The 243793-nt window shown below is 51.4% G+C and overlaps 5 protein-coding genes across 20 annotated transcripts in view; 2 read left to right on the top strand and 3 right to left on the bottom strand.

Moving 5' to 3' along the window:
* Positions 1-65254, top strand: part of CASZ1 (castor zinc finger 1) — a 149222-nt gene extending 83968 nt beyond the window's left edge. For 5 of the 11 annotated variants that reach the window (XM_059691280.1, XM_059691283.1, XM_059691281.1 and 2 more), the window contains 18 exons: positions 9774-9812; positions 37372-37851; positions 41006-41840; positions 43082-43150; positions 44576-44666; positions 45681-45845; positions 46821-46993; positions 47220-48076; positions 50361-50496; positions 50727-50790; positions 52019-52173; positions 52311-52433; positions 53297-53635; positions 55151-55349; positions 56300-56471; positions 58525-58676; positions 58810-58951; positions 61761-65254. In XM_059691280.1, coding sequence (XP_059547263.1) covers positions 9797-9812; positions 37372-37851; positions 41006-41840; positions 43082-43150; positions 44576-44666; positions 45681-45845; positions 46821-46993; positions 47220-48076; positions 50361-50496; positions 50727-50790; positions 52019-52173; positions 52311-52433; positions 53297-53635; positions 55151-55349; positions 56300-56471; positions 58525-58676; positions 58810-58951; positions 61761-62863 — 5271 coding nt within the window. In that variant the 5' untranslated portion in view covers positions 9774-9796 and the 3' untranslated portion in view covers positions 62864-65254. Of the gene's footprint in view, positions 1-9011; positions 9310-9773; positions 9813-37371; positions 37852-41005; positions 41841-43081; positions 43151-44575; positions 44667-45680; positions 45846-46820; positions 46994-47219; positions 48077-50360; positions 50497-50726; positions 50791-52018; positions 52174-52310; positions 52434-53296; positions 54214-55150; positions 55350-56299; positions 56472-58524; positions 58677-58809; positions 58952-59781; positions 59904-61760 lie in introns of those variants that run through there. The other 6 variants (XM_059691282.1, XM_059691278.1, XM_059691279.1 and 3 more) reach the window with 6 other exon arrangements.
* A 5727-nt stretch (positions 65255-70981) lies between these two features.
* PEX14 (peroxisomal biogenesis factor 14) lies at positions 70982-210690 on the bottom strand. 4 transcript variants are annotated; one of them, XM_059691285.1, is made up of 9 exons: positions 210592-210690; positions 187512-187559; positions 148600-148684; positions 95757-95885; positions 81175-81260; positions 78417-78519; positions 77235-77332; positions 74141-74232; positions 70982-72104 (listed from the first exon to the last, which is right to left on the bottom strand). In XM_059691285.1, the coding sequence occupies exons 1-9, from the start codon at positions 210625-210627 to the stop codon at positions 71663-71665; spliced, it is 1119 nt and encodes a 372-aa protein (XP_059547268.1). In that variant the 5' UTR covers positions 210628-210690; the 3' UTR covers positions 70982-71662. The 4 variants fall into 4 exon arrangements, with proteins under 4 accessions (XP_059547268.1, XP_059547270.1, XP_059547271.1 ...); XM_059691287.1 differs by lacking the exon at positions 210592-210690 and adding an exon at positions 187654-187889; XM_059691288.1 differs by lacking the exon at positions 95757-95885.
* Positions 210691-210706: 16 nt separating this feature from the next.
* Positions 210707-221733, top strand: DFFA (DNA fragmentation factor subunit alpha). Of its 2 annotated transcripts, none has more exons than XM_059691290.1 (6): positions 210707-210821; positions 213349-213510; positions 215238-215380; positions 218850-219039; positions 219254-219405; positions 220172-221733. In XM_059691290.1, the coding sequence occupies exons 2-6, from the start codon at positions 213366-213368 to the stop codon at positions 220382-220384; spliced, it is 843 nt and encodes a 280-aa protein (XP_059547273.1). In that variant the 5' UTR covers positions 210707-210821; positions 213349-213365; the 3' UTR covers positions 220385-221733. The 2 variants fall into 2 exon arrangements, with proteins under 2 accessions (XP_059547273.1, XP_059547272.1); XM_059691289.1 differs by lacking the exon at positions 210707-210821 and adding an exon at positions 211591-211807.
* A 4775-nt stretch (positions 221734-226508) lies between these two features.
* On the bottom strand, positions 226509-229390 carry CORT (cortistatin). The gene is made up of 2 exons (XM_059691324.1): positions 227815-229390; positions 226509-226803 (listed from the first exon to the last, which is right to left on the bottom strand). The coding sequence occupies exons 1-2, from the start codon at positions 227911-227913 to the stop codon at positions 226588-226590; spliced, it is 315 nt and encodes a 104-aa protein (XP_059547307.1). The 5' UTR covers positions 227914-229390; the 3' UTR covers positions 226509-226587.
* A 1387-nt stretch (positions 229391-230777) lies between these two features.
* CENPS (centromere protein S) lies at positions 230778-243586 on the bottom strand. Of its 2 annotated transcripts, XM_059691321.1 has the most exons (6): positions 243349-243586; positions 237794-237917; positions 237076-237109; positions 233193-233267; positions 232661-232727; positions 230778-231017 (listed from the first exon to the last, which is right to left on the bottom strand). In XM_059691321.1, exons 1-6 carry the CDS (start codon positions 243400-243402, stop codon positions 230877-230879), a joined length of 495 nt encoding a protein of 164 aa, XP_059547304.1. In that variant the 5' UTR covers positions 243403-243586; the 3' UTR covers positions 230778-230876. The 2 variants fall into 2 exon arrangements, with proteins under 2 accessions (XP_059547304.1, XP_059547306.1); XM_059691323.1 differs by lacking the exon at positions 233193-233267 and having other exon boundaries at positions 243349-243515.
* Between the last annotated feature and the right edge of the window lie 207 nt (positions 243587-243793).

A 243793-nucleotide genomic window follows, 5' to 3' on the forward strand; every position in this document is an offset into this window, starting at 1 on the left:
GGCTGTTTTCACTCTACAGTGGCAGCGCTGGGTAGCTAAACAGAGGACGTTTGCCTGCAAAGCCTAAAATATTTACCATCTGGCCCTTCACAGAACATGTTTGCTAACTCCTGCTCTGGAGGCTCCGGCTCCTGCCTTCTGCTCTCTCTCTCTGTGTTTTTAGTGGTAATACACAAAACATGAAATTTAACGTTGTAACCACGTTTAAGTGTATAGTTTCCTGGCATTCAGAATGTTCACAGTGTTGTGCAACCATCACTCCGCCCTGTGCGCCTGTCCCTCTTGTCTTTCGAGGGGCCTGGGCGGTGGTCTGAGAGCCCTGTCCTGAGGTTGTTGGCTGCTTGCAGCCCTGACCTGCTCTCTCCCCTCCGCTCCTCAGTCCCACCTAGTAGTCCCCGCTTGCCCTCCCCCCGATAGCCACCGTTCCCTCGGGCTCTTGCTCCCGGCATCCTGATCCTCAGATCCACCCTGTCCTGGTCCACGAGGTGAGCAGAGCATCTACTTTGCAGGGTTATTGGGACAAGTGAGCGAGTTCATGTCGTCCAAGGTGTCTAGCCTGGGGCCTAGCAAGTGGAGGGGCCCAGGTTCCCCCCTCTCCCTGGGCAGGTGCACCGAGCCCCCCACCCCTGCCCAGGACCTCTGAGTCTGACTTCTTGGAGCAGGAGAGGCTCCGGGGGTGACCTTTCTGAGCACAGTTTCTCCATCTGCAAAGGGTCCTGACCACCACGCTCTCCCGTCGCAGGCCTGTTGCAAGTAGGGGCCAGGATGCTGGGGTGCTGCTGCTGCTGCTGCGAGGGAAGCAGGAGGCCATGTGGTGGGCACCTGCTCTGTGCAGGGGCAGGGACCAGGCTGCTCTGACACGTTACTGGTGCCGTGAGCTAATGTGGGAGCCAGGTTCCCAGCCCCGGAGGAAAGGCAGGCAGGGGGAGAGGACAGGGCGGGGGAGGAAGGAGGAAAGGAAGCCGTGCAGCAGGCGGAGGTCTGAGACGGAGCTGCCTGCGTCCTGGCACCGCTCACTGGCCGCCTCTCCTGCTGCCGCTGCCGCTGCCTCCCTGTCTGTCTTCCTGGGCTCCAGGCCTTTCCGATGCCTCCAGCCTTCTCTCTGCCTCCCACTAGCTTCCCTTCCTCCTCGCCTTCCCACCACCCGTACTGCTGCACCCCAACTCCACGGTGCTCTCTCCTCCTCTCTCTTTCTCTCTGTCTCTCTCTCTCTCCTTTTCATCTACTCCGAAGGCTTTACTTTACTTCCTTGTCACCCTAATTGATTGCATTAACCTTTCAGCGTATTGGATTTCCTCGGCATCGTGCAGAGAGCCCTGCACAATATGCTTATAATCTGAGCCATAATGGACAGTTTGCAGTCAACAAGCCCCTTCTCCCATCGCTGCCATCGGTCCCGTGGACGTCTCTCTTGCCCAGGCCACCGTGGCCACTTCCCCCGCCGGCAGGGGTGGGGCAGGGGAACAGGGCTAGAAGGAAGCAGGCACCGCTTAATGCCCCCGTGCATTTCCCTGCCTCTGCCCCCCACCTGCCTCTGTGCCGCCCCCCCCGCCCCCCCGCTTTTATAAGCTCCCCTGCCAGTCCTTGCCAGGCCTCTGGTCTCCGCGGTCCTCTCAGCTCAGTACTCTGCTCTGGGGCTCTGCATAATGAGTGGTTGGCGGCCCAGCTTGGATTTGGGGAGTAAGAACCCCCTGGCTCCACCAAATGGTTGTCAGAGCAAAGCTTGAGGGGGAAGCGGATGGTGATCAGGAGGTGGAGGGTGGCTGAGAGGCGGAGTCTGACTCTCTGGGTTCACCTAGACCCTGAGCCAACTGGAGGCCTCTGTGGACCTTCTGGAAGCTGGACCCACTCCTGGACAAGTGTGGGAGCACAGGGGAGACCGAAGGAAGGGGATCTGCTGGAGCCAAGGGGAAAGAGAGGCAAAGACCCTGCTGGGTGGCCATGGGTGTGGGCAGCCGCCGCCTCTCCCAATGGGCGAGGGAGCAGGCCCCCATCTCCCACACTCGGCCAGGGCTTGTGATTTGGGTGCTCGGGGAGCAATGTCTCAGGGTCTCTATTTCCCATCTGACTTGGGAGTAGCTTAGAACAGACCCCCTGCCTCCGTCAAGGGAAGAGAGACGGGATGTAAGCAGCGGAGCAGCAGGCTGGAGAGAGGCCGTGCAGGGTAGATGGCTCTGCCTGACCGGAGACCGGCGGGGGAGGGGGGGGGGGCAGGAAAGCAGGGGAGCTGGCTTCCCAGCTTGGTCAGAATGAGCTCCCTCCCGTCGGTTCCCTGATGGGCACCGGCTTGTCTAGCAGAAGGCGAAGGAGCCAGCCCATGCCAGCTGCCTGGTCCTGGGAGCTCAGTGAGTCCTGGCCCGTAGGTCCTGGCTAGGGCTGCCGGCCCTCAGACACGCGGCCCGGCCGGCCGGCCGAGTCTTCATTCAGGACAGGATGGCTGTCGGGTTGAATACATTAATGTCAGGCCGGAAGGTCCCCTGGCCCTGGTACTTCCTCTCCCGCACTGGTCTCTCCCCCCCACACTCGGCCGTCGTCTTCTCCTACGGACCAACCCCCACGTCCCCCCGCCCCCCCATCACTCCATCACTCCGAAGGGCAAGCTTTGGCAAGAGGAGGCCAGGCTAGGTCCTTCCCATCCTCTCCCAGGGATTTTGGGGGTGGGCAGAGGGCGCAGCAGGGAGAAGACAAGTAGCGAATTAAAGTTTGGTGATTGTCAGTGTCAGGAGGAGCTAAATAACCCTGTAACTAGTATGAAGGTGAATTCACGGTCTGCTGCACATGGAAAATATGAGTGCTGTGAGACGGGAGAGCGGGCGGCGTCTGCCCGCCACGGTGGGCAGCCTCCTCTCCAGGGACCCGGGCAGGGAGGCGGGAGGGGGGCCTGCCCTCTCCCATCCCTGCCAGGGAGCAGCCCCCCAGGAGCCCCGAACAAGTACGGGGCAGCTCAGCTGCTTGACAACCTACGGGCTGGGCGCCAGGGACCCAGGCAGACGTTAGTACGCACCAGCAGTATACGTCCACGGACACCAGCCCAGGCCCTAGCCAGCCATCCTCCCAGACCCACATTAGTCACGAATCACTATTCTCCGTGCCCTCACGACAACTCTGTGTGGTAAATGCTCTTATTATTCCCCGTTTTGTCCCCACTGTCTTAATAACCACTTTATTGAGATATAATTTACGTGCAAGTGTATCATTGACAAGGTTGTGCAACCGTCATCCCTATCTAATTGTAGAATATTGCCCTCCCCCAGGAAGAAACCCTGGGCTCAGTAGCAGTCCCTCTCCATTCCCCTCGACCCCCAGCCTTAGGCGATCACTCATCCTTATTCCCTCTGATACTGAGAATGTGGAGGCTCAGAGAGGAGCAGTGACTTGATCACGGTTGCACAGCCAGTGAGCGACGGAGCTGGGATTTGAGCCGAGGTAGTGGGTCTCTAGAGCCACAGTTCCGTGAGGGCCTGCCCGCCCAACGTCCTGGCTACCCTCCCCCCCAACCCACATGCCATGACGCATGTTTCCAACAGCATGGGCTCAGGCGTGTATGAGCACCATCCGAACACGTAGGCCCAGGTGGCAACAGGCATCTCCCTCCCCAGGTACACGTACGATTCCATACAGAGAAACCTCACCCCCCCCCCCAACCCCCGGAAGGACAGCCAGCCTCCCCTTCGCGTCCCCAGCCAAGCCCCGGGCACGGAGGGCTGGCACAGGAGCCCGCAGCCAGAGGAGCTGAAGTGGCCAGTGAGACCTGGGTGGTTTCGGAATCTTAAAATGAGAAATCCCCGTATCTCCTGTAGCCGATAATTGTGACTGAAATAAAATGCCAGCACCACATTCCAGAGCAGGTCCCTGCCCAGGCTGGGGCCACAGGCTGGGCCGTGCCCACAGGGGCAAGGCGACGACTCAGTTCCCTGAATCACACTCTGTCTCTCCTTCCATCTTCCAGTCTCTCCTTCGCTTCTGTCTTTTTCCTTCTCACCCTTCTCTTCCCATCTACCTCCTTCTTCTTCACACTCTCACGTTCCCACCCCAAAGCTAAAACAAACAAACAAAAAAGGCTTTAGACCACACTCTTACACTTAAAAATTTGGGAATTAATGTGAAACAGACGGCCTCCGATAAAAGATAAATCCAAGCGCGAGAGACAAAGGAAAGGGAGCCGCGAGAGAATGAGTGTCGGTTGGATTTGGTTTGGGTTTTTTTCCTCCTTCTTCTCTCTCCCTCCAAAGTGGAGGATCCGGCCGGGCCAGTTTGGATATTTATTAAGAAAAAGCCAAAGATAATTAACTTTTTTGTTTTTGTTTTGTTTGCGGGTACCTCCCCTGCTGGCACTCCTGGCTGCCTGGCAAATTAAACCTGCTCCCTGGGTGTTGGGCTGCGGCAACTCTCCTGCCGGCTGCCCCGAAACTGCCGGGCCCATCAGCTGCCCACCCAGCCACCCACCTGGGGTCACTTTATGCCACCATTGATGCCACCTCCCCAGGCTCTTCTGACTTCTAGACAAGCCTTTAGAGCAGGGTAAGTGGTCTGGGGGGGAAGGGGGTCGTGGCCATCACCTCCCTAAAGGAAGGTGGGGTAAAAGCGTGCACTCCCCGTGGGGCAGGGGGACGTCTCCCGGCCAGTTCTGGGATGTCTGGCGGCTTCCCAGAGAGAATGAGCTAGAAGTGCGGGGGAGAGGCCAGATTTGGACCATGCCAATTTCAGCTCTTCTCCCAGGAGAGTGGTACACTGCCAGGGCCCAGGGCCCTTGGGAACACTGAGGAGAAGACTTGGGGCCATGGAACCATCCATGATATCTGTCCACCCTTAACACCAGGCTCCGTCCCCGCCCCAGCCCCAGCCCCAGCCATCCAGGGGGCCGACAGGGTGGTTAGAGAGCTGCCACTTGGGTAAGAAGCTAGTTGCCTCTGGTCTCCTGCCCTGGAACCATGAGAGCCCTGAGGCCAAGCTGTGGCCTGAGCCTGAGCCCAGTCCAAGGGTCAAGGAGGTGGCAATTACAGACTTCCTGGCTAGGGGCAGGGTTGAGGGCTTCTCAGGGGTCAGGGCCGCCAGTAAGGAAGGCAGGTCCTCTCCAGGGATCAGCCCAGCCCCGAGCTGCACCGGTTTGGAGGTGTGGTTTGCCCCTCTGCTCGATTAATGTGCCTCGGCCCCTCCCCTGACAGGGCCCAATCCCTTGCCCACTGGCTTCCTCCCCAGGTGGGCAAGTAGGTAGGCATCGTGAGAGGTCCCTCCAGGTGGGGAACCTGCTTTGGAGCTGAGCACGGCAAGGAGGGCATTTTTCAAGGATTTTGCTGGCCCTTTTTTTTTTTTTTTTTCCTGTGAAATATAAGGATGTGCAATTTTTTTGGTTTCAATTTAGCATTGGAGAATTTTATAATTTAGTAATTAAAATCTCTGATAGGCTTTAGAAATTGCGGCTAATTGAATTTAATGGGAAGATGATTTTCAATTTTATTTGATTACCGGGACCCCTGGCATCGGTATTTATGGGAAAAAAATGGGAAATGTGCTGTGTGGGCTAAGATGGCATAATTGAATTAGGGATAATCGGATTTCTCCGTCATGAATTTCACTATAATTTTCCTATAATTTTCCATTAGATATCTAGTTTACAAATATTCACAAAGAAATGAAGCTCTTTCGGAATGGAGATTGCTGGCTAACAGGATTACGGGGCCAAGCGTGCGGCTGTGCCAGCCCCTATCCCACCATCATGCAATTCCTGGCTCTGCCTCACGCTCAGCTCCAGGCTGGCCCCAGCCCCTCGGTCCGCCACCCGCCCCGCTGCTCCTCCTGCCCTTTGCTTCCTTCGGCCCTGTCTCCCCGCCGCCCTGACACCCACCCTTCCGTGGCCCACCGCCTCTGGTGCCCCGGCAGGCTGTCCTGTCCCCGTGCCACGGCGTCCTGTCCACACTTCGCTCGCTCACGGCTCTCCCTGCCACCCTCCCTCCGTCAGCCTGGGAAGCACGCTCACACGCAAGCACGCGGACTCCCTCGCAGGTGCGAACATGCTTGCTCACATGCACACACAGTCTTTGGCCAAGGCTCCTGTGCCCTGGCCCAGTCGCCTCGGAGGGAACCAGTTTATTGGGATCCTGGGGTGGGGTGCAGGAACAAAAGGAGCTTTGTTCGAGTTTATGTGAAAGTTACAAATTCAAAATGAGAGCAGATAAAGCATGAGATACCCGGTGTGTAAACAGGCTGGTGAGTGAGAAGGCCGCAGGCTCGGGAGGGAGGGAGGATGAGTGGGCAAACCGGGGCTGCGAGGGGACGGGAGCCAGCGGCTGAAGCGCGCCGGGGAGCCGACTGTTTCCGGGGCTCCCGTGAGGGGCCTGGGGTGGGATCGTTGCCCATGTCTCCACTCTTTCTCTCGGAGGTGAGGCGTGTCAGGAGGAGCTGGTGGCTCTGGGCCCAGGGCCTCGAGACCTGGAGGGATTGTGTCATTGGGCTGTTCGTCCCCCAAGTCCCAGGCACAAATGTCCTGACCGTGGCCTGGCCTCAGGGTCTAAGGAGGTGTCAGCACATCAGGATCCTCAAGTTAGAAATGGGCCACAGATGCCAGAGTTCTGGCCTCTCCCGTTCCTACGAGCACACACCCAAAGGGAGAGAGACAGAGATAGAAACCCGGGACCCCTCCATTATGCGGCCTCTGACTCACACCCAAGCCCTCAGTGGCTCAGCCTTCTTCTCAGACCTTCTCAAATCAGAACACAAGGTGACCTGGTTTCCTGGGCCTCTCTGGTCTGTCCGTGGAGGCCCCTCACCCTGGGGCAGGGCCTCTTAACCCCACAGTCGCTGACTGTGGCCATCGCCTTGGCAGGGCAGAGGCTGTCCGGGCAGCCCCCGCCTCCTTCCACCACTGGCTGCACTTGGCGGTCCCTCTGGCTGGCCCTGCCTGCTTGCCTGCCTTCCAGCTCTCTGAGTTCTGTCCCTTCGGCCATTCCTCTCCAGTCTTGGTCCACCAGAGACCTCAGAAGTTCTCGTGCAGCCAATCCAGTTGGCCTTGCCTCCTGATCGCCATCAGCAGAGGCCCCGCAGGTCTTCAAAAGGAGGCAGCCGGCCATGGGTCATATCTGCAGGGAGCTCCCCTTGCATGAGATGCCTTCAAATGCACCCAGAAATCAGCCATGTGCCCCGTCTTCAGGCTTCCCTCTGCAGCCATTGCCCACATGGGGAATCGGACACGCGGGATTGGGGCATGGGATCGACTCTCTGTTGTTACAGCCCGAAGCTGTAGACCTTGCTTTGGGACGTCATGGGTGGGAGCATCCCGAGACGTGTGTGGACCCCAGAGCAGTTCTGGACCCAGAGATGCCCTGTCTGAGGTCCTGCATGGGGAGCAGAAGCTCATGGTCCTCTCTGCCCGGCTGCCCTGTGCCAGCAGTTGTCCCAGCCGCTGGGTCGCGCGCGCCCCGGTTTGTTTAGAGCTCCGCTCCCTTACGCAGAGTTTGAGGGACAGAGGACACCCGGTGAAGCTTCTGAGCCTCCACCTACTGTTCCTGCATGGGTCTGGGGCAGGCCTGAAGGGTGGAGGGTTGTGTGACAACCGGGAATGCCAAGAAGGCTGTGAAGTAGGTGAGGGATGCTCACCTCCCTGTGAGGCCATTTGAAGCTAAAGAGCAATCCAAGAAAAAAGAAAAATAAGGGAACGTGGGAGAAGGAGTAGATTGTCAACTGACGTCTTTGCCCCGAGGCCTCCGTGGGCCCTTGGCTTTGCAAAACAGAAATATTGCAAACACAGGCCAGCACCCATTTGCTGGGTGCCGCCCAGAGACCAGAGAAAGCCAGGGGTCCTGGCCTATGGAAGGCAGTGTGGCCTCCCCTGAAACAGGAGGGTGGATGCAGCCGGGACAGAGGGAGGGCTGGGGGCAGTGCCATCCAGGTGTTTCACCAGCTCAGCTGCCTGCTGGGCTGGCTGCCTCCTCCCCTGTGCCCCCCAGGTCCAGTGCGTAACTTGGCCACTAAAGTTTAACTTACCCGGCATAGCAGGGGCGTTTGGGGGCCATGGCGGAGAGACCCACCAGCGTGCCTTCTCAGAGAAAACGAGGAGGGGCAAGGAGTGGACAGAGGCACAAGTGTTAGGACGCTGGCTCCTTGGTTGAGGGGTGCCTGCGCCCCCCCCCCCGCCCCCCATCTGCTACGGGGAGGCGGGGCCCAGGTGATAACACTCAGATAAATGATAGAAGCTTCTGCCCTGGCAGTAGGAGGGAGGAGGTCGCAGCTTTGGGACTGCACTTCTGGGCCGGAGGAGGGAGGAGAGAGGCCTGAGACCAGGGCTGTGCAGTTGGCCGGGGTGGGCAGGGCACTAGGCCATTTTAAAGGCAAAGCCAAACCTTAGCGGCGGAAGCCCGGGGGCGGGGTGGTAGTGATGGGGGGGGGGGGGTCCCCCGCACTCCTGGAGCCTGCCGCGAGGTTTTCCCTGACACACCTAGCCCCACCGCCCAGAGATTTTTCTTCTTCGAGCTAAAAAAGCAAACCACCACCAAAAACAGCTGGGAGGAAAAAAACCCCGGGACCCCGGCACCCGGAGTCCGCGGGGCGCGCGAGGGGAAGCACGAGCGTGCGGCTCGGCTGCGCGACCCCGTGGCGCTCCCACCCGCGCGGAAAAGTTTGCGCGGCCGCGCGCGCCGCGAACCCCGGGCTGCCCGGCGCCGGGGAGAGTCCGCGCGCCGCCGCCGTCGAGTCGCGCCTGCGAGGCCCGAGCGCAGAGGGGAGCGTGGGAGCGCGAGCCTCGGCCGCCGGGTCCCCCCTGACCCCCCCTTCCCCGAAGTCTGAGGTTCGGGGAATCACTGAACCCAAAGGCCGGCCGCCCCAGCCGGTGCGCTGCAGCCCCGTGCGCACGCGAGGGAGCCGGCGGGGGCGTGCGCGGGGAGCGGGGGCGCGCGGGGAGCGGGGGCGTGCGCGGGGAGCGGGGGCGCGCGGGGAGCGAGCGCAGGGCGCGAGCGCGCGGGGCGCGGGCCGGGCGCGCGGCGGGCGGGCGGGCGAGCGCGAGCCCATTCACTCCGCGTCCGCGGGCGCGCGGGCCGGGCTGCTCTTTCACCTGCCGGGGCGGCGCGGGCGGGCCCGCAGGAGGCGGCGCCGCGGCCGCCCTGCCAATCACCTCGGCGCCTGGCAGCGCCCCCGGCCGCTCCCGCCCGCCGCTCCCTCCTGCCAAACTGTTACCCTGAGTGTTACCGTCAGGAGCAATGACATCAGGGCTTTAAAACAACTTGTTATTCGGGGAGTAATCAGTTGCAATTAGGCATTAATTAAGTATTATGAAAGTTGATTATTTAAGTGAATTCGGCTTTCGACTCTCCGACTATGGTGAGTACCCGAGTGGGGCGGGGGAGGGCCGGGGGGCGCGCCGCGGGGCTCCGACCCGGGACCGGCGCGGGGCGGGGGGCGCGGGCGGGGCGGGGGCGGCGGGAGCCGGGCCGCCGATCCGGCGGGCGGGGGCGCCCCTCTGCTTCTCGGGCCGGCCGGGCCCCCCGACCCGGCCGCGTCTATAAATAGTTTCTCTTTTAGTTTAATAAACTCGGGAGCGGAGCGGAGCTGCTCCGATGCGTGTGCGATGCCCGAGCGTGAGAGCCACCGGGGAGGGAGGGGAAGTTTCGCTCTCCCGCCCCGGGCCCCCTGCGCATTTCGTCCCGGGTCCCGGGGACCCGGCCGCCCCTCTATGGGGGGCGCGGCGCGCGGAGGGGGCGCAGGGGTGTGGAGCGGGGGGCGCGGCGAGAGACTAAACAGAGTCTTCTTTTCCTTCCCTCTGCTGTTTTCGGCGATCCTGGAAGAGTTTGGGACCAAAGAGAGGAGCATGGATCTCGGTACAGGTACTGGCCGGTGGGAACCTGGGGAGCTGTTTCACTTTTCTTTCGGTTCTTTTACGGAAGTTATTATTTTTAGCCCAATGAGGTCGCGGCGGGGCGGGGGGCGGGGGATGGGGGGCGGGGGCTGGCCCTGGCCCGGAGAGGGTCCGTGCGGCCCGGGCTCTCGCCCCGGTTTCTGGATTGCGAAGCTTCCTTCGGATGATATTATTGTTATTATTTGCTACTTGCTTAGTGACTATGACTAATCTCATGCTTGTCATTATGAAAGAAGGGAGGGGAGAGGGAGCTGGGGGGCACCCAGAGAGAGGATTTAGGGGTTTTTTGTGGGGGTTTTGCTTCTCCCTGTCTTTTGAATGGCTCCGTGTGTTTTCTGTGTCTGTGTGTATGTGTGTGTTTTTTCCCCCCCGCAGAGATCTCTGTGTCTGGCTGTGGGGCGTGTGTTTTTATTTTTTTAGTGGGGGGTGGTTTAGTTTTTGAAAGCAGCGTCCTGTTGGGAAAGGTGGTTAGTCTGGTTTCGGGGCGACTGTCTCAAGGTAAAGGAATTTAATTTATTTGGGACAAGGCTGTGTCGGGTGATCAAGCTGCTTATTATGGCTAATGAGTATTTTTCACCTGAGAATCCGTGGGATGAGGTGGCTGTTATCAGTTCAAAGTGTTGGGCCCAGGACTGGCTTCCATCCCCCTTCCCGGTCCCCACCCTGGGAGGGGGTAGACCAAAACCAACGACTAAATGTGGACTCTTGGTTTTGGGGGGCACCTAGGCTAGGGTTCCAGGGGCATGGTGCAGGCCTGGCGGAGTGTATCCAGAGATCTGGGTGTTTTCTTGGTTTTAGTCTAATTTCACTCCATATTTCTCTTCATTCCCCATCCGGGGTTCTAACCGAAGGCCCGAGTGAGATTTACCGTCAGGCTTCCCATCAGCCCTCTCTCCTGAAACCAAATTCTGACCAGGACGCTCAGATCCCAGGCCGGCAAAAGCTGCTAGCTTCGTCCTAAATGTTTTTAAAAAGAAGTCAGTGATAAACAGGTTGATAGTTCATTGAGACTGACCTCTGAACCCTCCTGCTTCGTTTATAGGAGGATACGTGGTGTTGGTGGCTGTTAGAGTTGCTGTTCATAATGGGCCCAAGTTCGTGGCGATGTCCCTTGGGACCCATGAGCTGACATTTGACCTTCTGAGGTCCAAGGGGATTGGGCAGAGAGGACAGGAGGGCAGCGCTGGGCGGCCCAGGGGGGTGGGGGGTGACATGGTGGTTGGCTTTGGGTAGGGGATGTGTGAGGGGGAAGGGGTCGCGCCCAGAGGGTTAAGACTGTGTCCAGCCAGGTGTGACCTAGGTGTATCTGATGTGGAGGTCCCGGGGACCTTTGTGCCCCGGAAGGGTGTGACACCCCCTGCTGGGCAAAGTGGTGAAGGTAGCGAAGGCTTCTGCTGCCACCCTGCCCCTCCCTGCCCCTCCCTGCCCTCCACTCCCACACAGAAGCAGCCCGCCCCCACCTCTAATCAGGTGTCTCATCACCGCCCTCTCAGGCCCCAGCCCCTTTCTTCGGAAACAGGGCCCGCACCCATCCCTATGAGGAGCAGGCCTTACGGATGGGCTGGGTGAGGCGCCACTCCCTACCTGGGGCCCGGCCTCTGCTTGTGGGCGGGCACAGGGGACCCGGGCATTACTCAGCCGGAAGGCGGGCCCTCCGTATTCCTCCTTCCAAGCTGGGTACCAACTGGAGCGGGCATCCACCCTCCTGCCCTAACCCACCAGCCCTCCCCAGTCTACGGTGGGGGCACGGCGGCAGAGCCCTTCTGTAGGGTGTCCCCGACTCGGGGGAGGGCTCCCTGGGCTTGTGGGTGGCAGAACCTCTTGCAACATCTCTCCTGGGCCTGAGGGAGACTGCTTCTCCCAGCACCCCGGGGACAGGCCCTGGAAACCTTTCCTAGAAGCTCTTAGGGCCCCTGAGGTCAGCCAGGCCCTCTTGGAGCTGGAGGGAGGCACTCCCAGCAGGCCCCAGAGCTGGACTCTGGCCGCTCGGTGAGGGGAGGTCCAGGGTGTCAAAGTTCTGACTCTTTCTTGGAGGAGTCATCTGGTGATACCATCTCAGCCTTTTCTTTGAACTTGGAAGTTTCACGTAATCTCAGAACTTCAGAAGAAAAACACTTTTCCCCCTGTTCACACAAAAAGGGAAGCAGGTGGGAACTCTGAGATCCCCTCTGAGCCACCTCTGGCTACTCCATGGTCATCTTCCCTCCATCTCTGGGATGTACTCCTGGACCCGGCCAGGGCCAGGGGCCTCCTGTGTGGCCAGGGCTCGTGCTGGGGCAGTTAGGGGCCCTCTTCTTTTGTGGGACTATGGGCAGCTGCCACCCAGGGCATCTCTGGAACAGCACAAGCTGGAAGCACCGGCCCCAGATGACTGCTGGCTGGTACCAGGGACCCAGTGAGCACTGGATCGTGGGTTAGCATCACCTCCCGCCTCGGCCAGGTCGAGGCCCTGAAGCACTCCAGCTCTAAGTCAGTCAGTCGTGGGAGAACCCAGCTTCTCAGGAGGGGACAGCAGGATCTCCAGACCCTCAGGGGCCATGTGGGCCCCTTTCCCCCCACCATAGTTCAGCCAAGGGCTGGATCAATCTGGACGTCTTTAGCAATAAAAAATGCCGATGTCGTCCTAATTCACCAGGCCCCGAGATGACAGCAAATTTACATTTTTTAATTAAACTAGCAGCCAGTTTTTATGAGAGGGGGTTGGGTTATGCAAATCAAATGGTTGTGTACGGAAGATTAGGAGAGTTTGGGAATAAATTCCACAAATGCTAATAAAAAAAAAAAAAGGAAAGAGAAAGAGAGGGAGGGAGGAGAGAGGAAGAGAGGAGGACATAGTTCCATTAGGCCCTTTTAGAGTGATTTCCCTGGGGTCGGGAGACGGGAAGGGGAGAGGAGGCCGGAGGAAGCTTTCAGACGCAGGTAAATCCATCCACCGTTGGGAAGCTCCCCAGGATCAGGCCCCACTAGGCTGAGTCCTAGGCCCTGGACCAGCGGGGCCGGGTGAGAGTGGCCGCGGAACAGGGTAGAGCTTTGGAAAGGAAGCTGCCCTTTCCTTGTTTTTCTGGGATCTGGTTATAAATTGTCCCACTCGCCCCAGGGGGAACGCGAGAAGAAGGGGAGGGGCTGTTCAGGGTTAGAGCTGTCCATCAGAGGATCCAAGGTCAGCTCTGACAGGTCAAGGGCCAAGTAGGCAAGTTCAAGGGGGTGGCCAGGGACCGCAGGGGGAGCCAACAAGGTGCTGCACTGCCCTCCTGGCACCAGGGCCGCAGCCAGGTTACAGAGGTGGGTCAGTGGGAGGAGTCGAGGCCACTGGCTGAGCCAGGCCTGCTGCTCCTTCCTGGATTAAGCGCTGCTGGGACTCCAGGCTGAGGGCCCCTGCATTGCGTCCAGGTCCCCATTGCCGCCTGGCCCCGGCCTCGGCCGTGGAGGAAGCCAGGAAGGATGGGGTCAAGGGAGCTGAGCCAGGTTGGCTTGGCAGCCTGGTTCTGGGAGTGGAATCTCCTAGTCGCCACGTGCTTGGAGGGCACACAGTCTCAAGGTAGGAGAAGGCTTTTTTCAGGCGGCATCTGGCCCCAGTGGGCACAAACGTGGTTTTCCCAGCCCAGCCTCTGTGTGGACTGCTCAGGCCCCTGCTGCCCAGAGTGCCAGCCCCCTCCAGACTCTCGGGACTTCGGCGAGCCTCCCGGGCAAGGCCAGCTCCTTGCCAGGAACGGAGGCTTCTAGGAACCTGGCGGGCCGGCCGGCTCTGGTTACACCTTAGGCCCCATGTGTATGGGGGATTGGGAAGGTTCCTGTGCTGTTTCTGGAGAAGAGACTCCACGCCGGGCTGCGGGCAGAGCGGGTTGCCTGCCCTCGATTTTCCTCCCTCAAGCCTTTACTTGGCCAGATCCACCCACTCGACCAGTCTGCGCTGGGGCCAATCCCTGCAGTCAGGTTGGGCACCGGTTCTGCCAGTCTGCTGCAGGGGGTAGGTGCTCAGTGCCATCTTGGCAAGAAGGAGCAGGCAGAGCCCAGGACAGAACGGGCTCTCTGGGAAGTAGCGAGTTTCCGGGTACCATTCACACAGAGGCTGGCTGTGTGTGTGGAGGGACGGGAGCATCGGACCTTTAAGGTCCCCGACTCCCAGCCCGATTTGACCAGAGGCTTCAGTGCCGCGTTCTCGTGGGCGGGGGCGCGTGGTCGAGGTGAGCAGCACATCCACTGGACCCGTTCTTCGGCAGAAAGCATTCGAGGCAGGCGGCCCGGGACTGTGAAGCGGCCCCTGGAACCAGCCCTGGCTCGGTTGTAAGACGTCAGAGCAGACCTCAGGATGAAAGGCCTCGCCAGAGGCCGCGAGGGCAGGGCTGGAAGGACCCCGCGGGGCCTCGCCCCAGGCCCCTTTTCCCTGTAGGGACCAGCCAGGGACACCCATGAGCTGTCCTCTCCAGGGAGGGCCCAGGGCCCGGGAGTCGATCTCTCAGGCCTCACTGTCACTCCCCTGCTCCCCCCTCCCCCCTCCCCCCTCCCTCGTGGCCAGGGAATCTGGCCGAGTTGCAGCTTGGGTTTTTTATGATGGAAAAATAAAGTAAATGGAGGCACCTTTGGAGGGCTGAGTCACGGCAGCAGCATCTCCTCATTAAAGCTGCTGCCCTGGCTCAAGTCCCTGGGCAGGGACTGGGCGGAGCCTGGGCAGGGACTGGGCGGAGCCCGGCCAGGCTCCGGGCCTGACTCCTCCTCTCCCTAGATCCTGCCAGGTGAGCAGGCGCTGGCCCCTCAGTCAGCCTCCTCTGGCTGGCCCACCATTCTCAGAAGGGTCAGGCTCATCCCCCGCCCCCCACCCTCCCCGCCCCTCCACCCCCAGCCCCAAGGCTTCCCCTTTAACACTGCCCTCCCCGCGCTGGTTTTTAAACCTTGACCCACTGGCTGCAGCTCCTCCCCCTCCTCCTCATTCTCCTTCTCTTCCTCCTCCTCCTCATCTTCAGGGGGAAGGAAGTTGCTCTGCAGTAATTACAGCTTGTGGGTCCCCTAGGCAAGCAGCAGCTGTGCTGGGATAGCTGGGCCAGGGAACAGCAGGAGGAGGAAGGAGCTGGGGAGGAGGAGGAGGAGGAGGAGGAAGGGGAGGAAGGGGAGGAAGGCTGGCGGGCTGTGTGCAGAGGAGAGACGGCTTCCCTCGGATTGACTGTGAAAGGTGGCACCTTGGTGGTCCAGCACTCACCCGTGCCGCTGCCTGACTCCAGCATAGCATCTCCACACCCCACGTTCATCGAGCCACGCGTCCCCTGTGGGGGAAGAGACCCCATTCAGGTGGTGAGGTCTGCAGTTCAGTGAGCATCCGGGAACCCCTGGGTGGGAGCGGCAGGAAGGAAGACCACTGGTCCTTCCCAGGTCTTCGGGGCCTGCCCGGTGGGGGGGGGGGGGGGGCGGTTGTGTTCCTCGGTCACATCAGGTAGAGGGGCCAGGGACAGAGGGCCCAGGGAGCTTTGTGCAGGAGTGGCCTTTGAACTTGATAAAGGATGGGAGGTCCTGGGACTGGTGGAGCTAGGCAGACCATGCTCTCCCTGAACCGCCTGCAACTTCTAGGGTCCCACCTGGGCTCGTCCCTCTCTTGTCCTGTACGCCCCACCCACCCTGAGAGTGTAACTCTTGCTTCACCTTCTGTGACCACAGCTTTCTGTCCTTACTGCCCAGGCTGCCCAGCTCCCCAAAGCCAGGCCCTGCTGCCTACCTTTCTCGCCCCCTCCCCCTTGGCAGCCTCATACCCAGTGGCCCCTGGAAAGAGATGAGGCTGGCTGGGGACCTGCTCCTCTGAGGGTCTGGTCATGCCCATGACATTGGGGTGTCAGGGCGGCAGCACTCAGACTTCCAGACTCTGGCCACCAGAGGCCAAGGCCAGGAGCCCTCTCTTCTGTGACTGCTGCTCGTAACGGCGACGTTAGCGTTAGCTCTGCACGGACATCTCCCAGGGCTGGGTACGGGGCTGGTCTTGCGCCCGCCCACTCTGAGTGCCGGTGGAATTGATTGATGGATGTGCCTCTTCTCCAAGTGCCTCCTCGGCTCTTAGTGGGGGCAGAAGGAGGCAGGCAGGAAACATTGGCCGATTCCCTTGGGACCTGGGTTTTAGCTCCCCGAGAGCTTTCTGCAGCCTGATTTACAGGAATGAGTGGGGCTGGGATTAGGGATGGCCTGAAGGGGACGAGGGGGGCATAAAGATAGAGATAGACATTGAATGGCTGGATGGGGCCCCGAATTACCCAGTAACCATGACCGTGGCTTGGGGCTGGGAGGGGCTGGGGAGCGAGGTCAGACTTGGCATATGACGTCTGTTGCCTGTAGGGGACAGGAGGGCAGGGTCCAGTGGGTGGTCTGGGCCTCTTCTCTGCTTCCTCCTTGGTCCGTCTCCATCTCCCCCCAAACAGCATGTCCATCCTCTCTAGGTCCTACTTCCAGTCCCAGAACTCCTCCAGGTGGGTGGACCCAGGGCCAGAAAGAGGACCGACCCCACGCCGCCAGGACAGAGGCCCCTGGCCTGGCGTTTCGGCTACTCCTGAGCCGGCTGTGGGGCCTGGTCTCAAAACCCCACAGGCTGCCTGCCTCCCGAGGGCTCTCCTGGCCCCATAGTCTCCGTGAGAGCCCATAGGTGCGTGGCGACTGGGACCCCTTCCCGAAGCCAAGAGGGCCCTCTCCTGACAGAGGGCACTGCCTGGCCTTGGGGGGGAGGGATGGAAGAAGGGAACGGACACGTTCCGTGGCTCCAAAGACCAGGGGCTTCCAGAGGAAACCGTCCTGGATTGAGCGCTGGCCTGTGTCGGCCTTTTCTTACAGGGCTTTCTCCATGGACTGAGGGGCCCGGAGGGAATGTGCAGTGTGAGAACAGGAGGCGCATTAGGGCCCGGGACGCCGGCACAGGGAGAAATCGGGGCACCCAGGAGGCCAGGGGAGAGCATCGGGAAACTTTGTGCACTTCTCCTTGCCTGTGATTTTCAGCTCCCTCTAGATCAGGGCCTCCCTTCCTCAGCCCAGGAGCCCCAGCCAACCTGGGGGGCTGCCTGGAGGTTCAGGGGAGCCTTGGGGAAGGATTGGCCAGGTGCCCCGCTGCCCAGCAGGGGGCGCCCCCGGGTACCTGCCCCAGTTTCTAGGGATAGGGATGCTGGTCCTGGGTCTGGTCCAAGCTTTCTGGCCGTGGGTGGGGGGCAGGGGAGCCTACCTTCCCCACCCCCAGAGGTTCCTTGGCTGAGTTTGTTTTGCCAGGGTGACCTGTTTAATCATCTCATTTTCTGGTGGCCGTTTATTCCTTGTTTCCACGGTTACGGCCCCATTAAGGGGAGAAGCAATAAGGCAGCGAGTCAAACAGGTAATAAAAACATTAAAGCCCATGTGCACAGAGGGAGGGCGGCGGTGGGAAGGGGCTCAGCGAGGTGAGACGGCCTGGGGAGGCCGCCAGGCCTGTCCTCCAGGGGCCCCCGGAGCTCCTGGCCGCCGGTCCGGGTCTCGGTCTCGGGGGACCTCTCCCCACGCCCCTGCTGCTGGCCGTGCCTTCTGGGCGCCCAGACTTAGTGCCAGCCTAGAACCATCCCCAGCCCTGGGTCCCCTGGCAACAGGCTGTATGTTGGGAAGTAGAACAGGAGTGAGGGAGTGAGAGTGACAAAAGCCTCCCAGGGCGGGTGCCCGCCGCCGGGGTGACCTGTTGGCCGGCCCCACCCCGCTCGCCCGCGGTGGGGGTGGGCGGTGGTTTCTGACATTGTTTTGAGCTCTAGAACTTTTTTTCTGCCAACTTTATCAGAAAGCATATTTGTGGTGAGTGTTGCTAACAGGGCCAGTCCGGTGAGTAAATATTCCTGGTGTGGACAGCCCTGTGACCTTGAGAGGGAAGAGCATGGCAGGGGGGCCAAGGACGTGTAGGGAGAGGAGGCCAGGAGGCCAAGTGGCCCCTGTGCTGGGTGGGAGGCCTTCCTAGGATGGGGTGAGGGAGCCAAGGGGGTGGGTTTGTCCCCGGCAGCCCCTTCCCAGCGGCCGTGGTTAGTCTCAAGCTTGAGTGACAGTTCCCTGGGCCTGGGCTGTGTGACTTTCTCGCTGGGGGGCGGGGCCGGAGGGGTTGCTGGCAGGCGCTCCTGTGGGCTCCGTAGAGACGCTGCCCTCCTGTCTTTCCTCTTGGAAATGGAAACTAAGAGGACAGCCAGCCTCTTGCCAGCTCCCCTGAGCCCAGGGGCATGTGTCTCCCTCCCAGGGCCCCCTCTCTGAGGGTCCCCCGAGTGTCCAGGTGTCTCTGATGGCCCTCCACGTTGACAAGCGAGCAGACTGCGTCCATGGGGCTCCCCGGAGGGGAGAGGAGGAAGCTGAGTCTTCCGCTAGCCAGGAAGAGGGGGGTCCGGTCGGAGTGGCAGTGTCTCGGGTCCTGGAGCCAGCCTGTCCCTGGTGGCTCGGGGAAAGAGGGGAGGTCCACGTGGGGCCCGCTGGTGAGGAGCCTACGGTTTTTTTTCTCTCTCCGCTGCGCTGATCCTCTGCAAACTCACGGAGGTCTGTGTTCCAAATGATTCGCTTCAGAGTCGGTTCCTGACTAGGGAGGGAGAGCGAGAGGAAGGTCTGGGAGTGGGGGAAACCCTTTGGCTGGGAAGTGTGCCTTGGGAATGGGCCTAGATGAGTTAATATTCTGATCAAACAATTAAAAATAGAAAATGCTCCCGCGGCACCAGCTGCTGAGGCTTTTCAACAACTGTCACCAGTAAGTTCACGAGGCAGGTGGCGTCGAAAGGAGTTTTTCCACAAACAGCAAATATCAGAGATTGCCGGGGACCCCCGCTTCCCTCCCAGCGCCCCGGACAGGTGTTCAGGGGCCCCGTCCTCCTGGCACTCGCCTCGGGGACCTGGAGCCAGGGATCTGTGCAGCCTCAGGGCTGCCCTCTCTCCTCTAGCCCGGCAGCCCCGGTGAGGTCATCGCCAGATGCCTCGGTAATTGCTTTAAGAATCTAACTTAAACTAAGATGAAAACTTAAATTCCTGGGTGAGGAGTAATTTTCCATCCAATAGTAAATTAATGAAAGGATTAGAGCAAGGGCCTGGCTGGGAGGCTGTGCTCATCTGATAAGTCCAAGTGACTCAGGCAGAGCCGCGCTAGACCGGGGGACTCCCCCAAATCTCGGGCCAGGCCCCGCCCCTGGCTCTTTGGGGCTCCACCGTGGCCTGCTAAGTTGGCAGGACGTGTCCTATGTGTGCTCGGGGTCTCTCTCAATGGCGGGGGCCAGCTTTTCAGAACCCCCAGCTGAGAGAGGCTCCTGTGAGCCCCGTCTTGGGTGAGAGAAGGCCCCGTTTCGTCAGTTCGCCCTGGGGGTGGATCACTTGTCTTGGAACCTAAGAAGGAAGGGCTGCGGGAGCAGTTTCGAACTGTCATGCCATGTAGTCGGCAGTGTGGTTTGCCCAGGCCTGGAAAGACCCACGTCCTAGGAACCCCCAGTCTTTGAGGCAGGAGGATGGGCTGATTGACAGTCCCCTCCCTCGGGGTCCTGGGGATCCTGTGCATCTACGGGAGCCTCTGTCCGGGAAGGGTTCCTTACAACCGGCTCCACCTAAAACCATCCAACACCAACCGAGGCGCGCTCTGTGGGCTGTGCGTTCCCCTGGGAACATATGAACTCGGGGGGGGGAGGGGGCGGGTGCATACATGCCTCCCCAGGCACGACAGAGCTGCCTGAAAACCTCCTCCTCACCCCCTAACACTGCCCTCCCACCCCCACCCCACCCCGAGAGGACATGAAATACCATGCACGTTTGTGGCAACAGGACCCCGTGAGTTTCCCCGGGCCTGCCTTCTGAGAGCAGGGCGGGCCACATCCAATATCCTGTGCGCATCCCTCCCGCAGAGAAAGGTAGCGAGCTGTCCTGGTACCCAGACACCGACGGGCTTGTTCCCGAATGCAGGGAGACGGCAAAGCAGGGCTTCCTTCCCCTGGGGAGAGGGGCATCCCCGGGACCCCTCCAACAGCAGCGCCGAGTCAGGGACACTTCGCATGCTCCGTGTTTCCTGTGCTGCCAGGTCCGAGTCTCTGGGCCCCATGCGGATCCTGCCTTTACATGTGGACACGGCCCTGGGCCTTCCCTGCGTAAAATGCAATCGTTGACGCAGTGCATTGTGAGCTTTGGGGGGAAGACTCCTCGAAAGGCACTCATTAGTGCCATCTCCCCAGCAAGGGGCACCCCCTGTCTGTTTGCAGGGAGCGGGGAGGGAGTTGGAAACTTGTCTCCAGTGAAATGGAAGTGAATGGACTAGACGAGGCATGGGGTCTTCAGGAAGAAAGTCTAAGTGAGCGGATGCTCCAGGTGAAGGGTTTGCCGGGTATGTTTCTGGGCGAGCATGGAATTTGCTGGAAGGGAAGATGAGGACACGGCCCCTGGCTCACGGGGAGACCCTGCAGCTCAGCGCACCACCGGCCTCATGGCTGCTGAAAGGCACGGGCTGCCTGGGGCACCGTACAGGTTAACCCGGCTGCTGTGCAGACAGCTGCCCCTGCGCCCCGGCCGCCTGAGTTTGCGAAGGTGTCATCTGCGTGAGGACCCAGCTCTTCCTGGTGTCGACCACCCTGTGCGTTCAGGGGAGGGGACCAGCCAGGTGTTCTGGGAAAGACCTGCTCTGCTGGGGTGGCCTGGTCCAGCCTCTCACCCCACACCTACTCCCGCCCCCGAGGAAGGAATTATGGGGCAGTAGGACTGAGAATTCCTAGTCTAAACAACCCAGCAAAGCGTGCTCAGAGAGAGAGCCACGCCAGAACCACAGATGGTGTGGTCCGGGATTGTCACCGAAGGTGGTGGCTTTGAATGGTAGACGTTATGTGGCAGTTGCTGTTCCAACAGGCAGATTGGTGAATCCCAGGCGGCGGGGACCTTATCTTCTCCCACCCGCAGGGCGCAGGACTCGAGGGGGGCCTGGACAGAATGGACAGACAGCCCTGGAAAGACCGACAGAAGGGGCAGGGGAAAGGCAGTGAGCCCGGCAGCACCCAGCCCCTGCAGCTGGAGGTCACGGCCCCTCGCTGGGGTCACGTGGGCCCCTTGCCCTTTGGGGCTCCTGGGAGGCGTTCAGGTGGACGGCAAAGGGAGCTCCTCCCGGAGACCCTGAAGCAGGGCCGAGAGCCCAGGGAAGGAGACGGCGATGTTTTCTGCTTCCGGGTCCCTGGGGGGCCCAGGGGCAGATTGAGACAGGCTCCTTGCAGGGAAGGTGTTAACAAACAGCAGGTGATTAAACATGACAAGCGGTGACATTTCTGTGCAGGGTTCCCAGTCCCGGCAATGCCAAGAATGAAGCTATAAACCCTGACATTTTGTGTTATGCACTGGGAGGATTTTAATAGACCTCGCTCCCTCTTCCCCAGTCAACTCTCTTTCCCTTCTTCACCTCCCCCCGCCCCCGTTGTACCCCCTGCCCCCTGGAAGCCTCCTGTCCCCCCATGCAGCCTGGCCTCCAGGAGCCTTGCTGGGCCCTGCAGGCCTCCGGCCTCTCCCTCCCCTTGGCCTCCCCGCCTCTTTCCCGCAGGGCCAGGTGCTCCACTGCCCTCCCAAGTCTCTCCCTTCTCTTTGATCTTCCCCGTGGCCCCTCCTCTCGTGTCCCAACACCCCCCCCCCCATCCTTCACTCCCTCACCTCCTTTTTTTGGGTCCTGATCTCACAGCCTCGCCCTCCGCTGCGGCTGTCCCAGTTGTCCCAGTGGCAGGTGGCTGTCCCTGTGTCCTCTTTGTGTTAATAACGTTTCAGACAGACTCGATCGCGGGTGTAGGGAGATGGCGGCCCGGGGTGGGATTTTCCCCGTCCCTTCTTTCAATTTCCTTTTCTCCTTTTTGGGAGGGGACAGGAGGTGGGGCGCGAGTTGCGCCGCGCTGCAAACAGTTGCTGGATTTATTCAGAAAGGGCCTGGCTGGAACAGTTGTTCCTCTCCCACAGAAACGTCGGGACAACTGGGGCCTCTTTTGTTCTGGCAGAGCCCGTGAAGGGCATGTGGAGGTGAGCGGGAAGCGCAGAGAGGGCCGGAGACCCAAGCGAAGGGGCTTCGGCCTCAGTCCCACCCAGGGGTCCCCACCCTTGCAGACAGGAGAGCTTGCTAGAGCTCCACAGGGCTTGGTGCCCAGGTCAGGCCACACACCCCCAATCCCAGCTCTTCCCCTAATGAACTTGAGAAGCACTTGGTTTTCTGTATGCGTTCAGTGAATATTTATTGGGTCGGGCTCTGGGCTGCAGCCGTGGCCCTGTCCCGCAGATCCTATAGTCAAGAGTGAGGCAGAGGGGTGATTAAACCAGTCATTACAGAAGTGCCACCGCACTGGGCAGATTGCGGTGAGAGGGCAGCAGGCAGAGTGTGATCGTCTCGGAGAGCTTCCCGGAGGAAGCGGCATTTCAGCTGGGACCTCTGAGGGATGCACAGGAAGGAGGGGTAGCCAGGCCCTGGGTTGAAGGAGGCAGGTGCTCCCTGTTCCACAGGTGCTGGTGGACAGGGGGGTGGATGGTGAGCGATGCTACCCTCCCTGTGGCTGTGCCCCTTTGAACTCTGGGTAACTGGCCCAGAATGTGCTCTTCCAGCTGCCTTGCTACCAACTTAACCCGTCGGGTGCCTGGCACGGTGGGCAGAAGCAGAGCAGGAATGTGGCTCAGCCATGCCCCAGGGGCACGGAGAGCGACCAGGAAGTCAGTAAGTGCCACCAAGGACAGGGGCTGCTCCTGACTTTCCTGGCACCTAACCCCTGTGTGGGTGACGTACTGAAGAGGGGGCAGGGAGAGGAGGGAGACCTGCCTGCGGGCAGAGCTGTGGGAGGAGCCTGCCCAGGAAGCCTGGCACGATGGGCGGTGTGTCTGGTCTGCTTGCCTCCCTCCTCACCTGGACGCCAGGCAGCCTTCCTGGAACACAGCCGGCCCCCCTCTGCGCCCTCAGTGGTGTGTGCAGTCCTCTGTGTCTTCCCCGTTAGACTCTGGGCGACCTGACACCCGAAACCAGTCTCCTTGGGTCTCTGGGCCAGCGGGGACAGGGTAGCAGGTGCTTGGGACACATCTGAGACACTCAGCCGGCCCAGGAAGAGGAGAGTCACCTTAACCTTTAGAGCAGGACCAGCAAGGAGTCCACAGAATGACCTGTGGGTCCCCGGTGTCCAGGGAGATCGGTTCAGCTTCCGCTTCCTCGCCCCTGCCCCCTCCCACCCCAGCCCCGACCCCAGAGCTGGCCTCACACCCCACGGTCATTCAGCCTCAGGGCTGGGGCAGCCAGAAGGGCTTCCCGGAGCCTTCAGGGTGCTCTGTCAGACCGGGGCGCCCTGCTCCAGACCAGTTCCCGGAGGAGCTTGGCTCCCTGTCCCCACCAAGGACCTGGGGCAGGTTTTAGCCTTACGTCCCCTTCCCCACCCCATCTTGGTCCTTCCTTTCTGCCAGACTTGGCCCAGGTCCCCCCTTGGTCATCCACTTCCCAGAGTCCAGTGAAGACCCCATGAAGGGCGCCGGGGCTCAGCCCTCCTAGGCACTTGGCAGCTGGGAGGGGAGGGGAGTCCCAGAGACAGGACTTGGCCCTCTGCCCCTGTCGATCCGGAGCCAGGTTTTACTGTAATCCCTACATCCTGTTGCAGATCCTTAATCAGCTGGTGCCCAGGTTGGGCTGGACCCTGTGGTGACACTCGGGGCTGCAGCATGGAAAACCTGAAGTGGAGCTTCCGGAGCTGGGGTTGGGGGCTGTGAGGGTGAGGCAGGTGGAGGGGAGGCGATAGGAGCCAGTGCAAGCACAGGATGTGGACCGAGCCCAGACCCACCACCCACCGGACCCAGGCTGGGGGTGGAGGAGCAGCTGTTGCAGGCTGGGAACCAGGGCTATGGGAGGGCGAGGAGAGCACCAGAGTCTGGCGGGGCTGGGGGGGGGGGGGAGTAGCTACCGGGCCTATTAGTGCCATCTAAACAGCTGGCCCCGGGAGTTCGGTCAGGGACAGCAGAGAGGGGACCCTGGGTGACATTGGTTCCAGGGGTCTCGATGCCCAGGGCTGAAGTCCAAGGCTGGACGGCTCCTGCCCTGCTAGGAGCTCTGCTCCTGAGGGAGACGGGGCAGAGGCCCCAGGAGGTCGGGGTGCCCAGGTTGGGGCAGCCAGGGGATGAGCTCTAGCAGGAGAGCCGCAGGGCCCGCAGCAGGGAAGCCGGGTCCCAGGACTGGCCATGCCTTTTGCTGGAAGCCGCCGGCCCAGGTAGCCCAGCCCTGCTCTGCAGTCCCCGCATGAATCATGGGGAGACTTGGGGGCACAGTGCACCCCTCCTGGACCTCAACTCCTTCCGCCCAAGGGGCAGCAGTGGAGGAGAATGAGGGGAAATGTGCGGGCCAGAGATGCCATGGAGCGGAAGCCAGGAGCGGGCTGGCTGGCAGCGGGCGGGCAGACGGGCGTCTGTCCTGCCAGGGGCCCAGGCTGGCTGTGCAGACAGCCTCTTTTCTATATGGAAATGAAGAATTTAGGCTAATGGAGCTCAACCATCTCTAATTTTGCGATGGCAGGAGGATTTTGATTGAAAGTAATTAAGCAAGCTAGCTGTAAAATTAATTAAAGCAAAAGGGGGGGATTTTTTATTGGATTGGATAGCGATATAGCGTCTGTCAGGCGGGGGACGGATGGGGGTGACCTGAATCCTCTGCCCTCCCCCCTCCCACTCGGGACGTTTATGTCACTTTAATCTCCTTACAGCGGCTGCTGTGCATTTGTTTGAAATAATCAAGGAAATATGGTCAGAAATTGTCAGCTTTCAGATCTAATTTACCTGACGGCCCCTGCGCGAGCCGGCGCGGCCGAGGGAGTGAGTGTGCGTGAGCGGGTGGGGGAGCCGATGGGCACAGAGGACACGGGGTTCGCCAGGCCCCTCCCCGGGCCCCGGGCCCCCTCCGAGGGCAAGGGAGGTGCTTCCCAAGCTGGTGAGTGTCTCCCTGAAACAAGCCCCCCAACCACCCCCCCCCCAACCTGCTGCCTCCCCCACACGCGGTAACCAGCTTTGGGTTTAGGGCCTCCAGGATCAGGGAGGTGACAGTAATTCCTTACTCCAGATGGCTGACCACCGCTAAGCCCCGCCACCAGGGCCACCGTTTTAGAAATCCTCCCAAATTAGTCCCCTCCTGCCCTCCTCGTTGACCTCAGCGGGGATTGTGGAGATGGGCTGTAGGGAGGTGGGTGGCGGTGGCATCCATAGCACCCCTCTGCCACCTGCTGCCATCCCCACCTTCTCCCCTGGGGCTGCCTTTGGGGGCCTCTGTCTCCCAGGCCCCCCTTCCCCTCACAGCACGAGGAGGCCCCCCCACTCTGACACTGGAGCGCCCTCCGTGCGCCCAAATGCGCGCACCCTCTCTCACATGGTCACCCATGTGTCCTCCCCGTTTCTAGTGCGTGAACCGGCCGCAGAGAGCCGGACCTCATGGGTTCCCTCGGAGCGTTGAGGAGCCTGCAGTCCAGGCCCTGCCCGCCCCCCCCCCCCCCCGCCCCAGTGCTGGTCCAGAGCCCTGGGGTCCGTGCCGGGTGGGCCCGTGGAAGGCTGGAAGCCTGCCCGGCAGGGAGCGCGTGTGGTGTTTGGGCTGGTGGCCGCGGAGCAGTCTGCAGGGCTCAGAACCTTCCCTTTAGAGCACAGTCGAGTGGCAGTTGGATCTGCTGGTCATCAGAGGGCCCGGGGCTGGGCATGGAGTCCCTGGATTTGTCAGGTCCTGACTGAGTGACCTAGGCTTTCCACAAGCCTCTCACCCTCTCAGCCCTCAGCCCCTCCCAGGTCTAAAGTTCTGTGCAAATCGAGGGCAGCCTTTGCCATGAGAGCTGCCGCCTGGGAGCTCCTTGCCATGCCCCCGGGACGGGAGACGGTGAGGGTTCCAGACACGGAGCAGCTCAGGATGCGCAGCTGCTCCCCGTCGGCCCAGCTGAGGGTGGACCTGTTGGAAGGCCTCTGCCCCTGCCAGTCCTCGGAGCCTGGCCTTCCGCCCGCCCTTCTCCTGGCCCCGGGTGTGCCCTCCATGCCCCGGCCACCGTCTTCGGCGCTGGGTGACAGTCGGCTTCCCCCAGCAGCGAGGGGGTTTGAGCGCTGGCGCTGGCGGTTCCTCCCAGCCTGGCTCCCAAGCAGAGCAGCTGGGGCTTGGGTGGCATCGCCTACCCCCGTGTTGACCTCTCTGCCTCGACCCTCCAGTCTTTCCTCACAGGAGTCACCCATCTTGGGGCCGGGGGTGGAGCCCCAAAGAGCTCAGCCCAGGAGAGGGGGGAAGAAAGCTCTGGCTCCTGTTCACACCTTCAGGGCAAAGTGCTTCGTGCCCAGAGCCCAGTGGCACTGAGGTCCTTGGGACCCTGCACCCCCCTTGCCGGCTATGCCTGTAGGGGCCTTGCCGGCTGTGTCTGCAGGGGCCTTGGTGAGAGGCAGTTGGCATGGCCTCTGCCCTGTGTGCCCGCCAGCTGCCCAGGAGCCAGCTCTCAGGAGACACGAGGTTAGAGAGCGTCTCTGGCCTCAGCCCAGCATCTCACCTCCACGTGTGGCTCGCCGCTGCTCACGTCAGCTCCTGAGGCCGCGATGTGGAGGAACCAGCACTAGAGCCGGTGCCAGGGACGCGGCGGGGCTGCTTGCCCCGGGCCAGGGTGGCTTCTGGGCTTGATGCTGGTCCAGGCCGTCAGAGGCAGGCGCCAGGGGGACCGAGGCTGCGGCAGGCCCAGGCAGGTTGGTGTGCTCGGCGCACAGGGAGACGGCGAAGGCCACCAGGACGGTGGAGCGTGTGCGGAGGGGCCTCGCAGTGTCCCCAGGTCGGCCCTGCACTCTGCCTTGTGGGTAGAACCGCGTTGGGGACGCCATACTGAAAAGCCACTTTTGGGAATGAGTACTTTGTGCTGAGGAGAGAGACAGCTGATTCGATAGCGGCTCTCGTTGGAGAAGGGCAGGCATGGGCGCTGGGCAGGCGAGGGCAGCGAAAGTGGCCGTGGGCTCTGGGGATAGTAAGGTCAGAGGACACCACGGGAGAGCACCCCTCCCCAGCACAGCCTGTGACAGCGCCCAGGGGACAGGGCAGCTGGAGGGGCGAGTCCAGGGCCAGCCCAGCAGGACCTTGGGGTCCATGGCCCACTGGCATGAGATCACACACAGGTATTGTGGTCACCAAGGGTCCCTGCTGTCCCCTCTTCCCCAGGCCCCAGGCGGGCTGGGCTCCTCCGATGGAGCCCTCCTCTCTCAAGGCCCCTCCCTGCTCTCTGTCACCCCGACAGCCAGGTGTCCGAGCCTCAGGGTGGAACTTGGGCAGAGAGAACAGCAAGAGGCTGAAGGGTGACCAGTCCCCCAGGCCCGTCTCCCTGAGAACCTTTGCAAATGAGGACCCCATTGTGCGCCCCCCGCCCCCCCGCCCCGACCCAGCCAGCCAGGTGCTTCCTGCCCCACACAGGGCCCAGCTGGCTAGCTGCTCTCACCCTCCCAGAGGGAGAGAGGGAGCAAGGCCTTTCCCCCGAGTCCTTCCTCACGCTGAGTGGAGGCCAGGAGCTGCAGGAGAGCTCCCAGGTGCGCGCTGTCCCGCCCCAGCCACAGAGCAGGGCAGGTACCTGCCGACTGGGAGGGAAGCCCAGAGTGGCTGGGGTCCAGCCCCGGGAATCATTCATTCCCTGCAGGGGCTGAGGATGCCACATGGCTGCCCGGCCGCAGGACCTGACCCCGCCCCCAGCCAGGTCCACCTGGAGTCGGCTGGATGGGACTGAGGCCCTGGGCTCCCGGAAGTGTCTGGGGACGGGCTGGGCTGGGCTCTGGCTTCGCCAAGCTTCTGCCACCCAGCTCCCCGCACTTCCTGCCCATGTCTCCTCTCCTGCTCCCGGCCAGCCCACCCTGCCACTCCAGAGCCCAGTGGGGCAGGCGGCCTGGCACGGACCCCTGCAGCCTCCTGGACTCCTCAGCCCTTCCCTCCAGCCTGGCCCGCGCTTCTCACCCGTTAGGCCCAAGGTCTCGCTGGCCCAGCCCCGGCCCTGTCCTCCGTCCCCTTGGCTGCACAGTCGCATTTTGCTGCCAGCGCAGGGCACTGAAAAACTGCTGGCACTGCCAAAAACCCCGTGTGCGCTATGACTCCCCAAACATCCCTTTATTTTTATTGTTCTGTTAATTACTGTTTAAACTTTAATAAGTCACTTCGTCAGGAGGGGGGACCTGCCGTGAGCTTTTCTGTGCAAACATGGGCCCGGGAGTGACTCGGGTGTAATATAACCCTTTATGCGATGTGGGAATGTTTAGATTGTAACAGAAACTTGTTATTTTAATGACGGTTGGGGGGGGTCTGAGTACAGAAGAGGAGGAGGTGGGCGCAGCCCCGCTCCCCCGAGTCCCCACGGGCGGCCGGGAGTGGCCTGGGCCCAGGGGTGCTCCCTCGCTGCTGCCGCCCAGCACCCCGGGGGCTGTGGGGCCTCCCCGGGCCGCCCGCAGTCAGGCTCGCCCCAAAGGAGGGATGCCTCCCGGGAGATGCTCGGGGGACCCAGGGCGAGAGGGTCCTCGGGCTGGCTGTGCTGGGCAGGCGAGGGTCCGAGGAGAAAGTTGGGATTGGAGAGCTGGGGAAGCAGGAGGCCACCCAGAGCTGCCAGACCCCTGGGCAAAGGCAGGGCCCTGCGAGGCTGGACTCAGCCCTGCTCACGTTCCCACCCAGGAGAGTGGCAGGCACCCTGCACCACCGGCTCCGTGCCAGACACGTCACCCCACGTCATCCCTCCTGCAGCCCCGTTTCACGTGAGAACACTGAGGCCCAGGGCAGAGGCGGAACTCGCTTAAAGGGACAGGCTTTCCAGGGGGCCAGGTTTCGGATGTCGTTGTGTGTTATTTGGAAGCTGCCAAGTCCAGGTGCGGAGTGTGGTCTCAGAGGGCTGGACTCTGCCCCAGAGACGGGGTGGGGAAGGGCTCTGGGCCGGCTGCTGGGAGCCAGGGTCGTCCCTCTCAGCCCTCGGGCAGGGCTCACCGCTCAGCACCGACTCTCCCCCCCCCCGCCCCCCCCCGTGTCCCATCAGGAGGAGGGGTGCAGGATGGAAGGGTCATGGAAGTAAGGGCTGTCCCCAAGACTGGGCATGGACCACTTGTTCTCTTTCTCGCTAGGCCTGGCTCGTCTCAGGGAGTTAGGGACTCAGACCAGGCAGGGGTGATGGTGGCCAGGCCACCGGCTCTCGTTCTGGTTACCCCAATCCTCTCCCCCCACAGGCATCCCTTCCTAGACCTGCTTCCAGAGGGTGACACCGGAGAGGGGGCCCCTCCCCTGCTTGGTGGATCTAAGGAAGGGACTTGGGACTGCTGGGCCCACTTTCCTCCTTAGTCTGCACTCGGTCCCTCCGTCCCTCCGTCCGCCCGTCCGCCCACAGAGCTGACTTCCGCTCTGTGCCAGCAGGGGTGGCAGAAATGAAGAGCTCTCGCCCTCAAGGGCTCGTGCCTGGGGGGTTAGTGAAGGGGTGTGAGGGGGCCCAGCCCCTGCCCGCCGGGTGCTCCCTTCTAGCCAAGGCGATGACCCTCCTCCCTGCCCCTGCCTGGCGGGGCCCCAGGGTCAGGGCCCGGGCTCCCGGGTGCTGGAGACCAGAGCCCCCCAGATGGCAGCAGCGTGGGCCGCGAATCGCTGAGGTTTTCCTTTTCCGAGCAGCGCGTTTCCCTAAATTGTCTTTGACTGCGTGCATGGGTAATGAAAGTTTATGCCCTTGTTAAAGGACAGGCGGCCAGTTCCAGTTAGAACTGGGGCTGTCTCCCTGCCAGCCCTGCGGCCCCCACCCCAGCCGGAGGGAGAGGGTGAGCACCAGCGTGCGCGTGCCAGAGAGAGAGAGAGAGAGAGAGAGAGAGAGCCCACTCCCCCCCCTCCCTGGTGGGTAAGAAGGCTGTTAGGGGAAGGGAGAGGGGATGGGGGAAAAAAAGAAAAAAAAATTTCCATATTTGTGTAAGTTGCTTTAAAAGCATTTTATCATGTCATAAAAAAGGGAAAGTACTCTCAGAAATTGATCCTCTCCGCCAGCCCATTGGACAGAAGGACGTTGGGATGTTAATGGCCATCCTGCTCCAGGGTGGCTTATTAAAAAATTTATACATAAATGCTTAAAATTGCATAAATTATTTAAAAAAAACCAACAAAGTAAGCAATTTGAATTCCCTCTTTTCCTCCCCTTCGCCCGGTCCCGCGTCTGCGTCCCCCCCTTTTCCAGCCCCTCGTCGGGGTGCCCTCCATCCCGAGTGTCCGTCCGTCCCTCCACTCCCCACCGGCCGCCCTCCCCTCCACGGGGGTTTCCCTGCCTCGCCCACAAATTAACGCCACGGCCAGCCCGCTACCCAACACTCACAGGCACCCGCACTAATAAAAACACCACTAATAATGCCCCAAATCGCGGAATTAAATATTAAGGCCAGAGGAGGCGGACGCGGAGCGGAGCTGCCGCCACCGTCGCCGAACTTGGAGCTGATGAGTGTGTCTCTCGCAGGCGTGGAATGTCACCCACACATCCTGGAGACCGGAGTGGGGAGTTTTATGATGGTTTTTCATTGATTTGTTTCCCCAGCGCAGCTGCCGACCTCTATTGAGGGACAAACATAATCAGCACTGACGCAAATTAGATGGTTATTCGTTTTGAAAATTGACAGAAAAACAATAAAAAAGATGAAATGCTCCCAAATCAATAGATATAATGAAATTCAAATAATCCGAGAGATGAGGTCTCCATGGCAACTGATAATGTGGAAAAGAAAACAATTTAATAAAGGACAGACACACTTTGAAAACAGATTGGGCCCAGGGAGGGGGGCGGGCTGGCGGGTGGAGGGCTGGAGCGCGGCTGGCGAGTGAAGGATCACTGTCCGTCCCAAGGACACCCGCCATAATTAAGCGAGGCTTTCGGCCCCAGAAAGTGCAGATTCAGGTTTTAATACACAAAATTATTTCAGGAGCAGTGAATCGGAAAGTCGTTTGTAATGACCTTCCTGAGAGGCCCGGGCGCGGGGCATGTTGGAGGCTGGGCGGCCTGGCCGGCTGAGTTATGGCATATTTGTGTTTTTATAGTGCGGAGGGGAGGGGGTGGGGGGGAGGGGGAGAGAAGGTTAAACAGTATTTACAGCTCAGTTGTTTTCAGAGAGGAAAGAGAAATAGAGTTCACGGGGAGATGCAGCGGGCAGGCGGCGGGTGGGCCAGGGCGGCCTGGGGCGAGGTGGGAAAGGAGGGGGCCCAGGGGCTTCCACCCTCCGGCTGCCTGGCCTGGCCGTGGGGACCCAGCAGGGAAACTGGGAGAGGCTGAGGGGCACCCGGAGTGGCCTCCCCACTCCAGTCCCTAATGGGGTCTTCTGGGCCTGGGCCCCTCTGGGGCTGAGGGGGAGCCAGTCACACCTGAAAGGAACAGGCGGGGTGTCCTGAGGCCACTGCGGGGGTGGCTCCGGCACTCGCCCTCCTTGGTGCTCGCCTCTCCTGTTCTCTGCACGGCTGCTGGTCACTCCTTTGGGCAGTGCTGCCCTTGTGGAGTCCCGTGCCCGGCCTTGGGAGTGCCCGCCTTGGGCGGGTGGGCAAGGACTTGGGACAAAGTCGGCCCGTTGTGGTGGCTGCAGCCGACAGCTCCCTGCCCCTTTCCTTCGCTTCACCTCCCAGCGGGTGCTTCCCTCGGGCACGCAGAAGGGGAAAGCTTGGTCCCTTTGGGCTGGGCAGAGGCAGGGGCCATGGAGAGGGATGGGACCAAGCAGAGCCCCTCAGAGCCACCTGTCCAGGCAGGGCAGCTGGGCACTGAGAGCCGCCCCCCCTCCCCCCGTGCACCCCGCAGGCTCTGTCTCCCCTTCGGGCTGCAGGAGCCGTGCCTGGGCTGCTTTGGTGCCGGTCTCCAGGCCGCTCCGCGTGTGCACGTGTGACTGTAATCTGGTTGCACAAACACAGACGCCTGAGTGTGTGCACGCACGGGGCCGGGGTGTGCGCCGCGGGTGTGTTTTAAATCTCCCCTGGGTGGTAACTCTTTTTTTCTCCCCTTCCTGTTTGGCTGTGACCTGGGGGAGATTGATAGCCAGCCTGTGCGGTGGATGCTAACAGTTCCCCTGATTTATAGAGTTACTTACGCTAAGTGAGGCCACTTAGACGCGTCTGGATAGTAAACCTTTTAACTGGACTAAAAAATCATAATAAATAAATAAACAAAAAGGGGCCAGCAGGCGCCCCCAGCTTGGAGCTGTTGGGGACCAGGGGACCTGGCCGAGAGCCCTGGGGGAACCGGGAGCCCTCCTCCACCCGCGGAAGCTGGGCGGCCCTTCCGCTCCCAGCTGGGGGTGGGAGAGGGCCCAAGAGGGAAGGCGGCCCGCCCCTGGGCGACGAGGAAGGGGCCACAACTGGCGGAGGGGGGGGACTGTTGGGATGGGAGATGGGCTATGTGCTGGGGGAGGGGAAAGGGGGGTGGAGCCACCCAGGGAGCCCGTGGGGGAGCAGGGAACAGAGCCAGTGTCTCTAGGACCCTTCCTCACCTCCCACACTCCTAGCTCCTGGGCACCTCAACTTCTCACCACAGTGATTTTGCTTGCAATGATTTGAATGTCACCTCTCATCTCAAACAGTCCGCCCTATGGGGGTTTGCTCAGTGGATAGTCCCAGGTTCGATTCCGGTCAAGGGCATGTACCTCAGTGGCAGGCTCGATCCCCGGTCCTGGTCGGGGCGCATGCAGGAGGCAACCAACCGATGTGTCTCTCTCCCATCGATGTTTCTCTCTCTGCGTCTCTCCCCCTCCCTTCCACTCTCTCTAAAAATCAATGGGACCATGTCCTGGAGTGAGGATGCACAAAAGTCAATAAACAAGTAGATGGATTAACCAAACAGCCCAGGATGCAGGCACAGGACAGTCGGCCTTGCTGGCATCGTGCCCCCAGGACTGGCCTGTGGAAGGTGGCCTGCGAGGGAGTGCGTGAATACACACAGGCACAGACCCACAGGCACAGGCTGTGGCCGCCAAGTTCCGGTTCATGGGGGTCCCAGGGCAGAGGCCCCTGCATTGCTCCACCTGGATGGGAGGCTGTGGGAGGTGGGGCGGGGGGGGGGATCTCAGACCGTGACCTTGGACGTCGGAGTTCAGTAGTCGGAATCTGGCTCCAGCAGGAACGCGGGGTGGCCATGGACAGTTCCCAGCCTCGCTGGCTCTGCCCCTTCACCTGGAATGGACAGGACAGTGGCCATGTGGGGGCCTTGGGGGAAGCGCTCAGCACCGTTCACTGCGCCAGGGAGGTGCTCAGCGGGTGCCAGCCATGCATCGCTCCAGGCGGGGTGGGCCAGGGCCGCCACCGGGTGACCCCACGGTGCCCAGGGCCCCCGTGCTGCCCGGACGCAGGCAGGCGGGCACTGGACCACCCCCACCTGGGGGACGGTGCCTGGCCCCTGCCTCACCACCTCCTGATATACAGCGGGCATTAGGCCGCCCAAAGGGGACACTGCATCCTTAGGAAGAAATATGTCCTCATTTTTCTTAAACACCGTTTCCACTGAGTGAAATGTTTAGAAGGGACGCGCAGGGAGAACTTTATTTCCTACCAGGGAGTGCAGAGCCACCAGGCAGAGCCCATAAAGCACCCAGAGCCTGGTCGCTGACAGGCCGCCCAGGCTCAAAACGCATTACTCACGGGCGGGAGGCCTGCCCGGCCCCTGGGGACGGCCCCCCACTGTCAGGACCAGCAGATCTGAGCCCTGAGCCCTGGTCCCCTGGAGCCCAGGGTCGGGGAAGGCCTGGCCCTGACCAGGCGAGGCGGTGGAGGCGTTTCAGCCACCCAACACCCTGGTCCCCAGAGAGAAGGATGAGGGGCCCAGGTGCCGGAGCCCCTCACCCCGGAACTGGCAGGAGCCTGGCCTCCCAGCCTGTGCAGGGAGCGATGCGATGCCTGCCAGCACGGGCCCTTCTCCCGGGGCCCTCCCTTCACTGGATTTCTGAAGCTGGCTGATTTGAATATTTATAAATATCAGTAAATTATTTATTGTGGCAATCTGCTGCACCGTTTTACCCATCGCAGTTAACACTTTAGGGGGCTCCGTGCTCTGGGAACCGGGCGTGGGGTGAGGAGGGGAGGACACGGAGGCCTAGGACGACTGGGAGCCCACCCAGTGGCTTCTTGGGGACCTCCTGGCGGCCCCGGCGCCTGGCTGAGCCCGGCCTTCGTGAACTCGGTATCCTCGCGGCTCCGGGATCAGTTTCCTCCCTTTCAGAGGGGACCGCGCCAGCCCCTGCCACTCGGGCTCACCACGAGGCATCGGGAGCTAGCGGGGCAGGGCACGGCCAGTGCCGTCTGGCCCCGCTTTCCCACCTGAGCAGGAGCCACTCGGGTCAGACACCAGAGCTGCCTGCCGGGGGCTGGTGGAGCTGGGAGCCCGGGAGGGAAGGTTCAGACCCCGGGAGCCGGGGAGCGGCCATGGGTCACTGAGCGGGCGCCTGCCCCAGCCCTGCTCTCTAGCGGCTCTTTCCTCCCCCACCTCTCCGGCCAGGTGAGGTGTCCTGGCCTCGGGATCTCCTGCCCAGGTGTGGCACCACCCTGGCCTGTCATTCCCCTCCTAGGACTCGCCTGCCTTTCCCCAGGCCCTTGCTTGCCAGGCAGGCCCTGTGCTTGGCACCAACAGGCACCCTCTCTCCTTACAGTCCTGCAGTCCTTTCACGGGCAGACAGCGTGCCCAGGGCCCAGAGCTAGCAAGGGGCCGAGCCAGGCTGTGAGCTCACGGCTGTCTGGCCCCAGAGGCCAGGCCGTAACCACGGTGCTGTGCCCCCTCCCGGGGCTCGCCCGGCCGCCGTCTCAGAGCCACGGGCCAGCGGCTGAGGCGGGAGGGCCCCCTGCTTTTCCCAGGCCTGGCCAGGCCCACACAGCTGCCCGCCCCTTACCTCGTCGGGGGGCGCCCGTCCCTGGGTGAGCAGCACGGGAGTCCCCCGCCTTCCACCCTCTGGCCCGAGCCTGCCTCCTGGGCAGTATTGTTCCCAGAGGAAGTGTCCAGTGTAAATAGAGCAGCGGGCAGGCTGGTGGTGGGAAGGAGATGAAAGGGGCAGTGACAGGGCCGGGGACGGATGGCTTCCTCCCATTGAGGCCTGGCCATGGCGTTTATATTTTAGGGAAGAAAGTCAGGGAATGTTTACATGGACGGGAGCCTGGGGTCAGACCACGAGGGGGGTCGTCTACAGGGTCCCAGGGCCCTGATGGGCGAGGGAGGGTGGGCGTGCAGGCAACTTGGACCCCAGCTCTGACACCCCCATCTGCCGCCCCAGCCTCGCACGCGTTGCCACTCACCGCGGAAGGCCAGCCTCCGCCTCCTGCCTGCACCCCCGGCCCACGTGCCTTCTTCACCTCCGCCCCTGGGACCCACAGTAGAGTCAGAGGGAGGGCAACATCTGGAAGGCAGGTGGGCTGGGGCCGAGCAGCAGCTGGAGGGCAGGTGGAGGGGGTGGAGGTGGAGCAAAGGGGCCTGCAGGCGGGGGGTGGGCCCTGGGCGCACAGCTGCATCGCAGCTGGTGGGGGCCCAGGAGGAACCCAGCCAGGCGCACAGTGGAGATCGGGAGAGGGGTGGGCAGGGCTGGGTGGGCCCAAGTGCCGGGAGGCTCCAGGATGGGTGGGGGCCCAAGGAGGGGGTGTCACCAACAACAAGGGCAGCCCTGGGAGCCTCTGCTTCCCTCTTCCTCGGGATAAATATTTATAGATTCATTTGCCGTCTGCCATACACACTTGGCTGCTTACCTCCCAGTAAAAATAGAGCAGGCTTCCCCACGCCCACCCTCCCCGTCCCCACCAGGGCAGGGGACAGCGGGGACCAGGTGAGGCCGTTCTGTTCGCCATAGGCGGCTGGAGGAAACTTGGTGTCACGGAGCCTGGCGGCCGGCCCGGAGGTTGGGTGAGATGTGCGAGTAGGGGCCCCATCACTGAGCTTGGAGAAGGAGCCCGTGTCGGTGCTTGGAGACTTGGGTGTGGGCAGCACAGACCTGGAGACGTGGGCAAACATGGGGAGAGTGGGCATCCGGCTTGGGCCAGGGTGGGGCCCAGCAGAGCCAGGGCCACAGGACTGGAAGGACTGGAGTGAGCCAAGCCGACCTGTCCCTGACGCTGGGCTGGGCTGGGATCCCCGGGCCCCTCTGGGCCAAGTGAGGCCATACACGGGCAGCTGGCTTCAGGGCAAGGATCTGGGGTCACGGGGCATCGCCTGAATCGTGGGGGACAGTCATCCATGTGTACAAGCCAGGTCTACCTGTGGGCAGGCACAGGTGTGGGCATCCCTGTCTCACTGCCTCGGGGGGGGGGGGGCCCAGGTGGGGGTGTTTAGAGTGTGGCTGGTGAAGCCTCTTCTAAGCACAAACCCCTCCCCTCGCTTAGCCTCTGACCGTGTGGAGACGTGAATGTGCCCCCTCCCGTTGGGGGCCGTGTGAGGGAGTCCTGACATCGAGACGCTTCGCTGGGGCTGCCTGTGCACCATGTGTCTGTCGTGGCCACCGCCCTGCCCCTGCTCTGCCACAGGGACACACAGTAGGAGCAGCTCTGCTGATGGGTGGATGGACAGACGGACGGACAGGCAGACAGATGCTCCCTTGTTGGTCTTTGAGGCCGCTCCCAGGTGGCATGGGGATCTGGGTTGCCATGTGCCACCAGGACCCTGGGCAGCCTGCTCAGCAGCCGTGGGAGGTGGCTAGCAGGCAGGCAGCTCCGTTAGACTTTGGGGTGTTGGCGTCGGGCAGTCGGGTTTGGGGATTAGGCACTGCTGCTGCTCCTTCTCAGCTGGGAAGTGGGCTTCTTGGGACCAGCCAGGCCTCCCAGGGCTGCAGGAGCGGGTCCAGGCAGAGGGCAGAGCCGGGGCCTCAGCAGGGACAAGTGGCCTCGGAGGGGCTGTGAGGAGCTCTGCCCTGGGCTGAGGGCTGAGGGCTGGGGGAGGAGGTGGGAGGAAAGGGCCGGAGGAGACAAGGGAGGGGCCGAGAGGACCCTGGCGGGAGAGGCTAGAGAAGAGGAGGTCCTCGGGCTCCCCCGTGGGCAGAGGCTGGGCTCAGGCGGGGCCCAGGGACCAGGCGGGCCAGGCAGAGGAGAGCCTGGGATGAGATGCCCCCGTGGGGACAGGTGCCAGCCAGGGCTGCTGGGACAGTCAGGCACGGGGTTGCCCGGCTGCCCCTGGCTCTTAGCGGCCTCCTCACGGTGGGCCGTGGGGTAGACGCTCACAGGTGGAGTCAGGCTGCTCGTCTTGCTGGCTCTGCCCCACGCCCAGCCCTCAGCCTGTGTCCTTTATACCAATGGGGGCCGGGCCGGCCGGCCTCTCAGAGGAGGTGTCTCGGGCCAGACAAGGGTAGGAAGTGCTTCCAGGAACCAGTGCTGGGAGAAGACTGCCCTTGTGTGGGGGGAGTCGTTCCTTCCTTCGTCCATTTCCAAAACCCTCGGACTGGCTAGCACGTGCCCGGCTTAGAGCCAGGCCCCGGGACAGAGCGATGGGCGAGCCGAGCCCTCCACAGCTCAGCCTAGGAGGCGTTCAGACGCGCGCCGGGCAGTCTCAGGACAGAGTGGGGGACCTTTGGCTTGCGGGGTTTGGGGGCAGAGCCCCAGCCCCGGCTGTTGAGGTGGGTGGCTATGCCTGACCTCTGACCTCTCTCTCCACCCTCTGCAGCTGAAGGCACCCGGTGCACCGACCCGCCCACAGGCAAGCCCGCAATGGCGGCCAAGCGCAAAGGCGGCCTGAAACTCAACGCCATCTGCGCCAAGCTGAGCCGCCAGGTGGTGGTGGAGAAGGGGGCAGAGGCCGGCGCCCACACGGAGGGCAGCCCACTGAGGCCCCAGGACAAAGAGCGCAGTGGCCCTGAGCCAGGGGGGGCCCGGGCCCCCCGCAGCGAAGAAGACAAGAGGCGGGCAGTGATCGAAAAGTGGGTCAACGGGGAGTACAGTGAGGAGCCGGCGCCCGCGCCCTTGCTGGTGCGGACCGCCCGCGAGGGCCTGGAGCTGCCGCCCGAGGGCGTGTACATGGTGCAGCCCCGGGGCTGCAGCGACGAGGAGGACCACGGCGAGGAGCCCAAGGATGGCGCGGCCCAGAAGGACGCGGACAGGGCAGCCTCCAAGGACAGCGGTGGCCCCAGTGCCAAGCAGCCCTCAGGTGGGTGTCCGGAGCCCTGGACGGGCATCACCTGGTGAGGAGGCCCAGCGGGAAGGAGGGGTGTGTCCATGGAACATGCCCGCTTCTCTCACCTTTGTTCCAGATATTGGCGCCTTGTTCCCCAGGGAGGACTCCTGCAGAGAGGGGCTGGGGCAGAGCTACGGTCTGGAACGGGGAGGCCAGTTGGGCAGGGATCCGAGGGAAACCAGGGATGAGAGGGGACGGGCCTGAGAAGGCAGCTTTCCTAGTGTGTGAGCGGGTCTGGGGGTGGGGGCTGCCGAACACACAGTGGGTCTTCAGGAAGCCATGGGTGGAGGGATAGATGGGTGGACAGGCAGGCGGAGGGACGGACAGTGTGTGGGTAGACAACTACATGCGTGTGCAGAGAGGAGCCGGGTGGAGGACACGGCCATGGGAGCACACGCGCCCGCGGGCTGTCCACGGAGGCTCTTTCCCAGGGAGGTTTCTCCGCACGGCTGTCGGACAGGCCTGTTCGCCCGCTCTCCCTTCCCTGCTCCCTGATGGCTTTCCCACTGTCTCCCCCGCCCCCACCTTCTCCCTCCCGGGGACCCCGGCCATCCTCAGCAGGACCCCTCAGACAGGGCACAGGGCCTCAGGGTGGCCCAGCCCGGATGTCCCATGACACCTGCCTGCCCCGGACGCGTCCTCTGGCCGACCTCTTCCACGAGGTGGCAGAGGCCTGGCTTTGGCTGATGCCTCCTTGTCCTTAGAGCAGCCCTGAACTCCTTCTGCTCTGGGGAGGGAGGGGGTCACCCCTAGGACTGGAACCCCAGGATGTGGGGTCTCGCTCAGCTCCCCAGCCTCCTTCCCAGGCCTGTGCCTGGTGCCGAGCCTCCCCTGCCCGCGCCCCTGCCCCCTTCCCCCTGCAGTGAGGGGCACATCCCCGCCCAGCGCGGGGAGCCCTGCGCAGCCACATAATTATGCATATAAGATATAAACAGAGCTGTTTAATTATCCTTCGCCACATCAGTGACAGAGTAATTAACAAACATTGCAAGATCAATGAGGAAAAGTGTGACCTTCAGTTTCCTCTGATAGGAAAAGCCCTTGCCTTTCCCAGACGCAAGGTGATTGCGCGGGGCCGCGGGGAGGGAGGAGAGGGGAGGCGAGGGAGGGGAGGGGGGGAGGGACAGGCCTCTGTCCCTGCAGCGCCCCAGCCCCTCCCTCGCCCAGCTCTGTCCTGCCCAGCTCGCCTGGACCTCTGCCTCCTGCCTCCTGTGCTCCCGGGAGTGGAGAGCCGGTGACAGGAGGCGGGGCGGGAAACACCAGTAGTCTCATGGCCCAGGCCTCACCCCTCTGGTTCGAGGCCCAGTGGGACTCCGGTGTGGCCACGAGAGAGCCCAGGGCTGAGCGACCCACGACGGGCTGGGCCCCCGGCCGCCCTCTCTGGGCCCAGGCCTGTGGGACCCCGGCCTGGCCCCCTCCCTGCTCTCAGCCGCCTGCCCTTCACAGCCTTCTGTCTCTCTGCCATATATAGTGAGGGCTCAGCTGCCTCCAGCTATTTTTAGGCCCTTTCCCTGGTCCCTGAGCCACTGAATCTGACAGCAAGAGCCCACTCCTCCCAGGCTGGGCCCCGGCCCCGCGGAGCTTAAGGTCAGGACAGCAGCAGCCCACAGGCCACTGCCCCACCCCCACCCCCAGGGGGACAGCTGTCTGTCCGCTCTTGAGCCACTCTGCCCGCCTCGGGTGCTGCCCACGACTGTCTCCTCCTCACCTGGGGGGGTCCCAGTCCTCCCAGGACTGCTCCCCCCACCCCCGCCCCCGGAGCTCAGAGCCTCTCCCTGCACATCTGGCTGGGTTTTCTCTTGCTCCCAAGCCCAGTCTTGCCCCACGAGACCACCTCCAGGTGTGGTCTGAGAACTCCAGCCCCGCAGGTTGGCGTGGGGATCGGGAGGAGACCCCCATCTGCTACGCGGCCAGCGTCCTGCGCCTCCCACCCTGTCTTTGGCCACATCTTCCCCTGACGGTGCTTCTCGGCCCCGCAGCCTGGGCCCTACACGCTGAGTGTGCCTGGGTGTGCGGGCTCTGACACGAGGGGGGACACGAACGTCCCCTGGCGCCTGCGGGGGTCTCACCCTCCCGTGCGCACCCACCCCTGGTTCCGGGCAGAGCACATGGTAGGCTCAGCCAGCGTTCAGCGCAGGAAGGAGTGTCTTGTGCGAGCCGAGGGGTCACCTGTCTGATGGGGGTGGAAGGCCGTGTGTGGAAGGGCGGGGTCTCCAGGGACGAGCCCCGGGGAGGGTCGGATCATCTGACCTCCGCATCCTGAGACGAGTCTCAGGGAGCCGGGCGTGCATTTGCGTGGTTTGTGTACGTGTGTCTGTACGTCGGGAAGGGGGCCGGGGCGTGAGCTCGATGGCGAGCGTGTGTGCACGTGGCTCCCTGTGGGGGGTTGCCCGGGGTCTCCGTGTCCCTGGCGTGGACTCGGGTGGGGCAGAGATGGGCCACACCTGGGCCTGCTGCCTCTCTGGCCCCGACTCCACGGGTGGCCTCCTTGTGCACGAGCTTGTGCACAAGTCAAGCGCGCGCCCCAAGGCTCTCTGCCCTCAGCGCTGTGTCGGGATCATTAGGAATCGGGGGCTCTGGGCGGGGCCCCCAGGCCAGGCCCTCCCAGGGTGAGGTCCCGTGTGTCCACTTGTGGGGCTCGGGGAGGGTCCTCGGGCAGGCTCAGCCAGGCGCACCCCCACCCCAGCCACGGAGGCTCCCTCAGCCGCCGGCCCATGTCCCACCTGGCCGGCCCTGTCCCCCCACCCCTGAGGCAGGCTGGGCTCTGCCTTACTTCCAGTAAAATGGCTTCGTCTTCATGTTAGGCCAAGGCGAGAGCGGAGACATTTATGAAACTTTGTTTAATGTACTGAAAAGCCATCGGCCAGAACATTTAGGAAATTGATTTTCCTGGCATTGATGAACTCGTTTTATTTTACCCCAGTATTAATTACTTTTTTTTTTAAACAAATTAATTTAAGAGTCGTAAAACCTAACAAGTGAGCCAAATGTCCATAGATCATGTCCCGCTCCGCCCCTCCCCACACCGGCCCCCTCCCTCTGCGGGTGGGGGCGCCCACCCTTGGGGGGGCTCCCGCCCCCTGCTCCCCGGCTCCCTCCCAGAAGTGACCCGTGCTCTCTGCCGTAGGGGAGGCCTCGTCGCTGCGGGACTACGCGGCCTCCACCATGACCGAGTTCCTGGGCATGTTCGGCTACGACGACCAGAACACGAGGGACGAGCTGGCCAGGAAGATCAGCTTCGAGAAGCCGCACGCAGGCGCCGCCCCCGAGGTGGCCACCTCCTCCGCGCTGCCCGCCGGGGAGGACGCCCTCAGCAAGCGGGCGCGCTTCTCCAAGTACGAGGAGTACATCCGGAAGCTCAAGGCGGGCGAGCAGCTCTCCTGGCCGGCCCACGGCACCAAGGCCGAGGAGCGCGCCGGCAAGGACGCCCTGGGCCCCCTGCCCGGCCTGCGGCTGCCCGGCCACACGGCGCACCTGGAGACCAAGGCCACCATCCTGCCGCTGCCCTCCCACAGCACCGTCCCCATGCAGGGCCTGGTGACCCGGGCCTCCAAGTACGACTTCTTCATCCAGAAACTGAAGACGGGCGAGCACCTGCGGCCCCAGAACGGGAGCACCTACAAGAAGCCGTCCAAGTACGACCTGGAGAACGTCAAGTACCTGCACCTCTTCAAGCCCGGGGAGGGCAGCCCCGACATGGGCGGCGCCATCGCCTTCAAGACGGGCAAGGTGGGGCGCCCCTCCAAGTACGACGTCCGGGCCATCCAGAAGCCGGGCCCCGCCAAGGTGCCCCCCGCTCCCAGCCTGGCCCCTGCCCCCCTCGCCAGCGCGCCCAGTGCTCCCAGCGCCGCGGGGCCGGGCCCCGAGCCATCTGCCACCCTGCCCTTCAACACGCCCGAGTACCTGAAGTCGACCTTCTCCAAAACAGACTCCATCACCACGGGGACCGTCTCCACCGTCAAGTAAGGCACGCCCCTCCCCCGCTGCCTGCCCCCGGGCCGCGGCCCTGACTTTGAAGCGCATGCCTGTGGACACACACATCTGCTATGCACTCATGCACTCTAGGATTCTCACGCATGTGCTGCTGCTCACACGTGTGTGCTCGCACACACATTCACGCGTGTCCCTCTGCCCGCGTGAGCCCTCATGCCCAGTTCAGAGGCCCACGCACTACACGTCTTGCTGTACACACAGACCTCACACTGGGCACTTCTGTGCATGTGCTTCCTGCTGACACACATACCACAGGCTCCTGCCACCCTGTTTGCCTGTAACTGGCTTTCCCTCCTGCCACCCCCAGGCCCAAATACAGCCTGAGGGAAGTCCGGGGGGCGGGGCGGGGGGGGTGGCGGTTCTGGAGTCCAAGCTGGTGGCCGTGGCTCCTGGGTCCAGAGCCTGGGCCACAGGGAAGGCAGCAAGAGAAGGCAGGAGGCTGGGGAGGGAGGGGGCACACTCAGCCCTAACCCCCGGGCCAGTGGTTTTCAGCTGCTGCGCCCCAAGAATTTTTAAAAACATGCAATAGCACTGACCTCTTTTCCCTGAGTTTGTCAAATAAAAAAATGACAACGGCCAACACAATAGTTGTGGTGTGAAATGAATCAAAGCGATACCTAGTTTATTGTGTCAGATCGGCAACAAGTGTATTTTGGGGTGTGCTGCAGAGTTTTAGTAAGTAGTTTGCGTGTGCCCTGAGATGAAAAAGGTTGAAACCGTTGCCCCAGCCAATGGTAAGATGACCGGTCACGGATGGTGGGGCTGAATGAGACCCTCTCCCCCGAGATGGGGCCATACCTGGGAGCGGATCTGGGGAGCCGCCTGCCCTCTGGGGCCCGTCTTGCCCCTTCCCCTGGGGACGTCCCTGGGGTACCTGGCACCCCTCCTCAGCCAGCAGCTTCCTGACTCCCGGGGTGTGAGGGGATTCAGGCCCAACTTCCGAGGCTCCTGCCGGCTAGACGAGGCCAGGCCCGTGCCCGAGGCGGAGCCCCCCAGCCCTGCCGCTCCGGACGCCTGGCTGGGTCTGAGCTCATTGAATCTAAGCCAGATGTTTGCCATGGGACTCGCTCAGTCCCACCCTGAGGGCCTCGACCACCGAGCGAGGGAGCGAAGGGCCAGGCCCCAGGGCAGGGAGCTGCCTCCCGGATGCTCCTGGGGCATGAGGCCACCCCCTGTCCGCTAATCGGCTGTGCCCTGTGTCTCTCACCAGGAACGGATTGCCCACAGATAAGCCAGCTGTCACCGAAGATGTAAACATTTACCAGAAATATATTGCCAGGTAGGACCCTGGGGAGGAGACTGCCCCGAGAGCAGGTGGGGGGCACCAGGAATGCCTGGGGGCTGGGACCCTATGTCCGTACGACCCTGAGTGCCAAGGTGCCTCCCCATCCCCATACACTCCTGCCCCATCTCAGAGGCCCTGCCCCCGGGGTGGGACCCGGGCCACAGCTTGTACCCCAGGCTGGACGGGGTACCTGAAGGGGCGCAAGGGCAGGGCCTGGCCACAGGTGAGTGTAGAGCCCCTCCACAGCTCACACGGGGTCCTGGGTGGGTGTGGGCCCCTGGGACTGGCCAGAATGCACTCCCCGGGCCAGGCCTTGGCCCTCACCCCCTGACTCCAGACCTGCCCCTTTACATCCTTGAGGCAGCAGGACTGGCTGGTAACCTTCCCCTCAACAGACTCCCCAAATCGGGGCCCTGGCTGCCAGCGCCTGACGGGGCAGCACATGGCAGGGTCGTGCCCGGCAGCTGCCTTTCTGCTGATCTTCCAGGTTCTTCCCGTCCCTCTCTGTCTTTCCAGCTTTGCTCTGCTCTCTTTATTATTATTATTATTATCATTATTATTAGCGCCTCAGCAGATGGCCCTTTTGGCAGCTTCAGCTGAAATATTTATTTGCAAGTGGTTCTCCCCCTGACAAGGGGGCCTCCTCTCACTCTCCCGCCGTCTCTCGCCGCCCCGGCCGGGCAGGCGGGCTGAGCCTGCCACCTCCTCCCCAGTTGTCATGGCACGTTCTCCCCAGGGCGGCCGTCCCCGGGGCTGGGAGAGCCACGCCCGGCAGCATCGCGGCCTGGAGACGGCCTGGGGTTCCAGGGAGGAGGGCAGTGGCCAGGCAGCTGGGGCTCCTGGCTTCAGAGTCGGCTGGAGAGAGAGCTCCCCGCCTCGGGAAACCAAACAGATGCTGTGCGTTAAAAATTCATAGCTCTGCCGTTTCAAGTGTCAGGAAAGCCCAGGAAAGAACCGTCTAGCATCTCTCGGCAATCGAGCCCTGGCCCGGCTCAGCGGGGTCCCAGCACCTGGCCCAGTGCTGGGCGGTCGGTGGCACCTGCACAAGAGGCAGTTGGGGGCTCCTGCCTTCCCCATCCCATCCCATCCGGGTCTCTGCTCCGTCTCTGCTCTGACTTCTGGCTGCCCCAGCTCCTTCCTCTCCACTTTGGTGCCGGGCCTGGTGCCTTCCCTGGCACTCACTCCCAGGGCAGAGGGACTCCCAGGGCAGATGGCTCTAGGCTTCCTGATGGGCTCAATCGCTTGTCCTGGCCTCCTCAGGCTTCCACCCCTCCACCCCTGCGGACCACCTCTGCCCTCCACATGCCCACACAGGGCCCAGCACTTCTCTGCGGCACAGGCATAGACTCCTCCTGGCTGCTTAGGCCCAGTCCCCCGGGCCTGGCCCCGGAGAGGTCTGAGCCGACCCCTCCCCTGCAGGTTCTCGGGCAGCCAGCACTGCGGCCACATCCACTGCGCCTACCAGTACCGCGAGCACTACCACTGCCTGGACCCCGAGTGCAACTACCAGGTAAGGCCCCTCGGGCACCGCCTGCTCCTGTGCCGACCGCCACGGGAGCTCTCCGAAGTGGGATGGGAGCTCAGTTCTGCCCAGGCTGCCCGGACTTAACTCAGGGAGGCAGAGAGGCCAGAAAACCACTGGCCTGTCCATGCACCCAGACCCCTGCCCACAGGCATCTGGTAGGATCTGGAGCCATCTGCAACCTGGTGCTAATCATTCAAATGCCCATTCACGGCGTCTGCCTTGCACCAAGGACTGTGCTAAAGAGCCCAAGCACCTTACCTAATCGATCTTCCCAGGGAATTATCAGGTTGGCATTACTGCCCCATTTTACAGATGATAACACTGAGGCTCAGGTCCATTGTCACTTCTATTCAAAGTCACCCGCTGGTGAGTGCAGAGCTGGTGAAAGTGATGGGAGTAAGGGCAGTCTGCCTAGGGCAGTGATGGTGTCACCTCTGACACGCGAACTCATTGTTTTGGTTGATTTTTCTTTGTTAAATGGCATTTAAATATATAACATAAATATCAAAAGTATAAGTCTTCGTTCTACTATGGTTGCAAATATAAAAAAAATTTCTCTATGTGACACGGCCCCAGAGTGAAGTTAGGGTTTTTCAAAATGCTGACACGCCGAGCTCAAAAGGTTCGCCATCACTGGCCTAGATGCTGCCCCCTTTGCCTCGCCAGGGAGCCCAGCCCGGCATAGCCCCTCGGTGGCTCTGGGCAAAATGTGTCCCTCCGAGCCCCTGCCTTAGAGGCTTGGTCCAGTTCATCCTCTCTGCTCCTGGGCATGGCTGTCGGGAGCCTGAGGGGAGGTCAGGGCAGAGTCTGTGGTTTTGGAACCTTGGAATTGTTCCCTCCAGGGCCCCGTGTGCCGGCCTTGGGGCAGTCTGGGCTGCCCGGACCCCACGCAGGGTTATTCACAGGGAGGCCTGAGGGGCCTGGGGCCAGCCGCTGGCCTGGCGCCCTTGGCCTCTGGCGGGCAGGCCAGGCTCCCGCCAACCCGCCCTCTCCCGGCAGAGGTTCACGAGCAAGCAGGACGTGATCCGGCACTACAACATGCACAAGAAGCGCGACAACTCCCTGCAGCACGGCTTCATGCGCTTCAGCCCGCTGGACGACTGCAGCGTCTACTACCACGGCTGCCACCTCAACGGGAAGAGCACCCACTACCACTGCATGCAGGTGCCCCCCGCCCCCACCCCCGACAGGGAGCCTCCCTTCCTCCCATCCCAGGTCCCAGGTCCCAGGACAGGGAGACGGGGGGCAAGTGGCGAGTCGTGGGGGCTCAGGCTCAGGCAGCGGCTGGTGGGCCAGGGCGGGGCCTTCCCCATGGCCATACTTGGTGTGGGTGAAATTCAGCGAGCTGTTTATACAGACCGACATTTTTCAGGCTTTAACACCAAGAGCGGCATTGCAAATGATTCCTGAGGAGGTTTTTGTTTAATTCTTTGTTTTAATGCCACGCAGAGTCTGGGCTTTTTCAAGGTGTCAGGTCCAGGGGAGCGACTTTGGGTTGCAAATAGCAGCCGCCGTGCCTCCCCCGGTATTTGTCGGGGGTTGTTATGGCCTCCGTGAGACAACCTGGGCCCGGGGGAGGGGGGCTCGCTCTCTGGGCTCTGAGATGGTGCAGACACTGGCACGGCCCAGCCTTCGCTGGTGTTCAGATTCCACTGGTTTTTACTCGATATGGCAACGTTGCCTGCCTTGGCCCAGCTGGGGTGGGAGGGGAGGGCCCTGTGCCAGGAACCTGCCGCTGAGCGCGTCCCTGGGCTAAAGGTGACCGCCAGGCCCCCGGGTCCGGCCTGCCCACCCCTGGGGGCTTTAGAGGTGGAGCCACAGATTGGAACTCCAAACCCATCCCCCGCGGGAAGGGGCTCCCAGGCCTCTGCCCGGGATGTCCTGGGTCCCAGAGGGCAACCCGGCCCTCAGCACAGGCAGGGCCAGGCCCTAGGCCTGCCGGGTCGTGAGGGGTTCTCTGTGTGCTCCCTGAGTTACCCTCGGGCCCCCAGCTGGGCGTGTACAGGCGCAGAAGTGCCCTGAGCAGGGAGGCCAGCGGCCCAGGCCCCCAGGCTCCGGCTGCACCCATCAGAACAGCCGCTCTGGCCTTGCCCCGGGCGCCTGGCCCGGGTTCCCCTGACAGCCACCCGACCCCTGCAGGTTGGCTGTAACAAGGTGTACACGAGCACGTCGGACGTGATGACGCACGAGAACTTCCACAAGAAGAACACGCAGCTCATCAACGACGGCTTCCAGCGCTTCCGGGCCACCGAGGACTGCGGCACGGCCGACTGCCAGTTCTACGGGCAGAAGACCACACACTTCCACTGCAGGTACCCACCCGGGAGGCTGGCCAGGGGGGCTCGCCGGCCTCGGGGAGGGACGGAGGGCTGGAAACCAGGCCCCAGGGGCGGCTCGGGGCCCTGCGTCCTCACAGGAGCAGGAACAGCAGAGAGGGCGGCTCAGAGGCCCGGCCTGGATGTCCCGCTGGTGGGAGCAGGGCGGGGCCTCCTCCCGGCCCCACGTGGCCCCGTGACAGGCTCCCGATGTCCCATCCAGGCGCCCCGGCTGCACATTCACCTTCAAGAACAAGTGTGACATCGAGAAGCACAAGAGCTACCACATCAAGGACGACGCCTACGCCAAGGATGGCTTCAAGAAGTTCTACAAGTACGAGGAGTGCAAGTACGAGGGCTGCGTGTACAGCAAGGCCACCAACCACTTCCACTGCATCCGCGCCGGCTGCGGCTTCACCTTCACCTCCACCAGCCAGATGACCTCGCACAAGCGCAAGCACGAGCGCCGGCACATCCGCTCCTCGGGCGTGCTGGGGCTGCCGCCCTCGCTGCTGGGCGCCAAGGACACCGAGCAGGAGGAGTCCAGCAATGACGACCTGGTGGACTTCTCTGCCCTGAGCAGCAAGAACTCCAGCCTGAGCGCCTCCCCCACCAGCCAGCAGTCCTCCGCCTCCCTGGCCACCGCCGCCGCCGCCACCGCCACCGCCGAGGCCGTGCCCGGGGCCACCAAGCCTCCCAACAGCAAGATCTCCGGGCTGCTGTCCCAGGGCCTGCCCGGCTCCATCCCCCTGGCCCTGGCCCTCTCCAACTCGGGCCTGCCCACCGCTGCCTCCTACTTCCCCATCCTCCCTGGCAGGGGCAGCGCCTCCCTGCCTGTGGGCACCCCCGGCCTCATGGGTGCCATGTCGTCCGGGGCAGCAGCCGCGGCAACACCTGACACAGCCACTCTGGGCGCCTCAGGAGCTGGTGACTCAGCCCCCGCCACCGCCACCGCCGCCTCTGTCTCGGTGCCCCCCGCCTCCATCATGGAGAGGATCTCTGCGAGCAAGGGCCTCATCTCGCCCATGATGGCCAGGCTGGCCGCGGCCGCCCTCAAGCCCTCTGCCACCTTTGATCCAGGTGAGCAGGCTGGGCCCTGCCCAGGAAGCAAGCACCTTGCAGGCCCCAGGAGCTCCCTGGCCTCGGGTGGCAGAGCAGAGTGGGGGGGTGTCTGGCAGAGGCATCTTCCTGCTCCCTACACCCAAGTCCCCTGCCCCTCGAGCCCCCCTCTTTGCCTCGTCTCTGCCTCCATCCTGTTTCTTTCCTACTTGGGGCCCCTCATTCTGAACGGCCCACCCTAGGCAGCTCTTGCTTCTGACTCCTCATCTGTGAAGTGGGGGTGCCTGGCTGCCCCCCGCCCTGGTCTTCTCCCGCCAGCCAGGAGCAGGCCCCGAGTCCCAGTTCCCTCCAGGTGGCGTGGCGGGGACAGGAGTCCAGCCCCGTGGGGTGGCTGCACTTCAGGAACACGTGGGGAGACTCATGCCCGGACGGCCCCCGAGGCTGCGGAGGCCCTTCCCAGCTCTGCTCAGTCCGGCCCGCCCAGTAGAACTTTCTCCACCAGGGAACGCCCTGGCCCGCGCTGTCCGCACGCAGCCCCGCACAGGCGGCTGCTGAGGGCTGGGCTTGGAGTGGCCGGTGCAGCCCAGGGACTGGGCATTCCTTTCATTTCAGCCTCACCATTGGCTCCCTCGTGGGGGCCGGGGAGCCGGTCACATCTGTCCTCCCCCCCAAACCCCCCCGCTGGCCCACCAGGAGGGGGGCCTCCCCTTGCTCACGTTTCCTGCTCTTTTATAATTGTTTCTGCTTCTCTCCTCTGGAATTTTTTGGTTTTTCTGTGTCCCTCACGCCTCTCCTTTTCCCACTTCCGGGCGATTAGCATTAGTCAAATCCCTGAGAAGAGTTGGCTCAGGTCTGGGGCGTGGCTCACTTCATTCACTCATTCATTCACTCATTCATTCATTCATTCATTCATTCGACAACCCCTGGTGCTGGCTGAGGCCTGGGCGCCGAGCGGTGCCAGGCACGTGGCAGGGAAGAAGAGAGGCAGAAGCCCCGCTTGTGGGGCTGACGGAGGTGTGGGCTGGTCTGTGCCCGGGCACAGCTAGGAGGCGGCGAAGCTGAGCCTCGGACCCCAGCAGTCCGGCTCCTGAGCCCGCGCACCCACTTCCCCGCGAGACTGTCTTGCGATCGGCCATGACTGAGGGTCCCTGTGGCCCAGAACCGCCCCCCCCCCAGGCCCCCCGAGGCCGCCAGTGCTTGACAGGGGGCGGGCCCTCTTTCCCTGGGGACCTTGGGCAAGTGACTGGAGAGCTGCCGGAATGTGGACACCCTGAGTTCTGAAAACTATCTCGTCCCCGACGGGCGCTCCTGTCAGCCGGCTGCTTGGAGTGACTCACCTGACATTCCCGGGAGGGACATGGCGGGACTGCCTGGGGCCACGCCCCTCTGGCCCCCCTCCTGCAAGGCCACACTGGCTCAGCGGCCAGACTGTCAAGTGCTTCCGTTTCAATAGAAAAATCTCCTTTCCCCAAAAGAAAGGTCAGGCCAAGAGGAGAGGCTCGCTTTCCTTACTTTTTAATAAAATGCCACTTGCTGTCTGAAGCAGCTCTCTGTCAGCTGCAGTGCCCGGGGGCAGATTAATATTTCAGTCACTGGGGGATGATGGAGAACGGCTCCGCGGACATGTGCCTGTCAGCGGCTTCTTGTGCCCCTTCTCGGCGTGGCCTCCCGAATCCTCTGCCCGCCCGGCCACGTCCACACCCCGCGGCTCCCACCGACCGGGGCCGCCCAGCCTCATCTCCGTCCTGGACAGCTTGACGGGCGAGGTCACATAGTTTGAACCGCCCTGATTGGCTGTCAGCTCCCATCGCCCTGACCCGGCAGATGCCCCTCCTAGGCATGCTCAGTGCAAGGCAGGGCCGTCGCCCCGGCAACAGTGGGAAGGGGACCCGCGGAGGGGGCGCCGCTCCCAGTCTAGACCTGCCACTTCCCCTCAGCGTTAACGGAGTCTTTAATAAAAGCCTAAGCGGCAGCCCCACAAATTGGCTGTGACAGTCGGTGGAGAAAATGAAGGGCCCCCACGCCCGGCCCGGCCCCCTCCCCAGCCCCCCGCCCTGCTCATCCGGGAGGCCCTGAGCCTGGACAACTTTGACATAATTTTGCAATAATTATCACTTGAAGAATTGCCACACGGGGGTACGCGTCGCCGGCGATCACGTCAGCGGGGAGAACCGCTGACCGGCAGCCAGGGCTCCCGGGGGCCCCAGCCCACCCGGCACGCTGCCCGCCCTCCGGGGGGTTGCAGCGGGCGCCCACAGGCAGCCCTCAGCCCCTCTAACACCGTCTTCCCTCCCCTCCCCTGTAGGAAATGGGCAGCAGGCCTCCCCCGCCAGGTTCCCCCCGGCCCCGGTGACGCAGGAGCCTGGTGAGAACGCTGGTGCCCCAGGTTCCCACGAGGCCTCCCAGGACCGCAGTGTAGACCTGACTGTGAAGGACCCCAGGTGAGGCGAGGCCGGGGCCTCCCTGCTCTGCTCCCCTGCAGGAGGCTCGGGGAGCCAGACCCCACTGGGCACAGGGGCCCAGCCCTCCTGGTGGGGGGTCCGCTCCCGCCTGGCAGGTGCAGCCGCTGGCCGGAGCCCCAGGGCCGGGCCGGGCTGGGCTGGGAGGGGCGAGGCTCCGGGCTCAGTCCCACGTCCGTCTGAGCTAAAGCCCCTTGGTTTGTGTGTTCCAGTAATGAATCAAATGGCCACGCAGTCCCGGCAAATTCATCTCTTTTATCCTCGCTTATGAATAAGGTAAGAACCATCCATCACACGCCTCCCGTCCCCCCGCCCGGAGAAATTAAAGCCGCGCTGGGGGGTGGGGGGGATGTGTTTGTTTTTTAATGTTTTGCCTCTAATAAGATGAGTTTGTACCATTTAAATTTTGAGGCCATTTTTCATCGGATATAATTTCAGAGCCACTGCTTACAAATTAATTTAATGAACTGGCTGAAGAAATATATCCCAGCCTCCAACACCCCTTTCTCCCCTTCAGATGGAGGGCTCCTAAAGCTCTTCCGGAGCCCTCCAACTTCCCCCGCTGTTCGTTATTCATTTCATTTATTTATTTTATATATTTGTTTTGTTTGTTTAAGAAAGGGTGGGGGCGGGGGGCCCCACTTTTCGGGCTGAGTGATGGTCTCGGACGCCTTCGCAGAGGTCGCTCGGAATATTTATTTTAAATAATGCAGGGTCTTTGTAAATTATACATCATCTCAAATACATTCTCCCCCTTCACGTGATAAATTTGACTACAGCAAGATTAATTTGGTTACTGTTCACAAGTGACTGCTGAGGAGGGAGCCGGGCCTGGGCCAGACCTCACGGGCGGGAGCCCTGGCTGGGCCCTTGGCCGGGAAGGAGCCTCCCGCTTTCCTCTGCCCTCTGCCCTCTGCCCCCTGCCCAGCACCTGGTGCCTCTTCCTTCCCTCCCTCTCCTGGTGGCTCTGGGCTCTTCTCTTTCCTCCTTGGGTCACTGCCCCCTGCACCCCCTCGTCCCTTCCTGTCGGAGCCTCCGGCAAGCGGCAAGCCTTTGCGTGTGCACACGCGCGCCCTCCCCCTCCTCGCCCAGCAGCATCCAGCTGTCTCCATCTGACCCCGGGAGCCCCCTCCCTCCTCACTGCTCCTCCTTTGTGTGCCTTCTCTTGTTCTCAAGAAATTCGTAGGGGTCCCCCACCCCTCCTCCTCTTGCACTTCTTTTGAAAACCTGGCAGGAAAATAGCGAGGGAGCCGCGGAGTCTGGGGAAAGCTGGGCTGGAGCGTGTGCCCGCCCGGGGCCCAGCAGCACGGGGTGTGTGCGGGAGCCCTGGCCTCTCCGAGGGCCGGGCCGGGCAGCGTCCATTCAGAGAGAGCTCTTCACAGCACTGCCGGCTCTGGTCGGTGTGAGAGTCCCAAGGGGTCCAGAGCTACTGCCACTCCCAGGGCAGTGGGTCTGTGTCCCGAGGCCCCCCCAGCCCCAAGCATGGCCCCTGTCCTCCCCACAGATGTCTCAGGGCAACCCCAACCTCGGCAGCCTGTTGAACATCAAGACGGAAGCAGAGGGGAGTCCTAATGTGGAGGCCTTGCCCTTCCTGGGCAAGGCCGCGAAGGCGCTGGTTCAGGAGAAGCTGCCAGAGCCCTGGAAGTTGTACCTTCGCAGGTGAGGGGCCAGCGGGGAGAGCCAGGGGGAGGGAGAGGCCAGGCCACCTGTCCTGGTGGCCGGCGCCCAGCCACACGGCACACCCGGCCTCACGGGAGCGCCAGGGTCTCCTCTAACCAGCCGGCTCCCCTGGCCAGGTTCGGTACCAAGGACTTCTGCGACGCCCAGTGTGACTTCCTTCACAAGGCCCACTTCCACTGCGTGGTGGAGGAGTGCGGCGCGCTTTTCAGCACCCTGGACGGGGCCATCAAGCATGCCAAGTGAGTTGGGGTCCCAGCAAGGGGCCCGTTTAAACCCAGCCCCACGTATTTATCCACGCTCGGCTCGGGGCCCCGTGGGGCTGGAGGACCCATGTCCATTTCCCACCAGACCCCAGACGCTGGGCTGGCTTCTTCTCAGATGCAGGCTTCCCCATGCTTCCCAGGCTCAGCCCAGCCTGTCCTCCCAGCTCACCAGGCCCAGGGCAGCCCCAGCCCCACCCCAGGCGCTGCCTGCAGAGCCAGCTGCAGAGATCCAGCTCTGACCGGGCAGGGACCCCCGGAGAAGGCCTTTCCAAGCCCAAACATTGCATTTGTCGATTCTCTTTGACCTAAAAATAAAGAAGTTAATTTGTGAAACCCATTGAGCTGAAAAGCGGCAAGCCCGGCGCCTATTGTAATTGAACCCAGAACTTACAGTCATTTCAAACAGCTCGTCCCTGCTCCCTGTGCCGGATCAGGCTCACTGCTACGCAGCCCCAGCTGCTAGTCTGCAGAAGAGGCGACTAAATACCAAGACCCACCTTTAAATTTCGGAGCAGGTTCTGGAAGGATGGGCTTCATGAGGCCAGGGCTTGCTGTCCACCAGCCCCCTCCGTGTGGGGAGGAGTAGGGACAGAGGTCACAGCAGGAAGGTGTGCTAGGACTGAGCCAGAAGCCAGAGTTCAGGACTGGAGGGCACAGCTCCCACTCAGCCCCTCCCTGCTGGCGGCGGCTGGCACTGGGAGTGACATGGGGACACTGTGACTCTGGGCTTCTGAGACAGGCAGGCCTGCCACTCCCAGGTCCGCCCAGCAGGGGAGGGCGGACCTGCCCAGGGGGGGCCCCCCACTGCACACCTGAGACCCCCATTCTGCCTCTTGCAGTTTCCACTTCCGGACGGAGGGAGGAGCCGCGAAAGGCAACGCGGAGGCCTCCTTCCCGACCTCGGCTGCTGAGACCAAACCTTCCTTGGCCCCCTCATCCCCGCCGGCGCCGCCCGTCACCACGGCCACGGTGTCCTCTCTGGAGGGACCCACTCCCAGCCTGGCCGCGGTGCCCTCCGCCCCCACCCTGCTCGCCTGGAAGCAGCTGGCTTCCACCATACCCCAGATGCCTCAGATTCCAACGTCAGTGCCTCACCTGCCCACTTCGCCCTTGGCAACGACTTCTCTAGAAAACGCCCAGCCCCAGGTCAAACCCGGATTCCTCCAGTTCCAGGAGAAGTGAGTCCCTCGATGACCCGGGAGTCCTGTGTCCCCCGCGTGTCTCGGGAGTAGGTGCTGGCGAGGACCGCCGAGGGCGCTGCCGCCCGGCCTGCAGCTAGCCCTGGCCGTCCCCGGCCTCTCTGGGACCCGGTCATCAGGCAATGTCCTTCTAGCCAAAGATGTGCTGCTCTGACCCACTTCCTGTGCCCAGAGCAGGTGGCCAGGGTGGGGGAGATGGTGGTGGTGGTGGCCGCTGTTCCAGAGGCCAGTGGTGACCCTGCAAGGACCGACGCAGGGGGCCGGAGTGGCGGGCCTGCCCGCGGGGAAGGCTGCCCTCCCTCCGGGCCACCTGTGGGCTCCTCGGCGGCTCGCGGCTGGCTGAGCCTTGGCAGGGCAAGCGAAGGCCTCGGTCCCGGGGGGTGAGGGGTGGGCCCCGCCCCAGGCCCACGGCCACCGGCACAGGGTCTGAGCTCCAGGGGGGGACGGGACCTCCTCACTGGACGGTGGTGGCTACTCGCGGCGAGAACGGTGACTCTGTATCATGATGTGTGCGGCTTCCTGTTCTCAATAAAAGTAATAAATTGGATGTGAACATACACCGCCTGAGTGGCAGCTGTCCTCCCTCTCTGAGCACCGGGGCTGGGCCCACAGCCTGGAGGGGACCTGCACTCGTCTCCGTCCCTCCCCGGCTTCCCTTCCCCCACTCACCTCCCCACAGTGGCAGCCCCCCAAGTTTTCCAGACTTGGTCAGAGTTCCCACCGGGTCGATGTGGGGGCAGCCGAGTTGCAGCCAGGGCAGAAGGCCGGAGTGCAGCACCCTCCACGCCTGTCTGCAGCCCGGGACCCCCAGCTCTGGGGCGGGGGCTGCCACTCCCAGGGCAGGCCAGCTACGGGGGTTCCACCCGGCATTCCTCCCGCCCCTGCCATCCCCGTCACTCGGCTGGCCTAGGTTCTGTGAGCAGATGGGTGCCCCAAGCCCTCAGCTGACCTGGGAGTCCTAGCAAGTATGACCCTCAGCAGGACCTGACCTCAGGTGCCCACTCCCACTGGCCAAGGCCCCGTGGTAGCCACACTTCCTGGTAGGGCTACCCGCCCATCTGCACCCTGCCAGTCAGCCACATCCAGGGCCTTGCCTGTGCCATGACAGCCAGGCCTCACTGGCATCCCGCCAGGGCTGGCAGCACCATCCCTCATTTTCATATCCAAGAAGTCATTGCAGACATCCTTATCTGTAATCCTGAGGTGTGGCCGTGGAAACTACAAGTCCCAGCATGCAATGCTCTGGGCAGCCTGCACACTGTGATCCCTTATGCACCTTCAGAGCTCCAAAAAGAAGGCAAGAATGCATGCTGGGATCTGTAGTCTCCACAGACTGAGTCATCCTGTTGAGCAGGAGGGCAGCCCAGGGGCCATTCCTCTTGATTGCACCACCAGGGACTGGGGAGCAGAACCCCAACATGGGCAAATGGCAGGACACCAGCGGGGCGGGCACCGGGAATGCCAATGACCTTCTGGGCTGTGGTTTCGTTCCAGCGATCCTTGCCTGGCGACGGACTGCAAGTATGCCAACAAGTTCCACTTCCACTGTCTCTTTGGGAACTGCAAGTACGTCTGCAAGACCTCCGGCAAGGCCGAGTCCCACTGCCTGGACCACATCAACCCCAACAACAACCTGGTGAACGTGCGAGACCAGTTCGCTTACTACTCCCTGCAGTGTCTCTGTCCCAACCAGGTCAGCAGTGGAGGGGGAGGCGGGCGGGGCAGGGAGGTTGTGGGGAGGGTCTGGCCCCAGGACAACCCCTCCTGGCAGAGGCTGATCCTCACGCCAGTTCTGGAAAGGACACTGTCTGCCCCTGGGCCCTGGCGGCCCTGGGCAGGGGTTCGGATTGGTGCTGGTTGGTGAAGTCTGTCATTTCATCCTAAGCCTCAGGGGTGACTATATCCTGGGCAGCCACGGGGACGTGGCATCATTCCGCCTCCCGGAACTAGCGAGGCTCCCTTTCCCCAAAGGCCTAGATTTAAAAGAGGCGCCTTGGACACATAAAGAGAGTGGCTGTCCGTGCCCAGACGGGAAGGGCAGGTCAGATTCATGGTGAACTGCTGGAGGAATCCGGACCTAGATCTGGGTACGGGGAAGTGCGAGGATAAATTAGTGATGTCTGCCTCGGTCTGGGCATACAGAGAAGAGTGCCAGGATAGATGAGTGATGTCTGCTCTGGGTGTGGGTCTAGAGAAGGATGCCCTCAATACCAGGTAGGATGTTTTAGTCCAGTGATGGCGAACCTATGACACCTCTGACACGCGAACTCATTTTTTTGGTTGATTTTTCTTTGTTAAATGGCATTTAAATATATAAAATAAATATCAAAAATATAAATCTTTGTTTTACTAGGGTTGCAAATATCCAAAAACTTCTATATGTGACACAGCACCAGAGTTAAGTTAGGGTTTTTCAAAATGCTGGCACGCCGAGCTCAAAAGGTTCGCCGTCACTGTTTTAGTCAAATGGCAAAAAGGGGCGGACTGTCTTTTAGCGAGTGAAAGGTCCTTACCCGATTGTGTTTTCGGATTCTGAGCACGGAAGGACACGAAGGCCAGGGGCCTGCCGCCGCCCACCGGCCTGGGCAGGTGGGACTCACCGAGTTTGCCCACCCGGCCCGACCCCCCTCTCCCTCCCTGCAGCACTGCGAGTTCCGGATGCGCGGCCACTACCACTGCCTCCGGACCGGCTGCTACTTCGTGACCAACATCACCACCAAGCTGCCGTGGCACATAAAGAAGCACGAGAAAGCTGAGCGGCGGGCAGCCAACGGGTTCAAGTACTTCACCAAGCGCGAGGAGTGCGGCCGGCTAGGTACCGACGGCCGGGCCGGGGCGGGGTCGTGCAGCAGGCGGCGGGGCTGGGGCCCTGGCCCCCGGGGCCCTTCTCTTGGCACCTACCTCCTGCCCCCGCACATCAGGCTCCATATTTTGTTTAAAAATGTCACAGACATCACAAGCCAGGCATCATCAAACTGGGAAAACCGTCAAACCCAGGAGCCCATGGGAAGGGGGTGCGGTGACTTGGAGCACAGGCCCACCTGGGGAAGCGCCTGGCCCTCATCAGGTGTCCAGGCCTGGACTTGGTTCTCTTTCTCTTTCTTTTCTCTCTTTTTTAAAAATTTTTTTATTGATTCCACAGAGGAAGGGAGAGGGTGAGAGAGATAGAAACATCAATGATGAGAATCATTGATCGGCTGCCTCCTGCACGCTCCCTACTGGGGATCAAGCCCATAACCTGGGCATGTGCCCTGACCGGGAATCGAACCGTGACCTCCTGGTTCATAAGTCGACGCTTAACCACTGAGCCACACCGGCCGGGCTCTTTGCCTTTCAAGAGGGCTTCCCAGTGAGTGTGGGGAGCTCCCGAGGTTCCTGTCCTGGCATCTTTGTCCATGGCTTCAGCTGCGAGGGTTTTGTCTAACGTGCCGTGGTTTGTTCAGTGGTTCGTTCATTCATTCGGCAGAGGTTCATTGGGAACAGCCACATTCCAGGCTCTACGCTGTTGCAGGAGGCCCTGGGGCGAGGGGGGGCTGGGAGGGCTGGGGGGGTGTGAAGGCAGCAGCAGCCACAGTGCTTTTGTCATCTGCTGTGGCCGGCACTGTGCTCAGGGCCAGGAACCTTGTGGACAGCATGTGCACGGCGGGCTAAGCCCAGAGCTTCTCTGACTTGGGGTGACCCAGAGGGAAGTGGCCGTGCGGCTGGGAAGAGGAGGCCACAAACGGCCCCAAGCTCTGCAGGAGGTGCCTGCGTGTTAACTCTGCTGCCGAGAATTGGACCCCCAGCAGGGAAGCTGCCCCCTGGCCCCGGAACCAGGAACCGGGCTTCCCAGAGTTTGCCCTGGGGGTGCCTTGGGGAGGGGCCTCCAGGGCCAGCAGGCAGGAGGGCAGCGCCTGGTGTTCACAGGCTGCAGCCGTGGGGCAAGAATCTGCCCAAGAAGGGACTGGAGCCTGGAGGCAGGTGGTAGCCAGCAGGCTGGGCAGACACCTGCTCTGTGGGCGAGCCCTGTTGTGACTCAGGTGGTCATGGCAGCAGGGACTTGGGGGACCATAGGTGGGGCCGCTGCCTGCTGCTGACTGGCCCTTCCATAGGGGAAGGCTGAGAACAAACCTTTCCTTCACGTATTAATTCAAAAAGAACCCATGGCTGGGGAGAGGGTTGGTAACCATGGCAACAGATGTCAACACGGGGTGGCCTCGGCCGGTCCTGGGCTCAGTTTGCAGGTGTCAGGGGATTCTGTAGTTGCTGTTATTTACCCAACTTGGGGTGTTTTGGGTGGTAGCTGGGGCCAAACAAAGCTGGGGGATGATATAAGACACCTGGCCAGCTCAGGTGCCATGGCAACGGACAGGCCTTCACCTGCCCTTTGCTGATACTGTTTCAATCCCGCCTGTTCTGTTTGTTCTCAGCCCAAAGCAAAGCAGAGGTAGGAGGGGGCAGGGCGGGGGCCAGCCAGCTGCAGCCATTAAACAAGGTCTGGGGGCTGGCAGCACGCGGGCTCCCCGTCGGGGGCGAGGGCACAGGTGGCTCACTGGGAGGAGGCTGATCTAGTGGACAGGTCATTAGGGCCCCTTGCCCTGGAGCCCACGAACCTCTCAGTATTTGGGGTAGGGGACGGGGGTCACGTGCCTCTACGCTAGGCTGGAGGGGAGGCCCCGGCTTTGGACAGCCCAGTGGCCTAATTTCCTGGAGGTGGGGTGGGGTACAGGCCCTCCTGATAGGAATGCCACCCCGGGGATGGTGCCCTTTCCCCAGATGCTATCTGCCTTGTTGGCCACACTTCCCCGTGCCCAGAACAGGGCCTGACACGCAGTAGGTGCCCTGAGCGCTGGCCGGGGAGGCTCACGCCGAGGGGGCTGTGCCCACAGGCTGCAAGTACAACCAGGTGAACAGCCACTTCCACTGCATCCGCGAGGGCTGCCAGTTCTCCTTCCTCCTCAAGCACCAGATGACCTCCCACGCCCGCAAGCACATGCGGAGGATGCTGGGGAAGAATTTCGACCGCGTGCCCGCCTCCCAGGTGAGGGTCCAGCCCGCAGGCCGCCCCTCGTCCACCCAGGGTCCCGCTCCCGCTGCCCGGCGGTGGGCCGCGCCGCCCGAACGGACAGCCTGCCCACAGCCCAGCTTTCTCAGGGCCCCCCGCTTCCTTTCAGGGCCCCCCGAGCCTGATGGACACGGAGACAGATGAGTACATGGACTACACCGGCTGCAGCCCGGGCGCCGTGTCCTCCGAGTCGTCCACCATGGACCGGAGCTGCTCCAGCACCCCCGTGGGCAACGAGAGCACAGCTGCAGGTGAGCGGCCACCGGGGACAAGCGGACAGCGGGCGAGGGGCAGGCCCGAAGGGCAGAGGGGACCTGGGAGCTCCCGGCCTCGGCCAGACCCCTCCTCCCAAGGCCAGCACCGCTGAGCCCATGTTAGGACAGGAGGTTCATGGTCAAGTGGCCTCAAAGGAGGGCAGGCCAGCGTGCAGGGGTCTGGGACGTGGGTCATTGAGGCCACCGGCTGCCATCCTGCCCGCTCCCCAGCATCTGCCCTCGGTCTCAGCTCCCAGGAGCGGCCCAGGCTTGGAGCCACGGAATAGAGCAGCTTAGCGCCCAGCCAGTGAGCGGGCCGGAGTGCCCAGGGCCGAGGCAGGCGCCCGCCCCACCCAGCCCTGGCACCTCTTCTGGCCCTTCTGCCACTGGCCCCAGCACGGTCCTCGGGCCCCAGGCCCTCGCCAAGCCCGTGCACTGCCTTGCTCCCAGTCTGTCTCCGCCACCTCCTCCCTCTCTTCTCCGTGGCACCTCTCTGCTCCTCACCTGTCCACACATTTTCATATCATACTTGCTTCTACCATTGGGTTTCTCATTTTGGTTCTTTTTTGTTTGTTTCTTCTTTGTTTTTGTTTGTGTGTGTGTGTGTGTTTTTGTTTTGTTTTCTGCTTTTCTCCACCCTCTCCAGGCTGCCCGGCTCCTCCTCCTCCTCCTCTTCCTCCTCCTGCTGCCTCCGCCGGTGACCAGGCTGCCCGCGTGGCTCCGCAGCCCCCACTGGCCCCGTCCTTCCCCCCGGCCGTGCTCCGGGCGCCCCTCCCCGCCCTCCCCTGCCTCTTCTCTCCACCCTGTCTCTCATACTCTCTGCTCAGTGCCACTCTCGGAGCCACCCGGGGCCTGGCCCACCCCATCAGCAGCCAGCCCAGCTTCCCGCCTGTCACTGCCACTCCAACTCCAGTAAAAAGTGACGTCCCCCTAGTTCAGGATGCTGCAGGTAACGCACACGTGCCCTCTCACTAGTGTCTGTCGCCCCAGCCAACCCTCGAGGCCGGGGCTCAGGACCGAGCCTTTCTCTGTGGCCTCTGGGCCCAGGACAGGGACACCCCCTGCCCCTCACAGCCCAGCGCCCTCGAGACCAGAGAGCCGAGTCTCTCACCCGAGGCCCGCTCCTCTCAGCTGCTGCTCAGACTGGGCAGGGCACAAGGTCGCCACCAGGGTCCCCTGGGATTCACCCCATCTCCGCAACTGGCCGGAGCCCCAAGAGGCTGTGCCTGCCCCGCCCCCAGCTTCCTAGGCCGGAGCCTGGCCCTTCTGGGCCTGGGAGCTCGCCTGGCGCCTGGCACAGGGAGGCAGAAGGTGTTCTTGGGAAGGTTGCGGGAGCCTGGGACCTGCTCGGGGTTCTGAGCGTCCCGCCACCAGCCTGAACCCTCAACCGTGGAGCCAAGCAGGAAGAGGGGGCATCTGTGCCCAAGCCCCGCGCCGTGCGCAATGGCAGAGCTGCCTCCTGGCCCGCCCCCCCCGCCCCCCCCCCCCCCCCGTGCCTGCTGCTCCTCACGGAGGGACCTGCCCTCCTCTGTCCCTTGATGGAGTTGTCGCCGGCTCTCCATTCATTCTCGCCTCACATTCTACCTGAGTGCCAGCCCCAGTGTACGGCTGAGAGCGGGGCAGGGGGTTCCCCATGTGGAATGCAGCCCGTGAAAAGCTCTGTTGCCGGCATAACCAGATGGAGCCCGTGACCTCACCCCCAAAGTAGCCCCTCCTCACCCACCTGGCTCTCCAGGCCCCAGGCCCTCCCTTGTCCTTCCAGGGCCCCCACCTCACTGCAATCCTTGGTGTCTCTTCACCTGCTAAGGGTGGTCACTGGGTCCCGAATGGACAGTGCCGCAGGGTGGTGCCATGGAGGCTGGCATTCCAGGCAGGTTCAGGGGGGTCTGGCAGGCAAGCCATGTGGGAAGAGCCTGGATGATGTCCACACCTCCCCCCACCCCCCGTGGGCTAGGCCTGGGGGCTTCTCTGTTGTTTCTGGGGTGTGGGGCAGGGAGCACAGGTCTCCTGCCCCTTCCCCTGACTGTGCAGCCAAGGGGCTGGTCTCCCCTCCCACTGCAGCTCTGAGGGTTGCTGTGCCCCCCCAGAAACGGGGCACAACCACAGTCGATTGGACAGCCCTGGCAATGGGAGGCAGTTGGGGCCGGGGGGTGGGCACAGATAGGCACCATCCACCACCGCCTGAGGCTGGCTCCAGTTCAGTCATCAGCAGAACTGCCTCTCCCAGCTCACTGGGCAGAGAACCCCAGCAAGACCTAAAGAACCTTCTGGTACCAAGGAGGTTCTGTCTGGTGCTCTCCGGGGCAAGGACTTACAGCCCGAGGGCGCTTGGCATCCCTTTGGCGAGTAGGCGGTCCCACACGCAGACCGGTGGGCCGCAGGGAAACTGGCTAGCAGCAGAGAAGGGGCGCCTGACCCTCGTTAGAGGCCACGCGTGATGGCGTCCTGGCCCCCGTCCAACCTGAGTAATTACGCTCCGACCTAGATTCCCCCTTCAGCTTCAATTAACGCCAGGACGGCCCTCACTTCCCACCCAAACCGGCCAGGAAGCAGCCACCACATCCCCAGAGCCGCTCGCTCTGCGCCGGGGCAGACGCCTGCGGTCCCCCTGCAGACATGATGACGCAAGGGGAAACCCGGCTCCGGGCTTTGGGGGGGTCGGAGGTAGTGGGAGGCCCCCCTACACAGCCACGGGAGACAAGGAATGTCCCTAATGCTGCCCTCTGGCCACCCTGCCAGACCCCTACGTGGGTGGGATCCTGGGAATGGTGCCCGCAGCGCACTGACCTCCCCCGCCCCTCCCCAGGGAACACCATCTCCATGCCGACCGCCTCCGGGGCCAAGAAGCGCTTCTGGATCATCGAGGACATGTCCCCGTTCGGGAAGCGGCGCAAGACGGCCTCCTCTCGCAAGATGCTGGACGAGGGCATGATGCTGGAGGGCTTCCGGCGCTTTGACCTCTACGAGGACTGCAAGGACGCGGCCTGCCAGTTCTCGCTCAAGGTCACGCACTACCACTGCACGCGCGAGAACTGCGGCTACAAGTTCTGCGGGCGCACGCACATGTACAAGCACGCGCAGCACCACGACCGCGTGGACAACCTCGTGCTGGACGACTTCAAGCGCTTCAAGGCCTCGCTCAGCTGCCACTTCGCAGACTGCCCCTTCTCGGGCACCAGCACGCACTTCCACTGCCTGCGCTGCCGCTTCCGCTGCACCGACAGCACCAAGGTCACGGCGCACCGCAAGCACCACGGCAAGCAGGACGTGATCAGCGCGGCCGGCTTCTGCCAGTTCAGCTCGAGCGCGGACTGCGCCGTGCCCGACTGCAAGTACAAGCTCAAGTGCTCGCACTTCCACTGCACCTACCCCGGCTGCCGCCACACGGTCGTGGGCATGTCGCAGATGGACTCGCACAAGCGCAAGCACGAGAAGCAGGAGCGCGGCGAGCCGGGCCCCGAGGGTCCCGCGCCCGGCCCGGCCGGAGGCCTGGACAGCTCGCTGTCGCTGGGCCCCGAGCCCGCGGGCTCCCTGCTCTTCCTGCAAAGGGCCGCCGGCCTGGGCCTGGAGCTGGGCGACGCGGGCGACCCCGGCCCGCCCGACGGCCCCGCGGCCCGCGACGGCCCCGCCCCCGCGCCCGCGCCCGGCCCCGCGGCTGGGGAGTCGTCCCCGGAGGACGAGGAGGACGAGGAGGAGCTGAACGAGGAGGCGGAGGACGAGGACGAGGACGAAGAGGACGAGGACGATGATGACGATGACGACGACGACGAGGACGACGAGGACCTGCGCACCGACTCGGAGGAGTCGCTGCCCGAGGCGGGGCCGGGCGCACGGAGCCCGGAGCGGGCGGGCCTGGGCGGTCCAGCGCCCCCCGCGCCCGCAGCGCCCGCCGCCGCTGCCTCGCCCTAGCCGCCGGGCCCCGCGGGGGACGGCCGCCCGCCTGCCTCGGGGGCTCACCCCTTTGTTTATTATTATTATTGTTATTAATTTTGTAAGAAATGGTATTTATACGTCAAGCTTCCCTCTGTACAGAGCTAGATGTTTGTCGTGGTTCCGGCGTCGGGGCGCTCCGGGCTCGCCCCCCTCGCCGCCCCGCCGGTGCTTCCGGACCCCGAGTCCGTCTCAGGGCAGAGGCGGGGCCTGTCTGGTGCTCCGGGGCGCCCCGCGCCCGCCGCCCGCCCGCGCAGCCCCGCGTTGGGAAGGACTGGCTGCGAGGGCCCCTTTCTGGCTGCAGGTCGGGGGTCTTCTTCAGGGAATTAGGTGCTCTTGTCCGGGGTAGGAGAGGGGAGCAGGGGTCCCCGAGGGCGAGGCGGGCGCAGACCCCGGGCAGCTGCCCCCAGCGATCCTCCCCGGGCCCCAAGCCCACGCCAGTGGGATTCCTTATTGCTCAGGACGGGGTCGGGTGCTGGGGGTCACTGGGACCCCCACCCGTAACCACCAGAGGCAGCCGCACCTGTAGCAGCTGGCAGGCCCTCCCTGTGCCCTGGGGGAGGGCGGGGCGGAAGGCGTCAGCAGGGCGACCGTACAGGGCCTGGGAGGACACCTCATGGAATTAGGAGCTCCCTGGTCACGCTGTCCCCACGGCAGGGCTGGCCCGGCACCTGCTCCCGAGGGCTGGGGGCGGCAGGGGCGCCCTGGGCCTCCCTGGGGACTGCCCCGCACCAGCCCCGGGAAAGGCTGTGTTCCCTCCTAAAGGAAGAGGTGCTGAGCCCGCCAGGTCTCAGCCGGGAGAGATGCGACTGGGGCTTTCATATTCAAAATGGAAAAAAAAGCAAGAAAGTTGTACAGTATTTTTCCTGTCAAGGTTATTATTCTACATAGAACAAAAAGAGAAAAAAGCAGGCGGGAGGTGAGGGCGCAGCCCCACCTCCGCCCGCCCTGAGGTTGGAGACAGTGCAATGGCTCCTGGGGCTGTCGGGCGTGTACCCGAGGCCGAAGGCCGCGGCCGTCTCCACACTAGCACTGACGGGGGAGCTACGCGATTCCAACTTTTCACTTGAATTTTTTAGAGGCCAGAGAAAAGGACTATTACCATTGATACAAGTTTGTAGTTAACATTTGAGTTTTTCTCTATCGGTTATGTGTGTGGCTTTATAGGGCTTTTTTTTTTTTCTTTCCCAGTTTATTATTTTGTTTGGGATGCTTCTTTGTTGGTGTTACCCACCCAGATTTGGTTCCCTTTTCAAAACATCCCTCCTTCCTGGAGATGATCTCACCAGGCCCCGAGCAGCCGGCCTGACGGGCACCGGCCTGGCCAGTGGCTATGAGGGCGACAGGGACCCACGACCGGGCACTCCTGTCCACCTCCTCTCCACTCTAGGCTCCCAGCTGGTCTCCGGTGGCCCCCGAGACTCCGGCCACAGGAAGAGAGCAAGGCCCATTCTGGGGGAAGGCCTGTCACCCAGAGCCACCTCCCTTCAGGTCTCCAAGGGGAGCCCCACCCAACGGGGAGCCGTGGCGTCCTCTTTCTCTCTTTTTTTCTGTTTTGTCCTCTGGCCTGCCCACAGCCAGAAGCCAGGATCATCGGATCTGGAGAGGGAGCGGGGAGGGAGGACGGTCAGACGGAGTGTGCCTGATTCACCGGGAAACATCGCGTTTCTAGAACAGCCCCACCAGAGCCTCCTGAATTCTGTGGGCACCCCGTGCTGCTGAGCGCTCGCCCAGACTGTGCCCGGCCACAGACCCGGGAGTCTGTGGAGGAAGTTTTGTAAAGAAAAAAAAACAAAAACAAAACATTTTTCAATGTAGCAAAATCAAAGAAAAACAAACAAAACAAAAAAAAGAAAAGAAAAAAGAAGACGCCGACAGTGCGAAGTCTAGCCTTTTGTAACCTTCATATTGCACACTAGGACTATAAGCCATTGCTAGCTCATTTTGAATTTTAATGTGTAATTTTTGTTTTATTTTCTTTCTGTGGGGAAAACGATGCTTGATCCACCAATGCTCTTTTTAATGTTTTATAACTATGTATGTGTATATATATAAATATAAATAATATGTATGCACATATGTGTGTATATATCTATATGTATATACATATATAGATATATAGAGATATATAGAGAGGTTTTGAGACAAAAAATGCAGAACGTGAGAACCGAACTGAACAGCGTGTGCTCTGATTACTTGAATCTGGTCTCCTCGGCACCTGGTTATTAAGAACTGAATATTTTTCCACTTGAATTTAGTGCTATTAGAAATTTAATATATGTGTTTTATTTATTTGATTTTTTTTTTTGCATGACTGATGCAAGGTTTGACATTTTCACTCAATAAAAACTGGAAAAAAAAATCTATCAAGTTATCTTTTATTTTTAAAATCAGCCCCAAGCAGCTGGTGGTGACCCATCCGTGCAGGGTGGCACAGCCCGCTGAGCTGCGTGTGCCGGGCAGGGAGGAGGGGGTGTCGGTGACCCTTCAACCCTGGGAGAGAAGGGGGAGGACCTTTCGCCCCTGGGATCAGGCCAAGTTCCCCAGGGGGCTGGGGCAGATGGTGGGGGCTTGGGCTTGGCCGGTCTGAAGGATGGCCTCCTCCCTCAGCCCTGCCTGAAGGCCCCACAGGAGACTCAAGAGCCACCTTCCGGCCAAGACCCCACGGGCTCCACGAGCTCCCCAGGCCCCCAACCCAGGCAGCCCTCTCCTCTGTCAGCCACGGATACTGGGCAGGCGCTTGGCAGGGTCACCCATCTGCCTCCTCCCTCAGCTCCTTCCTCCTTCCTGCAGGGACCTGCCTGGGCCGGGAACGGCGTGTACCCGGATCCGATCCGGATGCTGGCTCGGCTCCTGCCTGCAGCACGTGGGGGCAGAGCCAGAGGGGGCCAACTCCCGGGTCTGTGGCCACCCGCCCCAGGCCCTGGTGGCACCATGGCTGGGGCTCCCCCAGGAGCCCGGGTAGTGGGAGCACTCCCCTGGGGCCTGGCCCAGAGTGCAGGCCTCCCGCCTCGCTGACCCTGACACTCCTGAACGGTGACCCGTCATGAAGCCTCATCCTCTGCACGGCCTCGCCAGCTTTGCCCTGAGCCGACCTCCTTCCAGGGGGCCAGACCTCCCAGGGCCCCCATCGCCTTCTTCCACTCTGAGGACAGCTCACTGGGTGCCACTCCTGCAGGGACCACACCGCTGTCCTGAGGAGGGGACAGGGCTGGGAAGTCCGCCGCGGTCCTCCCCTGGCGGGGCGCCTCGGACCAGGCTGCCTCTCCCGTGCCCCCGGGCCCCTGCGTGCCCAGCACCCAGCACCCAGCTCAGCGCCATCCCCACCGCAGAAGCTCCTTCCCGCCGCCCAGCTCCCAGGCCCTTCCCTTTCTCCCTCTGGAGCGCAGCCCACGGGCTATTTACATAAATATGTTTGTAACAGACGTGAAAATATATACTTTTTTCTGTCTTATTAAAATGTTCAAGTTGGAACTCGCCTATTGTTTGTGGATATCTCGATTCTGTTAAATAAAACAGTGACTAATTTATGGGATAAAACACAAGTTCAACAAATTAAAACCATTATTGGAGCTTCATGGGCCCTGGTGGGCCAAGCAGCCTTCCCGTGGGGCCCGAGGCAAGGCAAGGAGCCAAGCCTGGCCCTCCGCTGCTGGGTGGGTGGGGCGGCCACAGGGCTCCCTCTGGGCGCTGCTATGGGGGGCAGTGGGGTGGGGCCCACAAAGCCTTTGGGGGAGCAGCTCCCAGGGGCTCCAACTTCAGCTGCGCTCAGGGTAGATGCCCCCAAATTGCCCCCTCCTCAGTTGCCCCAGGCCTTCTGGGCCCCGGGTGGACCTCAGGAAACCCCGACACAGTGGACAGGCAGGGCCAGCTTCCAAACGAGACTCAGGACAAGGCAGGGCCCTGTGCCAAGCCCAGGGAAGGGGCACTGGGTCCCAGGCACCCCTCAGAGAAGTCTCAGGGGACAAGGGCCTGCCCACTGTGCTCCCAGGCACTGCCCCAGACCAGAAGTGCCCACCACACCCACCAGGAGCTGGTGCCCAGAGCCTGTGCCCTCCACCCCCAGGAGGGAGGGGCCTGCAGCTGGGACGGTGCCTCACCCCAGGCGTGCGGAGTGGGTGCAGGCCCCACAACACTCCCTGTGGCTTGTTGGACTCGGTGGGAAATGCAGTAAAACATGTTTTCACTCTGGGATTTAATTAGCGGTGGTGGTGTGATGCTCTACACCCAAACTGGGCAAATGCAAGACTTCCGCAGCCTCTTGGAAAGAGTCAGACCCAGCTGCACAGGCTCAGGCTGCGCTCGATGCCTGCCCACCTCCCACAGGCCTGGCAGGGCTTGGGTGCTGCTAACCGCTGAGTCGCCCACGGAGCCTTGCCCAGCCCAACCGGACCAGCAGAGACAGGGCAGCCCCCTCCCTGGCTGTGGGGCCGGCCGGCATGCCCAGCCAGCCCAGGTGAGGTCAGCTAGTACAGCCATCTTCACGCGAGGTGGCCCCGGCCCCACAGGTAGCCTTGGCCCAAGGCCAGGGGGTGGGGGACGAAGTGCTGCTGCTCAGGGTCAGGGTCAGGCCTCCAGGGAGCAAGGCGGCAGCAGTCCTGGGATCTTGCTGGGAACGAACAGGGGCCAGGCCTGCGCCACCCTGGGAGGCAGGAGCCCGGAGCCAGTGCAGGGCAGATGGCTGTGCACCGCGCACCCCAGGCCCCTGGGGGGGACCCCGCCCTCGAGAGCCTTTTCCCACCAAAGAACCCAGGCCCTGCCCTGATTTCAGCCCCTGGGCCCTGCTGGGAGCCTCCGACGGCCTGCGGCCGGTCTGGCTCTGCTGACCCCTGGGAACAACTCCCCAGGCTTTGGGTCGGGGGGGGGGGGCGGGGGGGAGCAGGCACCACCGTTTCCAAGACGCAGTAAAGAGCCTTTCAGCCAGGGAGCAGGGAGAGGCTCGGCGTCTCCCTACGAAATCAAATCTCTCCCATAGAAAGGCATCGACTAAGTGCTCGATGAGAGGAAACTAGTCCTGACCCAGGAATGGCACCCAGCAGTCCAGAGCCCGGGCTGGGGCCGCAGTGCGGGGGGAGGGGCAGCTGATGCAGGAAGGTGGCGCCCATCCTGGCACTGTCTGCCCTGGCAGGGGATGAGGGTCCTGGGGTGGGAAACGCCTGTGCAGGAAAAGCAGGGGCCGGAGAGGCGGCCGGGGCAGGGAGGGGTCAGCCAGGACTCGGGTCCACCCCAGGTGAGCACTCCACCTGAGGCTGAGGTCACCACCTGCAGCTTTCACGGGCACCTCTGCTCTGTCCAGAGCCTCCGAACATCTCTGGGAGCCTTGGCAGAAACAACTTTAAACAAACAGGCCGAGAAACGCTGAGGATTAAGTAAACTCCCAAGGACCCGCTGGTCAGGCCCGGCAGAAAACGTCTCCCGCCTGCCCTTCCTCCTTGGGGTCTGGGGCGGGAACTGGGTTCTGGGCTGGGGCAGGGCTGGGCTGGGGCTGAGGCTGAGGCAGGGACTGGGTTGTGGGCTGGGGCAGGGCTGGGCTGGGGCTGAGGCTGAGGCAGGGACCGGGTTGTGGGCTGGGGCAGGGCTGGGGCTGAGGCAGGGACTGGGTTCTGGGCTGGGGCAGGTGCAGGGAAGGGGTTGGAGAAGGGACAGGCTGGGGCAGGGATGAGGCAGGGACTGGGTACTGGGCTGGGGCAGGGCTGGGGGAGGGATGAGGCAGGGACTGGGTACTGGGCTGGGGCAGGGCTGGGGGAGGGATGAGGCAGGGACTGGGTACTGGGCTGGGGCTGGGCAATCAGCAGAGAAGAGGAGGTGCTGGGCCCAGGCCCGAAGCCCTGCACCTGCGTCCTGGCTGGGCACCGAGGGCCAGGAGCCTCTAGAGACCCTCTGCTCCCCCCGGTGTGTCCCCACGGACACAGGGCTCACTCTCAGTGAGACAAGCAAGCCACACACACTGAAGAGGAGTTTCGCGTTTTTATTTAGAGAAGAGACAGTGGGTGAGCCCGTGAGCACACCTGTACCTGGGAAACTGCACGGGGTGGAAGAGGTTTTACTCTGTTCCCTTTAAACATCCGACATGGCCGTCCACAGCAGAACAAACAAAATCTACAAATTCAGCACCCCTTCCCCAGTCAGAGTGCTCCCCTTCCCAGCAGCCGACTGCACACGGCGGCCCGGGACGCACCCGCCTGCCGGGGCATCGCAAACCCAGGGGCACGGCTGGCGGCGGGGCCTGGGCCGGGAGGTGCCCGCAGCCTCCCTGCTCGCTCCCGCGCTGGACGGGCGCTTTCCTGAAAGACACTTTAGGAAAATACATGGTGATTGAGTGTAATAATCTCTCCCTTCCAGAAAGGGCCTGACAGGCCTGCCTGCTGCTCACTTCTGCCCCATTCCAAATATTTTTACCTTATTTGGATGAAATGCATTATTTTTCTAATGAAAGGCTTTTTTTCAAAGGGCTGTTTCCCTCTGTCCAGCGGCTGCCTTTATTAGGCAGCACTCACGCCGTTTTGGGGAGGGGTTTTTTTCTCCCTGAATTCAGGCCAGGCTCTCTATCCTCAAACTCCAACCTCCGCTGAGGACCCGGGGCCGAAGGCCTTGGCCCAGGTTTCTCCACGGGAGCCCAGGGCCTGCGAGCCCGCTGGCCGGGCAGGAGGAAGCGTGCTGGGGCCCCTGCCTCCAGGACGTGAGGCCCAGGGCAGCCTGGCCACTGCTGTGCTCCCGGTGGCACCCCCACGGCTCTGGCTGTGTCTCCGCCCCAGGCCACCTGCCTCTGGTCACCCAGTCTGGTCCCACTGCAGGACGAACCTCTGGAAAATTAGAGGATAAATGGTGACCAAGCTAAGGGGAGAGACCCCCATGACCGCCCACTCAGGACTGGGTGGGAGGCCGGTTCTGTGGACGCGAGGGGCTTCAGGCCAGCCTCCAGCCCTCGTGTCAGGTCGGCTCCCCTGGCTCGTCAACCACGGGCTGGTGGCCCAGGCGACCAAGAACCCTGGCTTCTCTGGGGATGGCAGGGCGGCGGAGGTGACGCTCAGTGTCGGCTCTGCTGGTCCCTAGGAAGCGCGTGGCGGGAAAACAGACCGCAGGGATGTCACGTGAGGTGGCAAGCATCAGAGATAAAGCCTGAGGAGCCTGGCCAGTGTGGCTCAGTGGCTGAGCATCAACCTGTGAACCAGGAGGTCATGGTTTGATTCCTGGTCAGGGCACATGCCCAGGTTGCGGGCTCGATCCCAACTAGAGGGGCTGCAGGAGGCAGCCAATCAATGATTTGCTCTCATCATTGATGTTTCCACGCCTCTCTCTTCCTCTCTGAAGTGTGTGTGTGTGTGTGTATTTATTTATTTGTTTATTTATTTATTTATTTTGTGACGATAATTCCTGAGGAAGCAGGCCAGCGGATGGACACTCAGGTCAGGGAGAGCCCATGTCACCATGACCCGACACCTCCGTGGGGGCCCCTGGGCCTGAGTGAGGAAGGGGTTTGCTGCCAGGGGAGGGGTTGGGCCTGGAGCCCTAGAAAGGGGCCTAGGCAGGAGGTGCAATGTTTCTGAGACAAAACAGCCCTAACACCGAGTCACTCAGCCCTCGGCCCTCAGCTTCCTCCCTCGCCAGGGCTGCGGGGCCGGTGGTGCAGCCAGCGAGTCAGGAGGCCACCGAGGGGCTCACCTGGAGGTCCGGGCCGTCTCCAAAGCCTGTGTCTGCACAGGCTTCCGGGCGGCTGCAGGGCGCAGAGCACTCCCTGGAAGGAGCTGGTGCAGGTTTCCCTGGGTTCAGTGAAAGCTGCGCGAAGGTTACAGGGAAGGGGAGGGCGAGAGGGAGAGGAGCCGGGGGAGGAAGAGCGAGACACGCTCCTGGGAGCACATGCATCCATTTAAGGAAGGAAGCTCCTCGCCCGCACAGCAGGTCTATATACAGCAGCGGCGCTCTCCTCCCGAGGAGTGTCGCCCTCGACAGACGGCCGAGGATGAACCCCTCCAGGCTCCGGGCTCGGCCACCCACGTCCCCCCTCCCCTACGGGTCCTCCCTGGGCTCACCTGGCCCAGTCTCAGCCAAGACCCTCAGGAACTGGGCGGGGAGCAGACAGGGAGCCACAGGCAGGAATTAAATAGTGGCAACTCATTTATTACAATTATGTACAGTCGCATCTCATGTTCTGAACCTATACCTGATCGCACAAATGAACGTGTTTCTGGATCGAAGGACAGACAGGAAGGCCCTGACGCCTGGCTCCTACGAGAGTGGCAGCCACACCTCGCCACGAAGCAGGGACAGCCACACGTGCGGTGCGATTTCACTGGTTTGGGAGGACGACCGGGCACAGTGGGGCTGGGACAGGGGGCCCGGAAGGCCCCGGCCAGAGCCCCTGCCCCCACAGCATGAAACGAAGGGAGGAGCCAGGGCGGGGAGGGGGCGGACAGCAGACAGGGTCACGCTGCTGCCCCCTGAGGGCCAGCAGTCAGGTAGCAGCTACCTCTTGTCATGCACGGTGTTAGGTCAGCTAAGACGCTCAGCAGACACAGCCTGGACAAGCCATGGGTCCGGGAGCCCGGGCGGGGCCCTCGGCCTGACAGGAGAACAGGTCGTGGCCGTCTGTGGGGCGGAGCTGAGGAAGCACAGGTGAGGCTGGGTGGATAGAGTGCAGCCCGCGCAGGGTCAGGTGTGCACGGGAGCCAGGTGTGCCGGCCTCACACTGCCCAGGCCCCGTGCCCCCACCTGGCTCAAAGCGCCTCCCTGAGCCACCGGAGGGGCCAGGCCCGGCCACCTCGTGAGGGACACCACGGCCTAGTCCCGCTCGCTCTCATTGCTGGCGCCCTCCGGCCGCCGTTCCACCTGCTCATTGATCTGCCCATCCCCGCCCCGGCGGTCCTCCCTCTGGACCTCCAGGCAGTCCTCCTCGTCCACGTGGCTCACGTCCTCATCCTCCTCGTCCTCCTCGTCCTCCCTCTTCTCCTCCTCGCCCTGCACCTCCATCCTCACCTGGCCCTTGACGTCCACCACCCCCTCGCCCTCCTCCTGGGCGCCCAGCAGGTGGTAGGTGGCCGTGGAGCCCTCGGGGCTGTGGCCCTCCTTCACGGGCGAGGACGCCGTGGACTCGTTGCTGACGGGCGAGATGTCGCTGCTGCTGTGGTGGTTCACGGCGGCCGGGCTGGAGGGTGACGTGGACTTGACTGGGATCTGCCAGGAGGGGATCTTCGGGGCTGACGGGGAGGGTGGGAACTGCCTCCTGGCGGTAGAGGGAGGAGAGGGCGGGGTCATGACCACATCCTGGGGCTCCCCCCACCCCAATCCCAAGGCGCGGCCACAGTGCCACTGTGCAGGGGACAGAAACGAGCCCGGCAGCCACCCTCCCTCCCTCCCTCCGCTTGAATCCACGGCCTCTGGAGGCTGGAGCAGCTGAGATGGAAGCCAGAGATGCCTGGGCTGCCCACAGAGCGCCCTGCCCACTCGGGGGCCTCCTGGGCCCTCCTCAAGGCTGGACACCCGCCCCCCCAGGGGCCTGCCAAGCCCTGGAGCCTGTTCCCTCCTGGTCCTGACATCATCCCCGTCTCCAGCCCCAAGAGAGGGAGAAGGTGAGGGGGGGCGGATTCCCCAAACACCTGGGCCTCGGACTTAACGTGCCTACAGCTCTGCACGGGGCGGGGGAGGAGGGGGGCGCACGGCTCCGGGTCCAACATCAGAACCAGAAGGGAGGCCCTGAGGCACTTTCTTAGAAAACCTCTGGGCTCAACAGTGGGCAGGGAAATCACTCCCTACCCAGTTCCCTGCTCTGGGCACCACGCCAGCAGCCAGCCCAGACCAAAGCCAAGCCTGGGAGGGACCTGGGAGGTCAGGTCCTCTTGGCAACAGCTTGGGAATCCAGCTCTAGGACAGCAGCCGCCTGTGTTCCTGAGCCTCCTGGCTGCCCAGCGCCCAGCACCGGGCAGGGCAGCTCTTCCTCCTCGGACCCCCCGGGGAGAGCACACGCCAAGGCTAGGGCGGTCATCAGCATCATGGACGCCAAGGAGACATTCAATTGGCAGTTTTCTTGTCTCCAACATCAGCCAACACCTGCTCTCTGTCCCCAGGCCTGGAGGGCTCCTGTCTCCCAGGTTCGGAAACACAGAGGTTTCCCTAACGACAACTCCTAAGCTCAGCCAGTCACCCCTCTCTCAAGGCCAGTTCTTTTCTTCAGAGAAGGCCTGGAAGGAGACAGCTTGGAGAGCTGGGTCCTCCGTTTGGGGCCCCATTCTTGGCCCTGAGTTAAGGGCCAGCTTGTGCTTCGTACTGCCTCACACAGCCCCACCAAACCCCGAGCCTGCAGAGGAACGTGAGCCCGCAGATCAGGTGGCCAACCAACCTGTGTCCCAGGACACAGGCCTTTTACTTTTAACACCAGATGGTCCCTGCCCCGGCTGGTGTGGCTCAGTGGTTGAGCATCAACCCATGCACCAGGAGGTCACTGGTTCCAGTCAGGGCACATGCCCCAATTGCGACTCAATCCCCAGCAGGGGACATGCAGGAGAAAGCTGATCCATGGCATTTCTCTCTCATTGATGTTTCTCTCTCTCCCTGACCCCTTCTTTCTCTAAAATCAATAAAAACATGGAAAAAAATAAAAAGCAGATAGTCCCTGACCAGCCAGAGTGGCTCAGTTGGTTGAGTGCTGCCCTGTGCACCAACAGTTGCCGGTTTGAGTCTCAGGACACACACCTGGTTTGCAGGTTCAATCCCGTCGGGCCACGTACGGAAGGCACCCGATGGATGTTTCTCTCTCACATCCATGTTCTCTCCCTTCCTCTTTCTAGCATGTCCCCTGGGCGGGCTCAGAGGTGCCATTCCTGCAGAGGGAGACCACCGCTGGGGGTGGGGAGGCAGGCGTGCGTCTGCCCTGCCTTGAACCATAGGACCCTTCAAACTAAGGATCCGACCTGCTGTGGGGACCTTCTCAGGACCTGCTGTACTCGGGGTAGAGGAGTTGGCCTGTCCAAGGGATGGACGCTCTCCTCTGCCCAAGGCCCTGCTTTCCCGGACCAGATCTGAAAGGGCTGAGGAACGTGTATTTCAAAACTCTTGTGGGCACGCGGATTGTCAAGAGAGGGCGGAAGGGGCCTACTGGGGACGGAAAGTGAGGCTCGAAAGATCCCAACTCACTGCCTGAACCACACCGCACAGTCAGGGCCCCTGGGGCGATGTATCCCCCTCCCAGCAGCTAGTCCAGCGGAGTCCCCTCCCCAGCCCCAGGCTGAGCGCAGAGCACAAGCCCTGCCTTCTCATTCCTACCGATTCAGAAGAAGCCCTTTCAAGGAGTTAATTTCCGACTTGAGTTCATTGATGTTCTGGGACTCCAGGATCCAGTTGGTGGAGGTGGTGGCCTGAAGGTCAAAACACAGGGGAACAAGGATCAGAGTGCACCCCCCTCCTGCCCGTGGAGCTGGGTGGTTGGGGTGGTGGGCAGGGCGGGGTCTGGGGGACCCCGGGCATACCCAGGGCACCGGCCTCGGAAGGTGCAGCCGCTGCTCGTTCAGGGCTCTGCCTGCCTGGGTGTCTCTGTTTAATGACAACACTAAGGAATCATGACATGTATTCAGGTGTAGAAATGGTTATATAAAATAGAATGACACAATGACAAGAGAGCCTGTATCATTTAGGGATACAAACCAAAGTGTTTGCACTGTGACTGGAGAAGCTGTCTGGGGTGGGGGTGCGGGCAGAGCTGAGGCAGGACCGGCCCTGTGGGTAGCTGTGCGGTGCCTCCATTGTGTGTGTTTGAAATGTTCCATTAAAACAAAACTAATAAAATAAATATCCACCTCTACACCAACGACGCCCTCCACCTAAGTCCCCCTCCCTGCAGACAGCCACACCACACACAGAAGAGAACTGGGGGCTGAGACAGGCAGCCACCTGCCCCCGCAGGTACCAGAGATGGGTACCCAGAGCCGTCTCAGAGGGTCAGCCCAGCAGACAGGCTGCACCCAGGGTGCACTTCCCCGCGCGGCTCGGAGCCCTGCGGCCGGGGCTCAGGAAGGCCAGACCCTGCACTGCACCTCGCAGTCAGTGCAACCAGGCCACCCATCCCCAGCCCTGTTCGGAGGTGACTGAAGGCTCAGCAAAGAGAAAGCAGCCGTCCTAGGACTGCACGTCGCTTCCCTCCCCAGGAGGGCCCGGGAGGGAACAGCCACGGTGACCTCTGACAAACAGCATCCTTCCCCGAACACTTTCCCTCGGAGGCCGTTGCCATATAAACCTCAGAGGCCCGCCTTCTCCCGCAAATCTGGCTGGGATGGATGGAGGAGGAAATCACGGTCCGCCCAGAGGCGCTGCCAGCGGCCACGCTGCCTGTGAAGTGTTTATGGGCCCGTTCCAGGTGGTGGCCTCAGGTGTGTGGGCCTGCCTCACCCGGGCTAGAGGCCACCCGAGGTGGCTGCAAGGACACAGATGACTCGTGCGAGGCCCCTGCTTCCCTGACAATGCCTCCCTGGCCTGACACAGAAAACCCCAGCGTAAGGTCAGGAGGACGCGGGGCCCCAGGCTGGCAGAGGGAGGGGGCCTGGGCCTCTGACGTGGGGTGGGGCTCGCCGCCCAGCACACCTTTGCGGGGAGAAGGCTCAGAGGGCCACAGGGCTGGGGAGGAAAAGCCGGCAGTCTGAGAGCAAGCGCGTGCAAACGCCCACCTCCCCACACACGCTCCCTGGGGGCCCCGCTCCAGACCACCAGACAGCACAGACCCGGAGCCACTGTTCTGGCTTCTCTGAAGCCTTGAAACTATAGCAGCCCATTAACAAGGGAGCAATTTCCACTCACCGGCCTGCAAAGGACTCAGATTTCCAAACGCATGTGGTGCCAGATGCCAGGATTTAGAAATAAAACCTGACATCTGGGGCTTTTTAGCCAGTCTCTTTAAAAACAGTTGTAGAAAAGTCCCAGCCTCCAGTTTTATGTAGGTTTTTTAATTACTTAATGCTCTTCTTTTTAATTTTTTACAGTGCTGCAGTAGGAGCTTAGAAGCCAGATATAAAAACTTATATTACAGCTGAGAAAACACAGCTCCGAGTCCTTGGTTTATGGGGTAACCAGTCTTCACACATATGGTTTAGGCACCAAACCAAGGAGCCCCGCTTCCGTCCAGGAGAGAATGGATGGGAGGGGCCGGGGGCACGTGGGGGGCCATCAGAAAAACAAGCACAAAAAACTCAGGCGGCTCTCAACCACTAAGCGCCATCCTGGCCTCCCCCCTCTTAAAATGCAACATGTGGTCTTAATCTTAATGGTTAAGGTCTGAAACAGTTTTCCAATTTCCGGAATGGCTTCTGGCCACGGGCAGGCCACTGCTCCGAAAGATGATAGAGGATCGCGGGGCGGGGTCGTAACTGGCCTTCTGGGTGCTTTATGGGCCACCTGCCCCTGGGGCACACACGGTGGCTGGAGGTGGCCACCCGGCAACGGCGCTCGCCACCTGAGGAGGAAGTACAGGCAGCCCCTCTATGTGGGGGTATCTGAGGAGGGGATTCTCAGGAGGCACCCAGATTCCATGGGAAATGGGAAGATGCCCATTTTGCTGGGTTTTTACAAATGCGGGAGATTTGCACTGGGGTGGGCACCCTGGGAGAGCCCTCAGAGTGGGATCCTTACAGCCCCAGGGGTGGAAGCAGCCAGAAAGCAGCCACTGGGCCACTGTCTCTGGGGCCCCGCCGGTCCAGGACAATACCTCGGGGATGAGCTTGTCACTTGCCCACAGACCCCAGGCCAGAAGCCTGACACCCTGGAGCTGGCTCTAGCCAGCCCTGTTCTAAGCATGCCAATGAAGGAGGTGCCACTACAGCTCCATTTTACAGATGAGGAAACTAAGACCCTTGCCTGTGGTGGCACAGCTGGCAGGCGGCAGGGAGGGTTTTAACCCAGGCAGTCTGATCTGAGTTCTGATATTACTAAGACAGCTTCAGATTTTGGAGTGAGATGTGGAAACTGCCCCAGTCAATTCCAGTTGGTGCTACATCCCTTTGGGGTTGCCTTGCCCTGAGCGCTGGGCTTCGAGAACTTGGGCATCACCACAGAGTTTAGCCCAGTGCCTCTTGGCAACTGTGATCTGTGACCTCACATGCAAGTGGAGACTGTTCTGTGTCTACATGTGCGACCACGGGAGGCCCCGGGCAGAGAGCGGCTCCTCCTGGCTCCCGGGGAGGTGCCAGGGAGACAGAAAGGACAGCCTCCGAGCTGAATGCCTCTTTCCTCTACAAGGGCCGTGTGGGCCCCTCGTGCAGTCAGTGCGAGAAAAGACCAAGTCAGACCCCACAGAAGCGGCGAGCTGGCAGAAAGGACCAGAGTGAAGAGCGGGACAGGGCACACCTGGGGGACCAGGGTCAGGGACCAGTACCTTGGCTGTGGCCAGTTCGTGGGCGAGCTCCTGCACCTTCTGCTGCTGTTGAATGAGCAGCTCCTGGACGGAGGCTAAGGTCACCTGTAGCTGAGTCACTGGGAGAGAAGAGCAGAGGCGTCTCTGTGAAATGACATAAACGGATTCTCCCTCTTCTAGTGACATGTTCACACACCTAAAGCTGCAGCCTCTAAATGAACTGCAGACACCCAGCCACATCGTTTACCTGAGCTCTGGGCAATCCACCTGCACTGCATCTACCTGCAGTCTCTCTACTTCCTCTGCCCACTGTGTCGCTGTCCATGGTCAACATATATCCATCCAACCTCTCCCCTCTAATCACACCGGCTGCTGATCTGCCCGGCTCTCGGCTTCGGTAATGCCCACACCCCGGCCTCGGCGTGTCCTTGCGGCACCGCAGCAATGTCCAGTCCCGGAGACGGACCTCAGGTTCCACACCCTCCAGGATGGTTGCAAACTGCCGACCCCCATGCCCTGCTGCTCCTCCCCTCCCCACCCAATCCTGCGGTGCAGAGCTCCCAGTCCTGCGGCCTCGCCAGGGCCTGGGGCCACCGCGCGGCAGGATTCTGAGGCCTGCCTGGGACAGCGGCTCCCGCCCTTGCCTGAGTTTTTAGATTCAGGGCCTGCACCTAGTAAACAAGTTTATCAAGGAAAAAAGCCACCTCTGGCGCGACAGGTCCCAGCTAATCTGGACCATCATCGGGGCACCAGGTGACAAACGCGAGCCCCGTGGAGTCGATGACAGAGGAGGTGGCTGGGGTCCCAGGAGCCGCAGTAATTACAGCCTCTCTTGACCCTGCGTCGGATTCTTAGAGGGAAGGGGGAAAATCGCTGAAAACCCCCCTGAAAACCTCATAGAAGCAGAAATTAAAAATGAACTTTACAGCCCTTAGAAAGGCTGTCATTTTATTCCCCTTATTAATATTCTGAGGTTGGGAGCCTTTCCGTAAAAACATAATTAATTGAGGCCGTGCCGACAGTAAACAAGCAATTTCAAATTAAACCGAAATGACGGCGGCTTCATTTGCAAATGTGAACAGATTCTCAGAGCAGATAAATGAAGTCACCACATAAAGTGGAGACGGAGAGGAGAGGGAGGGGCAGAGAAGGGGCTGCTCGGGGAGCTTTGAGGGGTGACTTGATGGAGTCATTAATCTTTACCTGTCTGTGCCACGCTGCCACTCAGCTCCGAGAGGCTCGCCTCCATCCTCTCCAGTTGCTTCCTGTCCTCTCGTCCGCCCATGATGAGGGGGAGCAGGTATTTCTACAAGAGGCAGGAGGGGTGCATATTTGGGTTATTGCCCACCAATCTCTCATTCTGCAGACCAGCCTGCTTCCCGTCACGCCCAGGTTGTGGAAACTCTCTAAGCAAACACCATCAATGAAGGAGGCATCCGAAAGCTACGAGACTGTGGTTCATTCCAACCAGGTAAAAATCCTGTCTGAATAAGGCCAAGGACCAGGGAACAGGGACGAGTAAATCCATTTGATTTATTCTCATGAAACACTTTGGTTCTTTTATGTAGGTTTCTTAATGGTGTTATATAAACTCTCTCTGTAACAAAAATATGTAAACTGTACTGTAAAAGCTGTCAGATAACATTATAACGTGACCTCCAGGAGTGGGGAGAAACTTCTCACACTTTTCTGAACCTCTACAAGTCCGAACCATGTGAGTGAACTGTCCATTCAGAAACTAACAAGTAAAAGTAAGTAAAAAATTACTTGAGGAACTAGATGAGAACCCACAGCAGGTTCTGGGGCCTTGGTGCTTTTACCAGGGATGAGACACGGATGTTCCACGACCGTCGGGAGAGCTCACTTTGGTCTTTCTCTAAACTGAGCCTTGAGTCCTCAGAACACACTTCCTTCAGCTCCGAGTCAGATGCATCGGATTCCCCCAGAACTGAGACCCAGGGGCAGAAGGGAGAGGAAGGGGCAAAAACTGAAGAAAGTGGCCCTGGGCAAAAGGGCAACCAAGCAGGGGCCCCGAATGGGGAAACAGACTGGGGAGGATGAGGTCGTGGGACGTTCAGGAAGAAGGCAGGTGGGCAGTGGTGCCGCTTGGGAGAGCTGATGAAAGGACATGCGCTCTGCAGTCCAAAAGCTCAGGGCCTGGCACCTCCCAGTGCAGAGCTGAGGCTGCCACCACCACTCAGAGCAGCCTGGTTAGCCGCTGGTGGGTGCGGGCTGGCGGGTGTGGGAACTGCTGGCGGGACTAAGGAGAATGTTGGTTCTCACTCCACTTGGGCCCCCAATTGGACAACAAACAGCAACTTGTCCATTAAGGGTCTGGCTGGGAGGCAGGGGCCTCTCACAGGCCGCGGGGACGCGCTCCGAGGGCGGCTCCCGAGTGGAGGGGTTATTTAGTGGCGCGCAGCACTCTATTCTGCAAAGTGCTTTGAACCACGGGAGTTATTGCCTGCAACCGAGCGAAACTCGCTGTGTAGCCGCAGCTCCAGGGTGAAGATTTCCTAATACAAAAGTCAAGAAGTTCTCATATGTGTAACAAACTACAAGTTCCATTTCTGAGATCAGAAATGCCAGGGGAAGGCACACATACTAGTATACTTACTACCCCAGCCTAAACCTGTAGGTATTTATAAACCTCTCCTTGTTTAATTTAAAGAAACCATTAGCAGGTGTTGTAGAAACTCTCCTGTCACCACTGTGACTGATTTTCCCACGTCTCTTTCCTTTTTTACGCAGAGAACTGACCCTGCTGCCCGGGCCCAGATCCCAGCCTCCCAGGGCCAGGCGGTCGGTGCTGAGCGCAGCCTGGACGTCCAGGGAGGCCCTGCCTGCCGGTGACTGCGCACAGTGATGGGAAAGCAGCTTCCCGCGCAGGGGAAGGGGAGGCATCGGGTCCGCGGGGGTGGGGGTGGGGGGTGTCACACGACTATCCCAGGACACAAAACAGTTTGCTTCCGCATTTCTGACATGGAAATTTCCAACTCCAAGAACAGATGCTACACCGAAAAAAAATGTATTCTGCTACAACTCTGTCATTAGCTACTAAGTCAAAAATTAAGAATCCCAGAGTGCAATGTTGAAGCATGGCTCACATGCTAAAAGTTACGTGGTGGGAGGAGCAGGTGGCCTGGAAAGGAAGGAACTTCTCTCCGGGACCAGGAGGGAGCAAGTCCTCCGCCATGGTTTACCTCTGTCTCTGGGGGCCCACCCTGGCTCTGTATCTTCTAGAAGAGACTCTGTGCTTCCCATCAGTTAGTGCCTGGTACCTGCTATCAAGGCAGGGAATGCTCACTCACGCCTGCAGCCCTGCTGTTAGCAATGACCTCTGGACCTGGAAGGCTGACTATGGAGTCTGGAGAAATCCTAGATTTACATGGATACCAACATAATATATAGGAGACGAAGGGTAGATCCCATAATATGATATGCTGAGATGCTCAAAGCTGGTTTTAAATACCAAGGTAGAAAAAATGGCACACACTTCCTATGTGCCAGGCCACCGCACTCCCCAAAGCAGCACCTTTGAGCTTCACAACTGTGAGGTAGGTTCTATGTCCCCATTTCACAGACGAGACCCCTGAGCCTGTGGTCACACAGCTATCACATGGCAGAGCCGGGATGCAGCACAGGCAGCGGGGCTCCACTGTCCAGCTCTCCACCACCTGTCACTGCCTCTCAGATGGAGGGCTGCTCCGCACAGGCCGGGCACTGTTGTAAGCACAGTCCCCTGGGAGAGATGCCAAGGCTAGTGGATGAGGGGGGTCTGAACCTGCCAAGCATACCCGTCCGGGTGGAGCAGGACCTGCACTTGAACCTCCTGAGAGTGTGTTCGCTGGGACATGCTGCCTCTGTACACAGCCCTGCTCCTGCCTCGGCACTGCAGGAGCAGCTCGGGAGACGGGAGAACGGGGCTGAACGCCAAGGGGCCATGGAAGGGAGGACCTACCTTGTAGAGCTGGTGAAAGCCGAATGCGATGCCCGCCATGATGACAGCCAAGGCACTGTAATCTCTCCATCGGGAACCCACAGGGCCTACGGTTAGGAGAGAAGGCGTGTCAGGAGAAGGGGTACACGCGTCCTTCCCCGGGGCCGGGGAGAGCTAAGTGCTCAGTGTCCTCATCTCAAAGGACCGGCAACTCCGCTGCGGGAGACAGTGTGATGTCAGGGACATGGGCCGGCTGCGGCTCCCTCCTCTTCCCAGGCCCTCAGAACCACCTGCCTCAGGGTGCACCTGCTGCGTGGTGCCTACAGTGAGCTACGTCCCGGCCGGAGAGCCAGGTGCAGAGGCGAACTGAAGACCGAGGGCACGGCGTCCACTCGCAAGGCAGGAAGGACCCCGCGAGGCTGCCATAAACACACTGAGATGTGCCTAAGTGCACATCCACATGCCCTGCCTCAGACAGGGCTAAGCTAAGAGCACTTCAGAAGTGAGGGGGGTGGACGGGGTAGACTGTGTGCCTGACAGTGTGGGGGCACGGGCCGGGTGGTGGTGATGAGTCTCTGCCCAGTCTCTCCCTGCTCTCCCACTGATCCGGCAAAGAGGAAGCACCTACAGATGATGGAACGAGCTCACTCCAGACAGGGAGATGGGAGAGGGGATGGCAGGGAGGCGTCGGGGTCCTCGCAGATTCTGGAGGCCTGCGCTGAGACCTTCAGGTTCCAGGGGAAAACGGGGTCCAAGCAGGGCATGAGCAACTGCAAAGGTAGCTGACCTATGCTCAAAGGACAAAAGGTGGCCAGTACGGATGGGGAGCGTCTGGGCCTGACCAAGGGGGGAGGGCTATCCTGGCGGAGAGAGCCCAAGAACAGAGGGACCAGGAAGCCTGGGGAGCAGCAGAAGGTGGGCTGGTGGGAGGAGTGGGAAAGGATGTGGGCACACGGGGAGAAGGGGCTGCTGACATGCAGCCGTCTGGGGGGCATGGCGTCCACCCGCAAGGCAGGAAGGACCTCGTGAGGCTGCCATAAACACACTGAGATGTGCCTAAGTGCACATCCAAAGATGCCCCCCCGGGGGGGGGGGGGGGTGAGGGAGATGCTCCCTCCTCCCTGAGTCTCTCTTTGACCGCCACACCCTCCTCGGTGTTTCCCACTCCGCCCGCCCGCCCGCCCGCCCTATGGATTCCAGCGTGGCCCAGGCCCGGAGTCTCCTGCACAAAATGTAATCAACAGGTGGCCTCCCCGCAGCTGGACTCCCTCTTTGGTTTTAGTTTTCGAACAGGTAGCACACACGTATGGTCTAAGCATGAGGCAGCAGTCAGTCTACTCAACAGGCTCCCCCACCAGCCGCTGCTGATCGCGTCCTGTTCATCTGGCCGGAGAATTTTTATGCACATGTAAGGCAACACAGACATGTATTCTTTCCCTTCTCCTCATCCTCTTTCTTTTCTACGGCTGCTCAATACTCTATCTAATCAGTTCTCTTCCGATGGACGCTTAGGCGATTCCAGTCCTTCACGACTTCCCATCATGCTGCCTGCCACTGGCAACCGTGTTCACACCTCACCACGCATGCGTGTACAAGCACATCTGCAGCCGTGGACATCCGGGAGGCTGCGGCAGAGGTACAGGCACCTGCAACTCTGCGGGACACCCAGCCCCATCCACGCGCCTGCTCCCTCACGGCTACTTGACTTGGAGATTTCGGCCAGTAGAGGAGCGGGAAAGCCACACTTCCGTTTTCACCTGCATGACCCTGTTAGGACCGAGGACAGAGTGTCCTTTCATCGGCATTTCCCTGTCATTGTACTCTTCCCGTTCCATGCTTTTCTACTCCATTTCTTTTCATTTATTTATTTCTTTATATTTTTTTTATTGATTTCCGAGAGGGAGAGAGAGAGAAACATCAATAATGAGAGAATCATTGACAAGCTGCCTCCTGCACGCCCCCCACCAGGGATCGAGCGCCCGCAACCCAAGCATATGCCCTGACCAGAATTGAACCGTGACTTCCTGGCTGGTTCACAGGTCAGCACTTAACCACTGAGCCACACCGGCCAGGCTCTACTCCATTTCTCTATCAATTCACAGAAACGTTTTATAGAGCTGGGAATGAGCCCTGCCTATGACAGGAGTTGCAACCACCTTTTTGTTTTTTTTCTTTTGACTGTGCTTCTGGTGTTTGTGGCAGCAGGTGTTTTTCATATGTATATGAATCCACCAGTCTAGCCTTCTATGGTGCTGGGGTCTGGATCACAGAGCCAGGACTTCCACTCCCTTCCCAGCCTGTGCGGCGACACTCGGTGCTCACGGCCCTCAGCCGTCTCGGCTCTCACCTGTAGTGACATCCCGTCCAACAAGAAGCTACGGACAGAAGTAACGCCTGCCGGTGAAATCGAGCCCGGAGGCTTTCTGTCCCAGGCCTGCTGCCCTTTGGTCTCATTCCTGACCGCCTCTGCTCGGACTGCCTCGCTGCAAAATCCCACATCTAGGGCAAGTCCATTTTTAGAAGGAAAAAGTGAAGATATTGAGCAACCTTTCCACTCCTCAGGAGAGTCCCAGACATCTGTCTGTGCAGCCAAAGTCCCCAGAGAAAGCATCTTCAAAACGGCCTCCGGCCTTGGCCATGGGCTCGTGGGTTGGAGCGTCGTTCTGTGCGCCACAAGGTGGCAGGTTCAACTCCAGGTCAGAGCACACGCCACATTATGAGTTTGATCCATGCTCAGGGCACCTGCGGGAGACAACCGATGGATGTTTCTCTCTCACGTCGATGGTTCTCTCTCTCTCTCTCTCTCTCTCTCTCTCTCTCTCTCTCTCTCTCTCCCTTTCTCTCCCTCCCACCCGGGTACCGGAGGTAACAAGGCGGAAAAGAGGCTGCAGCTCAGGGTCCGAGAACCGGGACCTCTCCTTCCTACAGCCGCTCCCACCCTTCCAGAGCTCTGACCTCCTCGCGCACCACGCACACCTGTGGCTCCCTGCCAGCCGCACCCTCACGCCGCACGGCGCCTCGTTCCTGCCATGTTCACGTTAAGAACATTTTATTGCCCCCTGGTTTTCATTATTAATGAAAAGGGACCAGAATGATCTTTCCTAAAGTTCAGAGAGTCTATAAAGACAAGAAGCTGAAATGCCACTTTACTCGTTCTGGAGATGGGTGATACAATTCTGTCTTGTGGCAAAATGAAAGCAGAGGAAAGCGAAGTGGGAGATCACCCTCATCCCCTGCGTGCCTTTCCAAAGGGCTGCAGAGAAGGCAGCGGTGTGACCCACCCGGCCAACCTGCTACGACCACCTGGAGCCCTCCCCACACCCACCGGGGCCAACGCTGTCCGGCTGGTGCAGGCTCCATGAAGGAGTGAGAGCAGGGCGCCTGGGAGGGTTTGGGGGCTACAAGAGCCTCTCTGTCACCATGCTCCCTGAATGTCCAGCATCACAGTCAAGGTGGAAACAGGGCCACGCTTCAGCTCTAGCATGAAAATGAGGGACATGAACTGAGCTGTTTGGAAGCTCCGAGCCCCCAGTCTGGGAGCAGATGCCTCCGAACAATGGGGCAAGGAGCACGAGGTCAGGCCCTGGCTCCACCACCAACCAGATGACCCCCAAAGACACGCTTCTCCTCCCATGAAGCACAGACAGCTGACGGAGGCAGGCTCAGCTGGATTTAAAGAGCCCGGAGCAATGCCACTTTTACTGTCACCAATTCAAACGCTCCAGAGCACTTCTCCACAAGCAGGACTAGCGGACTAGCCGAGTGGCACGGCGCTTCGCCAACACACCACATCACCCGTGTCCCGGGAAGGACGGTGAGACAGGCCACGGTGGCAGCAACCTCATCCCACACAACTGGCATCTGGGGGGCTGCCCTGTGCCTTAGGCTGCCAGGAGGTCAGGGGACAAGCTGTCGCAGGGGATGGGGCTCTTCGAAACTCAGCACCTTCCCTAGCATTCCACGGATTCCACCCATTAGCCTGAGACCCGCAGTCCCGGAGGTTTCGGGGGAATCCACGGTGTACGGCAGCCGAGTCAGGGGAACGAAAGCTGCCCATGGCTCCGTAACCTCACTGAACACCTGCAAAACCAGCACCACTCAACTCCTCGGCTACGTCCCCCAGGAAACTCGCCTGGCAGGTGAGAGCAAGCACCGCCACGTGCGAACACGTGCGTGGGGCTCAGAAGCTTGAAACCACGGTCAGGGACTCACTGACACCGCAAACCAGTCAAGATTCATCGATACGGGGCTGAAACTGCCACAGGTTCATCCTGCTGAGGCCTCGGCATCAGCGTGACAGCTGACAACGGGGAGGGCAAGGCAGCGGCAGAAGCCGGCCAGCCCAGCTGGGCCCGCCACACTCATCGAGGCTGGAGCCACAACTCCTGGTGGCGGTGCAGCCAGTTCTCAGATCACCCCCCAGCTCGGCTCGCAAGCCGCCCTGCACATTCACTGATAAAGCCTCGTCCACAGTGAGGCCCCAGGCTAAGGCCCGTCCACCAGGCCAGCGCTCCTCGCAGCGGCTGCTGGCTGAATGCACGGAGCGGCGGGGACCAGCTGCATGGTCCTGCGGGCTGAGCTGGGGACGCTGGTGGCGGTCAGAGACACCCCGACCCAGCGCAGCAACTAGCACCTGCAGCTCTGTCCTGAGCAGAAGCACCTGGGCAGCTGGTGGGGCAGAGGCACCGCATCGGCCCACGGCAGTGGCGTCTGCACACCCAAGGCCTCTTCACACGAACATCCTGCGAAAGGCAATCTTCCCCTTCCCAGGAGCTGCAGTGCTATCAGCAGAGTCATCTGCAGGCAGGAAGGACACTGAGGCATATCTATATCCTCACTCATAGATTAAAAATATGAGCCCTAATTAAACTGTATGAACTCAGAGGAGTCCAGAAATAGACCCGTGCTTATATGGTCAACTGTTTTTTTACAAAGAGATCAAGGTTTGTGCTGAGACATTTGGAAATCAATAGAGGGGAAATGGACCTCAACCCTCACCTTACACCGTTCACAAAAATTACTCCAAGTGGATCACACACCTAGACAAAAAAGCAAGAACTATAAAGCTTCTGTAAGGAAACAGAAAAAGATATTTGCAACCTCAGGGCAGGCAAAGAATCTTAGGATACAAAAAGTATAAATCATAAAAGGAAAAAAACTGATATACTGAACTTAATCAAAATTTTAAACTTTTGCTTTTCAAAAGGAACTATCCAGAAAATGAAAAGACAACATATAGACTGGGAGAAAATATCTGCAAAATATATCTATAATAATAAAAGCATAATATGCTAATTAGACAGGACAGCCGAACGACCTTCCGGATGAAGCCGGGGCTGCGAGGCCCAGCCCCTTGCACGAATTTTGTGCATCAGGCCTCTAGTATTTGATAAAAGACTTATAACCATCTATCTATCTATATATAAAAACCAAGCAACCCGAATGACCGGAATGACAGTTATGACTGGTAGCTATGACTTGATGGGGGTAGGGACACATGGCCAACCTCCCGTGGCCCCTCCCCCAGGCTGGCCCAGCCCCTGATCAGCCTCCCCACCCCGATCATGGGCAGGGCCGCCGGCCCACCTTCTGCGGCCCTTTGACCAGGCCCCGGTTGGACCCCACACGTGCATGAACTCGTGCATCAGGCCTTTAGTAATATATAAAGAATTGTTACAATTCATTAATTAAGACACACACACACACACACACACACACACACACACGGTGCCCTAACCAGTCTGGCTCAGTGGATGGAGTGTTGGACCTCTGACTGAAGAGTCACGGGTTCAATTCTGGTTAAGGGTGCATACCTCGGTTGTAGTTAATCCCTAGCCCCGGTAGGGGTACATGCAGGAGGCAACCAATCTATGTGTCTCTCTCACATCGATGTTTCTATCTCTGTCTCTCCCTCCTTCCACTCTCTCTAAAAATCAATGGGAAAAATCTTCAGGTGAGGATTAACCAAAATTAAAATTAAAAAAAAAAAAAAGGTGATTTTAAAAATGGGCAAAAGATTGGAAGAGACACTTTACAAAAGCTATATGAATGGCCAAAAAGCACATGAAAATATGCTTGACATCATCAGTCATTAGAGAAATACAAATTAAAAGCACAATGAAATTCTATAACATACACATTGGAATGGCTAAACTAAAAAACTGAGAATACCAAGTGTTGTCAAGGATGTGGAGCAACAGAAACTCTCATACATTAATGCTGAAAAGGTTAAATGGTGCAACCATTTTGGAAAATAGTTTGACAATTTCTTATACAGTTAAACATACAGCTAAGGTATGACCAAAGCATTCCACTCCTAGGTATTTATCTAAGAGAAAGGAAAGCATATCTGCATACAAAGATTTGTATGTTCATGGCAGCATTACTCATAATAGCCCCAAAATGGAATCTGGTCACTGGATAAATAAATTGTGGTATATCCATACAAGGGACTGTGGGTAGGGGGGAGGGAGGTTGTGATAGAAATATGTGTAGCTCACAAAGCCTAAAATATTTACTACCTGGGCCGGTATGTATATATGTTATGTATGATAATAAAGAAACCACACAAAAAAGACTGCATAGTATATTATTCTATTTACATGAAATTATCTAAAAGCCAGAACTTTAGTGATAGGGAGCAGATTGCTGGTTGACAAGAACTAGGAGGTGGGGAGAGGACTGATGTAATGGGCACAGAGAAAGTTTCTGGGGTGATGGAAATTTTTCTATATTGTAATTGTAGTGTTGGTTATATAAGAACTCACCTGTACAATTCATCAAATTGTATACTTAAAAATAATTACTCTTACTGTATGTAAATTCTACTTCAAAAAAGCTGATTAGACTGGAAAAAAAATTCAGAGGAACCCAGAAATATAAAACTGCCATATGACCCAGCAACTCAAGAGAAATGAAAACTTACACCCACACAAGCCTGGCACACAAACGTCCTTAGCAGCAGTTGGCCCAAACTGGAGACAACCTAAATGTCCATCGACTGGTGAACTGAGAGACGGGACGTGGTGCATCCGTACAGTGGAATACTCGTCAGCAACAAGAAGGAATGAAGTACTGCTACATGCCACCACATGGATGAAACTCAAAAATATTATGCTCCTTTGAAAAGCAGCGGGCCACAAGGAATTGCACAGTGTACGATTCCACTTACTTGAAATGTCCAGAACAGGTAATGTCATAGCGACAGACAGATTAGTGGCTGCCTAGGGCTGGAGGTGAGGTTAATAATAAGAGGGCACGATGGATCCCATTTGGGGGATAAAAGTGCTCTAAAAATCATTGAATTATACACTTGAAATGGGTGAGTTTTAGGATATGTAAAATATACTTCAAAAGCTTTGTTTAAAAAATATCTAACCCAGACCCATCTATATTATAAAAGGCCTGTGGCCATAACACCATAACGACCAAACGACTGGTCACCCGGAGGTGCACTGATGGGTCTCACGGCGTGGCGGGTCTGGGGTTCCGCTCCTGTGGCTGCACAGCGGAGTCTGGGGTCCCATGGCGTGGTGGGTCTGGGTCTCGCGCGATTTTGCGCGCTGGGCCTCTAGTGTATATATAAACAACTAATTTTTACTAAAGTGTCAAATAATTCAATGCTGGCACAACTGGATATCCGCAAAGGGAAAAACAAACCTTAAGTTTCACCTTACACCACACACAGAAATAACAGAATGAAACAGATCTCAACATAAAAGTGAACACTATAAAACTTCTATGAGAAAAACTTGCCAACCTTGGGGTAAGCAAAGGCTTCTTAGGACACAAAAACCCATACATTGAAAAAGAAAAAGAAAAGATCAATGGTTGTCATGATATTTAAATTCTTTTGCTTTTCAAAAAGCACTGTTAAGGGGGGGGTGGGGGGAAGCAAGCCACAGACTGAGAGGAAATACTAACAATACACATATATATATGACAAGAACCTGAATCCAGAAAACTTAAAGAACTCTTCCAGCTCAATAATTAGAAGAAAATTAAGAATGGGCAAAAGACTGAAACAGACACTTCACAAAAGAAGATATGCACATAACAACAAGCACAAAAAGATGCTCAACGTTATCAGTCATCACAGAGATGTAAACTCAGACCACTCTGAGACACCCCGACACATTAAACTCCTCAAATGAAAGAGACTGACAACACCAACTGCTGGTGAGGCTATGAAACAAACGAGATCTCTCATACACTGCTGAAGGGAGTGCAAAATGGTACAACCACTTAGAACACAGTTTGGCACTTTCTTATAAAGTTAAACTTACACTTAACATATGACCCTGCAATTCCACTCCTAGCCATTTACTGAAGAGGGGAAAAAACATACAAAGATTTGTACACGAATATTCACAAGAGCTTTATTCGTAATAGTGCGAAGCTGGAAACAGCCCAAAGGCCATCAACTGGTGAATGGATAAACAAACTGGTGCGTCCACACCATGCAATACCACTTGTAATAAAAAGGAACTTCTGATCCACACAACTTGGATGACTCTCAAAAACATCATGCTGAGCGACAGAAACCAGACACGAAGGAGTACATACTGTATGATTCCATTTATATCAAACTCTAGGAAAGATAAGTCTAATCAGAAGCCACAGAAAGCAGACCAGTGGCTGCCCGAGTCCGGGTGGGCTGAAATCAGCTGGGAACGGGCACCAGGGAACCTTGTAGGGTACTGGAAATGTTTACAATGTGGTGATGGCTACACGGGAGTCCACACTTGTCAAAACTCAAATCGCAGAATTAAAATCGGTGCATTCTCTTTTCTGCACATTATACCTCAATAAAGCTGATTTTTTAAAAAGTATGTCCACATTTTTTTTTAAAGGGAGCTACAGGAAGTTAGCAGTGATTGAGAACATACCTAGCAGAGTAGATTCTAAGTTATCTCTCTGCTCAGTTAGCAGCTGAGACCAAGGAAAAAAGCAAGGCCTATGAATTCCAATTCAACTTTTAAAAATGCATCCTGTAATATTTGACACATACAAAAGGAGATAACATTTACATAAGTGCTGAAGCGTGATAATGAAATGAGCAATCCTAGACCCACCTACTTTACCAGGTAGAACTTTCCAAACACCACAGAAGCTCCAGGTGTTCCTCTCCACCCAGAGGCAGCCATTATGCTAAATTCAGTGTTTATTCTAACTCCAACTCTCCATGAGCTAGGAAAGCTGGGAACATGCCCACCAGCACAAGGACTGGATTCTCAGCCTCCCTTTCAGCCGGTGTGACCACGTGACTGAGTTCTAGCCAATGGCGAGAAAGTGGCAGTGATGTGGGCAGTTTCCAGGAAGTGTCCTCAGAAGGGAGCTTGCCCTTCCTGACCCCCCACCCCCCGGCCCCTTGCTGGCTGGACGGCAGAGGGACAGTGGGGCTGAGCAGTCACCCACAGCACAAGCTGGATGCCGCCAGCCAGGTGTCAGGGACGCAGAGCCTGGGAGGAGCTGGGGCCCTGACATCAGAGCCTGCACTGCCGAGGTTTCCATAACAGAGAGATACCCTTCTATTTTGTTTAAGCCACTTTTATTTTGGGTTTTCTGTTATTTGCAGAAGAACCTTATAAAATGAACACCGCTGCATTGTCAGCACATAATCCTGGCTGCCACCAACCAAAGACCCTTTCCCGGCCTAAGAGCCCCCTGGAAGGGCTCTGCCACTCCGCTCTTTCCCGTAACACTCGCCCGGGGCTGTCCGCACACGGCATTACCGGCACCCACACGGCACCTGCCTGGGTGGAACATGCGGCCAACACAGCGGACAGGGTGGTGGCCCCTGAAAAGCTGTGTTTTAAGCTATTTCCTTAAAAATCAGAGAAGTTTTTTTTTTCATAGACAAATCGGCAGCTTTTATGTAGCAAAAAGCGAGATTTGTGTGCTAAAGTGGCAGAGAGGGAAATGGGAGGGAAAATGGGAGTCTCCCCACTTCATTTCCTGGTGGGAATGTCACTTGCAGAGTGGCTCGCACACACCACCCGCCCCCGCCCTCGCTGCACCCCCAGGGATGCTCTCCTTCCAGCCCTCGCTGACTGGCCTTCAGAGCCCAGCTCCAGCCCTGCTTCCTCCGGACGGCCTCACCTAGCTGGCACTCACCTAGCTGGCACTCGAGGGTTCCGTTGTTGGTCAACTCTCACCAATCACATATGCCACATGGCGTGGGTTGGTCTTCGTGCATTTCCCCAAACACTGTGCTTCCCTCGCGTTAGTCAGTGTCAAGGCCTGTCCTCTCCTTCCACAGCCTGCACGACCAAGCACCCCGGAGGCCTCGCTGGCTCCCGGGGCTGCCCCGAGCTGCTGGTTTGACTGGACAGCCTTTCAATTCTGAAGTGCATTTCCACCCCCATTTATCCGCTCAACAAGCATTTCTGGAACACCTGCTAAGACAGAGCCTCGGGTCATAGGTCAAAACATAACAAGCCCTTGAGCTCCAGCTCAGAGTGAATGAACATTTCAGAGCATCGTGGTGGGGGTAGGGGCTGGCGGAGCCGAGGGGGACGGCCACCCTAGTGCACCCTAGCCGGAGTAGAGGCAGCTGAGACACGCCCTGCAGGGGCGGAGCTGCCCTGCCCCGCTGAACAGCAACCGGGCGGGCGCAGCATCTGACTGCCTTGTCTATACACTCCCAGGGGCCTTCCCTGGCCCCCCTGCAGCATCTGCTCAGGTGAGACAATAATTTTAACACTGGCCTAAGAATAATATAGTCACATAGGTAATACTGCCTCAAAAATAATTAATGATGCATTTCAAAGTAAGAAACCCAATGTGCTTTGACTGTCTTCCAGCAGGGGGGTGGCCTGGCTCTTGCCTCCCTCTCGGGTCCTCTCATCTGACACTCCCATCCCAGGCTGTTTGCCCAGAGGCTCCTGTCCATCCTGTCTGCTCACTGCACCAGTCGTCCCCCAGGTCCTGCTGTCCTTCACCTCATCTGTGCCACTGGCCTCACCTGGGCCGAGCTCAGGCACTGCTGCGTTCGCTCACCTGCCTTTACCATCAGACAACAGCAACTGGAGAGAGCGACTAGCGAGGCCTTGTTAACCCTCCCTCCCCGGGGCCTAGCACAGTGCCGGGCACATAGCAGGCCTTCCATAATACGTGCCGGCTCAGTGAATTAAGAGGGAAAGTGTATAAGGCTATATGGGCTATAAGAGAAACAACTGAGAAAGAACACACTTTCTCTCTCACGATTTCTAATGAAATGTCAAAACCTTTCCCCAACCCCATTTACATCCTATTTTAAGAGGCAACTGAAGCTGGAGGTCTGTCTTGGAAAGGCCTAAGGAAAAAAATTATTATTCCACAAAATTCACACCGGTCCTGCCTCTATCTCAAAGCTACCTTGCTTCTTGTCTCTCTGGAGGAAAGAGGAGAAATCAGCTTGGAACGAATCAATCAAGCAAACATTTATCAGGACTTTCCATTCAGGGCCGTGCTAGGCACTGCACACACACACACAGATTCCTGCTTCCAAGTCGAGAAGAAGAAACCAGACCGAGGAGCACAGAATGTCACATTTCTTCTGCTTTCGGCCTGGCTTTTCCTGGGCTCTCCCGACTTCCTTCTCAGTTTATTCTCACCCCCTGTGACACCAAGCTTCCCCGTGGTGCTACCTCCTCCCACTTTCACAAAGCCTTCTGACTTCTTCATTCTTCTCTTTTCTGTATTCTTGTGGAATTTTCTTGTCTGTATAATTAATTTTGGCATTTAATCATGTCTTATATTATTATCCTTTTCTTGCGAGTTTATCTTCTCTCTCCCAGAGAGCCTGTAAGATCCTTAAAGATCATGTTTCAAATCCCACCATACTGTCCTGAGCACACAGTAGGTGCTTCACAAACACTGAGGAACTGACCATTCTGGTAGGTCTCCATGTTCTCTTTGCTGACACTGGCATTTACTACCACCTCAAGTTCCACCACAATCACCAAAGAGCAGAGATACCAAAAGAAGCACCGAGTAGGACATCTGTCACCAAGCAGGAGGACGGGCTAGCCCAGAGGTGACAATCCAGGACACTGGGCTCCTTGCAGCGATCTCGGAAAAGCTACCGTTCCCCAAGACGTGAGCATTTGGGGCTGAGCCCAGAGAATCCCATTTTCTAGACTTGGGCTCAGGGAGAGAATGTCCTTAAAAAGTCAAGAAACGTGAAGGGAAGGGCTGCCTGAGCTCCAGATGTAAACCGGCAGGAACACACATGAATGGAGGCCATAAATCCCTCCCAGGACGCAGACAATGCCTCGGCGATAAGCATGCAGATTGCACACCTAGTTCAGAAACTCCCCTGAGTTTGCTTGTAATTAAGGGGGTTAGAAAGGTAAAAAAAATATATAAACCCAATTAATCATTTAAATATTTAAAGTCAGATTTCCCCTCACTCCAGGATTAGTGTATTTCATAACGCCGGCGCAGACAGCCCTGGTTTTTACTGGGGTTCATTTTAGAGCGTGTTTAAACTCGTCAGGTTGAGTGATGCTTCCAGCAACTAATCGCATGTCAAATAAAAGATATTTTATGTAATAAATTACTGCTACAAGTAATTCAAATGTCATTTATCAGTTTTATTATCAGTCAGGCAAAGTCTTCTTTCTCTATATTAATCAAAATCAAGCTTTTTTTTTTTTTTTTGGAGCAGTTTTGACACCTCTTGGCAAAAGTACAGAAGTGAAGAGGCAGCGCCAGCCCGGAGCTGGAGGGAGCGGGCAGCGGCACAAGAAGAATGACCCTCCCCGGTGACACTAAAGCGGCAGGTATTTAGAATTGCCATTCCCATTGTTTTTACACCAGCGTCAGTGCAGGAAGGAGTCTGTCTCTAAGAAGATGTATTTTATTTTTAGGGCTGGGAGACTCTTAAAAATACTCCTACCTAAATACCTAACCGGGTAATGCTTTTTCTCAGAGCGATCCGGACAGAGGATGATTTAAACGACTAAGCCGCCCCTCCCCATCCCAGGCTTTGCCTCTTTCAGAAAGACGAACAGTTTAACCCTTTGTGTCTACTCACAGGAGGCAAGCGCAGGATGTGTTAGGCCAACTCTGTGATCAGCCAGAACACTGTCCTGAGCAAGAAGTTTTCAAGTAGCCGAGAGACCTGTTTGGTATTAAGCACTAGAGGAAACAGCTGGAATAGAACAGATGTGCATCTTAGAAACTTCTGCACCCCAGCTGCCACTGCCCGTCCTCAACAAATCCCACTCAACGGCTGGGCCAGGGACACAGTAAGCAAAGTGTGGAGACTTGATCTCTGGTTAAAAGGAAACACAGAGTATGGTTAGGGACCCAAAGCAAACACAATGGGTGGGGAAGAATGCTGGCCAGGAAGGAGGAAAGAGTTCCAGGCCGACAGGCAGCTGCTACTGACTCCGGAGCCGCAGGACAAGGCTCACCACGAGGCATGTTCCTCTCGTCTCAGGCCACATGACACCAGTGGTTTGTCAGACAAGGCGACCACAGATGAGAGCATGTGAGTGTGTGTGACCTGGTCTCACCCCTTCGGCCTCATGCACAAGAAAAGCAAGCAACAGTCTAAATGAGAGCGGGGTACACACAGCGAGCGGCTCTAACCACTGCCCAGCCCTGCCTCTGCACAACGATGTCGCCCCCGCTGGGGCTGAGCCAGGGAGGATGGCAGAGTGAGCCAGACAGGAGCTCCAGACCATGCGGCAGGGGTTTAAATCACACCTTTTAAAATCTGATAGCTAACATCGTTTTAAATCATGTTTTGAAAAAATAAAACTTCCAAGACAGACAATTATACAAAAGGCATTTTGAAAGATGGCAAATTCAAAGCTGAGTTACATTAAAGACACAAAACTGAGCTATTTTTCATCACTTTGGAGTCAATTTTAACCTTTTTAGACTTTGTACAGGTGACTGAAAGAAGGGGTTCTGGCTGTATTTGAGGTGTACATTTATTACTAGTTTAAAGAACCTCAATTCCTAAAACAGCTCTTATTTAAAAACAACAAAACCTCCTGTGGGTCATGGTCTCATGTTATAAGTAAACACTACATACAAAAAGGACATTTACATCTAATCTGAAATTTTCTAACAGACTGCCACTGCATAAATATACATGGTATAGCCAGGATAAGAGAAGGAGGGAGGGAAGGAGGGAGGGAGGGAGGGAGAGAGGGAGGAGGGGGCAATCTAAATCTACTAATATGAACTTTAAAAAATAAAATAGGGAGGCAAGTTATTTTAGCGAGCAAACGAGAATGCACTCATGAATCCAAAGTTCATGTTCGTTCCTCTTAGAGCAACAATGACATGCAAAAGCACTGCTCTAAGAAAATGGAAACTGAGCCAATGCGTACTTTGATAGATTCTTACTTGTAACCATAATACTTGACACAACACATTAATAAACTCATTTATTCTGGTCCCTCGTCTCTTAAACCTTTGTCACAGACTTCAAAGTTTGTCTAGAAGGTTTGGGTGTGTCACATTCTTTGGGAAAAACACAGGAGCCGCCGGCTACGCCTCCCAGCTCCCCGGCTTGCTGAGTCTGGGAGAGGGGAGCACTGCTCTTGCCCAAGCCCTGCATCCAATCAAGGTGAAAGCAGGAGCTGGAGTGGGCGACTTACTGTATGGCTGAGACATGAGGTGAGGGGGCTGGACAGGAACCACCTGTGTGGCTGGGCCCAAGGCCGCAGGCTCGTCGGCCGCCGTGCCCGACTGCTGGAACGCCACATCGATCTCTTCGTCCGTCAGCCCTGGGGGAGAAGAGCACACGATTGCAGGTGAGTACCTTGCCCACTGCCCACGGCTGCTACGAAATCTGCATTGAGAAAAGACCCCGATAGCCACGGAACGCCTAGCATCCTGGGAAGTTGCCTCTCCGATTTCGGATTCTCTGGAACCTCTCTCAGTTGCAATTTAACCTTAAGCGACAGAATATTAGCCTCAACACTGCTTCCAAATGTGGCTCATTCAATTTCCTTAATTTATCCTTGAGTTTATTGCTGCTTTTGAAGTCGCTCTGTACTGCAATTCTCCATTCTTCCCCTGAAAACAGATACCATCAACTGCAAATGTGGCTCATTTTAATCTGTAATGGTGTTAAAAAAAAGAGGGGAAAAAACTAACAATAATGCATGAAAACAGACAGGGAAACAAAAAACTAATTATTGGGTGAGACGACTAATTAGTCTAGATCGTTTCCGAAGACGGGAATAATTTGCTTTATTTTATGACAAATGCAGAAATAAAAAGAAAAATCAGGACTGACTGTGATTAGTATGAATGGGATATAGAATGTAAAGAAGAAAATAAAACAAGAAAACAGATCAAAACAAGGCCAGGCCCAAACTTTGAGATGATTATTACTCTAGCCTATCACAGGCTGCCTATATCGCCTTTGGCTAGTTTTTCATTTCCCCCCCTTTTTTTTTTAGTCTTCCCGACACTCTACACCACGCTGCGCACGGGATCTGAGGAAATAGCAGGGCGCCATCTGCAGTGGCTACAACACGTGGAGAGGATTTGCCCACGGAGGAACCCAGGGAGGAATAAAAGGCAAGTGGAAGACCCAGGCGGACCCCATTTCCAGGGGGCACACGGCCGGAAGCTTTTCCGAGGCAGCCTGGGGCGCTGGCTCTGCGGGAGGAGGGAGGGCACCAACCAGCCCAAAGCGAGGAACAAATGCGCACATGGGTGGGAGAAACCTCTCCCGAGGGGCAGCTCGGAAGTAACGTGCGCGTGCGATCGCTCTCACCACGGAGAGAGGAAAAGGCAGGTGGGAGGTCGCGGCTAGGCCACGCCATGAAAGACCGCTCCGGCCGGCCGTGCTGTTCCGGGAATCCCAATATCCAGGCCGGCCGCAACACGGAGCTTTTAAACGAGAGCCTGGAGCTTTTCCACATCTGGTCAGCAGCCTCCATTAGAGGCCACAGCGCGGTCTATCTGCCCCTGGGGGTGGATGACGTAAGTACAGGAGGTTCTGAGGATCAGCATCTTCCGAAGCCTGTGCCGCACGCTCCGTGCCAAGGGGCTACTAGATGGAGCACATTAATGCTCTACAGCGCGGCGTGAGTGGGCTGCAGCCGCCCCACAAACTTTTCTGGGGAGGATGCCTGGACTGCTCCAGCCCGCCCCGGCCCCTTCCTTCGCCTCCCTGTGCTGGGCAGCTGAGATGTGGCCCCATTGAACACTGCGGCTCTCCCCCTTCTCCGCACACACAGGCCAGGCCACAGCTCTGTGAGGTCTCTCGGCAGATTGAAGGGCAGATGGAAAGGCTGCCAGGGGGCAAGGAGGGTCGTCTACGGGCACTGAGGTCCTTCACAATGCAGAGGCTAGATCCGCGCATATGGGCGAGATGGGGCACGTCCCTCCTCCCCAGCCCCCAGCTGACTGCAAAGGGGCTGCTTGATCGTCATCTCACCTCCCCAGCACAGGGCAGGAGAGACAGACAAGCCGAGGAAAAACTGAGAACACGTCCCCTCCCAGACAGGAAGGGAACCCCCGTCAGGGTGCTAGCAGAGAAGATGCTGCTTTAACCAGTCCGCACAGCCACCGGGAAAGAAAGCGGCCAAGCGCCGTCAGCACAGGCTGCCGGTCACTGGTGCGCCACGGACTCTACAAACCTGGTGGTGCGTGTGCCTTGTCAGCCGCTGGCTGCAAATAAGGATAATTTTCCCAAAAGGAGCATTCAGTTGCATTCTCATTTTCCCTTTTGGCTCTTTCAAATATAAACAAGTACGATAATGTCTAACGCTGGGGAAATATACAGTGAGTTGCAGGCTGGGCTGAGGCCCTGAGAGCCGGAGCTGGTTAAAGGGACAGGACTCCCTGCCCGTTGTTCTGCCCTCTGGCTCTGAGCTGTGCCGAAGCCTATTTTCCTAATAAAACATGTTCCTTGCATTATTGCAGCCGAGCCCAGGAGTGAGGCCGCGGTTAAAAGGGCATCAGCACATCCTCCAAGCTCTTGTTTTTCAGAGGCCTTATCATTTGATGCCCTAAATTTACATTGGCTGGAAGTGATATCCCTAGTCCTCCGAGAGTCAGGATTTTGATTTAGTTACATAAAGTGAATCATTTTTCTTTTTTTAAAAAAATAAGCATTTTAATGATCTCACTGAACAATATAATTTCAGAGCTGAACCATTATCCCAGTCATTGCCTTCATTTAACAGATTAAAAAAACGGAGGCCCACGGAAGGTGAAAAATATGCCTCAAAGCATACGAGTTAAGGGCATGGCACTGCCGGGTGACAAGTGGGGCTTTCCACCTCCAGCCCAGGGGCTCCCCACTACAGCACAGTCACATCACAATTGCACAATGAAGTCTCAAGTCTTCAATCTTAGGGAGGAGGTTTAGACAAGGACTAAACCTCTTTCCCCCCCAATCCCATGTGACACCCCACCCACAGGGAGGAGCCCATGGATGCTGTTTCACGGCTTATCACCTGGGTCCTCCCTGCAATGACACCTGGGCAACTTTTTGAACACCCCCGGAGTGAAAAGGGTAGGTGACCTAATCTCATCCTAGCATTCTAACCCCGAATAGACCCGAAGCCTCCCGCAGGCTGCGGCCCACCCTTCACAGTGCCTCTTCCTCTGGCGTGTCCCAGTTTAGGGAGGGTGACCAGGGTCAGGGCTCGACAGGTGGACCTCTCGGTTGAATGGGCTGGGACTTTTGGAGCCTGAGTGGAGGGGCGGAGGGGTCACCTCTCTGAACACACGGTTCTCTCCCCAGTCCTGGGCTCCTGGTGCTGAATGGCCTTACGCTTAGGGATGAGGTGCTGCCACAGAACCCACACGACACATCCAGGCGCCACCCACTCCCACTGAGAAACACCGGAGAGCTCAGAGTGAGACCTTGCAGAATCCAAAAGGTTAAAAGGAATAATAAAGGAAACTGCCAATTGTAAGTGAATTATATTTGGCTCTGAAAGCTGAGGCCCTGGCTACATTATAAAAGGCATCTCTTTGCGTTGTTTACCATCACCCTGACTAATGCAGACCTTTTTTTTTTGTTTTAAATAATCTCATGCAAATTAGACACACACACTTCCTTCCAGTTGATTGCTATCTGCAAGAAATAATCTAACAACCCAGGGACCGAGCAAGGGCTGAGCTGAGCAGAGATGGAGCTAAGGGTGTCAGTCTATGGCAGGCAAACCTCTTCCCCTCCCGTCTGCCCCAAGTCTTCCTTTAGCTGCTACCTTTGGGAGAATTAGCCAATTTTACTAAAACCTAAAATTTTTCAGTTGGGGTGTCAACTGCGTTACCTGATATCACTAGCCCTGTGCGTGTAGCAGCTCCTTCAGTAACCTCACCTCTGCCGCCTCCAAGAGCCAGCAGCCCTCCCCCATCTGTGACACTGACAATGAAAATCTATCTGACAGGGAGCCAGCTAAGGAAGTCCTGCCCAGGGACCCCATCCACTCACTGGTTTCAGGCAGAGGAGGAAGGGACGGGGGGGACGTGTCCCAGGTGGGCAGGAGGAGCAGGGTGTCTGGCTCGGAGAGGCTGTCGTTTTGCCTGTAAGGTCACAGCTGTCCAACCTGCAAAGCCGCCCTCTCGGTTCAGACCCCACTGCGCATGTGAAGTCCCAGCCCTGACCCCCCGGTTCTCTGGGAATTACTTCCAGAACCAGCTCCCTTTATGGGGAGCCTCCCTTTATGCAGAAGCCGGCCACGGACTTCTTTTCCAGCACTTTCTTCACGGTGGGATCCCTTTAAAAGAACAGGCAAGTGAGCTACCTTCTATGGACCACTGAAGTGAGTGGCCTCGGGGCTGCCACACCTGCTTATTTTTATCCCTTAGAAGATAAACAAATGTGCTTTCTTTTTCTAAACATTTTGTTAAAATGCAAACAAACCCAAACCAATCGGTGGACTCTGAGCTGCAGGAGGCAGGTCCTTTCCCAGGACTCAGACAAACGGGCCTGGAGGAGGGCTGGCTTTTTTCTGTGGGACGGGCTGTGCGTGGGCTTTTCCGCGACCGCGGCACTGCCAGGGGCCTGGCCCTGAGCAGGTGAAGCAGAAAGACAGCAGACAGCAGTGTCCTCTGCATCTCTCAGGTCAGACAACAAGCAGGACAGCAAGGTCAGGGAGAGCCGGGACACAAGCAAGATAATGAACGCCTGACAGCACCTTCCAGGCCAGCCCCAGGTTTATTAGGGAACGGGGCCAGAGGGCCAGTGGCAAAGGGCGGCAGTTCCGGGCTGGCCACTCTGGCCAGCGTCCTCCCCATCACAGTCCCTCTGTTCACAGGACTCAGGTGATTCAGGGAGACCGAGCAGGGGTGACCTCTCTCAGAACAACTAGTTATCTACCCGTGCACACTCTGGACGGAGATGAGGCAGCGAAGACAGCTGGCTAAAAAGACTCCCCACATTAAAAGAAAAATCAACTCTCTCAGAAAAGGTTAGGGGAGGGGAAAGGGAAAAAGTATTTTTATTTTATTTTATTAACATTTTGTTGGAACAGAGGAGCACAATAAGGACTCTCAGAGCCTCTAAAAGTCGTTGGATGACCTGTAGACCCCTATTTCCCAGTGCCTTGTATAAAATTGAATTTTTTAAACATAAATTACACGTAATGACGACACTGTAAAAACTAACAGTAATGGAAAGCTGTGCTGTATTTCATTAGCCTGTATTATTCCGTGCCACCTGATCCAGCCGGGCCTTGTTTATGAGTTAGTGTGTTAGCAGATGCCGATGGAAGCATTTGCTTCGACCTTGCTCTTCTCATTGGGGCATGAAATTACGACGGCAGCACCTTGATATTACAGCCATAAATACAGTAAACTGCAAATTTAAGCCAACGGCTCCTATTGTCTCTGAACATAAAGCTGATCGGTATTTATTTAAAAGGAGAACAAAAAAAATATTATATATCACCTTGTTTATGGGGCCTCCCCCACCCACTTCCTAATCCCCTCCCCCAGCCCCCCAACCTGTCTAATTCACTTGGTTAAAATATTAAGCAAATGAACCAAACACTTTTCCTGCTGATTAACTATCCCCAAGTAGCAAAACAGTTTTTGAGCAAACTAGTTCCAAACATCATTAGCCTGAATGAGAGAGTTTTTCTAAAAACTGCTCTGAGGAGGAGGCCGGTTCCCACATCCTGACGTTGGCATGTACATTCAGGAACAAGAGGCGAGACTGTCCCCTCTCCCCAACGAGGAGTTCCAACAGCAGGAAAAGTTGCCGAGGATGCCGAAAGCGAGTGTCCTCTCAGTACCCTTCTGAAGATCGTTCTGAAAAAATGCTATTTCAAAAAGAAGCAAAACACTGCCTCCTGCCACCTAAGGGAAGAAAGAAAAATATCTAACCCGGGATATAATTCTCATCGCAGCACGGGGAGCAGGGCCTCTCATTAAAACTTGCACCAATCCCCTCCTTATCCCAGTGAACCATAAAGACAATATATCCTTTAAATACATTGAACGTGCAAGAAAAATAAACACAAAGACAAAAGGACACTGGCTATCACCCAGCCACGTCTCCGAGTATAAATCACTGAGTAAAAAGCCAGTGCAAAGCGCACCGCACCGCCAGCCTGAGGACCGGGAGCCGCGGCCCTGCTCCGCTCTGAGCCTAAAGGGAAGGCGGGTCTGCTCTCCTGACTCAGTGGGATGAGCTCTGACTCTCAGAGAGGCAGAAGCAAGATGCGAAACTCAGCCTCGTCCAAGTCAGGAGGTTTCGTGGGGTTAGTGTGCAGACAGCAGACACCAGCAGGCAGCTCCGCAGCAACGGCCAGTGCAGCAGACAGAGGGACCGGATTAGCAGTGAACTAAGTGCAAGTTTTGGGGAGCAGTTTGATTCCAAACCCGACTGCCAGGGTCGGAGGATCCAGGGCCCAGTGGTATCAATGAGGTGGCCAACTCAACCAAGATCAAAACTTGTTGGACATTTACTTCTGATGTGTTACGCCACGCAGTGGTCGTACTCCCTGGGAGCCCTAAATTATTTCAGCCACACCATCACTGAGCTTAGCTCCTTCCGCATAAGGAGGAAATTTCCCTGTAAAATTTATGGAGCTCCCCTGGGGAGTAGTATAACTGGTGAACAAGACAGAAGTGAGCTGCCCTCTGTGTAGCACAAATTGAGATCTCTCACAGGAAAGCCTGGGAGGGCTTCCAATCAGCATCGTGATGTCTATTTTTAGGTCTATAGTCTAGGGTGTTTTTCTTTTAATCCCTCTCTGCTAAATTAAAGACAAAAATAAAGAGGAGTGACTGTGGTATTTGATCATCAATTCCAAAGGATTAATAGCATGACAAATACTGCTGCCACTGTCACAGCCGGCAGTGCAGGTCCTGCAGGTGCCTGGCAACAGGCTGGGACGTTGCCTGCCGACCCTGCACTGGCCAGGCCCCTTTAAAGACCACGGGGTACGATAACCAGGGATCACTGCTACCTGAAGGCCAAAGGCCAGGTGACCTAAGGTGTGCTGTGCGTATGCAGAAAGCCAAATTAGCCAACACCGTTCACTGTACTTGAATCTTCCTCCCGTGTTAGAAGAGGCAGTGAAGTTTTTTTTTAAAAAAACCACCTTTGACAACCAAAGAAATTCAGACCCGGAAGAAATGTCGGAGCTCATCTGATCCATCTCCTGTTCCCTTTCTTTTCTTTTCCTTCTGTTTCACAGATCAAAGAGCCGGGCAGCAACTTACCCACAGTCCACGGGGGCCCCAGAGGCAGGACCCGATTCCAGCACAGTGCGCTTTTGACTGTGTGTGTGGGGGGGGGGGGGGCGCAGCAGCCTGCCATGCCTGCTCCCCTTTGCTCTCTTACAGCCAACACATGTTAAATAAGCAAAGTCTTAGAATCAGCCACTTCCAAAAACAGAAAAACAAAAAGAATATACAGAGCATGGGGAAACCAGGTGAAGGGTACGTGGGACCGCTATATAAGCATACACACATACAAACACATCTATTTTCGTTGTGTGTTTTACGCATAAAATGTAGATAAGAAACGGGTAGCACTGGGCTGGGTGAAGAGGGGACTGGTAGCTGGGGACAGACTGAGGCAGACTTTTCCTGCATATTCTTATGCACCGTGTTCCGTGGGAATATACTTCTGATGCAAAAGGATACATTAAATTTACTTTTAAGAAAAAATATTTGGAGGGGGGAAAATCTTAATCCTAAACAAAATCACTTAGAATGGTTCTCCCTTTCTGGAAGAGAAAAGCCAAGACAGAAGAGGAGGTGTGCCCAGTGTGGGACTACAAGGGCATACAGTTTCTAGCCTCCTGCTTAACCCATTGTGGCTGTAACCACAGCAGCCAAGTACAAGGTGGCTTTTTGAAAATGTGTTTGACAAGGCAGGCATCTGCTCTATTTTGGCACATCCTGGAAGAAGTGTTTCTTCCAGCTCTAAATATTTGCTTCACCAGTGGCAATGTTTCCATCACCGCAGCAAAACAAACATTTGCTTTGGGATGGGAGGGACAGCCATACGCTGTTTCAGATGTCACTCGAAACGGCGTGATTCAGGAGACAATCTACTGTGGGGCACAAACCGAGGGGGGATTTCTGTTCATCGAGGAAATTCCTGTTACCAGAGTCCAGGGCACGAGACACGGTCTCTGGTCACTCAGCGGAGTGCCGTGGACGTCCCAGGCTCGACTCAGGTTCTGTTTTCCATCCTGAATCTTAAGTATGCGATTGGAAGGTTTATATTTGGTATCCGACTTACTCCCTAGAGTCTTTAACTGCCATGGTTAAAGTCCTCATATTGACCTGATATTAACACTTTAAACATACTATGTGCTGTTAGGTCAATACCTAAATTATTTTGTCACCACCTGTTTGTGTAGCTCACGTGAGTCTGGTACTGGTTGCTATGGTCAGCCTTGTTAATGGAGAGACACACAGTTAGCACTTATTCAAATCCATAGATATCTGAGCGCTTACTTTCCAGGCAGTGGGAGAGTCAAGACCCAGCCTCCCTACCATTAAGCAGCAGCTTTCCTAAAACCCCTTACCCCAATTCCTTAAGCTGGGTCTATTTTCTACTATCATACATACAGTCTTATGTAATACATAGATATATGACCTGTAATATAAATAGGACATTACTGATAAGAAAACACACATACAAAAAACAGGGAAAATAAAGAAAAGCAGAGAGAAAATAAAGAACTCATATTTTCACTCTCTACCCAGAAATAACAGCCAAAATTGATTAAATCCAGTGTCAAAGAATGTTTTAGGAGCTTTTTACATTTTTAATTCTTTGAATCCCAACACTAACCCTGTACAGGCTGCTGCGGTGCACAACTCCAGGCTCCGTGCCACTGCGTCTATGGCACCTTGTGGGGCTGTGCAGTGCCTAGCCCACATGGCCAAAGGTGGCAGTGGCGTTCTACCCACTTCACAGATGAGGAAGTTGAGGCACACAAATAGTCAGCAGCCTACCTGAGGTGCCCGTGTCGTGGTGGAGAGCAGGGCACAAACCCAGTGAGGGGGCTCGGAGCCCGGCCCTTCCCACAATGCCACGCAGCATGAGGGGAAGCATTCCAGGCCTTTGTTCAGCTTGGCAGAGGCCTAGGCATTTAGACGTGTTGGTAAGGTTACTAAGACTGAACTTTTTCAAATTAAATGTGACTTTAAAAAAAATCCTCACCTAAGAATATGTTTCCATTGAATTTTAGAGAGAGTGGAAAGGAGGGAGGAGGGGGAGAAAGAGAGAAACACTGATATGAGACACACCGATTGGTTGCATCCCACATGCACCCTGACCCAGCCCGGGGAACAAGCCTGCAACCAACGTGCCTGCCATTGACCGGAAATTGAACCTGCACCCCTTTGTTCTGTGGCCCAATACTCTAACCACTTAGCAACCACGAGGGCTAAAACCACTTTTTGCGTGAGAACACTCAAAGCTGGCAAGGGCACTGTGGGAGGGCAAACTAAGCAACGTCGGGAAGACAATTCAGCCCTCAATCTCAGGAACATTTAAAAATGTCCATGTCCTGTGACTCAACAATTTTACTTCTAAGAAATAATAGTGTGGGATAACGTACAAAGATGGATCATCTCTATATTTTTAACAATAGTAAAAAATTTAAGTAACGTAAATGTCTAAAGAGGAATGATTAGGTAAGTTATCACATATTACAATAATGTAATAATAGTCAAATGCTCACATTCATATGAACAATTTCTGACGACATGGGAAAATGCTTTTGACACATTAAGACATAAAATGCAGATGTTATATATCCATAGTGTGATCTCAATTACATTTTTAAAAAGAACAAAAGGAAGCAATAAGATTGCATCATTTTAAAATTAATCTGAATTCAACTTAGAACGTCCAGAAGAAAGAGGAGGACACAGTGGGGAGGGCCCACCACTTCATTCAAGGAGTGTGACGTCTTCGAATGAGCCGCGGGGGGAAGGCTGAACTTACTGCCTGCTTATCAACTCATTCATTCCCACATACCCTTGTAGTCTGAGCACCTGTCCCGGGACATTTTCCCATACATCTTCACATGCATATGCAAAGCCAACCACGTTAAACCAAAGACTGTTTCAATGTGAAGAAAAATGTGGCTGTACTAGACTTATTGCAAGGCAAAACACTGGTCTCCCACATAATACCTTTCTAAGAGATATTTTTAAATTATTATTATTATTGATTTTTATTGATTTTGAGAGATAGACAGGAGAGGGAGAGAAAAAGAGAATCATCGATGTGAGAGCGGAACATCCATCGGCTGCCTCCTGCACGTCCCCTACTGGGGATCGAGCCCGCAGCTGGGCATGTGCTCTGACCGGGAATCCAACCAGCAACTTTTTGATGCATGTGATGATGCCCAACCAACTGAGACACACCAGTCAGGGCTCAGAAATTATTTTAAAAATTAGTATTTAGTAGATATATTCCCATAGTACATGCTATCTTATAAAGATATAAAAGGGTCTATAGTGAAACATTCAACTCCTTCCCACTCTTGCCACCTGGCCACCAGTTATACCTTCCATAGGCAGCCAAGGCCACTAGTTTCTTATATACCTTCTAGAGAAAGTCTGTGAGTATGAAAGTGCTGTTATATACTCATATAATATGTATTTTCTATAATATATACGTGGGTATGTGTATGTGTTTTTTTATACAAATAAAAGCATAGTATGAACAATATTCTACACCTTGCTTTTTTAAATTAATACATATTAGCATTCCAAAATATTACTATCTATAGAGTTCTCCCGTTCTGTTTAATAGCTGTATGGGTCCCATTAAATGGAGGTACTATAACTTACTTAACTGCCCCCTACTGAACATTTACTGCGACAAATATTCAAGTACAACTCCTGTCTGCCATCTGCACAGCTGCCAGGCTGGCCTGCAGGAAGGCTCCGGTCCAGGCAGCTTTCAGCTCCATAAGTACTGACACTGCCCTCCTCAGAGGTTGTTTCCACTTCCATTCCCACCAGTGTGCTCTTTCCCACAACCTTGACTGCACGATGCTATTGAGCTTTTCCTCTTTATTGTTCTAAAAGGTAAAAAAAAAAAGGCCTGGTTGTAGTTTTAAGTAAACTTTTGTTGGTGTTCAATATGCAGAGAAGCACACACATCTTAAACATGCTCCTCAGTGAATTCTCGCACAGTGAAAACATGGCGTAAGTACCGCCCGGATGAAAATGCGGAGTGACAGCCTCCGGAGCCTCCCTCACGTCCACCCTAGTGCCCACGTATCGCGAACAGCCCAGAGCAGCCTGCTTACTTCCCATCTTATATGAATGGGGTAACAGAACGCATTCTTGTAGGAAGGGCCCTGCGGCTCAGCATTATGCTCGTGAGGCTCGTCCACGCTGGTGCTGCAGCCATGGCTCATTCACTCTCCTGCTCTACGCTGTTCTTACAGTTTATCTGTTTCCAGTTTGGGACCATCTATGAATAGTGCTGTTGCTATCAACATTCTTACAGAGCTATTTGAGGGAGCTGCTGGGTCATCTGAAGTATGTGTGTTATCAGCTTTAACAGGTACTGTTGACAGTTTCCTGAGTGTTACACCAACTTACGCTCACACCAGTGAGAACGAGAGTCCCAGCTGTTTCACATGCAACACCAAAGCCCTCGGTTTTTCAGATTCAGCCGTGCTGATGGGTATCAAGTGACAGCTCATTCTGATTTTAATGGGCATTTCTCTGATGACTAATGGGGCTGGGCACTTACTGCCTTTACTGGGTACAGCGTCATAGGTATGTATGTGCATATATAATAATCTTTAAAATGTAAGACATCTTTTCAATTACAGTTGACACACAGTATTATATTAGTTTTAGGTGTACAAGATACCATCTTATGAAGTGATCACTCTATATGGTATCATATTCATATAAAAATGGGCTAAGTTTGCTAACTCTGTTGTTAGAATGTTTTGTCTGTACCACCAATTATCAAGAAAGGTATTTTAAAACTTTCCATTATGATGGCTTCATCCAGTTCTCGTTTCAGTTCTGTCCAAATCCGGTTTGAGTATATTAAAGGTCTGCTTACTGAGAAATGGTAAGCCTTCCTCCTCATGACCGCTCTGACGTTCATTTCTCAGTCTATCTCGTGTGATGCTAGGACCAGGTTTCCTTTGGTTAATGCTTCTGGTATCTTTTTCCATCACTTTGCTTTTAATCCTGTGTCTTTTCAATAAAGGTGTGTTTGATGTAAGCAGCAGTGAATTGGGTTTAGTTTTGTTTTTTATCTCGTCTTGACAAACTTTGCTTTTAATGGAATAGTCTATTTACATTTATTTTAAATACTGAAATTCAGGGGTTGATAGCTTTCATCTTACAATTTGTGTTCCTTTTGATCTCTTTAATGACCTCTTTTCTCTTTTCTTGCCAACTTTTTTACTCAGGTTTTTCCTTGTAGTCAAGGTGGTTTCTGATGGACTTCTCACGGTAAAGTTACTAACTTCCCTTGTGTAGTTATGAGAGGGCGTGGAGGAGACTCCCACCTCTCGTTCTGGCACCGTCGGTGGGCCCTGTCTGCAGGGATCACTACTGTGGTGGTTGCCTAGTGGAGGCTCTTCAGTTTTCAAGCGTGAAGTCCTGAGACTAATATCTTTGAGAACCATTATCCTGGATGTCACAATCCATCCTTGACTCTGCCCACAATTCTAGCACCGAGAACACTTTCACTCCATCCCTCCGCCTGTGTTCTTGTCGCACATTTCAATGTGCACGCATTTTAAACCCACCGCCAAGACGTTATCACATGGACACGCATTCATCCTACTTGCCCTCCCGGGGCTCTTCCCCCCTGCTGCATTTCTGTGTTCACGCAGGGCCGCTCTCCTGCCTGAGAACTCCGTGTTTCTTCCGGTGAGGTGTCCGGGCAAGGGATTCTCAGTGTTGTTTATCTGGAAATGCTGGTATTTTCCTTTGCTTTTAACAAGTGCTGTATTGTGAAATAATTTCAGACTTAGTAGCACAAAGAATTCTCATATATCTCACCCAGATTTCTCAGAGGTTAAATTCATTACCCTTTATTATTCTCTATCAATCGATATAATTACTTTCCCTGAACTGTTTGAGACTAAGTTACAGACATGATACCCATTTCTTCCAAAATATCTCTGTGTTCATCTACTGATGTGGGGAGGGGGGAATTCATGCTCGCACATTACCACAGTACAACTATCAAAATCAAGAAGTTAACATTGTCAAATATATGTCTGTGGCTCGGACCTCTCCTCTGACCTCAGTTCGAATGAACCCATCTGCCCACCTTCTACCTGCACCTGGACATCTAAGAGAAATCTCAAATTTAGCATGTCCAACACTGAGCTCACCTCCCCCACGGAACCGCGCCACTCCTGGTTAACAAGTCCATCCTTCTAGGCACAAGGCCAACACCTTAGAGCAGCCGTGGGCAAACTACGGCCCGCGGGCCAGATCCGGCCCGTTCGGCTGTTCTATCCGGCCCGCGGAGCCGAAAGAGCGGAGGGTTCTCTTGCTCTCCCCTCCACTCCTTCACCAGCAGTAGTGTTAACATGTATTAGTTCACACAAACATGCCATCCATGCTTTTGTTCCGGCCCTCCGGTCCAGTTTAAGAACCCATTGTGGCCCTCGAGTCAAAAAGTTTGCCCACCCCTGCCTTAGAGACATCTTAATTTCGGCTGCTCTTTCAGACTCCAGATCCAACAAATCGGGATATGCTGTGGGATATACTTTCAGACAATATTCAGGGATCTGACTGAGGGCTTCCACCACTTGACCCATCTCCCGGCACCCACCCTTGCTCTCTGACTGACTGTTCTTAATGCAGCAGCCATGGTGATCCTACTAAAGCTTAAGTCCGATTATATCACTCCTCTGCTCAAAACCCTCGGACGGTTCCCATTTTACTAGCAGTGAATCCGAAGTCCTCACACGGATCAATACTGCTCTGCATGCCGCTCCCTGTCAGCGCCGTGACATGCCCCCCCCACCCCCCCCAATCACTGCCATCCACCTTGCCTGCACACTGGCCTCCTCTCTGTTCCTAGAATTTGCCAGACAGGATCCCTCTTCAGGCTTTTGCAGGGCAGTTCCCTTTTCCTGGAACTCAGTCCCCAGAAATCTGCATGGTCTGCTTCCTCATTTTCTTCAAGTTTTTGCTCAAATGTCACCTTTGTGGGGTCTTTCCAGATCATTCCATTTAAAATTATAACCTTCCTCGAACTCTTCATTGTTTGCACTCTGCTTACATTATGCTTACACTAGAGGCACAGTGCATGAAATTCATGCAGGAAGGGCCCCTAGGCCTGGCCAGTGATCAGGGCCGATCAGGGCCTTCTGGCTGCTGGCCGGGGCCTCCCTTCGTTCTGCACGCTCCCTGGTGGTCAGCGCACGTCATAGCGAGCAATCGAACTCCCAAGGGGACAATTTGCATATTAGGCTTTTATATATTTAGAAGATTGTGCTCCACTTACTCTGTCTCCCTTCCTACCACCATCAGAACGCAAGCTCCATGAAGGCAGGGATGTGGGGCTCTTTTAGTCATGGCTCTCTTCCCAGTATCTGGGGCAGTGCTTAGTTCTACTGGCAGCTGGCAGGTGGTCAACAAAACTGTGCAGAAAAAATAAATGGAATCCCAACATGCAAAACATAAGAGTAATGTTGCTGGGGTTTGGGGTGCCAGCTGGAGCATGGAGGAAACCCACAGTCCCACCTTCTTGTCCCCTCTCTGAAATATCTCGTTAGAACCTCCAAGGAGCCCTGTTACCATGTGCTCTCCCTGCACTAAGACAAACCAGTCTGCCCCTCAGCCCTGATGCACCTGCATTCTCCAGTCTCTGCCTGATGCTCCATCCACCACAGCAGGCTTCTCCCAGGCCCACCCAAGCCCTGTCAGTGCTTCTGGGTCATCTCTGCCACCACCAGAACCTTCTCTGTTCACCCAGCCAGAAGCACATTCCTATAGCAATGACTAGCTATACAACGCTCCGCCGGTTGTCAAACACGGATTGCTTTGTAGCCTTCCTTTTGTCTTCTATGGTTTTCTAAGGATTCTAATATTGTTGAACATTACTGTCTGATTTATTTGCTGCTGTATCCCCAAAGCCTAAAACACTGACCAACTTGTAGTGGGCATTCACTGAATATTTGTTCAGACGTTTAACGCTATTTTTGAAGTTCCATCCACCCCATGAAATAAAGCAGGAAATAAAATTAAAATGTCTAAGAGTTGGAAAGAAGGTCACAAAATGATCTCTTGCAAACAATATAATTATATAGGGGTGGACAAAAGTAGGTTTACAATTGTTCGTATGGAAAATAATACAATAATTAATAAATAACACAAGAATAAACTCAGTGTTTTGTGTACTCACAACTATAAACCTACTTTTGCCTAACTCTGTATTTTAAAAAAATCAACATAATAATAAGAAAGTTTAATGAGGTAGCTAGGTATATAATATCTATTTTTTAAAATTTAGTAGCACTTTTATGCACCAGCAATAAGTAATTAAAAAATTAAATGAAAAGAAATTCCTTTCAGAGTAGCCATAAGAAATATAAAATCATTATGTCTGACCTCAGACAGAAAGACAAATACCATATGATTTCACTTCTGTGTGGAATCTAAAGAAAATAAACAAACAAAACAGAAACAGACTCAGAGATACAAAGAACAGACTGACAGTTGTCAGAGGGGAGGGGACCAGGGAGGCTGGGTGAAAAGGGATTGAGAAGTTCAAATTCATAGTTACAAAACAGTCAAGAGAATGTTAAGTACAACCCAGAGAATATAGTCAAGATATTACAATAACTATGCATGAGGCCAGTTGGGTACCTGAGATATCGGTGAGTCCACTCTGTAAAGTACATGATTTTCTAACCACTATTGCACATCTGAAACTAATACAGAACATTACTGAATGTAAACTGTAATTGAAAAATTTTAAAAACAAAATTACTATGCATAGCCTTAAGGAATGTTAGATCTATATAAAGAAAACTTTCAGTGAAGCGGGGGGGGGGGGGGGGCCTTACAAAGAGAAATAAGAGAGTACTGAAATAAGAGGAAAAGGCTTTTCAAAATAATTTGAAAGGTTTGACACAATTCCAATAAAGATCCCAATTATTTTCTCAAAAGTGCTGAAAGTTTATTTTGCATAAGCACATAAGAATGCATAAGTAAGATGCCCTGGCTGGTGTGGCTCAGTTGGCTGGGCATCATCACATACACCAAAAGGGTGCCGGTTCAATTCCTGATCAGGGCACATGCCCGGGTTTGGGGTTCCATCCCTGGGAGGAGGCATGCAGGAGGCAGCAGATTGATGATTCACTCTCACAATGATGTTTCTCTCTCTCTCCCTCTCTAATCAATTCTTTATTTAATTAAAAAAAAAGAAAGAATGCACAAGAATAATAAGGAATGTTTGGCTGTTCATTGCTTCTTCTACTAGACATTTATATATACTTAAAAAAAAAAAAACTGGTTCCTCTAGGAATTACAATATGCATCCTCAACTTACTAAATTATAGTCTAAATTAATATTATACCACTTTACATATTGAGAATCTTAAAATGGCCCTAACCGGTTTGGCTCAGTGGATAGAGCGTCGGCCTGTGGACTCGAGGGTCCCAGGTTTGATTCCGGTAAAGGGCATGTACCTTGGTTGCGGGCACATCCCCAGTGGGGAGTGTGCAGGGGGCAACTGATTGCTGTTTCTCTTTCATCGATGTTTCTAACTCTCTCTATCCCTCTCCCTTCCTCTCTGTAAAAAATCAATAAAATATATTTAATTAAAAAAAAGAATCTTAAAATGATGCATATTATTGTATGTGCCATATTGTATGTATTAATATAGTTCATTAAGAAGCAGTAATTTCATTTACACCCCCTTCTGATTTTTGTCCTATGTTCTAATGTTTATCACATATACATATATACATATGGGTGGTATAAATCCAACAATACCTTATTATTGCTATAGACAATTAACTTTTACAGGATTTAAGACTAAAAATTAAAATAGTATTTTATATTTACCCACATATTTAACATTCCCTGTGCTCTTTGTTTCTTCTTGGGATTCAAACTTCTATCTGATATTATTTTCTCTTCAGTATGAAGATCTCCCATTGATATTTATTACAATGCATGTCTGCTGGCAACCCTGTTGCTGAACTTTTATCTAAAAATATCTTTAATTCTTGTTGATGACTAATGAATATTTTCACTGTGTACAGAATTCTACGTTGACAGTTTTTCTTTTTTAGCTTTTTGAAAACATCATTCCATTGTCTGGTGGGCTACATGGCTTCAGACTGCAAGTCAGCCGTCATTCTGATCATGTTCCCTCTTGGTCTTCAGTATCCAGCAGTTTCACTACACGTATACCTAGATGTTATTTTCTTTGTATTTATCCTGCTTAGAGCTGGCCATGTTTCCTGGGTTGCTAGGGACAGAGAAGTTTTAATCAAAACTGGGCATTTTTCAGCTAGCCTTTCTTTGAGTATTTTTTTTTCTTGCCTCATTCTTCTCAACTTCTGATACTGCGATTACCCATGTGTTAGGCAACTTGATTCTGTGTCACACATTGTTGGGACTCTGGTCCTATTTTTCAATCTTTTTTCCCCTCTATATACTGTAGTTTGGATTTCTATCAACTTGTATTCAAGATCACGGGTCCTTTCTTCTCTTGTGCCCAATCTGCTACTATTCCCATCCAGTAAAATTTCAGTGGCAGATTTTAAGACTTCCACATGATTCTTTTTTATAACTTCCACTAGGGGCCCAGTGCACAAGTTCGTGCATCTTAAAAGGAACTGTGGGCCGTGAGGCTGCAGTAGGCATAGGGGCGGGTCTCAGCCCATCTTCCATGCCCCCACCCGGCCCTCCCACCACAACCTAGTCCTCTGTCTGCAGGCAGCCCCGCTCCTGCTGCTGCCGCTCCCAGGCGCTGACGGCACTGGCTCCGCTGACACCCGCTGACGGCGCGGAGCAATTGGGGCCAGCACTGCAGTGAGGGCGAGCGGTGGCTGCTGCCCTGATTGCCCCTCAGGAGCAGGGGGAAGTGAAGAAGCCCTCAGGGGTGATCAGGACTGGAAGCCACCGCTCGCACCCGCTAATGGTGCCAAGCAATTGGGACCAGTGCCAGGCACCAGCAGCGGGTGCAAGTAGCAGCTCCGACGCTGGCTGCAGGTGTGAGTGGGGCCAGTGCTGGCAGTGGGAGCGAGCAGTGGCTTCTGCGCCAGAAGCAGGTGTGAGTGCCAGGCAGGACCGCAGCGCACAGGAGCAAAGAATTTTCAGTAGCCACCAGAGGCTCGCCCCGATGACAGTGACTGGCACCCACCTTGGTCTGGCACCCCTGCTCACCTGCTCCACCATCCCACTGTGGCCAACGCCTGCCATGTTCCGCGCATGCCCCCTGGTGGCCAGTGCAGGTCATAGAGACCGGTTGTTCTGCAGTTTGGTCTATTTGCATATTAGCCTTTTATTATATAGGATATCTCTACTGCAACTCCCCATGCATCCTTTCAGCCATTTTTGTTTGTTAATCCTCACCTGAGGATGTTTTTTCCATTGATTTTTTTTTTTTCGAGTAGGAGGGAGAAAGGAAGGGAAGGAGAGAGAAAAACATGGATGTGAGAGAGACACAGTGAATGGTTGCCTCCCACACATGCCCCAACTGGGGCAGGGGATGGGGATCAAACCTGCAACCCAGGTACATGCCCTTGATTGGGAATCAAACTCACAGCCCTTTGGTGCACAGGCTGATGCTCTAACCTCCGGTCAGGGCTCAGCCATTTTTTAATATACATTCTTTCCAATAATTTTTCCTATGACTTTAAAGTTCATTTTTTGTTCATGATTCTACTTATATTGGCTGACTTTTCACTTTGGTGTGGGTCACAAGTTCCTGTTTCTTCATCTTCACCTGTCTAGTGAGTGTGTTTTTATACTGGACATTGTGGGTGATAGGCTGGAGAAGCTCTGGATTATGGTTCGTCTTCTGAAGAGCCGAGTTTCATTAAATTACTAGCATATCACCTTGATCTACGGCAGGCTCTGTTTTTACAATTTTCTTTTTTGTGCTTAGTCCCAAGGAAAATGCCATACAGTCCTAGGATGTAGTGTGCTTCTAAGGGTGGTTGGATCTTCTGGGGTTTCAAAGGAAAGTCCCAAGTGTTTACCAAGACCCCTCTAACTGGATAAGACGCAAACTCTAACTTCTGCCTTTCTTACAGAAGGTCGCTGCTGAATCTCTGCTGGACTCTGTGCCACCTGCTGTGTGCATGGGCAGTTCAGGAGTTAGCCTAGAATTTGAGGTGTGTTTATATGCAGAGTTTGGGGTTACCCCTTCCAAGAGTCTCTTCCTGGAGTATCCATCCTCAAGCTCCAGTCACTCTGGCATTCTTAAAACCCATCCCCCAATTCCTCAAACCAATATCCCAGCAGCTTTCCGCTGAGTTCTATTTGCTAGAAATTGGTGAACTGGGGAATGTCCCTAAGGAAAAAGGAATATACAGTTACATGGCTCTCACTCAGAGTGGTTCCTTCTCTCAAGAATCACATTCACTCAATGTCTGCTTGCTTCTGGCTGCTCTCCTGTGCCTTCAAACAATGTTTCTAAAATATTTTGTCCAGAATTTATATTGTTATTGGTGGGAATGTTATGCTGATACAACATACTCGGTCATTACTGAAAGCCAGACTCTAACTCAGAATGTTTTTAAAGAGAATGAAGTGAGCCTTTTTCTTGTACATATTAAATTTGATGCTAAAGATACAGCAATTAAAACACTAAGGCACTTGTGTAAGAGTGTGGAGGTCAATAGATATTCTTGAAAGAGACCTTCTTACATATTGAAATTTAATATCTAATAAATGAAGTATAACAAACAAATGGGGAAAAATTACTTGTCTATTTTTTAAAGGGCAGTTTTGGAAAAAGTGATGTCTGAAAGTAGTTTCATTTCATCACTTTATTAATTTCATATTAAAGGATTAAATATCAAAACATAAACTGTAAAAACAAAAATAAAATATGAGTGAGCATTTTAGGAATTACAATAAGAAAAATTTGGCTACTTTTTACTGGTTTGGTGTTTGTGAACAAACTATTGAACCTCTCTCCCTCATTTTTTTCCTCAAAGGCAAGAAGATAACAAAAAAAATACCTACCTTATAGGGTTTTTTGTGATTAAATAAAATAAGGGCACTCTACTCATTGCCTGACACATAATCAGCCCTCAATAAATGTTAGCTGTTGCTATTGTTGTTACTGTAATTATTATTATTTAATAATTATGGGGGAAAAACTCTCATAAAAATAATAGCGAAAATATGAGAAGATTGATAGATTTGATTATGTGAAAATAATCACTTTTATATATTAAAAACATAAAAGGCAAGGAACAAAGGAGAAAATATTTGCAAACATGACAAAGAATTAATATTCTTAATACATACAGAGCATTTAAAGATCAATAAGTTACACACTAATATCCCAGTAGAAAATAAAGAATTGAATAAACATTTCTGAGAAGAAATAAACATACTTTAAAAGTTCGACTGTGTTATTAATCAAACAAATGCAAACTAGAACAACCTGAGAAAGCGGCCCTGCTGCTGTTGGGTTGGTTTTTAGTCACTGGACACACTGAGCGTCCTGAGACAGGCACTCACAGCCTGTGGTAATGAAACTGGTGTGACTATTTGGAAAACTGCGGCTTTAAATAAAAAGATCATACCCTATGATTCAATACTTCCTCATTTCAGGAATCTATTTTTGAGAGTTTTCTCTAATTTTTATATGTAAAAAATAAGAAAGAAAATAAATTAAGTACTCATTTCAAGAAGCTCAAAGAACAATGGAAACATTCAAACAAAACAGATAAAAGAAGTTCTTTAGAAGAGTGTTTTAAATTTTCAAAGTAGCCAAATTTTTCTTATTGTAAATTTTATCTTATTGCTTTAGGGCAGTGGTTCTCAACCTGTGGGTCGCGACCCCTTTGGCGGTCGAACGACCCTTTCACAGGGGTTGCCTAAGACCATCCTGCATATCAGATATTTACATGACAATTCATAACAGTAGCAACATTGCAGTTATGAAGTAGCAACGCAAATAATTTTATGGTTGGGTCACAACATGAGGAACTGTATTGAAAGGGCCAGAAGGTTGAGAACCACTGCTTTAGGGAGAGAGAAGGGGGGGGGGGGAGGAGGGCACTACATGATTTCTGCTTTTTAGACTTTGAGATTTTTTTGTGGCTAATTTATATAACTTTTTATAAATGTACCATGGGTCCTGAAAAAAATTGAATATGCCCTGTTTTATGTGTACAAAATTCTATATATTTATATATCAAACAAGTTTACTAATTATGCTTTCCAATTATTTCATTTATTTTTTGCTTTTTGGTTTATTAAATTCTAAAGTATGTTAGTACCTTCAACTAAGTGGTTTTTAATTTTCCTTGTAGGTTTTTATTGATTCCAGAGAGAAAGGAAGGGAGCGGGAGGGAGAGAGAAACATCAATCTGAGAGAGAAACATTGATCGGCTGCCTCCTGCACACCCCCTACCAGGGATTGAGCCTGCAACCAGGCATGTGTCATAACTGGGGATCAAACCAGGGACATTTTGGTGCATGGGTTGATGCTCAACCAACTCAGCCACACCGACCAGGGCTTCTTATATTTTCAATAGCTTTTTTTAAAAAATTAAATCTTTATTGTTCAGATTATTACATTTGTTCCTCTTTTTCCCCCCCATAACTCCCCTCCTCCCAGTTCCCGCCCCACCCTCCGACCTCACTCCCCACCCACTGTCCTCATCCATAGGTGCACGATTTTTGTCCAGTCTCTTCCCGCATCTCCCACACCCCTTTCCCCCCCAAGAATAGTCAGTCCATTCCCTTTCTATGTCCCTAATTCTATTATAATCACCAGTTCATTCTGCTCATCAGATTATTTATTCACTTGATTCTTAGATTCACTTGTTGATAGATGCATATTTGTTGTTCATAATTTGTATCTTTACCTTTTTCTTCTTCCTCCTCTTCTTAAAGGATACCTTTCAGCATTTCATATAATACTGGTTTGGTGGTGATGAACTCCTTTAGCTTTTCCTTATCTGTGAAGCTCTTTATCTGACCTTCAATTCTGAATGATAGCTTTGCTGGATAAAGTAATCTTGGTTGTAGGTTCTTGGTATTCATCACTTTGAATATTTCTTGCCACTCCCTTCTGGCCTGCAAAGTTTCTGTTGAGAAATCAGCTGACAGTCGTATGGGTATTCCCTTGTAGGTAACTGGGTTTCTTTCTCTTGCTGCTTTTAAGATTCTCTCTTTGTCTTTTGCTCTTGGCATTTTAATTATGATGTGTCTTGGTGTGGTCCTCTTTGGATTCCTTTTGTTTGGCATTCTCTGCGCTTCTTGGACCTGTAAGTCTATTTCTTTCACCAGGTGGGGGAAGTTTTCTGTCATTATTTCTTCAAATAGGTTTTCAATATCTTGCTCTCTCTCTTCTTCTGGCACCCCTATAATTCTGATGTTGGTGCGCTTGAAGCTGTCCCAGAGGCTCCTTACACTATCTTCGTATTTTCGGATTCTTTTTTCATTTTGCTTTTCCGGTTGGGTGTTTTTTGCTTCTTCGCATTTCAAATCTTTGACTTGATTCTTGCGCTCCTCTGGTCTGCTGTTGGGAGTCTGTATAGTATTCTTTATTTCAGTGAGTGTATGCTTAATTTCTAGTTGGTTCTTTATCACAACATCGAGGGTTTCATTAGATTTCTCGAGGATCTCATTAAGTTTATCGGCGGCTTCTAGACAGTTCTTGAGAGACCTTAAAAGTGTGGTTCTGAACTCTATATCTTCCATTGACAATTTTGTCCTGTTTCTTTGTCTCCGCATTTTGTTATGCTTTCTTGGTGCACCCCCTAGTGGTCTTTGTGCGCAGTCTTGTAGTTAAGCCTTGATTGTTGTAGCTAATACTAGGGGGGATTTGACCTCCAGGCCAAGTGGCTGTGAGAATCAGCCGTGTCTCTCAATAGCTTTTGTTTTGTATATTTTGACAAAATATTTTTAAGTGTATAAAGCTTCATGGTTATTGCCTTCTAGGTGGAGTGAACTTTGTAATGGCATAAATTGACCATTCTTTTTAATATTTCCAAATCTGTTTCATTTGAATGCTTCCAATTCTGTTTCTTTTGGTTTGCATTTGCTCTCAACATGTTGCCCATCCCATGTCTTCAACTTTCCTATGTTGTGTTATTTTAGATATGTCTCTTAAATAGCATAGAATTGGCCTTTGCTTTGTTCTCAGATTGTATTGCGTCTGGGATCTTTTAATAAAGGACTTTTAAAAATTGCACGAATATTTATTGTGCTCATTAGTTTTACAGATTTGTTTGCTTTTCTATTTCCCTTTTCCTTACCTTTGCTGACCTGATCATGTTTTCTTCCCTCTGACTATGGCTTAGAAGTTCTAAATCTTATTTTCTTCTAGTCTAATAGAGATGTCATAATATTTTTAAATGGAGACATACTATACGTAATTAATTTTAAGTACTGGGCTTAATGAATTTGTATGTATGCATATACTATAACCACCACCCAGGCTGAGATCTAGAACATTACCCAGTACTCCAAAAGGCAGTACTCCCTTCCCATCTACACTCTACTCCAGGTAACCACTATGACTCTGGTCAACACTAGTCTTACCTGTTCTTAAACTTTATATAATTATACTAGGAGCCCAACGCGTGAAATTGTGCGGCCCTGCCTTGACACCCGAACCTCTCCACGCAGAGCTCCAGCGTGCCTGGCCCAGCCCCCACTGACCTCTCTGGCCACTTCAAGTCCCCCCTCTCAGTCCCTTGAGTTGCCTCAGCTGGTCCCGCCTTCTCCAGATGCCTCCCCGCTTCCACCCTGTCTCCAGAGCAACATGGTGGCTCCGCCCCGTCATGGCACCAGAGGAGAGCATGGAAACCTCCCGCCTGCTGCGCTGTGCTCCTTCCCCAGGCAGGTGAGCGGTGGGTGGCAAAAGACTGGTGAGGGGGGCACGACGGGCTCTCACCCTGCCCTCCCAGGCACGGGCCTCCTCCAGGCGCCTCCTGCTTCCATCCTGTCTCCAGGAGCAACGCCCCGCCGCACACGCGCAGGCAGCCTCCTCCTTAGCGGTCGTGACTGTGACACTGTTAGGACCAATTAGCATATTACCTCTTTATAAATATAGATGTGTTCTTTTATATCTGGATTCTTTGAGAGAATGCTTCAAGATTCAGCCATGAAGTTGCATAGACCAACAGTTTATCCTTTTTTCTTTCTATGTAATATTCCATTGTGTGTCTATACCACGAATTACCCATTCTTCTGTTGATGGATATTTCCTCCCAGGTTTTGGTCTCTTTACTTTTTTTTTTAAGAGAGGGGGCAGGAGAGGGAGAGAGAGAGAGACATCAGTGCAAGAGGAAGACACTGATTGGCTGCCTCCTACATGACCCTACTGGGGATTAAACCCAAAACCTTGGTGTGTGTCTGACTGGGAATCAAACCAGTAATCCTTCAGTGCATGAAACAACACCTAACCAACTGAGCCACACCATCCAAAACTGCTACAAATATTCTCATACATGTCTTTACATGGATATATGTACTCATTCTTTTAGGTCTATACCTAGTAATGGAATTGGTAGGCCATAAAATAAGCATATATTTAACTTTAGTGGAAAATGCCAAATAGTTTTTTCAAAGTAGCTATACACTCCTACCAGCAATGAATGGGGGCTATAGCTGTTCCACATTTGTGTCAACACTTGGTATTCTCAGCCTTTAAATTTAGCCATTCTAGTAGGTATGTAATGGTGACTTATCCTGGTTTCAAATTATATTACTCTGTGAGTAATGATGCCAGGCATCTTTTTATATGCTCATTAACCATTTGGAAATGCCCTCTAATAAAATACCTGTTCAAGCCTTTTATAGCTTTTTAAAAATTAGGTTATTTGGCTTTTTTTTCACTGATTTGTAGGAGTTCTTTATGTATTCCAGGTACAAGACCTCTGTCAGATACATATATATGAACATTTTCTTCTAGCGTATGGTTTGTTCTTTCATTTTCTTGTCTTTTTCACTTTCTGTATGAACGTAAGTTTTTCTTTTTGATATAGTTTTTTTTCCTTTTTTGATAGTGCATTTTATAGCCAAATTAATAAATATTTTTCTACATCAAGGTCAAGAAAATATTTTGTGTTTTTCTATAAGCTTTATAGATTTGCCATTCTCGTTTATATATGTGAGCTAAGGGTCAAAGTTGATTTTTTCACATGAGTATCTGATTATCCCTGTACCATTTTTTTGGAGCAATGTCACATTCTGTTAAATTTATTTACTCATCAACATATAATTATAGAAAGCCTACTAAGTCAGACATTGTGGAGTTGTAGATAAATCCGTGAACAAATAAGATGTTCTTGCCTTCATGGAATTTAGTGAGCAGTAGTAGCATGCTGGTTCTGTCAGCCTTAACTTCAGAAAATTCTCGATATGAGTAAAATCTCTTTAACTTGTGTCCAGTATCTAGCCACCTAATTTCACTAACTTAACAGAAAACTCCAGGTTCTGCTTCAATTTTTCCCACAGATTGATGGTTATTGAAGAAAGGAGCATGAAGAACTCACTCCTTTTGATATTTTTCTGATTATGAAAGCAATATTCAAAAATTGAAAACAACTGTTTTAATAGAGAAAAGCTGAAAGAAGCCAGATGAGAAAAATCACTTACATGCCCACCATCCAGAAGCAATTACTGTTAATATCTTGAACACAAAATGGAATTACATCTTAGCCTAAGATTCTAAAGGTATGTATACAGTGAGTAAAGTCAAAATTGCTCTTGAAAAGGAGACTTCTGGCTGGACATGGCAGCTTCAACACATAGTTCTGATTTTTATTTTAATTCATCCTACATTAATTAACATGTTAAAAAGGCTTCATCCCAGGGACCTTCCAATCAGCTTTTTAGGGCCTCTCTCTTAAATAACAGACAACCAGGGATCACCAGATTTTGAGAGAAACCTTGAAAATGAAAATCAGAGGTCCCAAAACATCATAAAAAACTTAAGAGAAAACAAACTATTTAGGGAAGAACAGAAATAATATTCTCAGGAGGGGGAAAAAAAAAGATATGTTGCACCCAAGAAACAAGACAGTGGGGGGGGGGGGGCTCAGTATTTATTGTAAACTAAAGAGCTGGGCAGAAAAACATTTTCAAGAGAAATATGCATGGAACCGTCCTCTCCTTCCTCTGGGTGCCTCCTGAAGGACCTGCTGAGGCTCTTCTTGAGGAGGTACCAATTTTCTCAGAAATATGAGTTGGTGTGCTTGGTTTCTATCTTTTTTCACCGTGGATTTGCTTGTAAGCAGACAGTACACCATGGACATTCCTCTCTATTAATGAAAACCTTTCAGTGTGGGGGGCCATGTGCTCAAACTTTTAAGGAGCTTATGGAAGTCTGCAAAGCTCCTTCTAAACCCTTCACTGTGGATTTTCTTGGGGGTTCTCCTTCTTTTCCTGAAGTTTCCTTTTCTCTTCCTCCTCTTTAGCTATGCATTCCTATTCCAGTTCCAACAACTCAGTCAATTCCTCAGGAACCACCTCTAGCAGCTCCTCAATGTCATCCTCACCCACACCCAAGTTCAACGATAGCCCTATGGGTTTCTGCAACCTCCTTGGCAAACCATCTGAAGTCATGGCCTACGACATCACTAGGTGACATATCACTAGGTTGATAGGGGTTTTTTAGCTCCATTATAGTCTGATGGGACCACCGTCATATAAGTGACCCACTGTTGACTGAAACGTTGGTGTGTGGCTCATGACTATATGTAAAAAATAAGAGAATTAGAAAATCACCATTCAGAAATCCTCATAATAAATTAGATGAAGCAACTGGTATGTGGACTCAGCAATCCTCGTAACTACTGATTAAGAGTCATTAATGAATGCTAAAAATAGTGGGTAAAAGTTGATGAAAATAAGATATTTACACAGTCTCAAAGTATCTCCTCAAAAGATATTTATTAATTACTGAGGGGAATCTGTAACTTCATAGTGCAGAAACATGGGAGATACCGCCTCAACCAAGAGAGTAAGTGAAATCTCTAACAGTGGGACAAATCAACCCATATGCCCCCTGATGTGACACAGAATCACTTCTGTGGTGTTTCCACCAAAAAATGCAGGAACCAAATCTAGTCATGAGACAAAAACAGACAAATTCAAATTCAGGTACAGGATACAAAACTGGCCTATCCATCCTACAAAAACGTCAAGGACATAAACGACAAAGAAAGCCTGAGGGACACTGTTCCAAATTCAAGATTAAAGAGATAAAACAATCATAAGCAACTCGTGGTCATGGACTGAACTGCGGACTAGAAAAATATATACATAAATTTTTTGCTATAAAGGACATTATTAGGATAACTGACTAAATCTAAGGTCTATATATTAAGTAGGATTTTATCAAATTATTTTCTTGATTTTTATACACATATGTGTGATTTTTATACTTATACGTACAGCAAAATCAAAAGTGAGAAATTTTAAAGTATTAATGCATTTAACAATAAAAAGTATTTTAAAAAATAACTAGTTTCCAAAACAAACAAAACAATTAGTGGGAAGAGTAGCACAATTTAACTTTTCTGCAAAATTTTCTGCAAATCTCTTTTCTGTCAGGCTTAGTAGAAGACAACTGGATTCTCATATCTGCTCTGCATCCGATCTGTTGTGCTGAGTTGGCTTGGTTAAAGCAAATGAAGAAAACACAGCCTTGCATAAATATACAGTGGAGGAAGGAAGGAGTCTTCTAACAGCTCTCTCAGATAATTGTGGCTATTCTTCTGTGATACTACACCAAACTGGACAAGTGGTAGTTTCTCAAGGATTAGTTGCAATGTGGAATCTGCAACCATATCAATAAACTTCCATATCTTATCCCACTGGTCTAGCCTGCACTTTGAATGGATATTTTAATCATATGTAATTTTGTAAAATCATGCATTGATAATTTAGGAAGTAACAGCTCAATAAGATACACAGAGCTTCCAAATGTTGACATACTTATACAATACCAAAAAGCACACTCAGTATCACCATAATCTCATCAGGATACTTTAAGTATCAGGAAACTGCCTAGCTCACAATGGTGGATACACATTTTCCAAAATTCTAATTTCATATGAAAGTTTAAATTTTATTAATGACCAACAAATAGTATGTTTTCCTTGCAACAACAGGCTCACTTGGTTCGTTTTTGAGAAAATGTCTTCCATATACTTAAGTCTGACTTATCACAGTTTCCTGTCATTCATTCAAGTAAAAATGATACCCTAGAAGAAAGTGCTAGGTCAGCTCATAACTCAGGCAATGGCACACGCACGGCTCCTCAGGACAACCACTGTACTTGAGCACACAGCAGAAGCACTTAATGCGCATTTCCCACTGTGTCCCACAGACATTACCAAGATGCATACTCAAGTGGCTTCATTTTTACTCTTTCCTCAAGGACACTCTTAAGTGAAATGGGCTTTTTTAAAACTGCAAGTGCATGCAGTAAAAATACAGTGAGAGACCTACCAAGGCTTTTGCTTTATTGCTGCAAATGTCAACACAGTGAAAAAGGCAAATAATGTCCTTCTACTGGCTATGGAAATTGTCTTGATCTACAGACTCCCCAAAAGTGTTTTGAGAACTACCGGTGAGCTAATTTAAGGATAAAAAGAATGCAAGGAAATTTTAAACTTTACAAAGAAATGCTGATAATAGTATTAGTTTGTAATTTAAAAAACACTGTACTTATATTACAGGACACAGTAAATGATAATCTATCAAACTTGAAGAACCCAGTTTCTCACTGTAAGAAAAATGTAATAACATAAGAGATGTAAAGAAAATCCTGTAATGTTGTTTGCTTTATGTGCATATGTATACACATGTTTCATGCAAATAAATACAAACAACACCGGGTGCGTGCATATGTGTGCATGTGTGGATCTGTGCACTAAAGAAGACAGGAAGCGGAGACAGCCCAGGAGCCATGCACGTAACTAGTGTCCAGATCCTGACTTCTAAGTATCATTCTCACTAAAAGAAACCTTGGGAAAATGTCTGATTCCAGGCTTGGTTCACAGACAATACCAGGTACACCTGAGACATTTGTGCCAAAAAGCAAGGGTCCCAGGAGCCAGCCTAAATAGGCATCCACTGACCAAACTTGGAACAATGCGAGCATTAAAAAGAAATATGACGCCCTAGCTAATTTGGCTCAGTAGATAGAGCATCAGCCTGTGGACCAAAGGGTCCAGGGTTCGATTGCGGTCAAGGGCACATGCCTGGGTTGCAGGCTTGATCCCCAGCAGTGGGCGTGCAGGAGGCAAGCCGATCAAAGATTACCTCTCATCACTGATGTTTCTAACTCGCCCTCTCCCTTCCTCTCTGAAGTCAATAAAAATTAAAAAAAGAAGTGTGACAATAATGGATAATAACACTGAATATATAGTGGTACTCAAAAGCAAATGAGAGCAAGAGAGACACAGACAGAGAGACAGAGAGAGGGAGGAGGGTAGGTGAGAAAGCTCTTTTTTACAGAATACTAGATAATCATTTAAAAATCATAAAGTTAGAAAGTTACAATTTTTAAAATCACAAAGTAATAGTTGGTTCAAACAAGGATCTTCAACAAATGCTAAAAACACCAAATGAAAGGTTGTTGAGTAACGAGATAATGTGATCTCACAGAAGCATGTCTCAGATTACTTATTAATTACAAAGGGGAACAGGTACCTTTACAATGGGGAGATCCGGCAGGCACCTCGTTACCCAAATGATCATCTCGGCCTCACCAGTAGGAAGAACCTGACCCTGCTTGCCTTCTGGCGTGGCACAGTAATAGGCACACAATATTATTATCAAGTGCTCTTGCCAAGAATTTTTTTAAAATATATTTTATTGATTTTTTACAGAGAGGAAGAGAGAAGGATAGAGAGCTAGAAACATCGATGAGAGAGAAACATGGATCAGCTGCCTCCTGCACACCTCCCAGTGGGGATGTGCCTGCAACCAAGGTACATGCCCTTGACCAGAACCAAACCTGGGACCTTTCAGTCCTTAGGCCGACGCTCTATCCACTGAGCCAAACGGGTTAGGGCGCCAAGAATGTTTTATCTTACTCTTATGAAGAGGAGGCAATGGGACAAACCCACAACCTGTGATATTCTATAAAACTGACCTGGCCACTTCAGGAAAGTCAATGACAAGTAAAACAAGAGCCGGCAGGAAGACAGTTCTGGATGAGGAGAGAGCAGGGAAATGCCCTGATCAGAGGCTACAAAAGAAATGTAGGAGCAACTGGGAAATTAGATATGGAATGTAAAATAGATGATTTTATGAAATTAGTTAATTTTCTTAGGTGTGATAATGTGGTGTTATATGGGAGACTGTCCTATTTTAGGAGATATATGCTGAGGTAATTAGGGTTGAAGTGTCATGATACTGGCAACTTTTAAACAGTAAGAGAGAGAGAGAAAAAGAGAGAGAGAGGGAGAGAGGGGGAGAAGGGGGGGAGAAGGGGGGGAGAGAGGGAGAGAGAGAGAGAGAGAGAGAGAGAGAGAGAGAGAGAGAATGTGTGTGTAGAAAGAATGAGAGACAGATAAAGCAAATTTGACAAAATGTTAACTAAGAACTTGGATAAAAGGTATTTGGGTGTTTACTGCATCATTCGATTTTTTATATATTTGAAATTGTTCAACATAAGAAGATAAAAAAAATCAAGCTGGAAAGAGTATGAGCAGACAGGATTTGGTCCTGTAAGAAATGAAGAACAGCCGGCCAGATAGCCAATCAAAGAACAGTGGCTCAGTGGTTGAGTGTCGACCTACGGACCAGGAAGTCACGGTTCAATACCCAGTGAGGGCACATGCCCAGGTTGTGAGCTCGATCCCCTGTGTGGGGCGTGCAGGAGGCAGCCGATCAATGATTCTCTCTCATCAATGATGTTTCTATCTCTCTCTCCCTCTTCCTCCCTCTGTGAAATCAATAAATATATATATTAAAAAAAAAAGAAATGAAGGACTGCCCAAAGTTTCTGAGCAGGGAAGAGCAGCTACCAGCAGAGTTGGAGTCTTATCATCTGGGGGCTGTGCACAGAGGGCGCCAGAAGTGGTGAGACGGGAAACACAGTGCCTGGCCTGCCCCGAGTTAATAAAATGACCCCACTGTTCCATCCATTACCATAATCTGTCTCAGGGTGGGAGTAACAGCAGCCTGATGACACAGAAGCTGCCATCAGTATCCTTGTCCTTGAGACAGGGAAGGTCTCTCTACTTCCGTAGAATAAATAGTCACTTTCGATGTCCCACAGTGTTCATGTTTCATGTACTCTTTCAGCTCCAAACCTCCCTTATACTCAGAGTTCCCCGTTTGCCAGAGGGGCTGCAGTGGTGCTGGCCAGGGGGCAGCTCTGACTTGAACCCCCAGCCCAGCCCCTCCACACCCCTCTCCACACCATTTCCCACGGGCTGCAACCATCATGGCCTAGCCATCTAGCTACTGGTCAAGTGACTCTGGAAGTCATGTCCACTGTCTTTCAGCTTTTCTGTCTGGAAAAACAAAACAAAAACAAAAACAGAAATAACGCAGACTTTCTCCTCTAATGCAAGGCTGTTATAAGCATGTCAAACAATTTTGGCCAAATAATAAATATTGGCTAAAAGAGGTGAAAAGTAGAGTGCCCTGGACAGCAAGAGTCTAGGGATCATTATGATTATTTCTTTCCTATTCCTATGCCCTTGGTTTCTAAATTAATGCTTTGAAGAAAAGGAGGTAGCGAGCTCATAACCATTTTACCTCCTTGAGCACCTGGGTTTAATTAACTCCTGTTCTGGAAGGCCCAGCCAAAATAATAATAAAGTCACAGAACACTGGAAAAGGAAATATTATTTTCACATGATGTGCTACTGAGAAAAACCTGAGAGAACCAATAAGAACAATTAGTACCATTAAAAAGAATACAATAAGCCCTAGACAGTTTTGCTCAGTGGATAGAGCGTCGGCCTGTGGACTAGAGGGTCCCAGATTGGATTCCGGCCGAGGGCACATGCCCAGGTTGCAAGCTTGACCCCCCTCCCCCAGTAGGGGGCGTGCAGGGGGCAGCCAATCAATGATTCTCTCTCATCATTGATGTTTCTATCTCTCTCTCTCCCTTCCTCTCTGGAATCAATTAAAAAATATTTTAAAAAAATAAGGATAATTTTAAGCACACTTTCCCAAATATTAGCAAAGATAAATTAGAAAAATATAATGAAAATAAAAGCCCTATAGCAACAATAAATAACTTAGAATTAAAGGAAATGTGTAGGAACTATGCAAGAACTATGTAAATATGTTTTGCTTAAAAGACACACCACATCCATGGATGGAAAAACTGCATATTGCAAATATGCCAATTCTTTCCAAAGTAGTTTCTACACTGAATGTAATGATAATCAAAATTCCAAGAGGATTTTATTTTTGACTGGCTATGGTAGGGGTGGGTGCGATCAAGGAGGAGACGTGATAAAGCGATTCTAAGCCAAGTTGAGAAGTACACCAGGGCCAGAAAAGCCAGAAATATTCTAAAAGAAAAACAGAAGATTACAACTTACAATAACAGATAACGTGTAACTAATCTGCAACAATAAAAACATTGCAGGATTTGCCTAACAACCAAAAGGTGTATCAAGAATGAGAACAGACGTCCTCATCACAGAGCAGTGTACTGAAGAACATCATATACACTAAAGGTGACAGGTGAAATGAGTGGGGGAAGAAATAAATTGTTCAATAAATGGTGCTAAAACAATCAGGTTGGTCACAAGGAAAAAATAAAGTTATATCCCCCGATGCTCTACTAACAACAAAATAAACTCCATAAAAGAAAACTAAAACCATAAAAGAAAGCAGCAGGTAAGTAATTGTGTACTCTGGAGGTTGTGGCTGAGCGCACTGATCCCTGCCGCCGAGGCTGGCAGCTGGCAGAGCCTGCTAAAGGGCAGGTCAGCAATGCAGATTAAAAGAAAACAACCCAGGGTTCCAACTCCAGGGTTTTTACCCTAAAAAAGGTAGTCACAAAAGAAAATTCCTCTATCAAGGATATTAAGGAAGAGTTGTTAAAAGGTGAAAAATGAAAATAATGTAGATGCCCATCAAGGGGACTGGTTAAAACAGACTATGGTATATACGCTCAGCAGAATACCCGGCCGTAATTAAAACTGATGACAGAGATCTGTATTTCTAGACATGTATTATGCCCAAGACGAAGCATCAAGTGGAAAGAGGAGGAGAAGAAGAAAAAAAAAAAAGAATGGGAGGAGATTTTCTAAATGACTTGAAGATAGGACCCAACAGTTCCAACAGAAGCTAAAAGGCAGAGAGAGCTCTACCCTCAGCTTCCAGATTTGTGTCTCCTTTCCCCGCAGCCCCCCTTCCCCAGCCAAGTCACAGATTCTTCCAGGTGCCTCAGTCTCTCAGCCTATAAAGTGGGAATAAAAAACACAAGCGCCACTATCACCCCCTCCGCTGGCCCCCGGGTGCTCTGAGGACTAATTAGCGGTATTTGTGAAGTGTGTTGCTGTACTGAATTATTACAGAAATTTTCCATCAGGCTCCTCGGCTCTTTAAAGTTCTTAAGCAAAACTAAGGAAGTTTTGATGAAATGCCCCAAAGGCAAGCAATCCTGGTAATAATGAAGCAGAAGAAACACGGGGTGAGGCGGCCGGGTTTCATCAGCGCTCCCCCAGGACGAAGCCAGGCTCACCAATGCCCCTGCCTCCACGGGACGATTATCACCCTGCAACCTGCGTCCCCAGGGCTCCTCATTAGTATAATAGAAATGCTTCCCGCTCACAGCTCACAGACTGAGCCCAACAGGAAGGCGCGTGTCTCAGCACCCCCCAGTCACTCCAGGGCCCCTCCCCTAAGGAGGGTGCAGGGACAGATGTGCACGCTCCCCTTTGCCACGTGTCGGCCTATCTTGTGGAATTCTGATGGCAGCTGCCAAGCTCTGGGAATATCCCGGGAGAAATGGACAGAGCACTGACAACATCACACACTGCAGCCAGGGGGACAGAGAGACAGACGGGCTGTGCCACCACAGGGGCAGACGGACACACTGCAAATTCCCGCCATTCCCCCAAATCCCAACACCGCCCCACGGCCCAGAGGATCCTGCCAAGAGCAGTGAACGCTGGCAGGGGACGCCGTGTGGGGAAGGCACCTGTAAGCGCCCCTTGGCCAGTGCTCTGTGGAATGCCCACCCTGGGTCATGAGTGCCAGCCCAGGAAGCTTTGTCCTGGAGTCTGTGCCATGCACATTCTTCAAAATTATTCTGCTTTCTTCCTTCCCCGAACTCCCGCGTGTCCCTTTCTCCGTCTGTGTCATTCTGTCTCTCAAATCTATTCCTATGTATCCCAGGGGCCGCAATGAAGCAAGTTGTGCTGTTATGATGCAACACCTGGCCACAGGTGAGGCCTGACTCCTCTGGAAACCTAATGAACAGGCCACAGCAGCTTGAGTTCTTCTTGACAGCACACAGGTGCTGACACATGTCCACCCCAGGGTATTCTCGGTAAGCACGGCCCCTGGGCCCCGCACCCTCACGGGTGTGCATACACGCATGCACACACACTCGCACACCTAGCCGGCTCTGCTCTTGCACCTCAAAAACAGATTGTTTAACTGTTCTAGTCCCTGAGGATCAGAGCTCTAATTTCAGACACACGGCTCCCTGGCTTGTCTCTCCCATGTAGAACATTCTGATAGGTTAAATGCAGCCATTTAAGTGCTGTAATGAGAGTGCTTTTTTGGGGTTTCCTTAAACACTGATTTTTCCCCCCTCTCATTTTATACTGAAAGTCATTTTTAACATGTTTTTCTCTACAATTTCTCTCTCCTCCCCCCTACTACACATGTAGGGGAGGAAGAAGGAGAAAGGCGCTTTAAGTCAATGTCTTGAAAGGTTAGTTCAGAAGTGAATGGATAACAATACGAAACATTTAAACCATTTATTTAAAAATCTTTTTAATTTAATATTTTTAACTAAAAAACAAAACAAAGGCAGAGGCAAAGGTAAAAGCCACCAAATGGACCGCGCCAATGGTGGTCTGGGGCAGAAATGGTCTATGAGAGACTATGCAGGTACACAAGGCACACCAGGTGGGCCTGGGCTAGGTTACTGGGGGCTCCGTGGTTTTACTGAGGGACGGGAGGGGTGAGTTCCAAGATGCCCAGCACATGCTTTAAAGCCACCCCAAGTCAAACAAGGAAGCTGTTTTCCATGGAAAGGCTGGACAAATGCCAACTAGGCAAGACACTTACAGAGAAGCAGCTTGCTTGCAGATACACTTTTAAAAACAACTATATAACCCCTGTGCTTTTCAAAACCGCAGATCCCTAGTCACTGCCAAAGCACGTCCACTGGTGCCTAGGCACAGGCGGGACGAGCTGTCAGGCTCTGAGGCTGCCGTCCTGTGAGACCCGCAGCTGCGGCCTGAGCCCTGGGGGGCTGGACCAGCACCAGAGGGGCTGGAAGAAGAAATGCTCCCCTCCATCCTTCCTACAGGTGACCGGAACCAATCCAGGACTGGCACCCTCTGCTGACTGCTCTGGGATCTCCCAGGAAGTCGTGTGATTACTAACCAGGCCTTTCCCACCCTCCCGCGGCTGGAGCTTCTGGCCTAGGCTCTGCCTCCGCTCCAGGACAGTTGCTACCCCCGGACTCACTGACTTGTCAGAGAAGGCCCTCTGCCACCAGAAAGCCAAGGCACACGCAGGGTCAGGTCACTGTCACCACCGTGTCACTCAGGGTACAGGGAGGCCTGACACCCGTGGAGGCCACCTCGGCAAAGCCGGCTGTCATGAGAAGACAGTGGAAACACGCAGACATGACCTACCGTCTCTAACTCCGGGAAGAGCAAATCAGAGGCGGATGACGGAGGGGAGGGGGCATCAGGAGCCGAGTGCTCAGCGGCAGGTAGGGTAGCAGCCCACCCTGAGCATGTCCCATTCAGGAGAGGAGCCCTCCTCAGGAGCAGATGCAAGAGTGCCTGCCCCACAGACGCCATCTTCTCTTTCTCCTGAGCCTCAGGGTTCCGTGAAACCCCTTAATGGTGTCTGTGCAGAGAGCAAGCCTAGCAGTCACCCTGTGGGGGCACCTTTGAAAGCCAGGAGACCTGCGCTGTGCGTCTTGACGCCTGAGGGGGACACGGCCTGGCCGTGGAGTGGCAGCTGCATGATCACCAGCCACGTGACAGGTCTCCAGGGATTCCTTCTCAGCCTTCTCTTTCCCTCACGCTGTCTCCAGCTCCTGGTCCCACAGTCTCTCCACTCCAGTTTGCCTCCATGCCAGCTCCCCAGGCCAAGCAGCTGGACAGTCAGCCAGGCTCCTCCCTCTTCTCACGCCTCGTCACCTCATTCTCCCTAGCCCACCCTCTCCATCCCCACAACTGCCCTTGTTCATCCATCATTCTCACCTAAATTACTGCGGTGAACTCACCTGCCCACTCTACCTTCAGAGAGAGCTTTCTGAGTACAAACATGATACACTACTCTTCCACATAAAACTCTTCAATGGCTTCCCCACTGCCCACATAACAAAACCCAAGCCTTTGAGCAAAACACACATAAAACCTGACCCCAGTCCACCTCTCCATCTTATCGGCCTGTTTCTTGAAATTCTCTGGACCATTCCTTGCCTTGGACACGGTGTTCCCACCCCATCTCTGCATGGAATAAAGTCACCACTTCTTCCCAAACCCTAAATACAACTAACCCTCCTGGAGGGCTCCTATACAGGCAACCTCGTCTATGACTCCTTACTACAGTAACCCTTCCCCACTAGTCCTCACCCACACAACACTGACCACCCCTCTCTGCGCCTCTCTCCACATACCTATCATAGAACCCGTAATGTCATCACCTGCTTGCATATCGTGAAACCTCACCAGACTACAAACATTAAATCTCATTTTTGTATTTTCAGTGCTCAGCACAAATATCAGGACATGAAAGAATTGTATGATTAATAAGTGATTAGCGAATGGATGGATGGATGGATGGATGGATGATTTTTCCACTGTATCATTCTGCCTCTATGTGTGAAATTGTCTCGAAACTAGCAATTTATACAAACACATATGTAGATACATAGAGAATAGACACATGAAAAGGAGCAACAAACCCAGAGCAAATTACTCCAAAAAGCAGGTAATTTTAAAACGTTTGTTTTACTTACATATGCATTATAACTTCCTGATTAAGTTTTTGTTAGACTAACACTGAAATTATTTTGCATCCCTGATCCCACATGGAAAAGGAGCAGAGCTACAGAGAATCAAAGAAAAGCAGGTTTAAGATGCAATTTTTGTGGTGAACATTCACAAGTGAATAGCTGAGAACTGGACCCGTGTACTCTTGGTTTACTATGAAATCCTTTTAAACAAATAACTACCATTTCCTCAAAACAAACAGAGTAATTACAGCAAGGCCGCGTTAGCATTCAGCAGTGGCCGTGATATACATTAACTGCCTGGAACCGCCTCGGGATAATCTGAGCGCCGATCTGTGCTGCCGGGGCAGGGCCGCCTAATGCACCGACTCCACTGTTCGGTGGAATGACATCCGCGCTGATGGAGGTGCGCTCTGCTCCGTGAAGGTTCGACTCCTGAGAGTGGATCTTAAAGGTGAGGCACAGTGGCTCAGGAGAAAGTCGATTTAATTTGTTTAATATCATAAAAAGGGACATTTCCACATGGACAGCAAGGACATGAATATCATGTGTGTATGGCAGAATTATAAACGCATTTTTGGCGAAATTCAATAAAGCTGATTCTACTGCATAAGGTCAGCAATTTACTATAAAAAATGATATGATTGCAATTTTTAATATAACCCATGTATTTGCTGCAAGATGCTCTGGAAGATTGTGTAATGTAACCATTCGACCTCTCCACTGGAGCACAGATCACCTTGTTTACCCTTTCTTGTCCTGATAAAACCCTCGCCCAGAACAACAAAGTCATTTACTAACAGGGAAGTTCAAGCCTTCCTCTTCTCCAGCCCGAGAACAGACTCTCTGGGTGAGAGCCCGCATGGAAGGCAGCAAGAAAATCTCCAGAGCTGAACAAAACTCAAATTATATTCATCTTCTATTCCCGATCATAGAAATGTATATGGAAATGCATGGATGACACAACCTCCATGGTCATTCTAGGCTTCATTTCTAATCACGTGATTCTTCCAGGAGAGAGCCCTAGTCCACAGCAGCAGATCCACTGAAATTCAGCTCAGTGATGACGGAGACCTGGTCCTCAGATTCAGTGGACTTCCGTCATTCTCCATGCTCACGTGAACATTTTTTGAGAAATAACTTGGGTTAACATGAAGATTAAGTGAGCAAACGTATGTGAGAACGATTTTAAACTATAAAGCAAAATACATGTGCCAATGGTTACTACTCCGTCTGCATCGAATCATCTCAGCCTTGCTGATAAATTACAGTAGCTGTATTACTGTGGTTTCCACTGTCTCATCACCAAGTCCTTGGAGGGCACAGACATCTGTGTCCTCATGCCACTCAGCACAGTGCTCAGCAAACAGCAGACCAGGAGTGCTTGGTGAACAGAGCTGAACTTGGCCACTGGTGATATGAAAAAGTCTAGCTCAGGGGATATAAAACTCAGTAGAACTATTATTTTCAATGGCATCTCCAGATGGAAGCTGGTATGACGTCCCTCTTACTTTCACTGACAACTACAGCCCACCATGGGCTCCTGCATCCAGTCAAGCCCCTCTCCTGCCTCAGAGCCTGGGAGCTGGCTGTCCCGCTGCCGACGCTCCTCTTCAGGTTCCGGTCCCAGGGACCTCCCAATGCAAACCTTCCGCACCCTGTGGCCCCACCTCGGCCCCCTTGCCCTCCCAATATTCCCTATCGTAGCACTTTAACTGTAACAATTTTAGACATCTCACATTTCTGGGGGAGTCTGCACCCACTCCAAAACATTGTCTGTTTTATTTACCATATATCCTCAGTCCCAGAGCCAGTGCAGTGCCTTGTAAAAAATATGCACTCAGTAAATACTTGACGACCTGATGAATGATTAGTAAAAATCTTTCAAAACCAAGTATTACGGTCTTCCAAACAACAGTGCTATTTTGTATTATTTCTAATTTAGTACTTCGTATCCTCTTTTCCGAACTGCTTAAAGGAAAGTCTTTGATTGAAAAAAAAAAAAAAAAAGTAAGTAAATATCAGAAATGGGCTCAAAAGAGGTCATCACGAAACTCCGTATTTGTTCTCTTTCAATTACATTCTGTACAAATTAGCTCCGTTTGTAAGTTAAACCGCTTTTTCCAACTGCCTCTTCTTCAAACTCAACCTGTGTTCTTTGGGTCAAGACTCCCAATTTTGCAATTAGAATAATTTAATTGACAATTCTGCTTGTGCCTCACCAAGCAGCAGAGGGCCTGGCTTTGCTCTGCAGCTCCCAGGTTTACCACTGTCCGTGGTAAAGTGTCTTCTTGTTAAAGCCAAAAACGAAGTGGGAGAGTGCCCGTTCCTACGCACTTGAGGTTTCACTGAAAAGATGACATTTATGTGGCTGTGATGTTTAATTTATCACAGACGGTCATGATTTCCCCCCCATGAAATGCCATAACAGGGTCAACTTTAACTTTACAAATGGAAGCCTTTGTAATCATTTAACAAACTGAAAATCTACACAGAATTTAAAGACCACCATATTACTTACTAAAGACCATCTCCCCAACAATCTAATTACAGAAAGATTACTTTAAAGGGCTTTAAAACTAAAAAGAATAATTAACAGTAAGAGACTAGAGCATTCCCAAGTCCTCTGTCTGATGAAAGGGGTGAGATCTGAGAGGACTAGCTTCTACCAGAATGTCTTAGAAACCAAATACAGGTCTGTCTAAAGTTGGAAGGGAAAAATTAGCAGTGTTGTTCAAGTGTCAGCACAATTTACCCATCATTCTATTTACTGAGGACAGTTACTAAATTACCTCTACTTACCTCAAAAAATGCAAAGGTGGTAAAGCTGCTGACTGACCAACCTAGCCAGACTACAATTAAATATAAATTTTAAATAAAAGCACACTAACTTACACTTTACAAATACAGCCACTCCAACCAACATACACATACACACACACACACACACACACACACACACACACGGCAATGGTAGTAGATAAATTCATCTTTATAAGGCATAGGCTCAAAAAATGTTAATAAAGCAATGGATTGGCAAATGAATACTATGCAATATTTTAAAGTCTTTCTAATTATAGTCCAATCAACATAAAATATTTTCCAGTAGAGACTGCCTTATGTTGTACCGTATGTTAAGTTTCAGAAGTCCCTGCTTCCACATTTTCCAACAGCTCCTATAAACCCACATATCATGTAGTCCCTGTGGTGACACTCCCTTGCCTGCCCTGACCAAATCAATCTCATTAGAAGAACTCCCAGGCCTAAGTGAGGCAGAAAGGAGTGACAAGTATTCTTAAAACCATCTCAGAAAGCCAGTGGTGATACAGAACACATCAATATTTATCTCTTGGACAAACTGGAGATACATCACTACAGCTTTTGTTAACAATTTAGGGCCCAGCTCTTCTCAAAAACAACAAAAATAGTTGACTAAGAAAGTCTCCTTCCCTCATATACACACACCATTTGCTGTGTTGAATGGAATACTTCAGATTTACAATAAACCACTGCCACCTGCTCAGACTGAAAACATGAACCCTCTTTGGCTGACTTTTTTTATTAGCATGCTCTGGAGCAAAATGAAAGCTCCCCTCATCTTATGGGCTGTTTATCTAAATGGCTTGAAAAATCCTAAGTTAAGACCTTGGTAAAGGCTTGTTGTATAAATGGGCCCGTACTGTTTGGGGGCAAATTTGTGAATCTTGTTCCTCCTACGATTCTTCTGCCAGCACTCAGCATCCACCCCCACCTCTTTCTAGTGTGCCTTCTGGTATCAGAGAGGCTGGAATGCCAAAAGCTACACTTCCCAGACTCCCTGGCAGTGAGAGTTCAGGGGAGGAATTGGGTGCACTCACCAGTGAGCTGGAGAGTGGAAGGAGGCAGAAGACCTGGAGCCGCTGATTGCTGCAAACATCAGTTGACTGGTGAGCTGGAGGGAAACACCAAGGTTTCCCACTGCAGTGTCCAATCTCTAGCCTCCAGCTGCTTACAGAGGTAGAAGCCAAGTTCATATTCCTATGTGCTGTCACTGTTTTTACGGATGTCAGAACACAACACAGTGGTCCTGACCCCTGGGTCATAGCTACCTACCAGGGTGTGCTCCTGAACTCAAAAGTTCTAGTGGTGGCCGGCCAGTGTGGCTGTGGTTGAGCGTTGACCTATGAACCAGGAGGTCACGGTTCGATTCCCAGTCAGAGCACATGCCCAGGTTGCGGGCTTGATCCCCAGTGTGGGGCATACAGGAGGCAGCCAATCAATGATTTTCTCTCATCATTGATGTTTCTCTCTCTCTCTCCCTCTCCCTTCCTCTCTGAAATCAATAAAAATATATATATTTTTAAAAAGCTCCAGTGGTAGCCTTCTGATCCCCCAATTTCCTGAGTGGGGGAAAGAGGGAGCAGCTCCCCTGGAAGTCACCCTTCAATGTTCTGGAAGTCATTCCTGGAGGCCTGACCTTGAGTCTACTCCTCTAGCCCTGTAAATAGTGAGCAAGCTTCTAACTGCCTGTATTAAATTCCTCTCTGCTCAAAATTCGTAGAGATTCCGATTGCATGAATTTTTTATCAACAAGTTTATCTCTTTAACATAACATTACAGCAAACTCAGTAGAGCACATTAAGAATAACCTTCAAAGAGGAAATATACTATGATCATTGCCACTGTCAATGAAGCTCTCTTTTTAGTGCCAGACACTCTGCTAAGCACTTGTCACGTCATTTTTATTTAATTCTTACAAGAACCTTTTGCAGCAAATACTATCATTGAGCCCATTTTACAGTTAAAGAAACTATGGCATTGTGAGGTTAAGTATTTTATCAAGAAAGAGCCACACAAGTGGAAAGGAGGTTGGGACTTGAACCCAGGCAGTCTACCGGAAGATTCCAAACATGTCAATTGTTCAGTCACTCTTAAGAATGCTTCCAAAGCCATGTGGTTTCACTACTAGAAATAAACTGCAAATATGACAGCTGCATCTGCCTCTGCTCCCAGCTCAAAACCCTGGGACACACACGCACACGCCACTGGGAAGAACATGAAATGGTGCATCTGCTTTCAAACGCAGTTTGGAAGCTTCTTAGAGTTAAACATACAGCTACCATAGGACCCAGACATTCCACCCCTCAGGGGAAAGGGAATTATATTCCTTACAAAGATTTATTCACAAATATTCATAGCAGCTTTATTTTTTTAAATATATTTTTATTGATTTCAGAGAGGAAAAGAAAGGAAGAAAGAGAAGAAACATTAATGATCACTGATCAGCTGCCTCCTGCATGCCCCCTACTAAAGATCGAGCCTGCAGCCCTGGCATCGCCCTGACCAGGAATCGAACCAGTGGCATCCTGGTTCATTGGTAGATGCTCAACCACTGAGTTATGCCAACTGGGCTAGCAACTTTATTTTCTTTTCTTTTTTTAAAAAATATATTTTTATTGATTTCAGAGTGGAAGGGAGAGGGAGAGAGAAATAGAAACATCAATGACGAGAGAGAATCATTGGTTGGCTGCCTCCGCCACGATCGGGGATCAAGCCCACAAGCCGGGCATATGCCCTGACCAGGAATCAAGCCGTGACCTCCTGGTTCATAGGTTGACCCTCAACTACTGAGCCACCGCAGCTGGGCGCAGCTTTATTTTTAATAGCTAAAAACTGGAAAGAACTCAAATAACTCTCACAGGTGAATGGGTAAATAATTGTATTGTGTCCAAATAATGGAATACTAGCAGCAATAAAAATAATGTATGTAACAATGTGGATGAATCTCAAAATAATTATGCTGAATGAAAAAAGCCAGAAAACAAAAGGAACATACTGTGTAATTAATTCCCTTTATATAAAATTCTAGAAAATACAAACTAACCTATAGTGAAAGAAAGCAGATCAGGGCCCGCCTGGGATCCAGGGTGTGCTGGGGGAGGCAGGAGGAAGGAATTACAAGGGGCACGAGGAAACATTTGGGGGTGATCAATGAGTTCACTGTCTTACAGTGATGGTTTTTAAAATTCACAGAAATTGTGTAATTGTACAAATTAAATACATATAGTTTACTGTTTGTGAATTATACCTCAATAGAGCTGCCTAACACACTGGAACAACCCTGAGAGCCATCTTCAGTCCTGCCTCCCTCTCCTCCTCATCCAACCCACTACAAGCACGCATACTCTTTCTTCTACAGTCTGCAGTTCTGCCCTTCCTTTCCAGAAAGTCTGTGACACAGCTCAGAACGCTGGGTCCTAGTTCTGATTCTGCCATTTATTTGCACTACTTAACCTTTCTGAGCCTCAGTTTCCTCATCTGTAAAGTGGGAGCTTCATTAAATCATGTACTCATTCAACACGTATTTAGTAACATGCCTACTACAAAGATTATAGTGAAGAAGACTTTAATATATGTGTTTTATAAGCCATAAAAGTCTCTACATAAATATTCCATCTTTCTTTTACCTTTTCTACTGCCACCTTCCCAGTCCAGATCCTCCACTCCACACCTGACAAGGGACTCAACAAGACCTCCTTTATAGTGCATCTTATTGCTGCCAAGCCACTTCAGTTAAATCCAGAGCCCAGAGTAAACTTCCTCAGGTAGAGTTTTCGCACTATCAGCTGGCTCAAAAAGCCCTGTGGACTGTCTATATACATAGAAAGCCAGCGACTGGAACGCTGTAACAACTGGAACAACTGGTCTCTATGACGCCCACTGTGGCCAGTGAACGAGCCCGATGGGGGGGGGGGGCGGGCAACTGTCCTGATCGCCCCCCCTCCACCCCAATAAGGGCCGGGCCAGTCAGCCACCTCCTGCAGCCCCACCCCCCGCCCGGCTCCACCCCAGATCAGCCCCCCGACCCCAATCAGAGGCAGGGCCTGCCGGCTAACCGCCTGTGGCCCCTCCCCACAGCCAGCTCTGCTCCTGATGGGCCCCCACCACTCCAATCGAACCGCAGCCCCTCCCCCCAGCCAGCTCCACCCCAGAATGCCCCCCCCCCCCCCGTCCGGTCAGGGGCAGGGCCAGCCAGCCAACCACCCATGGCCCCTCCTCCAGGCCACTGGCCCCTGATCAGCCCCTCCCCGCCCCACTTGGGGGAAGGGCCAGCCAGCCCACTGCCCATAGCCCCTCCCCACATCAGCTCCCACCACCCCCATTAGCCCGCGGCCCCTCCCCCAGCCAGCTCCGCCTTCGATTGACCCCACACACACCAATCGGGGATGGGGCTGGCCAGCCAACCTCCCACAGCCCCTCCCCACAGCCATCCTCACCCCCAATTGCCCCCCCCCACCCCATTCGGGGGCAGGGACTACCAGCCAATCTCCCGGGGCCCCTCCCCGCAGCCAGCCAACCTCCCATCATCTCCTCCTCCCAACAGGCCTGGTTCCAAGGCCGGGCCAGCCAGACTCCACCCATGCACGAATTCATGCACTGGGCCTCTAATTATTTATAATATTGAGTCCTAACACAGGCTCCTCCTTCACTGACCATCTCACCAAACTCAATTCCCTGCCTTTGTGCAAACCCCCTGGTCCAACCCAGCTAACTGCACACATGCCTGTGCATAAGCCTCCCTTATTCACAATACCCTCCAACTCTTCTCTGACCATCTACGCCCACTGCCTCCCTCAGTGTCTAGGTCAAAAGTGAGCTGTGTTGAACATGAGCAACTTGGAAAAGAGTGTTTTTACTGGATACTATAAGACTGAAGACAAGCCTGGCCGGCGTGGCTCAGTGGTTGAGCTTCAACCTATGAACCAGAAGGTTACAGTTCGATTCTAGGTCAGGGCACATGTCTGTGTTGCGGGACCAATCCCTAGTGTGCGGCGTGCAGGAGGCAGCCGATCTATGATTCTCTCTCATCATTGATGTTTCTATCTCTCTCTCCCTCTCCCTTCCTCTCTGAAGTCAATAAAAATATTTTAAAAATAAATAAAAAGACTGAAGACAAAAAGAACTGCATATAAACAATGTACTCTAGTTGGTAACGGCACCTAAGTTAGCAATCCTGAAGCTACTTTACATGACACTAGAGCTGAACAAACACCTAAATCATAGACTTAGGAATAACCGAGCCCCTTTGAAACTGTTCCTGTGTCTTCTGACTGCAGTCATGCCTTCACTCACTCGCTCATTCATTAGTCTCTGGCTGAGGCTGGCCAAGCTGCGCACTGAGGATGCTGGAAAGAGTGAGACGTGGTCGCTGCCCTGGGGGAGCTCACAGTCTAGTGAGCTTTATACTCTGGCCTCTCCCCCACCTGACTTTGCTGACTTCTAGCTGAGGCACTGCTGTATCTCATGGATACACACAGGCCTAGCTGATAAGCACTCAGCATCATTCCCACAACCTCCAGATGAGCCTGTTGTACAAGGTGGAGAGTTGGCTTTTCTTTCGTGAAGTGCCTAACACAATAATACTCCGCACACAAGAGGCACTAAATAAAGGCTGAATACCTAACCAATGCCCTCGGACCCATAAAATGTCCAACAACGACAAAGAAAACTAAGCTGTATACTTCATCTGAAAAAAGATAACCTTCAAGTTTCTGAAGCTTTCCATTTATTTAAATGTTTATTTGGAATCAAAACTTAAATTTATGAGCCCATACCCCTTCAAAAACAGGCTAAAAGGGTTCTTTTAGAATGAAAGCATTTTTCATGTAACCGATGACCACAATGTCCTCTCAGAGTCCAAATCTGTGCTGTGTTCATAAGAAGTCCTGTGCTGCCTTTTTTTTCTCATTAACTTTTTTCTACTTAGAAAATAGTTTTATATTCTCTTTGGGGAAACACAATCTCATGAAATTTTAAGCAAGAAGAATACACCCTATCCCTAACCGGTTTGGCTCAGTAGATAAGAGTGTCGGCCTGCGGACTCAAAGGTCCCAGGTTCGATCCCAGTCAAGGGCATGTACCTTGGTTGCAAGCACATCCCCAGTAGGGAGTGTGCAGGAGGCAGCTGATCGATGTTTCTCTCTCATCGATGTTTCTAACTCTCTATCCCTCTCCCTTCTTCTCTATAAAAAAGATCAATAAAATATATTTTTTTAAAAGAATAATATACCCTAGTCTACTCACCATATACAAAATGCTTTTATTTTAGCAAAGTGCCAAACTAACACGTGTCGAACACTGTCTACACAAGAATATATTCACTGCAGCGTTGTTTGAAACAACAAAACATAAGAATCAACCTCTATGTTCACTAACTTGGGACTGGTTAGAAGAAATGAGACACGTGTTATGGAATACTATGCAGCCACTGAGAAGAACGAAGCAGACCCGTGTATTGGTGTGGAATGGCTGCCAAGACACAATGTCAAGTGTAAAGTGTAAACCTGCTACCACTGTATTTGAAAAGTGTTTGTTTCTGTGGGGGGAGTAATAGATGTTGGCATGCTTTTCTATGGACACATTACCTTTGGAACGATGCGTAAGAAACTGGTAATAGCATCCTCTGGGAAAAAGAACAGGAGGGGAGACGGGACCAAGAGATAGGAGGAAGAGTTCTTTTTCACTGTATTTCCTTCTTTACGGTTTTGAATTTTTTAAGCCTTGTACGTATCTTACATTTTCAAAAAGATGAAAGAAAACCTTTAATACAGTAGTTCCCCCAAATCCACAGTTTCAGTTAACCACGGTCAACCACAGTCAAAAAACAGTAAATAGAAAATTCCAGGAGTAAACATTCATAAGCTTTAAATTACACACCCTTCTGAGGAGAAAGATGAAATCTCGAACCCTCCCACTCCATCCCTCCAGGGACGTGAATCATCCTTCTGTCCACCCTCCCCATGCTGCGCGCGCTCGCCCGTTCGCCACTTAGCAGCCCCCTCAGTTATCAGCTTGGCTGCCGCGGTATGCAGTGCTTGTGTTCCAGAAACCCTTCTTTTACCTCATAGTAAAAGCACAAGCATCGTGATTCTGGCCACTCGGATATGCCAAAGAGAAGCCATAAGGTGCCTCATTTAAGTGAAAAGGTGTGTCTGCTAGGAAAAACTACAGCGTATACAGGGTTCTGTACAATCCACGGTTTCAGGCATCCACTGGGATCTTGAAATTTATCCACCGCAGATTAAGGGGGGACTGTTGCACAATGTAATATTATTTCAGGTACACAAGTTTAAGGAAAGAAGAATCATTTTTCATTTTCAGGGGAAAATCTCATAGCAGTTGGGTAAATCCAGAGAGCTTTGTTATTCCCGCCCACCCCACCAAGCTGTCCACTGCCCCCACCCCCCACAATCATAGGGTGAAGTGTAGGTACCTACTTGACTCAGCATACTTTGGGGAGCAAGTGCTATCAGCTCCCCTCTGCATGGGGAAGCCATGGAAACCCTATTTCCACGGCATTCAGCTGGTCTAGCTGCTATAGCTCACCCCGGATGCCTGGGAAAATCTGTGGAGCTGAAGACAAGTTTGGATAACAAGGGAAGCAGAAAAATTGATGGGGGGAACACCAGTCAGTGTGATGAATGGGCAGGTCCAGAACAGCAGGTGACAGATATGCAGATGCAAGACTGGCAGGGAAGGAAGATGGTCCGTTTACAACAGATGGATGGAGATGCTCAATCATCCTCAGGAACAAGCACGTGGCTGCCACACACAGCCCTGTCTGCTTGGCACCAGCGGCTCCCCTCACACCTGCAGGGCACAGCCTCCCACCCCAGAGGCTCTCTGCACTGGACCCAAACCAGGGCAGGGCCGGGGGAGTGGCAGCAGGCAGTGTGTGAGGAAGATGTCACTCAACCGCAGCTGGGCTCTCAGGGATTGACTGCCGAACTTCTTTCTCCAGCTTGTAAACACATACCCACTTTGTCTCTGGTAGCTCTCGCTCCTGGGTAAGGCTGTACTGCTGGGGTGACCTGTTTGCCCAGGACTGAGGAGCTGCCGGGGACTTAAGAATTCCGGTGCTAAAGCCGGGACAGTACTGGGCAAACCAGAACCGATGGTCGTCCTACTTATGGGCCACTGCCCTCTCCGTGTTTTCTCCCTCTTCATGGTGAGAGAGGGAGAACCTATTCAGTTCAAGTTCAAGGCTGAGTAGAACTCCTCGTGTAGTCATCTGAGACAAACAGAGAAGTAACACATGCCAAGAAAAATCATCCAACCCTTGTCTTTCTCAGAACGAGAACATCTTTTTAAGGTGGCTCCAGCAGTACGGGAATGAATTTAAGTCTTGATGCTGCAACCCACATCTCGTCAACAAAGAGTCAGAAGGGCCAGGCCGCCCCTCACAGGGCCAATGCTATTCCTTCCAGCTCAGCCGCAGGAGTTTTCCAAGGACAAGGAAATGGGCCGCGATCAAGCGCGGGTGGTAGCTGGCATGATCTCCGTCCTCTTCCCCGGCCCCTCCAAGCTATCTGCTGGACCACGCTCTAGAAAAAACAGCGTTATAACAAGACTTCTGGCTTCTCTAAGACACATTAAAGAATTAATTGCTGAAGGAGAAAATTAATTTTAGAGACACATGAGGTTACTTTTTTTTCCTGGAGATGGGGGAGGAAACGCAGTTATTTTCGTTTTCATCCTGGGGGCACAAGCTGGGAGCTGTCCAGTCGATAACCTGGCCATCAGAACAAGGTTTGTAATTAAAAGGTCAGTGACCTGGAAAGCCGGGGCCCACTCCCAGAGCTTCTCAGTAATGATGGCACTATTAAATTAAGACTGTTATGAAATCAATGCTAAAAAAGCTTTCATGGTAACGAGACTCCATTCAAGGACATGCAAACCACCTCGTGAAATGGAGAAAATGATAAAAAAGAAAAGTAATAAAAGAGAGCCACGTTGAAATCTGTGTAAGAATTTACTTCCCCTTAAAATAGTCCAGTGAGAGAAGCCTTCCCCTCTGCCCCCTCCCAAGGCTGAGACCCTCAGGATTCTCCCTCACGTTCACTTCCTGCAAGGAGGCAGTTTTCCACTGGGGGGTCCGCTTCCAGGAACAGAAGAAAGAGAGGGTCTTGTCTCACCGTTCAGAATGAGGAAGCGGAGCGGTGAGTTTTATTTGCTTAGTTCTCCTCCCACCCCCAGACTGTCCCTCAGCTGCGGGAGGAGCTATAGCCACTGGAGAGGGCACCACAGGCAGCGTCGGCAGCACCACGGGCCTCACTACGCAGGATGGCAGTGAAAGCGCAGTGAGCAGACAGGCAACGCCCCGTGCCTCCACCTCTTCTAGCGCCTCAGCCCCGTCCCCCTCGATCGGGCAGTCCTTTCCCCACCTTACGCTCAGCCTGCCACACGTCTGGAAGCAGACTGCCTCCTACATTTTGTGGTTGGATAGGGTGTCAGATCAACATAAGCCTATTGACAACAATGACCCAGCCTCTAACTTTCCGGACTGATTCGATTGCTGTTTGTGAGCTGGACTGCAGCCTGCTGAGAGCCTGGCCAGGATGCCTGTCTGGCAAGAAGCGCTTCCATGTAGAGGCCAGCTCTGTGCGGGCTTAAACCCCACGCGCAGTCACTGCCCTGCACGTGGGCTGGCTCTACAGTTGATGTGTCATCTGCAGAATCGAGTGGTTGAGGGGAAACATTTCTTCTAACGCTCTGAAGGTGAACAGCTGCTTTTCTCTTTCATCCAAAAAACTCCCGATAAAAGAAATGCTGTAAATTACACGAAATGGCAGTACAAACTTCAAAGAAAATGATAAATGACTCTAATAACTTCATGTTTCTCATTAATGACTCCATATTCAGACTTTAAAGCATCCGAAAGAGATCTCCAAAAAACAAAAATAAAAAAACACAAACACAAAAGACCTTTGCAAACCACGTTCTTCCATCCCTGTGCCACTCTCCACGACCCCTCCCCCGCCTCCCAGTCACAGAAATCAGAGCATCCGTCTAACCTGTCAGTAACGGGGGCAGGGAGCAGCCCCTGCTCCCGCTGCAGTTTCACAATAAAACAAACTCAGCTGATGCGCCTCAAGTTACCCTCATTTTCCACCGAACTGACATGCACTACAGGGATCTCAATTTCTATATTAAATATTAAATAATATTAAAAGAAAACAAAATTGGATTTGCCTTTTCAGGAAAGAGATGTTTATTAAAAAAAAGAAAGTCAAGATTATAATTCAAGGCAGAGCTCCACTGCAATTCCCCGAAGTGACATTTGCTAGGAAAAGCCAAGACGACAGTAGCTGTGCGCTCGCCTCACACCAGCACTCCCAACCCACCACTGCAGTGAGTCCTTCGGGGAGACACCAGTGGTCAGGGTACCAGAACCTTGGTCCCCCCACCCCTAAGACAGCCTCCCCAGCCCCAAAGACCAAGTCTCCTTCCTTCCCAACTTCTGTGAGGGACAGGCACATGCTTGCTCCTTTGCAAAAGCCCCTCCTCCCTCATCCTATTCTCAGGATGGTGCCAAGATACACTAATCAGTCCCCTGACCCTAAGAACAACAGGTAATTTTAAAAGTGACGTTTAAATCCACGATGGGTTCTTCTCCCCCAGACGTCGATCAAACCTTAGAATTCTCTGTCCAGAAAAGGTCCTGCCAGAACTTTGCCTATTGTGACTCAGCTCAGAAATGGGTAATTACTGATAATTATCCAAGATAATTATCAAATATCTTTTCAAAGAGAATGGAGATGTGGGGTTAAGTCCAGCTACTCCAAGTTTAAATACAGTAAACGCCTGGGGAAGAAGGGTAGAGTGCCTCTCAAGGTTTCTGCTGCGGAAAATTCTAAACGCGCTAACCCACACGAGGGGTCAGGAAGGGGTGAAGCCCACTGCCAGCGAATACTCATCTCCTTCCGGTCTGCGCTCAGCTACCACCTCCGAGCGGGACCTGCTCTAACCGTCGGTGTAAAAGTGTGACCCACGCCCACACCAACACCACGATCTGTACACAACCCAGGACCGAGCCAGGGCACTTGCCGTACCATATACCACACGTGTCGTTCTTTCACGCACTGGTCTGCCTTCCTCAGTAGAACTGAAGTTCTGAGAGGGCAGGGATTTCCTCGGCTCCGACTAACGCAGGGCGTGGCACAGAGTAAACACTCTTAGATGAATTAATCTACCAGTTGTGTTTTCTTTTAAAAAGGAGCAACAAATAACAATTATACAAAATGGTTTCCTCTCTACAGCGATTATTAGCCAACTAACTCAAAAGAAGTATTATTTGGTCCGGAGTTTCTCTCTCTCTCTCTCTTTTTTTTCTCTCCCTCTCCCAGTCAGGGATTTATTAAAATTAAACAGATTAGATGGAGCTCCTGATACTAAAACTGCTCAGCAAAGCCTGCGGTGGGGAAGTGCCGGGCAAACACCAGAGACATTTGTCTCTAAATTGCTCTAAATACCCTCTGCAAATGAAATTCTAACCCAGATGCGTTTGAGAGAAAATGAGGAATAACTGGTCATTGTCAGTGGAAGAGAAGATCAGGCAGTTATAATATTGCACAATATACTGGGGCGAAGGATCTCTCGGCAACCATAGATTTTGTCTCAGGTTACCCCGGGTAATCAACACAGCTTTTAGGCTCAGCTTTCCCCAGCTTCGATGCTTTGATGAGAGAGCTGAAATCCCCAAGCTTTTATGATTAATTACTCCCCATAGGTACACATATTTCAAGGAAAAACTCTTTTATGGCATGATGGTTGTGGAGTGGAGAGGCCAGCCAACGCACTCCAAATTTTAATAATCTCCTGCTGATGGGGGCGAGCAGGATGCCGCCAGCGAGCGCACAGCGCCCCTCTGCAGCTCGGTCCCAGGGACGGTCTCGAGGCAACCTCTCCACAGCTCGCTGCCTGTGAATGAAATGCTCGGGCATATTCGCCCTGGCCTGCGAGCCCAGCCCTGGAACTCGGTCCTGCAGGGTCACCTCAGTGGGATACCATGGAGCAGACCTAGGAAATACCACCAAACCACTCCACCTGCTTTTCCAGCCACAAATGACTTAAAGCTCAAAACCCAGAATTTTGAGGCTGGCATTCCAGCTCTTCAAGTAAAGAGAGTCTGGTGTGTGTGTGTGGGGGGGGGGGGGGGGGGGTTCGGGGTCGGGGTTGGAGTCTCTTTCCTCCCTCATGGTTATAAGAGCTTTCTAGGGGGAAAAAAATGAAAAATTTGGTTTCTTTGTTTTGAGGGTTTTTGGTGTAGTTGTTTTTTGTTGTTGTTGTTTAACAAAAAGAAAACTTATCCTGAACTTCAACAGAGCCAGAATAGAGTCTGTCTGCTTTGGACAATACTGAATTGGTCAAGACCCACTTACTCCATACCTACAGAAATACCACCAAACCAGTAATTCAACACTTCAATCCGTAAATCAGATGGATCCCAAGCTTGACCTTAACCTGACCTTGTTTATTCATCTCATTTCCCTTTTCCTTCATTTTTTTCTTCCTCATTCTTTATTACAGGAGCTAATCTGAGGCCAGCCGCCTTCCAGCCAGGGCCATTATCAGAAGATCGTAGCAGAAAGCAGGAGTCTTATCCAAGGGGCCTCTCTGCCGCTGAATGCAGCTGTGCCAGGCTGTTCTGGGCTAAGTTGTTGGCCTTATGTTTGGAGCTCAATTATCCGAGTTAGATCATCTCTGCTCCTCCGTTAGGAAAAAGCCAGCATTCCCCCCTAGGGGGCACCCCTCGTACCCGCCCCCACTTTAGTGGGACAATTACAGGAGATCCCTTCATCAGCACTGCTTCCATCTGCCCCATCCCGTCCCTTTCTGCAGGCCACTGTGCATGGCCACGAGGAACCAGTACCTTTCTTCTTAAGGAATGCTCTCCTGGTCGCAAGGGGGCTCTGGCGGACACGGGAGTTCTGCAGAAACTTCACTGCTGTTGCAATCTGGTGGGAGGGAATACAACAGAGAAGAAAAGTAAACGTCAATAGTCTGAATTTCAAGATTAAAAATCCTCTAAGTTTATCCCATGTCCATAGAAATAACACACCATTGGGGTCACATTTATAAGCAGTTATTTCTCACATTTAAAATCTATCTGAACAAAACGTATGTCAGTTCCCTGCCTTCACTGGTTTCCTGTATCTGATTCTATCAAATCTAATCCCCTCAGCCTAGCGTTTAAGACCTGCCACAGTCTCTTCCTGTTCTCCCTGTTCAAGCTGAGTCTTCATCCTCCTCGGCAGGCAGCTCTCTCCTCCCAGCTCACCTACGTCACAACACGTGTGCCCGTGCTATACCCTGTTTCTAGAAGGCCTTCCCTTTCCCGCCTCCACTTGTCTGAACATTTCTCTCTCACACACACCCCCCAGCACGGCCCTGTGCTAACTCCTGAAAGCCCTCCCTACATAAGCCAGCCGTCTCTGGTCTCCCTATTCTCTCAGCTTCCTCAATGCTTGTCATGTGTACTGTACCGAAGACATAACTGCACTGTCTTCTAATGTCCAGGCTGCCTCTCAAACACACTGCAAGAACCCGAAGGAAAAGACTACGCTGCCTCTGCAGAGCCCGGCAAAGTGCGGAACATCCGCTGGGCCGATCACCCGTGAGGCAACATGCACAGCCTTTCACCCTGGTCCCCCTCACGTAATGGTGCTCGATTCGGAAAAGACTTCGAAGGACAAAGTTTGGGGTTTCATGGCTAAAAGCTGACAGACTGACAGATTGTCAATCTACCTTGGCAAGACAGTTAAGAAATCTTCGTGTCTGTGAAGGAGCCACGGAGAGGACGGAAGAAGTGCTGAAGGTATTCACCTTCACGTCACTCAGCGCACACTCAGCGTGACTGCACGCAGCCTGTCTGCTCTCATCCCAGACACCAGCGCAATGGGAACCTGCCCCAGGTAGGAAGGGGGCTGTTTTAAATGACTGCCATGATTCATCTCATCAAAACCAAAGAATAATATAGTCTCATGTTACAGGTAAAGTCAACAGGCTTGCAGTTCACTCATAAGCTGTTGAGAGAAAAAAATGTCTAAGGGGCCAAATATAAGGAAGTTTTCTAAGATCCGTCAGACTAAGAGTAATATACAGAGATTCAAACAGAAAGTACAATGACTACCAGTGGAACACAAATTATAAATATTCTTTTTATATTTTATATGAATTTAAATTTTGAGACCAGACAGACTCCTTTGATGACAAAATATGTGGATAAATAAAAAGAAAAACAAGCCCTAACCAGTTTGGCTCAGAGGAGAGAGCTTTGGTCTGCGGACTCTAAGGGTCCCAGAGTACCAGGTTCGATTCCGGTCAAGGGCATGTACCTTGGTTGCGAGCTGATCAATGTTTCTAACTCTCTATCCCTCTCCCCTCCTCTCTGTAAAAAAATCAATAAAAAGTATGTGTCTGTTTGTTTTTTAAAAAAGCCAGGGCAATTCCTTATGTATTTCCCTAACACATTCTCCCTAAAGGATGAACTCAGAGATCCCAGTTTTTAAGTTTTGGGCCGATGAATGATAGGAAACCTAGTGTTCCTTGAGACTGGTTATAATTTGCAAACATATTAGCTCCCATCATGAACTGCAGTGATCACCAACCAGTTCTAAACTACAGGAAACCGATGCTGAAGAGTCTAGAACCCCAACACTATATACTCACCCCCTCCCAGCCTTCAATCACATCATCTCAGGTTGCACCAAAATCAAGAATTGGACAAACATCCCCAAAATGGGTGCATTTTAATAAAGAGATGGGAGAGGGGAAAGAAAGGAGAGGGGGAAAAGCAAAGGAAAGGGGAGGAGGAGGGAAAGGGAGGGGAGAAGAAGGCAGGGGCATTCGGACAAGAGGAAGCAGAGGAGCCCGAGTAGAAGGGGAGGCAAAAGAACAGGAAAGGGGAGAAGTGGGGAGGGGAAGCGGCCAAATGCCGGGAGCCGGTCCATCCTTGCTGTTTCAAGGGACCTGGCATATATGGCATACGGTTCTTAATATGTTTGCTCACCTTCTTGGCGCTGTGTTTTAACCAAGGTCACCTCTCCAAGAAAGGTTGAATCCCCAGGTAGGGATTTTCCCCTGAAGTTAGGGAGGGAATAAAACCCCTCAACTAAGTGCCAGGCGGGTAATTAATCCCTTTAACTACGAACAATCATGCTTAAACTACATAATCTTTTCTCCCTGGAATGGAGATAAGAAACGCCCTAACCTTTGTAATAGAGATTGATAGGATTGAATCAACTGGTATAAATACAGTTGTAACAAGACAGAAACACTCAGAACTCAGGAGACAGAATTCAGAAGACAGAACCTACACAGAGCCTAGAGACAGAAGAACTTCGCTGGCGAGAGCATGCCAGAGGATCCTGGACCGGGACTGGCCTCGGAGCCTAGAGACAGAGCCTAGCGGGAGAACATGGCAAGGGATCCTGGACTGAACCTGACTACAGAGATTGGCAGGAGAACCTGACTGGAACCTGGACACTGAACCTGACTGGAGAGCCTGGACAGAACCTGGCTGGAGAACCTAGCGAGGGAACATGGCTACTGAACCTGGCTGGAGAACCTGGCGGGAGAACCTGACTATGCTGATCAACTGAACGCTGTCTCCGTGTCATTCCTTCTTCGCCGACTCCGTCCACACCTTTGGGGAACCCCTGGACCCGCTGGGGCAGGACCCCGGCAGCCAAAGAGGAAGGAGAAAACTACAGGAAGACAGGCCTGTGCCCTGGAAGAGGACAGTTATTCACACTGGCCCGGGCCGGCCCACGGGATCAATGCCAACGTGCACAGCTCAGATGGCTCGGGAATCAATGTTCTTCACCTGGAGGAAAAAAACACACCTCGACGCACGAGACAACCAGAGCGCTCACACCAGGCGCAGTCTCCGCTCGCGGGGCATGTGTACCAGACGGTGGACGGTGTGGCCCACACGCACGAGACAACCAGAGCGCTCACACCAGGCGCAGTCTCCGCTCGCGGGGCATGTGTACCAGACGGTGGACGGTGTGGCCCACCGAGGGGGTCCTATGCAGGAGATGCTAATAGCACAGTTCCGCTCATTTACCCATAAGCATGCACCTTCCCCTCATCCTTCCAAAATTTTCCATGACAGAGAAAGAAAACAGAATCCCACCACTAAAACGCACAGGTTTCACCTTGCTTTTTTAATATAGTCCTTGGTATATGCATTTCTGGTCAGAGAGCAAAGTTCTGATGGGTTTAATGGTGCACTCAATGCAGTGCTTGGCGCATTCCATCAATTTTTTTAAAAAAATTGCATCTCTTATTTCTTTAAATACATTAATCAGCCTAGTGTAGGCAAAACGGATCCATCGGACAATGCAATAAACATGAATTATCATCTATCCAACACGCATAATGGCTTAAAAATACATAATAGCAGGTGTAGTTTAAATGATTAGTTATTACACCTGTGGTGGGTCTGATTCAATTGGGAAAAATCATCTTTAATAGGTTAAAAGGTTTAGATCACCATGCTTTCCTTAAAGTGGCTGTAGAGAGGGGATGATGGAGTGCTCTGTCATTAGTAATTCATTTAAGAAAAACGTGGGGGATATAGCAAAGAACAGCATAAACGAGCGAATCCAATTTAAACATCAGGTAAAGTAGAAAACACCTTTTAAAAAAGCAAGATAAATGAATTTGGAAGGGAGATGAAATTGACGTATTTATTTTAACGGGAATTTGACAAAGTCCCGGCACACTTCAAACTTGCAAAAATATGAACAATTTCTTTTAAAGTTTCCATTCACTAATTTCATGCCATATAAAATAATACTGCCAAACACCTACATAAAGTATAGTTGGGGCTTGTTTATGCTCCTCTTGATCTTTGTCTGAAAATGCAGGCGACAGGCAAATCACATATTTAACAGCATCGCTATCACTACACCAGATGCAAAATATAAAGCATCCAAACTAACAGCCTCCACATAATGTGCTGAATAAGAAGGAGACCCAGCCAAGCAGCTACATGTAAGTGTGAACATATGAAAGCCTCGCTCCTGCCACTAATTTCTTCGGCTACTTTCTACCCTCCTCCTCCCGCTGCATAGGAACTAGCACTACAATAGGGGGATGAAGGCCTGTCCAATCTAGAATTTCATAAGCCCTACGATTTATACATAGATTTCCCCAAAATCTTTCCCCCCCAATGCAGAGGTGTTAACACACTAAATACACTGGCGGTGCACTTGGTCTGCATCTTGCATTCCCCTGTTGTTGGACACTTTTCATTAACTTCATGAAGCAATTCAACAGACTCTTTCCCCTGCAGATCCCAGCACACACACATGCTTCTGTTGGATGAAATGATGGGGTGCCTGCAGCCTGTCCTGTATTATCACTTGATTTTCTAATTAGGCGATGAATGTGACTATTCATGGGTTATACTTGTGCCCAACTAAATTACATAAATTCAGGCCAAATCTGCCGCCTCCATGTCAAAGATGTAAAACGGCAACAGGAATTTGATTGCATGTTGTGGGAGAGCAGCCAGCCAGGGAAAAGCCTGGCGCAAAGTTCCTGATGCCGCTGCGGAAGCCACTTGCTTTTGAGGCCACAGCAAACATGGCACTGGCTTTCCGTTCTCCTCCTCGCGCATCGTGAGAGTCTTAATGAGTGCACCTCGCTACCCGAGGCTGGTTTCATAAAAATAAAGACGGTGAACTCGGGAGAAAACAGCAGCAGTTTCTTACCACTCTATTCCTGACCTTGTCTTCTGCCCCCCTCTTCCTAAAAGCAAAATAAAACAACCCTGCCACCATCAACTCCACGATTTTAGGGGAATTTGATCATTTTCACTGTTTATCCCTTAAAGCAGTGGTTCTCAACCTTGGCTGAACATTAGAATCACCTGGGAATCTTTTTAAAATCCTGATTTCAGGGCCTCATCCTCTGGAAATTCTGTTTCTTTGTTATGGGGTGGGGCCACAACGTTAGTAACAAAGAAACAGAATTGCCGGAGGACGAGGCCCAGAAACCAGGATTTTAAAAAGATTCCCAGGTGATTCTAATGTGCAGCGAAGGTTGAGAACCACTGCCTTAAAGCTAGAGGTGAAACTGAGGTACAAAGAACAGGAGTAAATTCTTGCCTTTGCAATGGCTCTGCTGGAATGACTGTCAGCAACCCCAGGGAAAAGAGAGGACTTCAGGTTGAAAACACCTTTGCATCCAAGATGATTGGCCAACTGAGAGAGATTTGTGTTTGAGAGACCAGGATTTGTAACTGTATAAATCAATGGAATACAGTATACTCAGGGGCTATCTACGATGAACTATGTGCTGTTAAATGCATTGTGTAGGATAAGTAATCCCTGGTGAGAAGAATCGAGGTTCCTGACAGTCCTCGCGGAAGAGCTGCTTCCTATGTGCTTTCTGCTCTCCTACAGAGCCCTGCACACTGTCATCTCCGGGATGCACACTGTATTTTCCGCCCGGGAGGATGGGAGAGCTGAGCCTGCCCAGTAATGAACCTGGGGTTTGAGGGAGCCTTCCCACTTCGCACCTGACATGCAAACCTGATGCCCTGTCTCTGGTGACACTTACTTGGAATGCCACCAACTCCAGCACTCCTTGTGCTACATACACATCTATCTACCAAAATGTGAGCATTCATTAGCCATTTTCAAATATTAAAAATATTCAAAAATTAATGACACTAACAACCAAAGCCAAGCCCCTTTTAACCCAGAGAGATCGCAACCACAGGGCAAAAGAAAATGACTGCTATGCGGACCGAGACCCCATTCCAACAGTGCAGCGCTACACCTGCGCCGCTCAGAGATGAAATTGCCTGTGAAAGGTTCCCCCACTCGGACTCTGAAGTAGATACCCAGAATCCTGTTAACAAGCAGGAAGCCAAAGAAACTCAAGTTTTAACAAGGACTGATTTTCAACATCAGGCACTGCCGAGAATGAGAGAACCCTCTTCAAACAGAAATGCTGCATTTTAGTGAGAAATCAGTACTCTGTCAGGAGTTCCTTGACAAATATGGTCATCGGTGGCACAAGGAAATAGTTGCAAAGCAGCTGTTAATCAGAGAAACGCATCGTAGAACGCTGATGCTAGCACTCGTGAAAAAAATGCAACGGGCTAATTATGAAGCTATATATCTCGCTAAAGAGGCCGTGTTCCTTGAGATTCTAGGCAAAGCACTCTCGGAGCCAGGGTCCTAGGACGACATAATTCTGGTTTTCTGCAGCCGGCATCCTCTCGGAGCTGCGGTTCACAGCCCCAGGCTCTCTTTCCGGCGAGGGGACAGGCCGAGGAGGGCAGGCACCCTGGAAGCAGAGCCGTCCACAGCCACATTCCACAATGTTCCACAAACACATCCCAAGGTGTCGGATTCTAAACCCAGAGTGAAGGAAGCCTGTGGGCGTGTAGCAATGTGGGGACTGTCATTGTAAGTGTGGCAAGGGAGCCAATGGGTGTGAGCTTCAATAGAGGAAAGCTACTCCCGGACACCAAAATGAAAAGAAAGAAGAAAAAGAAGAGGCAATAAACAGAAAACAGAGGCCATTGTGTTGGCCATCTATGTCGAAGGGAGGGAGGGAGACTGGCAGAAGGCACGGTGTGAAATTCGACTCGGGGAAGCCGAGGGTGAGCAGGCAGGTGAGAGGGGAAAGTTAATATGCAGAGGAAGGCTCCGTCAGCCAAAATTCAATACGATCCTCCGCAAGGACAAGGAGTGAGGCTCCCCGAAACCAGACGAGTGGGAGTGGGGGAGGGGCGCCACCGACCGCTCGGAGCAAAACCACTGGAATGGCAAGAGGGGAATAACCTTGAGGTGGACAGGCGCTCCGGCGGCCCCAGTGCGGAGCCAAAGTGCCCCCTAGCCGGAGGCGGCGGCCACGCAGGCCCGGTGGCCGCCCTGCTAAGTCGCACAGCCCAAATGAAGTGTTTTCACTCAGGGAAAATGAAATGTTTTGCAAGATGAAACAGAATGAAAATTGAGGTTTTAGGTAATTACTAGTTGGCATTTACATATCAGGGCTGGTTCAACACCTATTCATTTTCCTCTTTTATTTTCAATTTTTTAAAATTGCTCATTAAAAATGAACAGATGACAGTGACAGGATTTTTTTTTTTTTTTTACTCTTTCTCCTCTGAGGGTTACAAAATCAAGAGGTGCTTTTAGCCTGGTTATCTACAATTAACACACACACACACAAAGGTATGTTTTATTTGCATCAAGGGGAAAAAGTGGAGGGGAAAATCAACAAAAGCCAGGAAGTTCAAAAATAAAGACAGTGACTTGTACTTGAGGCAGCCTCCTGTGCCTGGCTAGCCTGGGTAAGGAGCGTGCCAGCAAGTGCCCTGGCACTCACAGAGTTAAAGGAAAGAGCCTCTCTTTCAACTTGGAATTTCCTGGTTTTTGTCATTGTGTCCTTCTCATTGTTGATCTGGGTTCAACCCTACACTAATTAAGCTGTGAGCCCCAATTTCCTTTGTTTTACTTTCCTCTGTCCTTTTGTTTTTCACATTAAAGAAATAAAACATCTCTGGTTAAAGTGCACAAGAGTTGACATGACCGAGGGTAGTATTTTTAAGGTCTATTGTGTAAATCTGTATTGAGGGAATTCCACAGCATGCATTACCGACCCTCGGCTCTCTAAATACACATTGACATATGTAGTAAAAGCATTCATGAAAAGTAGCACATCATATGCGCAAACACTACCTTTCCAAGTGAAATAACTCTGCATTTAAATTTTCCAGTTAAAAATATTGTATGAACTGCTTGTCAGACAGAATGCCATTGTTTGGTCATTTTATGAAACTAGTTTTTCCAGAAATGTGTGTGGGAATAAAAAAACATTTTGACCAACATGTACTGTTTAATATCAAGTGATGACGTAGGGACGTCAGGGTGACTTTGGAGAAGACTCTGGATGCCACCCTGCAGCGCAGGAGCTGGGGCAGCTGCGCAGCAGAGCGGAGCGTGGAGAGCAGCGCTGCCGATGCGGAGGGCGACAGGCGACAGTCACGGCGCCACAGAAAGGGCTCCAGTGCTCACACGTGCCGGAGAGGAAAGGAAACCCTTGCTTCTGGGTTGAGAAGATCAAAGTTCCTTTTCAGGAAAGGGTGAAAAGGAAACGGATTTTCTCCTTCAGAGAGAAAGAAAAGCAAATTTAAATGCCTTGTCCCCATGCATCCCCACCTGAATTTAGAGAGCAGCCCCTCTGATTCTTGATGCAACCAACAAAGCAGGAACCCAAAGAGGGGAGAGAAAAAGGATGACATTTGCCTTTTCCTTGGCTTTGAAATCCACTGGCAGCAAATTGTTTGAAGTCCTGTTTAGAGAAGAAACTGTAATAGCCTCCATACTGAAAAGAGGAGGAAAATGCCATTATACACGGATCACGGTAGCAGTGACCTCAGCAGAGCAGGCAAATGAGCTGGCTGGAGACGGAGGTTCAGCCAGCGTGCCAGGAACAGAAATAAAGGGTTTATGTGCCAAACACATGTGGCAAGGGTTGGGTGCTCGGTCCCAGGAGATATGAAAAAAAGGAGTTCAATTTCTTAAGTGTCTCTGAAGAGCTCCTCGACTGCTCTTCTTCCAGTCCCGACTGGTTTTGTATTTTCCACATTCCCCTGACTCCCGCACTGTCCAGGAAGCAGAGAGCACCCAGGCTTCGTGCTATAAAATTAATGAAGGTGTCAAGCTGCTGAGCTGAATCACTCCGAAGGAATGTAATGACTCAGTGTCCAGGATGCTCCCTAGGAGAATGTGAGCTCACTCAGTGACGGTGGCTGGTGACTCCAACACTAAAAATACGTAGCATGCAGCCCCGGGCCCTTCCTAACGATACCACTGCCCCTACCTCCAGTCCCTTTCTCTCCACACAGGAGGGTTCTGAAGGTTACTTCTACACTCGAAATCTTTCAGATGCTCAGAAGATGAAGTGCTGCTTCGGTTCCCCCTTCTTTTGAAGTCAGGGCCAGACGGAGATGGGTGGACTCTAGCGCGCACTACTGAGATGTGAGGTGATTAGAAAGGAGACGAAGAAAGGTTATGTGGTGGACAGTGAAACCTCCAAGCATGAAGTCATCACTGGGGGGCTAGACACTGAATAGATGGCCACAGGGACCCTTCACGGCAGCTTAGCACCGGGTGCTCTCAGGACAATGAGATGGGCTCCTAGATTCCAAGGAAGATAAGCTCTGGACCAAGAAATTCTGTCTACCTTCACCCCACATAGCACAAACCAAAAGCCTTTGAGGAGTCAATAAATGGCACTCCTATCAGACATCCTATCAAAAAAAATTTGAAGAAAGGCTAAATGTTAAAAAGTAGATTTGAATACCAAAAATAAATTAGTCATGGCCTAGAAATACTATGAATCTAAAAGATAGCAAGAAAAAGGCAACATCTGTAATACTTTCAAAAGTAAAGATAAATTTAAAAAATAAAGATAGCAAGAAAAGAATTTAAAATGACAAATGTGTCATTATTTACAACAGCCAAGATATGGAAACAACCTAAGTGTTCACCAACGGATGAATAAAGAAATTGTGGTATATATACAATGGAAGAATATTCAGCCATAAAAAAAATAATGAAATCTTGCTATTTGCTACAACAGGGATGGACCTCGAGGGCATTATGCTAAGTGAAATAAATCAAAGACAAATACCTTAGGCGCTCTCGTATGTGTAATCTAAACCAGTGTGGCTCAGTTGGTTGAATTTCGTCCTGTGCACCAAAAGGTCACCAGTTCAATTCCCAGTCAGTGTAAGTGCCCAGGTTGCAAATTCAATCCCCAGTTGGGGGTGTGGAGGCAGCTGATAGATGTTTCTCTCTCACACTGATGTTTCGCTCTCCATCCTCTCCCTTCCTCTCTCTCTATAAAAATCAATAAAAACATTGTTTAAAAAACATATTTAAAAAACGAGCTCATAGCCCTGGCTGGGTAGCTCGATTGGTTGGAGCATTGTCACAATGTGCCAAAGTTGCAGGTTGGATGCCCAGTCAGGGCACATACAGGAATCAACCAATGAGTGCATGGATAAGTGGAACAACAAAATTGATGTTTCTCTCTCTCTCCACCCCCCTTCCTCTGTCTAAAAAATAAAAAATCCTATCTAATAAAAGAGAAAAATGGTAATTGGCGTACGACGATACCCTTTTCATTGGCTAATCAGGGCTATATGCAAATTAACTGCCAACTAAGATTGGCAGTTAACTGCCAACAAGATGGCGGTTATTTTGCATATGTAGGCACAATGCAGGGAGGCGAAAGGGAAAGCAGGAAGAAGCCCCCTGCCACTGACAGTGATCAGAAACCCAGGGGGGAGCTAAGAGCTGCCCCCAGCCATGATCAGAGAATCAGGCGCCTTTGCCGCCCTGGCCAGTGATAGCAGGAAGTAGGGGTGGAGCCAGCGATGGGAGCTGGGCACGGTCGAAGCTGGCAGTCCCAGGAGTTAGGGGTCCCTTGCCTGGGCCTAAAGTGGAGCCCACGATCGCGGGGCCGCTGCAGCTCCCCGCTGCCCGGGCCGGACGCCTAGGCCAGAGGCGTTAGGCCTGGGCAGGGGCAGAGCCTGCAACCACAGGGAGCTGGGGGTCCCCTGCCCAGGCCTGACACCTCTGCTGGAGGCCTCAGGCCTGGTCAAGGGGCCGATCCAGTGATTGGTGATCGGAGGGTGATGAGGGTCAACTCCTCTGGCCGAGGCGTCAGGCCTGGGCGGGGGGGCTGAGCCGGGGATTGGGAGGGATATGATGGTCCCCTTGCCCAGGCCTGAAGCCTGGGTCAGAGGCGTCAGGCTTGGGCGGGGGGTGGAGCAAGCGATCAGAGGGAGATGGGGGTCCCCTGCCCAGGCATGATTCCTGAGCCAGAGGCCTTAGGCCTGGGCGGGGGCCAGAGCCAGTGATCAGGGGGAGATGGGGGTCGCCCCTCTAACAGAGGCGTCAGGCCTGGGCAAGGGGCCGATCCTGCGATTGGAGGGTGATGGGGGTCAACGCCTGAGGGCTCCCAGTATGTGAGAGGGGGCAGACTGGGCTGAGAGACACTCCCCCCCCCCACACACACCCAGTGCACGAATTTCGTGCACTGGGCCCCTAGTCAATAAATAAAAGTTAAAGAAACAAAAACGACAAGCTCATAGATACAGATAATAGATTGGTAGTTGCCAGAGGTCGGGGGAGGAGACAGGTAAAGGGGGCATACTTTTTTTTTTTTAAGAATCTAACTGTTACAGATGTATGGCATAACTTCACTGAAGTAAGTGGGGGAATATTTACCTAAGTAACTTAGAAAACGAGTAGAGACACAAGACTAAGGATGACAGGAACTACGCATTAGCACTGTATGAGTTAATAAAGCTGCCTCCCATGGGAATACAGATTAACCATTCTGATACCACTATACAAGTATACTGGGATTGCGCAAACAGATGATGGGTAGTGTAAATAAGGTGAGGTAAATTTTAAAAAAATAGAAATAAGTATGCCTCGAGACCTTCCTTTGTACTATGCCCAAGACAAATGAGGAAACAGGTCTAGCACTTTCCATATGGTCACATTCTGCTTACCTTTTAAGCTTTTATACTTGATCTTCCCTCTCTGCTTGTAGTTTTCCCTACTTAACCTACTGAATTACTTTGTACAACTCATAAAAAGGGGAATTTTCAATGAGGCCCACCTGGACTTTTATGTAGCTAACCTGGAAATGCTTTGGCCTCTAGACTAGATAGTGCTTAACTGGACAATATATTATTTAAAATACTTTGCATACACAAATTTAAAAAATAAAATGACAAATGAGTGTAGCCTTTAAATCACCTTTACATCCACTGAAAAGCAGAGGAAAGTAAATAATTAAGATCTGCTACTAACAGAAGACCACCAAGTCCTAGTTCCTACTATTATTTTAGATTCTTCTCTGGCCTAAAGAAAAAAAGAAGTATGAGCTCCAAAAGTATGACTCAGAATAGAGTAAGCTAGCAGACTCAAAGTTTTTCAAATTCACAGTAAGATGGCAGGGATTAGAAACTCTTTCTATTCAAATGGCCGAATGAAATCAGTCCCCTCGGAGGAAAGGTGCCCTCTCACCAAGCACACAGTCCCAGGAGTGGACAGGAACAGGTTATCCTCCCAGACTGTGAAGTCGGTGGAACCAACTGGCAATAACTGGGGTAACAGATGTCAGATGTACCTCACATCCATATGAAACAAGTTGGTGGTCAGGTTCTATTTTCTGAGAAAGTGTTAGCTGTCATAGATCCCATCTCTGCTGATTACTTCAGAAGTAACGCCACACAAAGGGAACGGCAGAGAAGCTAAGCCTCTGGCACGTGAGGAAGAGTCATCGTTTTCTACTGTGGAACTGACTCATACCCACTGTCAGATGTGTACCTACAGGACCAAGGTGTAAATCTGGAAGAGAAACTGAATCAAGAGATATCCCTCCAGTCCTCCTCTAATAAACCCAACCAGAAATGTTTAGCTCAGCAAGGAAATCCACAGCACACAGGAAGAATCAAATGGTCATCGCCATGGCTCTGAACCATCCAGTGACCGTTCACTAACGATCATAAGCATTTCTACTAACAACCACAGCTACCAATGAGCAAACACACTTTTAAAAATAAGTGATTCAATGCCCGGCTGGCATGGCTCAGTGGCTGAGTGTCGACCTATGAACCAGGAGGTCGAGATTTGATTCCCAGTCAGGGTACATGCCCATGCTGCAGGCTTGATCCCCAGTGGGGGGCGTGCAGGAGGCAGCCAATCAATGATTCTCTCATCACTGATGTTTCTATCTCTCTCTCTCCCTCTCCCTTCCTCTCTGAAATCAATAAAAATATGTTTTAAAAAAATAAAAATAAATGATTCAACAAAGGCCTACTAGACACCAGAGCCATCTGGATGTAAAGGTGGCTATGAGGCTCTCATTACAAGTCCCCTTCCTCCTGGGAAGTTAAAAGGGAGGGTCTTTAGGGCCTACATCTGATGTTCTTACCAACCATCGTAATCTAACATAAGCATGTCATTTACTTACAAGTAACACAAAATTTAAACAATTCTCACCATTAAGCAAATCAGTTCTATTGAGCACCCTCCTCCTAAATCGATGGAAACTCATTACTAATTCCTTCCAGCTCTGTCTGGGGAAGAGAAGTTCACTTTTTGTTATCTGAAGGATAGGAATTACCATCCTGCTTTGCAACCTTCTTGGTTGTCCACACCCCACTCACAGAGTAAGATACTTTGAAATTACAAAAGCCCCTACGTTTCCTCAATTTGGCAAAAGCTTCCTGAGACATCACTCATCGTTTTCTGCTCATTGTCCTCTCTCCCTCTCTTCTTGCCTGTTTAAACACATGGACACAGAGTTATTAACTTTTACAGGAAAACCAAATAAAATAATGTTGAAGCAAAAATGCGGTGATGTCAGGCTGCAGCTAGCACCATTCATCTGTGGGAATCTGATTAGTGCTCGAGTGGCAGAGCTACCTGGAAAAGTGCTCACAATCAAATAAAAAAATGATACCAAAACATTAACCTGATGGCTAAAAACTCCACATTTAAACAGTTAAAGTAATAAAGGAGCTTTTATTGAGTATTTTTTATATTTCATTATGCCCCAAATTGACGAGGACTCCCGGATACATTTTCTAGACTTTTGGTTCCTCAAATCAAATGCTCTCTTGGACTTTTTTTTTTTTTTTTAACTAAAAGGAAACAGCATTTCTTGTAAATTTGAATGAAAGGATTAAAGCTTCTCCTGCAATATCGATATCAGCCTTGAGTGCAAACACAGCCAAACACCGCAACAAACAAGACCTTTTTTTTATTTATGTACTTTATTTCTGAACCTGCCTGTAGCCAGCAGAGAATTTTCATCATGAATTTACTTAAGCAAACCCTCTATTATGTATTTCCTCATTTACACAGGTTTTGCTCAAAGTTGCTTGGCAGAGGGGCAGGGCAGAAAGAAAGTAGGCTGGATCTCAAGACACCTGCACACTGAGCCCAGCCCTGACACTAACATGTCTTGAAACCCAGCCTCTCCCATCCCTGCTGTGCCTCCGATGCCTTCATTTCTGTAATAGAAGGGCTTAAACAGATGACCTTCTGGACCCTCCGGTCATGCCATTTTATAATTTCTAAGTTAATTCCATGAGGCAGCCTGGAATACTTAGGCCAGGGACATGGGCTTGAGTCAAAGAGGGTCAAGGACAAGACCCAACTGTTCTGCAGCTCAGCTTTCCAATCTCATCCGAGTCAAAAAAAAGGAGAAAGCCAACAGAGAGCAGGAAGGAGAAGGACAGGGAGAAGAAATCATTGCTGCCAAAAAAGAAGTTACGAATTCCATATGTTATACGCACAGCAAAGCTTTACTCACACTACCTACTTACTGTTTATTTTACATACAAGTTTGGGTAGCTGGTGTCCAAATCACAGATTAAAAACTGCGAATGAGAAAAGAGAAACAAGCCAGCCTCTAAAAAGATACTTGCAGAACAAATACTATGAAGCGGAAAAAAGCCAAGAACAAATGTCAAGAGAGAAACATCTATGGAAAACAAACAAAAACCTCAAAAAGTTTATTAGCTTGGGGTTTTTTAGCATAGGAGGGGGCATTTAGAGTTGGGAAAAATAGGCAGCATATCTCTATTTCAATAGGCTTTGAAAACAGAGCTACACTTACAACACAATATAAATGTTTACATCTAAAATGACGATACTGACTCATCAGATTAAACTATATTCCAGATACTCTGCCTAATAAAGCAAGAAGGCATATACCCCTAATTTTATATAATTCCCAGCCAACAGTTTTTAAAGTATTTTGTATTCCTTTCATGTGGACCTCAATGGCCATCTAGCATATGTGGGCACAATTTCTAGAAAATGTGCCTATCCACAGTGCCTCATTCCAGGAGGTGGCAGGTATGGTGGTTTTCCTAAACTGAACAAGGGTAGTTTTTATTTAAGTCAGATTAGGAAGCAGGAAACCAGAGATTAAATAATGAATAGTTACTAAGCATCCACTGGTCCACACAGTACACAGGCACTTATGAAACCAAGCAGAACAAGCAAAGATGCTGCTCTTGCTGTTACAATCTAGGACAAGGAAAGAAGCCAAAAGAGATCTTAGGCCCTCTGGTCTCGCAAATGATCTAGGACTCCCCCCTTCAGCAACCTTGACAGATGATCGGTGAGCTTCCACTTGAATGCTAATAATGAACAGAGAACTCAATCTCTTAAGAGATTGTCAATTCATTTTCAGTTTAAAAACTGAGTTGAAATCTACTTTCCTGAACCTTCTTTCATTGGCCCAAGTTCTCTGTAGGAAACCAATACTAACTGGTTCGCTTTTTGAAACAATGCTGGGTGAGGAATTACAGCAGGCCTCTGTCACTTGGCTGTTTTTCCTATAAAAGCATTTCCCTTACTCTGCTTATTAACTAAATGAGAGCACCAGTTTCACTGTACAGTATAACGGTTTCATGAATTCTGCTCTTAAGCTTGGTAAGAGCAGCCTTGCCCTTTCTGGGAGAGCCAAGGCTACACCTGTAATGTCAGAATGCATTAGCAATAATAAAGGCCACAGTAATGCAAGAGACGACTTCATACACACGTCACTGCAGAATGGCTAAATTCAATCAAACATGGCAGCACTTCCTACAATGCTATGATCACTGGGGCCAGCGTGTGTGACGTGGGCCCATTTACTGGAAGCTGCTGGAATCAGAAAGTGAGCGCTCTGCTTTGAGGCTGTAATGGACGGGTTTTTACCAGCCCATAAGTGGCTTGGCATCCTTCTTTCCCAGGAATTGCCTAGAAATTCATTTAACATCGGAAGACTACAAATGAAACTTCAGAAGGCTGAAGTACATGAAGATCAGTACATGAGTATCATCTTAAAGATATACGACTCTTAGGGGGAGAAGAGTAAACTGCCAGGAGGTGGTGATCAAGAATCAAAGCCCAAGATGACCGGGTCTTAATTCTAACTCAGTCACCCACTTCCTCGGTGACTCCCAGAGTCACTCAGCTTTCCTGCTTCTGCTTCCTCATCTGTAAAATGGAACTACTGCTACCCCGAGACTCACCACAGTGCTACAAGGAGTAATTAGTTAGCATTTATGTAACACTTTTGATCTTCAAAGTAGGATTATTAGGCTATAAAGTGGGGATGTGGTTTGAAAAATCTTTTAAAAACCTAAAATCAAGCATGCAAGCAAATTCAGAGGAGCAAAACAGGCTGACATCATCTCCCAACAGCCAGATCCCTCCAGCGCCATCGGCACCCACTCGCTGCCCTAGTATGTATTTGCATGTGGAGACAAAGGTATACAAACGTTTTATTAGGGAAAATGGGAGGAGGTGGAAAGAAGAAAGAGAGAGAAAATTAGGCATTAAAGAAAATGTAACAGAGGGGAGATAAAAAAAAAAAAAGAGAGAGAGAGAGAAATTAAGGGACAGAAGGAAATAGAAAACAGAAAAAAATTTAAAAAGGTAAATCCTATCCTTAGGAGAAGAGCAAAAACAGCAAGAAAGGACGAAAAGAAAAAATGGAAAAAAATCTTTATTAAGGGACGGGACAAATAAAAAAATGCATCCAGTTTTCAAAGATAAAACAGCAAAGATAAAAGTTAAAAATTAAAAAATGTAAAGAGCAGGATGAAGAGTAGAGGATGGAAAAAGAGAGCATAAAGCTTTCAAGAATGTGTTGGAAACCAGAAAGCTGGAAGAGGAATCATTAGCAAGTCCACAGTGCGTCTACAGTGATACTGCGTGGATCAATTCATTTAACGCTGCCCTGTACATTTACAGAAAAGTACCCCTGATATAATAAAGGCTCATAAACACGCAGAAATTGGGTTAGGCCTGTTTCGAATTCCTGCCAAACAATGGTTCAGAAAAATGAAGCTCTATTTTAATTAGCTGGATTCACGAGTGATTTGATAACAGCAGATGCTGTCTGGATGCTTTCAGCTTGATGGGCTCCACATACATGAACTTAGAGTGGTTTTGATGCAATTAGGTATTTCTTTCTGCTCCAACATGCCAGGCCCCACGGACCTGAGTCTATGTGTAGCCCGTACACGTTGCTATATTTATCTGCACGTTAATATTTCAAATCATGAAGATGAGAAAAGTGACCACATAAGAGAAGTACAAAAGTACTTTAAAAGTCACTGGTCGGTACAAGAGAATACTCTCACAACGAGTTTTGTTTCCACTGGGGAAAGAAAAGTTGGGCCGCTGAGAAAAAGCCACACAGGCGGCATCTGTGTAGAAATATTTAATACCAAAGCTAAAACACACAGACCGTGTACCTCCCATTCTGCAATTCCAGTCCACTGTTACAGCAAAGGATTAGCGCACCTAATGCACGGCCCGACCTGGGACTAAGTGGCCTTCAAAACGTTCTTTGTAATCAGGCATCCGATTATAACTCAGATCACCGTTCCCGAGACAGCGGGGTGTTCAGAACCGCAGCCCTGCGAGTCCTAGTATTTTCACCAGGTGCTTTCAAGCTGGGCACCTGCCTGCCCCCTCTGCCTTTTAAGCACTCTCCTCCAAAGAGCATTCTGTTTGCTTTTCCCAAAGCACTCTGCCCTCTGCTAGGACCACTTAGAGCACCACCACCCACACGCACAGAGCTGCTAAAGGGCCTGCAGAAAGCAAGAGCAGCTTCCAGCATCCGACTGGGCTAACAGGAGGACTGATCTGTTAATTATCTGTCAGTTTGTCACGGCTGGGCTGAGAAGGATTATGAAAAGGGGGGACTGGGAGGAAGGTCTCTCCTAGGTGGTGTGCTCCTCGTCCTGAAATTCTGAATTAGGCTTTCAAAACCATTCACCCCTGATGGAGGACACATAGTCCGGAGGGTAGAAAAGAGAGATGCAAGAGTTTTGACTGATTCAGTCGGACAGAGTAGGGGGCACCTGAACCCCACCACGACCACGAGCACACGAGAAACTTACAGCCTCCTCTCTCTGAGAGGACAAAACGGACAGAGTGACCTTCACACCAGCTCCCCTTCGCCGGCGCTAACAAGCTGAGCCTGTAAATCAAGGATGAAATCCCTGTGCCAGGAAAGCAAAGGAGAAGCACTTCTTCTGTAAAGAGCCCAGCGATGCCGCCTGCTTCTGCATCAGCATTTCAGGGCAAGTGTTTGGAAGGCAGGAAGCTCCAGGCCAGCGACTGAAGGAAAAATATGTATTTATTATATATAGTAGGCCTTCTTCAAAAGTTATTTATTTCACAAAACCACTTTGCTAAATAGAGGTTTCAATCTAATTGGAATTGCAATCTGCATATTGTAAATGCACCAAATGACAGTCTTCAAGACTTCTACTCCGGTTTATGGTAGATTTCCCAATGCACACACATAATACAAGAATGTAAGGAAAAAGTACAGAGAATTATCCTAAAATATATACATATTTATATGTAATTTTTTCTTGGCCCCTTACAATCCCCAAAGGAGGGACAGAGGGTCCAGGCTGTGAAATGGGATAATGCTTGTGACACTCCGAGGAGACAAAGGCCAATAAGGAGAATGGAGGCTCATGGTGGCATCTGGTTTGCACTCAGTTGTGTTCGACTGTGTGCTCAGTTACACTGGTCTTTGGGGAGCCCTCACGCACCACTAGTGTCTTCTTAACTCTCTCCCCTCCTATTCATATCCCAAATTAGCCATGGTTAATTAACAGAGATGCAAATGGTCACGGACTCAAATAAAGTTTTTTGACAAGAAGTAAAAAGAAACCTTATAAATCAAATAGAAAATTTTTAAAAGAAGAGGGAGGGAGATAAGGAAAGGGAGAGAGGGGGAGAGGGAGAGAGGGAGAGGGGAAGGGGGAGGGGAAGGGGGAGGGAGAGGGGGAGGGAGAGAGAGAGAGCATCCAAAGCAAAGGTCAACCTACAAATAACTGAAATGAGAAAGAAAAGGGACAGGTCAGAACTTCCCATAAAGGTCTGAAATGTTCTGTTTGCACCTCTGGGTTCACATCAAAAAGTTATTTGTGTGAACAGAGGAGGAGATACTGCTCTAGGGGAGAGAAGTGGGGACCAAGATTCATGTATTCCCAGGACTTACCTCCCTGTACTACATTTAAACTTACTTTCTGCTTCCTGCCCCTTTCACTCATTTCAAGAAAGAAATTATTTAATTTTTTCAAAACTGCATCCCGAGGGCCCAAAGATATCCCTGGCTTTCTTAAAAACGAATAAGCATCTTCTACTTTACAGCAACTCCTTTCTGCTCTCCATACTCTGACCATACCAACCTCTCTGTCACAGGGTGTACCTTCAACAACAACAAAAATTCAAAGCTTCAGCTTCCCCATTAACAAACAAAAAAAAGGGGGGGGGGGGGAATAGAATAAATATGAATTTGAAGGGGAATTCTGCCAAAACCTAAACCTCCCAAATCTGGTTCAGCCACATTCTTACCCACACAGCCTGTACTTCTCGTGCCTCCCTACATTTTTCAAAATGCAGCTGCACAGACCTCTTAAAATTCAGATTTCTAGCACCTATAATTACAGGGCGCTGGAGCAGGCTCCTTTAATTAATGAACCTGACTCCTCTGTCTTCAAAGGAAATCTGCATAAGGGATATATCACAGGGTGAACGGACTGATCAGTGCTCTCTGCTCCCTCTGCCCCGCGGCAGCTAGCCCTCCGCTCCTCCAACAGGAGAGGGAAGGTGCCCCAACCGCCCTGTGTCCCCGCCTGCACTCACATCCCAGTCTGGAACAAGCCCATTACACAGTGAGGGCAATAAAACATTTCTTGGAACTTAAGGGAAGAGAAGTAAGCTTTCCTGGGTGTGACCAGCAAAATCCAAAGAGAATTCGATTCTCCCTGGTTTGAGTGCTCCCCGGATTTCACTTCCTCCTTCCCTCTGCCGGGATGAAGCAGGGAGTGAGGGCAGGAAAGACAGCCGCTGTACCAGGCTGGACAAGCAATAGAGGGAATGGCCTGGGCTTTGAAAACTCTGGACAAGAAATGAACATAACAGACCTGAGACTGACACTCATCCCAGAGCTGAAATAAAACTGGCAGAACAGGCTGTGCCCCCTTAAAGCAAACAGGTGGAAAGGGGTCACAGCATGAAGCTATTGTTCATAATTTCTGGAGAAGAATTTGAGCACATCCCAAGGACGATAAACTAAACCTCCAGGTCTGTTCCCAGGTGGTCCGTGCCCATTCTTGATATGACTCTTCTCTAAGCCAATACCTGATTGGCAGTTTTTAAAGAACAGGTTTTTCCTCTGGCTGCTCTGAGCAGCACAACCTAGGACTGTTTGTATCTGCTGCCCATGGCAGGACAACCTATAGCCGCTCTCCCTCCAGTGGCTCTGAGCTGGCTCAGAACCATGTTCACTGGAAAGCAGGCTGCCTTTGGCTGCAACAAAGACTGGAAATGGTTGCAAACAAAGCCACAGATGCCAGAAGAGACAAGGCCTGGGTCAAGTCAAGATGACCCCAGGTAAAGTTTCAGGTAGGAGATTTGAGATCCAGTAAAAGACTTCAACGGACCTGGCAATAATGAAAACAGGTTTAATTCAGTCACTACCACCTGGTAACCCTTCCTCAAGGGTCCCTCAGCCCCACAGCAAAGCCTGTGGGGAGCTGTCTGCATTACTGACAAGTAAACACACCTCTTTTACAGGTAGAGAAAAAGTTCTCAGACTCTGCACCCAGTAACACATTTTCTACAATTTTCCCAGTTTCTCATCTGTGATTTGGGCTATAACATGAAGCCGGAGAACAGCACTGGGGTTAGTAAGTGAAAACTTGCGGCACATTGTCCTAGCTTCTTAGTTCTTCCCAGGACACTTTAGGGCAGATGTCAAAAATTGAATTTGGACCCTGGCCAGTTCGCCCAGTGGTTAGAGCATCAGCCTGCAGACCAAAGGGTCTCAGGTTTGACTCCCAGTCAAGGGCACATATCTCAGTTGTGGGTTCACTCCCCGACCCTCTCCCTCTTCCTCTCTCTAAATCAATTTTAAAATAATAAAATAAATTTAATTTGGTCATTCATATTCTGCCAGAAAAAGGGACTTCAACATTCCAGTGAGCTTTTTAAAGAAAAGGGAAAACAGTAACATCAGTCTATCCAATGGCTAAAACCTCAAATCAAAGTGAGGCATGATCACTGATTACTGAGTCTAACTCCATAGCATGTCCTGTTTCCTGGCATGTGGCCTGCCATCTCTGTATGAAACACCCAGGAGCTAACATAGTCCATCATCTCTGCTCTCCCATTAGATCCGTCTCCAAATCATCAGCATACTGCACCCTGGACCCACTGACCACGGAGCCACAGTGGAGCTGCAGGCTGAGAGCCTGAATGAGTGATCGTAGGGAGCCACTGCTGCCACGTTCGCAAATCACTAGCAGCCAGAGCAGGTGAAGGATTTTTTAATTTGGTTTGGTTTTCCAACCAAGACATCCTCAAAGTTCATTGTTCCTTGAAGTGGAAGCATTTAATTTGCTCACAAACAAACAATTAGAAGCACAAGACTAGAGAGAACACAGAATTGAGGACGAAGGTCAGTATATATGAAAATAGGGGCTGGGAGGTAGCTGAGATCATGAATGTCCAGGGATTCTTGGCACGGAGCTCACACCAGCCAGCCAGGCACTCTCTTTCCACGGAGTCTCAAGGGGAAATCACCCATCGATCCTAGGCACACGCGTTCTAGGACCAATCCCTTACCTCAGAGCAGCCTCTGCCTCAAATTCCTGCTTGTGCTTTAATGTTTAAATTATTAAATGCATTAATGTATTTACATTATTCAAGTCTTATGTGCATTTTTCTAAGATAATTTATGTATAAGAGTTTGAATGTCCATGACTGTTAATGTCTACAACCCTTCCTGTTCATTATTGATTCTGGAAGAAAAAAAAAAGTCAGAGTTTTAATGCCTTATTTTTAATGTATTAAGAGTCTGAATAAGTGCATTCTCTTTTTTCTTTTGTAATTTCATAATTTAAGTAGTGCATTTATTAAACTGACACAGTATGAATTGTGGTGAAGCCTGGCACGGCTCCACGCTGCCGAGCAGCCAGCTGGAGGAGCACGCCCGCTCCTCTGCGACCAGCGGCGGCGGGCTCAGCACGCCTCCCACAGCCACCTCCCGCGCTGGAGGGGCAGCCAGAGGGGCTGCAGGCGCCGCCAAATGTAGGCTGTGCAGGAGATTCTCCTCCTCCTTTTTAAAGTCCTTGCCCAAATCCTCTCTCCCTGTTAAGTGGGTTTCCAGGATGCTGTTCAGCTGCCTCTTTTTTTCTGCTCATGGGAAGTCCTCACCTGCTGTGCTCCAGGTGATTCCAAACAGAGCTTGGAATCAGCACACAATTTTCAAGAACAATCAAAATGCCAGACTTTAGCACAGCAAAAACGAGCAAACAACACAACTATCTTTAAAAAGGGATCTCAAAATGCAGACAAACATCTCAGACAGCACCTTGAACTTGAGCAAAAAAACTTTTCTCTTGAAATCCAGTTTCCACAGCAGAAAAACCCTTTCAACTATAGCCAGTAGAGCGACAGTGACACCCAATGGCCTATCAGTTCAATCCCAGCTGAGCATGCCCCCCAGCTTTCCCCAATAGGTCTCAGGCCCAGAGTTCCAAATGAACAGGAAACTCAAAGGAAAACCAGGTATCAGCTGCTCATCAAAAAGCTGAGTCGCTATGGATGAATTTCCTGCCGCTACACGGAACACACACACACATTCTCATTTTCTCTCTCTCTCTCTCTCTCTCTCTCTCTCTCTCTCTCTCTCTCTCTCTCTCTCTAACTATGCTCATGTGTGCAAACTGCATAAGAGAGCACACACCAGAAGCATCTTTCTGTGGGTGACGTGAGCACATGCACATACACAGATCACAATACATGGACTGGGCAACACTGTACAAGTCGACTTGGAGTAGGAGAAAGTTGCTCACTGCTGTTTTAGAATCTCACTCTGCCACTTTTCATGTCATACATGCACACATATGCACACATTTATAAATATATATACATACACACACACACATATATGTTTTGTGCTTTTCATGTATTTTCTCCCTTTCTTTTTTCTATTATTTTCCTGTTTCCTTCTTTTCTATTTTATTTTCTTTTTTGGCCACTCATTACCATTCTTTAACTGTTACAATTTATATCAGCATATAATGTTAAATAATTACAGGGAGCGGAGCTCACTCTAGTGAGGATATAAACGCGCTGTGGGAATCTACAGATTTAAACAAATAACACTCACAGCAGGGGGTGAGCGGATGAATTAGCATTAATATCCTGCCTGGGAGATCCCAGTGCACTGGTACTGCTTAAATACAGATCTTTTCTGTAACAGTCAATATGACAGCTCCCGGCAATACAGCCCCTTTCCCTTTCCCAGTCAATATAGCAGCCAGTGAAAATAGAAACGTCCCTATAGCAATCAATATAGCAGCCAGCTAAAATAAACCCTTCCCTTTTAAGGGCTATATAATAGTCAGCTAAATGGAAGAATTGGCACCCCTGCTGGAGAGCTCAGCACAGAAGCCAAGGAATGAACAGGCCATGAGCACTGAATGATCCTTGCGCTCAAACACGCCATGCCCAGGAAGGGAGAAGACATCCTAGGCAGGAGCCTGCGAGGGGCGCTTGGCAGGCTGCTCCCGGTCCCAGGGAGTAAATGCCCAGGTGGTAAGCCGGCCAGAGGGCACGCCTCACTGAGGTTTAATTAACATGGCCAGAGACTCTAGAATCCTGCTCACACTGTCAGTGGGCGTAAGGGAACGTCTGTTTCGGGTGCGGAAGGAGAGTACCTGGATCTGAACCCCGTTCGTCCCGCCCCGGCCCCAGAAGGGAAGAGTATTGAGTTAACAGTCTGTGGTTTTCTGTTTTCCAGCAGCGGGGACAGCGGTTGTGTCAGAATCAGACATCTAGCCAAGTGGGTGAAACGCATGGCATTCTACGTTGAATGCCGCCCAGCAGATATACAGAACTCGTTTTAAAATCCACAGCCATGCACCTATTAACTATTGTAACGATACCACCTTTCCCCTACTCATAACATGGAAATACTCCCCTTCCCTGGAGACATACAGGAAAGAAGTTGTATTTTAAGAGAATTCAGAGGATGGCTCACTCTGAAGGCCAAAACACTCCACCAAAGGCCTTTAAAAAAGAAGAAAAAGAAAACAAGGAGCATTTGATTAAGAGAAGTTTCTATGCATTTAAAGTCACTGTTCTCTTTCGTTATAAGCAGCTACTTCTAAAATCAGTTCTGCCGGAGGATGAATTTGACAAATGTGGAATACAACGACTGGCACCAGTGCCAGCCTGCAGCCACACTCCTGAGGCGGATGCTGGGCCTGTTATCTCCATCCAGATGAACATCGGGGACGCCCCTCCCGCTTCATTACGATTCCACAATCTGTCTGCCATCCTGCGGGTAAACCCACAGAGGGTCCCTGCCTCCCCGGCCAGGTGTTTAACACCCAGTGATGCTCATGTCATCCATCAGGTGACTCGGGAAAGTGCCACAGTGTCAGACACTGCAGGAAAAAAGGAAGTTTGAGAGCTCAACTCCTTAAAATTTTAGATCCCAACACCCTACCTAAGCCCAAAGACTGTGCAGGGGCTCTTCACTTCAGGAAGTCCATTTCTTAACACCTCAGGAGGGGAGACGACGGCATGGTACAGGCAAACATCTGATGAGGGGCACCAGCGCTCATCGGTCCTACAGCCCATCCAAGGACGGCCTAGTGCTCTCAATGTTACACGGCAGCCATCCCATGGCGGAGATGGATATGTGGGGGAGAGAGGCACCCATGATTTGACAGCAAATGCAGCAGCACAGAAAGTGAGATTCTGTTCTGACCCAACATGGCATCAGCATCTAGAGCCGAAGCCAATGGACACTTCATAAGCGCCGATGTGCATGGCCATTCCCACGTCCACACAACATAAACTGGGGGGTGTCCCTCTCAGTCAGATGGCAGTGCAGCTGGAGCGAATGCACCATGAGGTCAGCAAAACCCACCTCCACTACAGATGCCAGGATAGCCACCAAAAGTCAGGGAAGGGCAGCCACGAAGGGAAGGAGAAAGAGAGAGTAATGAAAGAGAAAATAGTTATGAAATGGAAAGAGAAAAGAGAGACATGAACAAAAAGATTCGAGATAACAGAAGAGGTAAAATAAAAAGGAAAGGCGAAAACGTCACTCTGGCATTTACAGTTTAAAGCTTTTGGGGCATTTATGAAATGACAGTTGCAATAAAACAAACAGAATGGTGAGTCATCCAGTTTCCAAGTTGAGTCAAAAGGGGCTGTTTCTAGACAAAGCGCAAGGCAGCCCTGCACCGCACACTTCACGATGCCTATCGCAGCACAGACAGGATGTGGAGAGCGGACGGTGCGAGTGCAACGGTCTCTGCTGGTCCCAGTGTCACCAGGCATAAAGACTGTCGAGATTTAAACCATAATAATGGAAAGGCTATAAAGGTCTCAGCTATAATGTTTCCTCTGATGTTCCCTTTCATAAAATGCCCGCTTTATGTTGCCTCCATGGCCATGATACACTACACAGCCACAAAAGTGTGTGGCACCTGAAGTTCCCAGCAGGCAGCCAGGCAGCAACTGTTCACCCCAGCCCCTTGGCTCACCACCACCATCTACATACGTGAGGACACATGCACACTCACACACACACTCACACATGCACACATTCTACAAATATGTACTGAGTGCCTACTTCCTGCCAGGAGCCAAGTTAGAATACATGCCCATCCCATAGAGGATTTAATAAGTGCCTAGGTGCCAAGTACCTAGGAAACAAACAAACAAAAAATATATTCTGCGTGGAAATATGACCATGCAACATAGGGACTCCTTTGCTACTTCAGCACCTACCAGCTTTACACAAGGGCATGGCAGCCCAACAGTGACAGCAATTTTCCCTCCTCTAAGCCAGAGCACAGTAGATAAGGTGCAATACAAATCAGATAAATGCTCAAAAGAGGGGGCGAAACCGACACCCACAAAGACATGCCTTTGCTTGAACTCAGCAGACAAAACTGTACAGAAACTACTAGTTTAAAGAGAATCTTTTATCTGCAGCCTGCCACCTAACCATTCTAGGCACCAGGGAACCGCAACGCCAAACCTCTCCATGTTCATACCTTATGGACACGGCCAAGAGGCAGGAACTTAAAAAGGACAACATGGATGTGAGAACCGCACGAGGGATAAAATGAGGTTGGAACCTGTAAGTCAGGGAGACCGTGTAATGCAATTAGGGAAGCCAAGGCACAGCATTAGGAAAGGACCCATCCAGTCAAGCCCAACTCGCATTGGCTAGGTGGGCAGCCAGTGCCAACCACAAACCATCCCGGGCTGCTTCCCTGTTGACTATACTAGTAATTGGCGAGTCTGTGCTAGAGCCACCAATTACCTTTCGGCCTCTGCACTTAGTTTACAGACAAGGGGAAGCAGGAGAGACCAGTTAGTAATGAGGAAGTAATGGCCACTAAAAGGCACTGTGTTTTACAGAGCTGCTTCAGCAGGAAAAGCCATTCGGAAAATAAAAAGTGAAAGAATAAAATAAGCGAGAGAAACTCAATTTTCTTCTCCCTTCCTCCCAAAGCCACACTTAGGATAAAATGAGGTTTCTGCAGGTTAATCCTTATGAGGTAAGAAAAAAATGATTAAATACATTTAAAAAAATCAATTGTACATTAAACCAAATCCAGGAACTGCAAAAACAAACACCGCGGCATCCCTCCAGCCGCCGAGCTCTGCCGTCTGGTCAGCAGGGGATACCCCACCTGATGGAGCCGCTGAGGTAATGGGAGAGGAGCAGGAAGGAAGGGGAGATGGGGCTGGGGAGGGGCGGAGAGGAGGGAAGCCGAGATTTCTCTGAAATAAAGGTATTTCTAGACATTCCAAAGGAAGAAACAAAATGGGGCTCCGGAGACCAAGCTGAGTTCTTCAAGACTCCAACAGAAATAACAATAATGATAATAATCACGTGATAAACAGGAGTTATAAACCGCGTCCCTGTCAAATGATCTGCCACTATTTCCAGTTATTTCTTCTGCTCATTAGCAGATGTATTAACTGCCATTTTTCAGCGAGACAACAGAGAGCGCGAGCTGGAGGTGAGGTTAGGAGGCACGCCTTTGTCTTGGAGGAAAGCCCCTCTTGGAGCCAGGATGGAAAGGTCTCCCCGTCCCCAGGGGGGTCCTCAGAGGAAAGCCCACAAGCAGGCAAAGCCCCAGACAGGGCCGGGCCCAGCTCCTCCACGGCGGAGTCAGGCCGGAGAATTCTTGCTAACCCTGCATAAACCTCACAGGGCTGAAATGTCGCGGCCCATTTGCTTCTCTGTGTGCCCTGCAACCACCCAGTCCCGCCTGCAACCAACCCTCCTTTTCATCACTTGCTTCAGCCACACAGCGGGAGGAAGATCTGAGTCAGGGCCGTGGTCAAATCCAAGCCTTTGGGAGGACCAGGACCTAGGTACTCACTTCAACAAGGCACACCTGTCAGTCTTGGGTCCCAAAGTCTAAAGAAGTGACAAATCCAAAGTCCCCGCCCCCCCCCCCCACCTTAATGTGCTTCTGAAATGAGTCACTGAGAATTGAAAAGAAAGTTCTGAAAACCTGGGGGGGGGGGGGGGGCGTAAGGAAATGCTGACAGGAAAAACAGGTAATCAACCATATGACAGCAGTGTTCCCAACAGAATAAAGACACGTACCCACAGGGAAAAGTTTCAAAACATCTAAACATTATTAGAGTGGTTATCAATGGCAACAAGATCTGACAAAAAGATTTTACTCTCTTAAAGACATCTCTATTCATTTCCAAGCACGAGAACTCTGACAGTGAGGATTTGTGGATGTGGACAGGCACGCAGATAAAGGGTCTGCCTGAGGGCAGAGAAAGCAGAGATGGAAGATGCCGGATGCTGTAGCTTCTATGTGGGTCCAGGTGACTCCCTGAAGCCTGCACAGCACCACTTCAAGAGCTGGAGTCAAAAGCAAATTGCTCAATTGTGGAGCCTTCCCTCTGCCAGTAAGCGACGAAGAACAAGCGGCTGCTGCCCCCTAGAAGCTACCAGGGACATTGCACCTTGCTCTACAGACAAGATGAAAAGATCCTATTATCTTGCCTCGATCGCGTAACCTGTCATTAGTGAGGTGCATGGGTGCAGACGCCTCCTCCAAGAACAAGGAGGCCACATCACCTGTGATAAATTAATAGGTGCCTTTTCAACAGCTAAGATGCACACAAAAGACTCCACGCAGGGAGAGCGCACAGGCAGCAGTCTCAGAGGAAGCAGGGTCCCCAGGCAGGCCCCCCCAACACCCCCCAACCCCCGCCCCCGCCTAACCCTAAGCCCCTCTCCCACACACTGCATGGTCCTGAGAAGAGCTCAGCAGTGCTGACTTTGGGGCTTGAATCCCAGGCCTGCCACTTACTCGCACAGGAACCTGTGTGCCCTGGGCTTGTTTCCTCGCTGTAAACTAAAGAAAAGAGTCATTCTCACCAGTTTGTTAGGATAAAACAAGATAACAAAAATACAGAAACAGTACGAGGCCAGCAATTCATATAGCACAAGCCCTACTGGCCTTTGTGATCAGAGCTTGTAATTGGTCAGTTAATCGAAAAATCAGTTAAAGCGGGGAATCATTAAAAATGGAGCCTCCTCTGCATACCTTACACATTTCACATTAACTTAAAACCTATAAACGTACAGTCATTTGCTAATCTTTTGATGTAGAGCCAAGACCTTTTCTTTGAGTGTGGGCCCACAGACTGAAGTTCCCAGACAGACGTCTTTCTTGCATAAACCCCACCCAGAACACACCCTTCACCATTTCTAAAGCAAAGCCAGAACTGAAAGAAATTAGTAAAGCAAATCAAAGTACCAAATACTTCTAGATTTTTATGATCTTCCCCTAGCTTAACTGCCGTCTTGTTCACACCTCAAAAGACAGCAATCATTTTAGCAGCTCACACTTACCAAAGCATTCAGCTCAGTTTTCATAGAACCCTTTTCACATTTGTTTATAAAACACACGGTATTTGTAGGTCCCTCTGTTCACATTTATTTATATTTCACCTATTGACAGCATGTTTAGTAAACAGCCTAAATCATTAACAAATGCAATTGGCTCACACAGGTTCAGGGCACGCTGGCCTGGGTGAGTAGGTCCCCCGGTGCCACATCAGCTAGCTGGCTGCTTCAAGGAGTGTGCCGAATGCAAGCTCTTAACACTTTAAAAAATGTATGTACTGCACAAGAGATGTGAAATGACTTTCAAAAGTACACACGAGACAAAAGGACCAGCAAAAGGGAAGAATAAGGAAGGGGGGAAGATGTTTAACAAAGGCTGCTTACTCTTCCCCTTCTCCCTCAAAATCCACGTTTGGTAAACGGTGGGAAAACTAAACCATTTATACAAATAACCAACTTACGTGCCTGATTCTATTAGCAGATCCTCCCCACCAGCCTGGAGAAAGCAGCCCTGTCCCTCAAGACCCTCTTGCTGTGGCCCTACTAGGTGACAGGGGACACAGAGCAAGAGGGAAAGGCCTCGTGGTGGACACTGCTGGGTGAAGGGGGTGACGGCTGACCCAGCCTCATCCCCCCCACCCCCGGGACTCTGTAAGCACAAACAGGAGAGCTGTGCCACCAAGGTCACTGCTAGGCAAGAGGTCACAAAGGTGACAGCATGTCTTCTTCTAGACAAGGCAATAGATCCGCCCGGCCCCTGAGGGCTATGAGTTAGCTCGCTCTGAGCCCAAGTGTCGGGGAGTGCCCTGGGCAGATTTACCTCAGGAATCACTCAGTGTCGGCCCCATCTCTAGGCTGTTCGGACAAACTCATAATGGCAGAGAGAAGATTTGTGGAGCAACAAGCATAAATCTTGGTTATAACTACAAACCATAAAAGAGAGGAGAGCTGGGAGGGAAGAAGGAAGGGCGGCGAAGGCGTCCTTCTCCAAAGCACCACTTTATCTTCCTGCGGCTTCTCACGGCACAGAAGTGGGATTAACTACAAGATCATATTTTCAAACCCAAATTGGCCTATGTGGGTTGACAATGAGCTAAAATGTTTTAAACTGAAATTCTCGTGCAAAACGCAGGGCACACGGCTGTCCAAAGTATTTGACATTCAGTGGTCCCCAGACTGGGGGATTTATTGAGTTTGCCACATGGAACACCCCTATTTTAGGTCACAATTAAAAATACCCTTTTAAGTAAAACTTCTTTCAAATGAGATTAATAATCGATTTTAAGCAAAAGAAGAACCTTTGAGAACGTCCCTCTGCCCAGTAAAGCTCTGGACAGCCCGTCCTCAGCAAGGGGTAGGCCGCGCCCTGAAGGACTCAAGGACTCTGTCTCCAGGAGAAAAGGGGGGACACGACCCACTTCCTCCAGAGCAATGCTGCCGGGGACGAGATGAAAGACGAACTCCCGGCACCGTGCGGCTCTGCGAAGAGGCCTCAAGTGCCCAGTTCCTCAGTTCCCACGTCTCTGAAACGAGGGCACTGTATGGTTACCCAACAGCCAGGCCTCTGATTACAGGAACTATAGCAAATGTAAAGTGTTACCAGGAAAGCCAGGAACCCAAAGGATAAACAAAGCTGAAAAAGTATTTCAAATTCCACTCCTCTAATTATTACTCCTAAGAGTTTCGATTCATCTAATAATTATTTGTAAAAGGATACCTTACAACTGAAAAAGCAACCTCTTCATTTACCTGAAAGAGGAAAGAACTTGAAAGGCAGCCGCCTGGTCTATGGACTAAACCCTCCCAGTGCACAATAGGAAGGACGGGTAGGAAGAGGTAGTCATCTCAAAATCAGTAAGTGGCCCAGAGATCACAGAGAAGCCACCCAGAGACAGAACGAGACTTTTCTCCAGTTCATCCTCTTCAGCATTTAGTTCTAAGCCATTTTCCTCCCCCGGATGGAGGACAGGAGGGACCCTTAGGCACCCTCCCATGAGGGTGTCCGTGTTACAAGAGGAGTGTTGGTTTTACTAGAGGTTTTGCACTGTTGAGAGGGAAACGGAGGAGGAGGCACGGCCAAGTTTTTCCTATTTGGAAGGTGCCCAGGCCGCAGGCCCAGTACGCGGGGTCTGGGCACAGGACATCGACCCCAGCAGAGAGCTGCACCAGGAGACCCACCCCCAGCTGTTTACACTAATTTTTGGTCCCAAATTTCTCAGCAGCAGTTATGAGGGGTCCTCCCCGGCCTGTGTTGCTAGTAACAGTGTAAGTACCCAAATCGACAGATAACTCACTTCTTAAATATAAATAAATAGCCCTGGCTGGGTGGCTCAGTTGGTTGGAGCATCATCCTGTACACCAAAAGGTTGCAGGTTCAATTTCTGGACAGGGCAGATACCTAGATTGCAGGTTCGAAACCCAGTCGGGAAGCATACGAGAGGCAATGAGTCTCTCAATGGATGAATGAGTGTCTCTTACTTCGATGTTTCTCAAGCTCCCTTACTCTCTCTCTAAAAAAAAATAAACATATTCTTGGGTCAAGAAATAAATAAATAAATAAATAAATAAATAAATAAATAGCAGATTTAGGATTATCCTTATAATGTCATGCCCAGTCACCTACATCCTGATGTCCGAGTGAGAAACAGAGGCGGAAATTACAGCTCACATGAGCAAACCTAACTCTATTATTCAACAAGCCCGTAGAAATCAACCACTATATATTTTTAAAATAATAATGCTTAATACTGTACATTTGCTTTATTTATTTATTTATTTATTTTTCCTGGGGAAGAAAAATGACAAGTTTCTGAAATCTCTAAATGGCTAGTTTCATTGCCCCTATGCTTATAAAACACTTTCATGAATACAATATTAAAATCAACTTTATTTCCCCACCAAGTGCTCTGAATTTTGTTAAAAGGTGTGTGTTACATGTTCTACATATGCAAATATACACACATCCATAGTGCACATGAGTGTACACACAAAGAAATGCACTGAGCATATGAATGTCATCCTTCAGAAATGTCTTGGTGGGGGAAAAGCCTCTACTTAGAGGACAAAACTGCTGGCACACAGCCTGGGTCTGCAAGTATCGAGTGTCCTTATTTTTAAGAATCCAGCATAGCCACAGTGAGCCCACCAGCAAGTTCACCAAAATACTCTAACCACAAAAGATCCAAACACAGGGAGGTGCCTGCAGAACTACATGAGAGGTCTCTAGAAGACTAGCCACAGGCATTCTCAAACAGAGGCTCACAGCCTAGCTCCCTAAATTCATCGAGATATGAACGGCCTTTTGATTACCGGCCTCTGGTTAACTGACGTAGAAGTAAAGAGAAAATCCCTAGGTGTCCAGGTGTAAGGTGGATGAGTTCCCCCAGAAGACCTGAGATCAAATGCACGTTGCAGAATCCAGGTGGGCAAGGTTCCGTCTTAGCCTCAAGGAGAAGAAACCTGAGGACTCTACTTAGAGGACAAAACTGCCGGCACTCAGCCTGGGTCTGCAAGTGTCGAGTGTCCTTATTTTTAAGAATCCAGCATACTGCCCTAGCCGGTCTGGCTCAGTGGATAGAGTGTTGGCCTGTGGACTGAAGGGTCCCGGGTTTGATTACGGTCAAGGGCACATGCCTGGTTTGCCGGCTCAATCCCCAGTAGGGGGCGTGCAGGAGGCAGCCAATCAATGATTCTCTCTCTCTCTCTCTCATCATTTGCCGGGGTCCAACCCCAGCAGGTCCAGGGGTCCCCAAAGGTGTGGACGGAGTCGGCGAAGAAGGAATGACACGGAGACAGTGTTCAGTTGATCAGCAGCCTAGCCAGGATCTCTAGCCCGGATCTCCAGAGAGGTTCTGCTTCGGATCTCCAGCGAGGTTCTGTAGCCATGTTCCCTCGCTAGGTTCTCCAGCCAGGTTCTGTCCAGGCTCTCCAGTCGGGTTCAGTGTCCAGGTTCCAGTCAGGTTCTCCTGCCAATCTCTGTAGTCAGGTTCAGTCCAGGATCCCTTGCCATGTTCTCCCGCTAGGCTCTGTCTCTAGGCTCCGAGGCCAGTCCCTCTCCAGGATCCTCCGGCATGCTCTCTCCAGCGAAGTTCTTCTGTCTCTAGGCTCCGTGTAGGTTCTGTCTTCTTGATTCTGTTCTGAGTTCTGTCTGTTTCTGTCTTGTTACAACTGTATTTATACCAGTTGATTCAATCCTATCAATCTCTATTACAAAGGTTAGGGCATTTCTTATCTCCATTCCAGGGAGAAAAGATTATGTAGTTTAAGCATGATTGTTCGTAGTTAAAGGGATTAATTACCCGCCTGGCACTTAGTTGAGGGGTTTTATTCCCTCCCTAACTTCAGGGGAAATCCCTACCTGGGGATTCAACCTTTCTCGGAGAGGTGACTTTGGTTAAAACACAGCGCCAAGAAGGTAAGCAAACATATTAAGAACCATATGCCATATATGCCAGGTCCCTTGAAACAGCAAGGATGGACCGGCTCCCGGCAATCATTGACCTACCTTTCTTCCTCCCTCCCTCCTCTCTCTCTCTCTCTCTCTCTCTCTCTCTCTCCCCTTTCCTCTCTGAAATAAAAATACATTTTTTTAAAAAAAAATAATAATCCAGTATACCAAAAAATATTGGTCCTAGGGAAAGTGATAAAGTAGAAATCACTATCATCATTTATAAAAATACATTCATGTAAGCTTAGCATTCTTTTGGTGGGTGGATACAGGGAAAGGACAGAAACAAAACAACAACAAACCCTATACTTTACAGTTAGAGGAAGAGAACACGCAGAAGACTCATCCATTAGAAAGAACTTGATGTCAATGAGCAAAAAGCTGAAATTCTAGTTTAGCCAAAACCCATAAGCATATAAAGTAGATGAGCAATAGTGTTGCTGAATATTGAGAAATTTGTTGCGTTGAAACAAGTAGATAGGTAAACGAAACTTATTTACTGCTTACTTCAAATAACCTACATCATATGACTAAAAGGACTCTCGGAAGGTTACTTAACCCCAGTTTCTGTATCCAAGCAAGATAGGAACTGAGTTACTCCATGCCGACAATGTCCACCCATTCTTTTCTTTATTTCTTTTTTTTTATTATTTCAGAGAGGAAGGGAGATAGAAACATTCATGATGAGAAGGAATCATGGATAGGCTGCCTCCTACACGTCCCCCACTGGGGATAGCAACCTGGGCATGTGCCCCGACCGGGAATCAAACCGTGACCTCCAGGTTCATAGGTCGATGCTCAACCACTGAGGCAGACTGGCCAGGCTTTACCCATCCTTAAAGACCCATCAGCAAGGCAGGACTTCATCCTGCCAGAGTGAATCCATCTAGAGCAACGGTTCTCAACCTGTGGGTCGCGACCACTTTGGGGGTCGAACGACCCTTTCACAGGGGTCGCCTAAGACCATCGGAAAACACATATATAATTACATATTGTTTTTGTGATTAATCACTAAGCTTTAATTATGTTCAATTTGTAACAATGAAAATACATCCTGCATATCAGATATTTACATGACGATTCATAACAGTAGCAACATTACAGTGAGGAAGTAGCAACGAAAATAATGTTATGGTTGGGTCACCACAACATGAGGAACTGTATTAAAGGGTCGCAGCATTAGGAAAGTTGAGAACCACTGACCTAGAGCCTTTGAGTGAGCCTGAGCATGTGTCCACAAGGTGACAAGAAAACTCAGGTCTTCAGGAAATTTACAGAAGGCTTTGAACAGGTCTGGGAGAAGCTGGAGGGGCTGTCAAAATTCTTTGCTCTTGGAGGAAAAGCTCAATAAAGAAACAATGAGGAAGAAAAAGTAATCAGCTGTTTTAACTAATACAAAGAGTTTTGTCATTAACAATTAGAATTTCAACTGGGAGTTCTCAGAATTTGTCAAACTGGTCTGTTCACCAATCTCAAGCACTGACAACTTTATGACATTATAGAGCAACTATCCCACTAATACAGTTAGGGTTGCTGGGTTCGTTTTTTGGGGGGAGGAGAATTTAAGGGGCAAGAAAAAGTAGCATGAAGTGTCACTGCTTGCGTAGAATCAAGACAAGGGGACGGACATAAACACAAACATCATTTAGAAACTACAAGACCATACTTCTCAGCACAAAATCACAAGCCTGCTTGTATTGTCCAGAGAGGACAGAAATAAAATCCGGCCCTCCTTCCCTAGCAATAAAGCAAACAATCATGCAGAAACCCAAATACGTACATCCACCTGCAGTCAATAGAGCCTCTTCTGTCAGAGCCCCCCGTCTATATATTTAAAGCCTAAGCAACCAGTCGACCGAACGACTGATCGACCAGTTGCTATGATGCGCACTGACCACTTGGGGGCAGATGCTTAATGCAGGAGCTGCCCCCTGGTGGTCAGTGCACTCCCACAGTGGAAGCGCCGCTCAGCTAACCAACGGACGCCAGATGCTGTGCTCACGGCTGGTGAGCACCGCTGTGGCGGCAGTGGCGCCAGCCTCTCCCAATCGGGACTGACTGGGCACCAGCCTGTGGCAGGCACAGTGGGGCCAGGATGAGGGGGAGCGCCCCAGCAACCTGCTGCTTCGAGCACTACTACATCTCTTGGGGGATGTCGGACTGCCGGTTTCAGCCCGCGACATCCCCCGAGGGGTCCCGGATTGCGAGATGGCACAAGCCAGGCTGAGGGACGCCACCAGTGCATGAATCCGTGCACGGGGCCTCTAGTTTTTCATAAGGGGGAAGTTATTCCAAGGTGATCATCTAGTTCTGGAGACAAAGAACACCAGCATTTGCCGTTAGCATCCTGTGCTTAGCCCTTTTACTGTAGAGAACAGGCAGCTCCCATTAAGGAATTTTGCACTCAGCTAAAAACAAAAACAAAAATAGCATAGCAGGGTGTTCCCTCAGCACTGAACTATCCCATTCCTCCAGACCTGGCTTCCAGCTCCACAAAACCCACTCTGAGTACCCCTCACCCTCCACCCCGCTTCCTCTGCAACTCCTCCTCTGAATAATGAGGGCTCTCTCAGACTCCACGCCAGGCAATTCTGCACCAATTATACACGATTTTATACTGTTCGTTAAATTATATACAGCCCTGTGTTTTTTGCTAATTGTTTCATGTATACAAATGCCTTTCCTCCCCCAGATAAAATATATAAATTACTTAAGAAGAGGCTTAGTTTTAGTCTTCAATTGTCTATTCCTCCCGAGCATCCAGGGAATGGGTAACACCCCCGGCCAGAATCCCTGTGCTATCGGGCTTTCTGTGGTTGGGCTACCGTCCGTCCCTTCTCCAGCACCTGTGACTCAGCACCCGCTTCAGAGCAGCTTGTCCTGTACCCACAACCTGCCACACGAGCTCTCGCTAGCCCCTGGCGGGCTCCTCTGCCTGGCACCCTCCCACCGCCACTCCCAAGAGGCAGAAGTAGTTCACACAAGACCATACAACTCGGCTGGTGCCCTCATTTAATCAGGCTGCTGCAAATGGTTGGCCAAAAGCAATAAGGCCATGACTGAGAGACTGTGGGAGTTTAATATAAAAAATTTAATAAAAAAAGAGGGGTCTACCTTTTAATAGGGCTCTAATTACCCAACTCATAGGATCAGCCCAAATGAGATGGGAGTTTATTTCGGGTTTTTTTTTTAATTATTGTTTTTTTTATATATATATAAATTGCTGCTATGTGTTTTCTTTCCTCTGAGCAATTATGCAGCAAGTACGTAAAGAGGGGAAAAAATATTAATTAAATATAAGGTAATTGTAGAGTTGGCCTGGAGAGAATGAGTCTGAACTCTGGACAATCACAGGCTACTAGGGTTTGAAGACTGCTCAGGGCCTCCCAGAAAAGAAAGAAATAAAAATACAACCAACCAACAAGCAGATGCACAGTGCAGCAGGAAAAGAGCATGAACAGAAACATTAGTAGAGCAAAGGGGCTGCAGGGCTCCACATACCCCGAAATCAGTGAGGCTGCCAACTGCTTGGGGCTCCCTGCTAGAAAGGACCTCCCAGAGTTTGTCCAACCATGACCCCCCAGAATGGACCGGCCGCTCTCCTGGTGATCAATAGTTAAATTAGGAGGTCAAAATTTAAAGAGACTGAGGAATAAAGGATTGAAAAGGACTGTCATGTTCAATTTGGACATCACTCCAAAACCAACTATAACTTCAGCCCGAGGGGCAGTGTGGCAGGCCCCGTGGGAAATACTCAAGGTCTACCTAGACACTGGCTTTCACACCACCGTGATCTCAAGGAAGACCTCAGGCGATCCCAAAAGAGTGAAATGAAGCCACTGCGGGGACAGGTGAAAATGAGCCATTTTTGGTAACAACAGGTGACATGATGGCAGTAGCACTGTCCTGAAACAGTCCAGGCAGGGCTTGTATCGCCCTGGTCTTTCTCCCCTCTGTCCTGGAAAGCCTTAGAACAGGCTAGGATTCATGCAGACTTGCTCACAACGCTAAGGCCCTCTCCTTCCCTCCTCACACTACTGCCAGAGGAGAAGGAAGAAAAACAGGCGAAACAGCAGGCCCCGCAGAAACAAAAGCTGGGCAGTACATCCCTAACCTTGTTGTCAACATTCAAAGATAGAAAAGCTCTGAAAAGTTCAACCTAAAGCTGGCCCCTCCATAAAACATGTCTGGTTTGTACAGAACAGGTCTCTCTACCCCACCAACAGGACCGGCAACCATCCTGAAATGCAAAGTAGGATAAAAATGGGGCAGGCGGGCAGGCACTCTGGCTCAGACCCCCGAGCAAAAGCACTTTGTCAAGAAAATTACCTTCGGCACCTAGTAGGCCTCTTCCCTGACAATAATATAAGCAGGAAACAAATATCATAAACCTAACTACTAACCAGGCAAAATGGAGTTCCCTCCCTTAACTGTTCTTCAAAGGCCACCTGAGGTGCCCTCACCCTTAGGGGCAAAGAACAGCTATTCCAGCCCTAGCCAGTTTGGCTCAGTGGATAGAGTGTCGGACTGCAGACCAAAGGGTCCTGGGTTCAATTCTGGTCAAGAACACATACCTCAGCTGCAGGCTCCTCCCCAGCCTGAGCCCTGGTTGGGGCGCATGCAGGAGGCAACCAATCGATGTGTTTCTCTCACATTGACATTTCTCTCTGTTTCTCCCTCTCCTACTCTCTCTAAAAATAAATGGAAAAATATCCTCGAGTGATATTAAAAGAAAAGAAAAAAAAAGAATGGCTATTCTATACAATCAAGCAGCAACTTGGTTAAGCCCAGCAGCCTCACTCCAACTCAGCCCCCAAAGGTTTCAGGCGCCCCACTAATTACTATTGATCAGCAATAAGCCAAGTGGTGTGTCACCAACTGGGGTGGATGCTTTCAGTTCCAGAAAAGATCAAGCTTTGCCCTGACCAGGTAGCTCAGTTGATTAGAGCATCATCCCGAAATGCCAAGGTTGTGGGTTTGATCCCTAGTCAGGACACAAACAAAAATCAGCCAATGAATGCATAAATAAGTGGAAGAACGCATAAATAAGTGGAACAACAAATCTCTCTCTCTGTCTTTCTCTCTCTCTCAAATCAATAAATAAAGATTAAATAAAAAGAAGATGAGGCTTTACTAAAGAGATCTTACTAATTCCTGATGCCAGGAAGTCAGAAGTCAGAGGTCACTGATGGAGTTAGTCTCCACACAACATCTACTTTTAAAGGGACACTACTGATGAAAAGCTGTAAGACCATAGGGTTTCTTGAAACTCACATTGTATTTTAACTATTAGAAAATGATACATATGTAACCTGGATTCTTACCAGTGGCTCTCGAGGCATCACATTTTCACTTCCTGGACTAGAGCTTGGCTGCAAAGAAAAACAGAAACAAAAATAAGATCACAGTGCCACCCAATGGACATCAAAACCAAAGACATTCTACTCTCAAGCAACACACACAAACCCCTTTCTCATATTTCTCTCCGTTTTTTCACACTGTAGAGTGTGCTGGGTGGGCTATCTGTAAGCAGTGGCCCGAAGAGTCTGAAGTTCCAGCAAACACGAAGAGGCTGCCTGGGTTCAGTGCCAGCACCTCGAGAAGGCTGGGCCTGGCTTAGGAGGACCCAAGACCAGCAGCTGGGCAGCAGGGGCTGAGGACCATCACCAAATCCATGGAAATAGCGAAGTCCAGCAGGAAGGTGTTAAGTGAAAGCAAAACCTTTTGCCTCCTCCCAACTAGGAGTTGACCAGGAAAGGCAGAGCAAAAGTGGAGAAACGGATCCAGCCACAAGGGGGCCCCAGTTGCCCACACCCGGGATTTTCTCTGGGCATCTATCTGGAACCAGGAAAGCGAGATCTACCCTGGTTCCTACACTAGTCTCTGAGGACAGCGATCCACAGCAGAAAAGAAAGCCAGGCTTAAACTCTTTTTTCACAATAAGCTAGTGACAGGCTGACAGATAAACGGACCGACTGGCAGGCAGGCAGCACTGTGGCCCACTCGCCCGGCTCTAATCTGTTGTTTCCTTCTCCTCTGGATCTCTCCCTCACCCTCACATCTGCCTTCCACCCTTGACTGATCTTACCAAAACTTAGAGAAAGAGAGAGACAGAGACAGAGACAGACAGGCTCGGAGGAAATTTACAAACCTCCAAAAGCATAAAACAAGCAGTTTGCGAGAGTTATGATTGGTTTACTGTACTGATGTTCAAGCCAATTTCCAATTATCTACAGATAAAATCCAGACAACTGCAGCTAATGTGTGGGTCTTAGGAGCCAGCCTCCAGCCTCCACACTCCCCCAGCCAGTTCAAGATGGCAAGTGGCAGGCTCCTAGGAAAAAGAATAGGAGGTAGGGAAGGGAAGAGTGCACTCCACAGAGGGTCCCCCACGATGTCCTTACGCCCAGATGCCACCACACAGCTGGCACATGCACACTGGCAAGGACTCTGCTGGAAGACGGACTCCATCCTCATACAAAGTCCTGTCTCAAGTGCTCCTCTTGTCCCAGGCCAAGGCCAGCCAGCATGAAGCCAGGTAGCAAGTCTCAGGCCAGGTGAGCATGCTTCTCCTCCCTTCCTCCCTCCCTCCCAAGGCTCAGGCATCAAGAAGCTCCTGCATTTAGATCTCGAGCCCAGATGCCTCTGAGTTCTACATCCGACTGCCTCCCTGCCTCCTCTTGGACTTAAATCCATAGCAGATTCATAATCTCCTCCCTCTGCTACACGTGTCCTTTTCCAGTGTTCCCTATCTGAGTGAATGGGACAACCTTCCACCAAAATATGTGAACACAAGGCCATCCTTGACAGCTCCTTCTCCCTGACTCGCCAGGGCTAACTCATTATCAAGCCCTGCCAATATTCCTCCTAAATATCCACGGACTCAGTCCATTCACTTCTCTCCATATCCAGTGCCAGCACCATGGTCCATGCTTCCAAAATCTGCCTGAGCCGCTGCAAAGGCCTTCTAATCAGCTCACCCACACTCATGCTGGCTCTCTTCCCATTCATTCTCCACACTGCAAACAGACTATCTTTCCAAGCGATAATCCAATCATCTCACCCCGAATCCACCCGCCCACCCCAGTAAACAAGTCTAATACAGAAAAAACATTTCAGCATGGCCTGCAAGGCCTTGCATCTACTCTGACTACATCTCAGTCTGCGTGGCACCGCATCCCCTAGCTCTGCCCACAACAGACACACTGGCCTTTGCCTCCTCTGTCAAATGGGCCTTTGCACATGCTATTCCTTCCTTTCCCTCTGACAACTTAACTTGTCACTTCCCCAGGGAAACCTTCCCTCTCTGACACCCATGACGGCTCAAATCTCTATTATATACTAACAGCCTACTGTCCCCCACCACATGATAAACTCCAGAACTGTGTCTGCTCTGCACTGTATCCCTAGGGCCTGGGACAGTAGCAGGTGCAAACCAGGCATTCCATAGACATTTGTAGAATGAATGATGAGCAGTGAAGAAGAGAGCAATGGTTCTAATTCAACTGAATGGACTAAATATTAAAGTTGATTATCTTCCTGAAGCTGCCTTCACTCCATTTGGTAAATACTAAGTGCTAACATTTATTTAGCTCATCCTTCACTTAATTCTCACAATAAATTTATAGAATTATTGCTGATGAGGAAACTGAGGCAAGGGATGTTAAATAACTCACCCACGATGACTCAGTTAGTAACTGATAATAAAGGGGCCTGAACCTTTCTAATTAATCAAAATAATCAAGTTTTGTTTAGACCACATTTTATTAGCACCAACTTTAATGCTGCCCCATCAATAATAATGTAGATTTTTTGACTTGATGAAACAATCCAATGCAAACAGCTTAGTATTTAGGAGGCCTCATTCTGACTTAACCCAAAACTTTCTTCCTGAGTGATCACCAAGGTACTTCCCTTAAATTAGTTTATCTCTTGAACAACTAATATTTGCCAGAAGGAAAACTTGAAGCACTATACAGTACCAAGTCTCTTTCATCACATACCTTTTGTACCTTTTTAAATTTTGAGCCATGAAAATATATTCTGCTTTTTAAAAAACTTTACATATTGCCGAAACCGGTTTGGCTCAGTGGATAGAGCATCGGCCTGTGGACTGAAAGGTCCCAGGTTCGATTCCGGTCGAGGGCATGTACCTGGGTTGCGGGCACATCCCCAGTAGGAGATGTGCAGGAGGCGGCTGATCGATGTTTCTCTCTCATCGATGTTTCTAACTCTCTATCTCTCTCCCTTCCTCTCTGTAAAAAATCAATAAAAAAAATATATTTTGAAAAAAACAAAAACTTTACATATTAAAAAATTTTAAAGGAAGCTTTCCTCTCATCCCAACACTCAGTCCCTTCTTCCTTAGGCGACCCATCACTGATGCTAGTTCCTTATATATTCTTCCCAGGATATTCCAAGGGTACAAGTAGCACATATATGTGTACATGTCCCCACCAAGGAACTTCAAACAGCAACACTCTCCAAATTCCTCAAGGTTTGGCTTCCTCAAGCCTGGCATCCCAGCACACCAAAGCCAGGCCTCCAAAAGCAATCTCAGGGCTACTAAGAGAGGAGCAAGCGTTTCCCCAAACGAACTCACAGTGCTGCCTGAGGTCAGTCTGACCTTATCAGTGAATACAGAGCTTCTTGCCAATCTGGAAATTGCCCAATACGGATTATATTCTAGATCGTTCTCTAGCATGTCTGCAGTCTAAGATGGTCCATCCCCCATTTCCTGTCTCAGAACCCTTTAGAAAAGTGTCTCTGGATGACCAAAACAGCCCTACTACTCTCCATACTGGTACCACCACCTGAAATTCTTCGCTGGGGAGCTAGTTGATTCTCTCTCCCCACTGGATTTTAAGCTCCTTGAAGACAGGCACTGTACTTCATTGAAGGCTGGTCTTCAGCACTTAGAATAACACTGGTCCTCAATAAACACGTGCTTAAATATTTTCACCTAAAAAGTTAAAACAAAGGAATCACTCTGTATACATAATCCCACGTGAGACAAGCAGAGGACCGGCAGTGCCTTGTCTTTCCCTGGAACACTTCACCTCCGACCTCACACACACCTGGCCTACTCTCAGTGCTGTGGCCTGATGCTTCTCAACCGCGGGAGAACCACCCGCAAGGGGCACTTGAAAATGTGGGCGGGTGTTTCTGGTTGTCACAATGACCAGGGAGTCCCCATATAGAGGGCAGGTGCCTGGGAGGCTAAATATCCTGCAAGGCACGCAATGAAGAACTGTTCATCCAAACCACCAACAGGCCCCCTTAGAGAATCCTGACCACTGCTTCCTTATGCTGGGGGGACAGACCCCATCTTCAGCATGCAGTCCTACGTGCTGTGTCAAAGGAGGCAAAGGTCTGAGCAGGCAAGTGCTTGTCAGAGTGGAATTCCCAAACTCGTTAATCTCACCAGTCCAGCTTTCATGAAAGCCCAACACTTCTCAAACACCTATGCCTACACATCAACCCCATTTAAGTGGTCAAGTCTACTTTCTGGCTTGAGACAAATCCCTACAATTAAATCCCAACTGGTTCCTAGAAATCTTGACAGGGTGGCCTAATGATAGTAAGGTTCAAAAATCACAGCTGCGGTCTATTGCCAAGGTGTAAGAAGTAGGCTCTAGGCCAGTGGTTGGCAAACTGAGGCTCTCGAACCACATGCAACTCTTTGGCCCCTTGAGTGTGGCTCCTCCTAAGCCTTAAGAGTACCCTAATTAAGTTAATAACAAAGTACCTACCTATATAGTTTAAGTTTAAAAAATTTGGCTCTCAAAAGAAATTTCAATCGTTGTACTGTTGATATTTGGCTCTGTTGACTAATGAGTTTGCCGACCACTGCTCTAGGCAATCCACAGTCAGGATCCTTCGGGGCCAGACTGCAAGAGCAGAAAGGAAGAAGAGCAAAAACAGACGGACAGCCTGGCTGGCGTGGCTCAGTGGTTGAGCATCGACCTATGAACCAGGAGGTCACGGTTCAATTCCTGGTCAGCACACATGCCCAGATTGTAGGGGGTGCAGGAGGCAGCCAATCAATGATCCTCTCTCATATTGATGTTTCTATCTCTCTCTCCCTCTCCCTTCCTCTCTGAAATCAATACATATTTATTTATTTATTTATTTTTAAAAAACAGACAAACAAAAAAGTCCACAGTGGCAGAGAGAAAGGCTTTCAGTTTAATCGAGATGAAAATGCTCTCACTCCTGCTGCCCAGGCGCTGACCTCCCCCGGCCAGGTGAGCCCATGTGCTGACCTTGCTGCACAGCAAAGATGAACCGCACACACAGCTCAGGTTTGGACACTGAAAGGACATCCCGGTCTAAAGTCTAGGTGTACTCACTGACACCTGCCAGTGACTGTAACTCTGGTATGTCCTAAGCCAGTCTGGCCTATAGGTCTTTGACGGGAAGAATAAGATTCAATTCAACAAATATTTTTTTGAGAGGCACTGGTACAGCGGCAAGTGCATAAACTCTAGTATTAATAATTGAGTGACCGTGGGCATAGTTTTCAATCTCTCTGAGCCTCAGTTTCCTCCTCTAGGGGAATAACGGGAATAATACTAGCACCTGACACTCAGGATGAAATGAAGTTAAGAGGCAGTGTCACTGCTCCACTCAAAATCAACCAACAGACTGCTGTCTCTGATGGAGTAATAGAGACCAGATTTTCCTTCTTACTGTAAACCAGAAAACTAAATCAAATAAACGGCACCATTGTTTGTAGACACTGGACAGCAGACAGTACAGGACTATGATTCCTGACAGGACAGAAACAAATAATATGAGCCCTAAGATCACCCTGGCTGCACACTGCAGGCCAAGGAGAGCTGAGGGTGGGAGGGGTGTCCCCAGCAGACCCCGGCAGTCTCACTGAGTTGAGGAAACAAAGGCTGGGGTTCAGGGAGGCCAACGCAGCTGAAAGTCGCAGGATAGAGTTCCAGAGAGGAGAGAACTGTGCAGAAAGACAGCTCCAGAAATCTGCTTGGAGGTTCCCTTAAGTCTCTGCTGAATATTAAAATGTGTGCATGCATAGAATGAAGCTCCACAAGGTTAAAAAGAGTGCTGAAGAAGCTGCGAGCTGTACAGCGCCCAGAACCCTCACAGGGTCACAAATCCCAAGCACCACAGTGGAGTGTCCTCACTGCTCACTCAGTAGAAACTGGGAAGGGCCACATCTGGGTAGGGGAGTCAGATTATCCCTGGGGTAAAAGCAACCCTAGACCTACCCTTAAAAGCGTAAAAATAGGACGATATTGCTTGTTGGTGAAAAAACAATCTGGGTGGGACAACAGTGAAATCTAGAGTAGAAAAAAGTTGGTCCAAGGTGTCCTGCAGGCTATAAAATGCAGTTTAATCAGCGTGCCATTTTCTTTTTGTTCACATTATGTGAACTAATTGGAATGCTCAAATTTTTAATATGCTAATAAAGTTTTCAAACCTGAAAAAAAAGTAGAAGATATAGAGATGAAAAATATAATAGCCTAAGTAAAAATTTCACTGAATGGAATGAGATTAGACACTGCAGAAGAAAAGGTAAGTGCACTTGAAGACATGGCAGCAAAAACAGACAGTGAAAAAAGACTAAAAAAACTTTTTTGAGAAATAATGACTGAAAATTTTCCAAATTTGATGAAAACTAAAACTCAGAGATCCAAGAAGCTCAACAAACTCCCAGTAGAGCAAACAAAACCACACTAAAGCACATTATCATGAAACTAGAGGCCCGATGCACGAAATTTGTGCAAGAGTAGGTCATCGCAGCCCCAATTTTGGAAGGTCGTCGATTTGCATATTAGACTTTTATTATTATAGACTAGAGGCCCGGTGCACAAAAATTTGTGCACTCGGGGGGAAGGAGGGGTCCCTCAGCCCGGCCTGTGCCCTCTCGCAGTCTGGGATCCCTCGGGAGATAACGACCTGCTGGCTTAGGCCTGCTCCTGGGTGGCAGAGGGCAGGCCCAATCCCTAGGTGCAGCCCCTGGTCGGGCTCAGAGCAGGGCCGATTGGGGAGTTGGGGCGCTGCCTCCTGTCATGCACAGAGCAGGGCGGATCGGGAGGTTGCAATGCCACCCTCAGTCACGCTCAGGGTAGGGCCGATTGGAGGGTTGGGGCACCGCCCCGTCACACTCAAGGCAGGGTCCATGGGGAGGTTGCGGCGCCAACCCGTCACGCACAGAGCAGGGCCAATCGGGGGTTGGGGAGCTCCCCCCTGTCACTCACAGAGCAGGGCCGATCAGGGGGTTGGGGAGCTCCCCTGTCACTCACAGAGTAGGGCCGATAGGGGAGTTGGGGCACCGCCCCATGTCACACACAGAACAGGGCGGATCAGGGGGTTGGGGCGCCGCACCCTGTCACACTCAGGGCAGGGCCAATGGGGAGGTTATGGCTCTACCCCATCACACACAGAGCAGGGCCCGTGGGGGGCGGTTGGGGCGTCGCCCTCTATCACCCACAGAGCAGGGCCGATCAGGCTGTTGGGGCGATGCCACTGTCACACTCAGGGCAGGGCTGATGGGGAGGTTATGGCTCTACCCCATCACACACAGAGCAGGGACCGTTGGGGGGGGGGGGGTTTGGGGCGCCGCACCCTGTCACACACAGAGCAGGGCCGATCAGGGGGTTGGGGCGCCGCACCCTGTCACACACAGAGCCGCAGGGCGATCAGGGGGTTGGGGAGCTCCCCACATCAGGCACAGAGCAGGGCTGATCAGGGGGTTGGGGCGCCTTCCCCTGTCACGAACAGAGCAGGGCCGATAGGGAGGTTGTGGCCCCGCCCCCTGTCACACACAGAGCCACAGGGCGATCAGAGGGTTTGGGCGCTGCCCCCTGTCACACTGATCCCGGTGCCGGGAGGCCTCTCGGCTCCACTGATCCCGGTGCTGGGAGGCATATTACCCTTTTACTATATACGATAGAGGCCTGGTGCACGGGTTGGGGCCAGCTGGTTTCCCCTGAAGGGTGTCCTGGATCAGGGTGGGGGTCCCCACTGGGGTGCCTGGCCAGTCTGGGTGAGGGGCTGAGGGCTGTTTTCAGGCTGGCGGGTGACTGAAAGCTCCCAACTGCTCCTTTCTTTCTTTTTTCTTTTTTTTTTATTCTGGGCCAGCTTTAGCTCTGGCTCCAGCTCTTAGGCCTCCGCTGCTGAAAGCAGGTTTCTGGCCTTTGTTTACCTTCTGTATTTGAAACAATGTTGCAATCCTGCTGGCTGAAGCCTGGCAACTAAAGCACGTTTCTGGGGTTTTGTTTAGCTTCTATGTTTGTAACATAGTTGCTTAGAGTTGCAGCTCAGAGGCCGGCAGCAGCAGGCGGGGAACATTGGAGTCCTCTGTCACTGAAGCAAGCAAGCCTCATGTTCGCTTTAAGCTGCCTGGCTGCCAGCCGCCATCTTGGCTGGCAGTTAATTTGCATATCGCCCCTGATTAGCCAATGGGAAGGGTAGCGGTCGTACGCAAATTACCATGTTTCTCTTTTATTAGATAGGATTGCTAAAATTCTATGAAAAAGGGGAAAATTTATAAATAACCAGAAAAAAAAGAGAAATACTACCTACAAATATTAGTCAACATTAAGGGTGATTTTACACTTCTGATCAGAAACTATGCAAGCCAAAACTAAAATAGAATAGTATTATTAAAATGCCCACAGGTAAAAAAAAAAAAAAAAAAAGTCAACCTAGAATTCTATATCCAGTGACAATGTCTTTCAAAAATGAATACTAAATTAAAACATTTTCAGAAAGAAAATAAAAAGCTGGAAGGCCTAGCTGGTGTGGCTCAGTGGTTGAGCATCCACTTATGAAACAGGAGGTCACGGTTCAATTCCTGGTCAGGGCACATGCCTGGATTTTGGGCTCAATCCCCAATAGAGGGTGAGTAGGAGGAAGCCAATCAATGATTCTCTCTCATCATTGATGTTTCTATCTCTCTCTCCCTCTCCTTTCTTCTCTCTGAAATCAATAAAAATATAGTTTTTAAAAATAAAAAGCTAGAAGAATTTGTCAATAGTATACTTGGACCTCAGGAAATGTTCAAAGAAATTCTTAAAGCAGAAGGAAAATACCAAATAAAAACTTGGTCTACACAAAAGAAGAATGCCAGAAATTATAAATATGTTGGTAAATATAGGATATTTTAAACGTTTCTTTTATTTTTAAAAGATAGTTTAAAATGTACTGTGGGATTTATGACATGTGAAAGTAAAATCAATGACACATAGTAGTGGATGAGAGAAAAACTAGAAGCATACTGTTTTTAGGTTCTTAAATTATATGTTAATTAGTAAACTATCATTTGAAAGTAGTCTAATAACTTCAAGTAACATATTATAAACCTTAGAGCAGCGGTTCTCAACCTGTGGTCGCAACCTCTTTGGGGGTCGAACAACCCTTTCACAGGGGTCGCCTAAGACCATCGGAAAACACATATATAATTACATATTGTTTTTGTGATTAATCACTATGCTTTAATTATGTTCAATTTGTAACAATGAAAATACATCCTGCATATCAGATATTTACATGACAATTCATAACAGTAGCAAAATCACAGTTATGAAGTAGCAACGAAAATAATTTTATGGTTGGGGGTCACCACAACATGAGGAACTGTATTAAAGGGTCAGGCATTAGGAAGGTTGAGAACCACTGCCTTAGAACAATCACTAATAAACAAAAAGCAACCTAAAAAGTAGTGGTAAACCAATAGCAGATATAAAATGAAATCCTTAAAAACAATTCAATCCAGCCCTGGCCAGCTTGGCTCAGTGGCTAGAACGTCAGCCTGCGGACTGAAGGGTCCTGGGTTCGATTCCGGCCAAGGGCACATGCCTGGGTTGCGGGCTCAATCCCCAGTAGGGGGCATGGAGGAGGCAGCCAATCAATGATTCTCTCTCACCATTGATGTTTCTATCTCCCTCTCCTTCTCCCTTCCTCTCTGAAATCAATAAAGAAATATATATTTTTTTAAAAAAACAATTCAACCCAAAAGAAGAAAACAAAAAAAAACCCCAGATTTAAAAAAATTGCAAGATGGTAGACTTAAATCCAACCATAAACAAAACACTCCAATTAAAAGGTAGAGTTGTCAGGCTGAGCAAGGGAGCCTGGGGGAGAGCAAGCCCTCGCTGTATGCTATCCATGAAAAAAAAAAAAAAAAACATTTTAAAGACACATATAGGTAAAAAGCCAAAGAATAGAAAATGACATACCATGCAAACACTAATCATCAGAAAGCTGTAGTGGCAATATTAATCTCAGTCAACTTCAAAATAATAGATATTACCAACGATAAACAGGGAAATCTCAAAAATAAAGGAGTCAATCAAGATGACATAGTAATCCTGAATAACTATGCACACAATAACAGTTTCAAAATATATGAAGTAAATCAGACATAATTACAAAGAATAGACAAATCCACAATTACAGTTGAAGACATTAATACTCCTCTTTCCTTAACCAGAAGTCAGTAAAGATACAGAAGGCCTAAATAACACTATCAACCAACACAGCCCAACATTTGTATAACACTCTAACAGCAGAATATACTTTATATTTTATTTTATTTGTTTTGTTTTATTTGTTTTGTTTTGTTAATTCTCACCGAGGATATTTTTTCCATTGATTTTTAGAGAGAGTGGAAGGGGGAGTAGAGAGAAACATTGATGAGAGAAACACATCAATTGGTTGCCTCCCGCACTGACCTCAACCAGGGCCAGGTATTGAACCTGCAGCCTAGATATGTGCCCTTGACTGGGAATCAAACCCAAGACCCTTCAGTGGGCAGGCCAAGGCTCTAACCATGGAGCCACACCGGCCAGAGCTATACATTATTTTCAAGTTCATAGGAAAAATTCACCAAGACAGACCACAAAACAAATCTCAAATTTAAAAGATTTGAAAACATACACAGTACGTTTTTTGACCACAACGGAATTAAACTAGAAATCAGTAACAGAAAAAAAACATTGGAAAAGTCCCAGATATTTGGAAATTAAAGAACAGATTTCTAAATAATTTATGGGTCAAAGAAGAAATCAGGAAATTAGAAAATATTCTAAACTAAATGAACATGAAAATACAACATATCTAAATTATGGAATGCAACTAAAGCAGTACTTAGAGGGAAATTTACAGTTTTAAGCATTGGTTTTAGAAAAGAAGACAGAAAAAAGTAAGAGCAAATAAAATTCAAAGGAAATAAAAGGAAAGGAATATATGATATAAAAATTACAAATAGAGGAAAATCAATTAAATAAAAGCTGGTTTTTTGAAGACACTAATTTCCACTATTAGAAATGAAAAAGGGGAAACCACTGTATTTCTACAGACATTTAAAAGATAATAAGGCAGCCCAACTGGTGTGGCTCAGGGGTTGAGCATCAACCTATGAACCAGGAGGTTACGATTCGATTCCTGTCACAGAACATGCCCAGGTTGTGGGCTCGATCCCCAGTAGGGGGCATGCTCTCATCATTGATGTTTCCCTTCCTTCCTTTCTCTCTCTCTCTCTCTCTCTCTCTCTCTCTCTCTCTCTCTCTCCCTCTCTCCCCCTCTCTCCCACTCCCTCCCTCCTTCCCCTTCTCTGAAATCAATAGAAATATTAAAAAAAAAAAAAAAGATAATAAGGCCCTGACTGGGTAGGGTAACTCAGTTGGTTGGAGCATCCTCCTGATATGTCAAGGTTTCAGGTACGATCTCTGATCAGAACACATACAAGAAACGACCAATGAGTACATAAATAAGTGGAACAACAAATTGATGTTTCTCTCTCCCTCTCTCTTTCTATTTCTCCCTTCCTCTCTAAAATCAATAAATACATTAAAAATAATAAAGGAATATTATTAAAAAAACTTTAAAACAATAAATTTCAGAACTAAAATAAACAAATTCCTTGAGACACATACCAAATTGACACTAGAAAAAAACAGAAAAGTTTTTCTTAATATATTTTTATTCATTCTAAGAGAGGAAGGGGGAGGGAAAAATAGAAACACCAATGATGAGAGCACACCTCCTACTGGGGATTGAGTCCACAACCCAGGCGTGGGCCCTAACTGGGAATCAAACCGTGACCTTCTGGTTCATAGGCAGATGCTCAACCACTGAGCTACACCAACTAGGCAAAACAGATAAGTTTAATTGCCTTATATCTATTTTAAAATAGGCAATTAAATAATTTAAAACAAAAAAGAAATAAAACTATAAATCAATATTCCTCATAAACATAAATGTAAAAATCCGTAACAAAATATTGACAAAACACATCAATATATAAAAAGGATAATAATACATTATGACCGAGTGGAACTTATCCAACAAATGCAAGATTGGTTTAACATTTGAAAAACCAATCAACATAAATCATCGTATTAATAGAATAGAGAAAGAAAACAATAAGATCAACTCAACAGAAAGCAAAAAGAGCACCTGACAACACTCAGATAATTAAAATTAAAAGTTGAATCTCCTCCACTTGATGAAGGGCACCTAACAAAACAGCTATAAGCTAACATCATATTTAAATGTGAATGACTGAATGCATGTCCCTCAAGATGAACAAGGTAAGACTGTCTACTCCCACTATGTCTTTTAACTTTGTACTAGAAGTCCTAGGCTGTATGTACAATACTATAAGAAAAACAAAGGCATATAAATTGGAAAGCAAAAATTAAAATTGTCTTGCCCAGCCGGTGTGGCTCAGTTGGTTGACCATCATTCCAAGCACAGTTTATCACCGGTGCCATTCCTGGCCAGGGCACATGCCTGGGCTGCTGGAGGCAGCCAATTGATGTTTCCCTCTCATAGATGTCTCTATCTCTCTCTCCCTCTCCTTTCCTCTCTCTGAAATCAATAAAAACATATTTAAAGAAGAATTAAAGCTGTTCTTATTTGCAGACAGCACTATCATCTTAGCAGAACTCTACAAAAAAGCTATTAGATTATGAGTTTAACAAGGTTGCAAAAATAAGGTCAACATACAAAATCAATTTTATTACTATATACTAGCACTGAAGAACCAAAAAAATGAAATCTAAAATTCATGAATTCAATAACCTGCAAAGATACAAAATGTTTCTCAAGAAATTTAATAGAGACCATGCATGACCTACACACTTAAAACTAAAAAACACTATTGGGAAAAATCAAATAAAGCTAAATGGAGATATATACCATGCTAATGACCAATATTAAAATGTCAATTCTCCCACCAATTGACCTATAGATTCTACATAATTCCACCAAGCTTTTTTGCAGGAAGTGATAAACTGATTCTAAGATTTATATACAGGTGCAATAGACTAAAGCTAAAACAATTCAGAAAATGAATACAGTCAGAATACTTGACCTGATTTCAAGATTATTTAATTTGCATTAGGACAGATATATGTACAGACAAATGGAACAAAATAGAGTCCAGAACTTGATCTATGTGTACAGAATGTTTTTAAATTTTTGACAAAGGTGGCAAGATGATTCAATGCAGAAAGGGTAATCTGTTCAACAAATGATAATGGAACTGCTATGCATATGGGGAAAAGGGACCTCAGCCTTTACCAATAAGCACAGGAAAAGATGCTCAGCATTAGTCATCACAGAAATGTAAACTCCAACCACAATACCACCACACATGCACTAGAATGGCTAAAAGAAAAAGGACGGATAACACCAAGTATTGTTGTCAATATGGAGCAAATGAAAACTAGCACAACTTTGCAAACTCTTAAGCAATTTATTATAAAACTAAACATGCAACTACATGACCCAGCAATTGCACTCATAGATATTTATCAAGAAAAATGAAAACATATATCCTCACAAACACTTATACATGAATATTTATAGTAGCCCCAAACTAGAAACGGTCACGTGGGAAGGCTCTAATCTAAGATGACTGATGATCCCCACCGCCTGGCATTCATGCGTTGGTTTTGTCCCCTTGAGTATGGGTGTATCTGTGACTTGCTTCTGGCAAAGGCGACGGATACATGTAATTACATGTACATGGGTACGATGCATATGACAGTAATGTCCAATTTGCTAAGAGAGTCCCTCCCTTGCTGGCTGTGAGGAAGCAAGTGGCCATGTCGAGAAGACCTCAGTCTGCAGTCCACAAGGAACTGAATTCTGTTCACACCACATGAGCTAGAAACAGATCCTTCCCCATCCAGACTCAGATTACAGCCCCGGCGGACACCTTGATAGCTGCCTGAGACACTCAGCTAAACTGTGCCCTGATCCTGACCCATGGAAACTGAGACAATAGATACAGCTTGCTTTAAACTGCTACGTTTGTGGTAATACTGTTATGCAGCAATAGGTAATTAATATAATCCAAACTCCCATCAACTGATGAATAGAGCAACAAATGTTGGTACAGCTATACCGTGGAACACAGCTCACTAATAAAAATTAATTACTGACACGCACAACAATATAAATTTCACAAACATTACTCTAAGCAAAAGAAATGAAACAAAAGAATACATATATTATGAATTCACTTATGAAATTCTAGGAAAGACATTATAAACTACAGTGATAGAAAGAAGTTCCGATTTCCTGAGGCCAAAGGCTGGGAATTTCTGGGAAGCAGCATGAGGGAACATTTAGGAATATTGAAATTGTTTTAATTGTGGTGATGGTTACACAGATACACACACACACACATACTAGTGACCCGGTACACGAAATTCGTGCACATTAAAAGGGAATTTATTAGAGGAACTATTTTAATATTGCTATTTGCCCCTTCTCTATAATAGAAGTGTCAGAGATGAAAGAAAATTAGTAAAATGTATATGAAAATCTTCCTCCTGTCAGAGTCTGGGGCACACCATGGGAACCAAAGTCAAGTCCCCGCCCACCCAAGTGCGCTTAGAAATCGCGCAAGACCCAGACCCAGCCAGCCCCACCTCCATTGGGCTAGATCCAGACCCAGGCAGCCCCACCCCCGCCAAGCCCCGCCAGGTGGGGGCGCAGCCTCAGGTCCCCCAGCCTGGCACCGGGGCGAGGGGCACAGCCTCAGGTCACCTGGCCCAGTGTCGGGGTGGTGGAGGTGGCCTGAGGTCAAGCTCCACCAGGCAGGCCACACAGCCTGAGGTCCCCCATCAAGCCCTGCCAGGCGGGGGGCACAACCTGAGGTCCCTCAGCCTGGCACTGGGACGGGGAGCGTGGCCTGAGGTCCCCCGGCAAACTCCACTGGGCAGGAGGCATGGCCTAAGGTCCTTTGTCAAGCCCCACCAGGCGGGGGGCGCAGCCTCAGGTCCCCTGCCCTGGCCCAGCACCATGCAGCCTCAGGTCCCCTGCCCTGGCCCAGCACCATGCAGCCTCAGGTCCCTGCTGATTGCTTAACACATTGTTTACAGGTAGTTTTTATCGCACGCTAACAGGTGGCGTGGGCCATTTTTGCTAATTTTTTGTGCAAATGGCAACGTTCAGTAAAATTACGATAATTTTAGTTTACGTATTTATACATTACCCACATTCTACTGCTAGTCTATAAAAAACGTATTAATACGTGTCCCGCGCTCTACTACCAGTCAACGTAAAACGTTTAAGTAAAACGTATAAATACGTTTCCCGCATACAATGTGTTAATTGCTTAAGACTCGTTATGGGAACTCGGCCTCCACTGTGGGCACAGCAAACTTGACCATTATGGTATGACGGTCAATTTCCATATTCCCTCTTCATTAGATAGGATGTACATATATATTTGTCAATACTCACTAAACTGACCACAACATACCTACAACATACCTATTGAATTCCACAGTAAAGTTTTTGGCCACAAGAACTTTGTAACTCGGTAAGATATTTAATATAAGGTATAACAAATATTAGCAAAGTTGGAAAGAAAGTGACTAGTTTGGAAAAAGTGATCTTCACAATGGAGAAATCCTATGGACATCACCTTAACAAGCAATTAGACATGTCCTCAATAATGGGCCAAACCGGTAGCACATGCTTCCTGATGTGACTCACTGAGGACAGCTATACAGTATTCTCACAAAAAATGTTGAACCTGGAGCTAAACGTGAGGAAACAAATCAGAGAAATCCACATAGCAGACACTACCGAACAAGGGTCCGTACTCTCCTCAGAATCAGTATCATGAAAAACAAAAAGGCAGATGAACTCACCAGACATGTATACTATATCTTCACAAAAGGCATGTAGCATATTTTCACAGCAGCACTAACAGTAACAACCCAAAAGGCAAACAACCTACATGACCATTAAGAGCAGAATGGTTAATAACAAATGGACAAGTATGTTCACATAATGTAAGAACTACAGATAGCAGTAAAAATGAACTGTCACTGTTCACAACATGGATAATATAAATGTAATGATGAGTGAAAGCAGCCACTGAGCCAATGGATTTTAAGTCAGAACAGGGGCAACCTCTGGGGGTTGGAGAGTGATGGGAGGGGCCCTAGGAGGATTTCTGAGGTCCTAGTAATGTCTGATTTATTGATCCGAGTACTGCTTACAATTCACCAAACTGGACACATAATTTGTGTGTGTTTTTGTTAAATTTCAGTAAAAGTGTTTTTTTTAATGTTAAAGTTTAGGGAATCATTCTACATTAAAACAGACTAAAGAAATAAATCAATACAATCTCTGTTTCTTGATTGGATCCTGATATTTTTAACTGGGAAAATTTGAATGTAGACTGTTTAATATTTTGCCAATACTAAATTTCTTATGTGCTGATGATATTGTAGTTGTGTAACCTTACTCTTATGAAAGACAAGGTGAAGCATTATAGGATGAATACTGTGATGCCTGTTACTATCAAATCCTTTCAAAAAGATATATAAGGAACCCTCATGCCAGTTCGATTCCTGGTCAGGGGCACATGCCCGGGTTGCGGGCTCGATCCCCAGTGTGGGACGTGCAGGAGGCAGCCGATTAATGATTCTCTCTCATCATTGATGCTTCTATCTCACTCTCCTTCTCTCTTCTTCTCTAAAATCAATTTTTTTTTTTTAAGTTGAGGGGAAAAGCTCTTGTTTGCACTGCTATCATTCAAGAGTTCTTAGCCTTCCAAACCTGCATGTAGAGACTTGGAGAAGAAAACTCTCATTGGGCACTCAGTATGCACAACATGCTTTTTTATTTTTATTATTTATTGACTTTAGAGAGCGAGGGGAAGGGAAAAGGAGGGAGAGAAACATTGATTTGTTGTTCCAGTTATAGATGCATTCATTGGTTGATTTTTTTTTTTTTTATTAATCCTCACCCAAGGATATCTTTCCATTGATTTTTAGAAGAGTGGGAGAGACAGGGAAAGACAGAGAGAAACATCAATGTGAGAGAAACACACTGATTGGTTGCCTCCTGCAACCAAGGTAGCTGCCCTTGACCGGAATTGAACCTGGGACCCTTTGGTCCACAGGCCGATGCTCTATCCGTTGAGCCAAACCAGCTAGGGCCATTGGTTGAATATTGTATGTAGCCTGGCGAAGAGATCAAAATCATTAACCTTTGCATATCCGGATGATGCTCTAACCCAGCAGTTGCCAACCTTTCGCACCTCATGGACCACCAGTGGTCCACGGACCATCAGTTGGCGACCGCTGCTCCCAACTGAGCTACCTGGCCAGGGTACAACATGCTCTTTACATCTGTGATTCCAGTTGACACACAGAGCAACCCTCCAGGGTAACTGTTATTAGTCTCATTTCACAGAGGAGAAAACGGATGCTCAGAGAGGTGGAGGGACAAGTCCTGTAGTTAGACAGTGCTAGGGTGCAAACCTGTGTGTCAGACACAAGGCCCTGCTATTCCACTCCATAATGTCTTCCTTGGGCTTATCTCCTTCTCCTGCTTCTGTGTTTTCTCAATCCAAAATTTACTATGTCCAGTGAGCCCCACAAATTTGAAATTTATGTTCTGTAATAATACTCAATATTCAATAACCATTAGACAATCAGATTGAACTAGCCTCTCTCTCCACTGAAGACATTAAAGCTGGTGGGAAAGTATAGAAATAGGGTAACATTTCCTCTTCCTACGGGCCATGACATATGACATGCACAGACTAGATGGGACTTTGATCAGAGATCAGACAGTAACATGGGGAAAACAGAACAAGGAAAGGAAGCAATAAATACAATTCCAACAGACTATCTTGGAGACAGACTAAAATGACTATACCGTTATGAAAAAGCAAGTATGTCACTGAAATCTAAAAGTCACAAAGAACAACTAAGGTAAACACCAGCATTCGGGGTGTTGCTTTAAATTCCAAGGAAATTACTTCAAAATAAATAAAGAACTTTAATGGACAACATGAAAAATCATACCCTAACACATGATAATAGGGCTTGAGGAAAGGTTTAGATCACTTGTGAATGAAAATGCAGTTTACTGAATGGACTAATAATAGATAAGACACTAGGGGAGAAACCGAGATGGTGGCATAGGTAAACACTGGAAATTGCTGCCTCACACAACCACTTCAAAAATACAACTAAAAGACAAAACGGGCATCATCCAGAACCACAGGAAGGCTGGCTAAGTGGAAATTCTACAACTAGAAGGAAAGAGAAAAGCACACTGAGACTCAGAGGAGGTGCAGGAGTAAAGTGCAGAGGTACGGAAGCGCACGTGGAAAGGGCTGGCAACTGAGGAAACGGTTGTCTTTTTCAAGCTGGAGGGAGACACAAGCTCCCGACTGCTCTGAACTCCAGTTCCGGGCAAGTCTCTGGGAACCCAGACTCATACGGGAGAAACTGGACTGTATGGTAGTGGGCAGAACTCGGAACTCGAGGGCGGCTTTCTCTCAGAGGTGCTTGCAGCGATTACCGGGACACTGAGATGCGGGGCCTCTTAGGTAGGACTGAGGATCAGCCATAGCTGTTTGCCCCGCCCCATCCAAGCTGTGTGCAGAGGCTTTTGCATATGAAAGGCCTGGCCCAGGGGTGGGCAAACTTTTTGACTCCAGGGCCACAATGGATTCTTAAACTGGACTGGAGGGCCGGAACAAAAGCATGGATGGAGTGTTTGTGTGAACTAATAGAAATTCAAAGTAAACATCATTACATAAAAGGGTACCGTCGTTGTTTTTTTTTTAGTTTTATTCATTTCAAACGGGCCGGATCCGGCCCGCGGGCCGTAGTTTGCCCACGGCTGGCCTGGCCCTTTGCAATCTGAAAATTACCTAACAAACTGCAGCTGGGTTAGAGAGACCCAGAACTTCCAAAAGAAGGCCCAAGGCCCCACAGCAGCTTGCACTGCTTCACATCTGGGCCTCATCTGGGCACCTCCAAACCCCAAACAAAGAAGAGGAATCTGCAGATTTCTCCATAGCTCCTGCTGGGTAGCCTCAGGCAGAGGCTAAATTAGCACCTCCTCAGAGATCCAAGAGCCAGTGTATCCAGTGGTCAGAGTGGGACCATCCAGATTACAACTCCTCAGATCCAAAAGGGACATACTCAGGGGGCAGACTCAGTGAGCACCAAAGCCCTAATGAAGCAAGTCTTGCCCCAGAAGGGTGTCTCCAGCACAGAAGTTCTCCCACTGCAGACACAGCTGATTCTCACAGCCAATTGGCCTGGAGGTCAATTCCTCCCAGTGATAATTACAACAATCAAGGCTTAACTACAACAAGACTGTGCACAAAGAGTGTCCACCTCCGGTAATTGGGGAGGCTGAGCGACTGGGCCCTAGAGGACACCTAGCACAGAAAGCCACTCTATCAACACAGGGAAGCATAAAAACTGCGGAGACAAAGAAACAGGTCACAAATGACAGAAATGGAGGAACTCTATAACTGCAGGATATAGAGTTCAAAACCACACTTATAAGGTTTTTCAAGAATTTTCTAGAAACAGCCGATAAGTTTAGTGAGACCCTCAAGAAATCTAGTGAGACCCTCGAGATTATGAAAAAGGACCAACTAGAAATTAAGCATACACTGACTGAAATAAAGAATAATATACAGAGATCCAACAGCAGACTAGAGGATCGCAAGAATCAAGTCAAAGATTTGAAATACGTAGAAGCAAAAAACACCCAACTGGAAAAACAAAAAGAAAAAAGAATCCAAAAATATGAAGATAGTGTAAGGAACCTCTGGGACAACTTCAAGCGTACCAACATCCGAATTATGGGGGTGCCAGAAGAAGAGAGAGAGCAAGACATTGAAAACCTATTTGAAGAAATAATGACAGAAAACTTACCCTACCTGGCGAAAGAAATAGACTTTCAAGTCCAGGAAGCGCAGAGAACCCCAAACAAAAGGAATCCAAAGAGGACCACACCAAGACACATCATAATTAAAATGCCAAGAGCAAAAGACAAAGAGAGTATCTTAAAAGCAGCAAGAGAAAAAAAGTCAGTTACCTACAAGGGAGTACCCATACAACTGTCAGCTGATTTCTCAACAGAAACTTTGCAGGCCAGAAGGGAGTGGCAAGAAATATTCAAAGTGATGAACAGCAAGAACCTACAACCAAGATTACTTTACCCAGCAAAGCTATCATTCAGAACGGAAGGTCAGATAAAGAGCTTCACAGATAAGGAAAAGCTAAAGGAGTTCATCACCACCAAACCAGTATTATATGAAATGCTGAAAAGTATCCTTTAAGAAGAGGAAGAAGAAGAAAAAGGTAAAGATACAAATTATGAACAACAAATACACATCTATCAACAAGTGAATCTAAAAATCAAGTGATGAACAGAATAAACTTGTGAATATAATAGAATCAGGGGCATAGAAAGGGAATGGACTGACTATTCTCAGGGGGGCGGGGAGGAATGTGGGGGGGGGGCGGGAAGAGACTGGACAAAAATCATACACCTATGGATGAGGACGGGGGGGGGGGGGGGTGGTAAGGGCAGAGGGTGGGGTGGGAACCGGGTGGAGGGAAAAAAGAGGAACAACTCTAATAATCTGAAAAATAAAGATTTAATTAAAAAAATAGATAAGACACTATATCAGGCACTGTTTTAAAATAACTTACTTAATCCTCAAGGACAACCCATGCGATAGGCACTAGTTTCGTTCCCACTTTACAGATGGAGGATCTAAGGCCAGAAAAATTAAGTAATTTATCTAAGATCACCCAGATGGTAATAGTGGGGGCTAGGATTCTAGCCAGTGGAGATGGCCTCAGAGCTCATACTTTTAACCACTGCTCCTCATTGCCTGTTAAGGAAGAAACAGTTGGTTACTCCTAATCTTTCGAAATGAGGTATTGATTCCACAAAGACGACTAAGAAATTTTCTATGAGAGACAGAACACTGACTCCGCCCCACAGGAGTAATGCAGCTCTTCCTACATACAAACCAAGTTTGGGGGAATTCTCCAAACAGTTCTTTCGATTCCACTCTGCTTTGACTAGAGAAAAAGATAACAGGTTGATCAGGACTTAAAAATGAAATGGCACCTGCGGCCTGGGTCATTCAGTTGGGTGTTGCCCCGTGCACCAAAGGCCTGCTGGTCCGGTTCCGATCAGGGCACTTGCCGGGATTGAGGGCTTGGCCCCCGGGGCCATAAAGGAGGAAACTGATTGATGTTCTGCTCTCACATCAATGTTTCTCTCTTCTCCCTTCCTCTCTCTCTAAAAATCAATAAACGGTAAAAAGAGTTGGTTCACTTAACAAGTGTGCTTTTGCAGCTGATTGTCAGTGAGAGAATTTGGCATGAAGAGTCCAAGTTTTCCTCCGGGCTGCCAGCATATTCTGATGCAACCCCAGCTCCACCGACTTTGGGAAAGAGGGCAAAGGAGAAGCAGAGCTGAAACCAAACAAGCCTGGCCACGTCCCCTTGGAGGACCTTAGAGCCTTCCCACGGGGACAGAGGGGGCAAGTCCAGAACCAAAGAAACCTTTGGGCCCTACCATGGCTCCACGTGGCACGGTTTTCAGTCATGTTCACAGCACTGGCAAACAGACGCTCAGGGCCTGAAGGCACCCTTTCATCCCTTCCATTGGCATATTGCCCTCTCTATGCCAATAGCATCCCAGCCTGTGGGCACTCCTGACATTTAACAGTTCGGAGAAGCCCAGATTCCGAGGCGCCCGGGCATTTCAGCGAGCCGTACGGGTTAAGGCAAGACAGGAGGGTCCTTCTCTCGGGACAGCCTCGCACTCCAGAATTTTCTGACAGTGAGAAGGCCAGACTCAGCCTTCATTGCTTCCCCTGTTTTACCATCCATCTTTCTGACCACTCACCCCTCTAACGGAAGCTGGTCTGGGGAGCACTCAACTCCTCTACGTGCAACTCCCCTAATAAACGTATGGGGAGAATAAAACAGTAAGAAACACTGAGCGGGGCTGTCCTGCCTGGGCAGGACGCGAAGCACCAGGAGGCTGCCCGGAAGGCCACAGGTGCTTGGAGGTGAGAGATGAGCGAGGCGGTCCGGGCTGCAACCCTTTTCTCCTGCCTCTCATCCCAACTAAATGCACGCGCGCCTGGCTGCAAGTCCAGGCTCCCTCAGGCAGACGACTGAGGTCACGTTGCAGACCCTTAGGATCCGATTCTGCAACATGGTGGTTAATGGCCTGTGCTTCTCAGGGGTTCTGATGAGCATCGAACGAGACAACACACGCCATCTGTCCTCGGCCTGGCAGCAATGGCAGCACACGCTCGGTAAAGGCAAGATGCCGCTCGCCCCCACCAGCCCCTCCACCGCGGACCTCCGACCCCTGCGGAGCCGCGCCACCCACTGTTCCCGACGGCGGGCCACAGGCATGGGCACGGGCCCTCGGGGTCCCCGCCACACTCGGGGTCCCCGCACCGGATGAGGTGCGGCTCAACCTGTGGCCGAACCGCTACACCGGCGCTCTGGGTGGAGACACCGAACCCTGGGGAGCGAGGACGGGTCCTGAGCAGACAGCGTGGTGGCGGCTGTTGTTTACATGGAGTCAGCCCCTTCCCACCAACGCACTGAGCGGGTCACCCTGACCCTCCCACTCGGCGAGGGGCGCGCAAAGGTGACTGACGACGAAGCGGGGGCGGCGGGGCCACCCGGAGGCTGAGGCGGAGGGGGTGCGAGCCCCGAGGGAGGCAGGCCCCTCCCCGAGGGACAGCCAGACCCACCGCGTCTCTCCCTCCTCGAGCAGGAGCCCTCGCAGCTCCGGGCTGGGGGCTTCTCGGCGTCCCGCCACCGGCCCGGCCCAGCAAGGGAGACCCCAGGGGCCGGCAGGCGGGTAGTGGCACCTGCGGGTGCCCCGAGCCCGGGAAGGTGGTCAAAGAGGGGTCACGGGGGAGGGGCCGGGCTGCGAGGACCCGGGGAGGGGCGGGGAAGGAGGGGGCAAGCGAGGTCTGGCCCCCGGGTTCCGAAGCGCAGGGTCCCCACCCGACTCCCAACCGCACACCGAGCGCCCCCTCCAGCGGGGGTCCCCGCCACCACGGTCGGGCCGTCCGGCTCCCCTCACCTGGCTCGGCTGCTCTGCCTGCTCCGAGGACGCCATCTTTCCGAGGCCTGACTAATCGATCGCCGCGGGGCGAGGCTTCTCCCAGGCGCCCTCGCTCTCGCTCTCCCGCCCAGACTAAAGTAGCCGAACCGAGCTTATCGATGGAGGCCACCCGGGGAGGCGGGGGAACTCCCACGTCGAATCACCTCGCACAATTTTCATCAGGTCTCTGCTTTCCAGGAAGATCCGAGGTCTGTCCTTTTTGCACTCATATATACATATATATGTATATATATATACATATATATACACACACACATATATACACACATATATACATATATACACATATATTCATACATATGCATATTTATACATATATGTATATATATATATAATCTCAGTGATGTGGCTCGCATTTCCACTTTCCTCTCTGATTTCATTTAGACCGTAATATTTAGCTATTTACTTACGCATTTTGTTATGAGTCCAACCCTAATTGCACGGCTGAAGCAGGGAGTTGAACGGAAATGTGCGATTATCTTATGCTTCTCTGTTATGTTTTTCAGCAAGACTGAAACAGCCTCATCAATTTTTTAAATTGACTTCCTTCAGATCAGCCTGAAAGATGGGACATCTTACAGAACTTTTCAGCTTGGAAAGGGAAAACAAATTAGCACAGGGCAATAACAGACTCAAAGTATTCATATTATACACGTATACATGCAAATAGGAGTGCTCTAACAAGTCAAGGGAGGATGCATGCGTATCGTCCATAATGCAAAATAAACCCCTATTGACCTCATTTTGAACGCGCCATTGCTACTACTAAATACAAGGTAGGAAAACACTCTTCCTAGGTCGAATTGGGCTGCGTAACCAAGTCGGCTTTGCACCCAGATACTACAGCTCCCGGCATGGCCCGGGGGCCGCACGCGACCAGCGTCCATTAGAACTACATCTCCCGGCGTCCCTTGGGTCCCATGCGTGATTTGCTACGAAGAGAACTACATCTCCCGGCATGCCAGGGGAGTGGGTGGAGGACCCCGGCACTGGCCTCGGCGACTTCCCGGAGTCAATCAGGTCCCGCTCCTGCAGAGGATGGAGGTGTCTTGGGGCGCCAGTGGTCCGGAACCCGGCGATAATCAGGCTCTAAAGCCGTGTCTGCTGCGCCGCAACCACAGCCGCGAGCAGTACGGCGTGGCAGCCTCCTGCCTCGAGGACCTGAGGAGCAAGGGTAGGCACGGCCCGGGGGCCGAGGCGAGGCCTTGGGGGGCCGGGGCAGAGGGGGGCCGGGGCCGCGTGAGGAGGTCGGCGGGGGCAAGGCGGGTGGAGAGAGGCGACTTGGGATTCTTGGAGCTCCGGGAGCCTTGGGACGGAAATGACCCAATAAGCCATTTACACGTTTCAAAGCGTTCACAAGCGCTTTAACTTACCTCGTGCGGCACTCGTCGTGGTGGAAAGGTAGACGGGAAGCATTTTGCAAATTAAAACAGACTCGATGTAGGCACCTTGCCTGAAATCATTTAGGTTTTGGACCAAATCCCAGCCTAGTGCCATCTTATCACTCGGGCTCTCCAAGGTGAGCCCATGGCGGGGTGGGGCCGGTTTCCACCCTCAGCTCTGGCAGGTACCTGTGCGATAAAGAGGGAGCTGCTTGCTGCCGGGGATCTGGAGGCCCAGACAGCCATCGCATGTTGTGATGAGTTGACAGAAGTCCTGGGCTCCTCCCCAGGTTGTTACTAGCTCCTTGATCTCGCACTAACCCACCATCTCTCAGTTTTCTCGTTGGCAGTGGATATAATATTTCCAGCCCTGCTTCCCGGGATTGTCAGGACTCTCAGGGGATACATGCAAATAATTTACAAGCGTTATTAGTCCGTAGAAGTAACTTGTTTAAAGGAATTCTGCCAGTGGTCCCCAGGCGGCAGGTAGTCCCAGTGTGTGCCAGGGTTCAGGGCTTCCTCTCATGGTCATCAGGCCGCCGAGAAGGCAGGCAGAACCCAGGAGCAGCCCCCGTGCTGTCCATGCTTTAGTGACATGCCTTTGCCCTATGTCTTCACATGTATTTATGGTTGGCATTCGGGTAGAGTTTAGGACCCTTTCACTGCCGGGTTGCAGTTGGCACAGAGACCCTGTAAGTGCTGTGCTCTCTGGAGCTCCTCCTCCATTTGGGCGGGAGACAACATTGCCTTGAGGATGTTTGTGGTCTTGGCTACTTCTCCGCTTACTCTCGTCTCATTAGCATCTTAGGCTACTGATACAAGTTTCTGCTTCTTTATACGTTCCCATGGGTTATAAAGGCTGCAAAGAAAGATCCTACAGAGAACAAAAAGCATAACTTTTTTTTTTTTTACATTTGACACAGAAGAGTTTAAGATGACCGCTGAGTAAATGAATGAAAGGCTGCTTGTTTACAAGGAATTGAGCCGGGTTCTGCAGGTGTAAAATACCAGTTCTGTCACTTAATGTGCTGTCTTGGACAAGTTACTTAACTTCTCTGAGCCTTGGGCTTGATGTCTGTAAAATGGGGGTAACAGTAGTATCTACCTCATAGGATTGTTGTGAGATTAAATATTCTATGTGCCGAGCACTTAAAACAGTACCAGGCCCGTGAAAGTGTTATATTAGTGCGACTGAAGTTGTGGCTGCTGTTGTCGTTATCATTACCTACCAGGAATTCTGCTGGGCCCTAGGGCCATACAAATTGAGAGTGAAAGGATACGTGTGTTTTCCTTATGGATACTTGTCAATTGCCAAATGTTTTCTTTCTCTCAGCCTATGACATCCTGGCCATGGATAAGTCCCTGGCACCAATCACCTTGGTCCTGGCAGAGGATGGCACCATAGTGGATGATGACGATTACTTCCTGTGTCTACCTTCTAATACTAAGTTTGTCGCATTGGCCGGTAATGAGAAGTGGGCATACAACAACTCAGGTAAGAAATGCTGGCCATGTGCAAATGGTCCGTGCCAGGGGTCCTCAAACTACGGCCCGCGGGCCACATGCGGCCCGCCGAAAACATTTATCCGGCCCGCCGGGTGTTTTTGCCGCCGCTGCCTGTTGCTTAGCAGCCGACTAAACTATAGTCCGGCCCTCCAACGGTCTGAGGGACAGTGAACTGGCCCCCTGTTTAAAAAGCTTGAGGACCCCTGGACTATGCAATACAGTATCCGTCATGATTCACGTTCCTGCTCAGGGCCTGGGTTACTGTTTGTCTGACGGTCTGGGAATGCCAGGTACGGTGCTGAGCCTGGGGGTGAAGATGGGCCCAATTCTCAAGTAACTCACAGACCAGCAGCAACGAAAATGCAGCGTGGCAGAGCGATCCGTGCACAGGAAGAGTCAGGCTGCCCCACCTGAGTCCAGGCTCTGCCATCTGCTAGCTGTGTGACCTAGGCCAAATTACCTAACTTCTCAGCACCTAATTGAGATGATAATTATGGCACCTGTCTCCTAGGATTGCTGTAAGGAGAATAGGACATAGTACGTGTCAAACCAGGGTTTCTCAGTACGACTGCTGACGTTTTGGGCTGGAGAATTCTTTGGTGTGTCGCTGTTCTGTGCATTGCAGAAGGTTTAGCAGCATCTCTGGTCTTTGCCCTCTATATGCCAGTAGCATCTCCTCACCCCAGCTATGACCATCAAAAATGCCTCCTGACATTGTCAAATGTCTCCTGGGGAACAAAATGACTACCAGTTGAGAACCTCTGACAGAAAGCAGTTAGATCTTACCTGTCACACAGTAAGGGCTCAATAAACGTTACCTGTCACTATCTTCACTGGGGATGCAAAGGGAACTAACATTGATGAGCAAGGATCAAAGAGCTACAGAAGTGCCTTAAGGAAAGTCCTCAGGCCACTAAATTGAGGAACTAACCTTCAGCAATGGCTCTCCCAGCCAACTTTGTCCCCCAGGGACAGCAGTAGCCGCAGCTCCTCCAATCAAGGGCAAGACCAGTCCACAAGCATCGTGAGAATGAATGTCCCATATACCCGGAGACGCAAAACTAACCCACAGGGAAGTGTGGTAGGACCCTGGGTAGCTTCTTTCCATAAAAGAACAAAGAGCAGTTTCATGCAGAAATAAAGTGAAGTCTGGCCGGTGTGGCTCTGTGGTTGAGCGTCAACCCAAGACCAAGAGGTCACCAGTTCAATTCCCGGTCAGAGCTCATGCCCGGGTTTCAGGCTCGATCCCCAGTAAGGGGCGTGCAGAAGGTAGTCGCTCGATTTTATCTCGTCATTGATGTTTCTATCTCTCTCTCCCTCTCCCTTCCTCTCTGAAATCAATAAAAGAAAATTTTTTTAAATAAGGAAGAAGAGGGAAAATTAGTTGGAGATTGGCTTTCCCATAACCTTGAGAAAAGGTGCTTCCTTCTCCATTGAAATTATTCTAAACTAGAAGCCCAATGCACAAAATTCGTTCTTCAAGGGGCTCGGGCCCCCTGCCGCCGCCACGGCTGCCTCTGCCTCAGCCCTCACAGCCCTGGCTTCGTCCAGAAGGTCATCTGGAAGGACGTCTGGTCTAATTAGCATATTATGCCTTTATTATTATAGATGGTCAGTCGGAAGGATGTGCAGACATGCTGGAGGGCTGTGTGTGTTGGGGGGAGGTGAAACACTTTCAGTTCATCTGACTGACTGGCCTTTTCCCCCACGTGTCAGACGGAGGCACCGCTTGGCTGTCCCAGGAGTCCGTGGATGTGGATGAAACAGACAGCGGGGCAGAGCTGAAGTGGAAGAATGTGGCCCGGCGGCTGAGAGAAGATCTGTCCAGCATCGTCCTCCTGTCAGAGGAGGACCTCCAAGTAAGCCTCCTCCACAGCTCACCGCCTCGCGCCTGGCCTCTGCCGCCCACAGCAGTTTCTTAGTGCCCATGGGTCTTGCCATAATACTTTTATCATTATTATTTTTATATATACATATCTTACTGATTTTTTACAGAGAGGAAGGGAGAGGGATAGAGAGTTAGAAACATCGATCAGCTGCCTCCTGCACACTCCCTAACTGGGGATGTGCCCGCAACCAAGGTACATGCCCTTGACTGGAATCGAACCCGGGACTCTTCAGTCCGCAGGCTGACGCTCCATCCACCGAGCTAAACCAGTTAGGGCAATACTTTTATTATTTATTAATGAGAGAGAAAGGGAGAGGGGAAGAGATTCAGAAACATCGATGAGAGAAACATCTTTGATTGGCTGCCTCCTTCACGCCTTCTACTGGGGATCGAGCCCGCAACCCAGGCATGTGCCCTGACAGGGAATTGAACTGGTGACCTCTTGGTTCATGGGTCGATGGTCAGCCACTGAGCCACACCAGCTGGGCTTATTTATTTATTTAACTATATTTTTATTGATTTCAGAGAGGAAGGGGGAGAGAGAGAGAAATAGAAACATCGATGATGAGAGAGAATCATTGATCGGCTGCCTCCTGCACGCCCTGAATTGAAGATCAAGCCCACAACCCAGGCATGTGCCCTTGACTGGAATCGAACCCGGGATCTTTCAGTCCGCAGGCCGATGCTCTAGCCACTGAGCCAAACCAGCTAGGACTGGGCTCATTTATTAATTTTTAAATATTTCTAAAATGACAACCAAGATTCCTCATTTTCTAATTTGCTCACCTGGAACAGGACTCTTTCAGTTCTCACCTTGCATCAGAATTGCCTGTGGAATTTTTTAAAAATACCGATGCTCGGGCCTCACCTAGACCTATTAGGCCCACTGTGGGGGTCTAGGATGTTCTGCTAGAGAATGTGGAGGTGCAGACGCTCGATTAAAATCCCAGCTCCATCACCATAACTTTGAGCCAGTAACTTAGCTTCTCTGCCGGCATTACCTCCAGTAAAGTGGAGATAAAATAGTTTGTGTTAACACATTGTATGCGGGAAACATGTTTATACGTTTTACGTATTTATACGTTCTACCAGTGTAGTAGAGCGCGGGACACATATTAATACGTTTTTTATAGACTAGCGGTAGAATGCGGGTAATGTATAAATACGTAAACTGAAGTTATCGTAATTTTACTGAACGTTGCCATTTGCGCAAAAAATTAGCAAAAATGGCCCGCGCCACCTGTTAGCACGCGATAAAAACTACCCGCAAACAATGTGTTAATTCACAAAACTGTTTATCGAGCCCTGCCCTGTGTCTGGCATGCCTCTGTATACTGGTGTCCAGTTGTGAACAAGGCAGCCACAGTCGCTGTTCCAAGGGAACTTGAATTCTGGTGAAGGGAGGCAGACAAAACAAGAAATGAACGGTACAGGGCGATGTGCTGAGAGTGACGGGGTTACTCCAGATTGGAAGGTCAAGGAAGGCTCCCTTCAAGGAGGTGACCTTTGGTTAATTTGTAAACGTATATATTTATTTTGAATAAATAATACATCCACATGTTTAAAAATCCAAGAGGTATAGAAGGATAACCAGGTAGCTAAAAAGTGAGAAGAGCCGTGTCCACCAGCTGATGAGCAATAATGTGACGTATCCACCTAATGGAGTATTATCCAGCCATAGAAAGGCGTGAATTGTTAATACACACTACAACGTGGATCGGTCCTGGAAACTGCTAAGGAAAAGAAGCCAGCCACGAAGGACCACAGATTGTAGGATAGCAAATACAACGAAAGGGCCGGAGTACACAAACCTGTAGCAACAGGAAGTAGATTAGTGGTTGCCTAGGCCTGCGGTGGGTGGGGAGCTTTGAGGAGAAATAGGAAGTGACCCCTTATAGGTGTGGGGTTTCTTTCTGGGGGAATGAAAATGTTCTAAAAAGATTGTGCTGATGATTGCAGAATCCTGTGACTATACCAAAACCCACTGAATTGTACATTTAGAGGGTGAATTGTATGGTATGAAATGATATCTCAATAAAACTGCTGGGGGGTGGGGGGTATACACAGGAAAGTCTGACTCCTGCCTCTTCGCTACCCAGGCTTCCCTTCCTGGAGACAGCCAACCTGTCAGCTTCCTCCCATTCCAGAGATTTTATATACAAATTGTAGGGAGCGGCTATATCCGAGGCTTGACCCTATAGCCACTCCCTACAACAAATATATGTATTTTCTCCTCCTCCCCTAGATTACACAGACAGAAGCATATCTGCTCTGTTTTCAAAGAGGTATTGGAGAGTATCCAGACCAGCATATAAAAGGCATCCTGGTTCTTTTTGCCACCGCATAGTATTGCATGTCACGCGTGTACCGTGCTTTGTTTAACGAGCCTCCCCCACTGGTGGACGTTTCAGTTGTCATCAGACAATGCTGCAAAAAAACTTATACCAGCGACATTTTGCACACTTGCATGCACGTGTATAGAAGCGTAGTTGGTAAACACTGGCAGGTTCCCAAGAGCTGGCGATTAAATTGAGAGCTGAAGGACAGGGTGGAGCCAGCCTTGGAAAGCTGGGGCCAGAGTGCTCCTGGAAGATGGAGGGCAGGAGCAAGTTTGAGTTTTGTTTTGTTTTTACTTTTTATTCATTTCAAAGAGGAAGGGAGAGGGAAAGAAAGATGGAAACATCAATGATGAGAAAGAACCACTGATCGACTGCCTCCTGCACGCCCCCTACTGGGGGTCCAGCCCACAACCGGGCATGTGCCCTTGACCAGAATCGAACCTGGAACCTTTCAGTCTGCAGGCCGATGCTCTATCCACTGAGCCAAACCAGCTAGGGCTAAAATAGTCTTTTAAAGATATAAACATGTTTAAGGCTAAAATGATTAGAAAAACTTTTGCTTAAAACAACCCGAGATCGACTCATTATATAAATAATCATATACTTCCTTTATATTCTATACATTTGGGTTTTCTAATATCAGGATTTTATTTAGTTTTTAATGAGGCATTAGGGCATCGTTTTCCAAATTTTTACTAGAGGAAAACTGAAAACATTGCATGCGTCTCTCTTGACTCCTAAGCAGCCATTAGGAAACTTTGGAAAGTAGATTAAATGAGTCTGTGAAACAGGAATTTGAGAGAGAGAACGGCCTGCTTAGAAAGTACTTGTCGCCCCGTCTGGTGTGATTCAGTTGGTCGGGCCTTGTCCCGTGCACCAAGGCTTGCTGGTTTGATTCCCAGTCAGGGCACATGCCTCGGCCGCAGGCTGGGTCCCTGGGGGAGGGCCTGCAGGAGGCCGCTGATCGGTGTTGCATTCTCACATCAATGCTTCTCTCTCCCTCTCCCTTCCCTTCCTCTCTCTCTAAAAAAGCAATAAGCTATTCTTTTTTTTAAAAAGAAAGTACTTGTAGGTTTCCTGAAGTCTGTGTTTGTTTGTTAGGTGCTCATCGATGTTCCCTGTGCAGACCTGGCTCAGGAGCTGGGCCAAAGCTGTGTCACAGTCCAGGGGCTCCAGAGCACCCTGCAGCAGGTGCTTGACCAGCGAGAGGAAGCCCGGCAGTCCCGGCAGCTCTTGGAGCTTTACCTCCAGGCTTTGGAGAAGGAGGGCAGCATCTTGTCGAAGCAGCAAGGTAGGACTCACCGGCCGGGGGAGTCACGCCGGGAACCGGGTGCCATAGAGCCTTTCCTGGAGAGAGAACCAATTGTAACGGGGTCCAAAGCAGGGGAGCCACAGTTGCTGGCATCTTGAAATGACGTGTCTGCCTTGCCCTGATTCCTCTGGCTGGCGGTGGGTGGGCTGGGGTCACGCACTGTGCTGATCTCCACCCCACGTCTGCTTTGCAGAGTCCCGAGCTGGCTTCGGTGACGGGGGGGATGCCGTGGACACGGGTCTGAGCGGAGAGCCCTCCTCCGAAATTGCCCTTTCGAACCAGATCCTTACCACGCTGAAGGAGAAGCCTGCGCCAGAGCTGAGTTTGTCGAGCCAGGATTTGGAGGTGGGCGAGAAGCTGGGAGCCTGAGCTACAGAGAACGGCTCCCCCTGGAGGTGTAGCATAGCCCTGCAGGGGCTCGTGTGGGATGTTTTCCACCTCCGCAGCCCCTGAGTCTTAGCTGCCAGTTTGCCTATTCTATGCCAGAGCCTTTGCAAACATCGCATGTAATCCAAATCAGAATGGCTTGCACAAAATGGACGCACTCCCACAGATCATCAAACATGACTTTCTGATCCACAGTGGGCAAGGAGGTGAGGAAGCCTGATAGGGAGGGACCGCAGGCTCAGCTTCTGCCACGGCTTCTGCGCCATCAGTGGTTCCAGAGGGTTCCCAGGCAGTCGAGGCACATACACCATCACGGGGAAAGGCACACTCCAGGGGCCGCCCTGTGCCGGCCCTCAGACCAGGGAACTAGAAGCTTGACGAAGAGAACCCATCAAGGGGCTGCTGCTTCCTTTCACCTTTGTCCCAGCGACCTCCGCATTGTAGCTAGCTGGGAAGGAAACTCTATTGACTTGCACATGGCTACCTTTCCTGTAAGTGGAGGACTTTGTAGTTGCTCCAAGTAAACTTCTTTCCAAAGAGCCTTTCCTGTTGGTGGTGTACGGTCAGAGAAGGCCCAGACAGTTTCCTGTGAAGGAGACCTGGCATTTCTGCAGGGACATCACCAACCCGAATCGCCCGGCTGCACTCCCCTAAGAAGCCAAGCCGCGGGAGCAGAAGAGAGGGCAGAGGTCGCGGCTCTCAGTGGCTCTTATTCTCGCCGCAGTTGGTCACCAAGGAGGACCCCAAGGCGCTGGCTGTTGCTCTGCACTGGGACGTAAAGAAGACGGAAACTGTTCAACAGGCCTGTGAGCAGGAGCTGGGCCTGCGCCTCCAGCAGGTGCAGAGCTTGCACTCTCTCAGGAGCATTTCAGCACAGAGGGACCCCCTGCCCGGAGACCAGCAGAACCCCAAACGAGCCAGGCAAGAGCCCGCATAGCTGTAGCTGCAGACGCGCCAAAGAGAGCCGTGTGACCTCGGCTTTGTTCTCGGTAAATCCCTTCAGCCCTTTCAGCTACCTGTGTCCTACTCTGCCCCCTGCCTTGGAGCACGGTCTCCTGGGAGAGGCTGGAAGACTGTTCCAGATCCCAGCGTCTGCCCATTGTGAATGATGCAGCTGCACCAATAGACAGTGGGGCCTTGACTTACGAGTGTCCCGACTAACGAGTTTTTTTGAGATACGGGCCGTCTCTCAGCCGATTTTTTGCTTTGAGTTGCAAGCTCAAAAAAATTCGGGTTACAACCCAGCTTCAGATACCCCACCGCTAGTTGGCGCAGCGAACGTCACAGTGATTTGACATACGAGTAATTTGAGTTATGAGCTCCGTCACGGAACGAATTAAACTCGTAAGTCAAGGCCCCACTGTACCCACCTCCTCTACATGTTCTTACGTCCTGTTTGACATGGCGAAGGGCAGTGAAAAGAAATTGTCATACTTGTGTGTTTTTTTAATTGTCATACTTCAGACTCACCATCCTGTTCTAAAGATAGAAATGCAGAATTTAAACAAATAATGGTAAAGAAGGTGGCACAATAGTGTTGATTATGGCCACAAACTTGTTTCTCAAATTAATTAACTTTTTTGTGTGTCTGTTCAAAGGCACATATTAAGTTTGCAGGCCTTAGGGACGCGGAGAGTCTCATGATTCCTAATATCCAATTCAGTATTGTTGAGCTGTATCCGAAACCCTTCTCCGTTTTCTAATATGTTTTATCAGCAGGGGGTGTAAGAGGTCATTAAATCCATTTCCATGCGACATGACTGAGTCTCTCTGGGTGCAAAGCAGAGACTTCTGGTTTACATACTTCTTTTTCTGCGCAGACTTACTCTTCAGGTTTTGTACCTCTCCTTGCAGGGGAAAGGTACCGGGTTATCAGGGACTTTTTTTAAGCATGTTTAGAGGAAAGTAGAATGCTATTACGAGATACATTGGCGAATTATTATTTTAGGTTAATTATTCAATGAAGAAATACAACAGTAAGTCCCGGGGCCAGGGTGGGTGCAGAAAACACATAGAACAGAAAACCTTTCCTTCTGTGATCATGAAGGAGGGCTCTGCTGCACTCAGCATCCTTTCCCTAATGCCTCACACCCTGGGCTCTCACTTCTTAGCCCCACCGCCTTTTTGATAGCGCCTTTTGTTATGCCTCCTTAATTGTCCTTAAGCAAAAGCCAGGGCTGATAACCTGCCTACATGTGTACTTTCAAAAGCACTGACATAATACCCCACATGTAATATTTCAGAAAAAACAAAAGGGAAATTTCCAATAAAATGGCATGTATCTCAGTATGTCTCTGTCTGGCATGACTATACCGACGGCACAAAGACACTGAATTACCGTGAACTTGACAGGCAGCCAGACACGGGTGTGTAGTGATTGTCAACTCAAATACCACGAGCAGCATTGCCCTTCGTAATGGGATCTCCCCTATCAGTGACCTGAACGAATGACATCTGTACTTTTCTTTTACAAGGTGGCTGCATTCTTGAAAAATCCAGGGAACATCAAAACTGGGGAAAATACTTCGTATTTCTACATAAAACAGAATTCGGTTTCAGGCCAGGATAATTTAGGTTTTCATCCATACAAATGCCCAGCTTGGCGACCAAAAGTCACATGGGATGTGGGACAATTCTCCGTTGTGTGGGATTGTCCTATAACTTTGCTCGAAGACCCGCAGCCCGCCTCCCACCCCCTCCACGCAATGCCAGTAGAACCTTCAGGTACTGGGATAACTGAAGCGTCCTCACACATCTTCCAAAGGCCTCGGGTGGGGCAGTAAAGCCAGCTGCACCTGCCACATGGGGGCCTCACAAAACTGCGTGCGTGAGCGAGGTGTGGCTCGGTGCCTCTCCTTTTATACACGAGCAGAGCTGTGCTGGCCTCATGTCACCGTCGGGGGGCCAGGATTCAAAGGCAGGTCCTCGGGTTCTAATTCCCCTGCTCTTTCCAATTGTATTTTTTTTAGGTCCACTCACTCTTCAGTTCCACATCCAGGTCACTGATTTTGCTCTCCTAATATAGTAAGTTGGAAAAGGCCTAAAATGTCTACAACATAATTGCCAAAAGGTTCCTGTCTGTAGCCATTGTGACGGTGGGTGTGAAGTAAATCAGCCACGTAGTGAGCACAATAGTAGCGGAAGCTGAAGAATGCTCTCTCCTCACCAGCTCCAGCAACGTCGTATTTTTGTCAAGTACACAGAGGAGCTTTGTTCGACTGGCTGTTGGAATTCTGTACTTGTAACAAAGTCACCAAGCATCTCAGTTGCACAGGATAAAGCAATGGTTCTCAACCTTCCTAATGCCGTGTTCCTCATGTTGGGGTGACCCCCAATTTCATTGTTACAAATTGAACATAATTAAAGCATAGTGATTAATCACAAAAACAATATGTAATTATATATGTGTTTTCCGACGGTCTTAGGCGACCCCTGTGAAAGGGTCGTTCGACCCCCAAAGGGGTCGCGACCCACAGGTTGAGAACCGCTGGTAAAGGAACAAGCAGTGTGGGTTTGGAGTGAGACAAAACCGTGTTGAGTCTAACCTTTGGCGACCTTAGTTGCCAAAAATGTAAGGTTAGTGTAAGGCCCCACGACCGAAAGAGGTAAATGATGTGAGGAGCAGTGGGCTAGAGTGGCTCCCTTTCATCTCCCCGGGCACAGAGATGCCGGGCGGAGCAGAGACGGGGCTGTGTCTGTCCTTAGGAGGCGCCCATCTGTGGGTCTCTAGGGAAAGGGCCTTAGACTGCAAACTCTGGCCCAAATGTGTAGTGAGAGCGGTTGCAAACACATTGCACTGCCCCTCGTCACCATTTACCTCCCCTCCGCCACTGTGCCTCCCCGCCTTCTAAAACAGAAAAGTAGCAGCGCAGCCATATGTCTGAAAATAGGAGGGAGGGGAAAAAATAGGAGGGAGAGCAGGGCAAGCCTGTTCTTACAGCAGGAGGAAAGAATGTCAACGAAAGCAGCTGGGACTAATGAACTCTACATCAGCCATATTCCGTTCTTTCAACTCAAGTCAAGTGTCAGTCCCCATTAGGCAATTGGCTTTGTCAAGAGCTGTGCTAATTACCACTTACCAACCTTTAATTTCTGGGTAAAAGCAAAAGGAAAAAAACTAATGGATTTTTCATTTTCCAGAAAGGAATAAAATAGTTGTCTGAACAAAACACACACACACACACACACACACACACACACACACACACACAAAACCCTGCATTAATACAAGAATTATTAATGTGTCCTTGCTAACCAGATTATTTAGCTGTTTAATTTTTTCTTTTTTTGCTTTCAGGGTTTTTCAACATTTTATTAGTAAGGTTTTGCCTTAAATTATTTTGGTTGTGGCTTTTATTACTTGAGGGTGTTTTTTTTAATTCTTTTTGTTTAAAGTATTACATGTCTCCTTTTTCCCCCTTGACCTTTCCGCGGTTGTTCCCACCCCCACAGCACATGCCCTCGCCCCCCCTACTGTCTGTGTCCATGGATTCTGCTTATATGCATGTGAACAAGTGCTTTGGTTGATCTCTCACCCCCCACCCCGCCTTCCCTCAGAGGTTGGATGGTCTGTTCCATGCTTCCATGTCTCTGGGTCTATTTTAGTTCCATCAGTTTATGTTGTTCTATTACTTGAGGTTTTTAAGGACCTTGAAAATGACCTAGTCTGGGCACCTAGCCACTGCCCGAGTCCCCTACACGGCTGACTGGGTCTTCTGTCCCGTGGGGAAGCCTCCCCAGGAGGCGCGCTGGCTTTTCAGGTCGCAGGACCTTAAAGTTGGGTATTTGCTTGAATTAAATCACGTGACACTTGCGCAATTACAAGGAAGTAAACCAACAGGTTAAGGCATAGATACGGACTGGGTTTTCTTTAATATTTTCTAATACCATGTTACAAGAACTTCAACCAAAAAAATTCTAGCTTTTCTCCAGCTTGTAATTATTTTAATGAGACAAACATATGTATTCTTACCACTTAACTACTTAATTACAGAGGAGAAGGGGAAGTCAGTGTTCTCATTAGGGTTCTGAGGAACTGAGTAGTGGGTTGCTCAGCTGTCCTTTGCCTCTTCCTTTCTAGTCTAGGAACAGAAAACGTCCTTCTTTTGACGCCTACATGACTTTTCCTCTTCTGATGTGTTCAACATGGAATCCATAGCTCCACTGAAGAAGCTGCGGTGAAGATGTGGTTCACCCTTCAGCAGGTGCTGTTAATCAAGCTAAGTATCTCCCGTGAGCTCACTGGCCTGAGTTTCCGAAAGCCTGGGAAGAGCTGCTGTCAGCCCTGAACTGTGAATAGTGGGAAGGGATTTCTGTCAAGTGCTTATGTCACAGTTCTCCCTCAGCAGTTAGGGATCTATTCTGGTGATGAATGCTGGAAACAAAGGCAAGAGAATGAATGAGAAGTTGTCCAGGCGCTGACGTCCCACATATACACCTTTGACTATCCTCACCTGCCGAAAGGTAGACTGTGAGAAGAGTCTACCAGAAGCCTGATGGTAGGAAATGACCCTAATTACCCATTTTACCCGACTTTATTAATCGTGAGCATATTAATCTAGTCTAACATGCAGTGGGCGCCAGTGCACATTTTATTAATCCCCCTGAACTATGGTAGGCTTGGGCTTGATGGATTGCCTGGCAGTCTCATTAGTTTAGCCTCATTATCCTTCAGGTATCACTTAGTTCAAAGTTAAAATCCCAATCTTAAGGACCGTGTGTGTATGACCTCAATTGAAACTGAAAAACAATGGCCATGCTTTTCTTCTGGAAAAATCTTCCAAGACAAAGTTCTGAAGGTTAGCCGGGCTTTCGGGCACACGTCGTCACCAGTGTACTGACCCAATTACTGTCTCCTAGAGCTGCTCTGTTTGGAAATGTGGATGCCATTAAGGCTCTTCTATCACATTATACTTCTACTCAGCGAGTAATTATGAATATGAGCTCAGCTCTGCGGAAAACAGAACGGAACGGTCAGCAGTCAGACCCGCGAGCCGGCCCCCCTGGCGTCAGAGAAGAGGAAGATCGCCGCGTCCTCCAGCCGGCTTTGCCGGCCTCCTCAATGCCAGGCCTCACCCTCAGAAACGTGCCCTAACTCCAGGGATGAATCTCTCAGCGTTAAAGTTTAGCATCTAAAAACCTCACCCTGGAAGCTTTCTTTAGAATCTATGACTCAAGAGTTATAAATATGCATAATCAAGCAAGGATTTCGGTGATGTGGGGGAAGAATTAAAAATTTGATGAGGGTTTTGAAACAGAGCAACTTGTTTACTCCTTTTTCTTGAGCCGACCAAAATCCTGGTCCTCCTGGGCTCAACGTTGCTCTGCGTTACATCCCAGAAAGGAATCCCCTCCTCGAACAATCACTCACGGTCACTTCTGTGGGAGAGTGTTGAGGAGTGGGGAGATATAGCAATTACAATGCATGCCAACGCAGAGGCGCTGTCTGCAGACAAGGTCTGGACCTGGGACTGCAGGTCCCCGGAGGAGGAGGAAGCCAGCAGGCTGCACCGGCCAGCAGCACGGCTCGCTGTTTTGGGTTTGAAATAAACCTGAAGCGCCCATCCATGAACACAATTCTAACGAATGATTAACTGACTCATTAAAACGAGTATGTATGCAACAGCAGGTTCGAATGTAACTTTTATGAACATGTCAGCATAATGTCTGTTTAATAGCATGGCATTTGTGTCTATATAAATTTTTGCTAAATCATGAATAATAACTATTTTGCTCTTTGAGTGGTGTTAAAAATTGGCTTTTAACATGAGGGCAATATTTTTTAAATTAGACAATTTATATCAATATGAACTGATATAAGATGTTATTCTGAACCCTTAAATATATAGCCTCGAGCTGTTTTAAATCAAAGGAAGGAAGAGAGAATGAAGGTGGGGGGAAGGCCCGTGGCTGCACTGAGCACAATACAGCAAAACCCACAAAAGTCTATCAAAAATATTCACTTTGGGTTCCAGATTACTCAAGACACTCAGTATTGGGCACCACTGGAGTTTAAATTAAAAATACTTTTCAAATGACACAGAAACAAGAAGGCAACTGCATAAAGAAAGGTCACGGCTGCTTAATACATTTTATTTGGCTCCATCGTTGCACTTCCTTGCATGAGTAATCGGTGGGGTTCTACTTGCAGGAGGAGAAGGTTTTCCAGAAGAAGTTCTTGCAGGGCACCTTATCTGGGCGCGCGGACTGCTGCGGGGGCGGGCCTTCCTGCCGCCTGGACACCTCCCCGGCCGCCCCTCCCATGAAGGGCGCTGCTCTGGCCTGGGAGGTCCGCGCGTACCTCCAAGCCAGGAAAGTCAACAGGCTGTTCTTCATTTCTGCCGCTTCCTGCAAATGCTTTTGAAAAGAAGCAGGGGACAAAGAAAAATCAACCATCTGGCTCAGCCAGCAACCGAAGACAAATACCTCCATCCTTCCTTCAAAAAATAAAATTGCTCCAGAATAAATCACATATCCATTTAAAGGGTGAGGAAGTTAAGAGAACACCTTAACAGCATTGCTCTAATGAAAGGAAAAGTTGAGAATTCTCAATCATGGAAAGAAAAAGACGGCTTGTTTTGCCCATCATCTTTGCTGAGGTCCTTAATTCGAAGAGGTCAGGGACCTGCCATTTCCCCGGTAAGTGGCAGCTCAGGAGCCCCGCGGTGGATCAGGTAATTAGATGAGCAGGTTTTCCCTCTCTGGCCTTCCTCCTGGCTGTCCACAAATTGCTCTTCAAGACAGATCAGATTGAGACGTTATATCCTGGTCTTTCAAACCCCTTCGAAAGCTTCCAGGAGTAATCTATGATAAATGACTTGTCTGAGACTCATCTGGTAATTTCAGAGAAAAATCCATTTTTAATGGTCAACTTTATGTACTCTCCTTGGAACTTTTTCAAAATGGAAAAAGAAGAGAAAAATCAATCACCCCATGAAGTTGCACGTTCTCACAATGAAAAAGCAACGATGTCAATTCATCTGAGCCGGTGAGAACATGTGCCGGGTGTATAAATTAAGACTCTAGAAGTGTGTGTGGCTTAACAGTGCAGTGAGCGCCATGCTCGCAGTAGAACAGACTGGTCCAATCACTCAGCGTTCAAAGACCAGCAGATGGAGGCCGCTAGCATGAGCAGGCCCGCCTGGGCTCAGAACTTCCCAACTGCCTCGGCTCCGCGGTCAGCGAGACTCCGTGGTCTGTGTGACATCACAGGACCCAGGGCAGCAGGGCACACTAAGGTTCAGCCCGCAGCCTGTCCTACACCCTCAGCCGTGCGGATGCCGGGGTGTCCACAGGCGTGGCCAAACAGGCCAGGCAGCGAGACAGCCAGAAAGTGGGCTAGCATGTGGCCAAGTCGGGACTACTCACCTCCCTGGCGCTGTCCTGGCCGGCAGGGCCACCCTCCGGAGGCAGGGCAGCGGTGGCCGCGGAGAGCAGCAGCAGCAGCAGGCAGAGGGGCAGCGGCATCCTGCGGGCTGACCGGCTCCTCTCCAGCTCTGCGGCTGCTCGTCTTTCCTGGCAGCCCTGAAATCGGTGTTTTGTGGACGTGGGTCTCTTTGGAGCCTGGGGGTATTTTTAGCTCAACCTGCAGCTGGTTTTTTGTGTACTTACCTGTGAAGCCTGCACCCCTTCCTCCTTCACACTCAAGCAGTGACGCAGATGCCAGAGCAATCAGTGCCCACACAGGCGCTTCTGGGTGGGACTGAACCCTTCATGAAAGACGCGGGTCTTTGCTGTGTTTAGGGCAGATTTGCTCTTCCTTTGCAATTCACGTGCACTTGCTTCTAAAGAAGTCCCACATCCTCCTAATCATGCCCACAGCAAGCAGGAGGCCGTGCCGACAAAACCGAGCAATTCCACATGGTATACATGTAGCCTTGGGTAAGGAGCTGACAACCTGCAATTCTGCCCATAAAGAGAAGGGCTGACTCTGCTACAGGCAGAAGAAACAAGGAGGCAAGAGGGCTGAGGGAGCCACTTAGAGCAGATCGCCTGGTTTCGCCAAATCGCAGGCAAGGACAACCCAGTGATGGTTCCCCAGCCAGCAGGCCAGACGCTGTCGTCTCACCCAGGCCTTCTCGAACTGTGATGTGAACCAAACCGCCCAAATGAAGTTAAGACTAGAATGCAGATTCTCATGTTGTGCAAGGAGGGCCAAGGCCCCACATTCTAGCGAGCACCCGGGTGATGCTGACACCGGAGTGGCCAGGCTCAAGTCCAGTGTTTTTCAAACTGCTACTGACCACCCACTAGCGGGTCAGAAACTAGTGCTTCTTTTGAATGAACAGAAATTGGAGTGCATCACGAGGAGTAAGATTAAATCACTGCTTCGTGTGTCAGGTGTAAAACATCTTTTACTGAATGACCTGCACTTGACCGGCTCCTGGGCGCACTCTCCTCCTGAGGACGGTGCCACCGCTCAGTGCAGACGGGGGTGTCCTCTGTGCCAGCTCTGGCTCTGCCTCACTATGAACGCTAGAAACCCCTGCTTAGAACCAAGTAACCTAAGCAAGGGCTCCAGCTTATCCCACGAGCACATCCTGGACTCCAGGGCACAAGTCTTCCCCGGTGCCCACCATGCCAGGCACCACACCAGCACCGAGCGATCACCGTTCACCACCCAAAGTCTGCCTTCGGGCAGCTGATCATCCAATGTTTGATGCAAGAATGTGTGTTTCTGAAAAGAGATACAATGGGAACTTTGATTAAAAGGAAAAACGAAGGCTGCTCATTCTAAAGGGCAGAACAGGACCCAGAGAGGTTAGGAGGGGGAAGAGTTTTCCCTATCAACAGAAGAAACTTGGAATTAGTGTCCAATAAGAGAGGGCTCTCGTCCCTGGAGTTCAGCAGAGCCTGGGGAGCCACACCCCGGGAATGCGGTGGAAGGGGTTCGCAGTTGGTGGGAAGATGGACTTAACGACCCTAAGGGTTCTTGTGGACTCCACCGTTCAGTAGAGGGAATAGGCATGTTCCGATGAACTCTTCCTGGACATCGCTGTGTATGAGGCGGTGCGGCCTTTCCCACCCCCTCTTCCTGTCACATATACCTCACTGCCAGGTATTTTTAACCCTAGTCACTGTTATTAGTAAGAACACAAAGTTTCAGAAAGTCATACAGCTACTAGAGTGGCAAAAGCAGGGTGCAAATCTAGGCTTGTCAACCTTTGGAAAGTCCATGGTATCTAGTCTCTAGATTCTCCCTGATGAGGAGTTTTAAGAGAGTTTATCTGAAAATGAAACCAACATACAGATCTCTGGCTGGAATGTCCTGCAAAGATGGAAGACTTCTTGGTTTCCTTTTCCTTCACTGATGTGACACACAGATGTTACAATTAACATCTGAGATTAGCTATTTGCAGAAGCCGAAACGAAAGTTTGAATTCAATGCTTTACTATGATCACAGCTGGGCATCTCTTTTTGACTGTCGGACTTTGGGGTGTCTTTTGCTAGTCACTTGGGCATGGATGGTAAAAATCCTGTCCAAAATGCATGTCCTTTTTCCTCTCGCCCCTCAAATCAGCACCCCAAATGTACACAGTCTCTACTGGTCAGTAGACATTAACCTCTCCACCCTTCAGCTTGCTCATCAGTAAAACGGGAATAACCAGATGTGCCCGGAGGAAGGTGTGAAGATCCAGGGAGGACGACGGGAGCACCCAGAGCAGGGCCTGGCACAGGAAAGGGCTCTGTACATGCCGTCCCTTCTCTTCACCCTCCTGCCCCTACAGGGGAAGGCACGGCCTGGACCTCTAAGCAACCCCCAAAGGAAGACAGACTGGGACTCCTGGGAGCATCACCTCACAAATAAGACAGAGGACAACACAGTGAGTGTTCGGAGTCGCAGGCCAGGTTTCCTCAAGCAAAACTTCTCCCCAGCAGAAGCAGTTTAATTACAACACTGCCCGAGGAAAATCACAAAAACTGTGCTTCTGGAGAAAACCTCATTTAAAAGGTAAACAGGAACATTTCCCAAACCTTTTTACCTTGTGATCACATGACATGGGTTTAAAACATTGGTAATCAAAAGAACTAAATAAATATAGCTTTATTCATTTTCAGGAATTGTCAGCCTAAAAAATTACGTAAAAGAATTAAGAAATGACTGATTTTGGCTTGAAAAAAATCAACCATATTTAACTGCCAACACAATTTTATTAATTGCAATAGATACAACTTCCGATACACACCACTGAAATACGAACCTTTCCATGTGCTTCGGTGACGCGGGATGGGAGCATTCTGCTTGCGTTTCCCATGCTCTTTTAAAGTTTGCGGTCACTGACTTGGAGAAAGAGCACAAAAGGCCCCCTCGCCTCTTTTTTTGTTTTCGTTGTTTAATCTCTTCTCCCTTCAAAGTTCCCTTTGTGGCAATATGCGTTTTCGGTGGCTCTCCCGGCTGAGGGCTGCTTTGTCCAAGTGGTAACAGAGTTTAATTCTCACTTCCCACTCCTCCAGCCTCTGCTGGCTCCAACGAATCTTTGTTTTCATCCTCTAATTTCTTTTTCTTCTTTGTTTTTCGTTCTACATTAAACTTAGTGATCTCTTCACTTTTCTCTGTGATGTATTTTAGCTACAAAAAAGATATTAAAAATGATATTTTTATCTGGTTGCAAAGCCATTTTGTAAGTCTAGGGGATGAATCTGCACCATCTCCCCACCACTCCCACTGAAAGAATGTGGGGGGAAGAGCCTGACTCACATTCCTTAGGGTTAGACAGAGCCTCACATTTCTTCCCGAAGCCGAATCAACTACAAGGCAACTCACTGCTGCTCACATGTGCTACACCAGGAAGGAGTTCCTTGAGTAATCAATGAATTAAAACTTGAAGCTTGCAGAAGGCATGCCAATCACAAATATACTTTACAAAACACAAATTTGGTCAACCCCTCCCCCCAATTTATCCAACTAACACTGTTCAGCAACTACTATGTTCCACATACCAGGGATACAAGGTAAGTGCCTTTAGGGACAATTTAGTCAAATGCACACATTTAGCTGCATGTCTTCATTAATAAGCTTCTGTCAGATGAAAAAAAATAAGAGTCCAAAACAAAACCGTAGTCTAACATAAACAAATAAGCAATAGCAGGTTGTATTCCAAGAGGACTTGCACTGACCATTTCTTTGCAAAAGATAGAAACTGCTCACTGCAGCTGACCAAGTAGCAGTTACGACTCGCAACTCATGAAGAGACTCTTTCCCACTGGTTCACAGCACCCCCAGGCACCTTACCTATTGTACTTGGGAATCATCTCATCCTCAACCTTGACGTAAACTTTGGAGAAAGAATGTTAGAAGGGCAAAGGCCAAAAAGAGCCCAGTAGAAACAGCACTGTTCAGGGTTTAGAAAGTCAAGGTTCAGCTGTCAACCCGAGAGCTTCATATTTAACTGTGGAAAGTTACCAACTCCAGTTGCCTGGTTTGTAAAATGGGTTAATGACTTGTGTTGCTAATCCTCATAGGGTGATTGTGAGGCTTGGATGGCATGATAAATATTTATTTTTTAAAAACCCTATCAACAGTTAATTGCTGCAGAAATTCACTCAACAACTGCTTACTGAGCACCCACTGTGTGCCCGTCTTTAGTCTGGCACAGCAGATGAAGCAGAGAAGAAAGAGGCAGAAATCCCTGTCTCGTGGAGCTCACATTATGGGGAGGAACAGAAAGTATTTTAACTGCTAGGATCGGACTAAGTGAGGGAACCTCATAGGGCGTCCTGGATCTGCTGTCAGCACAGCCACTGGGCTGGGGGGATCACAGCATCCCCTGTAAACGAGGACGTGGTCAAGATGACTCCCAGGCTTCTTCGAAAAGACAGACTATTTCCTGCCCATCCTGGCTGTCCCGATATTCCTTCCATACCTGGGCCCTCAGAAAACTGAGGGCACCATAAACTATCCCCATTCACTCTAGCCTGTGCCCCATCGCTGACATCACGCTGTGAATGAAACATGGGACCAAAGTTTTGAGATATTACAAAAAGGCAAACTGTGAAATCCAGAGAGTGCTGATTAGAAAATTTCAAATTGGCTTGGCAAGATCCATCTTAATGAAAGGAAGACTATAAATCACAGGCAGGTCTGAACGGTTCAACCATCTCTCGTTTTTAATGCAAGGTGCCCTGGGGAATCACTTCATGGCTGCAAGTGATTAATTGGGAATAATGTATTCTGATGGGAAAGGGGAGTGAGGGAAGAAATTCATCTCTCACCAGTGAATTACTCCTCCTGGCTAAGAGCTTCACATCTTCCGTGTTAATTGTGCTTCTTTTCGCATGTCTGTAGAAAGGGCAGAAACAATTCACCAAAATGTTTGGTATTATTTAAAGTTTTGATGAAACACAAAAGTTCATGGTCAGACTTCAGGCTAGCAAGGATCTCTAGCCCATCTTTTCAGGTTAAGGTCATTAAGCAACAGAGACACAAAAATGAATGAAGTGACTAGAGAGACGGAGAGAAAGCCAAGCCCATCTGCCCACCTCCCCCGCGGGTGCCTGAGGAATACAAGCACGGCCAGGAGCCCGAGGCATTAACCTTCCGCGGGACGCTTGGTCACCACGGTCACAGCAAACACCACAGAAAAAGCAAGGTCACTGCACCTCCAGTGAAAAGAGGGAACGCAGTCTCACAACACAAAGACCGCCTCTGCTTAAGAGACGTTAAGTAGAAGAATAAAGAGAATTTCCGTGAGGCATGGCTTCTCTCAGATCAGATCCTGAAGCTCTTCTCCCAGGACTAACTTACAGCAAAGAGCGTGGGCAGATGTCTCCTAACCTCCCACTTCCCCTCAAGGAGGTGAGGGGCTCCCTCGGCAAGAGCCTGGTTAGAACAAAGAACATCCTTTAAACCAGAGTCGTTTCTTGCTTATAACTTGGATTTAAATTCTCAATCCAATCCTCCTATCTTTGCTTGGAAAGGTGAATTGAGCCCTGGCCAGGTCACTCAGCAGGTTAGAGCATCGTCCTGATATGCCAAGGTTCAGGGTTCGATCCTGGGTGAGGGCACATACAAGCAACCAATGAATAAATAAGTGGAACAAATAGATGTTTCCTTCCTTCACTCCCTTTCTTCTCCCTCTCTCTCTCTTTCTGTCTAAAATCAATAAATGTTTAAAAAATTTAAGGTAATTAGATAATAAGCTCTATTCAATAACTTATAACTCTACACCCTTTCTTGCAATTTCTAACTTCCTTCGAAAATAAATAGGAACTTTGTGCATAGGAACAGCTTGGAATCTTTGTACTCCTAGGTGGCCAGCACATAGTAGTCAACACTAAATATCTGTTGAATTAAAGATAAAGTCACACAGAAATTATACGCCATCACTTGGTCAAATTATTCCTTCCCATCCTGTTAAATGTGCAAATATTATGTGTCATTTTATTCTGATGGACAACAGCTGCCCGTCCTGAGATAATGTCCATTTCAGGAGATACTTCCAATGAGCCACCTGCAAGGACCACGATAGAGAGGGGGAGTCAGCCAGGTGACACAGCAGCAGCCACAGCGTGAGGCCACTCCGCTGAGGTCCTGGGTGGAGGATGTTAAGTGCCACGGCCATGTGTGGCCCTTGCCTCAGCCACACCGTCAGGCTGCTCTGTCAGTATTTCATTCTTGGTGAAGTGCAGTAAAAGGGAGCAGCACACTGAACTAGGTCCAGAGTAAGGTGAGCTTATCTCTTCACAAAGAATTGTTTAGGGAACAACAAAGTCCTCTCTACCACGCAGCTCATCTAGTGTCTCTGCCACATGTGGTGTTGATACTTTCCTCCACGGAGGGGCGGGTATGTTCTATGCCGGTCACTCTACACCAGACACTCCTAATTCAAACGCCCGAGTCCACAAAACTTCTAGGGAAAAGAACAAAGCCATTTTTCCTATAACACTTTTAGGTTTTAGAGATTATTACCAAAACTAGATGCCCAGTGCACAAAATCTGTGCACAGGTAGGGTCCCTAAGCCTGGCCAGCAATCAGGGCCGATCGGGGCCTTCCTTCGTTCAGCGCCACCCCCTGGTGGTCAGTGCACATCATAGCAAGTGGCTGAACTCCCGGATGGCGAACTCCCGAGGGGACAACTTGCATATTCGCCTTTTATTATAGAGGATGTTCCTAGAATTTACTTACTACAGAATATCTTCTTCAAAGCATTTCATCTGTAACACATTAACAATACTAGGTGACTGGAGTTTCAGAGCTAAATAAGAGAAATTCATAACTTAAATTGAGATGATTTTCCCAAGTTTATAGGTGAATTGGTTATTTAGAATTTAAATGTATTTTCTCACATAAACAATGGTTAGGTTCCCAGCCAGCCTACAAAGATTACTGAATACTTGCAGAACTCTGATTACTAGGAGAAGCCTAAAGAGCACATATTTCAGACTTCTCAGAGTAACCATAGTTCCAGAAGTAGAGCCTGGGTGAGGGGGAAAACTCAAAGCCACAGGACAAACAAAGCTGACCTCTGGGGATATCCATTTTATTCAGTGATGACCTTTAAAACAGGATTTTTTTATATGAGAGCAAACAGGAATATTATGAAAACCAACGTAAAATTAAGACAAAGGCTGAGTCTTCAAAGAACATTTGCTCTTGCATCCACTCGGGGTGCTGGGAGGGAGTCTGAGGGGGCAGTGAGTGCACACGTGTGCACACGTGGGCACACGTGGACACGGCAGAAGCTGCGTCTTCTTGCAGTTAGTGCAGCCTCCGCTGGTGTCACCCGGACAGCAGCAGCTGACAGCCGTACAGACGCCTTCATTTAGAGCGGTGGCTCTCAACCTTCTGGCCCTTTAAATACAGTTCCTCATGTGGTGACCCAACCACAAAATTATTTTCGTTGCTACTTCATAACTGTCATGTTGCTACTGTGATGCATCGTCATGTAAATATCTGATATGCAGGATGGTCTTAGGCGACCCCTGTGAAAGGGTCGTTCGACCGCCAAAGGGGCCGCGGCCCACAGGTTGAGAACCGCTGGTTTAGAAGATGCTGTCCTTCCTGGCGGAGCTTCCAGTCTGAGTGACACACACGCCACGTTCCCCCCAGGACCAGGCAAAGAAATCAACCTTTTAATGTGATTATAAAAACAGGAACTGAACGCCCAGTGATTCAATGCTAAATATTTCTTTTTTTTTTTTTTAATATATTTTATTGAATTTTTACAGAGAGGAAGGGAGAGGGATAGAGAGTCAGAAACATCGATGAGAGAGAAACATCGATCAGCTGCCTCCTGCACACCCCCAACTGGGGATGTGCCCGCAACCAAGGTACATGCCCTTGACCGGAATCGAACCCGGGACCCTTCAGTCTGCAGGCCGACGCTCTATCCACTGAGCCAAACCGACTAGGGCATCAATGCTAAATATTTCTAACTTCTTTTTTATTTCCAATATTTTTGCAGAAGCATTTAAAAATGTTCATTGCTTTGTCCCATAGCTAACACAGAAATGGGGGGGGAGTCACAGGTGGGGGCACACAGTGGCGAGCAGAAGCCAGAGCCGCTAGTCCGCACCCTCAGTGCCCAGCCAGTCCCGCACCCCAGCACTCCTGCTGTCCGAAGGGCAGCGTGCTGCAGTGAGAAACCTGCTCCTATTCACCACGCTTCACGTTCAGATCAAATCTGCCTACTTATTTAGACTTTCGTGTCTCCCTTTCAAATAAAAAAAGAGTTTTATTTAAAACATCTTTAAAAAAGAGAGAAAAGAAATGGCAAGTAATGGTGGTAAGTGCATTTCACAGGAGACAGAGGGGTTGGGGATAATGGGCCACACATATGGGGCAACCGCCTGAATTAACAATGAATAAACCACACGAGCTATCAGTATCCCATATTATCTTATCCCTTTTGGCCAAGTTGAAGATGCTAAGCAGTTTTTAGGGACTCATATATACAGGAATAGGAAAGATTTAAAGCCTGCCCTTTGAGAACCTATGCTTTAATTCATTCAAAATATTCACCCGAGAAACAAAGAGCTACTAGGAGCAAGGTGAAAAGTATGGGGTGTGAGAGGCTGGCACCAAATCAGAAGTGGCAGCAAATTAGAAAGCTTTGGCCCTTTCAGGCCTTAGTCATTCAAATTGCTTCATAAAAGCAATTCATTGCAATTGTTTTCAATTACTTGAGGTACTAATTGAAGAGATGAGCATAAATCACCTGTAAAAGCTAAAGCTTTACCAGCTGAAAGCAAGTCACCCTCTTTTCAAGGAGTGTACAGCTCACTCGGAACAAGCCAGCGGTGGACCGTGCTGTCATCATCCGGCCACCTGCCAGCAATCACCGCCTGGCGCAAAGTGCAGCCTGGCCTGGCACGGGGACCAGACCCTAGCATCACACCCTCCTGCGGAAATGGTCTTAAAAGCCCCGCACATTCAGAGTCCCAGAGACATCATTCATGCCTTTTAAACCTAGAACTGATCAAAAAATACTTGGAAAATTTCAAAAAAAATGCAAAATCAAGCCTGAATGGACGTGATTAAAGCAGATGTTATATTCCTGTGGAATCATGATTAGAGATGAGCCTCCACAAAATGCAAAAAAAAACCTCTCCTGAAATGTACCACCAGCTGCAGAGGATCAATAGAATGTAACAAACACAGTACCAGGTAATCAAGCTCTGTACCCACCTTGCAAACATTTCAAGGTCTTTGGCAAAACTTTCTGAAAGAGAAAAAGAGATGCGCTTCAGCTACCCTTATCTCAGTCTTATTTCAGGAGAAAAAGTGAAATCTCTCTCGATTTCTGCAGTAAGTACAGTAACTGATACAACAACCCTCTCCAAGGTGAGAGGGGACACTCCAGGAAGCCCCACTGCACAGGCGCCTTGAGCCATTGACTCACTATGACCTTCCTGTCCTTCGGCACCTTGACCCTTTATTACAAGCTTCCTGGTAGTTGTGGCTACACCTTCATTCCTAGAAACTATCCCTTAACTTTACATTTTGCTACAAGTTAGGGCTTGGAGGACATTAATTTCCTGTGAAGTCAAGCAAATACCAATGCCACAAGTTCACCTGTCAAATAAACTATGGGCGATATAAAAATGTTATAAAGCGAGGAAATAAAAAATTTAATGTCTAAAAAAAAATTTAATGTCTAATGTTCCAGGCAGTTTAAAACACAATAAAATAAAGGTGCTAATGCCCCAGTGTTAGTGTAATAGAAAAAAATAGTTCTTCCATAAACTATCTAAGTCTGACAGCCAGGAAAAGAACTGTGTCATGAACAGTGTCAGTGATCTTGTGCTATCGGTGGTGACACACCCACGGCACCCACCCACACACTTCTCTCATGCAAACCACCCCTGGGCTCCTATCCCCACGCAGGGAGGCCAGGGCTTCGTACCGCACTGCCGGAAGGTCACCTCCGAAATCGCCGCGATGGTCTGTCTGCTGAGCTGCACCTCCTTGTCCGAGGCAACCTCCTCGCAAAGACAGCCCACGGTGTAGTGGACGGCTGCCTTCAGCCTCTGAAGCAAAAACCAAAACAACTAGTGGGGAGGCTGCAAACAAGACCTTTTCCCATCTTAACAAATTAAGGCCAAGGAGAGGGTCTGCTCAGCCCAATTCCTGCAGCACGTTCCCTAACGGCTCAGTGACTTTCGAGTGGACTAATAAATTAATGAGGGCCTCTGGAGTGTGACTTGTAGAAACATTACTTCCTGGTTAATGGCTATGATTTAGGTCAAGTAAAGACAAGGAATCAGACGGCAGGTCAGCGGGGAGAGAGGTCAGATGGCACTTGCAACGGATCTGCGTGACTTGACTCATCCACAAATATGCGCCACGTTCCCAGGGAGCCGAGGCATATGCTGGGTGCTTAGGGAACACAACGAAACACCAGGCAGGGGTTTCCTGCCTGGATGGGGGTGAATCAAGTAAATGCAAAAGGACCCCATCCCTCTGCTGCAAGTTCCTGCACCCCACACCTGCATGTGATGAGATGAATGATCAGGAAAACACCGGAAAGATTCATGAGGGCATATGACCCTCCTTTGAGTGTTGGTTTGCCAGCCCACCCCGGCAGGACCCTCACAACTCCTCAGCAACCCTTTGGACTGGAAAACATCTCTCTTACGCAGGCAGGAGAGTAGAGAACCGAAACAAGCAACGCCAAGGTCTCATCGCCTGTCAAATGTGTACGCTCCATCTCTGTGCTGGGGACAGAGCTACGCAGGACATGGTGACAGCTGGACCCGACAGCAAGTGTTCACAGCAGAGGCAAGATGAGGAGGAACTGCAACAACACAAGTCCAGCCCTAGCTGGTCTGGCTCAGTGGATAGATGTTGGCCTGTGGACTGAAGGGTCCCAGGTTCGATCCCAGTCAAGGGCACATGCCTGGCTTGCGGGCTTGATCCCTGGTGTGGGGTGTGCAAGAGGCAGCGATCAATGATTCTCTCATCATTGACATTTCTCTCTCTCTCTCCCTTCCTCTCTGAAATCAATAAAATAAATAATAAAAAATAAAATGAAAAGAGCACAAGCCCAGGACCCCGGGGTAGGGGCCAGGCAGGTAAGTGAGGCACCTATCTTAGTTTTAGACTTCACAAGCGAGGTCAACTGAGGCTTTGGTCGGAGGAATAAAGGCCCTCCCAGGTCACCTTTTTAAAGTCCATGTGGGTGGGGTCAGGGCGAGAAAACGGGGCAGGGGTCCTCCTGAACGTGCCAGGCACTTTCTTGAACCTCCTCCTGGGCCGGGCCCTTTCAATGCCACAGACGCTGGAGGCTCAATCACTGCCCTCTAAGCGCCTGGGGCAGGCCCCGCAGTGTTCGCTGTGCCAAGAACGGCTGTTGAAAGGTTTCTCAACCTGCTCACCACTGCACAGAGGACGAGGCTCACCTTTCTCAGCCCAGAAAGATGGGGGGTGGGGGGGCGGGAAATGGGGTAAATATATGGTGACAGAAGATTTCACTTTGGGTGGTGGGCACACAACGCAATATACAGATGAAGTATCATCGAATTCTGCACTTGAGACATATAATTTTATTAACCAATGTCACCTGGTAAATTTACTGAATAAAAGCCATTTTCTCAGCCCCTCTGGGCAGCCTTACTAATCTCATCAGTATGCACTTGTTGTGTACTGACAGCCAGGCTGGGTACCATGGGCTGAGAACACAGGAAGGAAAAGGCAGCTCCTGATGTCCTAGAGTTCGCCTCCCACTACCCCTCCGCCTCCCACTAATCCCTCCACCACGGATGGACTCTTCCAGAAGCTGGAGAAGGGCTCCAGGGAAGACCAGAGGCAGGACTACTGGGCGTGAGGCATGCTCCCTGCCTGGGGCCTGCATGGAGGAACACGCTGCTGCAAGACACATCTCTGGGACACCGGGAAAGTGTGACTGTGGACCGATCATCATCCAATAATGTAACAGAACTTTAATATTGATTAAACGTTCTGAGGGTGGTCACTGAGATGATGTCAGAGAACGCCCTTGTGGTTGGGAAACGCATGCTGAAGCATTAAAATGCCAAGTTCACGTGCCAAGCTTTCTGCTATTAATTTTTTTTATTAAATCTTTATTGTTCAGATTACAGTTGTTCCTCTTTTCCCCCCATAGCTCCCCTCCACCCGGTTCCCACCCCACCCTCTGCCCTTACCCGCCCCACACACACTGTTCTCATCCATAGGTGTACAATTTTTGTCCAGTCTCTTCCCGCACCCCCCATATCCCTCCCCCCGCCGAATAGTCAGTCCACTCCCTTTCTATGCCCCTGATTCTATTATATTCACCAGTTCATTCTGTTCATCAGGTTTTTTACTCACTTGATTTTTAGATTCACTTGTTGATAGATGTGTATTTGTTGTTCATAATTTGTATCTTTACCTTTTTCTTCTTCTTCCTCTTCTTAAAGGATACCTTTCAGCATTTCATATAATACTGGTTTGGTGGTGATGACCTCCTTTAGCTTTTTCTTATCTGTGAAGCTCTTTATCTGACCTTCAATTCTGAATGATAGCTTTGCTGGGTAAAGTAATCTTGGTTGTAGGTTCTTGGCATTCATCACTTTGAATATTTCTTGCCACTCCCTTCTGGCCTGCAGAGTTTCTGTTGAAAAATCAGCTGACAGTCGTATGGGTACTCCCTTGTAGATAACTGAGTTTCTTTCTCTTGCTGCTTTTAAGATTCTCTCTTTGTCTTTTGCTCTTGGCATTTTAATTATGATGTGTCTTGGTGTGTTCCTCTTTGGATTCCTTTTGTTTGGGGCTCTCTGCGCTTCCTGGACTTGGAAGTCTATTTCTTTCACCAGGTAGGGGAAGTTTCCTGTCATTATTTCTTCAAATAGGTTTTCAATGTCTTGCTCTCTCTCTTCTTCTGGCACCCCCATAATTTGGATGTTGGTACGCTTGAAGTTGTCCCAGAGGCTCCTTACACTATCTTCATATTTTTGGATTCTTTTTTCATTTTGCTTTTCCAGTTGGGTGTTTTTTGCTTCTTTGTATTTCAAATCTTTGATTTGATTCTTGCGATCCTCTAGTCTGCTGTTGGAACGCTGTATAATATTCTTTATTTCAGTGAGTGTATGCTTAATTTCTAGTTGGTCCTTTTTCATATGATCGAGGGTCTCACTAAGTTTATCAGCGGTTTCTAGAAAATTCCTGAAAAACCTTTAAAGTGTGGTTTTGAACTCTATATCCTGTAGTTTGCTTTCCTCCATTTCTGTCATTTGTGACCTGTTTCTTTGTCTCCACAGTTTTTATGCTTCCCTGTGTTGTTAGAGTGGCTTTGTGTGCTAGGTATTCTATAGGGCCCAGTCTCCCCAATTACTGAGGTGGACACTCTTGGTGCACCCCTTTGTGGGCTTTGTGCACAGTCTTGTTGTAGTTAAGCCTTGATTGTTGTAGGTATCACTGGGAAGAATTGACCTCCAGGCCAATTGGCTGTGAGAATCAGCTGTGTCTGCAGTGGGAGAACTTCTGTGCTGAAGACACCCTTCTGGGGCAAGACTTGCTTCAGTGGGGCTTTGGGGCTCACTGAGTCTGCCCCCTGAGTGTGTCCCTTATGGATCTGAGGCGTTGTAATCTGGGTGGTCCCACTCTGACCACTGGGTTCACTGGCTCTTGGATCTCTAAGGAGGTGCTAATTTAGCCTCTGCCTGAGGCTACCCAGCAGGAGCTATGGAGAAATCTGCAGATTTCTCTTCTTTGTTTGGGGTTTGGAGGTGCCTGGTGCCTAGATGAGGCCCAGCTATGAAGCAATGCAAGCAGCTGTGGGGCCTTGGGCCTTCTTTTTGGAAGTTCTGGGTCTCTCTGACCCAGCTGCAGTTTGTTAGGTAATTTTCAGATTGCAAAGGGCCAGGCCTTTAATATGCAAAATCTTGGGTGAGGCGGTGTCTCAGGGGATCAAAAGGGTGGGGCAAACAGCTATGGCTGATCCTCAGTCCTACCCTAAGAGGCTCCATGTCTCAGTGTCCCGTGGTAATCGCTGCAAGCACCTCTGAGAGAAAGCTGCCCTCGAGTTCCGACTGATGCCAGACAGTCCAGTTTCTCCACATATGAGTCTGGGTCCCCAGAGACTCGCCGGGAACTGGAGTTCAGAGCAGTCGGGAGCTTGTATCTCCCTCCCAATTGAAAAAGACAACTGTGTCCTCAGTTGCCAGACCTTTCCACATGTGCCTCCGTACCTCTGCACTTTACTTCTGTATCTTCTCTGAGTCTCGGTATGCTTTTCTCTTTCCTTCTAGTTGTAGAATTTCCACTCAGCCAGCCTTCCTGTGGTTCTGGATGATGTCCGTTTTGTCTTTTAGTTGTATTTTTGAAGTGGTTGTGCGAGGCAGCAATTTCTGGTGCTTACCTATGCCGCCATCTTGGTTTCTCCTCTGGTGTTGAGTTTTATGAGTTCTTTATACATTTTGGAAATTAAACCTTTGTCAGAGCTACTGTTTACAAATGTCGTCTCCCATCTGGTTGGCTGCCTGCTTGTTTTGTCAGTTTCTTTTGGGGTGCCGCCATTAATTCTTAAACAATTCAGGAAAACAAGAGGAAAATACAGCAAAAGGCGAACTGGTGAACAGAGGTGAGTGGTGCATGGGTGATGGGAACAGGAGCCTTGCAGCCTCCCCTGAAGGTCCTCTGAGGAAAGGGGCAGGGAGACCTCAGTCACAGGAGGGGACCACACATGCGCCAGTGTCCCGTGGCCGCAGGTAACCCCTTCCAGGCTGTCCCCACGGGTAAGTAACCCCTTGAGGCTGTCCCCGCGGGTAACTCCTTGGAGGCTGCCACGGCCTCGCGGCTCGCCTCCCCCCAGCGCTGCTCCGCTCCCAACTCCGCTCCGGACTCCGCTCATCCTCACTCCTGGGCGAGGAGAGGGCGGGCTGAACCCCGCTACCACCCGCCTCTCCCCATAAGGACACTGAGTTTGGCAAAGTCACCGCCGTCCGCGAGTTGCGGGGCCGCGATGCGACGCACCCGGGAGAGTGAACTCTGCAACCCGACGGCGCCGGTGCGCCTGCAGCCCCGAGGCCGGCTCCTCCACGGCGGGAGGGGCGGGAGGGAGCGGGCGCCGCTCGCGGGGGCCAACACGTTGGGGCTCGTCCTTGGCCCGACTCCCTTCCACGCTCACGGCCCACCCAGCACAGCCCGGGCTGAGGAGGGAGCCCGAGGCCGCCCCACAGCCGGAGGCCAGCCCCGCCGCCAGCCCCGGGGGCGCCGCACGCCACCGGCGTCGTCCTCCCACCGCGTCACCATGGAAACCGTCTCCCAGCACCCACCCTGGGCCGCCCCCCACCCCACCCGGCCCCGAGGAGCCCGGCTGGCGCACGCGCAGGCTCCCGCGCCGCAGCCGCCCGGGGAGGCGGACACCGAGGCCAGGCCGCGCCGAGGCCGCCGAGGGCTTCCCGACTCCACAAACTCCCCGCCGTCCTCGCCCAGCCCAGCCGGGACGCGGTTTCCCGGTACCTGTCGGTAAAAGAGTCCCTGCTGCTCCTCGGCCCCCTCCTTCTCCGCCTCCATCACCGCGGCGGGTCCGGGCAGGCGCGCGAGTGCGTCAACAGGGCGACACGCCGGCGCAGTCAGATTTTCCCGCCGCGGCGCCCGGCGACCGGCCGCGCGGAGGGACAAAGCGCGAAGCTCCCGGTGCCGCGCGCCCCCTGGCGGCCGCTCTGGGGAGGGCCCGTCTCAGTCCATCTGCTGCCCGGCTTCTGCTTTCCCGGGCCAGGGGCCTGGGCCGCCGGGGCCACGCTCCCTGCGGACCCCGGACCAGCTCAGTGCCTGGCGCCGTGGTTAACACCAGCGCCGGGAAAGGACGAATGTGAGTGTTTCCCCAACATTCTTTTTTTAAGAGAGAGAGAAAGGGAGAGTGAGACAGCCATCGGCTGCCTCCTGCACGCCCCCTGCCGGGGAT

This window comes from Myotis daubentonii, chromosome 3 (assembly GCF_963259705.1).
Source record: "Myotis daubentonii chromosome 3, mMyoDau2.1, whole genome shotgun sequence".
NCBI lineage: Eukaryota > Metazoa > Chordata > Mammalia > Chiroptera > Vespertilionidae > Myotis > Myotis daubentonii.

Excerpts from the sequence above, each read along its gene's own strand:
- PEX14 (XM_059691285.1), bottom strand. The coding sequence starts at position 210,627 with ATGGCGTCCTCGGAGCAGGCAGAGCAGCCGAGCCAG. Across the intron at positions 187,560-210,591 it reads AGGCAGAGCAGCCGAGCCAG|CCAAGCTCTAGTCCAGGAAG; the intron begins GTGAGGGGAGCC and ends TTTTCTTTGCAG. Across the intron at positions 74,233-77,234 it reads ACGAACTGGCCACAGCCAAG|GCCACCACCTCCACCAACTG; the intron begins GTACTGGTCCCT and ends TTTGACCTTCAG.
- CORT (XM_059691324.1), bottom strand. The coding sequence starts at position 227,913 with ATGCCGCTGCCCCTCTGCCTGCTGCTGCTGCTGCTCTCCGCGGCCACC. Across the intron at positions 226,804-227,814 it reads GCCAGGACAGCGCCAGGGAG|CATTTGCAGGAAGCGGCAGA; the intron begins GTGAGTAGTCCC and ends TCTTTTCAAAAG.
- DFFA (XM_059691289.1), top strand. The coding sequence starts at position 211,672 with ATGGAGGTGTCTTGGGGCGCCAGTGGTCCGGAACCCGGCGATAATCAG. Across the intron at positions 213,511-215,237 it reads GTGGGCATACAACAACTCAG|ACGGAGGCACCGCTTGGCTG; the intron begins GTAAGAAATGCT and ends CCCACGTGTCAG. Across the intron at positions 219,406-220,171 it reads TGTCGAGCCAGGATTTGGAG|TTGGTCACCAAGGAGGACCC; the intron begins GTGGGCGAGAAG and ends TTCTCGCCGCAG.
- CENPS (XM_059691321.1), bottom strand. The coding sequence starts at position 243,402 with ATGGAGGCGGAGAAGGAGGGGGCCGAGGAGCAGCAGGGACTCTTTTAC. Across the intron at positions 237,110-237,793 it reads GGTGACCTTCCGGCAGTGCG|AAAGTTTTGCCAAAGACCTT; the intron begins GTACGAAGCCCT and ends TTTCTCTTTCAG. Across the intron at positions 231,018-232,660 it reads CCAGGAGGAGTAATTCACTG|CTAAAATACATCACAGAGAA; the intron begins GTGAGAGATGAA and ends TCTTTTTTGTAG.